Below are 288,358 nucleotides of genomic sequence, written 5' to 3'. Positions count from 1 at the left end.
CGTTCACAATAATCTGTCTCATGCCCTCAAAGTATCCCGTAAGCAGTTTTAGAGGTATGCATGCAGTAAATCGACTGTACTCTGCAACTGTTCTATCCTCTGAATCTTCTATGAACCATCCCGCATTTTCTAAACTATGCAAATCTGCGGGTGATGCCGAGACATATGTTTTAAGGGTTGATGTTATGCCGACATTGTGTGTACGATCGATCTCAGACCCATTGAGTTCATGGCGTATCTCTTGGAACAGGAATGCTAAAGTGTTACGTGTAAGCTTGGATCCCACTGTATCACTGCCGTCGGTTTTCTTGAATGAACCCTCTAGATATATGAAACTCTTGCATCGAAGCGTGAGTGCGTCTTGGTGCTGGGTGACTATCCTAATTTCATCACTTGTTAAATGTGGTTGAAGTCTAAGGTTTATGAGAGAAGTATTCCTATCGTACAATTCTCTCATCATACTCGACCGGACTGGTTATATAGAGTGAGGACGTCATTGCGCGGTTTCAAGCCAACTGATTTAAGAAACTCTTCGTTCGCATGTGTTATCACTTTGCTGTTTGGTAGCGAAGTGACATGCTGTGGATTGGGTGCACTTGTTTTATACTGTACGCCCATCCTGCCTTAGATGTAATCGTACAATGATTTCCTCACCACGAAAGTCAACAAGTTGGTTATTCTGGTCCACAATACCAGCTACAAATAGTCCAATGTCTGAGCAGTCACTGGAAAGTAAATTGCATTGGCAGGGGTCTCAACAATCTTATACCCCGTTGCAACTAAGGGGAAGAATCCGTAAATAGTGTGAATCAGACTATCGTTGAGATAGGAGTTCGTTGCAAATGTGCTGACGGGAAATGTCCACACTCTGATCTGACTTGTAAAATTTACTTGGATCCTTCTTCAAAACCTGCCCTTTTATGAAACCCAGTAGGCGCCCTATTGAACCTTTCTGTTTAAAGTCAATCGTTGCATTTACAGTCCTTATTTCAGATTTAAGTGTATTGATGTTTGCACGTAGTTCAATACCTTTTCCAGACTGTTTTAAGACTTCGTTTAAATCGTCGATATCGTATGCACCCGGTTCTGTTTCCACAATATCTTTTTCACCATTAGATGCAGTTTGTTGTTAGTCTCAGTGATATTTGGGATGCTGTTGTACGTCTCCAGTCCAATCAATGCAATACTCCATTCACCAACGCTCAATCAATTGGCGGTAAGTAACTTGCATGCAATACAGATAATCGTTCTTTTAACGTCAAAGTGTACGACATTGCATCTGAACCTCAACTGATGAAGGAATGTGTAAAGCTCCTCCTTATACAGAATGCATCTTCTTCTTCTTTGTAAACGTCAAGAGAAACATGATGTATAGATGCCCCCAGAGGTATGTATTAAAGTCCTGATAGCGCCGATAATTGTAGAACACACGTCTTCTGTGAGTGAAGTATCGTTGTAATACTTCTGGTGGTTGCAGGTCACAAAATGAATCGAAATAGTAGACGGTATCTGAATTTTTCATAACATATGACACTCAGTATATGCCGGGGCCTGCAACAACATCTAAATTCACAATGCCACATTCACCAGTTTTCCACATAGTCTTCGGTAATGTATCCTGCATAAGCACACCATGGAATCTTGGAATGTTGAATTTCCTTCTAACATACTTAAGAACATCAGTATTTGTGAGTGGTCGATCTGGTAGGACTGCTAATGGGCTTTTTTTTTTATTTATGAATAGACCAAGCCCTTTCCTGTACTGTTTCAAGTATAGTCCTTTTCCGATGGCTGCGGCTTCCATCATGCGGTTATGTCTTGTTGCATCTTCTAACTGCGCTTGGGGAGTTTTGCTCGTTCTTGACTGTTCAAGAGATAGCTGCAGCACCACCAGCGAGGGAACCTACCGCCGAGAGGGCAGAGAGGGCCAGGATGAGAAATGAAAAAAAAAAAACACCATATGTCTTGGGTATTGGCAGAACTCGAAGTGCTTTAACCGATCCTCTTCTTCTTCTTCTACTTTTTTCCCGCATCTACTCGTATATGCTTCAGTGCGTTTTTAGCTGCATACATCGCTGTCAAGATACAGTTCGTCAAACAGCTCTGCTTCCCGCTCTTGTCCTTCTTCTTGTTTAGTGCACAACGTGCAGCATTCATAACTCGCTTGAAATTCATCACTCCTAAATCCAGCTTAATTTTTCCTCGCATGGTTTTATCAACTGCAAATGCTGCAATGCGTTCACCTATGCCAGTATCCTTTCTTCTCCGTATCACCTTAGCCTTATCAGCTAAAATCCTATCTGCAATGTGACGACTTGATACATCTTAATTTGCAGCGTATGCAATGTCATGTTCCATACACGCTTCGTCGAGCAGATTAACCCCCTTATCACCTCATGCCAAGCGTTTCTGAAGCTTTGCCCCAGGTCCACAGTAGTTATACCACGGGATGTGTAATTCCACTGGCAGTTTGTCTAGAATACCACCACCTCCCCTATTGCGTCTCCTAGCATGCATGTTATGCTACTGCGGTGGTTGTGAACTATGCGCCCCCATTGTATATCAGTTCGTCGGAATCAATCCAATTGTTTTGTGTAGCAGGAAAACCAAGCCATTTGACTAGTGCTTTATATCCACGACATCTTATGACTCTCTCCACGAGAAAAACATCCGGTTCTGAGCTTTTCTGCAACTCCTCGGTGTAGAAGCAGTCTGCAATTTCTTCACCTTTACTATCCTTCAATACATAAGTTCTAAGATTCGTTATTTGCACTTTTGAAACTGTAAATATCTCTGTTGACCAGTTCGGTAGGTATGATTTTTCAAATGCCGTCTTGTGTTTTGAGATTCGTACCAAATCACCTACATTAAATTTCTGTCTGCGTGGATCCAGCATTTTAATGGCATAGTACACCGTATTCATGAGTTCATTATCACGAACATCGATTGGTCTCGTTTTTATTGTGGTATGTTTGGTTCGATTATACTGAGCAATTATTTCTGGGACGATATCTGTCCATTTGTATGAGCCGCGAAGGTTAAAACGCATCCACATTCGACCTTTTATTGTTCTGTTCAGACGCTCCACGCTACTTGCCTTCAGTTGAGTGAATGTTGAGTAGTGATGTACTCCATACCACTGCATCACGGTCTTGAAATATCTATTGTAAAGCTCTCCGCCGTGATCGGTTTGGAGGTTGTCTAGGCATAGATTCGTCCCTGTCTGCACCAAATGCTCAAAAACATCCGCGACATTTCTACCCGTGTTTGTTTTAACAGGTAATGCCCAAGCAAATTTGGAGTATGTATCAATAAGCATTAAAATATATTTGAATCCATTATTCTCAAGTGAATATTCCTTCATACCTACAAGATCAGCTTGCCATAAGTCATCCAAATCTTTAATCATAACATGCCTACGAAGTTATGTTTTGCGTACTGGTTTGTGCAGTTCTCGAACTACTGTCTCCATACTTATTCGATGATACCTCTCTCTCTAAGCTCTGAGATTATTGAAACAACTTCATTCGAATGAGCTGTATTACCTGCAGCAGCTGATGCCATGAGCAGCCGTAGTCGATCTATTAGCTCGTTGGGGTCGTCATAATATACATACTGCAGAAGTCGATTGTTCACTTCTTTATGTTTAATATCAATGCCATCAACGCTGCTGCTGCTGTTGTTGTTGTTGCCGTTTTCGCCTTCAAGTATTGGTTTTCTAATGGTTTTGTATATCTTGTTGCTCAGGCTTTTCACGATCTTATGTACATCAGAAATGTGCAGTATTTCACGGTACGTTTCCCTATCAGTAACTGAATAATTTATAGATTTTTTAGTAGGTCTTAGGAAAATAAGATTCATTAAGCCAGGTGTTCTCTCAAGCCGCGTATCACCAGTCCGTACTGTGTCATCATTTACAGTTGTAGGATGCGTACCCAACATGTACGGTCTTCCTTTTCTAACGCCGAATGTTCTATCTATCTGACCAGGGGCGTGACGGATAATGATTTCGTCAATGGCAACTCCATCGTTATCCCGTTTCTACTGAGAGCTGTCGGAGAGATTCAGTAACCGGCTTAAAGATCTCTCTTAGTGTTTGCTGTCGATCCATATGCCCTAACCTCAGCAACCGTAATTTCTCACGAACTGCTTTCTACACTTGAATCGCTTTCTGCTTCGTTGACATCTCGGTGTATATTAATCAGACATCTCCGCAGCGTTAGGCTTTATATATCCGCTCATCGTCTTCCTCTTACTATGTACCTGCTCCCCCTTCTCAACAACAAGGAACTCTGCATCTGTTTTCCCCTCAATAGCCTCGAACTTTTCAGTTAAGTTGGCTATTTTCTTACCGACTTCATTAACTAACCCATTTAACGCATTCACCATTCTCAGAAAAGTCTGGTAATACGTCTCTAGTTCCCTGCGCATACCTCCAACTTTATGCACAATAGCCTGAATTTCCGCATCCATGTACAGGCGAATGTTCTGTCTGTGTACACCCATTCTCTCGCGTTTGAGACCAAGACATACGCCGGAATTTGTCCGTGGTGCAGCGTATACTGATGTACTAACCTCTCTTACCGTGCTATACATGCAAAAACTCTTGAAAGTTTCGCCTGTTCCTACCATCGCTCAGTTTTCTTATTTTGTCAGTAAGCAGAAACCCATACTGTGAATGATTCCAGCAATCAGCACATAGCTTTACAAAATCTTCGAACGGCATGTCGGTTCCAACATGTGCCTGATAAATGTGTTTTAAATTCAGATTGTCTTGTTTGAAGGCTATAATGAGGTTTGCATTATCCCTGACCAACTGTTTCGGGATTCTGCAATATGTTTGGCTTAGATAAAATACATCACCACCCATTTGACGACCGAAACAGAAATATTTTCGAATTTGGTCTTGGTTTTCCACAGCAACATAGTCAAATATGAAGACAGTGTTTGGCTTTGCTTTTTCAGGTGGTGGGATATTACTGCTTTCATTGAATGTCGTGTATGTAACACCATCTACACCGTGTAATATCCCCTGCAATAGCTGATACTTGGGTTGAAACACTGTTTTTGAGAATACACAAACATGCTCAAATCGGACTCCATCTACATGTGTTACCAGCGTCATGAGGACATTAGTCTTCCCACAATTGCATGGACCTACAATAATTGATTGTATATTATCAGGAAGGAGAATTCCGTTCTTCTTCCTCTTCTTCTTCTTCAGGTCTTCTTTTGCATCTTCACAGGACCAATCACCGACATCATGTGATGAGGATGTTTCACCCACCCAGCCATGATACTAACTACGCCACGTATTGACAAGTAGTTGACATATACAGAAAGATACACTAGAAGGGAAAGTAATAGTATGTGTAGCCAATATAGCTCCATCACTTAACCGACTGAGCTGCATTGGCTACACAGAGAAAATAGATGTATATATATATTTTACCCATGAAGAGTAAGTTGATCATTCATTATGTCAATAACTGATATAGCATTGAAAAAAAATTAATAATTCTGATACTTTGACTATAATGAGAGATGTATGAAATAAAACACAAGCACAGTTTGACATTATATATACATACATTATTTATTTATTTAAATATCATACATAGGGTGTAGTATTTCAGGGATATCATTACTCTCTTTATGTATCTTCTTCTTCGCACCTGCACAGTATTTCCCAAACAAAGCTTTCTGACATGCAATTAATTCGGCGTGCATCTCACTCAGCCAGTGGATGCCTCACAGTACTCATGTTTTTACAATGAAATGAACACCCTTAGCTGCTTGCAGGCGTTGACATACGTCAACGGGGACATATGGGATTGGAGCCAGATCATTCGGTTGATATATAAACGGGTGAAGGTTTTAGAGCTCGAACAGCTATCCAATACCTGTTCTATTGAATGCAATATGAAGCATATTACCGTACTTGCGACGGTGATCCGCGTAGTTTCTAATTTTAATATATTCCGTTTCCATGTGTAACTGAAACTCGCTGTAATCTTCGCCCGTCAGCCGATTGAAGACATGACTTGTATATTGGCCCAACAGCCACATGACGGCATTATTTTTAGTTGGCGGAAAATATTTGACGTCTGGTCTGTGCAGTAATTTCGTGTCAATGTTATTTTCAGAAGTCCTAGTTATAAGGGCGACTTTTTGACGAACCCATTGCCAATTGCGCATGCGGTGACTGCAAGTATATCTGTGGGGAACAGTATCCACTTGGTGACAATCTGGACAATGGGCTGTGTCGCTTAGCCCAATCGCATGCAGGCGCTCATTTGTGCTGATAATGTTGTTAACCGCTTTGTACCATGTCGACCTGACCAGGGACGGAAGTACACTGCTGCTGATGTTCGCCCACAGGACATCCCAATTGACTCCAGTGTGCTTTTGCTCGATTTTGTTCTTGCCCTCATATTGTTTCCTGTGCTCCAGAATGTCCTTGGCAGTTAAGGGTCGATGTTGGAGAAGGACCTCGCTCAAGTAGCTCTTTTCCAGATAATATGTGCGGATGTGGGAGAGCTGGTAGTCGATCGTCTGCACGTTGATCGGCGGTTCTACGCTTTTCGGCGCGACTGCCTCAAACAACTTTGCCGTAAGGGTGTCAGAGTAGTTTTGGATTAAGGATGTCATCCGTTTAATATACAAAGCCATTGCTTTGGCGTTCAGATCGGTCAGACCCATACCGCCATGCAGAGGGTCGAGGGTCACAGTCTTCACGTCAACTCGAAATATTTCCCCTCGCCACAGAAAATTGGTCAACTTGCTCATTATCTGTTTGGCTATGACAGTGGGGATTGGAAAGACCTGTGCCACATAATATGCTCGCGACAGGATACATGTATTTATAAATTTAACCCTCTGAATTTGGCCCATACTGCGATAAACGTTATCTATTAAAGCACCCTTGACTTTGAACAAGACATCCCGCCAATTTGCCGTTATCATCCTTTGTGGAGGGACCGTCAGTATCGTCCCAAGAGATTTGTGTTCCGTAACATGGGTAGCCCATTCTAGGCCGACATCGTCAAGTCCCCTTATACGTAGAAATTTGCTTTTAGTTTCATTCATTTTTGCGCCAGAAGCGGAACAATAGCTTCTGAGGTCTGCCTCCAGTTGAATCACATCATCCCTGTTCCTCACGACGATGCCGACATCATCAGCATATGCCCCAACTGCAGTTTTCTTCCCGGCGATCGTTATGCCCGTCATGTGCTTTTGTACTAGCCGCAGCAATGGTTCTAGGGAGATGACAAAGAGCAACATGGAAAGGGGGCTTCCTTGGGGGACACCCCTTGCGATGGTAATTGGTCTTGTGAGCTGGCAGTTGACGGAGATCGTGGCGACCAGACCAGTGATCATATTGCGCACGACAGCGATGGAGTCATGCCCGAAGCCCATCCTCCGCATCGTTTCGAAGAGGTATTTATGGCTGACACTATCAAATGCTTTATAAAAGTCGACAAAAAGGAGGCCGCAATTAATGGTGCTGGCAGACGACAGAGCGACGATATCTCTATATTGTGCTATAGTCTGAAATATTGATCGCCTATAAGCACAAGTTTGCTGTTGCCCAATTATGTTTGTGGTCAACGGCCTCATTCGATTGTTTAAAGCTCTCGCAATAATCTTATAATCTGAATTAAGAAGAGAAATCGGCCGGAAGTTGTTAATCTTTTTACATCCCTTATTTTTAGGAATCAACACGATTTTACATTCTTTAAGTTCTGATGGTACAAACTTTCCCCGCAGTACGTCGTTAACGGCTTGTGTCAACTTATCACCTATGATACTCCAATATCGTTGACAGAATTCGACCGGAAGGCCATCAGGGCCCGGCGATTTACTTTTAGGGGAGCAGCGAATTATTTCAAGGACTTCATCTGGACTAAGAGCCGAAAATAAGCCGGCGTTGTCGTCGGCCGTAATTGTGGAGGTTGTAAACGCAAATAACTCATCCAAATCGTCCTCTTGCGTTGCTTCTGCCTCATACAGGGCACTGTAATATCTGTGGATTTCTCTGATTATCTCGTTTTGCACAGTGAGGACAGTACCGTTTTCTAATCTAAGTTCGTCCATGAATATCCGTCGTCGGTTCTTGCGATGTTTAATCAGATGATATAACGCAGCCGTTTCGTCCTCGCTAACAGATCTGGCTTTTGACTTAAGTTTAAGACCCTCCAGTTGTTTTCTCTTTAAGCTTAATAATGTCGCTTTAATTTTCTTGATGTCGGACAAGCGCCTGTCTGAGCCATCAGCCTGATCATACAAATCCCTTAAGACCATGTAGTAAAATTCCATTGTACGGTGAACTGCCCGAGATCTCTCTATACTATAAGATATAATTACTTTTCGTAATTTGGGCTTCGCCTTGCGGGTCCACCACTCCAAAACACTCGGAAAGTTGTGTACAGAGCGCAAGCAAAATTCCCAAGCTGTCTTTAATTCGACCTCGAGCTCGTCGTCTGTTAAGAGACCGACATTCATGCTCCACTGATTCCTAAACCAGTGAGTTGGTTGCCGGTCTAAGTTTATACAGGCACTCACACTACAGTGATCAGAGAAGCTGACTGGAGTGATTTCCACTTGTAGCAAATTCCTCACTATGTGACTTGACATATAGATTCTATCAATCCTGCTACTGGAATTATGTGAAATGTGCGTGTATTTCACAAGCGTGGGATACTTAACTTCCCATGCGTCCCTCAGTTTCATTTGGGAGACAAGAAAGTTTAATTCAGGGGAATAATTAAAATTGGGGGATTGATCTTTATGGTGCAATACACAATTAAAATCGCCTGCAATGATCAAGTTTGGAGAGTCTCTCCGCAGTAAGTAAATGATATCCTCCTTAAAAAACTTCGATCTGTCAGCGCGCCGTGCACTTCCAGATGGTGCATACAGATTGATTACACTGACGCCCATGATATTCACACCTATGCCCCGTCCAGAGTCTAACTTTTCGACATCGGTTAGAGGTATTCCTTCCCTGACTAAAATCGCTGTGCCAGCACTGAATTCGGGAGCGAAATTGATTATTGCAACATAGCCGGGAATGTTAATTTGCCGTGTAGCAACCTCTTGTAAAAGGGCAATATCTGTACCAGAGTCAAACAAAAATTCTTTTAATAAAGCAAATTTTAACTCTGACGTAATCCTATTGATATTAAGGGAGGTGATAGTATAGGCCTGTAGCATATAGGTAATGAGATGTAAAAGTATAACAAAACGATTGCATCGAGCTCAAGAGTGCCGGCTGCAGAATTAAAAAAGGTATAATGTGAGCAGCCATAAGAGGATTATTGGATCAGGAAGCGAAATAAAAACCATAACAAGTGATACACTACGAATCATAGGCCGGTTGTATCAAAAACGACACAGTGAATGCTGCGAACCATAACCGGATAAAAGGACAGAAAAAACACGAAGAAGCTTTGCAACCTTAGGTGACAGCATGGAACAAACCTTGTACCAACGGAATTACTACTGTGGAGGGTGGGCTTCGCCGAGTTCTTTGCTGTTGTCATCACCGGATCGTTCCCTCACAATTTCATAACTAATATTTCGGGGTACTACATCCGCTTGCGAGGAAGTGGAATTTCCCTTGTTGCGAGGAGCTGAGAGATTTGGCTGTGGATTGAGCCTTCGTCGTGGGGCGTTTTGAGGTCCCGAAGTTTTTGTGGATTCTTTGAGACGCGGTCGTGTCGTTGTCGCAGCACTGCTGCCGGCAGCTGGCAGGTTGGTAAACACTTTCACTTGTTTACTTCCGCCCGGAACTTGTTGTCGGGCGTCAGCTGTAGCGCGTTGTTGACACAACACTTCCTCACTGTGTGCGCGTTGTAGCGGCTGTTGTCCTTCGGGCGCGGCACTCAAAATAGGAGGTTCCTGTTCATGACCCGGCGTCTCAGAATTCGACATCCCCTCAAATCCATCCGCACTGGCTTCAAAATCGACCCGCATAACATCATGTGGTATTAAATCCTCCGCGATTGATGGTTTTGGTTTCCGGGCTGCAGGAGTCGTGTGAGATACTTCCTCATCTGAATGCTCATCACTACGTTCCAGCGGCCTTTTCTTTTGCTGAGATTCACTTTCAAGACAAACTGGCGCAGCAGTTTGCCGTCCTACGAGTGGTGGAAACGCATCAGCGGTTATGGGCGGGGTCTCGGAGGTAATTGCTTGGGGAACATCAACATCAGGGTGTGCAGAAGAACCAGAAGTATCTACTGCCATTACCTCGTTAAGTGTTAATCTACGCCGCGGCTGGAGATTATTTTTTAAGACAAAAACTCGGCGGGGGCAGTCCTGGCGAAGATGGCCTAGTTCATTGCAGATATGGCAGGTGGGGGCTTGTCCAGAATATATAATGTGAGCCTTATAACCATCAACCGTGATGTGAGAAGGAATGTTCATTTTTACTTCCATGTCCACAGATCTAATCCCATTGAAACATTGTAATTTGTAGCGAGACGACCACTTTTCGTTGACAATTTCTTTAACCTCACCAAACTTAGAAAGTGCATCTTTAATTTTAGCATTGTCAATCTCTATGGGCAAGTTAAGTACTCGAACTGTCTGAATCGAGGTATCGGCACGTGTTACATTAACCATACTAGTGGTGCCGTCGCTATGAACAAAAGGGACTTGTTTGCCGATTTTTTCAAGAAGTCGATCAACTGCTACTGGACTGAGAAACTTGACAAACACGCAATAACGATCAGAATCTAGCTGGGTGGTGTGCACAGAATCAGAAGTGATGCCTATTACCTCGGTTAGCCAGTCATGAATCTCGAGGGCGGTCGGTTGAACTCGGCGGGCATCCTTGTCAAAGCCAAAAACCAGGGTGCTTTTCCGGATGGTGGTAGACATGGCGCTGCGGCTGTATGGAATCCGGTCAAGCCCGAATCCCGTACAAGATCGGCAAGTTGCTGACGAAAAGGACGACCACAAAAAAAAAAAAAGTACAATGGACGTGAATCACTCGGAACACAGAAACACACAACGGCAAACAGTAAACACTGGCAACGTCACCGACGACGCGGAGCAACCAGCTAGCACGTCCGACCGCGGCGACAGCGAAAGCCGGAATAGCATCTGAGCCACCGAGGACAGAGAGGATAGCGCGACTGCAGGGATTTATCTCTGGCACGCCTCCCGCGAAACCCACATTCTCAACGTATTATCCCGCACTACATTCATTGTAATTTCATTCTAACGAGCTGCATGGTTACCGATGGTATCTGTTCTTTCGGACATGTCCGAAAGAACAGATACCATCTTAGTGTATACTCAGGTTTTTCACACGCACATTTAATCCGTTTCTCTTTCGGTTCAGCATTCATGTGCAAACAAAGGTGCTGCTTCAAATCATCAACATGTACACTATGTACATGTAGGGAGTTTACAACATCATTGTATGCAGAGTCTATGCTCGGCTGCCAACGGCTCAGTCTGTCCAATGCAAGACGTAGCGAAGTATCCAGATCGTATAACTTCATAACTGACGTTGTCACCTGATTTCACACATAGTGCACAGTCACCATACATTGTTGTAATAGAAAGTGTCACACCAGTAAGGCAAATGTCTGTGGCGGGGGGGGGGGGGGGGGTCGAGTTGGATAATACTCTGTAGTCATCTGCTCGATAGATGTAGCACTCTGCACGACATATTTCGTCCCAGTCCTGACTCGGAAATTGGCACACCCTTCGATACACTTTCAATTTCCATTCTCGCATGCAAGCACGTGACATTATGTGCTTCTATACCAACGTTTACACGTTTCGTTCCACTGGGAGTTAAATTGTATGTGGAAGTGAAAAGCATGGGTACACTCGATGCCTTCTTATCCACAGCATCTGCACTCTGTGGTTGCACTATCACAGGGGTGTTATGCTGAGATGGGTCATATGTTGGTGACCAGTACTGTCCTCCATCTTCATGTTGTTTAGGATCACTAGCAGCGTTTGATGTGTTGGGGGCAGGTTGCTTGTCCTCATCACACAAATCGATGAGTGGGACGGACAACAACAGCTCACTGTCCTGCTCCAGGAAGTGGGCTATGTGCACTACAGAATCCCACGTGGTCGCTACAGGTTCAGACATGCTGGAGGTTGTTGCTGTCGTAGGTCTGGAGGTCGCTGCAGCTCTCGACAAGATGACAGCTGAGGCTGCTACAGGTCTGGACATGGCAGAGATTGGCATGTTGGTGCTCGACCCTGCTGGCCTGGACTCATCGAGGGCTACTGCTGAACAAAGACAAGGAAGCATTACACATGGACCAATACACAGAAACAATGAATAATAATAATAATAATAATAATGCTAACCACAGAGAAAAATGTGATATGGGGTACTTATTTTTCCGTTTCCTCCTGTTCTGCTGGGCTGCGTTAGATTGCGACTGCTGTTTATGCTTCGTGGTTCCTCTTCTTCTTCTTCTTTTCCTTCTTCTGCTGCTGCTGAGTGACTGAGCAAGACTGAGGGCCCAGAGCTGCTAAGCCAGCACTACATCCCCTCCTGTGACATTACATGATACTACCATCCTGCTGGCTGAAGTCTAAAACGTGACTGGATTAAGGGCTGCTATTGGTTCCCGCCATTTTCCCCCGCCATCTTGGATTACGTTACGGAAGGGATGACAGCACCCTCTGGTGGCAGTACTGTGCACTAGGTCAGTTGGACTCCAGACCTTCTGGCGAACACACTGAATGTCTGTACTGCATCAAATTGTTCAAATAAAAACTGCATGCAAAATGAAGACTTATGTCCAGCACAGGCTCGATGAGTGGGACGGACAACAACAGCTCACTGTCCTGCTCCAGGAAGTGGGCTATGTGCACTACAGAATCCCACGTGGTCGCTACAGGTTCAGACATGCTGGAGGTTGTTGCTGTCGTAGGTCTGGAGGTCGCTGCAGCTCTCGACATGATGACAGCTGAGGCTGCTACAGGTCTGGACATGGCAGAGATTGGCATGTTGGTGCTTGACCCTGCTGGCCTGGACTCATCGAGGGCTACTGCTGAACAAAGACAAGGAAGCATTACACATGGACCAATACACAGAAACAATGAATAATAATAATAATAATAATAATGCTAACCACAGAGAAAAATGTGATATGGGGTACTTACTTTTCCGTTTCCTCCTGTTCTGCTGGGCTGCGTTAGATTGCGACTGCTGTTTATGCTTCGTGGTTCCTCTTCTTCTTCTTCTTTTCCTTCTTCTGCTGCTGCTGAGTGACTCAGCAAGACTGAGGGCCCAGAGCTGCTAAGCCAGCACTACATCCCCTCCTGTGACATTACATGATACTGCCATCCTGCTGGCTGAAGTCTAAAACGTGACTGGATTAAGGGCTGCTATTGGTTCCCGCTATTTTCCCCCGCCATCTTGGATTATGTTACGGAAGGGATGACAGCACCCTCTGGTGGCAGTACTGTGCACTAGGTCAGTTGGACTCCAGACCTTCTGGTGAACACACTGAATGTCTGTACTGCATCAAATTGTTCAAATAAAAACTGCATGCAAAATGAAGACTTATGTCCAGCACAGGCTGGGTCCTTTTCCCACCAATCCCGAGGAAGAGGTGGCACTCGGGTGACTCAGGTTAGTGGAGGTAGCGCGAGTGACCTATTTTCCTGCCATTTTCTTGGGTTATTAGAGGTGTGTTACATTGCCCTGATGGAATTTGAACTTCTGACACTTTCTGGGGAGGGGAGGGGAGGAGGGTTAGGTTAGTGGAGGTAGCACAAGTGACTCATCTTCCCACCAAAATTCAAACTTCCCGCCAAAATCCTCCATCTCGGATGACGTCATGCGCTGTTGCCAAATGTACAGGCCGTCATCTTGGATGACGTGATCGCCACCATCTTGGATACATCTGGCAACAATGGAGAGATGGTGACGCCTTCTTTGTCGCACTGCTGACGATCCTCTGCATAAATGCTCTTCTTCAGTACTGTGTCCCTCTGGCTGATTTTGACCTTCACAGAGTCGAGCACTATATAAAATGTTTCATTGCCCTGTATTAAATAATTTCGATAGTCACCTGGACAATTTTTCTGCACCTTTTTAATCAAAGAAATGTGACTGTGACGATACCTATATTCCTTACCCCAAGTACCAAGTTTTCTTACATTTATTTTCGTGTCCATGTCCGTAGCTGCAGTACCTACGGCTGAAGTTGCGATAATAATACGTGTTCGATTCGTTTTCGCACGGAACATGGTTGCAACTAACGCACTTGCTGCGCACGCACCAAGCAAGAGTTTAGAACTAACGAAACTCCACGTGGCACTCCGTAAGCCGACTTGCGCGCCAGTGAGAACTTGTCCCTAAACTCTCCACGCCTCTGAGCGCCAGGGTTTTGCGTGTGTTCAGGACCGCACACAAATGCTCCTCACTCAGTCGTGCGGTTAAAACGGTACGTGCGAGGGCCACTATTGTTGCCGCTTCCCTTGAGGCGGAAACAGAGACAAGCGCCGACAGTGACGTGTCTAACGACAACCAAGGACACGGGAATGACTCCAGGTCATCCTTTCAGACGAGTCCCGGCTCTGCAGATAGCCTCAAGTATCCATGTACGGAGACCCCGAGGAAAACAAACATTGCTACATTGTATTCATCGTCGTCATAAGAGCCCAGCAGTGGTGTGACTGTAGCGAGGCCAATGAGAAAAACAGGCCGCGTCGTATACGTCACAGCACGTGACAATGCAGGTCTTACCAATGCTAGCAGCCGTCTCCGGCGGGGAGTAACTATTTCAGACGAGTTTAGTAGTTCTTGACTGCGCGTTTAAATGAATGCAAGCTCTCGGCGGCACACGACAAAATTAAGATCTTCAGTGTGTCCCTTTTCAATTACATATTCATTTCCCGTGTGCCCTGCGCGGAGTGGAGCGTTCGCGAAGTGTGATGGCCTATGACGTCAAAAGTTCGTTGCGAGATCCGTATTTCCCGTGGGCCCCGGACGGTAGGGGGTACCATCAGGCACACAACGCAATCACCCCTGGCTGGCATACTCCGTCATTTGGACAGCAGGCATTGCATTTATGACGCGTGGGTCCTTCGAGTCCCACCAATACGAAAAAAAAGAATTTAAAAATTTTTCAAGTAATTAACCTTTATTATCACAGTAAGCAACGAATGAAAGAAGACATTGGCGAATAATAAACATTCACTTGTTTCAAGAAGGTGACTTCACTTTGAAACTCAATTTTAAAATTTTCACAAAATTAACCTTTATTGTGATTGTGAGCAATGTATAAAAGAAGAAACTGGCAAAAAGTAAACAAGTTTTTATGGAGGTGGTTTTACTTTAGAGCCGCTAGGACATACAGTTTTCAAACACCCATCATTTCATGTGACATATTTGCTAACAAATTCGCACATTTCGTAGACACAATCCCACATCTCGAAATTAAACAAAATGTAGTCCTAAATAACGAGTGAAAAGTGCCCTAAAATTTAATAAATTTTGTATAAAAACTATGTACTCTCCCATTGGTTTCATTTGGAAGCCACTCATAAGAACAGTAGTACAAACTCAAATGTGTGTTACAATAACTTCAGCTATACTTACATTCATTGTCAATGATCTCTTCAATATGGCCACTACAAAAGAAACCTCATCTTCCACAGTCACGTGGCACAGTATCCGCGCCGACTGTTGGTTTGAACACCATTAGTGACTGCTACAATGCACTATATTAGTAGAAGTACGTCAGTGTATTACTGGATGTCTCTGTCTTGCAACCGTATCAGTCTAGCGGTTCTGGCGCTGCAGTCCGGAACCGCGGGACTGCTACGGTCGCAGGTTCGAATCCTGCCTCGGGCATGGGTGTGTGTGATGTCCTTAGGTTAGTTAGGTTTAAGTAGTTCTAAGTTCTAGGGGACTTATGACCTGAGATGTTGAGTCCCATAGTGCTCAGAGCCATTTGAACCATTTGATTTGAACCGTATCAGTGGTCTCATGCCAAAGCCACAGGTACTTCAAAAGCATTAATAAAATGGTGGTGTCAGGCAGGAACCACTGATACTCAAAGGGTTAACGCTGGTGAATGTACGCTTTCTTCAAGGTTTCCGTGATGTTATCTTTCAACAAGGTAACGTAAGACAGCATTTTATCTGCGCTGTCCTGATCTACAGGGCGGTGGACAGACATATGGAAACTCCAAAAACACAACGCATTACCATGCCTAATACAGTGAACGAAGACCGTTGGCATTCAAAACAACGTTCAGTCGTCTCGGGATGGATAAATACAGGTACTGCACAGTTCTCGAGTGTGTGTATTTGTCCTTAGGATAAAAAAAAATGGCTCTGAGCACTATGGGACTCAACTGCTGTGGTCATAAGTCCCCTAGAACTTAGAACTACTTAAACCTAACTAACCTAAGGACAGCACACAACACCCAGCCATCACGAGGCAGAGAAAATCCCTGACCCCGCCGGGAATCGAACCCGGGAACCCGGCCGTGGGAAGCGAGAACGCTACCGCACGACCACGAGATGCGGGCCTTAGGATAATTTAGCGTAAGTAGTGTGTAAGCTTAGGGACTGATGACCTTAGCAGTTAAGTCCCATAAGATTTCACACACATTTGAACAATCTTATACTATTCTTGCAACAAAATAGTGGCAAGTTTAGGAAACGATGATGGATGTGGATAGTGATCACACGTTCTTCTCCCCAACGTAGACCACAAACGGTAAATGATACTGAGATCTAGTGGCTGTGTGGACCAGGGGACATTCGACAGTGCATCATCATGTTGACAGAACCAGTCACTGACGATGCTGGCTGTGTAGACAGAAGCCCTGTCGTCTTGGATCACAGATCACCATTAGCGAACAAACATTGCGCCATGGGATGGACCCGATCAGCCAAAATGGCCTCATAATCCACGGCAGTAACGCGACCTTGCAGAGAACCATAGGGCTAATGGAATATGATAAGGCTGCCTAAATCATCACCGAACCCTGCCATGTTTCACTCCTGGGCAGTCAACTCGAGCAGAAATTGGAAACAGTGGGGAACAAGACCCATCCGACTGAATGACGTTTTTTCATTGCTCCATACTCCAGGTGTTACGACGTCGGTACCACGGGCATTTGCACCACTGATGAGTGGTTTTTGAATTCAAGCTCGCCCTGCAAATCCCTGCTTGTGAAGCTCCCTTCGTGTTATTTTGGTGCTGAAAGGGCTCGCGGTTCGACATTGAGTTCAGAAGTGACTTTTGCAGCTGTCGTCCTCTTACTTTTCGTGACAATGCTCTTCAATAACCGTCCGACATGACCACTGAGCACACACTTTCGTCTAAGTCTTGATATAGCGGATGATGTTTTTCCACTTTCCCTGTATGCGATATAAATCTTCGATACTTTGCCTGTTGAAGCACCATACTCTTCGGCTACCTCGGTTACAGAAGCGTCCACGACACTAGCAGCAATAATGTTTGCCCCATTCGAATTCGCTTAGCTCCGACATAATGCAGTCACGACTACACAGAACACTGTTCTGACCATGATGACAATTGAAATTTATTGAGGACATTGCACAGGTGCCGTTCATGGTGAGATACACTGGTGTCCAAAATTAAAGCAACAAACGGCAGCTTTTTCACAAAACAGTATATACAGGTGATAATAAAGTAGAAATAATGTGAAGAATACAGAACGTAAACAATTGCAACATGCATAACGGTAGACAAAAATGTTCTTCGTTTTTTCCAACTTAACGGATTTGCACACACATTCCGACAGTTGGTTAATGTGCTCAGTACGAGGTGTGATCATCTCTGGCAGCAATACAGGCCTGACAACGACGGGGCATGCTGTGAATGATCTCATCAATCTCCTGTTGAGGCAGTAACGGCTATTCTTCCTGCAGAGCTGCTCGCAAGTCTTGGAGAATGGTTGGTGGATGCTGACGTGATGCAAGCCGTCTCCCTATGGCATCCCGGACGTGCACTATGGGATTCAAGTGGGGAGAGCGAGCAGGCCACGTCATGCGTGCAATATCTTCCGTTTCCAAGAAAACATCAACCACCCATGTTCTATGAGGCCGACCATAATCGTCCGTCAGTTGAAAGTCTGGGCCCAGTAAGGATCCTCCTCGAGATCGGTCTCTTTCCACAACGATTTGAGTAGCGAAATCGCGTTCCGTGTTCCCTACAGAAGCGAATCAGTCGACAATCACTCTCCAGTCCAAATCGAGACTTATCTGTGAATAGAACATTGGCCCACCGTTCGACCGCTGGGTAGTATTTTGACGACTCCACTCTTAAGGTTTCCTCCTGTGAAGACGCGGCAGAGGCACACATACAGCAGGTCTCCGACAGTGATGGCCACTCTGCCGAAGCCTCATATACACCGTCTGTCTCGATACAACACGTCCAGTGAATGCTGCGAGGTCAGACGCCAAATGCCGTGCAGTACTAAGGCAGTACCGTCGTGCCCTTACAGGCAAATAACGGTCCTCTTTTTCTGAGGTCAACATGGTCGGCCCTGTCCTGGTATAAACCGCCGTTACATCCGAGAAACAACAAAATGATTCACATTAATCCACCGGGCCTCAGCAGTCTGCGACTGTCCTGCTTTCATTCTCCCTATGGTACGCCACAGGCGTCTTCCCTGTGCCATGTTCATTGGCGATTTGTAAATATACATTCTTGGTGTTCACAAATTTTTAAATTCCGGTAAATATGAGAGTGTTAAATTAATATCGTCTGATGTATAACAGTTATACTTACAACATATTTATATGACTTCAGCCGATGTCAGTAGTAATAATAACAATAATAATAATAACACTAATAATAATATGCATAACTTGTCTGTTTTGTGGAAATTTGTCGTTTTGTACATAATTAAGTACAGTTTACGTCAAGAACGAAATAATGTTTAAGCTTTCAGTACTCTCCGTTTCGCGTTTTTGTGTAGTTGGGAGTTTTCGCGCTTCTTTATTTTTTCGGACAAATGTACAAGATTCCTAACACATATATAAGTTAACGAATTAACTTCCGGGCTGAAAATCAGACATTCTTATGTTGCATCCGCACAACAGCTTACGCTTACCATACACTTACTTGTTAAATGTTCGCTTGTAGTCATGCTTATTTGATTTTGTCACTTTATCAGACAGCGGATCTGGTCTGGGAGGCCCTAGTTCATCCGCGGCTAACTTTTCTCGATAATTTTCTTTTCTGTTAGCACTTAAAACAGATTCAACAGAGTTCGTGTTGACACTTCACAGGAAGGTGATTCCTGCACAGTAAAAAACCAACTCCAAACACAAAGTGCCGTTTGAGGAAATGATTAAATACAAGTAGTACTACCTATCAACAACGTCACTTGACTAGAATACAGATGAGGCGCTGAGAGCTGTTGTTGTTGTTGTGGTCCTCAGTCCTGAGACTGGTTTGATGCAGCTCTCCATGCTACTCTACCCTGTGCAAGCTTCTTCATCTCCCAGTACCTACTGCAACCTACATCCGTCTGAATCTGCTTAGTGTATTCATCTCTTGGTCTCCCCCTACGATTTTTACCCTCCACGCTGCCCTCCAATGCTAAATTTGTGATCCCTTGATGCCTCAAAACATGTCCTACCAACCGATCCCTTCTTCTAGTCAAGTTTTGCCACAAACTTCTCTTCTCCCCAATCCTATTCAATACCTCGTCATTAGTTACGTGATCTACCCACCTTATCTTCAGCATTCTTCTGTAGCACCACATTTCGAAAGCTTCTATTCTCTTCTTGTCCAAACTATTTATCGTCCACGTTTCACTTCCATACATGGCTACACTCCATACAAATACTTCCAGAAACGACTTCCTGACACTTAAATCTATACTCGATGTTAACAAATTTCTCTTCTTCAGAAACGATTTCCTTGCCACTGCCAGTCTACACTTTATATCCTCTCTACTTCGACCATCATCAGTTATTTTACTCCCTAAATAGCAAAACTCCTTTACTACTTTAAGTGTCTCATTTCCTAATCTAATCCCCTCAGCATCACCCGACTTAATTTGACTACATTCCATTATCCTCGTTTTGCTTTTGTTGATGTTCATCTTATATCCTCCCTTCAAGACACTGTCCATTCCGTTCAACTGCTCCTCCAAGTCCTTTGCTGTCTCTGACAGAATCACAATGTCATCGGCGAACCTCAAAGTTCTTACTTCTTCTCCATGAATTTTAATACCTACTCCGAATTTTTCTTTTGTTTCCTTTACTGCTTGCTCAATATACAGATTGAATAACATTGGGGACAGGCTACAACCCTGTCTCACTCCCTTCCCAACCACTGCTTCCCTTTCATGTCCCTCGACTCTTATAACTGCCATCTGGTTTCTGTACAAATTGTAAATAGCCTTTCGCTCCTTGTATTTTACCCCTGCCACCTTCAGAATTTGAAAGAGAGTATTCCAGTTAACGTTGTCAAAAGCTTTCTCTAAGTCTACAAATGCTAGAAACGTAGGTTTGCCTTTTCTTAATCTTTCTTCTAAGATAAGTCGTAAGGTTAGTATTGCCTCACATGTTCCAACATTTCTACGGAATCCAAACTGATCTTCCCCGAGGTCCGCTTCTACCAGTTTTTCCATTCGTCTGTAAAGAATTCGCGTTATTAAACTGATAGTTCGGTAATTTTCACATCTGTCAACACCTGCTTTCTTTGGGATTGGAATTATTATATTCTTCTTGAAGTCTGAGGGTATTTCGCCTGTCTCATACATCTTGCTTACCAGATGGTAGAGTTTTGTCATGACTGGCTCTCCCAAGGCCATCAGTAGTTCTAATGGAATGTTGTCTACTCCCGGGGCCTTGTTTCGACTCAGGTCTTTCAGTGCTCTGTCAAACTCTTCACGCAGTATCTTATCTCCCATTTCATCTTCATCTACATCCTCTTCCATTTCCATAATATTGTCCTCAAGTACATCGCCCTTGTATAAACCCTCTATATACTCCTTCCACCTTTCTGCCTTCCCTTCTTTGCTTAGAACTGGGTTGCCATCTGACCTCTTGATATTCATACAAGTGGTTCTCTTCTCTCCAAAGGTCTCTTTAATTTTCCTGTAGGCAGTATCTATGTTACCCCAAGTGAGACAAGCCTCTACATCTTTACATTTGTCCTCTAGCCATCCCTGCTTAGCCATTTTGCACTTCCTGTCGATCTCATTTTTGAGACGTTTGTATTCCATTTTGCCTGCTTCATTTACTGCATTTTTATATTTTCTCCTTGCATCAATTAAATTCAATATTTCTTCTGTTACCCAAGGATTTCTATTAGCCCTCGTCTTTTTACCTACTTGATCCTCTGCTGCCTTCACTACTTCATCCCTCAGAGCTACCCATTCTTCTTCTACTGTATTTCTTTCCCCCATTCCTGTCAATTGTTCCCTTATGCTCTCCCAGAAACTCTCTACAACCTCTGGTTCTTTCAGTTTATCCAGGTCCCATCTCCTTAAATTCCCACCTTTTTGCAGTTTCTTCAGTTTCAATCTGCAGTTCATAACCAATAGATTGTGGTCAGAATCCACATCTGCCCCTGGAAATATCTTACAATTTAAAACCTGGTTCCTAAATCTCTGTCTTACCATTATATAATCTATCTGATACCTTTTAGTATCTCCAGGATTCTTCCAGGTATACAACCTTCTTTTATGATTCTTGAACCAAGTGTTAGCTATGATTAGGTTATGCTCTGTGCAAAATTCTACAAGGCGGCTTCCTCTTTCATTTCTTCCCCCCAATCCATATTCACCTACTATGTTTCCTTCTCTCCCTTTTCCTACACTCGAATTCCAGTCACCCATGACTATTAAATTTTCGTCTCCCTTCACTACCTGAATAATTTCTTTTATCTCGTCATACATTTCATCAATTTCTTCATCATGTGCAGAGCTAGTTGGCATATAAACTTGTACTACTGTAGTAGGCATGGGCTTTGTGTCTATCTTGGCCATAATAATGCGTTCACTATGCTGTTTGTAGTAGCTAACCCGCACTCCTATTTTTTTATTCATTATTAAACCTACTCCTGCACTACCCCTATTTGATTTTGTATTTATAACCCTGTAATCACCTGACCAAAAGTCTTGTTCCTCCTGCCACCGAACTTCACTAATTCCCACTATATCTAACTTTAACCTATCCATTTCCCTTTTTAAATTTTCTAACCTACCTGCCCGATTAAGGGATCTGACATTCCACGCTCCGATCCGTAGAACGCCAGTTTTCTTTCTCCTGATAACGACGTCCTCTTGAATAGTCCCCGCCCGGAGATCCGAATGGGTGACTATTTTACCTCCGGAATATTTTACCCAAGAGGACGCCATCATCATTTAATCATACAGTAAAGCTGCATGTCTTCGGGAAAAATTACGGCTGTAGTTTCCCCTTGCTTTCAGCCGTTCGCAGTACCAGCACAGCAAGGCCGTTTTGGTTAATGTTACAAGGCCAGATCAGTCAATCATCCAGACTGTTGCCCCTGCAACTACTGAAAAGGCTGCTGCCCCTCTTCAGGAACCACATGTTTGTCTGGCCTCTCAACAGATACCCCTCCGTTGTGGTTGCACCTACGGTACGGCCATCTGTATCGCTGAGGCACGCAAGCCTCCCCACCAACGGCAAGGTCCATGGTTCATGGGGGAAGCGCTGAGAGCTATAAAGGCCAAAAGCACACCGTCTTCGACGCCATATTTAAGTGAATACCAGAGAAACAGTGAGACAGCTTTTCGTGAATGTTCATATATACGTACAATGTGGGCCCACAGTACAGGTAAACCTGTTCCACCATGATATCAGCAGATGTCAGAAGGATGAATAAATGCTATAGTCTCACAATCGACGATGATGTGCTTTATAGTTCTCAGCGCCTCAAATGGATTACTGTATGATAAAATCCAAAACTTGATAAAGTGTATCTCATTCAGAATCCCACAAAATAGGTTTTCGTATGAGTGTAACTATAACATATATTGGTCTCCGATCTAATTTCAAAAAATGGTTCAAATGGCTCTGAGCACTATGGGACTTAACTTCTGTGGTCATCAGTCCCCTAGAACTTAGAACTACTTAAACCAAACTAACCTAAGGACACCACACACACCCATGCCCGAGGCAGGATTCGAACCTGCGACCGCAGCGGTCGTGCGGTTCAAGACTGTAGCGCCTAGAACCGCTTGGCCACTCTGGCCGGCCTCCGATCTAATTTTGCTATACAAGGTGTCCCATTTATCTTGCTCACCCAAAATAATTTTTTTCTGGTGCATTAAATGAAAAACTGTTCCAACCAATATTTTTTATCATCATTGGGTAGTTCTTGCTGAGGGTATATGTTTTATGTATCCCCACACTTGTAGGAGATACAGGTAGAGGTTAATTTTTTTTTAATGGAACCATGTACATTTTATCCAAGTATACAATTACGCTCTCCAAGAGTTATTCAAAAATACGAGTATGTCACACTTTATCACTTTTGTCAATAAAATGTAGATGTGCAAACCATAAAGAGTACACAGGTTGTGACGAAACCGAGCTGCCCTGACTATTCACATTGCGTTCCCAGCGTAGCGCAGTAGTAGACGTGTAGGTTTTGTTTATGATTTCCGATTCACGTAAACAAAGGTACCTCCCCTCCCCTACCAATCCCACCTCGTTTGTTGTCGCTTTAGCCTACAGTACACTGAATACCAGTGTAGTCGTGCATCAGAATAACTTAGTAACTGCATATCGGTAGTACACACTGAGTACAATTTTTGTTGTATAAAGGTGTATGATCTACACACATAACGATGAGGTAGAAATCGTCTCATTTCTCGCCTACTTGAAACGGGAAGTTTAAATGCTAGACCTCGAAATCATCGTAGAACACAACACGAACAGGCGAAGCTGCCGAGGTCGCTGTGCTCACTGCATAGCAGCGAATCCTTGGCGTCTCAAAAACAAGTGAACATCGCATTCTGAAACGTTATAAATTGTGTCCTTACCATGTTCATTTACAACAAGAACTTCATGGAAATGACTTCAGCAATAGGGTTTCAATTTTGTCAGTGGGCCCAATAACAACTTCTGACTAATCCTAATTTCTTCTCAGATGTTCTGTTTACCGGCGAGGCGTCATTCTCCAACAAAGGAATTGTCGATATGAGAAATAAGTATTATTGATCTACCAACAATCCACGATTGCTCCGACAGGTAGAACATCAACGTCCGTGGAATGTTAATGTCTGGTGCAGAATTATTTGAGATACCGTTTTGGACCTTTCTTTGTGTCAACCAAAGTAGTAGACAATATTCCCGATTTTTTAAGACATGCTCTTCCTGTTCTCTCAGACGCCGAACCTCTAAATCGGAGGATGGCCATGTGGTATCAGTATGATGAATGCTCTGCACATAATGCCTTATGAGCACCAATTCTGTACCACAAATACCCTTGTAGGTGGAAAAGCTGTGGTGGCCAGATAGTTGGTTTCCATTTAAAAAATTTAACCTCTACCCCGTATCTCCGACATCTGGGGGGGGGGGGGGGAACGTAAAACGTAAACCCTCAGCAAGAACTACCCAATTACGTTAAAATCATTCGTTCAAACCATTTTTCATTTAACATATCAGAAAAAAAGTTATTTTGGGTGAGCAAGATAAAAGGGACACCCTGAATAGTGAGTGAATTGTCGTATGTGGAACACCAAAGTATCTGGGCGTGACACTCGATAGAACATTGAGCTATAAACAACACCTTGTAAACACTGCTGAAAAAGTCAGAACTAGAAACAACATTGTCCAAAAGCTTTGTGGCACTAGTTGGGGGTCCACTGCCTCCGTTCTGCGTAGCTCTGCACTAGGACTTGTCTATTCTGCAGCAGAGTACTGTTCCCCAATATGGTTAAATAGTGCTCACATCAAGAAGGTGGATGCAGTCTTGAACCAAACGATGAGGATTATCTCTGGAACGATCAGGTCAACTCCTGTCCAATGGCTGCCTGTATTGAGCCATATCCCGCCGCCACATTTGCGCAGAGAACACGCACTTGTCAGAGAGTGTCGAAAAATCCAAAATAGCCCAGATCTTCCTATCCACACCCTGAGTAATGGAATTGAGCAAAAGAGATTGAAATCCAGACACCCCCCTCTCGCAAGTGCCAAAGATCTGGTAAAGAACGCTTTTATTCTTGAGGACCGCTGGAGAGAAGAATGGGAGGAAAAGACACCGCCTCAGGTTAACACCTTATTGGGAACATCTAACAGACCTCGGGGCTTTGATTTGCCCCGCAAAATCTGGTCTACCCTTAACAGGATCAGGACGAGCCACGGCCGTTGTGCGGACTTCTTGTACAAATGGAGCATAGTGCCATCACCACAGTGCGACTGCGGCGCTGACAGGCAGACAATCCACCATATCGTGGCAGAATGCCCTCTGAGGGCCTACCCTGGGCCAACAAGGGACTTCATGGATGCGACTAACAGTGCAATCGATTATATTTCTAACCTAGATGTTTGTTTGTGATATTGTAACTGTTTTGTGTGTTATGTACTTTTAGATTTTTCATACGTGATTTGTACTTGCCATACGCTAAATAAATAAATAAATGTCGTATGTGAGGAATGTACTATCGTCTAGCGGGATTTATACCAAGCCAATAAGTCAAAAGTCTGCTGCACTGTGCTACCACCTCGTGGCACTGACATAAACTTGTAGTTGAGTACAAAGGGCTAGCAGTGCACGTCGTGAACCGTTGACGTTGTTAATCAAATCCGTATGTATTTGGCCGGTAAGGCAATTACGTCACGCCAGGCGTGCATGCGCAAAAGATCTTTAAAACCTGAACAACTGAAGGTGTGCTCGCGACCCTGATGCGAAATTTCACCGAGTCTAAAGGAGCAAGGTAGCATAACACGATGGATTTAGTGCCGTGTACAGTGCCGCCGACTTAAGGGGGGGGGGGGGGGGCAAGGTACTTAAAAGTAGGGGCCTCACCGCCCCCCCCCCCAATATTCAAACATGCATTTCTCACCGCTCTCTCCCCCTTCCTCATCCTTTTCTGGGAAATTTGTTAAAACTTGCGCATACATTTTTGCATAATAAGTGTGTAATGATTATGTAGGAAAAAAATACCGATTTTACGAGCTATTGCGTATTCCTTTCTGCAACTCCTCCAAGCTCTGCATACGACGAACTGTCGTGACAGGGTTTGTCCCCTGCATCTGTACTATTCGCACACTTTTACTGTACGGAGGTACGCGGGGAACGAAAGCTCACCATGAGCTCGCAGCGCTTTGGCCGCTAGGACGAGCTGCACTTCCTCCCATAGCAGCCTGCTGGCAGCTTGTAAAAGAAACTAATGAGCAACAGTGACACCGAATTTGATGGCGGTCGCTAGAAGGACTAGGTAACGTTAAAGACTCTTCATTCATTTTTCTAAATTCTATTGACAATCACTAGGTACAACACCACACAAATCAGCACCGGCTCCAGGGATTTTGCCGCCCCGCGCGAACATGTCAAGCGCCCCCCCCCCCCCATCCCCCTCCCCCTTTTTCGACATAGTCAACTTTTCCCACAATATATTTCATACATGACGCCTTATTTTCACATATCACACTCATTCCTCTCTTTGTTGTGAATATGTCTTTAAGATCAAAGCAGCAGTCAGTGATACGTTTACAGTGCAATATATTTTAAGCCATTTTTGTTGGAGGATACGTTTCTTTCGTAAATCGGAGCACACTGTTTCTGTACCATGGATAATTTTCAGTAAGACCCTTGATTTTATGAATAATTTGTATATATAAAGGTTCAAATGGCTCTGAGCACTATGGGACTTAACATCTGAGGTCATCAGTCCCCTAGAACTTAGAACTACTTAAACCTGAATAACCTAAGGACATCACACACATCCATGCCCGAAGCAGGATTCGAACCTGCGACCGTAACGGTCGCGCGGTTCCAGACTATAGCGCCTAGAACCGCTCAGCCACCTCGGCCGGCTTGTATTTCCAATTTATTCTCACATTCGTTCATTTACGCAAGATGGATTTGTCGCCCCCAAAAATCTGCCGCCCTGGGCGACGGCACGGTTCGCCCCTCCCCCCCCTTCCCGCCCCCACCCTACTGCCAGTACTGACAATAATCAACACTATTGTTACATGGCTACTTTTTGTTAGGCGCACAGTACTGTTACGCAGGCCGCAGCTAATGTTGGCAGCGAACGTAAATATTCCGGAGCTGGGCATCGCCAGTGGTCAGTTAGTCTTACTGTGAATCGGTTCAGTTGTTAATCTTTCGCCCCTTACTGCCCAGTTTAAAATGGACAAGTTAATAATTAGGAAGAAATGTGACAACGTGGCAAGTGTTAGCGATGGTGAAGCTAGACCCAGTGTAAGTGGTGCTGTGTGTGACAACAAAGACCCAGATAGTGACGGAACTGTGGCGGTGACAAAAAACACTGTTCCCGGGAAAAACAACGCTGTTATCAGCCCTCTTGGAAACAGCAATTTGCATGGATCGATTACAATAAGGTAAAATATGTTTTTTTTTTTTTTGCGAAATTTGCAGGCAAATGTTTGAAGAAAATCGTCGTTAGTTTTCTCACAAAATGGAAAAAACTTTCATGGAAACTGATTTTTCGAACTGGAGGAAAGGGGTAGAAAAGTTGAAAGCGCATGAAGCATCGGGCTGCCACAGAGAAGCTGTACTGAAATTCAAATCCTTAAAATCGAATATCAATGTATTTAGCCAGATTTCCAAAGAAAAACTGACACAAATGAAAGAAAACCGAGCTTGTTTACTAAAAATCATCTCTTCCCTCCGTTATTTGGCAGTGCAGGGGTTTGCAATATGTGGGCATACTGATGAAACAAATAATTTTGACAATTTATTACGCCTTCGATGTGAAGATAACCAGCTACTTTTAATATGGCTACAGCGCAAAACTTGCAAATGGACATCCCATGATGCGCAAAACGAAATTTTGGCCATTTTAAATCATACACTTATTACAACATTTTTGGAGGATATCAAGAGTGCAGAGTATTTTGCAATAATAGCAGACGAAACAACAGACATAGCCACCAAAGAGCAATATAGTATCTGTATAAGACTTGTTGATGCTTCGCTAGAGGTAGAAGAATATTTTTTAGGGCTATACTCAATACAAAGGACCGCAGTTAAGGCTCTGTTTGATATTATTATCGACATTTTAAGACGATTTGATTTGCCTACAGCTAATTGTAGGGGCCAATGCTTTGACGGTTCAGCTAACATAGCCGGATTGTATAATGGTGTCCAGGCAAAGTTTATGGAAATGGAGAAAAGAGCTATGTTTGTGCACTGCTTTGCACACTGTTTAAATCTAACACTACAAGACACTGTGAAAGCAGTTACTGAATGTCGAAATGCATTGAATGTTATGAAGAACTTAATACATTTTGTGAGAGATTCACCTAAAAGATTAGATCTTTTTGCTCACCTGAAGGCAGATGCCTCTACAAATTTGAAACCACTCTGTCCTACAAGGTGGGCTGTAAGATACTTGGCAATGTCTTCAGTTTTGTCCAGCTATACAGAACTTCAGGAATTTTTTCTAAATGTTTCAAGAAATGACAATTCAGACACTGGGGCCAAAGCAAACGGCTTTTTGATTAATATGCAGACATATGATTTCTTTTTCATGTTATCACTTTTGGTAAAACTGTTTGGTCACATTGATACCGTAAACGTAGCACTACAGAGGAAATCCCTACACTTAGAGGAGGCCAATATGATGATTTCCACTCTTGTAACTTCTATTAAATTTATGAGAAACACTTTTGTATCATTCTGGGGTGAAGTAACTTCAAAATGTCAAGATATGGATGTTGATTCCCCAAAATTCCCCCGTAGAAGAAAAGTCCCTACGAAATACGATGACTCCATCAATTCATCTGCAGAAACATTCACTGAAGTATGTGAGAAATATAGAAGATTGTACTATGAACCAATGGATACATCCATCAGATTCTTGGAACCACGGTTCAAAATTCAATCATTCATGTTTGTAAATGAAATTGAACAATTTCTTCTTGGTGGTAACAAACATTCATTCGATATTTCATATTTCTACGAATCAGATATAGACAAAGAACGCTTACTTCTCCACAGAAGCATCTTTCATGACATTATCCAAAGTAGTGAGTCTGCGAATATTAGTTCGTTGGATGACACAGTGAAATACCTAAAACAGGAAAACCACCTGTTTGACCTACTGCCTGAACTAGTGAAATTCATACGTGTAATGCTGACGATTCCGGTAACGTCCTGCACCGCTGAGCGATCGTTTTCTTGTCTGCGGAGGGTGAAAACGTATCTTCGTCCTATAATGAGGCAGGATCGTCTTAATGCCATCGCCCTTCTCAGCGCCCATAGAGATGAATCGATGAAACTCGGCCTTGATGCCATATGTGACGAGTTCATATGCAGGAATGATCTGAGGAGGAGTACATTTGCCATCAAAAATTAAGGTATGTTTCTTCAATTTTATTTATGTTTTTGTTTTGTACCACTACTGACCTATACTCCGACTGAAATGACATTGTGATTGACGTTTCAGACTCAGCGAGTCGAGGGGTAGGGGCTAGTCGCCAGCCAATCGTAGTTTGCATGATTTTCAGCTGTTTGCATTTTTCATTATCCTCACAATCTTTTTTGTTTCTTGAAAGTTGTTATGCTGTGAGGGTAATTTCCCAAGAATATGATGTCATAACTCAAAAGGGAAAGTATGCGTGCATAATACACCTCTCTCCTTCAGCACTTTTGTTCCATATAATTCTCACTGCATAGGTCATTTTAGATAGCTTAGAATTTAAGAATGTGGTGTGGGAATTCCATTTCAGATTGTCTTGTAAGTAAACAAAGCAATTTTGTTTCAGTGACACTTAATTTTTTGGCTTTCCAAAGAAATATTTGGTTTTCATGGATTTTTAATTTTGCTATGTGTGGAATTGTATAGTGGTGGTTTTTTTCTATTTTTTTATGGGTTAATCAGTAGCTTATTCGTCACAAACCACTCTGAAATCTTTTCGTTTGTGACTTCAGCATACAGCCTAAAAGACTTTCTGTTTCCACCTTCAATCAATACACTGGTGTCATCTGCAGATAGGACTGGTTTGGAGTGTCGAACATGTAGATGGAAACGCAAAGTTATCTGTCAAATGTAGTAACTAATAAAATTATTCTTGCCCCCCCCCCCAAAAAAAATGATAAATACACTCCTGGAAATTGAAATAAGAACACCGTGAATTCATTGTCCCAGGAAGGGGAAACTTTATTGACACATTCCTGGGGTCAGATACATCACATGATCACACTGACAGAACCACAGGCACATAGACACAGGCAACAGAGCATGCACAATGTCGGCTCTAGTACAGTGTATATCCACCTTTCGCAGCAATGCAGGCTGCTATTCTCCCATGGAGACGATCGTAGAGATGCTGGATGTAGTCCTGTGGAACGGCTTGCCATGCCATTTCCACCTGGCGCCTCAGTTGGACCAGCGTTCGTGCTGGACGTGCAGACCGCGTGAGACGACGCTTCATCCAGTCCCAAACATGCTCAATGGGGGACAGATCCGGAGATCTTGCTGGCCAGGATAGTTGACTTACACCTTCTAGAGCACGTTGGGTGGCACGGGATACATGCGGACGTGCATTGTCCTGTTGGAACAGCAAGTTCCCTTGCCGGTCTAGGAATGGTAGAACGATGGGTTCGATGACGGTTTGGATGTACCGTGCACTATTCAGTGTCCCCTCGACGATCACCAGTGGTGTAAGGCCAGTGTAGGAGATCGCTCCCCACACCATGATGCCGGGTGTTGGCCCTGTGTGCCTCGGTCGTATGCAGTCCTGATTGTGGCGCTCACCTGCATGGCGCCAAACACGCATACGACCATCATTGGCACCAAGACAGAAGCGACTCTCATCGCTGAAGACGACACGTCTCCATTCGTCCCTCCATTCACGCCTGTCGCGACACCACTGGAGGCGGGCTGCACGATGTTGGGGCGTGAGCGGAAGACGGCCTAACGGTGTGCGGGACCGTAGCCCAGCTTCATGGAGACGGTTGCGAATGGTCCTCGCCGATACCCCAGGAGCAACAGTGTCCCTAATTTGCTGGGAAGTGGCGGTGCGGTCCCCTACGGCACTGCGTAGGATCCTACGGTCTTGGCGTGCATCCGTGCGTCGCTGCGGTCCGGTCCCAGGTCGACGGGCACGTGCACCTTCCGCCGACCACTGGCGACAACATCGATGTACTGTGGAGACCTCACGCCCCACGTGTTGAGCAATTCGGCGGTACGTCCACCCGGCCTCCCGCATGCCCACTATACGCCCTCGCTCAAAGTCCGTCAACTGCACATACGGTTCACGTCCACGCTGTCGCGGCATGCTACCAGTGTTAAAGACTGCGCTGGAGCTCCGTATGCCACGGCAAACTGGCTGACACTGACGTCGGCGGTGCACAAATGCTGCGCAGCTAGCGCCATTCGACGGCCAACACCGCGGTTCCTGGTGTGTCCGCTGTGCCGTGCATGTGATCATTGCTTGTACAGCCCTCTCGCAGTGTCCGGAGCAAGTATGGTGGGTCTGACACACCGGTGTCAATGTGTTCTTTTTTCCATTTCCAGGAGTGTATATACATATATATATTTTCAAGTCGGCGCCTCTGGCCGTGTACTTCAGATTACTATATCTACATTACGTGAACAGCATTCAAAGAAAAATGATAAATAAATCTGCAAGGTGTCAAAAGTTACGGTGTGCACGTGCTCTTACACAGCAGCCGCCATTGGCCCATACTGCACCACCTGTGAGTGTGTACACAGCGGTTGTGGATATGGGACTACGCGGCAAACACTACCCCGGGATGTCATCGGTGGAGTGGCTGGACGTTGACCAAAATGCCATCTTCCATGCAGAACATGATCGTGCGGACATCTGTTGACAGTTTGTATGATTATATTGTGAATTAGACAGATGTGGGGGAAGTAGTGATTTGTTACTTTAATTTTGGACGCCAGTGCACAACATCGAAGCCTGCATTAACAAGCATGCATTTCTTGCGGTGTTTCCATATTTCTGTCCCACCACTGTCCTTGACATCGAAGGGGTTCAGTTGTTGCCTGTAATGTCATTTCCTCTGATGAAAAATGAAAAAAGAAAAAATAGCAACCAATACCCAAAAAATTTCCAACCAAAGTTCCATTTAACACTATTATCTGGATAATAACCATTAATTGAAACACGAGCCTTATACATAGTACCGAGTGAGGTGGCGCAGTGGTTAGCACACTGGACTCGCATTCGGGAGGACGACGGTTCAATCCCGCGTCCGGCCATCCTGATTTAGGTTTTCCGTGATTTCCCTAAATCGCTCCAGGCAAATGCCGGGATGGTTCCTCTGAAAGGGCACGGCCGACTTCCTTCCCTAATCAGATGAGACCGATGACCTCGCTGTTTGGTCTCTTCCCCCAAAACCAACCAACCTTATACATAGTAATTTATCAACTTACAAAAGAAAGATAGAATCTCAGTAAATTCAAACTCAAAATCATAGTAAATCGCAAAATCATTATAATTAAAATTAGCAGAAATTCTTTGACAATCGTGAGTAATGCCTAAGGAAAATTTGATCCATTGTCACTACGTTACGAGAGTTAGCCGAAGCTTGTCAGACTAATTTGAATACTCGTATATGTAAGCGTGGTGGTGGTGGTTAGTGTTTAACGTCCCGTCGACTGTAGGCGTGGTTAGATTGTTTTTCGAGGATTGATAATTGCGATCTACCATGACGCAGTGGAACGAAACATTGACTTCAACTACAACATCGTTTAGAACTCAGATAGAGGACTACGTTATATTAGACTGAAGTGAACTTTTTAATTAGATAACTCGAACTCAGCTCTAGTTAGGCATTGAACAGTGATAGACAATTAACGTCATTCGTAATTGCAGATTGACTCTGAAACTTGGCAATAGTTTTAAAGCAGATAATTTATAAATCCCCCCCACCCCACCACCACCACCTGGGAAAGATACTTCCTCACGGCCTTGTTAGGAAGTGATTGTAATAAAGCACCCTTTCGTGCCAATTTACGCATTTGTGATTCCAAATTACAAAATTGTTTAGAGACATAACTGTGATCTTTTGCGTGCTGCGATAATATTTAACTGAAGCGCTCGGCGCATATACAGGGTGTTACAAAAAGGTACGGCCAAACTTTCAGGAAACATTCCTCACACGCAAATAAAGAAAAGATGTTATGTGGACATGTGTCCGGAAACGCTTAATTTCCATGTTAGAGCTCATTTTAGTTTCGTCAGTAGGTACTGTACTTCCTCGACTCACCGCCAGTTGGCCCAATTGAAGGAAGGTTATGTTGACTTCGGTGCTTGTGTTGACATGCGACTCATTGCTCTAAAGTACTAGCATCAAGCACATCAGTACGTAGCATCAACAGGTTAGTGTTCATCACGAACATGGTTTTGCAGTCAGTGCAATGTTTACAAATGCGGAGTTGGCAGATGCCCATTTGATGTATGGATTAGCACGGGGCAATAGCCGTGGCGCAGTACGTTTGTATCGAGACAGATTTCCAGAACGAAGGTGTCGCGACAGGAAGACGTTCGAAGCAATTGATCGGCGTCTTAGGGAGCACGGAACATTCCAGCCTATGACTCGCGACTGGGGAAGACCTAGAACGACGAGGACACCTGCAATGGACGAGGAAATTCTTCGTGCAGTTGACGATAACCCTAATGTCAGCGTCAGAGAAGTTGCTGCTGTACAAGGTAACGTTGACCACGTCACTGTATGGAGAGTGCTACGGGAGAACCATTTGTTTCCGTACCATGTATAGCGTGTGCAGGCACTATCAGCAGCTGATTGGCCTCCACGGGTACACTTCTGCGAATGGTTCATCCAACAATGTGTCAATCCTCATTTCAGTGCAAATGTTCTCTTTACGGATGAGGCTTCATTCCAACGTGGTCAAATTGTAAATTTTCACAATCAACATGTGTGGGCTGACGAGAATCCGCACGCAGTTGTGCAATCACGTCATCAATACAGATTTTCTGTGAACGTTTGGGCAGGCATTGTTGGTAATGTCTTGATTGGGCCCCATGTTCTTCCACCTACGGTCAATGGAGCACGTTATCATGATTTCATACGGGATACTCTACCTGTGCTGCTAGAACATGTGCCTTTACAAGTACGACACAACATGTGGTTCCTGCACATTTCAGTCGAAGTGTTCGTACGCTTCTCAACAACAGATTCGGTCACCGATGGATTGGTAGAGGCGGACCAATTCCATGGCCTCCACGCTCTCCTGACCTCAACCCTCTTGACTTTCATTTATGGGGGCATTTGAAAGCTCTTGTCTACGCAACCCCGGTGCTCGTATTGTGGACGTCTGTGATACAATACGCCATTCTCCAGGGCTGCATCAGCGCATCAGGGATTCCATGCGACGGAGGGTGGATGCATGTATCCTCGCTAACGCAGGGCATTTTGAACATTTCCGGTAACAAAGTGTTTGAAGTCTCGCTGGTACGTTCTGTTGCTGTGTGTTTGCATTCCATAATTAATGTGATTCGAAGAGAAGTAATAAAATGGTCTCTAACATGGAAAGTAAGCGTTTCCGGACACATGTCCACACAACATATTTTCTTTCTTTGTGTGTGAGGAATGTTTCCTGAAAGTTTGGCCGTACCTTTTTTTGACACCCTGTATAGAAACTCTTTTACGTTAGGAAGCAATCGCAATGTTACGACTTATTAGAGATTTGGAATTACAACCAAACTACGGGGATGTTGATGTCGGTGGCACTGAATTGAATTTATAATTAACATTTTAATAGCAACTGTTAAACCATCGCCGGCCGGTTTGGCCGAACGGTTCTAGGCGCTTCAGTCTGGAACCGCGCGACCACCATGATCGCAGGTTCGAATCCTGCCTCGGGCATGGATGTGTGTGATGTCCTTAGATTACTTAGGTTTAAGTAATTCTAAGTTCTAGGGGACTGATGACCTCAGATGCTAAGTCCCATAGTACTCAGAGCCATTTGAACCATTTTTTTTTTTGTTAAACCATCTAATATAAACGAGTTAATTACGAGTAGCGTAATGTTGGTCACAATTGGTGAAGTAAATATCACGCACACGTCGAGAGTTCAGTTCAGCACTGTTTTTTGTAACGTCGTCTTTACCTAATAACAGTATCATCGCCTACCGACTATCGCTGAGTTTTGGCCAGGGTCGATCAATACTAATCTATCAACTACCAACTAGAAAAACCGGTGACGTTACATGCCCTGGCCAGCACATTAACCAGATCTCTCAATCACTGGAAATATCTCGTTAATTGGTAGCAAGAGACTGGCGCACCACAGCTTGTCAGGCACTACGATGGATGGAATGACATACCCGTATCCGTCATCAAAGCTGAGTTCGTCTCGACGTTCACGCGGGTTAGCGTCATTGTTGCTGGCATAGGTGGCAGCCCTGTGTACTAAATTTTGCACTCTGTATGTCCACAAGTCACCTTCAAATTCAATCGTATATTCTTCCTTGTATACTGTATACGCGTAATAAGAGAATTTCGTTATTTGCTACATATACTGATGCCGCAATTTTGAAGGCCAGCTGTGTATCTGAGACGAGTGCTCAAGTGAAAACGCGGAAGTAGCACGTGGCGATGTAGCCTCGTGGCCGCCAGGTTGCGAGCAATCGTTTCGACTTAGGCAAGGCCAGCAACTTGTACACTGGTCCGGCTCCACAGAGCAGCTCGGCCTGTCTCACAGGCTCGCAGGCTTAGCCAACCTGCCACAGACAGGCGATCCCTGCTTGCCCCTCGCTATGAGGCCCCAGCTCATGGGCACACCTCGATGTCCTCCCCATTCGACAGCACACGCTTGTCACCATGGACCCAGTACTTTTTCCTCTACGGCGAGTGTCCATCAGAGACAAGGGTATCGCCAAAAGTGCCGCAGGGAAGAGTGACAGGACCGCTGTTATATTCTATACACATAAACCATCTGTTGGACAGGGTGAGCGACAATTTGCTGTTGATGCTGTGCTTTACGGGAACGTGACGTTGTTTGGTGACTCTAGGAGGATATAGGATGACTTAGACAAAATTTTTAGTTGGTGTGATGAATTACAGCTAGCTCAAAATACAGAAAAATGTAAGTTAATGCAGATAAGTGGGACAAAACAAACCCGCAATGTTCGAATACAGCATGAGTAGTGTGCTCATTGACACAGTCACTTCGATTAAATATCTAGGCGCAACGATGCTAAGCGATATGAAATGGAAGCAGCATGTGAGGATTATTATAGGGAAGGCGAATGATCGACTTCTGGTCATTGGGAGAATTTGGGGGCAAGTATGGTTCATCTGTAAAGGAGTCCGATTACAGGGCGCTAGTGTGAGCTATTCTTCAGTAATGCTCGAGTGTTTGGGACCTATACCACACCATATTAAAGGGAAGCATCGAAGCAGTTCAAATTTGGGCTACTAGATTTGTTACTGGTAGGTTCGAACAATATGCAGGTGTTACGGAGATGCTTCGAGAACTTAAATGGGATTCCGTGGAAGGAACACTAATGTGAAAACTTAGAGAACTGGCATTTGAAGCTGACTGCAGTACGATTCTACTTTTGCCAACTTACATTTCGCGTAAGAACCACGAATATAGGTAAATTAGGGCTCATAGACAGTCATTTCTCCACACCTCTATTTGCGAGAGGAACAGGAAAGGAAATGACTAGTACTGGTAAAGAGTACGCTCAGCCACGCACAGTGAGCTGGCTTGTGGAGTATGTATGTAGATGTAGACTGCTCTTGAACAGGCCTAGTGCGGGAATGGTCGCTATTTGTGATGTCCACAGAGCCTTTTAATAATTGTGAACACCGACATTCTTTGCATAGCTGAGACAGCTTAACTGTTCGAATAAACTTCCTGTTTCACATTAAAAACATCGTATTTTTCCATCTTAATCGCATAGCAAAAAAAAAAAAAAAAAAGTTGTTCGCTTTCTTACACTACTGGGCATTAAAATTGCTACACCACGAAGATGACGTGCTACAGACGCCAAATTTAACCGACAGGAAGATGATGCTGTGATATGGAAATGATTAGCTTTTCAGAGCATTCACACAAGGTTTGCGCCGGTGGCGACATCTACAACTTGCTGACATGAGGAAAGTTTCCAACCGATTTCTCATACACAAACAGCAGTTGACCGGCGTTGCCTGGTGAAACGTTGTTGTGATGCCTCGTGTAAGGAGGAGAAATGCTTACCATCACGTTTCCGACTTTGATAAAGGTCGGATTGTAGCATATCGCGATTGCGGTTTATCGTATCGCGACATTGCTGCTCGCATTGGTCGAGATCCAATGACTGCTAGCAGAATATGGAATCGGTGGGTTCAGGAGTGTAATACGGAACGCCGTGCTGGTTCCCAAGGGCCTCGTATCACTCAGCCACGTCTCGATCCCTGAGTCAACAGATGGGGACGTTTGCAAGACAACAACCATCTGCACGAACAGTTCGACGACGTTTGCAGCAGCATAGACTATCAGCTCGGAGACCATGACTGCGGTTACCTTTGACGCTGCATCACAGACAAGAACGCCTGCGATGGTGTACTCAACGACGAACCTGGGTGCACGAATGGCGAAACGTCATTTTTTCGGATGAATCCAGGTTCTGTTTACAGCATCATGATGGTTACATCCGTGTTTGGCGACATCGCGGTGAACGCACATTGGAAGCGTGTATTCGTCATCGTCATACTGGCGTATCACCTGGCGTGATGGTATGGGGTGTCACTGGTTACACGTCTCGGTCACCTCTTGGTCGCATTGACGGCACAGTGGACATTACATTTCAGATTTGTTACGACCCATGGATCTACCCTTCATTCGATCCCTGTGAAACTCTACATTTCACCAGGATAATGCACGACCGCATGTTGCAAGTCCTGTACGGGCCTTTCTGGATACAGAAAATGTTCGACTGCTGCCCTGGCCAGCACATTCTCCAGATCTCTCACCAATTGAAAACGTTGGGTCAATGGTGGCTGAGCAGCTGGCTCGTCACAATACGCCAGTCACTACTCTTGATGAACTGTGGTATCGTGTTGAAGCTGCATGGGCAGCTATACCTGTACACGCCATCCAAGCTCTGTTTGACTCAATGCCTAGGCGTATCAAGGCCGTTATTACGGCCAGAGGTGGTTGTTCTGGGTACTGATTTCTCAGGCTCTGTGCACCCAAATTGAGTGAAATTGTAATCACATGTCAGTTCTAGTATAATATATTTCTCCAATGAATACCCGTTTATCATCTGCATTTCTTCTTGGTGTAGCAATTTTAACGGCCAGTAGTGTAATTGGTAAAGCATCATCAGTGGTGATTCCATACGCACTTACCATACATAACACCTTTTTTACTTTCGATTCCTATACCACCGAAAAACACTTGCTCATATGACATGTTTTGAACGTGTTTGTTACGGCTTTCATTGCTCCTCTTCACAAGTTTAAATGACGATTGATTTATCCTCTCATTGTTATCGGAAGTTTCACTCGAAAAAAGCTTGGTAACGCTTTCCTTACTTCTTTTTCATGGCTTTTAAAACCAGACTTCCCCTTTAACTGCATGTTGTTTCTATATGCACTTCACTTTAATTTCGTTAGACTTTGTTCGGCATAGGAGAAAAAGGGGAGGGGTTATTTTAACTGTATAGTGATTAAAATGTAAAGAATTATTACGTGTGCAAAATGTTCATGACATCACAACTGTTTATGCTTTATCGACGAACAACAATTATTAACCCTCCAGCAGGCGCGTCAACTTTCATGACACCACTAGTCGCGATGTATCTCGTTGATACATGCGACGATTTTTGTGGTTTTTTGTTTGTTTACAGGTTCTTTTTCTTTTGCTTTTGTTTTAAATTGCAGTTACCTTTATTGTTACAGATTTTACAAATACAGAAGTGAACATCAGGCTCATTACACTTTCAAATTAACAGAAATATTTGACATTTTGTAATGGAGAAGTACGTGAAATCCTTTTAAAAACTGATTTTATTATAGATACAAATAAATTATTGAACTAATCAAAGCATGTCTCTTTTTACTGATTGCCCTCTACAGAAAGACATTGTTCACAAATTATTTTTGTGTGTTTTTGCAAACAAAGATGTTTACCGCATTTTTCACATGTATACTTTCTCATACAAGTCTTTTTTGTCTCCCTGTAGCATGACTGGCACCATTTTCTTTCTTTGTTTTCTTATTCCAAGGATTGTTCAGCGTTTTCTTACTCTTTTCCTTTAGGTTTGTACTTTACTAGCATTGACTTTATATCATCATGTAGAGTCATAATAAGAGCTCTTCTTTTGAGATGAACTTGCAGTAGAGTCAGAGCCAAAGTTTTGAGGTACTCGCGCCGATTTGAGGATTTATTCTTGTTGCCCAAGAAAATTACTCTTGAGTTGATGCCTGTAATGTTCAACAGGTGGAAAAAAATCACCATAGGCCATGTTCTTCTTGACCTAGCTACATTGTAGGTTGCACAGAGTTTGGCAACTACATCAACTCCAGATTTGGTGTCGTTATAGTGTAGAATAATTCCTGGTTTTTTCTCTAAACCTTCCGAAACCTCACTTGACGAAACATGCATACTCGAAAGGAGGACTACAGTTTTCCCTATTTTCGGGACATACGACACAAGGGTTTCGTTCTTGCTGTAGCCAAATACGCTATCATACTGCTGTCTACTTTTTGGTGCTACGAAATTCGATGGCAGTTCCTTCTTGTTTTTTTCTAATTGTGCCTACAAACGACAGTCTCCTTTTATGCAGTTCTCTTACTAACTCCAAACTAGTGAACCAGTTATCTGCTGTAATGTTTCTACCTGTCCCATATATTGGTTCGGCAAGTATCAGAACTACTTCTTTGGCGGAGCTGTTATTCTGAAAGGGTCCTTCTGGTTGTAATCCACAATATATTTCCATGTTGTAAGTATAATAAAGCTTGGCATCACGTAGGCAGAAAATTTTGATGCCATATTTAGATGGTTTGGATGGTATGAACTGGCGAAATCCACACCGGCCTCGAAATGCTGGTAGCTGCTCATCAACTGTGACTTTCTGACCGAGGGAGAATGTGTCTTGCAGTTATTCAAACACACGGTGAACATTTCCCTCACGGCTGCTAATTTGTCTGTCTTGCGCCGTTCTTGTCTTGTGGCTCCATCGTCAAAACGAACACATCTTATTAGGAACAGGAAAATCTTTTCGGACATGGTCATTCTAAAAATATTCAGACCAAGGTCATCTGCTGTCCAGAAGTTGTGAACATTCTGTCGCCCACCACGGAACACACCAGCAAGGTAAAACAAGCCAAGAAAGGCTTTTATTTCGATTGCGTCTGTGTCCTTGCAGTCACTCTCGCGAACAAAGTTTCCTTTTAGATCAGCTATACGCCTGTTAGTGTTGACCACAATTAGATCTAGGATATCATTACTGATGAATAGGCTCCAGCAGTCCATTTCAGTTACCATTTTCTTTGCGTCTCCAGCTACTCCAGGCAGTTTGGTTAGTATATTATGAGGCCGTGTCTGTGTTGCTTTCCGAGGCACTTTCCTACATTTAGTTCCATACTTACCTAAAATAAAAATAAGTACATTACACCATTATTAGATATTGTTATTATTACATCTGAAAGCATATTTATTGTCTTTTCTACTCACCAAAATAGTAATGTTCATCAGTTTCCTGCGCTTCATTATTTTCCTCTTCATCAAATTCATGATCTGTGTCTGAGTCTACAGATCGTGTTTCGAGTATATCTTCGGTTTCTGAATCAGTTTCTGCAAGATCATCTTCATCTTCAATGGATACCTCGTCGTCGAGAAGAAGGCGATGTACTTCTTACAAATCCTTAAGATTTTCTAGATCGTATCGTTTACTCATTTTGAAAGAGAGTACACGTAGCTACAACGAAACGTTGCTTAATTTAGAAGACAACAACGCAACTGCCGATTTGCGTACGCTGCAAACAATGCAACAGCTGCAGTCATTAGCGGCGACAAAGCGTTACCCGAGTAGGCGCGCTGTATCTGAGAGATACAGGCAGTACACGTTCCCACACCTGACTCATTTATAACCTTGTCAGTATCGGGATAAGACTGAAATTTCTGTGAAACAATAAGAAAGGTATGACACGAGATGTCATGGGCCAGCAAACCGTTACCACTGTTCATTGCGGTAATATTAGAGAAAAAGTGGGTCATGTATCTCACAGATACATGCGCGACTGTCGGAGGGTTAAGTTTTCTTGTGTAGACTGGAGCATCCGCCAGGTTAGCTGCGCGCGTTAGAGCGTCGATTCCATGATTCGGGGAAGCGCGCCTGTGCTGAATAGAATCCGTCCGGGGGATTTAAGACCTGGCCAGACAGAATCCGCCCTGCCGCTGCGGCAGGGACGCCACACAGGCAACGGCCGGCCGGCCGCCGCAGCGACTGTTAACTGCGTCAGCTCTTACACTGTGGAAGGGGCCGAACCCCATTATTGAGCTTGCGTGCGTAGCGCGATTGTCTGGGAGTTAGACGATTTGGAAGCTTCACGCGGGACACGTTATCTTTGCGCGAGTTCATTTTTTAAGTGCGGAAACGAGTAGCTCGGACGAGGAAGAACTCCTCCTCGCATTAGCGATACGAAATGGCACCAAGAAGAGGAGATGTTGGGTGCACCACATTAATAGGAAGAGAGAAAGCTTAGGAGAATACCATCGTCTGTGTATTGAACTTGAGTCTGACGAAGATAGGTTCTTCAAATATTTTCGTATGTCGCGAGAATGTTTCGAGGAACTGCATCTCCTGATAAAAGGGAGCACCGAGAAGTGCACAACGAATTGGAGAAAGCCAATTGATACAAGGCAAAGACGAGCCATTTGTTTGAGGTAGGTTTACCATTTGTGCTTCATACAGAAGTCATATAAATTATTCCATTTCGGCTTTGCTGTATCATATGAAAGGTTCGGCGGAAAAAAGTGATATCTCACAATGTAGTTACGAGTGGAGTGATAAACTGATCTGCAGTGTTTACGAATACAGCAAACGATAGTTAACATCTAGTTCCGTATGTCCCACTAGACTGAACTTTCTACTAAATAGATTGTTTTGTTTCATTGTATTCATAACATTGTCACTGAATTTAAACAAACATATCTTTGGTCGTTAACTTATCTATTCGTTCTACCAGCATAATTAATTTTAACCTTTTCCAGATACTTGGCTACAGGCGACAGTCACCAGACCATAGCTTTTTCTTTTCGGTTAGGACGTTCAACAGTCTCAGAAATTGTGAAAGAAGTGTGCCAGGCAATATGGACTGTTCTACAGCCCAAGTATTTGCCTACTCCTTCAACAGAGATGTGGAAGAAATCTGAAGAAGGATTTCTAGAACTCTGGGGGTTTCCGAACTGCCTTGGAAGCACAGACGGAAAGCATATCAGGTTAAAATGCCCGAAGGATAGTGGATCCCAGTACTTCTGTTATAAACAATTCTTTTCGCTAGTTCTCCTGGCGATCGTTGACCCAGACTCCAAGTTTACAGTAGTTGACATTGGAAATTATGGGCGTTACAGTGACAACACTATTTTTGAGAATTCAGCTTTCTATCAAGAGTATATCGAGGGCAAAAGTATTCTACCTCCAAAGCCACTACCGGGTACAGACATCCCTGTTCCTCGTGTTTTCGTTGGTGATGAGGGTTTTGCACTTCAGATGTATTTGCTGAGACCATATTCAAAACCTGCAGTAATCAACAATGCAAAGAAGAAGCAATTCAATGCCTGGCTCAGCCGATCACGTCGTGCAGTGGAAAATGCCTTTGGTACGTTGGCAATGAAATAGCGCGTATTTATAAGAGCCATAGCAACCGATGTTGAAACTGCAGAACATATTGTTAAAGCGGCTTGCTGTTTACACAATTACGTTATATCAAGTAATAACAAAGAATACCTACCTTCTGAAAGTGAAGACGAGTGCAAGCCAATACGTGCTTTCGTAGATATTGGATCAACTAATCGAAGGTCACCTATTGCTGCAATTCAAGTTCGTGAACATTTTGCTGATTATTTCAACAGAAGATAAACATATTGTTGTGCGATTACTTTTGAATACTTACCAAGTGTTTCGACAAGTTTGTCAACACAACGCGTTTGTGTCAAAAGCAATGAAGTTATGATAAACTGCGAAAGGGCTAATATGTGAGAACAGAAAGACTAACAGATTCTTTAGAAAATTTCAGTGTTTTGTGTATTCCATTTGCTACAGCAATTGGTTTACAAAATATTTATATTATTTCTATACAAGTATAAATTACACAAGTACAGAACTTTTACATGTGAAAAATCTGAAGTGCCCAAAGTTGTGTGAGGGTGATCTAATCAGGATTCATGTCCTGACCTACACCGTCAGTTGATGTGCCAGTATTTGTACCACCAAATGCAGCGGATTCACGGAAATCAACGTGGGCCGAGCCTACTGAAACACTTTGAGAGACATGTGTTGGCTGTTGCTCATCTAATTCCGCGAGCTCAGCTTCCGCAAATAACTGTGCCAGTTGCACTTTAAGCTTAGCCTGTGATCTAACTGTAAGACGTTTGTATGTTTTTGCATAGCTTAAAAATAAATGATCAACTTCGTCATGCTTATCCTTATACTGATGTTTCTTTTGCAAGTAACTAATTATACACTCAACATCAGCACTTGGTCCCTGCTTTCTCATTTTTTTAGCGGTTGGCTTCTTTCGTGCTGAAGATGTTCCAAAACCTCTGTGCACTGCTCCTGAGATTCTCCTTCATACTCGTGTGTTAGCAACTCTGACTGAGGAAAAATTGTGGAGTCTGATGAGTGTTCACCTGACTGTGAGTGTCTTTCGCTGTCACTTGTGACTGCCTCTCTTGAGCAGGGAATATTTGATGTTGTTGGTCGTGCTTCCAGAGTACAGTCCATGAACCTCATGTGTTCACTCCACGGCCACGATCTGTACCGTTTCAAGCTCTGGCCAGTGGTGCCTTTTACCATCTTCTTGTGTTTGACGTAGGCATCTCTAAAGTTCCTCCACTCCGTTTTCGAGGTCTCGGCTGCAAATGAACAAATGTACCGGTAATGTATTTTTGTAGAATGTATAAAGAAAATAATGACTGTGGCAGATGTCTGATATGGAAACAATCACATTCAAAGAGATCTCTAATGTTAATATCATATGAAATTGCCTCTTATGACATGCTACTATTCACATTCAAATATGAAATTCTCTTTCCGTATCTGTTCCTCTAGTATTGAGTATTCGTCCTGTCACAGTTTTCAGTTAGTCTAGCCAGCAATTATTTTCTTTGTCATCAAAGATTTTTTTTTCACATACTTGGCAAGTTGACAAAACCAGAACGGTAGAATTTACACCTGAAGTAGAACATTCTACCATTTCATGGCAGTAAAACAAATGGGTATTAAAATATCGAAATATATAGGCATTTGTATGATCCATGTTATCTCTTAACAAGCTGAGCCTGTCATAGCCATGGAGACGCACACTGTAGTATCTCATAACGCAATTAACTGCAGAGCAAGACATGTCGCATTTTCAATAAAGGGCAGTTACGTTGTTACTACAATATCACATTTGGGTAAAAAAATTGGTTCAAATGGCTCTGAGCACTATGGAACTTAACATCTGAGGTCATCAGTCCCCTAGAACTTAGAACTACTTAAACTTTAACTAACCTAAGGACATCACACACATCCATGTCCGAGGCAGGATTCGAACCTGCGACCGTAGCGGTCGCGCGGTTCCAGACTGTAGCGCCTAGTACCGCCACATTTGGGTAACAAAATACCTATTAAGGAAAGATAATCAAGACACCTCTGCGAAGCTACAAACAATACCCTATTTCTGTGTTATTTAGTCGGTAAATTCTTAAGTGACTGTAAATGTTAAGCATACAACTACGTTTCGGATCATTGACAAAATTATGTTAAATAAATTTCTCTTAATGTCGAAAATATTACTTTGATTTGTATTATGAAAGAGTTGCGTGGAATAGCATCTTCTGTTGTTAGCGTTAAAAACAAGCATGGGAATAACACACGACCTCAAAATATATGACGTGGGGAGAGACAATGAATTTTCGTTTAAATGGAACACTATTATCATACAACAAGATCGATTTTAACAAAGGTGACGGTTCTTTTCTCTTTCCACATTCTGTGTGTAGTTTTCCATTATGATGGCATTGTTGCTTACATACTTCCAGCTCCTTTAAGTTATAATATACACTAAATAAATTCCAGTACTTAATAATATACTTTACTACATTTTTGCTAAGGCCTGGCCAGACAGAATGCGGCCTGGCCGTCCGGCCTGTGGCCTTGAACCGCAGCCGGCAGGCCGCACTGTTGAATCGCTCGTTATTGTATGGCGGCGGTCACACAGAGTGCGGCTCTGACGCACCGGCAACCGGCCTGCCGCACCGGCCGCCGCCAGGTTGTCACAGATTACAGATTCGCCGCAAGCCGGAGCGGCTGCTTGCCTTTGTTGGCGCACTATAACTGCTCTGTGGTCACACTGGAAGCAGCGGCGTGAGGCGGTTTTTGTCTTGCAGCTCGTAGTGCATGCATCATGGACACAGAAAGACTCATAGAGGATGTGAGACAATACAACTTTTTGTATGATACACGCGATCCTGATTTGGAGGTGGAATACTTTTGCCCTCGATATACTCTTGATAGAAAGCTGAATTCTCAGAAATAGCGTTGTCACTGTGACGTCCATATTTTGCAATATCAACTATTGTAAGCTCGTAGTATGGATCAACGATCGCCAGGAGAAGCAGCGAAAAGAATTGTTTGTAACAGAAGAACTGGGATCCACTATCCTTCGGGCATTTTAACCATCTTTTCCGTCTACGCTTCCAAGGCAGTTCGGAAACCCCCAAAGTTCTAGAAATCCTTCTTCAGATTTCTTCCACATCTCTGTTGTAGGAGTAGGTAAATACTTGGGCTGTAGAACAGTCCATATTGCCTGGCACACTTGTTTCACAATTTCTGAGACTGTTGAACGTCCCATCCGAAAAGAAAAAGCTATGGTCTGGTGACTGTCACCTGTAGTCAAGTACCTGGAAAAGATTAAAATAAATTATGCCGATAGAACGAATAGATAAGTTAACGACCAAAGATATGTTTGTTTAAATTCAATGACAATGTTATGAATACAATGAAACAAAACAATCTCTTTTAGTAGAAAGTTCTCTCTAGCGGGACATACGGAACTAGATGTTACTACCGTTTGCTGTTTTCGTAAACACTGCAGATAAATTTATCACACCACTCGTAACTACATTGTGGGAAAGCACTTACTTCTGCCGAACCTTTCATATGATACAGCAAAACTGAAATGGAATAATTTATATGACTTCGGGAAGCACAAAGAGGCTACAAATGGTAAAATGTACCTCAAACAAATGGCTAGTCTGTGCCTTGTATCAAATGGCTTTCTCCAGTTCGTTGTGCTACCTTTTTATCAGGCGATGCAGTTCATCGAAACATTCTCGCGACATACGAAAATATTTGAAGAACCTATCTTCAAAACTATTCAAATGGCTCTGAGCACTATGGGACTTAACATCTGAGGTCATCAGTCCCCTACAACTTAGAACTACTTAAACCTAACTAACCTAAGGACATCACACACATCCATGCACGAGGCAGGATTCGAACCTGCGACCGTAGCAGTCGCGCGGTTCCGGACTGAGCGCCTAGAACCGCGAGACCATCGCGGCCGGCGAACCTATCTTCGTCAGACTCTAGTTCAATACACAGACGATGGTATTCTCCTAAGCTTTCTGTCTTGCTATTAATATCGTGCATCCAACATCTCCTGTTCTTGGTGCCGTTTCGTATCGCTAGTGCGAGTTCTTCCTCGTCCGAGCTACTCATTTTTGCACTTAAAAAAAAATGAACTCGCACAAAGATAACGCGTCCCGCGTGAAGCTTCCAAATCGTCTAACGCCAAGACAAACGCGCTACGCATGCAGGCTTAATAATGGGGTTTGGCCCCTTCCACCCTGTAACAGCTAACGCATCAAGAGTCACTGCTGCGGCCGGCCGTTGCCTGTGTGGCGTCCCTGGCCGCTGACGCGCCCGGCCTGCCGCTGCGCCGTCCGTCGCAGCGGCAGGCTGCATTCTGTCTGGCCAGGCCTTAAGTCTTTCTGTGTCCATGATGCGTGCACTACGAGCTGCAAGACAAAAACTGCCTCATGCCGCCGCTTCCAGTCTGACAAGTGACAACAGAGCAGTTGAATGCGTCAACAGAGCAGCCGCTCCGGCTTGCGGCGAATCTGTAATCTGTGACAACCCGGCGGCGGCCGGTGCGGCAGGCCGGTTGCCGGTGCGTCAGAGCCGCACTCTGTGTGACTGCCGCCATACAACAACGAGCGATTCAACAGTGCGGCCTGCCGGCTGCGGTTCAAGGCCACAGGCCGGACGGCCAGGCCGCATTCTGTCTGGCCAGGCCTTTAAAGGCCTGGTGAGACAGAACACGGCCTGCCTGCGCCGCTCACGACACAGGTGGCAAAACGCTAGTGCCACACAGGCAAAAGCGGCTGCTGTTGTTGCGTCAGCTGTCACACGGTGGACGCAGCAGAAGCGTCGTTAGCAGCTTGCATGTGTAGCGCGCTACAACGGAGCTGCCTCCCGCAGCTGCTGCCTGCACGACGCATAACGAACATTCCAACGATGCCTCCTAGCTGTTGCGTCTCAGCACCTCATGAACGAGGGCCGGTGTGCCGGATGTGGTGTTTATGCGCTTTCCCACATCCGATTAGGTGAATACCGGGCTGGTGCCCACATTCCGCCTCAATTACCCGACACACAAACATTTCGAAAATGATCCTGCATTTTCACATGGGATAAGACTAGACATAGTTATGCGGGGGTGCACAAATTTCGTCCTGGTAAAGGGGGGGGGGAGGGGGGTAACAGAAAAAGCATCCGCCAACCTCTGCCATCAATATTGCCAAATCCAGATTAACATGCCAACCCTGTGAAGATACTGGATAAAAAAAAAGAAAAAGAAGAGTTGTGTATACAGATATTTTCTACTAGTTGCTAAAGATTGTAGCAGACTTCAACAAGAAACATAAGTGAAAATTCTACTGGGTCCGTGATGTATTGCTTCAAATGGCTCTGAGCACTATGCGACTTAACTTCTGAGGTCATCAGTCGCCTAGAACTTAGAACTAATTAAACCTAACTAACCTAAGGACATCACACACATCCATGCCCGAGGCAGGATTCAAACCTGCTACCGTAGCGGTCGCTCGGTTCGATACTGTAGCACCTAGAACCGCACGGCCACTCCGGCCGGCGATGTATTGGTGAACATGTTTAGACACAGTGATGGACCCTCGTAGCAACAGGACATCACTGCGCACTGCGATTTTTAAAAGACTGCACTGCACACAGTAGTAAAAGCTGTATGAATAAAAAAAAATTCACAATGGTTGCTGCGATGTTTGGTTTCCGTAAATTATGCTTGGCATGCACGACTAATCAGTCTTGCCCTAGTTCCTCAATGTTGAAACCAAATCGATAATTTTTTTCTAAGAATCCTGCTCTTGTAAAATCTATGGTACTCTTCCCTATCACACTTGCATATAGTGGAACGTATTTACTGTTCCTTCAGAGGAAACTCGAATGTGCTGATTAAGAGTAATGGGAGAGAAGTATGCTGTAAAGCAACGATGACAGGAAACTATGAGATATGAGCGGATAGTAACAAAAACAAAAACACGGTTTTCCAGTAGCAACTGTGGTGATTTCTCTGGGCGGATGCCCATATAGTTCCTTTGCAAGGATATGGTCCACTTCCAGCCCCATCCTTTCCCATTCCATGGTTTGATTCATCGTTAATGACTTCTCCGTCGACGGACGTTGGACCCCACTCTTCCGCCCTTCTTTCATGTAGCTGTCGCAGAGCAGTAGCTATCACGAAAACAACGCAGGCCAGATGCTTTCATTCTTCAGCTGAAAACCTTATTCTGTTAGTCAAAACCTAAACTATAGAACAATACGAACAGGAAAGATAACTGTTTATAGAGATAACTACACAGTCCAAACACGGTAATGTTACTAAAAACTATGTTCGATGTCAACGTGCGAGAACCATTCGCGGACGGCAGGCGGCAGCACTATATAGCAGTGGAGGGTATGTAAAGTTTGTAGAGGGACACAGAAAACAGTGCAAATGTGGTGCTGCAGAAACAGTGCTATTTATCTGACGATGAAGCGGGCATGGCCATTGATTTTTGGGACAGGTGGAAGCATTCCTGAAACTGTTCGCGTGCCGCCGTGGCGAAAGGATACCATGCATGGCAAAATTGCGCTATCCAAAACCACCACGGTACATAGATGATAGGGGTGAACTACGGTTGTGGAGACGTGTACTACGGGACAACAGACGCGCAACTGTTTGACTATAATTTATGCTGGTCATGCGGCACTGTGCGACATGACTAAAACTTGGGACCCCACATTTCATTGCCCCAGCCCTCTATTTTTTTTTCTTTACCTCATACAGGCGGGCTGTCAGCAGCATATGACACTGTCTTCAGCCTTAAGTGGTACAATAATATGATATATAGGTGAGACAGACAATACAAGAAAAACGGCAGGCAAAAAATGTGGATACAAAAAACAATAAACATGAAGCCGTAGACGCTGGACGAGAAAAAACACTAACACTTGTTGACACGGCGCCGGATGACTGCGACGGCACACGTGAACAGTGGAGGCGTGACAGCGAAAGAACAAGAAACACAAAACGAAGGCACACACACGAGACACTGATGGCAATGATCTCCGGCGCGCGAAAGTCCACTGAGCGTGTACGAGTCCGGGGACCTGCCAAGAAAGGAGGAGGGGGGGGGGGAGAGGGAGAGGGGAGAGCAGAGATGCCATGGGCAGGGGAGATAGGGGGAAGGGAGGAAGGGGGAGGGGAAGCCTGGGGGAAGAGGGGTGGAGGAAGGGGGATGTGGGTAAAGGAAAGAAAATGGAGGGGAGGGGAGGGAGGGTACCTAAAGGAAAGGACACAGGAAGTGGGGGGGAGGATCAAAGTTGATAGGAGGGGTAGATGGAGGGGAGGAGGACATCATCAGGGAGGGGGAGCTGGCAGAAGCCACCTTGGGAGAGGGTAAGGAGGGTGGAGAGATGGAGACCGGGTGGGACGTGGGAATACAGGCGCGGCAGCAGGCAGGGGTGGGAGAGGATGGGCGAGACAAGTGGGTGAGGAGGATCGAGTTTGTGGGAGGAGTACAGGATCCGTATCCTTTCAAGGAAAAGGAGGAGGTGGGGGAACGGAATGAGATCGTACAGGATCCGCGTGGGGGAGGGGAGACGGATTCGATAGGCGAGGCGGAGAGCATGGCGTTCAAGGATTTGAAGGGATTTATAAAAGGTAGGGGGGGGGGCGGAGATCCAGGCCGGATGGGCGTAACAAAGGATAGGGCGGATGAGGGATTTCCAGCCCTCTATCTCCGGTAGAACCTATAAGAACTACTTGCCATTCTGTGCAGATTATGCCATGATGTTAAAACTGTTTTATGATGCCGACATTTCGTCGTCCTGTATTCCGAGCCTGCTCTACAATTTTATCATCTTGCCTCTGTGTGGAAAGAATGTATAAGGGGCGACCAAAATGTTTCCGTTAGAGGGCGTTGCAGCAGCGTGTATGCAACTTGGCGCGACTCCAATGCGGGTGTATAAACACCTACAGATATGCAAGGGATTAGTACCGGATGATCAAAATGTCAGTATAAATTTGAAAACTTAATAAACCACGGAATAATGTAGATACAGAGGTAAAAATTGACACACATGCTTGGAATGACATGGGGTTTTATTAGAACAAAAAAAAAAAAACAAAGTTCACAAAATGTCCGACAGATGGCGCTGGACAGCAAAACGTCAGTGACTGCGCATGACAATCGTGTATAAAAGGAGCTGTAATGAGAGAGAGAATCAATTGCACCAGCAGTCGCAGCATGTTGACGTTACCTGAAAAGGCGCTTTTAGTGAAGCTGTATTATCAGAATGGGGAATGTGCTAGTTCAGCGTTACGATCCTATCGCCATAGGAAGTGGATTCGAACGGGTAAAGGTCCGTTGACAAATGCAACTGTGGCGAGAATGATTTCGAAGTTCGAAGCCACAGTAGACGATAGACCCCGTAATGGCCGACCGAGCACAAGGCGAAATGCTGCTGAGACAGTTCGGGAAGTAATGGAGACTGTAGCGGATTCGTCTATGCACGGGGAAATCAGCGCTCGTGCAGTCGCACGTCGCACCGGCATTCCATACACTACTGTTTGGTTGGCACTGAGGCGTACCCTCCGATGCTATCCGTACAAAATCCGTCGGCATCATGAATTGTTACCTGGCGATTTAGTGAAGCGGAGGGCATTTGAGGTGTGGGCGTTTCAAAAGATGGCGGAAGATGACGATTGGTTGAGTAACTTGTTGTGGACCGATGAAGCTCATTTCACGCTCTGAGGGTCTGTCAGCGCCCACAACAGCAGAATTTGGGCTACCGAAAATCCTAGAACTGTCGTGGAAATTCCATTGCACGACGAGAAAGTCACGGTGTGGGTTGGATTTACCACATCTACCGTTATCGGGCCTTTTTTCTTCGAAGAAATGTGTGATTCTGGTTTTGTAACTGCTACCGTGACGGGTGAGAGTTACGTCGATATGTTACAGAATCACATCATCCCCAGTCTGGCTGATAAACACCTGCTGGAACGTACGATGTTTATGCAGGATGACGCTCCACCCCATATTGCTAGACGCGTGAAAGATCTCTTGCGCGCGTCTTTTGGTGATGATTGTGTGCTCAGCCACCACTTTCGTCATGCTTGGTCTCCCAGGTCCCCAGACCTCAGTCCGTCCGATTATTGGCTTTGGGGTTACCTGAAGTCGCAAGTGTATCGTGTTCGACCGACATCTCTAGGGATGTTGAAAGACAACATATGACGGCAATGCCTCACCATAACTCCGGACATGCTTTACAGTGCTGTTCACAACATTATTCCTCGACTATAACTATTGCTGAGGAATGATGGTGGACATATTGAGCATTTCCTGTAAAGAACATCATCTTTGCTTTGTCTTACTTTGTTATGCTAATTATTGCTATTCTGATCAGATGAAGCGCCATCTGTCGGGCATTTTTTGAACTTTTGTATTTTTTGGTTCTAATAAAACCCCATGTCATTCCAAGCATGTATGTCAATTTGTACCTCTCTATCTACATTATTCCGTGATTTATTCAGTTTTCAAATTTATACTGACTTTTTGATCGCCCGGTATCTTTCCGACGTGCGAGCGGTAAATGAGGCAGCGTGAACTGCCGGGCGGGGTAGCCGCGCGGTCATAGCAGCGTTGCACAGTTCGCGCTGCTCCCCCTGTCGTAGGTTCGAGTCCTCCCTCGGGCATGGGTGTGTGTATTGTCCTTAGCGTTTTAAGTTGGATTATGTAGTGTGTAAGCCTAGGTACCGATGACCTCAGCAGCTTGGTCCCATGGGGAAAAAGGAAGACGTGAACTATGGCGACGTTGTTACCAGGACCGACATGCTGTTATTCTCTTCTTGGTTGGCGAAGGACAAACGCCGGTGTGCATCTATCAGAGAATGAAGAATGTGTATGGGGCAACATGTCTGTCGAAAACTATCGGCGTGGAATGGTGCGCCAATAGCCGGTCGCGATTCGACACAAAGTGCAGGTCGATCTGGAGGCTAGAGCATCATCCAAGAGACACTTGAGCACCCGCTCTGTATTCCTGACCTGTCCCCATGTGATTATCACGCCTTCGTTCCCTTAAAGAAAGCCTTGAAGGGTCGACGATTCGTGTCTGAAGAGGATGTGCAGTAGGCAGTTACTGATTCTTCACGCAGCAGGACACGGTATTTTACTAAACGAGTATCTTCCAACCTGGTGCGTTGGTGGGTTGATTATCTCAATGCTCGGGGCGATTTTGCCTGATTGGCTTACCGGGTCTGGTCTGTGCGGCCTTCGAACGGAAATTTTTTGATCGCCCCTTGTATAATGTACGACGCAGTTCCTTATTTATATGTGTTTAGGCTACAGAACGATTAACAGAACGGTTATTAGTGCTTTTTCTCGTTTACGGTTACCTCTCTTGCGGAAAAAAATAATTTTTTTTATATGAAACTTAACATTCCCATTCAATGGAGAAATGGGCAGTTTTTGAACTCCCACAGTTCTGCTCTGTGTAGCAAGTCATAATATTGTTGTGAATAGTTTGCTTGTTTATTTTCTATAAATTCTTTAATCTACTTCCGTATCAAAAGTAATCATGTAATGTACTATTCCAACTCTATTCTAATACGCGGAATACGATGTGTCTGGTAGCTCTGAAACACGACTGCTCAATAAGAATACACACGAAAAGACCGGCAGTCAAACGTCACTCGTGCGATTCAGTTGTTGTCAGTTGGTGACACAAGTATCGGCGACAGTATTTCGCTCACGGTTTCTTTCATCATACACAAAACTTCAGTAGGTAGTTCTCATCTCTGCGGAAATTGTCAGTCGGCGCCTTTTATTTCGTTAATTATCAGTAAGGGCACAAAACATGTAGAATATATTTTATTTTGTACTCTATTATGTCGAATCACCGCCTTGAAAACTTTTATTTACGTATCGCCTTTGTCAATACATCGGGTACCACGGTGTGCTGTTCGCAATTCAGTATGACGTAACGTATTGCCGCCAATCGAATTCGCTGTTGATCCTCAGACTTTGCCCCCTCGTACAGTCAGCTGTTTGGTAGTGCGGGAGAAGGACGCCGTGCGCCGTGTGTCTGCGTTTCAAGTGTTAGCATGAAGTGAACTTTTCCAGGGATTTAGTAATTATCTAAAAGTCCAGATGAACGTGTGTGCTCTACAGGTACATGCGAAAGACACTAAGAAAATTTAATGACGAGGAGAGTCGACGGGCACGATGTTCAGTTTGAATATGCTGTATTTAAAAGAATACCTGTACGGATTCGGCGACTATATAGGGTTTGAAAAATGGTCCGAGACTATATCAACAGTCGTACATCGGAATCTGGTTTGTACTTCATGTTCATATGTTATGCAATGTTGACGATTACTAACAAAAATGCTCACTTCACTCACATCAATTAAATGTCACTGAGTAAAGATACTGGTACAATTTAGTTGAATTGTAAGCTTCTTCATTAAAGAGGTAGTATAATGTCCTTCCTATTCGTAAATTACTTTGATGGCGTTGAAGATATATATGTGTGAAGAAGATTGTTTTCGAGATGAAATATTTGTCTATATGTAAGGGATTATGTTTTAAAACCCAGAATCATGCCATTCAGACCTAACGCCATAAAGTGTAACTGATTAATATATGCAGACCACATCTGTGAAGCACAGTTGTTGCCGAGTTTCTGATGTAAGTTTTTATCCTGTTGTGTGACACGTAAGGTGTTTTGGCAGAGGCAGCAGATACAAATAAGCAAATCAGATGTACGCTCATAAATGTGAGTGAGTGATGACAGTTTAGTACTTTTCATCCAATATCACACACAAGAGTGAACAAAGTATTGTATTATTGATTATATGTAAAGCTGAAGTGCATGTTTGCTATAATAAAACACCCGTAATTCCTTAGGACAAGAGTGTTGCCAGTAGGATAAACAAGTTATGTTTGGAGAAGTTCAAAAAACAAACAAAACCTGCAGTTATATGTCAGGACACATGGACAGAACAGAAATTGTTGGGTACCCACTTTGTGCTTGTGATATTATTTCTAAACAAATAAAATGTTAACACAAAGGTGCCCTTCGTTATGTGATTATGTGCTCGTTTTTATTTGGCTGCCAAATGACCTGTAGAAAGCAACTCTGTGAATTGCACAAGACATTCAAGCTGATTGTTTTCATTGCACTGCCAAACATCATTTGGACATTAACTCTGTGTTCTGCACAAGATACTTGAGGTGTGAACAGTGGAACTGTTTTGAAGCATAAAGAGATTCCCCTTTCTTATAATTATTCTGTTGATGTCATGTTCACTATATCAGGACGGTTTTCATCAACTTATTGGTTAAAGTATGGTACTGGACCCACCACCCTGAAATCTTGGTTGTAGTGACACACTGATGTGTACACAGCTCGAGGTCTAGTTTAGGTTGGAAGTGACAGTTTGGTTGTGAGTTGGCAAAGCCAGTGAATGTGAAAGTCAAATAAAGTTTGTGGTAACAATTTGACCAGTAATGAAGCTTAATGTTTACATATGTGATGTATTGAAAAGGGGGGGGGTCCATTATGTAAATGTATCACACGATCCCTAAAACTCTAGGCACGCAAAACAGTTGTATTTAATTACATTGCAGTTTGTCACATGTGAAATCTGGCCTGAATTTGCCACAAAACTCAAAAGCAATTCTGTTGACAGCACAACATTCTGCAAAATTTATTATGAAAACCTATTTGGAATCTGGGGAGGTGGGGGGGGGGGGGGTGGATGTATTACTGAAATTGAGCTATGCTACAGATTATAGATCAGTCTGTCACCACAGCCAACATTTTATTTATTTATTTTTGTGGGGGGGGGGGGGCTGTGGCACTATTACTGTCACCTGGAATCCTTGATGAATTGAACAAATTCTTTATTTACAAGTACCCTGCTGTTAATGGAATGTTAAACTGTGAGAAAGAAAGGCAAAAAAATATCTGTGTAACAGGAGCAGGACTATATAAACATGACATTGATAAGTTTCTATACACAGTGTGTGATTTTGAGCTGTGCACCAGAGGATACGTATGAAACTGCAGGTTTCGTAAATATATTTTGTGCAGGGGTATGTCAGGGAAATAAATGAGTTGAAGAGGACATGATATTAGGAACAGGACCTGCAAGCTCAAGCTTTCTGACAGATGTATTCCATGTATCTTATTTGTGCCCAGCTCCAGTCTGGGCAGTTTAATTGTGGAAACCTTTGCAGGGCTGAGAAAGGTCTTAGAGCTGTGCCAGTCTCCAACATTTGCAGTATGAACCTGTTATCAGAGAAAGTTGTCATCTATTACAGGAGATTTTGGTTGGAGCTCTTTAACAGAGATCGGTGACAGAATACTCCACCAAAAGGTGGTAAGGCTAAATTTTCTCTGTACCACTGCTACCGACAAGCTGCTGTTCACATGAACAAATAGCCAAGCTAGCTAAGTGATGCAAATAACACCATCATTGATTAGGGGTGAATTGGAAGATGATTGTATTGTGTGATATAATATACTAATATAATGGTGGTGTGTGGCTGTTGCAGAAGACAAACTATTGTTGTTGGGCCAATGGCAAAGTTTGTGCAGATGGTGTATGATCATGGGCTGTGTTTTGTTTTTTGATCTTTTACTGTTAGTTTTGGTCGATAACTGAATCATATTGTGAATATGTTCTCACATTTTAGACATTGGCGTGGATGCCACACAGTAGCAACAGTTTGATAGCTAACATTTTCTCTGTATGCACATGATTATGCTTCACAAAGCAGGCTCCAGTACATTATGATATCAAGAAAATAAGATGGATGTGGTGGACAAAAAGCAAAATAATTCAGATCCTTCTAAAATGGGGACAAGTACTTCTTACCAGTATAGTTAATAGGGCAGAGAAACCCCACACACTGGCCAGTATGAATTGTATTGCAACACCTGATAATAGGAGGAAACTTTGTGCCAGAATAGGACAGGAACCCAAGACTGCTGTGAACAGGCAGCTCAGTACCTACTAAGTCATGTGGGCAGATCTGCAGCTAATCTCACACCTGCAATATATCAATGATTTTCATTTTTTAGTACCATTTTGCAGTGTTGTATAAAAGATCTACAAAATTAGAAATTTTAAAAGGAAAGCAGAGGTAAATAGAACCTGTGAGCAGAGCCATGCGAGTGCATGTACAGCTCATTTAATAAAACATTGCCCACTGAAGATAAACCTTTTATCAAATTTGTTTCTAAAGTTAGCTGCTTGTTTTTACACCTTAAAAGATTTTCATTCATGTAACATGCTGTAGCACTCAAATTGAGAGCCAGCTCCAATTGAGGGATACTTATCTTTTCATTTGTAATGTTAAGAAACTTTCCTGCTGTAACACACAGTAGCAGTGAAGGATGGGATTTCGTCCGACAACAGTGGAAGTTATTTATCCATGGAGAAGTAGGAGTGTTCTTTAAGACCTATCCCAATCTTTAACAAAATATCATTCAAAGAGTAGTATTGTGTCTTTAGTCACTTCTTGTTCTAAAGTGGAGGAGGAATTGTGCCCCATTATCCTTGCAGAAAAGAACTTGGGATGGATAGTCAGCTCTACTGTGTACTGGATTCTAGAAACCAAAATCTGAAGATCCTTGTGGTATGACTTTCTGAGCCAGGTTAATTGACGCCTACCACATCACTCTGCCTTCTCACAACCAGCCCTCCACCTGTCTACCTAAACTAGACCTTACTCTGTGCTACCAATCTGTCTGTTGCCACTACTGAGATTCGGTATTCACATTCATTGGCTTCACCTACTCATGACTGAGCTGAAGCCATTCGGCCTAGCCTCAACCTAGGGCTACACTACAGAGCAGCCTGTCAGCACAAGATACATTGGTACAAAATATTATAAATGCAAAACAAATATTGTCATTATTATGTTTGCTCAGGTATGATGTGACATACCAAGTAACATTTATATCATGGGTCAAACCCAACATCCCGTTTAGTTTGCTCCAATGTTGTTGTTGTTGTTGTTGTTGTTGTGGTCTTCAGTCCTGAGACTGGTTTGATGCAGCTCTCCATGCTACTCTATCATGTGCAAGCTTCTTCATCTCCCAGTACCTACTGCAACCTACATCCTTCTGAATCTGCATAGTGTATTGATCTCTTGGTCTCCCTCTACGATTTTTACCCTCCACGCTGCCCTCCAATGCTAAATTTGTGATCCCTTGATGCCTCAAAACATGTCCTACCAACCAATCCCTTCTTCTAGTCAAGTTGTGCCACAAACTTCTCTTCTCCCCAATCCTATTCAATACCTCCTCATTAGTTACGTGATCTACCCACCTTATCTTCAGCATTCTTCTGTAGCACCACATTTCGAAAGCTTCTATTCTCTTCTTGTCCAAACTATTTATCGTCCATGTTTCACTTCCATACATGGCTACACTCCATACAAATACTTTCAGAAACGACTTCCTGACACTTAAATCTATACTCGATGTTAACAAATTTCTCTTCTTCAGAAACGATTTCCTTGCCATTGCCAGTCTACATTTTATATCCTCTCTACTTCGACCATCATCAGTTATTTTACTCCCTAAATAGCAAAACTCCTTTACTACTTTAAGTGTCTCCTTTCCTAATCTAATCCCCTCAGCATCACCCGATTTAATTTGACTACATTCCATTATCCTCGTTTTGCTTTTGTTGATGTTTATCTTATATCCTCCTTTCAAGACACTGTCCATTCCGTTCAACTGCTCTTCCAAGTCCTTTGCTGTCTCTGACAGAATCACAATGTCATCGGCGAACCTCAAAGTTCTTACTTCTTCTCCATGAATTTTAATACCTACTCCGAATTTTTCTTTTGTTTCCTTTACTGATTGCTCAATATACAGATTGAATAACATCGGGGAGAGGCTACAACCCTGTCTCACTCCTTTCCCAACCACTGCTTCCCTTTCATGCCCCTCGACTCTTATAACTGCCACCTGCTTTCTGTACAAATTGTAAATAGCCTTTCGCTCCCTGTATTTTACCCCTGCCACCTTCAGAATTCGAAAGAGAGTATTCCAGTCAACACTGTCAAAAGCTTTCTCTAAGTCTACAAATGTTAGAAACGTAGGTTTGCCTTTTCTTAATCTTTCTTCTAAGATAAGTCGTAAGGTTAGTATTGCCTCACGTGTTCCAACATTTCTACGGAATCCAAACTGATCTTCCCCGAGGTCCGCTTCTACCAGTTTTTCCATTTGTCTGTAAAGAATTCGAGTTAGTATTTTGCAGCTGTGACTTATTAAACTGATAGTTCGGTAATTTTCACATCTGTCAACACCTGCTTTCTCTGGTATTGGAATTATTATATTCTTCTTGAAGTCTGTGGGTATTTCGCCTGTCTCGTACATCTTGCTCACCAGATGGTAGAGTTTTGTCATGACTGGCTCTCCCAAGGCCATCAGTAGTTCTAATGGAATGTTGTCTACTCCCGGGGCCTTGTTTCGACTCAGGTCTTTCAGTGCTCTGTCAAACTCTTCACGCAGTATCTTATCTCCCATTTCATCTTCATCTACATCCTCTTCCATTTCCATAATATTGTCCTCAAGTACGTCGCCCTTGTATAAACCCTCTATATACTCCTTCCACCTTTCTGCCTTCCCTTCTTTGCTTAGAACTGGGTTGCCATCTGACCTCTTGATATTCATACAAGTGGTTTTCTTCTCTCCAAAGGTCTCTTTAATTTTCCTGTAGGCGGTATCTATCTTACCCCTAGTGAGACAAGCCTCTACATCCTTACATTTGTCCTCTAGCCATCCCTGCTTAGCCATTTTGCACTTTCTGTCGATCTCATTTTTGAGACGTTTGTATTCCATTTTGCCTGCTTCATTTACTGCATTTTTATATTTTCTCCTTGCATCAATTAAATTCAATAGTTCTTCTGTTACCCAAGGATTTCTATTACCCTCGTCTTTTTACCTACTTGATCCTCTGCTGCCTTCACTACTTCATCCCTCAGAGCTACCCATTCTTCTTCTACTGTATTCCCCCATTCCTGTCAATTGTTCCCTTATGCTCTCCCTGAAACTCTCTACAACCTCTGGTTCTTTCAGTTTATCCAGGTCCCATCTCCTTAAATTCCCACCTTTTTGCAGTTTCTTCAGTTTCAATCTGCAGTTCATAACCAATAGATTGTGGTCATAATCCACATCTGCCCCTGGAAATGTCTTACAATTTAAAACCTGGTTCCTAAATCTCTGTCTTACCATTATATAATCAATCTGATACCTTTTAGTACCTCCAGGGTTCTTCCAGGTATACAACTTTCTTTAATGATTCTTGAACCAAGTGTTAGCTATGATTAAGTTATGCTCTGTGCAAAATTCTACAAGGCGGCTTCCTCTTTCATTTCTTCCCCCCAATCCATATTCACCTACTATGTTTCCTTCTCTCCCTTTTCCTACTGACGAATTCCAGTCACCCATGACTATTAAATTTTCGTCTCCCTTCACTACCTGAATAATTTCTTTTATCTCGTCATACATTTCATCAATTTCTTCATCATGTGCAGAGCTAGTTGGCATATAAACTTGTAGTACTGTAGTAGGCGTGGGCTTCGTATGTATCTTGGCCACAATAATGCGTTCACTATGCTGTTTGTAGTAGCTAACCCGCACTCCTATTTTTTTATTCATTATTAAACCTACTCCTGCATTACCCCTATTTGATTTTGTATTTATAACCCTGTAATCACCTGACCAAAAGTCTTGTTCCTGCTGCCACCGAACTTCACTAATTCCCACTATATCTAACTTTAACCTATCCATTTCCCTTTTTAAATTTTCTAACCTACCTGCCCGATTAAGGGATCTGACATTCCACGCTCCGATCCGTAGAATGCCAGTTTTCTTTCTCCTGATAACGACGTCCTCTTGAGTAGTACCCGCCCGTAGATCCAAATGAGTTTGCTCCAACTGATCCACATTTGAGGCCTACTGATGACAGTGCTATTGATGAGATACACGAGTGATGTGTCATCACAGTTCAGGTGAAGACAGTCTAGTAAGAGATTATTATGGGTCATCAACAACAAAGATTACTGTACAGGAAAGCTACTGATTTCAGATATGAGCATTTTATTGGTGACAGTGATTTAACTACATTAGAAATGGTTACGGATACTGCAATGCCTGTTATGATTCAAACGTTTCTGTTTAACTCTGTCATTTGTCTTATCCTCGAAGGCTGATTTTATATTTTGATGTCACTCATTTTAAGCTTTTCTTTCCAATGTTCCATTTTTATGAATGCGGTTCAAGGGGAGGGTTTTAGAAATTGGCTTGTTTTTCTCATTATTCTTGACTTCTTAAAGTAATTCACTTATCATTAATTTTAGGGGGTTAGTTATACTGTTGTTTTGCTGTCCTAAGCTTATAACTTAGGACAGCAAGGCAATGTACTACAATAATAATTGTCACCATCTGCAGTTTCATCAAATCTGAGAAATTTCTCTTTGTGATGGTACAATCGTATCGGCCCTGGAGTGTCGGGACATTTGCTACTTTTCTGCCTTCTCAAAATTAATTAATTTTGTAGTGTGTCATTTTCTGGGCTGTGTTTTCATCTTCAAACAGTTAACTAATGTTCAGGGGACCTGTCCCAGTTCTGATGAAGATCCAGAGCTCGGTCCAGAGACGAATTCATGCTTCCACTCCAGTTCGTGTAGCCTATGTGTAATTCACGACATGGAGAACATAGGATTAGATTAGAACAGATTAGATTAGATTACCTTAGATCAGATTATGGATTGCATTGTCTTGTAGTATCTAGTGAATTGTCAGTTTATTTAGATAATTTGTTACCGCCTAGACAAGAAAATTTTCTCAGATCGTCTTATGGAATCTCTAATGCTGTTGGGTTGTGTGTTTCAGTTCATGTTCCAAGTGGTAACTGTCCTGCTCATTCTCTATGCAATTCAGATAATTCTAAACTATGTTCGAGACTGGAGCAACAAGGGTAAGTGTGTGTGTTTTATTGCAATGCATTCTTACAGTGGTTACTCTCTTTCCATTTTTGAGTTGTGGTTGTATAGTGTGTGTTAAAACCATTTCCTTTACTTCTCTTTTGAATAACAGGGTGTCATTAGAGAGAGAGTGCACAAAACCAGTTTTGGTAATATTAAATGTTTATGTACAAAAAGTTCTTCTTTGAATACTCAGATAATTATGGCACACATGCAGAATGTTTTGACAACAGAGAAACTTGTCACCCATCACACTGTTCCCCTGATGCTTGGATGCTGGCTGTTTGTGTGTGAACGTTTTGCACTGGACATATTCCTGAAAAACTAAAGAATTAAATTAACTTTCACTTTAAAGCATTGCAAATAATAGTTGTGTTTACCTAGGCCGTATTTCAAATTTTTTGAAAAGGATGATAATAGTGATGATATTTTGAGGTAATTTTACAATTACTAATGGGTATGCTAAAAACAGATTTGAGAAGAAAATGAAAATGGGGAACATAGAAATAGTCTGACTAACAAAATTGCTGATGGAAATTACTGTAGCTGTAGGCAGGAAAATTGTTTAGAAGGGAAGTAGTGAAGTAGTAGAAAAGAATTTTACAACTTAGATAACTATGCTAACATAGATTAATATTTTTAAGAATAAGAAATTAAATATTGTAGAACCCATGTTGGTACTGTCTGCCAAACTGCAGATATTTTTCTTTAACTGACAATTAATTTGTTACACCTGAAAAGAAAAAGTTTATTTGGTAAAATCGCACCTCTCTTACTGAGAGCTTTTGTTCCAGTGGGTTTGTGGTAGATGTGGTTACTCATTTTGTAGTGTATGAATTTTTTGATGTTCTTAACGTATCTGTGTTTCATCTTTCATTAGCAGATGTCCTAAACAGATTTTGTATCATGAGTTTCTCTTCAAAACGTTAATATTTTATGTTATCTCACAATTGTGCGGGTTTCATCATCACTCTGTTGTGCAGTTTATTCTAGAGGTTAGCCTAAATCCAAAGTGGTGATGCAGCAGTTAAGACAAGAGAGTCAGAATACCTTTCTGGATGTCTTGAGTTAGATTTCCATACTTTCTCTAAATGAGGAAATGTGTGTGAAATTTTATGGGACTTAACTGCTAAGGTCATCAGTCCCTAAGCTTACACACTACTTAACCTAAATTATCCTAAGGACGAACACACACACACCCATGCCCGAGGGAGGACTCGAACCTCCGCTGGGACCACCCACACAGTCCATGACTGCAGCGCCTTAGACCGCTCGGCTAATCCCGTGCGACTTTCCCTAAATGACTTATATGATTATTATGATATTTCCTTACACAGACAATTGCTGATTCATACCTGTAATGCTTTTCTAGATCAACCATTGGTGTCTAATGTCCTTGATGATTTAATTCTTAATGTTCCTTTGTTAAAACCATTTCCTTTACGTCTCTTTTGAATAACAGAGTGTCATTAGAGATAGTGCACAAAACCAGTTGGGGGAAGGAAATTGAAAGGAACTATCATGACATTTGATTTAATCAATTTAGTGAAACCATGGAACACCTAAATCTGGATGGCCCCAAATGTAATTTAATAAGGTCCTCCAAAATGGAAGTCCAGTTCTCAACCATTGCACCACCTTTCTCATTAATTCTCTTTGATGCAAACAGTATCAAATTTTTATGTGTAAACACAGTTTCACCAAACTGTCATGGTGATAAGGAAATGTTAACATCCTTTACAACATCTGGTTGAACACTATCATAACATATCCTTTTGTTGTTCAGAAAGGAATATGATGTCAATGGGGGGGGGGGGGTGATATTTACTCAACCTTTACCCTTATTTCAGTTGCATGTGGTAATCAGCTAATACTAAACAGCGAGCATCTCATAGAACTCAAATAATGATGGTTGAGAATGGGTTTCGTGAGTCTGGGTTCCCGAGTTTGTGTCTGATGAGTGTTCTTATGTTCTATTTCTTTGAAGAAAATGACTTTGTGACTCAGAATCTGATCTTTGCATGTTTTACTATTTCCTATTACTTTTTTCCCACTTATTTAATGAGCAGTTGCTTTCACTGACCTGTGTAGTTTTTCTCACTGCCACTCAGTAGTCTCCAATAACAACTCATATGCATATAAAAACAGCAGTCACAATATAATATCTGAAATCTTGTGCACTTCGTAAAAATTTTATCCAAATTCTTAAACTGCTGTAAAATTCCATTAATGGGTTCAGTATCATCATGATATCCTCTGGCAATTTCTCTTTACCTCATATTTGTTTGTGTATTTTTGTTGTTCTTACCCATAAGACATTAGGCAGATGAAATATGAGGAAGTTGTGATTATGACTCACAGAGTCATATATATTAATGTGGTTATGGAAAGACTGGTGAAATGTAAATTAAGGAAGGGGTAAAAGTAACAACTCATCATATATTTGAGATGTTCAGTAACTGATATGCACATAACATTGTCAGTCTCATTTCAGTGCCTATCAATGACTCAGCACCTCAATTATATGGTGAGTTGTTGCATTTACTATTTCCATTATTTGCAGTCACAATTTACAGTGAAGTAAGTGTAAACTGCCACAAAAATCACATCCAGATGTTAGTATTCTATAGGATGGCTGGACAAGAGAAAATATAAAAAAAATTCACTGCTGTTCATCCTGTAAACATTTGTTGTTGTAGTGTAGTTTTCTGTTTTCATTATATTTAGTTTGCAAGTTGTTATGAATTTTTGTTCTTGCATATTTCTTGATATATGTGAGCTCTTTGAGAGATACCATAACAGAATATGTGTTTTAAGAGGAAGGTACTACACAATATATTATACACACAGTCTTAAACACCGAGCGAGGTGGCGCAGTGGTTAGCACACTAGACTTGCATTTGGGAGGACGACAGTTCATTCCCGCGTCCGGCCATCCTGACTTAGGTTTTCCGTGATTTCCCTAAATTGCTCCAGGCAAATGCTGGGATGGTTCCTTCGAAAGGGCACGGTCGACTTCCTTCTCCATCCTTCCCTAATCCGATGAGACCGATGACATTGCTGTTTGGTCTCCTCCCCAAAACAACCCTGAAACTTATTTGATTTTTCAACTGTCACTTATTAAAATAACTCTTTGTTTGCAGATTTGCCAGAGGCAAGACGGTCTGGAAAGCGCTTCAGGAAAAGGGACAAGATGATGTACTACGGCAGGAAAATTATGAGAAAGGTCAGATGATTTTCCACAGAATAAATAACACTTTCCCCATGTTACTGTTTGATACTGAGCTATAAGAGCACTTTGTAAAAACTTTCAATTCATCGAGTACCTTTGCCTTTCAGCATGATTGTGAAAAACTTTATACTCAGAAGTCAGTACAGTCAGTCAGTACAGTCAGTCAGTACAGTCAGTCAGTACAGTCAGTCAGTACAGTCAGTCAGTACAGTCAGTCAGTACAGTCAGTCAGTCAGTACAGTCAGTCAGTACAGTCAGTCAGTACAGTCAGTCAGTACAGTCAGTCAGTACAGTCAGTCAGTACAGTCAGTCAGTACAGTCAGTCAGTACAGTCAGTCAGTACAGTCAGTCAGTACAGTCAGTCAGTACAGTCAGTCAGTACAGTCAGTCAGTACAGTCAGTCAGTACAGTCAGTCAGTACAGTCAGTCAGTACAGTCAGTCAGTACAGTCAGTCAGTACAGTCAGTCAGTACAGTCAGTCAGTACAGTCAGTCAGTACAGTCAGTCAGTACAGTCAGTCAGTACAGTCAGTCAGTACAGTCAGTCAGTACAGTCAGTCAGTACAGTCAGTCAGTACAGTCAGTCAGTACAGTCAGTCAGTACAGTCAGTCAGTACAGTCAGTCAGTACAGTCAGTCAGTACAGTCAGTCAGTACAGTCAGTCAGTACAGTCAGTCAGTACAGTCAGTCAGTACAGTCAGTCAGTACAGTCAGTCAGTACAGTCAGTCAGTACAGTCAGTCAGTACAGTCAGTCAGTACAGTCAGTCAGTACAGTCAGTCAGTACAGTCAGTCAGTACAGTCAGTCAGTACAGTCAGTCAGTACAGTCAGTCAGTACAGTCAGTCAGTACAGTCAGTCAGTACAGTCAGTCAGTACAGTCAGTCAGTACAGTCAGTCAGTACAGTCAGTCAGTACAGTCAGTCAGTACAGTCAGTCAGTACAGTCAGTCAGTACAGTCAGTCAGTACAGTCAGTCAGTACAGTCAGTCAGTACAGTCAGTCAGTACAGTCAGTCAGTACAGTCAGTCAGTACAGTCAGTCAGTACAGTCAGTCAGTACAGTCAGTCAGTACAGTCAGTCAGTACAGTCAGTCAGTACAGTCAGTCAGTACAGTCAGTCAGTACAGTCAGTCAGTACAGTCAGTCAGTACAGTCAGTCAGTCAGTCAGTACAGTCAGTCAGTCAGTACAGTCAGTCAGTCAGTACAGTCAGTCAGTCAGTACAGTCAGTCAGTCAGTACAGTCAGTCAGTCAGTACAGTCAGTCAGTCAGTACAGTCAGTCAGTCAGTACAGTCAGTCAGTCAGTACAGTCAGTCAGTCAGTACAGTCAGTCAGTCAGTACAGTCAGTCAGTCAGTACAGTCAGTCAGTCAGTACAGTCAGTCAGTCAGTACAGTCAGTCAGTCAGTACAGTCAGTCAGTCAGTACAGTCAGTCAGTCAGTACAGTCAGTCAGTCAGTACAGTCAGTCAGTCAGTACAGTCAGTCAGTCAGTCAGTACAGTCAGTCAGTCAGTACAGTCAGTCAGTCAGTACAGTCAGTCAGTCAGTACAGTCAGTCAGTCAGTACAGTCAGTCAGTCAGTACAGTCAGTCAGTCAGTACAGTCAGTCAGTCAGTACAGTCAGTCAGTCAGTACAGTCAGTCAGTCAGTACAGTCAGTCAGTCAGTCAGTCAGTACAGTCAGTCAGTCAGTACAGTCAGTCAGTCAGTACAGTCAGTCAGTCAGTCAGTCAGTACAGTCAGTCAGTCAGTACAGTCAGTCAGTACAGTCAGTCAGTACAGTCAGTCAGTCAGTACAGTCAGTCAGTCAGTACAGTCAGTCAGTCAGTACAGTCAGTCAGTCAGTACAGTCAGTCAGTACAGTCAGTCAGTCAGTACAGTCAGTACAGTCAGTCAGTACAGTCAGTCAGTCAGTCAGTCAGTCAGTCAGTCAGTCAGTCAGTCAGTCAGTCAGTCAGTCAGTCAGTCAGTCAGTCAGTCAGTCAGTCAGTCAGTCAGTCAGTCAGTCAGTACAGTCAGTCAGTCAGTCAGTCAGTCAGTACAGTCAGTCAGTACAGTCAGTCAGTACAGTCAGTCAGTCCAGTCAGTCAGTCCAGTCAGTCAGTCAGTCAGTCAGTACAGTCAGTCAGTACAGTCAGTCAGTACAGTCAGTCAGTACAGTCAGTCAGTACAGTCAGTCAGTACAGTCAGTCAGTCAGTACAGTCAGTCAGTCAGTACAGTCAGTCAGTCAGTACAGTCAGTCAGTCAGTACAGTCAGTCAGTCAGTACAGTCAGTCAGTACAGTCAGTCAGTCCAGTCAGTCAGTCAGTCAGTCAGTCAGTCAGTCAGTCAGTCAGTCAGTCAGTCAGTCAGTCAGTCAGTCAGTCAGTCAGTCAGTCAGTCAGTCAGTCAGTCAGTCAGTCAGTCAGTCAGTCAGTCAGTCAGTCAGTCAGTCAGTCAGTCAGTCAGTCAGTCAGTCAGTACAGTCAGTCTCTGTCCTGTGTTTTATGGGCAGTGCAGCAACCATGAACAGCTTTCTTGGCAAATTCTTAGTTAATGAATTTTTCATTGTCTTTCTCTGCTTTGTGTGCTAGGAAGTGTGCATATATTCGTTGTGTGGGGTGACCACCTTGTTGGATGCTTTTGCCATGTAGCGTTGTAGAAGGTGTATCAAAATTATGTTCATGATTTCAGAAATTTGAAATTAAATAAGAAAGTGCATTATAATAATGCCAGTATTGGTGTACAGGGAGACTCATTTTTTTTTCCTTTACAAATGTTCAATTTGTACACCACATATCACATGGCTTACATCGAACTGACAAAAACTGTCTGAATCCAATTAGCTGCAACAATTTATGACTGTTGGGTTTACACTTCCCGTGTGACAGCAGCAACTGAAAACTTTCACGAGCCACTGTGTTTGTCCATTCATTGGTAGCATATGTAGCAGGAGCAGTGAAAAAGAGATCTGGCCACAAGCAGAGTGTTTATAGCTATCAGTGCTCTTGATGTTTGTATAAATTGCATAATTTCTAGATCCAATTTTTAGTAGGTCCATTAGCTGATACTTCAGAAATGCTGTAATTGTTTAAAAACTGAGTTGCATTTGTAAGTGAAACTTTGACACTCGATGATATAGCCTAGAACTTAGTATACTACAGAAGACAGTTTGGTAGCTGTTATTGAAATGTCTGACAATGAAGAACCAGGAACACAATTTTTTCTCATCCTATATTTATGTTACGCTGAAGATGGGAGTTGATCGGGTAGCACCTGAGTATGTATTAAGGACCTTAACTATGGGGAGCAGTTCAAATGCATTTAACTCTTTAACTGCTAGTGAAATATATATCCACGCGCAGTCATCATACCTCTAGTGCTAACAATGTATATATTCGATAGGAGCTGAGTGTGCCACTAGAGCTAATGCCAAATATATGTATTTTGTGGTTTTCTTAATAAATGATAGTGACGTAATACTCTGTTGTAACTCTACAGGTAGTTTGTGGGATTACTAATTGTTCCTCCATGTGACTCACATGGCAGGAGCTGCAGTTTGTCGATCTTGTGGCCTGCTGTGTATTGTTCCATTGTATTTGAAAATGTGTGTGTGTGTTGTCTGAGGAGGAAATAGGATATATTCTCACAGAAAGTTGTAGTGAGAGTTAGTTTTGTCACTCTTTGTCTGAAACTGAGTACGCTGTGCCTCTTCATTCTTGTCCTCCGATGCCTTAGGGGCTGGAAAGCTGCTTTTCTCATTGCGTAACTTCATCTTCTAGAAGTGCTACTGACAGTGATAATAGAGATTAAGATAACGTGCCCCAGTGAAGAAAGGCAACTTTGTGGAAAAATTTCATGGTACAGAAAAGAGCTGAAACTCAGGGTTTACAATTTTGACACAGCACATTCAGATGTGACTCCTATAATTCTGGAAAACCCTTGTGCATTACAAGTTTATCAGACATCTTTGCAGAGAAATTAGTCTCAATTATTGTAGATAAGATTAACAGATCCTGCGTGGTGCAAAGTACTTCTATTTATGAGAGAAGCTGTTTGAGGGGCTGGAAAGATATGTATATAGCAGAAATGTATTGTTTCCTGGCAGTAACTCATCTCAAGTCGACAACTGAAATCTTGAAATGTTCTGGATATTGATCTAATGATCCTCTCTCATATCTCCAATTTCTGGTGAAATAATGTAACATGACAGATATGTATGGTTACACCGAATGCTGCATTTTTGCAATAACAGTGTTCACACTCAAGATTATAAGCTGTACAAAATAATATCAGAAAAAGCTCATCCATTATGGATGTTTAAGATCAGTTGTTTCTTGCCTGAGAGGGTTAGTTCAGAAGAGCACTCACTAGATTCCAGAAAGCTTGTATTGTTCAAGGAATGCTTGGCTTACAAACAGTACATTCCATCTAAAAGATGACTTTTAGTATAAAAATATTTGTTCAGTGTGAGTGTGAAATAGAATTTATGCTTGACTTTCTAGTTTTTAATGGTGCAAAGTGTGACATCGTAGTCAGTGAAGACTATTTGGGAATTACTGGCAATATTGTGACAACACTATAGGAACCTTATTTGGGGAGAGGGCACATACCATATGTGAATTGTTTTCATGAAAGAGGAACAAATGCTGTAGTTACAGTTCACATGAACATGGAAGGTGTGCTAAAATTTGAAGCCAAAATGCAAAGAGGGGAGAGAGAATTTGGGTCGACAGACACTGTGATGGCTTTGAATAAGAGAGATGATTTGTGTGTTGAAGACATGGCATACCGCTGAAATGAAATCAGCAGGGAAAGTAGACAACAAAACTAGTACTGAAAAATTTAAACCACAATGTGCATTGGATTACAGCAGTGGACAAATGCAGCATGCTACTTAGCTCAGTGGAATGAGTTCACAAAACACATAAATGGTACAAAAAACTGTTTTTTTTTCTTATTACTTAGGCATGTGTGTGTTAAAGTCCCACATTTTTTACAAGGTTTGCACTGGAAAGAATACTTCAGTTATCAAATTTCATGTCAGCCTCATTAGAGTGATTTTAGAGACATGCCATCAAGAAATGAAAATACCAGAAGATTGTTGATCAGGCAAGGAAAATAAAGTGTGGCTTTGAGAAAGACACTTTCCAAGCAACAGTGAACTGTCAGTGAAACAATGTGGACTTGTAAAGAGATTCATCATATGCAGCAAGAACAAATAATAAAAGAAACTGCGTTACTCTAAACAGTATGATGTGGGGCTGTGTGCTGTATCTTGTTTTGAAATATATCACACAAAAGCTCTTTCTGAAATGTTCCTCTTTGTAATATTATCTAGTTTTCAGAAATTCAGCAATAAAGAATATAAAGATTGCACTTTATTTTAAGAGCTCATTGGTGAGAATAAATACAATGCGCAGCATGGTAGGCACTGCCACATGGAGTGGTCCAACTGTACATGGATGTGTGCACTGTTGTGGCACACTCTGCATGAATTGGTTTTAAGTAATTCCTTGCATTTCTGACACAGACAGTGGGAACAAAATGTGGTTTTTGCACTACTGTCTGATCTGAGCTAGTGCTCTAATCCTTTATGAACTTGTTATTGGCAAAGCATTAGTGTTACTGTGTTCACTCAACTCTTTCTTTCTTGTGGACATTTTTTTTTTCTTTCTTCATGCATGCTATACAGATTCTCATTTAGTCTATGTGAATCCAGTTGCTTTTAAGAGGAGAACATGTAAAACTGATTGTGTAGATATCTTTGAGTCCCCTTTGAAATCAGTCAGGCTGTTCAAATCAAGCTGTAGCTTAAATATTTATTGATGCGATCATGTATAGTGAACAGCCAAACAGGTGAAATGTGCAGAATACTTAGCTAAACCCTTGTATCAAATTTCAGAGGTGATTTTTAGTTTCTGAAGTGCAAGTGTTGGGTACATTCTCCATTATATTGTGGCTCACCCTGAAAACTTACTGGGAAAAATGGTTATTTTTATGGGACTTACTTATTTCATTAGCGTGTTTTCATGTTTATGTAGTTATGTTACTGGAGACAGTGGAATGCAGGTTTCAGACTACAACAAAATTCTGTTATCTAAATGGTACATAGTCTTGTAGTTTGCATACTATTTATAGAAATACTTAAGGCACGGAAAATGACACTCTTTCTATAGATTACAGAACATCTTAGGACTACCAGGTTAAGGTCAAATAATTTGTTTGAGATGGGTTTGAAACAAAGGATCCCCCCCCATTGTTGCAAGATAAGAGATTACTTCTGAACTGTTCACATGTGTGAACAATAATAGTGACCTGCCGCTAGACCGATTACGTCTGTAAATCACGTACTGATCCATTACATTCTGTCTCTTGTCTTAGTTGTCACGAACTGGAATTGACAAACTTCTGCTGTCTTGTTCTTAGAGACATCATCTGTAAAATTGTTGGGTGCATGCGACTGTTCTTGTTTCTTAGCTTTGTGTGTAGTGGTCACAGCTTTCTGGTGATCAATTGGTGCACTATAATCATTCTGAGCTTCAGTTGTATGGTATGGCTTCATATGAGGAATGTAGGTGATGTGTGACATTTTTATTCATTTTTGAATGGTATGTCTCATCAACATCATAATGTAAGTGTAATTGTATAATTATACCGCTACAAAGTACAGCCCAGAACTATTTCAGTAGTTTCTCCAACAGGCTAACTATAAGGTGGGAGCTCAGATCAAAATGAGATCATGAGGCTGATAATTTATTGAAAATATGCCTCAGATTGATGACACTCCATTTGAGTTTGTTGTTTTCATAGTGAAGCTAACTTTGAGACTCCTAAGTTCATGTAATTAGTCAGTGTACATAATTGTTGTTTGCATTGCCTTCAGGATCAAATTCAATTCAATGTTTGTGCATTAAGAGTAGTACTTGTGTGGGATCTTAGTTGACATGCTTGTAGGTGAGCAACATGAACGGCAACATCATATCTCATCTACTTTAATTGGCATTTATGTGAGCATAATCGGTTGTTGTCAGAAGACCACGAATTTCAGATTGACAGGTAGTATGTGACACAAACTTGTCTGAACCATTTTTAATGACCTTGGGTAGTCAGTGTTTCAGCAAAATAATGTTCACAACAAATCTGACAGAATTTGAAGCCTACAATGTTCCTTGTGCTTCTGTTATTCTGTGTCAGGTTTAATGGACTTTACAGATTGTAGTCCACGGGTCATTTGGCAGAAATAATATGGGGTATCCTTGTGGTTGCTGAGAACTGACCCACTCCCACCCCCCTCCTCAGACACTTTCAGTAAGCTACCATGCAGCGCAGAATGCTGCCAGAGTTGTTCAGTGAAATCTCTTACAGAATATTGTAATCATCAGGATCCCTAGATGGCTAACTGTGGGTGCATTATTTAGTATTCTGTAGAACTTATGTATGCACGTGTTGAGGAATGACAGGTAGCCACTTCTTTCCCAGTGTTACTACAGTTTTCTTCTGTTTGTGAATTGAGATAAGAAAGTGATTGATAGTTGAGTGCAGTTGCACATAGGAAGGGGCAGTGTGCATGTGGTTAGTGCTAACCAGCAATGTTGCTGTGACATCATCAGCAGTGTGGTTCTGTAATTGAATACACTTAGATGCTCTCACATAATGTGTAATATTGAGTTATCTTTGTGGTATCATAATAACCTTAACACTTTCAGGAAGGCCCTCAGTGAATATTATGAGACTTGAATCTCATTGTTTGTATGTTTCAGCAAAAAGAAACTGGTTTGTACTTCCATGTTTAAGTGGCATATTTTGTGCAGAAAGCGTGCCTAAACAGATCTCAACACTTCATCTATATTCAACAAATAATGATATTAAAATAAAATTAATTGCATTAAGTATATGTTGTTCATAATAGTCCACAGAAAGCAAAAGAGAATACAAAAGTCTCAGTGATGGAAAAAGTGGGAGAAGTGTCTTCGTATAATATTACCAGAAGCATCTGTGCTCCAGAGGAGTTACTACAAAATATATCTGTTCTCCATGTTAGGAGCGACCTAAGCCTATGCTGGTAGTAGCTGTAAAATGCCTTCGGGAGTAGCAGCCTCATCGTCAAATAGCCTACATATGGAATGGTGCTCCAAAACCAGCCTCAGAAAAGATTAGGGCATATCCTGTAGGTGACATGCAATTCTTGGGGAGTTCTGAGAAGTGGGTGAGTAGTTACCAACATATTGAAAGTGGGCATCATTAATGTGAGGACCCTGACTTGGGACGGCAGAAGAGCTGATAGACTTTGTGGAGATGGAAAATGTAGAAATGTTCAGGCTTAGTGAAGTCACGTGGAAGGGTAGAGGGAGGAGGAAAATGAGGAAAGAATACACAATTTATTGGAGTGGCAGACAAGAGGTCAAAAATGGATTTTGTGTAATAGTAAAATGAACCCCAGAGGAATACATGGAAGCAGTAAACAAGTGACAGGGTGAAGAAGATTCGGCTGAGTAAAAGTAATGGAGTGAAGAACTGTATTCAAGTACACACACCACAGACAGTAAATATAGGGGAGAACATCAAGGAGTTCCTAGTGAAATTATTAATGTGAAAGTGATAGTGATGGGTAACGTAAATGCACAGATGGGAAAGGAAAGCCTAGGGAAGGAAGGGTTAATCGGTCCATACAGATATGGGAAAAAATGAGGAAGGAGAGAAATTGATTGATTTTTTGTGAAAGAAATGGGTTGATTGTGGGTAACAAATATGCTTCAGGAAGAAAAATAGCCAAAAGATAACAAGATATTGGGGGGGGGGAGGAGGAGGGGGGGGGGGCCAAAAATGGTCATTGACTACTTCCCGGTTGAAAACTAAAATTTTAGACAGCTGATGGATGGAACTGCACTACCATGAGAAGCTTTTGATGGAGACCATCAAGTAGTGGTAGCAGAGATGAAGACGAGTAAAATGGAAGGAATACAGATAGAACGGAAGAAGAAAGTAAAGCTGTGGAAACTGTAAGATAGGAAGGTACGAGAAAAGTTCAGGGAATTAATTAAGCTTAAAACCCCAGGCACTGAATGTGAAAGTGTGGAAGAGGAATAGGATAAGATAAGTTCAAAGAGACATTTTTAAGCCATGCAGAGAAAACCTGTGGCAGTATGACTGCTGGAAGGGTGAAGGATGAGGAGACACCGTGGAGGAATGAGCATATGATGGAAGCAGTAAAAGAAAGGAAGAAAGCATGGCGTGAATGGAACAGAGATAGAAAGTAACAGGAAATACCAGGAAAGTAACAAGAAGTGTAAGAAAGTGTTAGTGGGAGAAAAGAGGAAAAGCTGGAAGGAATTCACACACGAGGTGGAAAAGTATGTGACTGTGGGTAAAAGGATGCAATATGGAATTACAAGGAGTAAGGGGAAGGAAGGCATTTCACAAAGCTATTGAAAGGGGAAAATGGAGAGCTAGTAATGCAACCAAGGAAAGTAAGGAAAAGATGTGAAAACAGTGGAGGGGATTCTGGAAAGAAGATTGAGGGAAAAGTGGAAGATTAGTTAGAAGAGGAGCAGTTATGGCTTTCAACATGGTAGATCAACAGTGGATCCAACCTTTAGCATGAGAGAGTTGATGAAAAGGCATTGGGAGTATGGGAAAGAGCTGGCGATGACATTTCTTGACCTAGTGAAATCTTATGATAGTGTCCCCAGAAGAAAATATATTGGAAACATTGGAGAGAAAGGGAGTCTGAAAACAAACAACTGAAATTCTTCAAGCAGTGTATATCATAAGCTTCAGCTGTGTCCATACCCAAGTTGGAAGAACTGAAGAACAAATAGGCATCTTAAATGAAAAGATCGAGAGGAAAAGATCAAGAGATGTGGAATGAGATTGTGTATTGAGAAAAGCAAGACTGTGTGGTAACCAGAGGAGACAAAGAAGACATGGTGCAAATTAACATTAAAGGACAGAATATTGAAATTGTAGATAACTTTAAATATCTTGGCAGTGTGATAATGAAAAACTCAAGAGCAGAGGAAGGTTTTAGCAAAAAGGTAGAACAAAGCAGTGCATTTTACCAGTGTGTGAGGGGCGTAGCCTGGAGAAGGGTGGGCTGATGAAGTGTAAGGAACCATTGTACCAGGCATATGTTACACCAGTACTGACATTTGCATTAGAGAATGGGAAAATAACACAAAGAGGGAGAGTACAATCCAAGCAAGTGAACTGAAATATTTAAGAAGTATGTTAAGGAAAATTATGAGAGACAGAGTGAGAAATAAAGATGTTACAAATGAAATTGGGATAGAAAATCCGAATGAGAGAGTTGAGAATGAAAGGTTAAAATGGTGTGGACATGTAAAGAGAATGGAAGATGGTAGAATACCAAAATGAATGATGCAGCCCAGGTTTGAGGGCAAAATGGCGACCTAGAGCAAGATGGACTGACTCAGACAAGTTTAAGAAGAATGAATCTGGACTGTAACAAAATAATTATAGAAGGAGACTGGTGGAAAGACAGAGGAAAGTGGAAAGGTACCATAAATGTCTTAAACTTGGCCTTAGGCTGGATGAAGGGGAAATGATGATGATGATGATGATGATGATGATGATTAGTCCACATATAACACACTTGGGCACAAGAGTGGATATTAGTGACATATAAAACACCTGACAAGAAGAGTGGTTATTAACAACAGGATGAGAAATTTTATGGAAACACAATAGAAGCATGTCACTCAAAATATAAAAAAACACATCATGGTTGCAAACACTGAAAAACATAAGAATTTTCAGCTGTGGGTAGACTCCACTCAGTTAAGAGTCTATTCCTTCTTTGACACTGCTGTTGTCTGTGCTGTGGTCCTTGTCAGAGTAATTGTAATTTTTCTGTCTGCTAAATAAACATCTAATCTGTAAACAAATCCATTTCATCAGGAGCAGAACACTGGGTAAAAGGCAATGGTAGCTCATGCAACATAATATACTGGACTCAATCACGTCTGCCTGCCTGTTGCTACAAGTGGCTCAGCCTGCATGACATGCCACATAGGCCTCCTTTGGGGTGATGTCAACTGCAAGCTGTAGTGCCTCTGAGTTGCTGTCAGTATCGGTCATTGGCAGGGATATTAACGGAACTGCCTACAGATAATTTTATATCTTCCATTTAATTTTTCACATTCACTTCTCTTTTCCATGCTTTCCGACAATTTTTTTGTTGTCTGTGTCTGTGCAACAGTAAAGTTTTTATTATTTGTATTTGATTTGTGCCAAAATCATTCCAGTGATCTTAAATTGACAGTGGTATGATTTAAGACTGACAACCCTGTGACTTTGTACTTCTATAACTTTGTCAGTGACATACTGTGGGAACAGTGATGTGTTTTGTTTTACAACTTTGAGAATTCAACCTTCTGAATATCAACTTCGACATAGGCACTGTGTTGTATTAATGAGTCAACAAGGTTTTTTTCTTTTATCTCCCCCCCCCCCCCCCCTCACCGTTCCAAATTTGGAGCTCTGTCTTTAACAGTTGATTAGTATGGAACGTTATCCATAACAATTACTTGTTGCCTGTTTACATTTTCCGTTAGTTGTCTCTTTAAAAAATTAGAAAGAACTTATGTTTCATATCTTCATGATAATCACTTGCTTTAGTTGTCTTATAATTCAGGAAACATTTGATGCTAACTAAAGTGTTCAGTTATATGAGACAATTCTCCTTTCCTGCTTCAGCAACAGTAATTCCATACCATTCTTTCATATGTTGAGTGTTTTCTGACAGAATGACTGACATTTGTCCTTGTTTCATCAAACAATGTAATGTCTTCAAACTGTATTTTCATAACATCTAATAAAAATCAGGAGAACTGTACAAAAATTTTACTTCATTCCATATCAATTCTACATCCATTCATTTTATTATATATGAAACTGAAGTCTCTCTTTAATGTTATCTGAGAAGTTTTGCTGCCACTGAATAATCCGGCCTCATGAAGAGTAACACTGTTTTTTGTGGGTGATGTTCTTTCTATTTTGTAATACCCTCTCAAAAGATGATAGCTGCAATTTGCTGAAATGTGTCCAAGTTGAAGTTCTTTATTCATTGTTACATATTCCTCTCTCTGCCATGTTGCCATAGTTTATGTGAACCAGTTCCTTCCTATTCTGCACAGTGCAACATAGTGTTTTTCTCTTATGATAGTCACTGGTAGAGTGAAAGTGTGTTAAATGTCAAAAAAAGTAGAAAGTTCATAATCTCCAAGCACTATGATAAATAACCAAAGCCATGTCAGAGGATGTGGTTAAGTCTTTCCAGTCCAGGGTGATACTTGGTGATTAGGCAGGTGCTCCTTCATAGTTGGTTTATGGGGGTGGTCAGTGGATTGGGAGCACATATGGATTTGGCACAGGAAATCTGTTTGCAGATTATGTTTGAGAGGTAATGCCTGCAATGAAGGCCCTACTAAGACCTTCAGCATATTAGGCAGTGCATTGCTAGTTAACATGTGGTGAGACCGTATGGGCGAGACTTTTTAGTATGTGTAGGGGATGACAGACGCAGTTGATAGCTAGTGAGCTTGATTTTATTATATAGTGTGTTGGATTGATTGGGATGTGTGTGTGTGTGTGTGTGTGTGTGTGTGCGCGCGCAGGAACATGGCACACTGGGTTGAAGGGGCCAGGTGAAGTAGATGGAAAAGAAGGTGTTGACTGTTGAGGCAATGGAGGAATGAGGGTAACATTCTTTGGCCCTGTGTCCAGATTATGAAGATATCATCAGGGAGCTGAACCAGACAAGGAGTTTGACATTTTGAGTGGCTAGGAAGGTTTTATCTAGGTGGCCGATAAACAGATTAGTATAGGAGGACACGATACAAGTGCTGTTCACAGGCGTATTCTATTGTATCAGTGGCAGAGACACCTTGGAAGTAATCACATTTTGTATAGTCTCTGTTGTAACTTCTGTCAGCGTGGCCACAAAATAGCTGTCAATCCTAATGGATGTGGCCACTGTCAAATTGTGGCCAAGAGCAGAGTAGACCAGTGGCAGGAAACTGCTGAAGGCCTTATGCTAGATTTGAATGGCTGCTTCATACCCATGCCATCTGTTTCTTACCTCCCAATACCAACTGCTAGATGGACACCAGCTAGATGGAATTGCCTTGCATCACATCCTCCAATATCTTAATCCTTCCCGCTTCTATCTCCGCTACCCCAGTCCCACACCCATTTCTACCCCTATCCCCATGACCCCCACTTCACTCGTGCTGCTCTCACATCATCCATTCTGCAGTCTTCCTCATCCTCTGTTAATGTTCTTTATGTACCTATTGATAATTCAGTGCCATGCCACAAGAAACTTTACATGTTGCAGACTACAAACCTTCCATCAGAAATTAAAGCACAAGGTATAATACTGACAAAGCTTCTGGAGGTTTTTATATATTGGCCTGCACATCTATAGCTAACCAGTGCCCCTAAATGTTAATCTAAATGCAGTAGCTATACATATATTAATATTCAATAAACTAACTGATCTATATTAACCTGTACCTCCCACCAGATGAAGAGTTCTTACACCTCTATGTATCCAGTCTAATAGATCAGCTCCTCCCACCCTTCGTATCATTAGGAAAGTTCCATCTATGATCTACTGTAGGATAGCACATATAATTCATGTAGAGGCAGGCAGCATCATCAAGCAACTAATTGTGAACATGGATGCCCTTATTCAAATGGAAAACCTGCCAATGGGATGGTCATCATTACCCAATCATTCTCTCCCTCCCCAACTTTCAGTTACTGTGTGAATTGGCTAGCCTTGAGCTCTAAAATGACTTTCGGCATTGACAACAATTGCCAGAATTAAAGGTATAAAAAAGTGATATATGCTGCAGAAGAGCACGCTCTCTCATCCAACCACCTGAAACTAACCCTCTTGAGGTCTGAAAACTTGTGACTGCCATTAGAGGATCCCTTGGCCACTTCAGTGTGGCACAGGTCCATCTTTCCATGACAATCTTGATTTCGCCCAAACAGCTATGTGCAAAGGTAGGCTACATAATTAAAAATCAGTAAGAAGCAATGTTGGGAAATTATACACTTGCAGAAAGTGTGTGTGTCAACATCTCCGGCTCCCCAACCTACAGAGTGCACAATTCTGGCCACCCTGAGTAGATTGCAAAATCTTTTCTACATCTACATTTGTACTCCACAAGCCACCATATGGTTAATGGTAGAGGGTACCTTTGACCACTGCCAGTTATTTCCTTCCCTTTTCTACATGCAGATTGAGTGAGGGAATAGCGACTATCTATGCTAGTACATATGAGCCCTGATATCTCATATCTTGTCTTTGCTGTCCTTAATCAAAATTTAGAGTGGCAGCAGTAGAATTGCTCTGCAGTCAGCCTCAAACTCTGGTTCTCTGTAAAACTGAATTGGGGTTCCATCTTGACCTGGCAACTTATTTATTTTCAATTGTTTTGGTTTGCTTCTTTGTGTCATTGATGCCTATTTAATGTCCTCCATACAGGAGTCTGTGTGGCTGTGAAATGATGGTACATTTTTATGATCGTCCAGCACGAATGCTTTCTTAAATGCAAAATGTAAAACTTCATCTTTCTTTTTTGTACCTTCTGTTACGACATCAGACCAGTTGGTGAGTAGCTGAATAGAAACTGCATAGCAGTTTTACATAGGACCAGAATTTTCTCTGGTTCTCAGCAAGATGTTTTGCTAATGTGTGATAGTGGAAGTTGTTGTATGCTTTGTGCATCAGTATTTTTATAGATGCATGAATTTCTACTAAATTTTGCCTGTCCCTCATAGTTACTAACAACAGAACTCCTGTCACACGAGTTGTATGTTTCTTGTGAGAAATTGGTGTCAGCCATGAAAGCTCTAGTTCTACATCACGGAGAAGTGCTACATGAACCTGTGGGACCTACAGTTGCATACTTCACGTACCCCAGATGTGTCTACCCATTCCTCTCCTTTGTTGCGTTATGTTCCCGTGAACATACGGCAACTGTTACCTTTTTCTGCAGATCTTTTCAGGTTGGTATGGCGGAGCTTTTAGCTGTATTTTGTTAGTATGATACTGGGTAAATGAGTGTGTCATTGTAAGTGCCAGACTATTAATCCAAATATCTGGGGTTTGATCTCTAGTCAGTTCAAGGATTTTTGTCACTTACCACTTTTTTCAGCTCTGATAATGATTTATTAATTAGAAAAATGCCATGTTACGCTGTGTTTTGGAGTCCACATTAAACTATATCTCCCCCCATAATTAGCTGGGTCATTTGTTTCCAAGGTTAAAGGAAGACAACAGCATAGCACCTCCAATAGGACCGTGCCTAATAAAGTACTGTGTTGCTCTAAACAACTTTTGGGTTGTTGAAAACATGACGTTTGTACCAGATAAACATTCAGCTATCTTTCATTTAAGATACTCGTATCTGCAAATATCTTAAACAAGACAACTAAGTGAAAATTTATTCAGTAGTGATTATCACCAATATCTTCAATGCTCAAGGCTGAAACACCATGACCAATGTACTTGACCATTTGACATTAATATGAAGTGGGCATTGGGTGGCCTTTAAGGTTGGGCTTCTTGCTACAGATTTTGAAATTTTCGAGTTGTGGCTCCAGTTGACCCTCTCTGATGTGTCCACTCCCCCTCCTCCTGAACAATATCAGTCCCACCTGAATAATACCATAGATGCTCAGAGTGCTCTCATCTACTGCCTATCCTTCCAGTGCCATCAATTTAATCAGCAACCAGACCTCCATCTAAATGGGAAGCTACCAACTCCTACCTACTACACCATTATTAGAGGCTATTGAAAACTGTTTGTTCTTATTTTAAACACGTGCGTCAACTTTTTTGTGCATTACAGTTTTCCTGGAAATTAAGATTGGTTATGAAATCTTTCAACATCCTTCTATAATTCAGATTCAGAAGTGGTTAGTGAATCCTAAAGAATTTGATGGGTGATGGTGTAAAAGTCATACATAATTCCCAGATGTGTCAGTGTCAGATAACTACACAGATTTTATCAATTAGATACTTTTATTTTGAAGCATGTATCCTAGTGCTTGAAAATAATACTTATTATAAACTGGAATGGCATATTCTTCTACTGTAGCTATATGTAAATGACAAATAAAATAAACTTATTGTATATGTGTTCCAGGTGAAATCTGTAGCCTCATCACAAGATATGAAAGGCCAGAGGCGCAAAATAGCAATATCAAAATTTGCCAAGCAGATACTTCTGCAAATGAGCAAGGATTCAACACCCACACAACTTAAGGTTAGCAGTTGTGTAAGCTTACCATTAAATTTAGTCCCAGCATTGAGATGTGTCTGCAATATTTGCCTGATATATGTATTTTTCATTTTTCAAAAGGTCTTAGAACCTCCTGCTGAATATTTGGAAGAGGATGTTACAAGCAAAACAGACAAAGGTGTCCCCCCTGATGTTGTATATATGTTGCAGAGTATAAGGTGAGAATACAGTACATATTAAGACACTAAACAAGCAATCTGCATGTTTTGTATCGTTATGGAAAGAAATCATGGGAAGAAATCATAGGAAAAGTGATGATCATGCAATTAATACAGAAGAACAAGACTTAGGAAAGTGTAATTAGTGTGTTCTCATTTTTCATTGATTCATTTTGTAGCATAACATTGAGTATTAGTAGTATTGGTTTTCCATTTTTTCTTTTGCAGAGTTTTTGGACATTTTGAAAAGCCTGTGTTTTTGAAACTGTGCAGACGGACAGAGATAATTAATGTTCCTGCTGGATCCTTTCTTTTCAAGATTGGTAGGTACATAACTGGCATCTGATAACTTCACCTTCATAAATGTTGCTGAAATTAATTATATGGTGTCTTTTAATCTGTAGGGAGTTGTATACTTACATGTAGTAGTTAAGCTTCTACTTTAATTCCCTATAGTACTATCATTAGGTAAAAGAAAGGTACTCTTCTAGCCATTAAAATTGCAACACCATGGAGGCAGTTGGCAACAAACATAAAATGGGCATGAATTACACTACATACATGGATATACAAATTAGTAGAATTTCACTGCAACCATATAAATTACCTAAGAGTAATGCCATCTACAGTCTGTATGTAAGAAATAATTACTCAGCGGGTATCTCCTACATAAATCACCTTTCAGTGTTGTTTGCTTGTGAGGTGATGGTGTAGTGCAGCTTGTAAGAAGGAAAAATACCTACCAGCATGTGTGGAAATTCTACTGTAGCAGCATAGTGACCTATTGAGATTGCAGTTTATCATTCCGTGATATTTCTGCTCACTTTGGGTGGGATCCTGTGACTGTCATGCAGATGTGGAATCAACGTGTTCAGGAGGACCATACTCAATCTCACATGGGAACTCCGTATCTCTTATGACCGTACAGCCGTGTCACCTACCTTGAGTTAGGAAATGGCCTTGTTTGCAGTAAGAATGGTATCCACTTGTGCAGTGGAATAGTGTTTGGACCGTCACTGACTCTCAGCCTGGTGACCATTGTTGGGGGGGGGGGGGGGTCCTTGATGGAGCACCTGAGATATGTGCACCAAACACCACTAGTGGCACAACATTATCTTTTCGGTTAACTCCCGGTTGTGTGTGCTACACCGCAATTTCTCTCTCTCTCTCTCTCTCTCTCTCTCTCCCCCCCCCCCCCCCCCCCTCTCTCTCTCTCTCTCTCTCTCTCTCTCTCTCTCTCTCTCTCTCTCTGTCTGTGTGTGTGTGTGTGTGTGTGTGTGTGTGTGTGTGTGTGTCCTGAGAGCCTCGTACATACAAGGCTCTCAGGAGAATGAAAATTATCAGGTTGCATTCCTTATCCTCATACGGGGCAAGTACCTAACATGATGGTATGGGGTGCTATTGGATACAAATGATCACGTTCGCACAATCTGACAGTAGGTGTTACATTTCTGTTTTGACCTATGCATGAGGTCTCCTTGATGATGTCCTCCAACAAGATAATGCATGACTCAATATTGCCCTGCTGTCTTTACCTACGTCAGTTCAGTGGGTGTAAACATCTGATTATGCATTGCCGAGAGACTGACATGAACTGTGGCACAGAGCTAAAGCAGCGAGGAATGACATCTACGCTCAGTTTGACTGTAGCCAGATGGATGAGAGACATTGTTGCTGCCAGTGATGGCATTTCTGTGAACTAAATTTGCATCCTGCACCCCCATCTCACCTGCAAGTTTTATCGTGTATTCTTCCCACTGGACTGTATATACAAATTAAGCAAAATTTCATTATTTGCTGTCCTTCCTGGTGTTGAAATTTGAATGACAAGCAGTATGTTATGGTTGAGCAATGAGTACTTGACATTTACTGTATACTAACAGTTAATAGAAAATTGTATGATTTTTAACTTTACTGCTGTTTAAATGTGTGGGATTCATGTGTGGGAGGTAGTGGGAACACAGAATTAAATGGTACAAAAATGGTGTAAAAACTTAAAGATCCATTGGTTAGGAAGAACTGGAGGTGTATAATTACACACAGTGAGTTAAAACTGCATTCCAGACTGAGACATGGATGAGGATGCCCCCCACCCCCTCCTCCTCTTTCATAGGCAATGTGCTACCAATTGCGCACCCTGAGCAAACTTCATGAGCCAACTCAAATGTGCCAACTTACCTGTGGCTGTCCTCATATCCTACTAATTCCATACTGTCTCCCATATATTGGTTAACAACACTGATATACAGAAAAATAATTTCTGTGACAAGGACAAAACACATACTACTTGGAAGATAATTCTTCTCTCAGTCCAGATCTAATTTCAGAAATTCTGTATAGGCCTCAGTTTTTGTGTAATAATGGTTTTGTGCTAAGCACATGCCAGGTTATGTATTAAATGTTTCTGACAAATGACACCTAATTATAACAAGACTTCCAAATTGTAAATAGCAAGCAAATTGTCAGCATACCAAGGAATCAAATAAATGTGCAATAAGGGTAAAGAATAGCAATGAAACATACCTAAAAATATTTCCTTCCTGTTTTCTTGTGATATTCAGCCTCAGAAACATCTCTTTGTCAGGTCCAGCAATTGTAGGACAATATTTAGCCTCTTATTTGGCTTTGACAAAAATTTTCAGTGTGAGAAATGGCTGGTGTAACCATTTGGCATGGTTGTTATCAAAGACATCAAGGTTATTTCTGAAGAAATTGAAGTGATAAACAAAGAAATGTAGTTTATGTGATAGGCTACATTCCATATGGTGGTAGGATCTTGTTATTTTATGTATAATGTTACACTATTTCTTTGCCTTTTGGCTGTTGGGAAAGATCTTGCAGACACTTGTGAAAGAAGAGCCATACTTTTTTTTCAATATCAATCAACAAATCAAGATGATGTTCATCAGCAATTACTTCTCCCATTTGTGGTCCTACAAATACTCCTTTCATCTTTGCTTGATTGATCTTCGGGACCTAAGATGTTGCTTTTTGTTTGTGGCACTCGCAAAGTTTTTGACAAACGCAAGTTATTAATATGCAGAAGTGGTAGCTAGGCATGCTAGGGCTCAACAGGAGGAGTGTTTGTGACATTCTTCTGTCAAGCTGTAGTTCATCTCACCTGTACCTCATTTTTTGCCTGTCATAAATAGAGAGCAGCTGTGATTTGTGTACCTGATGAAGTACTTGAGTAACATTTTGAAGTTCTCGTATGTCTCTTTTGGGTGAAGTGAACATTCAGAATGGAAGATAATTTATTCCATTTGTGGAGAAGTACTGTGTTCAGATTAACTTTGCTACAATCTATGAACAGGCTTCACTAATTTACACTGAAATCATTGCCAAGATTCTCTGTAAATGATTCAAATACCATTACAAAAAAGTCATGACACCTTTATTCAGAAAAGACAATATTTCGGTCATGAGATACTTATTTTCCTATTGCATTAAAGAATATTCCATCTTTGAAACCAGGAAACCAAAAATGCAGGCTGTTGCTTTGTCAAATTTAAATCGTGAATGAGATCATAAGTGTGGCTAATTTATTTCATAGGTGGTTTGAAATGTAGGGTTCGCATGCATATCTCTTCCTCTGAGTTCACTGTATTTGTCATCATATGAGGTGTAGCTATAAAATAATGGCACTATTCCTGTAAAACATTATATTTCAAATACATAAATATTTAGTTATTGTCACCTTTAATATACTCCCCTCCTCTATCACTACAGCACTCGATGTGAATTTTCCTTTGATGGAAACAGTGCTGGAGGTCTTCCTCTGTGAGCTCCTTGATGACACATGTCACTTCTTTCTTTTTTCCCACTGCTTCAGCAGACTGAAAACTTGTTCCTTCTAATGCAGATTTGACCTTAGGGAATAAATAAGTCACATGGTGCTAGGTCAGGTGAATAAGGCGGATGGTCTAACACTTGGATGCTGTGTCTTGATGCAGAACCCATGACTTGTTCTTCCACAGTTTGCATAATTTTTTCTTATTTTTTCACAGACTTGAGCAGTAACTTCAAGGTAGTAATGTTGATTAATAGTTTGATCTTCCATAAACAATGTCATGATTATTGTGGGGGAGGGGGGAGGGACAGTCAAAAATTCAAGCTTTTTTTGCTCTTGGTGAAGTTGGGCACTTAGTTTCTGGATCATAATTGAAGAGCCAGGATTAGTTACATGTTATCACTCTTTTTGAGACATTAGGATCATTTTCGATGATATTCAATGTGCCAGTACAAACATTTTCACAAGTTTCGTTTTGTTTGTTTGTGAGAATTCTGAGCATCAATTTTACACACACTTCTCAAGTTGCTAACGTAAAATTTGCCTTATGCATTCTTCAGAAATTCCTCCAGTTTCAGCAATCGATCGAATACTCAACTGATGGACAGATCGAATAAGATTACCTAATTTATTTTTTACTTTTTTATCATATATATATATATATATTAAAAACAAAGATTCCATGACTTACCAAATGGGAAAGTGCTGGTAGATAGGCACAATAAAAAACACACAAACGACACACAAAATTTCAAGCTTTCCCAACCAACGGTTGCTGCGTCAGGAAAGAGGGAAGGAGAGGGAAAGATGAAAGGATGTGGGTTTTAAGGGAGATGGTAAGGAGTCATTCCAATCCCGGGAGCGGAAAGACTTACCTTAGGGTGAAAAAAGGACAGGTACGTGTGTGTGTGTGCGCGAGTGTATACACATTCCACATGGGAAAAATATATTAAAAACAAATGGATGTGTGTGTGTGTGTGTGTGTGTGTGTGTGTGTGTGTGTGTGTGTGTGTGTGTGTGTGTGTGTGTGTGTGTGTGTTACCCCTAAGGTAAGTCTTTCCGCTCCCGGGATTGGAATGACTCCTTACCCTCTCCCTTAAAACCCACATTCTTTCATCTTTCCCTCTCCTTCCCTCTTTCCTGACGAAGCAACCGTTGGTTGCGAAAGCTTGAAATTTTGTGTGTGTGTTTGTGTGTTTTTTTTATTGTGCCTATCTACCAGCGCTTTCCTGTTTGGTAAGTCATGGAATCTTTGTTTTTAATATATTTTTCCCATGTGGAATGTTTCTTTCTATTATATATATATATATATATATATATATATATATATATATATATATATATATATATATAAGGTCATCTGAGGAGTGAATAATATTCAACGTCTTCTCGGCCATCTTGGAAACACTTGAACCACTCAGAAACTGGCATGTGGTAAACAGCCTTCACCATACGCTTGTTTTAGTTTGCTCTATTATTACACTTACATTTTTCTGACAAAACAAAATGACAGCTCTTACACAAATGAATGCCACGGCCACACTGATTTGTCTACAGATGCTAGAGATGCTGCATTTGACTGAGAAGGCTTCATGCTTGACAGCTATCAGTTGTTTGTGTTTGGGCATGTGTACTTAGTCTGTCTCAACATGTCTTGTTATTTTATAGCCACACCTCATATCATCTTCACTCACTGTTACATTAGCAGATGGCACTGATACTGGCAATTATCCACTGTGAAATATCTGTTGTAGCAGTATATCATGATACTGCACAGTTTCCTTGACTTTCAGTGTGAGTTAAGGCATTTTTGTCAGACAGAAATAGGAGTCTTGTGCACCACGGTTGTTTCAGCCAAATCTTGGGTGTAGCAAAGAGTATGTGATGTGATACTTTTAATGCAGTACTTTTAATTGGGCTGTCAGGAGTGTATCACATGTCAAACAATATTTGTATGGGAGGGGCAGGGATATTTCAGTCATAGTCAACCTCACAATTAACATAGTGATCATAGCACTTCTTTACCAGGTAATTAAGCTTTTGTGATTTTGGAGTCACCTCGCCTCACATATAACAAAAAGCATTTGTACAATTCACACCTCTAAGAAAAATTTCTTCTAAATTACTTCAGAAGATGAGCCTCCATGAATGTAGAAAACAAGCAGCCACATCTAACAATTGTCTGAACCCAGTGCTGATATACAAGAAACATAACACAATGTGATTGTGTGTGTTTGAGTGTGACTCAACAGTGTTGCCAAACATCTCACTGAACGTGGATTTGTAAACTGAAGGTTATATATGCAAAGTCCTTTTACATAATTAGACTTGTTTTTCAGCAATTACATCTGCAGAATAATTAAAATCAGCCACAGTAAAAGAGACAAACTATAGAATTTTCAAGAAATTCAATAGATAGAAACCAGTATGTCACAGGAACAGTTAGCTCAATGGACAAAACCCAGTTTCAGTTTTGAACACACCATGTACAATGTAGCTGAGTGCACTATTCACATTGTTGATGAGAAGACTCCCTCTGACCAGTTGTTGTTGCTGCTGTTGTTGTTGTTGTTGTTGTTGTTGTTCTCAAGTTTTTCCATCGTTTTTAAATAATTTGTGTCAGTATTTTACAACTATGATCTAATGAGTTCTCCGCCTCTGTAGCTGAGTGGTCAGCATGGCAGAATGCCATGTGAAGAGGCCTGGGTTCAGTTCCTTGGTGTGTAAGAGATTTTTCTCCGCTCGAGGACTGGGTGTTGTGTTGTCTTCATCATCATATCGTCCTCATCAACGTGCAAGTCACTGAAGTGGTGTCAATTTGAGAAGACTTGCACCAGGCTACTGGTCTACCCAACAGGAAGCCCTAGCCACATGACATTTCATTTCATCCATTAAACTGATGGTTCGGTAATATTTACACCTGTCAGCACCTGCATTCTTTGAAGTAGGAATCATGACATTCTTTGTGAAGTGTGATGGTATTTCTCCTTGCACATACGATGGAATAGTTTCATCATGACTGGCACTCCCAAGATCTCAGTAATTCTAAGGTAATGTCGTCTGCTATAGTCAATTTGTTTTGACTTAGGTCTTTCAGAGCTGGCACAGTCTTCTTGTAGTATCGTATCTCCCATCTGATTCTTATTGATGTCTTCTCTTTCTATAGTTTTTGCACACAATTTGAATAAATACAGTGTGTTGAATAGCCAATATCAAAATATACATACCCTGCTATCGGCAAAAAACATGAGCTATGAGCTGCCAAATATAGACTATAAGTACACATAAAGACAGAGAGCCTCATGCAGAATAGCCCAAACATGGCTGAATATTGTAGATGAATGAGCAAGTGCATTCAGTAACATTTAAATTATGGAAATAAACTAAATTACACACCCATGGTACCTGAAATGCAGTAGACATGAAGGTTAATAAGTAACCCATAGCCTTTCACAATGAGCACCTCAAATGAAGACAAGCTGAATACAGATCTCTTTGGAACATTCTTCTAAACCACTCTTGAAACAGTATTCAGAAGGTGTTGGGAATGATCGTGGATGTTTGTTGGTTGAACCACATTTGAAGAAAGCAAATCAGATCAATTGTTTGAATCCAGATGGCAGAGTGTGGAAGTTCACGAAAAATTGATTGTGAAGAAAATGTATTCTTTGCCATGCTTTAACGGTGGATGGTAGGACTATTTATCTGTGATAAACCATACTGTATTTTTTGAATCGACAAAAAAAGAAAACATTCTCTGGTTGTACCAGTCCAGTACTTTTTACATGGATCAGCTGCTTGTGAAATTAGTCACTGGAACTGTCTCATTGTATAGGGCATCATCTTTATTTGTTGTCCAAGAATCAATCAAAAGAAGAATTTGATCTTTCCTATGCAAATCTGTTTCCTGTGCAACCTGTTTCAGGAGCACCTTCAAATCCCTTTTTTATGTTGGTAATTGCTAGTATATGCTTTCGTGTTGGGTAATCGAGTGTCGTGATTGCCAGAAATTTCCTACTGGGTTCCAACACAAGAACATAGAAGGGTGACATCCATCACAATAACATGTGTGAATCAAATATGAATGGGTGATTGTTGCCACTGAACTGACAGGACCGTAAACTATCTTTGCCCCCTTAGTGCAAGCATTCTATCAGTTTGTAACTATTTACTGTAACTTGAATGATATGCATTAATTATCTGCTCTTGTGTAAAATTTTACTCTCGAATAGGTCACCTTGCTTCCATAACCAACTCATCAGCTTTATTTTCTATAAAGCATCACCAACAAATCTGCTTCCAACTTCATACATGCGAGAACAATTCCCCCCTTTGAACCACTGCAGCCATGTTTTGGAAACTTTGAATGTTAAGGTGTTGTTTGGATCAGTTTGTCCTTTAAAAGACGTCTCCCAGATTTGTAGCATTTGGTCGAATATACACACATCAAAAAAACTTTTACATCACCTCGGTTCTGAGAGTTCTGGAACCTGTACAGAAAATTGGAATAGAGATCAACATAAACATCATTGACATCTTGGGTTGTCAAGTGTTCTGCCGGATATCGGCATCATGCTTGCACAATATTTCGGTAACGTAGCTTGTAACCTTCATCAGACGACACTGATATCCATCAGAACACCCGACAATCCAAGATGTCATTAGATTGCTGGGAAAGTCTGAAGAGTTTAAACATCATTTCCTCCCTTTTTATTGATCATGAAAACCACACATTGCATGTTGTACCACCATACAGTGAGACCTTCAGAGATGGTAGTCCAGATTGCTGTACACACTGGTACCTCTAATACCCAGTAGTACATTCTCTTGCATTGATGCATGCCTGTATTCGTCATGGCATACTATCCACAAGTTCATCAAGGCACTGTTGGCCCAGATTGTCCCACTCCAGAACGGCGATTCGGCGTAGATCCCTCGGAGTGATTGGTGGGTCACATTGTCCATAAACAGCCCCTTTCATTCTATTCCAAGCATGTTTGATAGGGTTCATGTCTGAAAAACATGCTGACCACTCTAGTCGAGTGATGTCATTATCCTGAAGGAAGTCATTCACAAGATGTGCATAATGGGGTCACGAATTGTCATCAATGAAGACGAATGCCTCGCCAATATGCTGCTGATATTGTTGCACTATTAGTCGGAGGACGGCATTCACGTATCGTACAGCCGTTATGGCGCCTTCCATGACTACCAGCGGTGTACGTTGGCCCCACATAACATCACCCCAAAACAGCAGGGAACCTCCACCTTGCTGCACTCTCTGGACAGTGTGTCTAAGGCATTCAGCCTGACCAGATTGCCTCCAAACATGTCTCCAATGATTGGTTGATGGCATATGCGACACTCATTGGTGAAGAGAACGTGATGCCAGCCCTGAGCGGTCAATTTGACATGTTGTTGGGCCCATCTGTACCATGCTGCTTGGTGTCATGGTTACAAATGCATGTTGGAAGTGAAGTTGCACATCATGCAGCCTATTGCGCACAGTTTGAGTCGTAACATGACATCCTGTGGCTGCATGAAATGCATTATTCAACATGGTGGTGTTGCTGTCAGGGTTCCTCCGAGCCATAATTCATAGGTAGCGGTCATCCACTGCAATAGCAGGCCTTGGGCAGCCTGAGAAAGGCAAGTCATCGACAATTCATGTCTCTCTTTATCCCCTCCATGTCCGAACAACATCGCTTTGTTTCATTCTGAGACACCTGGACACTTCTCTTGTTGAGAGCCCTTCCTGGCACAAATAACAATGCGTACGCAATTGAACTGCGGTATTAACCGTCTAGGCATGGTTGAACTACAGACAACACGAGCTGTGTACCTCTGTGCTGGTGGAATGACTGGAACTGATTGGCTGTCAGACCCCCTCCATCTAATAGGCACTGCTCATGCAAGGTTGTTTACAGCTTTGGGCGGGTTTAGTGACATCTCTGAACAGTCAAAGGAACTGTGTCTGTGGTACAATATTCACAGTCAATGTCTTATCTTCAGGAGTTCTGGGAACTGGGGTGATGCAAAACTTTTTCTGATGTGTGTATTTCCATGTTGTTCTCGGATTGCAGTCAATTGGTCAGGTACCTCATTATTTATTCTCTCTTGTAGCACTTTCATGTTTCTGTCATGTTATTTGTGTCTCTTCAAAGTCTTACAAAACTGTCTTGCTTTTTGTCTTTTTTGTGCCTTTACAGTAGTGAATTTGACTTTATGGGACATGCCTAGGGCTACTCCAGGGCGGCCCCATTGTGGAGGATCATTACATCTTCACTGCTACATCCACATTTTATAGGCATCAGCAAAGTAACCTACAGGAATTTTGTTCTATTCTTCTTTGGTGATGGATGATATGAGGAACCACTGCTGTTGTCACTGCCATGTAATGGTAGACCACTTTCTGAAGTTGGCTCATTGTCTAGCTGTATTGCTGGATCGTCCCCAAAAACCAGTCTTCATTGGTGCCTTCTTAATTTACCACAAGGGTTCTATACTCTTCAACAATGTCTTCATTAAGTAGCAGTTTTATGATCTGTTTGAATAGTATGTGAGCTGCCCTAGTTGGCCTTTCCTCTGAAATACCTAAGAAATCAGCTAAATGACCTCAGCTGGTTTCATAGTGTAACAGCCTATGCATACAACACATTGCATTACCCACTGATACATAATTAGCAGACCATTCTGCATCTACTCCTTACGTTGCACTCCCTGCTCCCCTGCCCCTCCTACCAATTCCAGTGGTCCTTAACATGTCAAATTGCACCAAATATATTTTCTTGTGTTCTGAAACATAAATCAACTGGTCTCGTTCAAAAGTCGGCAACAACTGTGGGTTAGCATGGGCTTGCCATCTCAGCTGTTTAGTATGTGTACAGGTACTTGCCTTTTCTCCAAAGATTTCTTTTAGTTTTCCTATATAATACAGCTGTCTTTCCAATAGTAATGCATTTTCTACTGCCTTGTGAAGTATAATAGAAGAATTTGGTCTTTTTCAGTTGTCGTCATGTTAATGATTGACTGCAGGGAATATTTTGCTATGGCTTGAAATGATAGGCAAGCCTTTTAGTTCTAGTGCTACTATAGCAAATTTCATTCTAATGTGGGTTATAAGGAGAGTTCACAGCATTGCTTGTCGCAGCACTGCCTTCACAAATTTTGCCTGCCAATTAACTGCATCAGTGTGGGGAATACTTTGGTGTTGTCCATTTGTTACCATACAAAAAGTCCTGAGAAGTAAGAGAGGAAACAATGCATGAGGTGTGATTGTTACTACAGTATGTGTGTGCGCGCGTGCGTGCGCGCGCGCGCGCGCACACACACACACACACACACACACACACACACACACACACACACACAAATTCCCACATTCCTTCACATTTTTTCTGTCTAACATTGTTTATAATCTGCACTTCCATTTCCTATTCTGTCCAGGAAATCCTGATGAAAATGTCTATATTGTTCAGAGTGGAAAATTAGTCGTTTTCACCCAAGAAGGTAATACACCACCAGTGGAGCTAAAGATTGTGAGGCCTGGTGAGACTGTGACATCGTTACTCAGTTTCACAGACGTTTTAACAGTAAGTGTGTATCTTATCTGGTGTATGAAATAATAATATTTAAAGTCAACACTTCATACATGTTCTGTAGATGTAGTAAATAAAATATTTATCAATATAATTAGTAGAGAAGTACACATAACCAGGAGTAACAATTTTTATATTTGTGCTGTAGAAGTTTAGAGTGTGCAATAATATTGATTTTATGTGAAAGTAGCTTGGGCCTGTTTTGTATGAACCTATTGTGGACTGGTTCTGTGTGTTCTGACAGTACTCTGTTTTGATTTCTGTGTGTGCTATAGTACTTGTCACATGCAGTGCCATAGTACCTACTTCTTATGTTCAGTTAGGAAAATCTTTTGCTTTTTCAACTGATTATGTGCTTTTGAGAATTTAATTATTATGGGACGAAAAGCCATGTAAGATGATACAGGTATATTTTTAATTAATTTTATGTACACTTGCTCTGATGACAGGCTGGTCACCGGTTGAAGTTTTTTATTATTTGGATTAATGTTCAGTAATGTAACCATTGAATTGCAGTTTTGTAAAAACTGCAGGTCATTTTCAAGTATGAAAATAGTCGCTGTCTGTTTAAAGTAAAACTGTCCTCAGTCTGAAGGCTGGTTTGAACATCCAAAGCTCTTTGGTAGTCATGGTCCTTTTGGATGTGGTATTGTAATATCACTAATCTAGTTTATGACTGATGTAGAACTCTTAATCTGTAGTTTCTTGCTGAAAACTATGCACAGTTCATAATCCTTGGCAGTGGCCACTTATATTGTAAACCATTCCATAACAAATTCAGTACTCTGATCCCTATACACATTAACCTTCCACAGACCACAGTTCGTAATAATAAATAGTTCTGAGTGAATCATAAAAACATTTAGTATATTAAGTAATAAGGATAGATACTAGAATTGGCTTTGACACACACACTTTGACACAAAATGTTAACTGGACAAATTCTGGTGGCAAACTTTGTTACTGATATGTTGAATAATAAATTGTGGATTGCAAACAAATATTTACCAGCTTGAGTAAGTAGACTAACTTAGAGATGCTGACTTACTGTCTTGTGGTAGTATGGATAGCCATGTGTAAGTATTATTAGAGAAACTAGTAATTAAATTTTACTTTTATTATTATTCTGCTTTTGCGGCCTCATTGGACCTCTTCAGTCAGTCATTTTCCTGGTCATCATCATCAGTAGATTTTCTTTCTGAACTGTCCAGCATCTTTTCATTTGTTATGATCTTTTTTGTCATTCTTCATCTGTAAATACCCTTGTTATTGTTTGTTGATTTTTGTTTAAGTCTTATTTTTATGTTTTTCAGTTTTTGAAATTTCTTGTTTTGTTTTGCAAATTGCCCTGGGTTGATTCTAGCTCTTTCGTATCATCCCTGATTTCCTTCATCCTCCCAGCTTGTTACTTCATGTTCAGAAGTTTGTGTATAATTTTTCTTGATAATCTCATTTCTGGTGTCCTTATAATGTGACCAAAAAAAGAGATCATCTTTTTTCCATACAGTATCTGTAATGGGCTAGAGTTTGTTGTACACCATTTCATTTGGCAAGTTTGTTGTACACCACTTCCTTTGGCACTATCCGCCATTGTCAATATTTTTGATTTTTTTTCTTATTTATGCTTGTTCCAGCTATTCTTCTCTCTACTTTTAGGATTCTGTCGATACTGTTTTTCTGGGTGACTGTGAAGAGTTTCACTTTCATGTGTAACTTTTGGTTGAGAAACCATGTTGTAATGTTTAAACCGTGTTAATTTCTGAGCATTTATCATTTTGTTAGTTCTTACTTGCCATGCAAGTTTCTCATCCAAGTTGCATGTTAAAATTTCTCCAGGTATTTCAATTGTTTTACTATTTTTATTTTCCTGTTATTTACTGTTATGTGGTTGATTATTACTGGATCTGCTACCATTATCTCGGTCTTTTTGAATGATATCTGGAGTCCTATTTTTTGTGCTATATTTTGTAGACTTATTTGATTTCTGGCTTCTTGAATGTTATTATCTAGTAACACTAAGTCATCTGCAAATTCCAATCAATTAAGTTTATTTGACCTTTTCTTGTTCCAGTTCTTATGTTTTTAAGATTTTTCTTGTCCCACTCCCTCAAGTACTCATGAGCAGAGTTGAGAAATAACAACAATAACCATCTTCCTATCTTAACACTGTTTTAATTGTAAATGGCTCAGATGTTTCTCCTCTGAACTTTGCTTTAGATTTGATGTTCGTTAGAGTCAAGTTTATAATTTTTATTAATTTGGTGTGGAGACTGAAATTCCTTCATATCTTCATCATACAAGTCCACAAAGGTTATGGCTTGAAGGTTTTGTCTTGTTTTTTAGTAATCCATTACCAATTTCAAAGTGATTGTCTGTTCTGGGCAGTTTTTCCAGGGTCTAAAAACATCTTGGTATTGTCTTAGTTCCAGTTCAAGTTGACCTTTACAACAATTGTATAGAATTCTTGGCGTGACTATACATGATATCCAATAGAGAAATTCCTCTATAGTTGTATGGATTTGATTTGTCTCCTTTTTGTGTAATGGATGGATTATAGCTGTAATTCAGTGTTTTGGTATTTCTTCTTTGTTCCAAATTTTCACTATGCCTTGGTGTAATGATGCCTCCTCTGGTTCTGCTGCATATTTTCAAAGTTTTGCAATGTTTCATTTTCTCCACTTCCTTTGTAGTTTCTGAGCTCTTTCAAAGCTTTGCAGACTTCATGGTTTATAGATGGGTTTATATGTTCTGATGGTGTTTCAGTAGGGGTATCTGTGTTGATTTGCAGTAGTGTTTATTTGCAGTAGTTCTGGAGGATCTTCGCAATTTAGTAACCTTTAATTGACGTTTCTTCTAAAATTTCTATATCTTTTCTACTGCCATGGGCCAGCTTATTATTTTTATCCGTTAACATTAATACTGGAGTGTCATATTTTTGTAGGTGTCTACTAAATAATTGTGGTAATCCTTGAGTTTGTTTTCTCTGTATTTGTTTCTATCATCAGAAGTATATCTTTTATATTGGCATTTAACCCTTCTTATTATTTATTGGGTTATTGTTCTCTGTTCTGTGAGTTCCAAGTGTGATTATTCTGTTTTATATCTCTAATACCTTAACCATCTGCCACTGTTTTATCACACTCACCATTCCATCATCAGTGTTTTTTCCTTGGATGTACTATGGATACCTGCTCAGCTATTTGTTTCAACTGGGAAACTATTTCCTCTAGATCATCAGTTATTTTTATATTCCTTGTTTGTTCTTCAAAGTCATTGTTACTTCTTGGTTTTCATTCTATTGAACTAAGTACTGATTTTGTATAACTTTACGCTAGATAATTAGAAAAGTGTTAGTCAGATCTACTGTTTGATTTATATGTGAAGGTTTACCAATTTTCGTGTATATTTCTCAGGTTCATAATTTCCCTAATTCGTTCAATTTCTTAATTAGTGGCATATTTGGATAACCAAATGTGCTCTCTGGTTCAGAAAATTAGGGCAATAAAAGTATAACATCAGATCTGGGAACTGAACAAAAATAGTTAAAAATGAAAGTAATTTTCTTTTTGTGAGTAAAGAGGTATTAGATCACAGCATTTTTATGATTACTTGATACTGGGAACAATTTCAATTACAGATTTCTCTTAAAGGAAGATGTTTTGTGGAAATTAACTATGCCATTTGAATTAGCACCATCCAAATAATCTAGTGAACTATGAATTTTAATAAAGTACAGACAATATATAAATTTTTGACATATTAAGTAAATGACATATTAAGTAAATGATATACATCTTCTACCAGTCTAATAATACTGAAAAAAATGGCAGATATTTTTGTATCCAACACTTGTTCTAAGACAAGTGAAACATACTGATTCAAAAGATGCAAACCATTTATCTCCATTACCCATTGTTTATTTAGATTTACTCATTCAACCAGTTTTATTTCACTAGAACAGTTATTGTTACATGGAGTATTAGTGAACATGGCCTTAGTAAAGAAAGTAGTGAGATCGAATCACATGACACATATAGTATATAGTAATATCTAGTTAAAGGTATAATACACACATAAAATTCTTACACACTGAAAATGCTTCCTTATCGAAGGTATGTTTGGTTTGAATTTCATGGCTGTAGGCTTTGGTTTGTGCTGAGCATTTGCCATGTTACACTGAAGTGTCCGGCAGTAGTCAGCCAACACTGCTGCACTCCATTAACCCTGATACCGAGATGTCCTGGTGAAAATATTCACTGTCTTTGTCACTGATTGAACCAAGATTTTTGGGGAAGAAGTCAAGATGTGAGTCGAGGAGACTTTTGAGGGACATGCTGACAACCAGCTGTTTGTACGCACCGATGCACTTCTTCACAACATTTCCATAGTCAGAAGATTTATGATTTCCAAGACAATTTGTTATAGTAAAGTAGACTCTGAGGCATGGTGGCATCCACTATTTTTCACGTACACAAATAACACCCAGAGATTGGAAGGAAAAATAAATTACAGGAAAAATCCGAGGACTGACTTGGGACTGAATTAGGACCTTTTGATTGATAACCTGCTACTTGCCCAGTTATCTACTGAACTGTTGAGCCACACACTACATGTTTATTAAACTGAGGACATCAAACATTCGTTAGCCTTTTCAGTTTTCTGTTTGTGCCTCAAATTCACATCATCTTAGAACCTTTACTATATTATTGAGAATTTATGTGTGTCTTTAAAAAATACAAATAATGCTCTTCACTATTCTAATCAAGAGTGTTTAGAGTTTGTAGGCTTCAAATTTAAATAGCTATATGTGAGACTCAAAAATTATGTTGTACTCAAACATTTTGTGGAAACATTGCTGGAAGTTAATATTGCAAAAGCAATGAATTTGCCAAAAGAACCTCCATAATTGCCCTAGAAAAAATTTCAATGATCTACCAAGTGAAAATCTATTGTTTTCTCTGTCTCTGTCTGGATCTCAGTGAAGAAGTGACCACTACTCAAGCTGGAGAGCCTGATGAGCTTAAGAGTCATTTTCTCGATATGGAGATCCTGCTGTTCAATCACATGTACAGCAATAGTAGATGTGTTGACTGTTGCCAGTGCGGTTTCCAGCCAGTTGTGGGCAACAGACAACTTCTCCATACTAGCCATAGTCCCTAACTGTATATATTGTTGAAAGAGTAAAGATCCACTTTAACTGTGTTCAGTGAGATTAAAAGTGAGCAACTACCTTGTACACTGATATTACACTAGATATAATTTTTACAGAAGAGCAACTGTTTGAAACTGAAGTGAAGAAACTTTTCCTGGTACTTCCATCTATGGTGCTTTGATACCTGCCCACGGTACAGATAACATTGCTACGGGTCTTCTGTGCAGGCTGGTCGTAGTCTGACCAGAGGTGATAGAGATGATCCTGTACCTCTGGCATTAGTGCCAAGGGTGCTTGCCTCCTCCCATATAACTACCTTTCTGCAATATTTTCTATGTAGATGTTGCAAATTTTAAAATTTGTAAATAGTTTTAATAAGAAGGAAACATTACTAAAAATATGTTACTTAAATTGACTAATTGATTAAAGACATTGCACGCAAATTGTAGCAAATAAGTTACAAATTATATAAATTTTCTAAGAAGTTGAAAATAAAGGATTATTGTTTATGGCAGTTACTGTACTTTGGTTTTAGTAGCATATATAATGAAGAACAGATTTTATTTGCTGTTCATTAGTTATTACTAATGGATAAATTTTTAATTAGAAATTAAACAAAAATGGTGAGAAAGTATACAATTCCAGGAAATGTTGTTGTTATAATTTTACTGTGCTTTTCCTTGTTTTGAACTAAGCAAACTCACTGTCATTGTAGTCAAGATTAGCATCTGTGTTATATTCTGTCAGCTGTCTGCTTTTACCTGTACGTGACCACGGGTACTTAATTTGCTGAAACTGCTTTCACTAGATCAGGGGTGGAAAAATGTTCTATTGTGAATACAACTGCCTGTGAATGCCCACACTGCTTGCCTTCAGTTCCACTATACCTGTCTGTTAACATCACTTGTTTGTTATTGACGTGTGCGTGTGGCATGATGGGCCTCTTTACTTCACGTCATTCATGTTATCAGTGTTGAAGTCACTTTGGCATTCATTGTAGGACAAAATTAGTGAGAGGAAAATGGTTGAGAAGGTGTTAAGATCCTCAAAATGAAAAACTATCCAATCCCTACGCTCCAACCCACAGTGGGAAGAAGATAACTTTTTTATTGAAACATGGATTGACCCCTAAGTGTCTGTTTTGTAATGCCATTTTATCGGCTAAATTCAAGTAGGTGTATGTTATTTCTTGAAAATGTTGTTATTATTTATAAAGCCTTATGTGGTTTTGCTTTTGATTTTACCTCTTTGTTGTAGTGTATTTACAGGAATAGAACCATGCCATCCACAATGATGGTGCATTTAGAGGGAGCCATCACATGGCTCTTAAAATAGCCAAAACAGCACTTCCCATCAGCAATGTAGAATTTTTTAAACAATGTTTTGCTACTGCCACAACAGTCTTGTGCCTAGCGGCTCTTAAGTTTTCGAAACAGTTTCTTTTTTATGGAGAACAGATTGTAGATGCATCAAAGAAATGGCAAATGACGTGTAAATGCAACTGAAAGATAATACTAAAGATTTATTTCTCTTTGTCATGGATGCTGCTCAGCTTGCTGTAGTTGTGAGAGGTGTTGGCACCGAGTTCAACTTGCTTGGGGAACTCCTCAATTTAATCCCAGTGCCAATTGCTTATGAAACATTAGTGATGCATGTGACCTCTGTTGATGGCAACAGATGGAGCACAGATCGGTCAGAACTCTGGTGTCATTGCTTTGACACAGAACAAGGTGAAAGCAGTTGCTATCCACCAGTGATACACTGCATCCTACATGGCCTTAATCTCCGGAGTGAAATTTACACCCTGCAGTGAATTGTGCACTGATTTGGAACTTCCTGGCTGATTAAAACTGTGTGCTGGACCAAAACTCGAACTCAGGACCTTTCCCTTTCGCAGGCAAGTGCTCTACCAACAGAGCTACCTGAGCACAACTTCACAACCCATTCTCACAGCTTTACTTTGTCCAGTACCTCATCTCCTATATTTTACAGATCACAGAAGCCATCCTACCAAAATTGCAGGACTAGCACTCCTGAAAGAAAGGATATTGTGGAGATACGGCTTAGCCACAACCTGGGGCATGTTTCCATAATGAAATTTTCACTCTGCAACAGAGCACACACTGATATGATAGTTCCCCACAGAATAAAACTGTGTGCCAGATCAAGAATCGAATTCAGGAACTATTTCCTGAGTTTGAGACTTCGTCTGCCATACAGCTTTCATCTGCCAGGATGATTCATCATGTTAATCCGCTTGAAAAATGTGCCAGAATAAGTGGCATCATGGTCATTGTTGCAAAGTAATTAATAAACTGAGATCATACAATTTGCAATATTGGAGTTTAAATACTTTCTGGTATTCTGGCAGAGCTGGAGTGTCATAGTAGCAATGTGCCATATATTTGTGAAGTGTACCAGTTGTCGAGGTGTTATTGTAGTTTTTTTTTTTTTTTTCCAACTTGCGTAAATACACAGCATTATTCATGAACATGAAAGTACTTCTTATAAAGGAGTTTGAATATCTCCAATGTATATTAGATCTTTTATTTCTAACTCACCTTACGAAGCACCTGAATGTCTTGAGTACAACTTCACAAGGTATGCTTAAACTAATAGCTGATGTTTTTGACACCGGCTTTGGGATCTAAAAGAAAATTGCTGTTGTGGATAAAGCAACTTAATAGGTGTTGAACAATAATAATAGTAATAGTAGTAGTAGTAGTAGTAGTAATAATAATAATAATAATAATAATAATAATAATAATAATAATAATAATAATAATTCTTTATAGAACGAGCAGAAACCAGCAAAATACACAAAGCAATCACTCATATAAATACATCGGCTACACCACTACAATTTCATAACCATCTCTACAACCCTTTAGATCACATAACATCAACAGATACGAAGAAAGTAAATTGGAAAAAGAAAACACTACATGGCAAGCACCCTTGTCATCTAACACAGCCACACACAGATCAAGACGCATCCAACACATGGCTAAGAAAAGGCAATATATACAGTGAGACAGAAGGATTCATGATTGCAATACAGGATCAAACAATAAACACCAGATATTACAGCAAGCATATTATTAAAGATCCCAATACCACAACAGATAAATGCAGACTTTGCAAACAACAAATAGAAACAGTAGATCACATCACAAGCGAATGTACAATACTAGCAAATACAGAATACCACAGAAGACATGACAATGTAGCAAAAATAATACATCAACAGCTTGCCATACAACATAAACTAATAAAACAACACGTTCCCACATACAAGTATGCACCACAAAATGTACTGGAGAATGATGAATACAAATTATACTGGAACAGAACCATTATAACAGATAAAACACCACCACCTAACAAACCTCACATCATACTCACCAATAAAAAGAAAAAATTAACACAACTAATCGAAATATCCATACCCAATACAACAAATATACAGAAGAAAACAGGAGAAAAAATTGAAAAATACATCCAACTGGCTGAGGAAGTCAAGGACATGTGGCATCAGGATAAAGTTGACATTATACCGATTATACTATCAACTACAGGAGTCATACCACACAATATCCACCAGTACATCAATGCAATACAGCTACATCCAAACTTAAATATACAACTACAGAAATCTGTAATTATTGATACTTGTTCAATTACCCGAAAGTTCTTAAATGCAATGTAACATACACCGTACAGTTAAAAGGAAGTCGCGCTTGATCAAGATCCGCATCACTTTCCATTTTTAACCAGACATAACGTCTGAGAAAGAAAAGAAACAATAATAATAATAATAATAATAATAATAATCTGGAGCAACATATGGTCAAACCCGGTACAACATAACAGGCATGCACGGTGGATACAAGCAGAAACAGACACATACAAGATGATACCACAAATGCCTGAAGTGATAATTTTGCAACATGAAGTCACCCAAGCAATTAATTCTACTCACAATTGGAAAGCCCCTGGAAATGATAAAATAGCAAATTTCTGGTTAAAGAAGTTCACCTCAGCACATTCACATCTAACTAAATTATTTAACAGTTACATTGCAGACCCATACACATTCCCCGATACACTTACACATGGAATAACTTATCTGAAACCTAAAGATCAAGCAGACACAGCGAACCCAGCTAAATATCGCCCCATAACATGCCTACCAACAATATACAAAATATTGACTTCAATCATTAAACAGAAATTAATGACACATACAACACAGAACAAAATTATAAATGAAGAACAAAAAGGCTGTTGCAAAGGAGCATGAGGATGTAAAGAGCAACTTATAATAGATGCAGAGGTGACATATCAAGCTAAAACTAAACAAAGGTCGCTACACTACGCATACATTGATTACCAAAAAGCTTTTGATAGTGTACCCCACTCATGGTTACTACAAATATTGGAAATATACAAAGTAGATCCTAAATTGATACAGTTCCTAAACATAGTAATGAAAAACTGGAAAACCACACTTAATATCCAAACAAATTCAGATAATATCACATCACAGCCAATACAGATTAAGCGTGGAATATACCAAGGAGACTCATTAAGTCCTTTCTGGTTCTGCCTTGCTCTGAACCCACTATCCAACATGCTAAATAATACAAATTATGGATACAATATTACTGGAACATACCCACACAAAATCACACATTTGCTATACATGGATGATCTAAAACTACTGGCAGCAACAAATCAACAACTCAACCAATTACTAAAGATAACTAAAGTATTCAGCAATGATATAAGTATGGCGTTTGGAACAGACAAATGTAAGAAAAATAGCATAGTCAAGGGAAAACACACTAAACAAGAAGATTATATAATGGATAACCACAGCGACTGCATAGAAGCAATGGAAAAAATGGATGCCTATAAATATCTAGGATACAGACAAAAAATAGGAATAGATAATACAAATATTAAAGAAGAACTAAAAAAAATATAGACAAAGACTAAAAAAAAAAAATACTGAAAACAGAATTGACAGCAAGAAACAAGACAAAAGCTATAAATACTTATGCTATACCAATATTGACCTACTCATTTGGAGTAGTGAAATGGAGTAACACAGACCTAGAAGCACTCAATACACTTACACGATCACAATGCCACAAATATAGAATACATCACATACATTCAGCAACAGAAAGATTCACATTAAGCAGAAAGGAAGGAGGAAGGGGATTTATCGACATAAAAAACCTACGTTATGGACAGGTAGACAATTTAAGAAAATTCTTTCTAGAACGCACAGGAACTAGCAAAATACACAAAGCAATCACTCATATAAATACATCGGCTACACCACTGCAATTTCATAACCACTTCTACAACCCTTTAGATCACATAGCATCAACAGATACGAAGAAAGTAAATTGGAAAAAGAAAACACTACATGGCAAGCACCCGTATCATCTAACACAGCCACACATCGATCAAGACGCATCCAACACATGGCTAAGAAAAGGCAATATATACAGTGAGACAGAAGGATTTATGATTGCAATACAGGATCAAACAATAAACACCAGATATTACAGCAAGCATATTATTAAAGATCCCAATACCACAACAGATAAATGCAGACTTTGCAAACAACAAATAGAAACAGTAGATCACATCACAAGCGGATGTACAATACTAGCAAATACAGAATACCCCAGAAGACATGACAATGTAGCAAAAATAATACATCAACAACTTGCCTTACAACATAAACTTATAAAACAACACGTTCCCACATACAAGTATGCACCACAAAATGTACTGGAGAATGATGAATACAAATTATACTGGAACAGAACCATTATAACAGATAAAACATCACATAACAAACCTCACATCATACTCACCAATAAAAAGAAGAAATTAACACAACTAATCGAAATATCCATACCCAATACAACAAATATACAAAAGAAAACGGGGGAAAAATTGAAAAATACATCCAACTGGCTGAGGAAGTCAAGGACATGTGGCATCAGGATAAAGTTGACATTATACCAATTATACTATCAACTACAGGAGTCATACCACACAATATCCACCAGTACATCAATGCAATACAGCTACATCCAAACTTATATATACAACTACAGAAATCTGTAATTATTGATACTTGTTCAATTACCTAAAAGTTCCTAAATGCAATATAACACATACCGTACAGTTAATAGGAAGTGACGCTTGATCAAGGTCCGCGTCATATTCCATTCTCAACCAGACTTAACGTCTGAGAAAGTAAAGAAATAATAATAATATGTTCTACCAGTCGTAAAAGACGACGAAAAGAACAAACCACTAATAGGGCTAACCCCCCTTTTAGTGTGATGAGTTGGTTCAGGACAGAACTAAAGAAGCCTCGGACAAGCACTGTCATGGTCGGGGAAGACGCTTGAACCCTATGCCCGCTCACAATGGTAACAACACTGCTAGCCAACTGGAAAATGATTTAAATCGAAATAGAGGTGTTTTGCAGGATATGCTTCCTGCAACCACCCTAGAAGGAAAACAAAGACAGAGGATGAGATGGTCAGATGCAGTTAATCGACACCTCATGTTCTGTTATTACCAAGCAACAAACCTAGGAACCAACACAACTGGATACAGATCACAAGTATACACAACATTTATTACCATATACCCAGAATTAAAATTTTTAACAGAACGACGACTAGCTGATCAGATCCGTGTAATAATAAAAAATAACAGGATACCCCAGTCAGAATTAGAAAACATCAAACAACAAGTACAACAAATACTGGAACAAAATAATGTGCAATCAGAAGAAGAAGAAAATACAGTAATGGACTCAGACATCCCAGAGCAAACAAACAAAGAACAACACACATCAATTAAACAATCAGAGGAAGACGAAATCTTAAGACAGCCACCAGAACAAGCACAAATAGAACACGAAGTGACACAGATGTTATATATAGAAGAAAAATTTCAGCTGACATATATAGAATACAAAGACACAAATACGGACATTAGACCATTCTTGCATAGACCGCCAAATAACCCACAAGTCGAAACAACAATAAAAACTATCAACACAATCATACACAACAAAATAAATGAAAACACAACTATGGAAGAGTTACAACTACTGGTTTATATAGGAGCACTCACTACACTAAATATACACACTAGGCAGAGATCAGAACCAACCAACACACAGAAGAAACCCACAAAACCAGCATGGCAACACAGGCTACAGATCAGAATAGAAAAACTGAGAAGAGACATCGGACAGCTAACACAATTTATAAGAAATTAAATATCAGACAAAAAACAAAAAAGGTTAGGTAAAATCTCACAAGAAGAAGCGATAGAGCAATTAGATGAGAAGAAGCAGAAATTACAAGCATTGGCCAAATGACTTAGAAGATACAAAAAAAGTGAAAATAGAAGGAAACAAAACCAAACATTCAACACAAACCAAAAGAAATTTTACCAGACAATAGATAACACACACATTAAAATAGACAATCCACCAAACATAACAGAAATGGAACACTTCTGGAGCAACATATGGTCAAACCTGGTACAACATAACAGGCATGCACGGTGGATACAAGCAGAAACAGACACATACAAGATGATACCACAAATGCCTGAAGTGATAATTTTGCAACATGAAGTCACCCAAGCAATTAATTCTACTCACAATTGGAAAGCCCCTGGAAAAGATAAAATAGCAAATTTCTGGCTAAAGAAGTTCACCTCAACACATTCACATCTAACTAAATTATTTAACAGTTACATTGCAGACCCATACACATTCCCTGATACACTTACACATGGAATAACTTATCTGAAACCTAAAGATCAAGCAGACACAGCAAACCCAGCTAAATATCGCCCCATAACATGCCTACCAACAATATACAAAATATTAACTTCAGTAATTACACAGAAATTAATGACACATACAACACAGAACAAAATTATAAATGAAGAACAAAAAGGCTGTTGCAAAGGAGCACGAGGATGTAAAGAGCAACTGATAATAGATGCAGAGGTGACATATCAAGCTAAAACTAAACAAAGGTCGCTGCACTATGCATACATTGATTACCAAAAAGCTTTTGATAGTGTACCCCACTCATGGTTACTACAAATATTGGAAATATACAAAGTAGATCCTAAATTGATACAGTTCCTAAACATAGTAATGAAAAATTGGAAAACCACACTTAATATCCAAACAAATTCAAATAATATCACATCACAGCCAATACAGATTAAGCGTGGAATATACCAAGGAGACTCATTCAGTCTTTCTGATTCTGCCTTGCTCTGAACCCACTATCCAACATGCTAAATAATACAATTTATGGGTACAATATTACTGGAACATACCCACACAAAATCACACATTTGCTATACATGGATGATCTAAAACTACTAGCAGCAACAAATCAACAACTCAACCAATTACTAAAGATAACTAAAGTATTCAGCAATGATATAAATATGGCTTTTGGAACAGACAAATGTAAGAAAAATAGCATAGTCAAGGGAAAACACACTAAACAAGAAGATTATATAATGGATAACCACAGCGACTGCATAGAAGCAATGGAAAAAATGGATGCCTATAAATATCTAGGATACAGACAAAAAATAGGAATAGATAATACAAATATTAAAGAAGAACTAAAAAAAAATATAGACAAAGACTAAAAAAAAAAATACTGAAAACAGAATTGACAGCAAGAAACAAGACAAAAGCTATAAATACTTATGCTATACCAATATTGACCTACTCATTTGGAGTAGTGAAATGGAGTAACACAGACCTAGAAGCACTCAATACACTTACACGATCACAATGCCACAAATATAGAATACATCACATACATTCAGCAACAGAAAGATTCACATTAAGCAGAAAGGAAGGAGGAAGGGGATTTATCGACATAAAAAACCTACGTTATGGACAGGTAGACAATTTAAGAAAATTCTTTCTAGAACGCACAGGAACTAGCAAAATACACAAAGCAATCACTCATATAAATACATCGGCTACACCACTGCAATTTCATAACCACTTCTACAACCCTTTAGATCACATAGCATCAACAGATACGAAGAAAGTAAATTGGAAAAAGAAAACACTACATGGCAAGCACCCGTATCATCTAACACAGCCACACATCGATCAAGACGCATCCAACACATGGCTAAGAAAAGGCAATATATACAGTGAGACAGAAGGATTTATGATTGCAATACAGGATCAAACAATAAACACCAGATATTACAGCAAGCATATTATTAAAGATCCCAATACCACAACAGATAAATGCAGACTTTGCAAACAACAAATAGAAACAGTAGATCACATCACAAGCGGATGTACAATACTAGCAAATACAGAATACCCCAGAAGACATGACAATGTAGCAAAAATAATACATCAACAACTTGCCTTACAACATAAACTTATAAAACAACACGTTCCCACATACAAGTATGCACCACAAAATGTACTGGAGAATGATGAATACAAATTATACTGGAACAGAACCATTATAACAGATAAAACATCACATAACAAACCTCACATCATACTCACCAATAAAAAGAAGAAATTAACACAACTAATCGAAATATCCATACTCAATACAACAAATATACAAAAGAAAACGGGGGAAAAAATTGAAAAATACATCCAACTGGCTGAGGAAGTCAAGGACATGTGGCATCAGGATAAAGTTGACATTATACCAATTATACTATCAACTACAGGAGTCATACCACACAATATCCACCAGTACATCAATGCAATACAGCTACATCCAAACTTATATATACAACTACAGAAATCTGTAATTATTGATACTTGTTCAATTACCTAAAAGTTCCTAAATACAATATAACACATACCATACAGTTAAAAGGAAGTGACGCTTGATCAAGGTCCGCGTCACTTTCCATTTTAAACCAGACTTAACGTTTGAGAAAGTAAAGAAATAATAATAATGCACTACCGACCATTAAAATTGCTACACCAAGAAGAAATGCAGACGATAAACAGGTATTCATTGGACAAATATATTATACTAGAACTGACATGTGATTATATTTTCACGCAATTCGGGTGCACAGATCCTTAGAAATCAGTACCCAGAACAACCACCTCTGGCCGTAATAACGGCCTTGATACGCCTGGGCATAGAGTCAAACAGAGCTTGGATGGCATGTACAGGTACAGCTGCCCAAGCAGCTTCAACACGATACCACAGTTCATCAAGAGTAGTGACTGGGATGTTGTGATGAGCCAGTTGCTTGGCCACCATTGACCAGACGTTTTCAATTGGTGAGAGATCTGTAGAATGTGCTGGCCAGAGCAGCAGTCAAACATTTTCTGTATCCAGAAAGGCCTGTACAGGACCTACAACATGCGGTCGTGCATTATCCTGCTGAAATGTAAGGTTTCGCAGGGATCGAATGAAGGATAGAGCCATGGGTCGTAACACATCTGAAATGTAACGTCCACTGTTCAGTGCCGTCAATGTGAACAAGAGGTGACAGTCGTGTAACCAGTGGCATCCCATGCCGGTGATACGCCAGTATGGCGATGACTAATACACGCTTCCAATGTGCATTCACCACGGTGTCGCCAAGCATGGATGCGACCATCATGATGCTGTAAACAGAACCTGGATTCATCCAAAAAAATGACATTTTGCCATTTGTGCATCCAAGTTCGTCATTGAGTACACCATCGCAGGCGCTCCTGTCTGTGATGCAGCATCAAGGGTAACTGCAGCCATGGTCTCAGAGAGGATAGTCCATGCTGCTGCAAACATCGTTGAACTGTTCGTGCAGATGGTTGTCGTCTTGCAAAGGCCATTGGGATCCAGCACGGTGTTCCGTATTACCCTACTGAACCCACCAATTCCATATTCTGCTAACAGTCCTTGGATCTTGACCAACACGAGCAGTAATGTCGTGATACAATAAATTGCAATCACGATAGGCTTCAATCCGACCTTTATCAAAGTCGAAAATGTGATGGTATGCCTTTTTCCACCTTACACGAGGCATCACAACAGTGTTTCACCAGGCAATGCCGGTCAACTGCTCTTTGTGTATGAGAAATTGATTGGAAACTTTCCTCATGTCAGCACGTTGTAGATGTAGATTTCAAACAAGGCTGGAAAGATACGGGCACACACTATAGAACATGGAACATGAACTTTGAGCTGGTCACACAGGTTAAAAATTAAAAATAAAATTTTACTCACTGATCAACACCTGAAAAAAACTTGGTTGTTTTGCAACATAATAATTGATATGCAAAACCTTATGTGATGAGATGGCACATAAAAGCCTGCGTGCTAGCTTAACTTCAGTTGCCTTCTTCACATCAGAATTGTTATAAGCTAACTATTATTACATTTTCATTTGATGGCACTTTTGTGTAACACAAGATTGGTCCTTAAGGCTACACTTCTGCAAAGACTATGCACATGTTATATTGTAGCATAAGTATTAGTTCCATTGTCATACTGTAATAATTACAACAATGCAGAGAACACTAATGTGACAAGCTCCAGCATTGGCTGCCGATTGTGTATTATCAGCAGCCTCTGACCTGTTTGTGAGCAAGAGAATGCAAACTGTGTTTGTATCGTGTCTGCATGGCAATGCAGGTGCCCACAGCCTCACTACAGTCCTCAGTCAACAGAAATTGGCAAGAATCAAACTTTTTTCAAATAGCATATCTGTTACTGCACATGCTCACTGACCTTTGAGATCATATAATAGCATAGTGAAATGAGAGCAAGAATTCTATTGTTGAACATCAGTGAGCTGTATGAACAGAGTGCACTGATGCTACATAAATCGTGTTAGTGATAGACATGTGCTTGAGAGTAGTCATTTCCTTATGATGATACTTGGACAATATGGCACTGTAGAAATGATACTGTGACAACGGTGCGCATTTAGTTCCAGGTCAAGGAAAAGGTTTATTCTTATTGGGAGATTAGATTAGATTAGTTTTACTTTCATTCCAATTGATCCGTAGTGAGGAGGTCCTCCAGTATATGGAACATGTCAGAAAAACAACAATACATGACAAATATTTACAACTAAAACAAATAAGCTAATGTACCATTCCACAGGTCCCAAGTGGAATGATCGTCATTTTTTAATGAACACTAAGTCATTTTACAAATACTAATGCACTGAATTTAAAATAAAGTTTTTTATTCATTTATAAAGTAATAAACATGTAATACAACTACTGTAATACTTATTTACAATGAACACATTACTGCACTGAAATGGTGCAGAAGTTATGTTGTACTTATATAGAAATCAGTTGGTTTTACTAAGAAATTCATCAATGGAGTAGAAGGAGTTGGCCACCAATAAATCCTTTAGGCTTCTCTTAAACTGAATTTCATAGATAGGAAGATAGGAACATGGAGGAAAAGATAATTCACTTACCTTCCCCAGTTATTTATGAAACCGTCATTCCTTCATGGGGTTTTTAGCCAGTTTTTGCCCCCTCTGTGGCTGCACCCTTGATGGGGCTGTATCTCACCACCCCCTTGTATGGTCCTGCCTCTGACCAAAAGCTACACGTTTTTGGTGGTTGAGGGCTCTAGTAAACATGCAAAACTGGAAGGAGTGGATTATGATAGTCATTCTGGAATTGTCAGACATATTGTTGTTGCACATGAAACTGTTTGTATGTGGCCCAAGGCTCTCTTTAGATGTAAATGTAAATGTCATGTGTGACACTGTTTCTTAAGATGTCATATAATGGTTTGACTGTGTAAATCAGAAAGGCTTTTCTTCTTCTTCTTCTTCTTCTTCTTCTTCTCTTTTTTTACTTTCACCCATTGGACGCATTTCCTTTGTAAGGCACACGTCTTGTGTCTTAATGTGACTGTGATGAGTGTTAGTGAAATTCAGTGTTGTGTTTGTGTTGTCGGTGACTAAAAAGAGATAAAGAGTGAAACTTAGATGTGGCACATAGGCTGATCATGTTGAATTAATATCAAGGGGACTGCTGAGATCATTGTTCCCATTCAGTGAACAAATTACCATCACTAGTCTGTTGATCGGAAACTTTACACCATTACCTTTCCCCCATTGCTAGCCACACACTGGTGGTGAAAATTTCGTGCACCATCACATCTGAACCACCTACCCCAAAGCCAAGCACAGAATTATCACAGAATATAATGGGATGGCATTCATTCCATCAAGTCTGATGCTTATTAACAATTACAGGCACAGACACTTGTGGTAAGCAGTGAGCAGTAAATGTAGTGATGCATGCCAGAGAAGCATGATCTATTATTACAGTCTGTGATATGATATGGAGAAGCAGATTGATTTAGTATACTTCAGAAATATTGAGCAAGGGTTTAGGTATTTGATTTAGTTTGCCTGTCTGTGATTGCTATATTGAATTTACTTATGCTGTACCAAAGTGATGCATAAAATTTGTACATTTGACAGCACAAAAATTGGCCACTCGTAGAATTCTAAGTCCAGCCATCTTCACGATCTGGCACCACAGTAGGATGCTGAAGTGTCTGGAGGAAGAGTTATATTCCACCTGAGCTGTTGCAATGCTTTATCAGTTTTTGGCCAAGTGGTAAATGTCACGCAAAGTTAAGAGTTTGGGTCCACACATGCCTTTATTTTTTTTTTTTTTTGTTTTTAACAAAATTATGGCTGTGTGCTAGAGGTATCAGTCTGATGGAACCCCAAAGATGGTTTGCTTCACTTTCTAACCCACCAGTAATAGCAAAACCTTCTGTGAAACAGCTCGTGGCTACGTCAAGACCAGAGTAGTTTATGCTCGAGACTTCAAGCACTCTGCAATGGCTCGCACATTGGTAAACATGGAATTGTTTCTTACTGTAGTTAGATTTTTCACACAAAATAACTTCATTACACCAAGTGAATTTTATCTCTGGATGAGTAGGTTTCTACTAGCATGTATAGGTAAACTAAGGCAAAGGCCTGTTTTAAAAAAGCAAAGTATCTGTAACATGAGCATGCTTGTATGCAAGATATTACACAATTTGGACTACGAAATGGTCTGTACTTGTGTGCTGCCTGTCTCATACCCAAGTAGTTTGAAACTGAGGCAGTTGGAGTGGACACAAAGAAATCCAGTGAATAAATTATTCAGTGCCACAATTTTATAAATAAAATTTTGTATTCTCACAAATCCAAAAGTACATTGGCAGAAGGATAAAATACATTATCAAGTGTGGAGTATGGCAAGTTATTTTGTCCTTGTACAGTGGAGTACTACGATTAGCGAGATGGCTTATAACAGAGAAGAATCCTTAAGAATTCTTTATTCATTTTTGATATGGCTGCTTGTAACTATGTCATGGAACAGATAATATGCTGGCCTCCAGCACAATTTGAACTGAGAGCCAACGCAACCTTCACTTTATAGCGTGATTCTGTTACCTCAGAGCAATCACATCTGTGGCATTTCTCTCTCCCTTACTGCTCCAGTTATGTCTAGGACAGCTAAATGTCAACTGTAAAGACAAGATTAGCTGTAATGACCTTGGACTCAAAACCATACATTGATAACCTGATGTCATACCTTAAGTGAAATTCCTCACATTATTCAATGGAAGCGAGAAGAAAATGTCAAATGAATTTTGCAACATGATTCTGAGCCATCCAGGAAGTGACTCAAAGATCACACAGATGCCAAACACATTTCACATTGTTCTCCAGTTTCAGTTATACTATCAACTGGAGAACAAATTTTCAAGCCTAAATGTTCCTTGAGCAAGCTCAGAAGTGAGTACAGCTTGCATCTCAAAGATGTGGCTGCTGATGGCCAGAATACCAAAACTACACTATGTGATCAAAAGTATCCGGACACCTGGCTGAAAATGACTTAAAAGTTCGTGGTGTTCTCCATCGGTAATGCTGGAATTCAATATGGTGTTGGCCCACCCTTAGCCTTGATGGCAGCTTCCACTCTCATAGGCATACGTTCAATCAGGTCCTGGAAGGTTTCTTGGGAATGGCAGCCTATTCTTCACAGAGTGCTGCACTGAGGAGAGGTATTGATGTCAGTTGGTGAGGCCTGGCACGGAACCGGTGTTCCAAAACGCCCCAAAGATGTTCTATAGGATTCAGGCCTGGACTCTGTGCAGGTCAGTCCATTACAGGGATGTTATTGTCGTGTAACCACTCTACCACAGGCCGTGCATTATGAACAGGTGCTTGATTGTGGTGAAAGATGCATTCGCCATCCCCGAATTGCTCTTCAACAATGGGAAGCAAGAAGGTGCTTAAAACATCAATGTAGGCCTGTGCTGTGATAGTGTGATGCAAAACAACAAGAGGTGCAAGCCCCCTCCATGAAAAACACAACCACACCGTAACACCACCATCTCAGAATTTTGCTGTTGGCACTACACACACAGGCAGATGACGTTCACTGGCCATTTGCCATACCTGCACCCTGCCATCGGATTACCACATTGTGTACTGTGATTCGTCAGTCCACACAATGTTTTTCCACTGTCCAATCATCCAATCTTTATGCTCCTTGTACCAAGTGAGGTGTCGTTTGGCATTTACTGGCATGATGTGTGGCTTACGAGCAGCCGCTCAACCATGAAATCCAAGTTTTCTCACCTCCCACCTAACTGTCATAGTACTTGCAGTTGATCCTGATGCAGTTTGAAATTCCTGTGTGGTGGTCTGGATAGATGTCTGCCTGTTACACATTACGACCCACTTCAACTGTCAGCAATCTCTGTCAGTTAACAGACGAGGTCGGCCTGTACGATTTTGTGCTGTACGTGGCCCTTCACGTTTCTACTTCACTATCACATCAGAAATGGTGGACCTAGGGAGGAGTGTGGAAATCTCGCGTACTGATGTATGACACAAGTGACACCCGATCACCTGACTACGTTCGAAGTCCGTGAGTTCTGTGGTGCACCCCATTCTGCTCTCTCATGATGTCTAATGACTACCGAGGTCGCTGATATGGAGTACCTTGCAGTAGGTGGAAGCAAAATGCACCTAATATGAAAAACGTATGTTTTGGGGGGTGTCCAGGTACTTTTGATCACATAGTGTATATTTCAAGAAGTTTTATTCCTATTTCTCTAATTAGATTTAGATACAAGTGCGCAGTTACTAATAACACTCGGAGGCACTGTCTGCATACTAAACATTAGAAATCATTAAATGTCACAATGTTTTTGTTTTTCTGTCTTAAGTTTACTGGAAACTGACAGTCATATTCACCAGATGTGATTCTCGCTTTTGGAACCTGTTCAGTGTTTACAGTATAAACATTATGGGTAGGCAACACATCCTTTAATCATTGTGAATGTAGAAAATGTTTTTCTTTAGAACAGTCATTGATACTATCTACCAAACACAAGTACACAAGTGAAAAACAACACAGCATTGGTTGCAAAATGTGAACTTCCACATAGAGACTTCATAAGTTATGAACAACATAAAGTTCGTTATCAAGAAAGTCTACTTGTCAGCCTGGAAACCATACAAAATGACCAAAAAAGCCAGCTCAGAAAAGTGTGAAGAGCATGAAACCAGCGAATGTGTGTAGTGCAATTTGCTCCCAGCTTCTGTAAACATGAAAGTAGAAGCAGTTCTGTCATCAGAATGTGGAATGAGGAACATAAAATGCTGTCCGTACTATTTTGAATACATAATTCCATAAGAAAAATTGTCATTCAGTCTATAAATACTGAAAGTATAATAAGTATCATCTACTCCTAATGATTACAGTATAACCACTGCTGATGCTTTGTCAATAAAAGTGGAAAATGCCTGTGTAGAAGAGCTTTCCAACTCACATTAAGCAAAAGACAGTGAGAATCCAAAGTAATAATTGGTTCACCAAGCTAAGTGTGGTGCTGATTTTCTATGCACTGCCTGACACTCGTGAGTTTTATTTATTTAGTCCCTGATGGCTTCATATGAATGACATCTTTAGGCTACCACAATATTCATGAAAAATTTAACGAGGTGTAGTACGGTGGCACAGTTTGACAAATGATTCTAAGATTTGCATGTACTATCCATACACTGCTGATTCATAATGCCAAACTACCACCACTATATTTTAAAATTGGTCATTGTTCACTGGATTTTATAAGGAGTAACAAAATCAAAATGAAATAGATGGAAAAAAGTAAGTAAACTGTTTATTATTTCAGAAGTAATTGCCATAATTGTTAATACATTTATGCCACTGTGAAACAAGATGGTCAAACGCCTTCATGGAAAAATGTTTGCAGTTGCCTAAGGATCCACGATTTTAGCCAGGCGTGCACCTCATCTGAAGCAATTTGAGGGTCATGAATATCTCCCTTTAGGGCACCAAATATATGTAAATTGTATGGAGACAGATGAGGGCTGTATGGAGGATGCATAAGGGCCTCCCAGCAAACTTCTGCAGCTTAGTCGAAATATCGTTGGCAGTGTGTGTGTGTGGGCATTATATACTTCAACAGAATGATGCTGTCCATCAACATTCCTGGGAGTTTGGACTTGATGGCATGCCTCAATTTTTGCAAAGTGTCTATGTACCATGGTGCGGCACTATGTTCCAGAACATCAATGAGCAGTGAGCCTTCAAAAAAAAAAGCTCGTCATGACTTTCTCAGAAAGCTCATCATGACTTTCTCAGAGTTGGCATCCACGGATTTGGATTTTTTGGTGGGGTTGATTTCATGTGCTTCTATTGTTGGCTCTGACGCTTGCTCTCTGGCTCAAAATTATGCCATGTTCCATCATCTGTGACAGTACGGGGCAGGAAACGACATTCATCTTCATGATACCATTTCAGGTGCTGCAGTGATGTTGACATTCTGTTCAGCTTCTGCTCATGTGTCATGCTGTGGGATACCTAATGCACACAGAACTTTAGATATTCTGCGGAACTGTAGATGATCTGCCATGATGGCGTGAGTGGTACCATGACTGATGCCCAATATAAGCCGAATGTTTTCCACTGTCCATTGTTCATCATTTCTGACAACATCCATTGCAGGGAATGACATGATAAACCTGTCATGGTCAACTGCTGTCTTTCAGTGGCACCCAGCCACCTCTAAACCGTTTATTCCATGCAAAAACGTGCCTGTGATGTACTGTGTTCGCCACGGACAACAGACATTTGGGCATGCATGTCACTTCCCAATACTCCTTCTGCAGTCAAAAACTGCAATACTCCTTGCTGTTCCTCTTTCTTGGCCTCCATAGTGAAGTTAGATGCAAGCATGACTCGTTGATCTTATGTCGAGCACATCTAACAGACAAATGATGCATCAGTCAATGTTCCCCCTGTCCATCCTGATTCCCAGTAGAGGACACTTCTATACACACACATACCTCCATTACCAACATCCATGCCATGCTTGTTAGACCAGTCTCATTTTCATTTGACTGCCCCTTATAGCGTATATGTGAATCAGAGTGCAGTGCCTATTAATTCAAGTAACTAGTGGGCATTATATTTCAGAACAGTGAAAGAAGAATTGCAGGGAGCTGACTGATAGTGTAACTAACTGAAACATGTAGAGTCCCTGTAGTGACTGTCATTTTAGTTGCATAGTGCACAGTATTATTTGTTATGCAATTAGCTGCAGAATTAATGTAACTACTACAACAATGAACTCTGTTCTTATATTTGTATTGTTAGCACCTCATGGATTGAGGAATATCTTCATTAAAGCAGATTATTTACATTGATGCCAGATGTAATAGACATTGTTTTAAAACTGACCTATAGATGTATTTTGCAGACAGTGGTGCATGATTTAACTGCAGTGTGAGCAACGTTTAATATGTCAAATAATGTGTAAAAATATTATTTGCAAAATGAGGTGCAAAAAGAATCATTACATGTGCATAAACGATACCAAAAGATGGGAGATAAAGTGTGAAGCAAGCTGTGTTACTAGTAGTATTTATAGTAATTAATTATTTCATGAAAAATTTCAGCTAAAATCTGAAGTATGCGTGACTAAACTACAGTATAAATACATACTGCAGGTATACAGGATAAATTTAACTTATTTTATATCAGTACACCATTGTAAAGGCACCATGGAAGTTGTATCTGCAATTTCTCAGAATTGATGCACAATGGGTGATATTACATGTCCCACATCAGAAACATAGTAAAAAGCAAAAAGCCCTACATGCTTCCATCATTTTTTTTTCCATTCATATGTGATATGTTAAACATTGCTCACATTGCAGTTAAGTCATGCACCATTGTTTGTAAAATACAGCTCTATATCAATTTCAAAACACCTCTTGTATTTGGCATCAGTGTGAATAACCTGATGTAAACTAATGAAGTTGTCAATGCATTATCCGCTAATAATACAACTTGACCTTAACAAAGCCACGAGCTCTCTTGTGGAAGGTTTTACTATTACTGGTGGGTTAGAAAGTAAAGAAAATTATCTTTGAAGTTCCAACAGCCTGATATCTGTAGCATACAGCTTAACGCACTTAAGAAAAGGAATGATTGGACTTGAACTTGCGACTTCGTGTATTCATTGCATGATTTTTACCACTGGACCACAAACAGATACAGCATTATAACAGCTCAAGCACAATACAACATTTCCTCAACACATCCTACATTGGTGCCAGATTGTACAGTTGGCCAAATTTCTTACACGTGTAATTAGTTCATTTTCATATTTATGATTGTGATGTATGGACACAGACAAATATTTAATGTCACTCCTTTTAAAGAACAGGTGGATTTTTATTTATTTATTCTGAAAAAAAAAGCATTTCTGAAAGTGTTAGTTATATTAAGAGTCAATTTGGTAAACAAAAAATGACTTAATTGATAATATAAATTATTTCCTGAGAAGAACTGACTCTACATGTATTAGAAATTTATTAGTTGGTGTACCTTAGGGATTCATTAAAAAGACTAATGTGCCTTGGGTTTATTAGTGTGAAACTACCAATCTATTCAGTGATGAACTACATAAATAAAACATTTTGTGAAATTAAAGGATACCAATTGCTTTAGTAAAAGTGCGATATGGAGGCCTTTTTTGAAGTTGTTAAATAAGATGATACTTTCCATTAAATTTGACACCTACGGAGACTGACATTTTGGAATGCATATTGCAGGGTCACACAAGCTCATACAAGACTGTATCAGCGAGAGCTGCAGAAGATTCTACAGTGCTGCGTCTTCCCATGTCGGCATTTCAAGATTTGTTTGAAGACTACCCCGACATATTTATTAGAGTGATGCAAGTTATAATGGTGCGTCTTCAGAGAGTAACATTTACTGCTCTGCACCAGTATCTGGGTCTGTCATCAGAATTGGTTAACCAGGTATGTGAGGGGAAATGGGATAGAAAACTACCAGACTTTTATTTGACAATTGACACATGAAAAGCAGCTCACATTTCAACTGTAAGAATCTGCTGTATTCTACCCAGTACTTAAGGTACTTGAGGTTTTGGTAAATGAATTTGCCGTACTAGTGAATTGAAGTAGTCTTCATTCAAACTGTTGATTCATATGTGTAAGTAAATTTTTCGGGTAAAATTTGATAATTATCACTGTGAAATAAAATTATATATTCCACAGAACCCACTGGATAGTGATATAGTATTTGCTACCTGCTGTGACAATATAAGTATATAAGGTTAGAGGAGACTAAAAAATATTGTGGTTTCTAACTGCAGTAGAGCAGTTATGGTTAAAGAGCTGTATCTTTCATTTACTGTGTTTTAATACAGTTTCTCTTAAATAAGATATGCCATGTGAACACATTAAAGTGTAATACCTATCTCTGTCAACAAAATATTTAATTATTTGAAATTTGTAACTGGGAGAAGTACGTGAAGTTACCGTAGTTTATGGTTCAGTTGCTAACAGGTATGAGTTGGTTTCTGGTCTATTCATGCAGTGTTGAGATCACAACGATTTCCAGATGGTAAGGTTCTGAATTAATTGTTAACAGGGGCAGGAAGGGAGATAGATTTTTCCTTTAGCCTGATTTCTTCAATGTGGTTTATAAGTTCAGTCTTGGTACTGGCCAAGGCCCTGTCAGTGGTAGACTTTCAGGAAAACACAGAAGTATTAATTTCATTTTATTTTCTGAAGATCTTGAGAGTTTTGATGTGAAGGGGGTAAAGGAACATCCATGTGTGTAGTTGACATTGTAATTGTAAAGATGAGTTGCAAAATGTTACTAATGTATGAAAACTGAATGGACTAGGGCACTTACAGCAATACAAGTAATTTAATTTTCCCGATTTGCACATTAGGTGAAAAACATCAAAGCTAAGAGCAGTGGTGTGTTGTTGGACATTCAGCTTAAATGCACCCTGACCTTGTACAATGGAATAGTTCTTTCATTCCTCCTCCTTCTCATCCCCTTCTGAGTGAGGTGATGGTGTTAAAGCCACTTTACACAGATCTGAGAGTGAAAGAGCTCAAATCCTGCACAGCCATCATGTTTTAGATATTCTGTGGTTTCCTTAAATCATTTCAGGCCAGTCTCATGTTTCTGCCTTCAACAAGGCTGTGCACAGCTTCCTCCCCTGTTGATGTCAGTCTGAGCTAGTGCTCCATCTTTATTGAGCTCATTCTCTTTGGGGTGTTAACCATTCTTCCTTCTTCCTTTACCAACGTTGGCTGTGCAAGTTGAAAACAGAACTTTTATCTATGATTCCATTTGTGTCCACCGTGCAGACATGGATATGTATTGCCATGTTGGCTAACGTGATGATTTTATGTTGTAGTCAATATTCTTTTCATCTGTATGGTAATGACTTCTTCATTGCATCCTTCCTGTGTCCTGCAATGATTCTGTCTGGTAAAGATCCCAGACTGATGAGCAGTATTCAAAAATCAGTTCAACGAGAGTTTGGTACCACAGAGGAGGTAGCTTACAGAACACTCATTTGACTGACATTTGAATATTGCTCATCAGTGTGGGATCTGTGCCAGACAGGTTTGAGGAAATAAAGAAGATCCAAAGAAGAGCAGCACATTTTGTTTTAAGTTCATTTAGTAAGCTGAAAGTGTCATGGAGATGCTTTTTGCATTCATGTGTGGTTTACAGTCTACATTCTGAGAACATAGCTCCTAGAAGAGTCAAGTAATATATTGCTTCTTCTTATGTATATCTCACCAAAAGACCACGATGGTTAAGTTGGAGAGATTTAGCTCACACAGTGACTTACCAACAGTGGATAATTTGCGAGTGGAATGGGAAAAGGGAGGGGGGGGGGGGGAGCATAACAGTGATACGCGAAGTACTCTCCAACATACATCATAAGGTGGCTTGTGGAGTACAGGTGTAGATGTCCAGGGTGACAATTATTGAACTATATGAAAAAAACGAAAAGTAGTTACAAACTGTGGTGTGCACACACTTATTCAACATGTTAACATCATTACAAATATTTAGATTGTCACATGTCTGATATGCCTGCCATCCTTGGTGGTGATGTGGCACAGATGGATAGCGAAATTCTGCATGATCTGCTAAAGTGTTGGAACATCAGTGCTGTTGATGATCTCCTGAATGGCTGTTCTCAGCTCAGCAATGGATTTGGGGTTATTGGTATAAACCTTGTCTTTAATATAGCCCCACAGAAAAGGAGTTGCATGTGTTCAAACCCAAACAATATGGCTGTCAATTGAGGCCAATGCAGGTGGTCCCCAAATTGCTCCTCCAGGACATCAAACACTCTCCTGCTTATAGGGGGTTGAGCTCCATCTTGCGTGAATCACATCTTGTCGAAGTCAGGGTCACTTTGGATAATGGGGATGAAATCATCTTCCAGTACCTTCATGTAGCGTTCAGTAGTCACCATACTGTCGAGGAATATCACACCGATTATTCCGTGACTGGACATTGCACATCACACAGTCGCCTGTTGAGGGTGAAGAGACTTCTTGATCATGAAATGAAGATTCTCAGTCCCCCAAATGCACCACTTTTGCTTACTAGTGACCCCATCCAAATGAAAGTGGGCTTCATCACTAAACCAAATGATACAGCACATACTAATTCCCATCATGCCCTATGGCCAACCGTGCAGTCTGAACATCCTAACACAAACTGTTCAGAAGTTATGATGATTTTAGTTCATATTGTTCAATAATTGTCACCCTATAGATGTGCATGATTACTTTTAAGTTCTTACAAAGATGTTTTATTTGTTTGCTTATTTCAGAATTCTCAGAGGAAGGAAGCCAAAACTCCACTTGCAGTAGTGAAAAAACAATGTAAGTATTACCTTCTACACGTGTACAATTTGTTCTGTAGTGTAAAAAGTCATGTAGCTAATGTTCAACAACAGTGACCTAATTTCATAATATGCTAGTGTTTCACTAAGTAAGTTTAATCCGTTAAGCAAGTTTAATCTGTGGGAAACGTTTGGACTCTAAACTGTATCAGAGTATACAGAGTTTTGCCATTGGTTTCTTAAAGCTGCTCAAAAAATATTGGAATAGTTTCTTCAACAGTACCACAACTGATTCTTCCCCATTCTTAAAAAATTAACTGTTGCTCATAAGTTAGTACGTGCTATATAACCGGAAGAAAAATATAATAACCGGTCTCCCTCCCAATCTGGTAACAGTGACAACTCGGCAAATAACAGAAGCATAGAGTTGTCTACAGGCACACAAAACAGAATGAGAACTTCACTACCCCCACCCACCCCTTACACACTTACACACTCACACACTCACACTCACACACACACACACACACACACACACACACACACACACACACACACCTGTACAGCTATGTTGTGCTGGCTGGCTGAATACACAAATGTCAGGACTGCAGTTCAACAGGTTGACTGGGGCGATGGGTTTTGCAGATGAGAAAAGGGTCCAGGAGGGTTGGGGAAGGTTTGCTAACTGCTTGAAGGGGGACAGCATGTGTTGAAGATAAGAATGCTGGGGGGGGGGGGGGAAGGCAGTAGGTGCACAGGTTAGGAATGTGCCACACAGACGCTGGAGACGGTCAGTTTGGGCAGCACATGACAATGATGGGCAGCAGATTTGGTTGAGGTGACAGAATAGAGGAAGGGGAGAAAGCCTTGGACGAGACTGGAGTTGGATGTGCTGGGTAAAGCAATCGGGCAAATCTTTCATCTGGGTTCTCCACAGGGATATGACCCGTGTGGTGAGGGGCTGGGATGGGAGTGGCATAGCAATGGACCAGGACAAGTAGGTTGGGTGTCTGACAGAGTACCAGTAGGAGGGTTGAGAAGGATTGTGGATAGCAGTCATTTCAGGACATGATAACAGATAGTGGAAGTCCTGGCAAAGCATATGATTCTGTTGCTCCAGTCTTTAATGATATTGAGTGATGGAAGACGGCCAGGGGGGGGGGGGGTGTTCCTTTGCAGGTGGTTCTTGGGGGTGCTGAGAGTATTGGGGGGAAGTGAGGGTATCACATGGAGATTTTATTTGTATACTAGATTTCGACATAGTGCCATTTTGTGAAGACCTGAGACCTTCAGCATACTGTGCAAGGGAATTCTCATCAGTGCAGATATGCTGTCCATGGATGGCCAGACTGTATGGGCGGGACATTTTGTGTGGAAAGGATGGCAGCCATCAAAAAGCAGGTACTGTTAATGGAAAGAGGACTTGATGATGTTGACAGAAGGTGGAGGCCAGTGTCCAGGAAGTTGGCATATCAGGTTGAGGGGAAAACCAAGTGAATCGGAGAGACGGTAATGAGGCTGTGGAGGAATGAGAATAGGGTGTCATGGCCCTGAGCCCAATCATGAAGATATGATCAATAAATCTGCACCAGACAATGGATTTGGAATTTTGGGAGCCTAGAGAAGTTTCTTTTGGAAGGCCAATAAACAGATTGGCATATGTGGGCACCTGTGGTAGTGCTGCAGGTTTGTTTATATATCCTCTCAAAGGAGAAGTTATAACGTGTGAGGATGTAATTAATTAAATGTACACTGAAGAGCCAAAACATTATGACCCCTGCCCACCAGGAGTTTGAATGATGCCTGGAGACGTCACGGTTACATTACACATTCAGGGAAGTATATAACTGGAGCAGATATAAGTAGGGAACCATTTCTAGTGATGATACTGCTGATAGTGTGGAAATTTAATGGCATAAACAACACTGACAGAGCAGATTGTTATAGCCCGGTGCCTGGGAATGAGTATCTCGGAAATCGTGAAGCTGGTTGGCTGTTGATGTGCTACTTTTGTGAGCATCTCTGGAGTATGGTTGAAAAATGACAAAATCACAAAGAGATGTCAAGGTGTTGGACATCCATGCCTCATCAGGGAACCTGGATGTCGGAGGCTTTTCCGCTTAATTAAACAGGATGGGTGGCAACCTGTGGCAGATATGGCAGCAGAGTACAATGTTTGTGCAGGCACTAGTATTCTGGAGCACACCATTCAGTACACCTTTCTGAACATGGCGCTCCACAGTAGGTGACCCGTACTTGTTCCCATGTAGATTCAATGACATCATTAATCATGATTGCAATGTACAAGGGAAAATCGAGATTCTGCTACTGATCAATGGAAATGGGCCACCTGGTTAGATGATTCATGTTTCTCGTTACACCATGTCAGTATTCTTTTACAGATATGCTGTCATCCAGGTGGACCGCTGTGTGAAATGTGCACCACACTATGGATGCAGGCTGCTGGGACAGTATTATGCTATGGGAGACATTTACCTAGACTTATGTGGGACCTGTGTCGGTAATAAAAGGCATCAAGACAGCTGTAGATGATGTAAATATTATTGTGGGGCACCTGAATCCCTTCATCTTGTTTTCTCCAACTACAATGGCATTATCCAGCGGGATAACCACTCGTGTCACAAGGCCAGAATTATGCTGTAGTCGATTGAGGAGTATGACAGTGAGATGACATTGATGTCTTGACCACCAAATATGCCTGACCTGAACCTGATGGAACATCTGTGGGATGCTGTCGGGCACCAGCTCCTCACCCGTAAGCCACCGGTCCATAATTTGTGACAATTGTGTGACCTGTGCATAAACATTTGATGCCACATACCTCTGGAAACCAACCATGGACCTATTGGATTCATGCCAGGCAGAATCTGTGCTGTCTTGTGTTCCGAAAGAGGACCAGCGTGGTATTAGCCAGGTGTTCATAATGTTTTGGCTCATCAGTGTATAAGGAATGAGTTGATGGGTTTGGAGTCACAAATGCATTAGGAGAGGTAACTTTCAATTGCAACAGGGCCATAGGCGTGGGGAATATTCAGGCATAAGGAGGGGATATCAACAGTGATGAGTAGGAATCCAAGTGTTAATGGGGTGGGGATGCTCAAGAACTGGTGAAGAAAGTTGCTTGTAGCTTTAATATGAAAGGCTAGGCTAAGAGCAAAAGGCTGGCAGTGCAGGTTGACAAGATCATAGATTTTCTCAGTGATAGGACATTAATCAGCTACAGTGGGGCCACTAAGATTGTTGGTTTATGCATTTTATGAAGCAAGTAGAACGTAGGTCTGCAGGAGATCAAAGGGGTGCGGAGGGGATGGATTTGAGGGAAGAATCGTGGAATTGTCCTAAATATTTGTGTAGGGTGTGGCACCCTATGTCCATATGTTTACGAGTGACCTAGAGGTAACCTTCGTAGCATCCTAAAACCCTAAACCCCTTGTATGGTTTAGGTTTATTGTGATATTCTCGTGATCTGGACCCAGGGCCAAGACACCTAATCATCATTCCTCCACAACCTCAATACTTTCGCACTAGTGAAGTTTTCATTCTTTTTGTGTGCCTGTGGACAATTTCTACTGTTCAGTGAGTTGTTACTTACTCCTAAATTATTTACATTCTGCCACAATCTTGCATACCATATTCATGCTCTGTTTGTGATTGGAATGGAACAGGACAAAACAGCAGTGGCAGTGGCATAAACAAAAATATTCTCTGTCAGCTGTTTGACAATGGTCTGTTATGAATGGATATAGAGGGCGTAAAACATCATTTGTAGCTTATTTAAGCCATTCCAATTAGGGTTTCCCAAAGTCTTACGAAGTCATTCTAGATGAATTGTGGGATGGTTCCTGCTGATAGGTCATGGCCAGCATCTTTCCCAGTCTCTGCCCCGTATTTACCTATATAAGGATTATCTAAATTTATGTATTGAGTTAGTAGTAGTATCATTCTTGTGTTGTGGTTTTTGTTTTCACTTTGAGATTTTTTTCTGTAGAACAAGTTGTATATATATGCAATTACTTGTTCTGTGATCAGATAGCATTGACATTCAGATTTAATTAAATAAAAATAAAATAGCAGAAATAAGTGTTTGTAAATTATTTGATCTGTACTTGGATGTAATGTAGAAACGGTGATGCTGATGCTTCTGTAATGATGGTATCTATTCTTGCTGTTTTATATACAGTGATGATATGTTGTTGATAGTAGTAGTAATAATAATAATAATAATAATAATAATATGAGTATTATTTTACAGCAAAAAATGTACTCCAGAAGACTTCCGATTTTGCTCAGCATGAGTTATTTTTGACTAGGAATCAGACTGATAATTTTAAGGCAGCTACAGATTCTGAGTTTCACCAATTTTCACTCAGTAATCCACAGCCAGATATGCTGGATTCAACACCATGCTTGCCAACGGTAATTTCTCATTTTATAAAATAAAATGTGTTTTAAAAGTTTCTTTTGCATGCCCTGGAATACCTCCCCAATTTTACAGTATTCTCGAAGAAATAGTGAACAAAGGTAAGATGGGGACTTGTGTGTGTGTGTGTGTGTGTGTGTGTGTGTGTGTGTGTGTGTGTGTGTGTGTGTGTGTGTGTGTGTTTGTGTGTTTGGGGGGGGGGGGGATAGGATAGATTAGATTCAGTTTTCATTCCATAGACTCAAAAATGAGATGATTCTTGTGGATAAGGACCAAGTCAAAAAAAACATTAAACATTTGAGTATAATAGTCACTACGTTGATCATTTGTCACATGAAACACTGAATAAATAAAGGAGACGATCGCTGGTAACCTCATCACATAGAATATGTGTAAACTGATGTAGGAAAGGAGAGGGCTCAGTTTTGGACGAAATTTTTTGGTCACTATGTTTCAGGAAAGAGTAAAGAAGACAGCAGAAATCAGTACACACACAACAGCATGTGCTACCTAATATTTTCCAAAATGCCACACTTGAAAACTGGATTCTTTCCAGGATTATACCTGAGGTTCTCTTGGTGATGAGGAAGGTAGGGTCAAGCGTTTCGGATGGCCCTTGGACTAGGAACCATTTGTATACCCAACAGAAGCATCGTCTTAGTGTCACTGTCCTACAGTACAGGGTCAAACTATGATTATTACACACTTCCTCCTCAGTTGGTTCTTTTTTCATTTAATTGTAGCCTATGGTGTTGGGCCTTAACAGACTTATGGAGGCACAAGTTGTTCCTGGATGGGTACTTAGAAAAAAACCCAAAAAGCGTTTTTTTACCATTTTTGTGCCAAAACTCTGCCACAGATTCCAAGACAGCTATGCCCAACAAATGGCTGAAATTTTTGTGATGTATTCGTAAGATCCTGATCTCCAATAACCTGTAAAATTTTCTTGTTATCTTTACCCATTTCCGAGATACAGAGGTTCAAAGCTACCCTATGTGTACACATAAAATACACATGTAAAACCCAGTATGAGGCAAAAACGTAGTTTGTAAGTGACATAGCATGGAGAAATATGCTATAAAATGTCTCCATTATCATCAGAAGGGTTCTTGGAATCCCATGTTTATTTATTTATTTAGTCCTTTGATCATGTGCAGTACAATATACAAGATGATATTGGACTTAAGTCATTACAGAGGACAGTTTTCAAGATTATAAAGAGTGTTTAATTCATGTTACAAGCTTCCAGAGGTATAGGGGACTTGACCTACAAAGTTTTACATAGGAATACATGTCTGGAAACATCATGCTAAAACAGGTGCCAGTGAATCTAAGTGTATGCATATACACAAACAAACTTAGAAACATTCTAGGATGATGGGGATGGATAAATGTATCAATTTGTGGTAGTGGCCCCTGCTTCGGAAACAAATGAGTCGAAAGTTACAAGCAAAAATTAATCTGATACCTCTGACAATGCAATATGTGTACCGGTACTGTTGTTCCTAAAATTTTAGGAGATACAACTTTCAGAGGTGGTAGTACAGACAAAAAAAAAAAAAAGAAAAAAAAAGAGTCAAGTAAACATGGCTCTAAAATGCAGACCTGAGGAGCTATGAGCACTTTTTCATGTTAGCTATTGTGAAACACAAAATTTTGTATATGGCTGCATGTTCAGAGACCATGAATAGTTACAATTGAAAGAAAAACAGCCCTCAGTCACTATTTTTAATGAATTAACTGGGTTTCAACACTGCTAGGAGTGTCTTCCTCAGAATTTAAATCAGAGAATGGTCTGTTTCTATAACATGGTCACAGAATTATGACTAAAAACGTATGATAGAGTATAAGTACGAAATCATCGTGAAAGAGTGGCAGTACTTATATGTCATTTATAAAATAATAAATATGCCAAAAGGGCATTAGTCACAAAGATATTTAAGATAAAGAAAACTGTGATGGCGAGCCACTAAGGGCTGCTCGTTACTTGCGTGGTTCAGGTTGCAAAACAGAGTCTTTCACACAGTGAAAGATTGTTCTTGAAGTTTTGTAATGAGGTTCTCATGAAATATAAGAAATATAAGGCATCTTTTTTAAAAGTGTCTGCCAGTTACTTGCTCTCAAAATTCCTGTTCCACTTTCTTGTTAATCGAACTAGCAAATGAGCATTTGAGCGACCCTTCTTTGTGCACACTGAGTGTCCTCCCCGTTTGTCTGACTTGATATGGCTCACAGACACATGACATTTCTTTTGTGTTTTTAATCACTCCTTAAGATGCAAATCCACACAGTCCACTCCATTGGATACTCCCAATAGGTTCTGTACCCTGTGTACATTTGCAGTCTCAAGACTGTTTAAAGACGTTAAAGTAATGGCATTAACAGCTGTCCACTGCAGTGGTTATTGTATGACATAAACGCTGTCCACAACAGGGCTAATGGATGCCATAAAAATTATGGTATCCTGTTACACTCCCTGAGACACACCAGATATTACTTCAGTGTCTGTTGATGGCTCACCATCCAAAATAACATGTTGCATTATGCTTGTCAATAGATTTTGGATTGAATCTCAAATCTGGTTAGTTTCTTTAGAAAGCATTTTGCGGTACTGATTCAAAAGCTTTTTGAAAGTCTAGAAAATTTGAATCAACCTGGTTTCCCTTCTCTGTCATGCTGGTGATATTATGTGTGAAAAGTGCAAATTTACTTAGGCAGTTTTATAAATCTACTTGCATAAATACCAGGATGGTTCCCACATTCGTAGATTCACAGTGCGCAAAACACAGAAAAATGGTGTCACATTTGACTACGTGGTTATATAGACACAGAGAGGAGTAAACGGATTCTTGCTTGGTGATCGTTGGCAGTAGCTTTGAAATGCCTTTGGGAGTGGCAACCTCAGCATAGTGATAGCTTATGTCCTGGTATGGTTGGATCTGTGTGAAATTGAAGACATACCATACCAGTCCCAAGCTGTTAATTACAGGATAAGGGCACTGGAAAGGAAGGAATATGTCTATTCACTCACAAGTTCTGTGTAGAACTAGACAGGGACTCCATCATGCTCCTTCACATTATTGAATTTAAGTAATTTAAGGAGCATTTCAACATCCATAGTACTGATTACTGTGTCACTCAACTTAGCAGTTGTATGGATGTTGAATGAATTGTGGGACATTCTGTGATTTGCCTTTGTGAAAGAATATTTGAAGTCAGAAGCATTTTAGCTTTTGTTTTGCTATCTTGTATTTGAGTTATAGTCTCATCCACAAGTATTTTGATTTTTTTGTGCTACAGATAGCCTTAACATATCACCAAAATTTCTTGGGGTTTTGAGGCAGGTTGTGTGACAGTTTTTCACTATAGTTATACTGCTGGTTATGTGCATTGCCCTTCTGTTAACGAAGTGAATTTCAGAGCTGTCTGTCTGCTGTTTTGTATGCCTGTTGCATAGTAGACACTGTTTCTTAATAAGCATTTTGATATTATCTTTATACCAAGGGGGATAACCCATGTTTTGTAAGGATTGCTTGATTTTTCATTTAAAATTGAGCTTCAAGCAGTTCCTGTACATAACCACAGTCTAAATCAAATGAACCTAACTTCCCTCAGAAATAAGATAACCTCCTCCTCCTCAGTGTGTATTACAGTTATATTGCATGAGACAATTATGTTTAAATATTCTGTATTGATTGAAGGAATTTTTTTTCAGTGTCTTCCCTGTCTCCATTCCCCCCACTCCCACTGTCCTGTACCCCATATGTTTGATAATGTTCATACGATTAGTTGCTGTAATATTTCCAGGTATTTGTATTATGTATCTGCTGTTTATTATGTATCAGTCATAAGAAGCCTTAATGTAATTAAAAAAATTACTGTACCATACTCTTTTAACACACAGTGATGATGAATTATCTGCATTTTATGCAATAGGCACCAGCTTCAAGATGTAACCTAGATACCTTAATCCAGTCAGAAAGTGCTAGTTATGATGAGGCTGCTTTAGTTGAAATTGCAACGGCAGCATTTGTGAAAGAGCTGGGTCTACAGGATTCAAGTGTTCTGTCTGATGGAAAAGTTGAAATACGTGAAGTGTCAGCAGGAACTTACCTAATGAAAGAAGAGAGCCATAAGGTAATAATGATTTTTGTTAGTTACAAATACTGCATTAATGACTATAACTTGCCATACAATCTCTCTCTCTCTCTCTCTCTCTCTCTCTCTCTCTCTCTCTCTCTCTCTCTCTCTATTTTATTTCAAATGTCACTCCCAGAAATGTCAACTTTCCTTAATGATTGTAATTGTGTATTCTTCTTGCAGAGCCTCCCATCTATTCACATTTTGTCAAATTTTCACTTGCCATCATGCTGTACATTACTTCTGAAGTGTAAAATAATCCATCCATGTAACTGTTTTGTTCTCGTCAGGATGTGGCGTTGGTGTATCTAGTCACGGGTGCCTTAGTTGTATCACAGAAGCTGACTGATGTTGATGAAGAGGTCTTGATGTTTAAAGCCCTTCCAGGAGAAATCGTAGGAGGTCTTGCTGTACTCACTGGAGAACCAAGTTTTTTCACCATTCGTGCAGAAACTGCATGTATTGTAGCACTGATGTCAAAAACAACATTTTATGAGTGAGTAATCTGTGGTTCCTGAAATGATTATTTATTCTTTGTTCAGAATAATTAAGGAGTAACTTTCCAAAATTTCACGAGTCCACAAATAAAAAAATTTACAGGACAGACCCAAAACTTGAATATAAAAGAATGGGATAAGTAGGAAAATTCTTACTCTTTATTTAAAGGCTTAGCTGCTACTCAAATTTTTAGAATCTGTACAATTATTTGCATCAGCCATAAGGATATTTCATGTTCTCAACCATATTCACATAAGAAAAATATGATAATCTGTTCTTTAACTTTTATTTTGAGCAAAAATAAATGATACAAAGAAACAAGGTGTATCCAACTTCAGTGTGAATGATACAATTAAAATTAATGAATTTGGTTTAAAGATAACATACTGTTTATATGAGAAATTTCCATTTACTCCGTGAGCACTCATTCAAAATTGTAACTAGGCAGTACATTTTAAAACATTCTTTAAAGAGTACAACCAAAAATGTAATTAAACTTATTATTTTAAGCATACCTTTTTTCAGAAAAAAAGTTTTAATTCTCTTCAAAACATTTGGTATCCAGGTTCTCTCCCAGCAATCACACTCCTTGTCCTCAACTTGCTCTTCTACATTGTTTGCCTAATCATCTATCTCAAGAAGTTGAACATAAAATTGCAGACTTTCATCTTCACTCCAGTTGTAACTATAGTGTTGTTTCAGAAGGCTTATGAAGTCCTTTTTTCAGATTTTGCAGGGTGTATCAAACTTACAACATTTGGATCAGGTTTATGATCTGTCACTACACCTCATTTTGGCAAGGTGATATAACCTTTTGATGCATCATCCAAGCCTTATGAAGTCTCTATTTGTATATAAAAAAATCTTCTTTTCCCCTTCAGTTCCTTTTTCAATATTATTCGTTTCATTTCTCTTATCACCACTGGCTTCTTCAGATAATGGAAGAGGCTCTTAAAGTTTAAAATATTCCAGTCCATTCCCAGCCTTTGAACATTCCCATTTTGTGACAAATATTTTGATATAGTTGAGAGGTTAATATTTTAGCCTGTTTCTAAGGATTCATCTCCACTGTATGAAAAAGGCGATCCTCAGGCAAGTGTGAATGACCATGCACCTGAAATACCTACCTTATTTCTTTCACCGAGTCTGAAAACTGTTTTAGACATCACTAGTAGAGAGAATGATCTACATAGGCATTAGTGTTCTGCTCCAGGCAGCCATTGGAAAATAATCTTATACTTTTAGTGTATTCATGGCATTTGTTGCTTACTTAGAGGATGGATCTATCAAGGCTGAAGGTACTTCATTTGATTCACAACCAGCCTTCTCTTCAGTCCAGCAGTAGAAACTTGGAGACTTCTTTTGGGTGTCGATAATGCAGAGAGCAAGATAGAGCATAATATGAGAGTTGCTGCACATAAAGTGCTTGGCCGATAGCACGTCTTGGTAAGGGTTGCACTTGTAGATCAAAGCAGAGAGACATTCTGTTTGGCAATTTCTGTTTCATAATTTTATAAAATTATTTTGCTCTCATTTTATGAGCAGCAAGCTCTATTTGAACTCTCAGTCTTTTGACTAAGTGCTTAGTGAGTTTCATTTTATTTTCCATTCTACAGCAATAGCTATGGACATCTACTGCCGGATCGTCAAATCCCAGGTTAAAAGGTTTAGACAAAATGCTATTGAGAACCACTCTTTTTACCTTTAAAGAGTCGGGAATGCTCTCATTGTACATAGCTAAAAGCTTTTTGACGTATAACTCTGTAGATACAGCCTTTTACTTTTGTTGCAATGACTTTCTCTAACCTTCAAATTCGAGATGAACTTAATCACATATGCCTTGGAATGTTTTGTTTTGTTCTGTAGCCCTCGCCTCCTTCCTCATGAATGGAATTATCATTAAGTATTGAGGAAGCAGTACCATTAATTATGGTTATTCCTATAGAGAATACAACTGTAAAAAGCTTGGAACACACAGAAACTTGTTAATTGTTTATTCAGATGTGGCACTTTTTAACTAGAGAATTCAGCTTTCCATCATCTTCCCTAGAGCCATTGTTTCTGGCAGGACACAGCTATAAATGAAGACAAAATCCAGTCCTGTTGCTGTTTGTTGAAGTGTCTGTAGACCTTCTTTCTATTTCTGACGAGATAGTAGACAGGAATGGTACAGCATTTGACTCTTTCCCCTTTGCATCCTCAAGACGGTTCAAACACCTGACTCCTCGTCGTGATATCAAACAGTTAATAAGTAATTGTTGGTTTTGATTCAGAAATTAATAGAGGAATACATAGCTAGTAATCATAATGAAAGCCACTGATTATAATTTTGCAGCCATTTGCAGCTGTACCTTGTTGATTCTGTCTTGAATATTAAATGCTCCAATTGCTGCATTTAAAGGCTCTATTTGGTTCTTACGACATGTTTCTGGATGCTCTATCTCATTTTCAAGTCACTTAAAAGCATCAACTGTAAAGCATCGCCACACTGTAGCACATTACTATCATTTAAACAAGAAGGTGTTGTCATTTGATAATAGTTTATATTCACTGTTTCATCATGCACAAGTACTCTTTAGCTGCAGCCAGAAGATTTCAAAAACTGGCATGTGTCTTTCTGACCACCAGAACATACATAAAATGAAAATTAGTCCTGTTTTGATGGTCAGAAAAAGACAGTCTAGTTTTTGAAACACTTGTGCACAATGGAGATTTTCTGTCTGAATGTATAATTAAATAGCAACATCTTATGGCTTAAATAATATTAATGTGCTGAAGTATGATGATGCCTTACAGCTTATGCTTGTAACTAACTTTAAAATGGGGTAAAGCATCCCAAAGCATGTCATGAGGACCAAATAAATACAGGAGCATTTAATATTCAAGAAAGAAAACCCACTGATTAGTCAAGTTCATAACAAAATTTACTTTTGTAATCACTCATCTCCCATCTGCTTCACATTTGTTTTCATTATGTCTTTCTACCGCTTCCTATATCCAGAAGAGTAGCACCTACAAGTACAATGTCTTCAGAGTCCATCATATGTCACATGAATTGCAAACACTCACAAAAACAAAGTGCTTGGCAGCAAACCTGTTGTACATGACAATGCATTGGCCACAACAATAAACAGCATACAATGGAAACATCGAGAACTTTCAGAATGTCAGATTTTATTGGACTTTCGGTACTACTTACATTAGCAGTCATGAAAAAATGGACCTATTGCTGCTCGACATATTTTGTTTTTGAACCAGAAGCCAAACTTTCCACATAATTTAAATGGTTAAAAATTGTGTTTTGAATGAAAACGACACCATAGCTTGATGCAGTCCATCTTCTAGAGTACAAATCTGATTCAGACTAATTTACAATCACAAGTGGACTTATCACATTTTGAAATGTCACTTCTCAATTAACATTTTGCAAGGAATCTATAGTCAATGTATCCATCTAGTTTTTATCGTTTAGAGAATCAGAAACTATGTAATTAGATGACAGTATCTTAATGGGTATAGACATTAGCCTTAATATTTGTGCATACAGGTTTAAAATTTGTGTAGTTCCATAGGAACAAATGACATGAAAACCTATGAAGAACAAATGTGAATTAAGAGAAAGTACTCCATGATTGTTGCATCATATGAATTTTTAATTGTAATAGTAAGCTGGAGGAGAGAAAAAAAGGGAAAGGGTATTTGATAGGAGTACACATGCAGATTCAAAACTGTACTATCTGAAGTACTATACAAAAGCAATTCCAGATTGTTCAGAAAAGAAATAAACAGCAAATATGCTTGGTGTTTCTTGTCTGCATCTATATATTAGTTAATAACAGTACATTTGCTCCGAAAGTTGATCAAACTGAGGTGTTGAGAAATGTGGTTGGTGTGGTTAATAGCATTTTTTATTAGTATTTTTTATGAGGACTACAGGTAACATCAAGTTAATTATTTATTTTTAATAATGAAAAGAGAAATGGGGAAATTTGATATCATTTTGTCATTTTACATTCAAAAAACTATAAAATCTGTGACTACAAACTTGATGTCAGTCAACTTCAGAATGGGGCATCACTAATTGAAACAGCAGCAAAATTTCATCTTAAATACTAAACATGTTATGAATAACTAGTTGTGTTTGAAAAGCATAATACGCATCACTAAAGTAAAGGTGTATTTCATGCTCAAATATTACAAAAATTAACAGAAAAAATGCCAAGGGGAATGTTTTGGTGAATACGCAATGAATATCAGGAATGTAGTATACAAAGTTTTATTACAAATAACCAGGTACACAGCAGTGACAGAACAGCAGAGTTTACACATGCTCATGAAAAGAAAACAGTGGGAGAACAGTGCCCAATAAGTCCGGTAACAAGCACAGCTTGTCATAACCAATCGTGAAACAGTCCCAGTCATCAAATAGAATTTGCACGAACACGAACAATTCAAGAGAGAGCAGGCTGCACTGCTGACATGTGGCTGTCCCCACTCAGCTAGCGATGGTGCTGGCACTAGCACCAAGCAAAATGGGCACTATTGTTTCTGTCTCTTGTCAGCACCAAATGTGAACTTTGCAGTTGTGTGGTGGCAGCATATGGAGACATGCCGCCACTTTCTTCCCATCCCTTCAGGGAGCTGACATCACAGGCATCAGTGGAAAATGGCAGGAGGCCAAACAGTTGGGACTACCACTCGGGATGAATAGGTGTGCCCGGGGAGGCTATGGGATCCGCCCAGGTGACTCCATGGCAGCTGTGTGGTGATGCTGTTTGCCTCCACCAGCTCTTATAGTCTGATAAGGTGTGGCTGTCACAAAACTGGGAAATCAGCCATCACTGGCCTGGTGGGGCATACAGCCAGAAATAGTCCAGATGATTGTGAGCCAGGTAGGTGCCGTTCACTTGGAAACCACCCCTTGGGCAGCAAAGAACAGGTGCGGCAATGCGTTGGGAGGTGCTGACATCAGGGTAGAAACCATCGAACTTCAGTGAAGGGCTCAATGTGACTGGCAACTGCATCTCGACATTGATGGCACCTGACAGGTCCTCAAGTGGAGTTGACCTTGCACCTCCCGGCCTCTGGACTGGAGCAGTGCTCGCAGGGGAACTCCCCACTTGTGTCTGTTGTGGCTGCTTTAGGTGCAGAGCAGATGCAGTAGTGTCCAGGACTGGTGGCCATGGAGGCTTTGTCCATGCAGCAGTGTGGTCCTGTAGGTGTTGAGAAACCTACAATATGGGGCTGGAGCAATTGTAGCCCACAGAAACACTAATGGGTCTGAAAAACCTATCTTGTATGCCTCCAAAACATTGACAGTCACCCAACGCAAATATTCTCATGCAGAAAGGGAGGCTTTAGTCATTGTGCACGCTATCCTGAAGTTCCATGTTTTCCTCTATAGTACCAAATTCCTTCTCATTACAGGCCACAAGCTGCCTGTGGCACTATTTGAAATCTGTTCACGACTTTCCGACAGGATTGCACAATGTCTTCAATGCTGAGCTTTGTTTTTGAGTACATGTCAGTATGAGATTTATTATAGATCCACGGCACAGCGTGCTAATGCAGACGCCTTGTTTCACCTGCCCATGGGTCCCGACCTGGTCGAGGTGATGATGTGTCTGCCAAGCACTTTTGTAATCGTATCTTAAAAGTGCACAGCACAATATACTGTGCATCCTCACTCAATAGCAGACCAAACAGTGTTGACATGAAGTGGGGAATACCATTGCAGCCACAGAAATCTTGAAACAATACCAGTGTGAACTGCGGGCCATAATTGGAGTCTACCGTCTGGGGCAAGCCTTCATACGCATACAAGTGGGTGAGAGCTGCAAAATAGCTTCTGTGGTTGTGTGGTTGTATAGCAAATGTGCAAGACATACGGGTAATTGGACAGTGTGTGGACCACCATCAATCATATAGACTGGCACAAGGCATCCGCAGAGTTATTTTGAATGCCACCCCAAGGCTTACCCGGCATGTGCTAAGGATAAAAAGTTCTTGGCAGTGTTGCCTGCTGTTTGGCACATTGTTTGCACATGTACATGATCCTCTCAGTTGCCGAATTGATCCCAGGCCATTAGACAGAACACTATATGAGGAACTTATTGTAGATCGTACCCTAATGGCCGTGGTGTAAGAGAGCAAGAATACAAGATTGGAGGATCGAAGACTGACATGTTGTCAAAGTCAGTGTTAAGAAGGAAGGTTCTGTTGACTGCCACCAGCCAATAGTGGAGGAGGAAATAGGTGCTGAACAGACCAGACTCCTTTGCAGGCAGACACTCTGGCCAGCCATGCACGCAAATTCAGCCCCTGCTGGAGCATGGGATCTTGCTTGGTGGCTGCACTATGTGATGAGCTGTCACTGGAAGTCTATTCACCATGTGTTGCAAGTACTCTTTGACCTGAAATTGGACAGCTTCTGCTTTCTTGAAGGCCAGGTTGGTGCAACAATGTGTCCTCATCAGCACGTTGTGCCGTGGATCTATAATGAATCTTACAGTGACATGCACTCGAAAACAAAGCCCAGCATTGGAGACATTGCGTGATACTATTGGGAAGTCACAAACGGGTTTCAAATAGTGCCACAGGCAGCTCATGGCCTCTGATGAAATGGAATTTGGTACAGTAGAGGAAAACATGGAGCTTCAGGATAGTGTGCACAATGGCTAAAGCCTCCATTTCTACATGAGACTATTACCCAAATTGGGAAGCATCTGTTGCCAGGACAAGCTGTTTGACCAGTGTAAAAGTACCAAGGAATGATGATGTCTTTACCAGCGACTTTAAGTGCATGAACCCAACATTGCAGTCTGCTGACCGAATGAGTGGAACACCATTTTTACTCAATTTGGTCTACAGATGAATTATACACTGTAGCGCCAAAGAAACTGGTATAGGCATGTGTATTAAAATACAGAGATACGTAAACAGGCAGAATACAGCACTGTGCTTGGCAATTCCTGTATAAGACAAGTGTCTGGCACAGTTGTTAGATTGGTTAATGCTGCTACAGTGGCAGATTATCAAGGTTTAGGTGAGTTTGAACGTGGTGTTATAGTTAGCACATGAGCGATAGGAAACAGCATCTCCGAGGTAGCGATGAAGTGGGGATTTTCTCGTATGAACGTTTCTTGAGTGGACCATGAATATCAGGAATCTGGTAAAATGTCAATTCTCTGACATCGCTACGGCTGGAAAAAGATCTTGCAAGAATGGGACCAATGATGACTGAAGAAGAGAATAGTTCAACATGAAGAATTGCAACCCTTCTGCAAATTGCTGCAGATTTCAATGCTGGGCCATCAACAAATGTCAGCATGTGAACCATTCAACTAAACAGCATTGATATGGGCTGCGAGTCGAAGGCCCACTCATGTATCCTTGATGACTGCACGACACAAAGCTTTACGCCTCACCTGGGCCTGACAAAGCTTTATGCCTCACCTGGGCCTGTCAACACTAACATTGTACCATTAATGACTGGAAACATTGCCTGGTTGGACAAGTCTCGTTTCAAATTGTATCAAGCAGATGGTCGTGTACAGGTATGGAATGAATCCATGGACCCTGCATGTCAGCAGGAGACTGTTCAAGCTGCTGGAGGCTCTCTGATGGTGTGGAGTGTGTGCAGTTGGAGTGATATGGGACCCCTGATATGTCTAGATATGACTGACAGGTGGCATGTACATAAGCATCCTGTCTGATGACCTGCATTCATTCATGTCCATTGTGCATTCCAATGGACTTGAGCAATTCCAGCAGGATAATGTGACACTCCACATGTCCAGAATTACTACAGAGTGGCTCCAGGAACACTTCCATTGGCCACCAAACTCCGCAGACATGGACATTATTGAGCATATCTGGGATGCCTTGCAATGTGCTGTTTAAAAGATATCTCCACCCCCTTGTACTCTTATGGATTTATGGACAGCCCTGCAAGATTCATGGTGTTAGTTCCCTCCAGCACTATTTCAGACATTAGTCGAGTCCGTGCCACATCGTGTTGCGGCACTTCTATGTGCTTGCAGGGGCCCTAAAGGATATTAGGCAGATGTACCAGTTTCTTTGGCTCCTCAGTGTATATGCTGTATTAGGAAGACATTTTGAATATTAATTAACTTTATCCAGAAATAATTGAGGTTCATTCAGGTTCCATAGTTTAGGTAGTTTATCAACTGACACTGCGCGGTGCTTCATAGGTTTGATACCGTTCTTCGAGAGGTGGACCAAATATTCTATTTTTGTCCAAAAAAACTTTGATTTCTGCTGGTAGCACTTAAGGCCTACCACTTTCAGTTTAGTGAACAGAATCTGAAGGTTAGTGTGATGTTCGGACCATGAGAAACCTAAAACAATAATGTCATCAGCGTAGTTTTCACAGCATGAAAGAGGCAGAATCCAGCTGAAGCTGCAGGTGTACCTCCGCCAAGTCAATTTTAGGAAAACATTCACTGCCCACCAGTTTTGTGAGTATTTCTTGAGGACAACGAATAAAGTAGCTAGCCATTAACAATTGGGCATTAATGGCAGACAAAATCTGCACAAAAATGAAGCATTCCTGTAAGGGTTTTGGATAATAATCAGAGGCATAGCCTACTGGCTGGAAGGAAGGGGTTCAGTAATACCCAGACAATGCAACCTGTCCAGTTCTTCTTTCACTGCTGATCACAGAGCAAATGGAGTAGGCTGAGCATGACAAAATTTGGGAACTGCCATTGGATTAAGGGGGGTTTTAGCGTCATAGTTTTTTGCAGAGACCAATCCCAGCCAAAACAGTGAACCAAACTTGCAGCAAAGGTCGTCTAGTGCCTGGAACGGGATGGAGTTGGAAATGTTTTGGGCAGCATCCTGAAAATCAAAAACCGTGGATGTGTCAAGACCAAAATTGTTTTTGGACAATGCACTGTCGACAGTCAAAACTATGACCACCCACATGACAGGCCGATACTCAACACTGATCTTAAACTGGTCTTAGACATGAATTGGATGGCCAGCATAACTGACCAAACAATGGTTGGTGGAGGAATTAGAAAAGCAGCCTGAGCAGTGATACATGTCAAGATTCAAGAGAGACATAAAGGGTTCAGTATAGCTTTTGTTGAATTTGCAGTGTAAAATCTTGCTGGGAACACTGAGCTCCTGGCTGAGCATCATCATAACACTACGAGTCTCTGGGGACTTCATTTATGCATTTAAGGACTGGCCATGCTGGCTGCCATGACGGCTGCCATGATGGGCAACTGCTGTACGGCCTAGTTTATGGTAAGCTGTGCACCGTATCTGCCGCTGTGGGCAGTGGCTATGGATGTGTGGTCAGAAACAGTTGGCACAAGAGGGGAAACTGCTTTGGAAAAAGCCACAGGCCGAAGATGAATGGTGCGAACGAGAAGAAAAGGGTGTCAGTGAATGGTGCCTTTGTTGTGGTATGGAATGCACCACCACTACTCTCGTGACATCCCCAAACATCTGGGTGACAGCCACGACCTCCATGACCGTGAGATCTTCTAAACGTGATGCCTCCTAATGTACCTATTCATCTGGAACAGGTACGACTATGATGTTGCGTATAGGTATTGGCATAGGAATGTTTACAGTAAGCAGCACAAGCAAATATGGAGCTTGGCCACCCGTGCCATAGGACCTGCTCTATTTTGTCACTGCTGAAAATCTGTACGGGAAGCCACAGCATTGGTTTGCTTGAGATAATAAGCCCTGGGCAACTCACACGTTTGAGAATAATGCCATTAACAGAGCAAGTTTTGTAAACAAATAAAATGTTTCATGTCCAATCCAGACAAGGAAAAGGATTTTTTGAAGTTAGGTCTATTACATGAAATGAAATGCTACAAAATGCAGCTGCAAATGCCACATATACGAGTCCCACTTTCCCTCCACCTCTTGAAACAGGAAAAGCTGGGGGCACAGGCGGGTGTGCCAAGGGTGGTTGTGGAAGGATTATGGCAATCTGTGAAACTGTAACCAATTCACAAACCAAGTCTAACTGCTGCTGCTGCTGCTGCTGCTGCTGCTCCCACTGTTTTTATTATTGTAACAACTGAACCAATGTCAAATCCATTGTGCTGGTGGGAAACACGTGAAAATGAAATGACCTCATCACCAAAAGCTGTAGTATCTGTAGTTTAGTTACAAATGACCAAGTACACAGTAAATATATGACAGTAGTGACAGAACACCACGGTTTACCCTCACTCGTGAACAAAAAGCTGTGGGAGAACTGTCTAGGCCAAGTCTGGTAATAAGGACAGTTTGTCGTAACCAGTCACAGAGCAGTCTCAATCATCAAATAGAGCCTTAATGGAGCGAAAACAGTCCAGAAGAGCTCAGTTTGTGCCGTTGATGTGCATCACCACCAACAATAGGGCAGAAGGTAACTAATCCTTGGATACATCATTATTTTAGCAAGTGAAACGACAGTGATGCAAATTTTAAGGTTTTGTGAAATATCTGACCTCCTTCCCAAATTATCAGGAGAAGTAGTTAATGTTTTGTGAGTGAGACTGAAATCTTTATAAATTGAGTGGCCATACTCAACATGAGATAGATATTATTTTAGCCTTTTCATCTTTGTTTTAATAGGTTGTAAAATGACAAGCTGTTTAACTTCTTATAGCTGGAGTTCAGTCATGTAAAATTTTTTGAAGGACGTTATGTTCACTTTTGACTGCAAAATTATTTATTTATAAAAACAGCTATAACATTTTCAGCCATCTGACCATTATCAAGTGATGAAATTGGACTTCAGCACCTGTCAAAATCCCGCCGGGAGGAGATTATTTTAACTTGGCTGCATATTGAGCACTGCATTTTTAGCCATCGTAATTTGCTCAGTGGTGGTGCCCCACACTTTGTACGCATTGCGCCCAAATTTTAACTGCCTGCCTCTTCCTGCTGGAATGCCCCCCCCCTCTCCTTTTTTTTTTTTTTTTTTTTTTTTTTTTTTTTTTTTTTTTTTTTTTTTTTTACGTTCCAACTTGGGTTTGCCATCTGATTTATCAGCTGTTTTAGCGGGCTGTCGACTGTGTTTTACTTTTTATCCACCAAAGCAATATGGCGAAGGCCATTTAATTTTTAGTTTTGGACCTCCATTTTTGTATTCCCCCCCCCCCCCCCCATGCCTTTTTTAGCTGTCTCCTATTCTGTCCATTGGGACTGACATATAGAAAAAATAACTGAAATGTATACATGTCATCATCTCATCCTATGATGGGCATTTAACATTAGTGGTGTTCTCACATTTTACATAAATCAGACCAAACTGCTCCTCATGTACACTGAATAAATGCAGATTTGTGTGGCTTTAGAAAATATTGTTCTTGTGAGACACAGCTAGCTCTTTATTCTCCCAAATAATGTGTGCTATCAATGGGGGATGTCAAATTGATTCCATAATAGACTTCCTGAAGGCTTTTGATACTGTTCCTCAGAAGTGACTTCTAATCAAATTGCATGCCTATGTAGTATCGTCTCAGTTATGTGACTGGATTTGTGATTTCATGTCAGAAAGGACACAGTTTGTAGTAATTGATGGAAAGTCATTGACTGAAACACAAGTAATATCTGGCATTACCCAAGGGAGTGTTTGTTACAGACCCTCTGCAATTCTTGATCTATGTAAATGATTTAGGAGACAATCTGAACAGCTCTCTTAGATTGTTTGCAGATGATGCTGTCAGTTACTGTCTTATAAAGTCATCAGAAGATAAGAACAAATTGCAAAATGATTTAGACAAGATATCTGTGTGGTACAAAAAGTGGCAATTAACTCTAGATAATAAAAAGTGTGAAGTCATTCACGTGAGTACTAAAAGGAAGCTACTAAATTTCGGTTACAGAATAAAACACACAAATCTAAAGGCTATAAATTCAACCAAATACTTAGGCATTACAATTACGAATGACTTACATTGGAATGATCACATATATAATGTTGTGGGGGTAATCAAACCAAAGACTGAAATTAATTGCCAGAACACTTAGAAAATGCAACAGATCTACTAAGAGACTGCTTACACCATACTTGTCCATCCTCTTCTGGGTACAGTGTGGAATCCACATCAAATACAATTGATGGAGGAAATCGAAAAAGTTCAAAGAAGTTCAGCTCTTTTTGTATTACTGCAAAATAAGGGAGAGAATGCCATGGATATGATACATGAATTTGGGTGCCAATCATTAACCCTTTAATGGATGTGCCTGTGTGTAAAGTGCACAAATCACAAATAACATAGTTTTGTATCATTACATTATTGTTTCACAATTGTGAGCCAATATCTATTCTCTCATTATTGCTTCAGCTAACACAGTAATAAATTGTGTTGTCATATGTCCAAAAATAACAGCAAGCTAGGTTAGAAAAATTTTCGAGCCATGCAAGAAAGTGACCCAGACTCCGAGCTAGCACCAAAATCACACAATGAGGCAGTTATTTATGAGATAATTTGTAATCAAGTGAGCGGTTGGCAGGGATGTGATGCAACTGCATGGTTTAATGCATCCAGTGGGTCATTACTATGGGATAACACTTGTGTGCAGCAACAGTGTGATGCAATGAAAAGTATATTTTATTATTGTTTAATTAAATAGTGATTTAGCTCAGACATTGTTAGCTCATTTTATCATTGTTTAGTTAAAATAAGATTAAACCATAATTTTGTCACATGTCTGTCTTTGTAATATAAAGACAGTTATTCTTTACATGTGTACAAAGTGTGCCATGCTCCTGCTCATGTTAATGGAGATCGGCACCCCCACTGGAGGGTTAAATCATAGGTGTTTTTCATTGCAGCAAGATCTTCTCTTAAAATTTAGCGTCACCAACTTCTCCTAAGAGTGTGAAAATATTTTGTTAGCACCCACCTACACAGGAAAAATGTTAGTCACAATAAAATAAGAGAAATTAGATTACCACGGGAAGTTTTAAGTGTTCATTTTTCGTGTACACTGGCCTGTACACTGTTAGAGAGTGGAACTGCAGAGAAATAGCTGGAAGGTGATGCAATGAACCCTCTGCCAGGCATATTAAATCCAGCATAGTCATCAAATGTGGTGTGTCCAGGAAACCTGCTTTTTCGGATTGCTAAACAACATTCAAACAAATCGTATTAATGAGTTTTATTACAGAGTGAACAAATACAATACTTAACTTTGTGTTACACAGATGTGTTGCAAGCAAAAGGCGACACGCAAAATAAGCAATGTTCTTCAGTATAACAATTCCCAAGCCCGTGTTACATAGACATGAATAGAGTAGTCGCTGCTATACAAGTGCCTAATCTTGAAGCTGCTCTTCAACTGGACCAGGACCAGTCAGGTGCACCTCTTATGTCCATTTCACATAGGAGCCGCTGCTGTCGGGTTGTCGTCCTGAAGAAGGGCCGGTCAGCGTGTAATTGGTTGATGTCTTCTCGTGGCCCTCTCTGCTCTATTATTACTGACGTGTGTGCCGGCGCTTGACTTTATGCCATAATAAGGCAGTTAATTGTGAATTGCAGAGCAATCATGTAGATGTAGTCTATGCAAGTTGTGATTTTATGTGATTTATGTTAAAGATAACAACGATAAAACTAAATACCCAATATGTGGTGGTGATATATATGATATGTATATGTTTATTGAAGTTTTAAAATATGCTGAAGCATAATTTAGCCTCCTCATAATGGCCACACAGTCAAAATTGCAACAGTGAGTTTTATAAATAAAAAATGTTAGTCAAAGGTTACCAAGACATCCTTTAAAAACCCACAAACTGTATTTACAGTTTTACATTGAGTGATAGTGTACGTGATTGTATGGACATACATAATGATGGGGTAGAGGTGATTTTAACTTAAGTTGTATTTCATATATTTAAAGTTTCATTCATTTTAATCACAATTGTCTCAGAACTTTTAAAGACAGACAAAGGAGGGGATTGAGATGTACACACATTCTTGTTTATTATTATTTGTACCATATTGCCTCCTTTTTGCTTTCAGGGTTATGTGCCATGAACCACGTGTTGTGCTCCACATTGCCCATACAGTTGTTAGGAGGTTATCACCATTTGTTCGTCAAGTAGATTTTGGTCTGGACTGGGTCTTTGTTGAAACAGGACGTGCAGTCTACAGGTTAGTAATTGAAAGTGTCGTCTTAAATCGAACAGATAGATACAAATGTGTGTTTTTTTGCTTTGTATTTATGAGAGGTGCCTATTGCAGTTATTGTCGACAAGTCTACAGGAAAGTCCCTGCCCCCCCCCCCCCCCCCCCAATATGAATGAATTAATAGAAACATTTCCCAGAAAATAAATCATTATCTTAATAAATCCTCATCCTAATGCCTGAGTGACCTGGCTTTCATTTTTAACCCTCCACAGCCTATCCTCCCTTCTCCCTGAGGAAGGAACTAATTGTTCCAAAACCCAGGATAGTTTTGTGTACTCTTATTTGTACTCATCAGTCTGCTTAAGGTAAGTAACAGCTAGCAGTTCTGTCTCATAATTTTATAAATAAAGTATGAGACTATAACAGGAGTTGATAGTTAGCCATCATCATCCATTGATCTGCATGATGATCGTATTTTGGGCTCAGCTACACCCGTTAATCTTTTGTATCCTTCAGATGTAGTTGCTGCATTCTGCTGTCTTCATTGCTGAGTCTTTCTGTGTAATCTGGTTGCTTGCCTTGAGTGCTTGTGTTAAGACTGCTGCCAGATGCCAAGGTACCAGAACAGCTGGCCTCATACTATGTCGAGTACACCTAGAGTGGTAGCTGTGACAATTCTTGTTGCTTGAGTTTTGCTACTGTTGAGTGAAACTAAATTCATTGACTGTAAAAGTTAATCAGATTATAAATTTATGACTGTGAACTTTCCAAAAAAACTCGTTACTGTAATTGCAAAACAGGGAGATGTTAAAATTACTTTTATCACAAAGAATTACGTGTTTGTCTGCACCCCAATAATTCCTCCAGGAAAAAAGGTTCGCAATCGGCAACTCTTAAGTGTCCAAACATTGTTTACATGTCATCCTTTTCACACACACACACACACACCACACACACACACACACACACACACACCTACCTTCACTTATGTCACCTTTCTTGGACAGTTCATGAGTATCTTTTTTGTGATAAGACATGAAACACAATACAATACACAATAGTAATTTGTACTATTTGCATTTGTTTCTGGTTTCTTGGCAGACATACACTCCTGGAAATGGAAAAAAGAACACATTGACACCGGTGTGTCAGACCCACCATACTTGCTCCGGACACTGCGAGAGGGCTGTACAAGCAATGATCACACGCACGGCACAGCGGACACACCAGGAACCGCGGTGTTGGCCGTCGAATGGCGCTAGCTGCGCAGCATTTGTGCACCGCCGCCGTCAGTGTCAGCCAGTTTGCTGTGGCATACGGAGCTCCATCGCAGTCTTTAACACTGGTAGCATGCCCCGACAGCGTGGACGTGAACCGTATGTGCAGCTGACGGACTTTGAGCGAGGGCGTATAGTGGGCATGCGGGAGGCCGGGTGGACGTACCGCCGAATTGCTCAACACGTGGGGCGTGAGGTCTCCACAGTACATCGATGTTGTCGCCAGTGGTCGGCGGAAGGTGCACGTGCCCGTCGACCTGGGACCGGACCGCAGCGACGCACGGATGCACGCCAAGACCGTAGGATCCTACGCAGTGCCGTAGGGGACCGCACCGCCACTTCCCAGCAAATTAGGGACACTGTTGCTCCTGGGGTATCGGCGAGAACCATTCGCAACCGTCTCCATGAAGCTGGGCTACGGTCCCGCACACCGTTAGGCCGTCTTCCGCTCACGCGCCAACATCGTGCAGCCCGCCTCCAGTGGTGTCGCGACAGGCGTGAATGGAGGGACGAATGGAGACGTGTCGTCTTCAGCGATGAGAGTCGCTTCTGTCTTGGTGCCAATGATGGTCGTATGCGTGTTTGGCGCCGTGCAGGTGAGCGCCACAATCAGGACTGCATACGACCGAGGCACACAGGGCCAACACCGGCATCATGGTGTGGGGAGCGATCTCCTACACTGGCCGTACACCACTGGTGATCGTCGAGGGGACACTGAATAGTGCACGGTACATCCAAACCGTCATCGAACCCATCGTTCTACCATTCCTAGACCGGCAAGGGAACTTGCTGTTCCAACAGGACAATGCACGTCCGCATGTATCCCGTGCCATCCAACGTGCTCTAGAAGGTGTAAGTCAACTACCCTGCCCAGCAAGATCTCCGGATCTGTCCCCCAATGAGCATGTTTGGGACTGGATGAAGCGTCGTCTCACGCGGTCTGCACATCCAGCACGAACGCTGGTCCAACTGAGGCGCCAGGTGGAAATGGCATGGCAAGCCGTGCCACAGGACTACATCCAGCATCTCTACGATCGTCTCCATGGGAGAATAGCAGCGTGCATTTCTGCGAAAGGTGGATATACACTGTACTAGTGCCGACATTGTGCATGCTCTGTTGCCTGTGTCTATGTGCCTGTGGTTCTGTCAGTGTGATCATGTGATGTATCTGACCCCAGGAATGTGTCAATAAAGTTTCCCCTTCCTGGGACAATGAATTCACGGTGTTCTTATTTCAGTTTCCAGGAGTGTATTATGACAAGCAAATTATGCAACCCCCCTGCGGGTTCGGGGGTTAGAATAGGCCCGCGGTATTCCTGCCTGTCGTAAGAGGCGACTAAAAGGAGTCTCAAACGTTTTGGCCTTATGTGATGGTCCCCTCTCGGGTTTGACCTCCATCTTTCTAAATTATTCTGAAGAGCGAGCCAGTTGGGGAAGGGCGCCTTACATGGTGCACTGTATCCGTCGTGCATTGCGACCTTTAGCTGGCTTTTTCGTCGTTGCAATGGTGTCCCGCTCGTTTTCCATCTCTTGGGTACGATTACCACGCTGCACTCTGCAGTGTTGCTTTTAACTGCGATGACGACCTTGGACTTTATTGCACCTAAGATCCAGCACGGTAGCCAGTCCGTTGTGGTGGGGCCGCCATGTACCCTGTTGGTTGTAGCCCCCTGACAACACAGGGATCGCTCTACTGATGCCTGTGCCGTTAACTCCCCACGTATACCATGGAGTAGATGCCCATCTCTCTGGGGCATCAGGACTCCCGGCAATGGCCATCCTGCCAGGTGGCCATTGCTGCGGCTGGGTGGCGCCCGTGGGGAGGGCCCTTGGTCGGAGTAGGTGGCATCAGGGCGGATGACCCGCAATGAAGCGTGGTACATCATCTCTCACTGGTGGGCCTCCACCAGCAGTCTCTAAGCAATCGAGGTCTAACCTCAACGGTAGGAAATACGAACCACGATCATTTCCCTCCCTGGCCACTCCATGGGAGGAACGTATGGCAAAAGAAGGCAGTGGAGAATATTCACCCCGGTTCCTTGTGTGTACGCGAGTTGATGGGGAATCGTTTGTCAACCAAGCCCCAGTTTTTTGTGGAGCATTTAGAGGACAAGTTCGGGGAGGTGGAGGGCTTGTCCAAGATGCGCTCTGGTTCTGTGCTCATCAAAATGGCATCCTCTGCCCAGTCCCGGATGTTGCTCAATTGTGACAAGTTGGGGGATGTTTCAGTTAGCATCACGCCGCATAAGAGTCTCAACATGGTCCAGGGTATTATATTCCACAGGGATCTTCTTCTGCAGTCCGACGATGAATTACGCGCCAACCTCGAACGACGAGGTGTTCACTTCGTCCGGTGCGTCCATCGGGGTCCGAGCGATAATCAGGTCGCCACCGGTGCCTTCATCTTGGCCTTTGAGGGTGATGTCTTACCCGAAAAGGTTAAGGTGATGGTTTACCGTTGTGATGTGAAGCCATATATCCCTCCTCTGATGCGGTGTTTTAAATGCTGGAAGTTCGGGCACATGTCTTCTCGCTGTGCTTCCAGCCTCATATGTCGCGATTGTGGTCGACCATCCCATCCTGATACTCCATGTGCCCTGCCTCTTGTCTGTGTTAACTGCAGAGAACACCATTCCCCCTGCTCGCCGGACTGTAGGATATTCCAGAAAGAAAGGAAGATAATGGAATATAAGACCCTGGACCGCCTGACCTACCCCGAGGCTAGATGGAAATACGAGCGGCTCCATCCTGTGGCAATGACGTCAACCTACGCCGCTGCTGCAACGACGGTTCTTCCATCATCACGACTCGGCTCTAAGATCGGTCAGCATCCACCAGCCCCCTTGCTTGTGGGGGGCACTTCACAACCTGTTGCTCCTGCTCCATCTACTTCAGGAGCAACACCCCCCTCCCCCCCCCACCCCAACAATCGGGGACATCAGTTCCCCCTTCCCAGCCGGAGAAGCGTAAGGCTTCTTCGGCTACTCTCGCAATGAAGGGGTCCCTTGGGGACCTCCCTTCGCAAGTTCTGACCGGCGGCACAGCAGACACCCGCAAGTATCTGAAACAACCACCGGTCGCTGGTCGTAGGGTGTCGAGGTCGTCTTCAGTCCCTGAGGCTGACCCGGTGCGGCCCTCCCAGCCAGAACAACCTAAGGCACAGCGCGCAAAGCAGACCAAGAAAAAGGCTCCCAAGCATACTGACATTGCGGTGGCACCTGTCCCACCGCAACCTTCTCACTCTGCATCTGAAGATGATGTGGAGATTCTGGCGTCCGCTGAGGACCTGGATCTCGCCAGTCCCTCGGACGCAATGGATGGCTGTTGTACAGGTGGTGACTCAGTAGCGGCAGGGGCCCAGGAGGCGTAATCTGCCTCCCCAGTCCCTTCACGCCTTTCCCATCCATGGACAGTACCATCCTCCAGTGGAACTGCAGCGGTTTCATCCACCATCTAGCTGAGCTCCGCCAACTTATCAGCCTTCACCCTTTCTTCTGCATTGCCCTTCAGGAAACTTGGTTTCCCCCAATGCGAACCCCCGCCCTCCGTAGCTATCGGGGTTATTATAAGAACCAGGGAGCTTATGAAATGGTGTCTGGTGGCGTCCTTAACTCTCTTCACAGCGAGTTTGTTCCTCTACAAACAGCTTTAGAGGCTGTCGCTGTTCGGGTGTGGACACCACAGGCTGTTACCGTCTGCAGTCTTTACCTTCCACCGGATGGTGCCGTTGCGCAGCATGTCCTGGCTGCTCTGATAGCCCTATTGCCACCACCTTTCTTGTTGCTGGGCGATTTCAATGCCCACAACCCTCTATGGGGTGGGACTTTCTCCGATGACCGCGGTCGTGCCGTGGAGCATTTGTTGGCTCAGCTCGACCTTAGCCTTTTGAACACCGGTGCTCCCACGCATTTCAGTGTGGCCCATGGCTCGTTCTCGGCCATCGATCTCTCTCTTTGCAGCCCCGGACTTGTCCCATCCCTCCACTGGAGAGTGCATCCTGACCTGTGTGGTAGTGACCATTTTCCCATCTATTTGTCACTGCCCCGGTGTCATTCTTCTGGGCACCTGCCCCGCTGGGCTCTACACAGGGCTGACTGGCCGGCTTTTACTTCCGCTGCAACCATCGAGTCTCCCCCACAGGGTGACGTTGACAAGGTGGTCCGTGTCTTAACCACGTCAATCATTTCGGCGGCCGAGGCTGCCATCCCCCGCTCTTCTGGACTCCCTCGGAGGAAGGCTCTACCCTGGTGGTCGCCGGAGATTGCTGAGGCTATTCGCGACCGTAGGCGGGCCCTCCAGCGTCATAGGCGGCACCCGTCTCTAGAGGCCCTCATCGCCTTTAAGAGGCTCCATGCCTTGGCCCGTCGTCTTATTACACGGCGTAAGCAGGAGTGCTGGAAGAGGTATGTCTCATCCTTGGGCTCCCGTGTCTCCCCCTCGCTTGTGTGGTCCCGGATCCGGCGGATTTATGGATACCAGACCCCTATGGGTGTCCCTGGGATCTCCTTGGACGGCGCTGTCTGCACGGACGCTGCCGCCATTGCTGAACACCTTGCTGCGCACTTTGCTAAGAGTTCTGCGACTGCAACTTATCCCCCCGCCTTTCACTCTCTCAAGGAGCGAGCCGAGCAGACGCCGTTATCATTCCACACGCGTCGTTCTGAAACATACAATGCTCCATTCAGCGAGAGGGAATTCCTCGCTGCCCTCGCCGATTGCCCTGATACAGCACCAGGACCAGACTGCATCCACGCACAGATGCTGAAGCATCTCTCCAGGGACTGCCAGAGACACATCTTCACCATCTTTAACCGCATTTGGAGCGAGGGCGTGTTCCCGTCGCAATGGCGAGAGGGTCTTATTGTCCCCATCTTGAAGCCCGGTGCGGACCCATTGGCGGTGGACAGCTATCGTCCCATTACCCTCACCAACATTTTGTGCAAATTGCTCGAACGTATGGTGGGGCGGCGTTTGTGTTGGGTCCTTGAGTCGCGCGGTCTCCTTGCTCCATCCCAGGGTGGCTTCCGTCGGGGCCGGTCTGCAATGGACAATTTGGTGCATCTGGAAACTGCTATCCGTACGGCCTTTGCCCGACGTCAGCATCTCGTTACTGTGTGTTTTGATCTGCGGAAGGCGTATTATGACACCACATGGAGGCATCACATCCTTGCTATGTTGCATGAGTGGGGTCTTCGTGGTCGGCTCCCGGCATTTCTTCAAACCTTTTTATTTTGCCGCTCTTTCCGGGTGCAAGTCGGTGCCGCCTCTAGTTCATCTTATACACAGGAAAATGGGGTCCTGCAGGGCTCGTTGTTGAGCGTCTCCTTATTTCTAGTGGCCATTAATGGTCTGGCTGCAGCCGTGGGGTCGTCGGTGTCTCCTTCTTTGTATGCCGACGACTTCTGCATCTCCTTTAGCTCCACAACTACAGGAGTCGCCGAACGCAGGCTGCAAGTAGCCGTTCGCAAGGCAGCGTCATGGGCTCTGACTCACGGTTTTCAGTTCTCTGCAGCCAAGACTCGAGTTATGCACTTCTGCAGGCGTCGGACGGTCCACCCTCATCCTGAACTTTACCTCGACGGCCACCTGCTTGAAGTGGTTGACACTTGCCACTTCTTAGGACTTGTGTTTGATGCCCGGCTCACATGGGTTCCTCATATTACTCAGCTGAAGCAAAAATGCTGGCGGCACCTCAACGCCCTCCGCTGCCTGAGCCACACGTCTTGGGGTGCAGATCGCTGCATGCTGTTGCAATTATACAGGGCTCTTGTGCAGTCCTGGCTTGATTATGGGAGCCTGGCCTATGGGTCTGCATCACCCTCAGTGTTGACGATGTTAGACCCCATACACCACTGTGGGGTTCGGCTTGCAACTGGCGCTTTCCGTACGAGCCCCGTGGATAGTCTACTGGTGGAGGCCGGGGTTCCCCCGCTGCGGATTCGCCGCCATCGACTGCTCGCCGACTATGCTGTCCACGTGCATTGCTCGCCGGGCCATCCCAATCTTCGCCTGCTTTTCCCTGCCATGGTCCTCCATCTGCCCGAACGGCGACCTCGGTCTGGGCTTTCCATAGCTGTCCGCGTCCAGTCCCTGCTGTCGGAACTGGGCTCATTCCCTCTTCTGCCTCCCTTCCGGGTCCGTGCACCTACGCCTCCCTGGTGTTTGCCCCAGCCGTCCGTCCGTCCGTCTGTCTGGACTTGGCACAGGGACCCAAGGACTCGGTTCCGCCTGTGGCCCTCCGTCGCAGTTTTCTTGCGCTCCTCGCCTCATTTCCGGGCTGTGAGACTGTCTACACTGATGGTTCCCTGGTTGATGGTCGCACTGCCTACGCTTTTGCTCACGCTGCCCATGTTGAACAGCGCTCCTTGCCGGCTGGCTGCAGTATGGCCATATTGCGCGCTCTTGAGCATCTGCGTTCCTGCTCAGGTACGTCCATCGTCATCTGCAGTGACTCCCTGAGCAGCCTCCAGGCCATCGACCGCTGCTATCCCTCTTCTCCTCTGGTGTCCTCTATTCGGGAGTCTGTTTCCACCATTACCCGCTCTGGTCGTTCGGTGGTCTTTGTTTGGACGCCAGGTCACGTTGGCATCCCGGGGAACGAACATGTCGACAGGCTGGCCAAAGGGGCGATCGATGCCCCAGCTTTGGAGATCGGCCTCCCAGCTCAAGATCAGCAGTTGGTGTTGCGCCGTACGGTGCTTGGAATGTGGGCTGCTGAGTGGCATGGCCTGACATCCCCGAATAAACTGCGGGCTGTTAAGGAGACGACCGATGTGTGGCGCTCCTCCCTGCGGGCTTCTCGCAGGGACTCTGTCATCCTGTGTCGGCTCCCCATCGGCCATACCTACGTGACGCACGGCCATCTTTTGCGTCAGTAGGATCCCCCCCTGTGTCGGTGTGGGTCCTGGCTGACGGTAGCCCACATTCTGTTGGAGTGTCCCCGACTGCGCACCCTCCGGCAGTCTTTTAATCTACCGGGCACTTTGCCTTTGGTTTTATGCGACGCTGCCTCCATGGCTGACAATGTTTTAAATTTTATCCGTGGTAGTCCTTTTTATGGTTCCATGTAGGGAGGTCCTGCACCTTTCCGTTTCCGTGTCTCTTTTCCTCGTGTCTCTCATATTTGGTTGCAGATTTTAGTGTGTCGTCGGCTGGTTGACTCTTTCCCTTTTTTTTTTTTTTTTTTGTTCTCGTGGTCAGTCAACCAGTTTCCGGCCATCTTCTTTTCTTCTGTTTCTTTCTGTCTGGTGTTTGTGTGTACTCTTCTTGTCTGTTGTGTTTGTTGCGGCTTTTGTGTTCTTTTAGTGCCTGGGGGGGGGGGTCTCCTCCCCCCTTTGGTTTTTACCTGCTCAGCCAATTTTTGGCTCGCCTGTTTTTGGAATGGGGGACTGATGACCTTCGCTGTTTAGTCCTCCTTAAACATCCCATTAACCAACCAAATCATGCAATTATGCATCAACACTGCTATCTTTGATTGTTTTGTTTAAAACGTGTAAAAAAGTATACCAATAAATAGTTATAGGATTCTCATCATCAGTGTGCCTTCTTCGAATTTCTTCAGTTCTGTTGAGAAGTTTCTACAAGTTCTCTTACCAGTGACAGATGAAACACCATTACTAACTTGTTTTGCCCAATTACCATCCAGTGGAGATAATGAGAAACTGAAGCACAGTGGTTCAGAAGGTGGAAGGTGAACTTCCTGTACTACTTCACAGTTCTCAGTATCGTTTCAGAAAGGTCAGCTGTTTCTTAGGACAGTTTTATAATCACGAAATTCCAGTTTCTTAAATTTTTTTTACCATCACTGATATTCCTGTAAGTGTTTTCTCTCTTAGGAATGTCTATGCTGTTCAGCTGCTGAACATGCATGCCTCTCTTATACCCTGCATCTTGATTGCCATGTAATGTATCATTTGACATAAACATGGGTCATGCACTATCCATTTTCTCCTGGAGTTTTGATGTTTTGCGCCCATTCCCACAAACAATGGTGCATATTATTTCTCTGACTGGAAAAAAAAAATCTCAGGGTGTTCCACAAGGCTCCATATTAGGCCCAGTTCTATTTCTCTTGTATGTTAATGACTTCCCATTAAATATCAGCTCACCATCAGTTCTGTTTGCAGATGATACTTCTGTGTTAGTTGAAGATCAGGATTCGGAAAAAATTCCCAAATTTGTGATCCAACACCTTCAGTACCTTAGAAACTTGGTTTCAGCTAAATGAGTTGAATCTAAACATATCTAAGACTCACATGATGCAGTTCAAAGCCAAACAGTCAAAATGTGAGCAGATTATGATTGTACACAACAACCAAGATATAGAGGAAGTTGACTCAGTCAAATTCTTAGGTTTAAATGTAGCAAAAAATTTGAACTGGCAGGCACACATTAAATACCTGGCAAACAAACTGAGCAGCTTTCTTCATTTGCAGTGCAAATATTATCAACAGCAACTGACATGGACACACAAAAAGTAGCATATACAAGCTACTTTGAATCCATTATTAGGTATGGTACTGTTTTTTGGAGTAACTCGACAAACAATGTGCGGATACTAAAAATACAGGAAAAAATCATTCGAAATATGTGCAGTGCAAATCACAAAGAAGCATGTCGACCATTATTTAGAAAACTTAAAATATTAACTCTGCCATCCTTATACATACATGAGATTATTACATTTTTGTACACCAGACGTGAATTATTTGAGGGAAACCATTTTGTCCATTCACATGATACTAGAAATTTTATGCTCCCTACTCACCACCTCAGACTGTATTCCCTTCCCAGGGACCTCAATACATGGGAATGAAATTTTGTAATAAATTAAAAAGGAAAGAAGTTGATGCAGAGAAATTTAGGTTCACTTAAAAGAAAGCTATATGAGGTACTGACACTGAAGTGTTATTACTCAGTGGATGAATTCATGCAGGACAAACTGGAAATTTGAGCTGGATACAGCGTGTTACACATTCCAAGAAATATCCTTATAATGTTGTTATTAATTGTAGTGCTATTATTTATAAATGCAAAAATCATTGAGAGAAAGCATGCCTGGGATTGACTACCAATTGTTGAAATAAAGACCTACTTCTTTTGAATGAAATGAACGTTTAAAAGATAATGATCCTTTCAACTACAATGAACTTTCATCAATAAAAATCTGTTAGTGGTGTTAACATTTACTGTGATATGCCTTATGAACTTTGTCAACACTATTCCTAATCCTGAAGAAACTTTTTATGCTAGCAGAGCTGTCACTGAAGGATTCTCAGAAAGTAGACAGTGCATCAGTAAACAATTTAGTAAAAAATCATAACGGGAAAATGTGCATATCTGGATCATTTGCTGCAAACTTTCACCGGCTGGATTTTTTTGTGATCTGTCCAAGGCATTCGATTACATAGATCATGTTACTCTCCTAGAGAAAAAGTTTAATGGAACTGCTGTTGTTACAAACAACCTATTTGAATCATACTTAATAGACAGTATGCAAAAAGTTGTGCTGAATAATTCAAACAATGTTGGAAGGAAAGTAAATTTTAGTGACTGGGGAGAAGTCACAAAGGGAGTCCCACAGTTTTCAATTTTGGGTACACTCCTATCCTTTATATATGTGAAGGATCTTCCACTTATCATTCAACGAGCAGAATAGGTACTTTTTGCAGGTGATGCTAGTGCTATGAATCCCATTAGAAAGAAAGGAAAAGAATAAATTGTTAGTGATGTTTTTCAAAACACTATTAAGTTAATTTCTGAAAATAGACTCTCCCTTCATGTGAGAGAACTCACTATATGAGTTCAACAAATAGTCATACCAAAGATTGATATAGAAAATGAACAGGATTCAGTAAATAGGGTAGAATGTTCAAAATTCTTGGGTTGACATACTGGTGAAATATTAATCTGGAAGAAACACAGTACTCAGCTGCTCAAACTATTAAGTTCAACTACTTTTGTTTTTCATATAATTGCTAGTCTTGGCCAGCCACTGTGGCTGAGCGGTTCTAGGTGTTTCAGTCCAGAACAGCCCTGCTGCTACGGTCGCAGGTTCGAACCCTGCCTCGGGCATGGATGTGTGTGATGTCCTTAGGTTAGTTAGGTTTAAGTGGTTCCAAGTGTAGGTGACTGCTGACCTCAGATGTTAAGTCCCATAGTGCTTAGAGCCATTTGAACCATTTTCGCTAGTCTTGGAACCAAACAAGTTAACCTCCTAACATATTTTCATATTTTGACTCGGTAATGTATTATGGAGTAATTTACTGGAGTAATTCATCACTCAGAAAGCATTAATCACATAAAAGTAAGCAATAAGCGTAATAAATTATGTTCATCAGCAGTTATCTTATAGATATCTATTCAAAGATTTAGGCATTTTAACTGCTATTATTATTATTATTATTGTTGTTGTTGTTGTTGTTGTTGTTGTTGGGTGTCACTAGACCCTGTTGGATCACACAAAGCTATTATGTTTCAGCCTTCAGAGTTTCCAAGCAGTTCTCATTTTTTCTCCTTGGATTCTTTTTCTTTCTTCAGTCAACTTTGTCCGTGGTCTGTTGGTGACTTTGTCTGCTAATTTTTTTTGTCTGTACGATTTTATGTTGAAAATATATGATTGATTTATATGAGCCTTCTCTAAGTCCTTTTTGGCCTGCTGAATTCAGGATGCGATTTTGACTTGTTATATCGGTCTGCCATGAAATTTGATTTTTTTTTTTTTGGGGGGGGGGGGGAGCGGGGGATTGTAGTCTGCATTTGTCTTCAATCCTTTTTTTATTTTCCGTACAAGAATTCAAGCTTGATAACTGTATTACAGTGCCAGATTTTTTAGAGTATGGCCATCATGTTTTTTTGTTGTAGGTTATGTAAGTTTTACCATAAGCTCTCCTATGTTTTTACATTTGGTTTTCTGTGCCATTTTCTCTCCCCCTGTAGGATCGAGAATTTCGTCTAATTGCTTAAAGTATGAAACACTCTTAATTTCTCCATTTTGTGATCAGCTTATGAGCAGAGTGTTTTGAGCAGATGTACTCAATTTCTTTAGAAGAATATTTGACGACCAACTCTTTCAGCATGTTCCTTGAGTTTTTATCCATTTGATTGCTGTCGTCTCAGCATCTGCTTTTGCCAGATCATCTGCAAAAGCTAAATGAGAAATCTGGATGCCATTTTAAGGTCTTCCAAGTTGTGTGGGCTTCTAGTGGTTTTGGTTTTAGTTCTTTCTCCACTCTCAGATGAATTTGTCAAAAACCAGTTTAAAGAGATAGGAGACAGACCGTTGCCCTGTTGAACACTGGTTCTGAACAGAAATAGTTCTGACACCTCACCAATGAATTTTACTTCAGAGGTGAGTTTTTGATGAGATGTAGGGTTTTTGGGTTGAATCCTTGTTCTTCAGTGGACTGGACTGGGACTGGATAGAATCACATGCCTTCTCGAAATCAACAAAGGAGCATGTGATTGGCTCTTCTTGCAGGCTTTTATTTCAATTTTTAAATTGTATATTTGCACTATACAGTTTCAACCAGTGCAGAAGCGGGCTTGGTATTCACCATTTTTGTGACTGAGTTACTAATGAAAGTCATTGCAAATAATCCATCACAGTTTGAAAAGACTAGCAATGTCCATACCTAAAACACTAGAAGAAAAACTGACCTTTATAACTCATTATCATTAAAGCTGTCAGAGACTCCCGCCAGAGGTTAAAGTCCTCCCTTGGGCGTGTGTGTGTGTGTGTGTGTGTGTGTGTGTGTGTGTGTGTGTGTGTGTGTGTGGTGTTGTTGTTGTTGTTGTTGTTGTTAGCATAAGTTAGTTTAAGTAGTGTGTAAATCTAGGGACCAATGACCTCAGCGGTTTGGTCCCTTAGGAATTCACACACATTTGAAAATTTTAACATGAGGACTATGTTCATTAATTTTAAATTTAGGCCAGTGTGCCATTTATGAACTCGTTAGTTACCAGCATGTAACATTCAACTGAAAATAATCATGTATACATATCCTGTAAACTGACTCACTCAAATGATCTAAGGAACATGTCACTAACTAATCAACTAATTAAACTGTGTAGAACAGAATAACAAAGAGAACAATATTGTAATGCCAACACTAAAAATTATCCAAATACGTAAATAGAAGTTGCAAACTGATTCCAGATCCATAGATTGACAGTTTGGATGGAAATATTCAAAAACTGATCACCACCAATAGCAGCCGAGCAGTGTGAGACGCCTCGCCACAGTTCGCGCATTTCCCCCTGTCGGAGGTTCGAGTCTTCCCTCGGACATGGGCATTTGTGTTGTCCTTTGTGTAAGTTAGTTTAAGTTAGATTAAGTAGTGTGTAAGCCTAGGGACCAATGACCTCAGCAGTTTGCTCGCATAGGAACTTACCACAAAACACCACCAATAGCAGGTTTACACAATTGCTGCACAGCTGGTCTAACTCCCAAGATGCACATATAATTTTTTAAAGTTATTGCATGATGTCGACAGCAGAGCTTATACCGTCTGTTACAGCCAGTACCAGGGGCATGCAACGAATATGTTGTTGCAGAATTCAGGGTGCCTTTCATAATACATTTGCACACTGAGCCAAGTTGTAATTGAGAAGTACGAACAGTGCAGTATGACAGCACCTAATGCATCATTCTGTGAGCCTAACAATATAGAGTCAACACACAACCTCCAAGGTCATTCACTCCATGGCATCCATCTTATGGAAAGTGCAAAGGTTAGGGGAACTGAGAATAATTGAGGCACCACAATGGGAAAATTTCCACTGACACCTCCGGGTAATGAGGGCAAATGACCGCATCGCTGGTCACAATGATGATATGTCCATCTAGAACCTCCTGACTGCACCTAGCTGCCCTACCCTCCCTCCACCTTGTCCCTGTATGCCCGCACAAGCAGCACTTCACAGTCTCCCATCCCTACTCTGCTATCCCTCCCTGTCCCTGCCTCAGCCTCCTCCTTACCCCCACCACCCGGTTGCCTGTCCCATCAAGCGCTGCTGCTCGCAGTCCGGCTTCAGCGGCCAGAGGCTGTGGTCATGTGTGTTTTAGTTGCATTTGTGTGTGTGTGTGTGTGTGTGTGTGTGTGTGTGTGTGTGTGTGTGTTTTGTCTCTTTTCAAAGATGGCATTGTTGGCCCAAAGCTCCCTTTCTGACAGTCTTTTTTGTTGTGCCTAACTGTGACTCGTCATCTCCGCTGTATGACAAATAGCAACTATCCTTTTCATAATATTGAATCAATAATGTCGATAACACAAAGAATGATGAATACTTTGGTATGGGTTTCTTGAAAGTAGTAGTCTGGTTTTGGAAGGTGGTAGATTTTTTGAGCGTTATGGAAAAATGACATGATTACTGCATACAGAATTGCAGAAGAAAAATAGTGGCGTAGGTCATCAGATACGCAAATAATGTAACTTATTTCTGTTTCAGGCAAGGTGATGAGTCAGACAGCACTTTTATTGTTCTAAGTGGTCGTCTAAGATCTGTAATCACACACAGCAATGGCAAAAAGGAGCAAGTTGGTGAATATGGCAAGGGTGACCTTATTGGGATTGTAAGTAACATAATGTTGAAAGACTGTCTATTCATATAATGTTTGTATTTTGAGAAACTTAATTAGAAAATAAAGGTTTGTATATAAATAATTTATACTATAAATCAAGATTTATGAGATTAGTGTAGCATTATTTAGTTGTACACAATAAAAAGAACATTTTATTGCTACTTAAATCTGAGTCAAATGTAGAACTAAATTAGTCTAACTCAGTGAAGCAGATGTGATTAAACACTGGAGAGGTCTTAGTTTGAATCCATATGCAGCCTTCTTTATTAAAGTTCCCGTGTGGTGTCTCTAAATCACTTCAAGTAAAAATGTCATGACTGGTTCTTTCTCTTTTAATGTACACTAGAGCTATCATTCTCTCTCAGCTGATGCTAGTATTGATGAAGTATTCTAACATATCTTAATTGAGCAATACATAAAACAAGGGAAAGGCAACCACTCACCTGTAGCGGATCAGAGTATGGCGCACAGAAACACATAATAGAAAACAGCATTTACACTAGCATTCAAGCACTAGCTCTTTTTCGAGCGAACACACACACAAACACACACACACACACACACACACACACACACACACACACACACACACACACTCTATAGACACCCAAATGCACCCTACTTTAACCATGGCAATTCTTGTGGTGGCCACAAGTGTGTGTGTTTGGGTGTCTGTGTTGTGTGAGAGAATGTGTGCTATTGCTAGAAAAAGGGCTAGTGCTCAAAAGCTAATGTGAATGTCATTTCCTATTATGTGTTTCTGCACTCCACATACTGATCTACTACAGGATATTTCGTATACAATTTTTTTATTTTGCCCTGAACACTGAAAATCAAACTGAAGTAATGTATTTATTCTCCATAGATAAATACAAGATTTACTTTGGATTGCAGACACATAGAACAGTTTGTCTCATAAGTACATAGGTAAATCATGAAAACAAATCCAATAATACATTGTTTCTTAGTTACTTATAACTAGTATGGTACAAACGTGAAGCTAAGCTATTCCTGTGGAAGGAATTCCGTGGTACTAAATGCACTTCTCAGTAAGAAATCTCCAGTATGAGGTTGTACTTTATCTTTAATGACCTCTTCATTGACAGGATGTTAAACACTAATCTTTCTTCCTCCTCCTTTTTGAACACATGTCAACACAGCTTTCTTCAGTTCATAAGTGCCTCGATTGTCTATTGCTTAACATGATCCCTATGTTGTCACCTGGAATGATGAGTACTCTGTTTATCTGCTTGTCTGTGACATTTTCCCATCTCCTATTTTGCATGTGAAGTGTGGGAATACTAATGCAAAGAACTTGTAACATAGTCCTCATTTGATAAATCTGGTGTGTTTTTGCAATGCTGTGTTCGCAAGAGTGGTGACTGTTTCACATACACCAAGTAGGGCAGTTGTTTCATGCCATTTTAGTTCTATATCATCATCAGACACAAAACATTGTATTACACCAGCTTGATGATTTTCAATTAAATCAGTTATATTTATTTTTTTATGTTGAAAATGTAATGTAATAATTACTTTGACAATAACTCCTGAAGAAATCAAACACAGCAGAATAATTTAGTGTCAGATTGTCCTGGGTGCCTTCAAAACACCTGTTGTATTGAAAGTTCCTGTGTGCCAGACCGGAACTTGAATCTGGAACCGTTGCCTTTCAGGGTCATAGCTTTACTTCTGCCAATACTTCATCACTTATCTCCTGAATTTCACAGAAGTTCTCCTGCATACCTTGTCAGTCTAGCACTCATGAAAGATATGATATTGCGGATAAAGGGCTAAGCCGTTCCCTGGGGGAATATTTCCTGAGTGAATTTTCACTCTGCTTCCTCAAACATTGAAGTTTCCAGTTAATTAAGTACATATGTTCAAGAAAAACTCCCAAAATGTGTCAGATCTAAGAATAAATACACCATTCCCAACTGCCTACTCAACATTACAGATGCTGAAACATCTTGACACTAGAATGGTGGTGTTTCTGACATTCCTAAAATGATGGCAAGGGGTCAAATCCGACTTTGCATAAAATATTTTCGTATTAACATAAACAAGCACTTCATTTTAGTAAGTGTTAATCCCTACCTTTTAGTGAAACAATAATTATATGCTAACAAGTTTCCTTAACTGTAGACTGTCACATATTCATTATTTGTAGAACCCTCTAGACGCATTTAGATGCCATCATTGCTTGCAGAGTTAGAGTATTTTACTCATTTTATTTATTTATTTATTTATTTTTGGTATTTCGTATTGTGTGACAGTGCTGAAGTACAGTGACCTACTACATATGTTTATTGGATTGGGTATTGTTATTTATGTGTGATTATACTATCTTCAACACCTGTGAAAATGTTGTTAAATTTGTTAGCTACTTCTAAGTGTTTGTTACTTTTTTATTTTCATATGATAGTATTATATTTTCACACAATGCTCTGTTTTCATCAGTTTCTTTTTTTACACACTCCACACGCTTTTCCCTTTGTTTGTTGAATTATATATGTATTTCTCATTTACATTACTTTTGCTTGCTTAATGCAAGCCATGCCTTTAGCATTCTTCTGCAACTACGTTTGTGGAAGTATAATAACCAAACAACATACAAAGATGAGATATTCCAGCTTGAAAATTCATGGAAACTGCTCATTTCACATGAGTGCTCTCAGAGGAATTATTGTTCTGATTCTTCACTGCCTGGTATCCCGACATATGCCATACACATGTTTTATCTATGACTGACACTGTTACACTGATTGACTTATCCATGAATGCGCATTTTACATGTCTTTATATCATTGTGTCAAATGGATTTAATTCAGTCATGCACTCACCTCAGTTAACAGATGAAATAATGGAAGATTAAATATTGCTGTCCCAGGTGCATGTCTGAAAGATGATAGAATAAAATAATACACAGTTTGTATGCTAAATTCTCAGGAGAATGGTACAATCAGTCGCACACCAGAAAAACCTAAGAAACTGCAGTGTGCGTGTGTTTACAGTAATGTCACCAGTGTAAGATTATCAATGAAAGTGAAGGAAGACAACCGCGCCACTGTTTTGGAAACCATTACATCTTAATGCACAATTTGCACATTATTATGTTATGAGAAGACACACTTTGCTTTACATAAAATGTATTATTTGTTTCCTATCACATTGGCTTTAATTGCTGCAGATGGAAACTTGTTCCAGCAATGGTTCATACTTTTCCCACTCAGTTTACTTTGAAGTTAATTGACTGTTAATGTATGGTTACTCCATCTATCACTACACTGACCTTCACTGTTACAGTCCTACTGTTGCATCGTCATATAGGTTCTTTGTTCTCTCCTCATTTTGTCTTTCTAATTTTAGTTCCATCCTTTTATATTTTCTTCTGCTTCATCATCTTATTTTGACCCCTTTTTTTCTTTTTTTGTGTATGTCACCTCAGTTTTGATTTTTAGCCCCTGTCATCAATACTGCTGTCCATTCATCCCTTTTTTTTGCTTTTTAATTCATCAATCTAATCTTTCATATATATATATATATATATATATATATATATATATATATATTTTTACGCGTTAATTCTCAGTTTTCCCTTACATTGTAACTGCAACGGTAATCCTTGGGAAAGTAGCTGGGTGTGAGCATCTTGCTGGCTCAGTATTTCAGTGAAAGCTCATTCCCATCCACAGGTGCTACTGAAATGTCAGTGAGGTGCCTCATGATTATATACTTCAGTATGATGTGTCTGCCTCTAGTCACCCATGTGTTCCCCAGTGTGGTCTGCTCTACTTGAATGATTTGGGAGACTTGATGTTCCATATTTAGTTAATTTCCTTGCATCGGGCTGTTCTGTACATTGTCCATAAACATGGTGACAATGGGAGTCTAGGTGATAACTTTTTGGTTTGCTCCACACCTTGTGAGGGTTCTGTATGAAGTCTGCACCATTGCGGCCATGGTGGGAGGCCATATGTTCAGATGCCAAGTATTTTTGCTTGTTCTGTCTGCAGTCTGGTCTCATTGGAAATTCTGGGAAAAGCAGGTATTAAGTTTGCAGTTCACACTTCAATGCTCTAATACTTGAGGAATTGCTGTTAAAGTAACAACACATCATATCTATGTTGCACATGGCACTGAGCCGAGCAAAGCAGTGAATTAGTGCACTGGAAGAGACACAGGACTTACATTTAGAAGCAGCTGGTTTCAAATCCCAGCCATCCAGATTTTGATTTTCCATAGTTTCGTGAAAGCATTTAAGATGAAATCTGGGATGGCTCCTTTGAAGAGCAAAAAAGGGGCCTGTGATTTCTTTCCTACCCTTGTCCAATTCAAACTAGTGTTCCATATCTAAAGACAGTGTCTACAATGTGGCATAAAACCCTAATCCTCTAACCTTTCTTGCCTCCTTGCTTCCATCACATATTAAGATTTCTGCAGTAAATATTATCTTCTCTGCAGTACTGTATATTGTAAATGGAAAATTTGTATTCTGTGTTCACTGGTAGTTGGGTAAAACTACTTGAGAGCGTTTTTTGTCACACAGTCAGATTTAGAATTAGTAGTTTTTATTAGATGTGGGAAGTATTGTGTTCAAGGAAGAGAAGAAGTAGTTCATCATTTCTGTAGCATTTTTAAAACTGCATGGTTTCTCTTGTTAGGTCCAAATGACAAGCACCTCAAATAATATAACTCTGTTTAGTTTTGGCCAATTTGGAGCCCTCAAGTTGAGAGGTGATCAGCATCATCCCCATCTTCTGCTATTGTAAGTGCTCTCGCTCTCTCTCTCTCTCTCTCTCTCTCTCTCTCTCTCTCTCTCTCTCTCTCTCTCTCTGTGTGTGTGTGTGTGTGTGTGTGTGTGTGTGTGTGTGTGTGTGTGTGTGTGGCGGGGGGGGGGGGGGGGTGTTCACGCGTGTGCTCTTGTGTGTGCCAGTGAGAAACTTTGAACATGGCAATGGAACCTTGTGCATTAGAGACCAGGATTTTGGCTCAACAGCCTGAATTATGAGGGTAGTAGAAACTTCTTTAACATGGGTGGGTGGTGGGGGCCTCAAGTTGAGCAAAGTGCGAAAGAAGGGAAATGAATGTGCATGTAAAATGCTCATTTGTTGACACCTAGCAGTTGTTATGGCTCACTCATTCATGTGGGATATCCATGACTGGAAAACTTCATCTCTAGATACTCACAGGACATAATATCAATTTATTTTTCAATTTAATACCCATGTACACTAATACACTTGCGGGCACACTCGGATAACTTCTGCAAACCATTCAAATGAAAGGTCTTCGATTTCGAGTTCAACCAAGCATTCGCAGCATCAACCATTCCATCATCATTGTCAAACTGTTGTCCTTTGAGGTCTTTTTTTTAGGTTTGGGAAAAGAAAAAAGTCTGGAAGAGCCAAATCTGGAGAATATGACAGATGACGTAACAATTCGAACCTTTAGTCATGCAGAGTTTCCGGTGTGGTGAGGGCTTTGTGTACTGGTGCTTTGTCCTGATGCAAAAGAACTCCACACACCAATTTTCCACGCCTTTTTTTCTTTATCTCTTCTCTCATATGGTTTAGAAGGGTGCAGTAGTATGATGCATTGATAGTTACGCACTTTTGCAAGTAATCCACCATAATTAGCCCTTTGCATTCCAGAAGACTGATGCCATCACCGTACTGGCTGATTTTTGCACTTGGAATTTTTTTGGGGTACGGGATGAAGAATGTTGATGTTTTGTCTCAGGATCAAAGTGGTGAAGTCACATTTTGTCCATTGTCACATATCTTGCAAGAGAGCTGCCTTCATCTGCTTCAAATTTGTGGACGATTTCTTCACAACACTGCACACGCTCCCATCTGTGATCTGCATACAAGTCTTTCGAAACCCACTGAAATGAAACTTTCCACATTCCCAAAATATCCACAACAATGTCATGAGCATCCCCATGGGAAATTAATTCCAAATGTGGTTTCAATGTGCTGCAACGCCGTTCAACGATCCTGCAAAATCATATTGTGAATTGCAGTCAGTGGCAATGGTGACAGGCCTTCTGCACCTTGCTGCATCTTCCACACTCGTTCTTCCATGTTTGAAGTTGGACACCCAGTTTTTCACTGTTGCAAAAGACGGAGCACTGTCCTTAAGTGTACTCCACATGCCCTCCGTAACTTCCTTGGTGTCATTCCCTTCAATGAAGATATTCAGTCACAGCAAAGTTCTTGATTCTCTCTGTATTCACCATTTTGCTTACACTGCGGTACACAACACACCCTAGCAGAAAAACTAATGAAGATTGCATACTGACAAAGGGTCACCATAAAAGTGGGTGGTGGTGTTTGTGCGAGACATTATGGTAACTATCTCAGGCTAGAAACTTTTCAACTGCCCCTTGTATTGATCATAAAGTACTATTAATTCCAAAGCTGCAGAGAGAACTGGAAAAATGGAAAAAAATGTAGCAAATCCAGAAAATAATGAAAAGAGTGTATGAGGAAGTTGTTAAAGCAGTTGCCCCCATACTAATATTTAACACGTAAGTACTCATATTTTGCAAAGACTTCAGATAAGTCTGCAACGATGTAGACAGAAGTGAGCTGTATATAGCAATGGAAGAGTTAGAGTTTCCTAATAAACTGATTGCCTTAGTGAAAGCTACTATGGAAAACAGCCAGAGTCAAGTTAAAAACAGAAAATACTATCAAGTTTTGTGACCATAAAAAATGGAGTAAGGCAGGGAGACATTATCCTGCCTTCTGTTTAATATAGCCATGGAAAAACAGATGCAGACATCAATACAAAGGGAACTATTCTGTGTAAATCAGTTCAGGTACTGGCATATACAGATGATACCGATACAATTACAAGCCTTGAAAGAGCTACTAGGAAGATGAACCTACAGATAAATGGAGGGAAAATTAAATATATCCCCACAGCTGTTAAAGATTATTGAAATGAGCCCCCATTCAGAGAAACTGTTTCATATAAGTTTGATGTCATGTGTAGTTTCACTTTAGTTAGTTAGTTTACCTTGGATGAGAATTACACGCTAAGAAGAATGTCAGCTCTGAAATCCGAGAATGAATATTGTCTGCCAATAAGTGCTACAGTGCCCTCAGAAAACATCTGAAACCCAACTTGCTTTCTGGAAAACTAAAGCCACTGCTATCGTATGATGCTGAAATATAAACATTAACAAAATTTGATGAAAAGCGATGGGTATATTTCAGGAAAGATCTTGAGACAGTTGTTGAGACAGTAGAATAAAATGGTATCTGGAGGAGGAGATTCAACTATGAATTATATAATCTGTATCATATCTACATCTACATGCACACTCCGCAATCCACCATACGGCGCGTGGCGGAGGGTACCTCGTACCACAACTAGCATCTTCTCTCCCTGTTCCACTCCCAAACAGACCGAGGGAAAAATGACTGCCTATATGCCTCTGTACAAGCCCTAATCTCTCTCATCTTATCTTTGTGGTCTTCCTGTGAAGTATAAGTTGGCAGCAGTAAAATTGCACTGCAGTCAGCCTCAAATGCTGGTTCTCTAAATTTCCTCAGTAGCACTTCACGAAAAGAACGCCTCCGTTCCTCTAGAGACTCCCACCCAAGTTCCTGAAGCATTTCCGTAACACTCAAGTGATGATCAAACCTACCAGTAACGAATCTAGCAGCCCGCCTCTGAATTGCTTCTATGTCCTCCCTCAATCCGACCTGATAGGGATCCCAAGCGCTCGAGCAGTACTCAAGAATAGGTCGCATTAGTGTTTTATAAGCGGTCTCCTTTACAGGTGAACTACATCTTCCCAAAATTCTACCAATGAATCGAAGACGACTATCTGCCTTCCCCACAACTGCCATTTCATGCTTGTCCTACTTCATATCGCTCTACAATGTTACGCCCAAATATTTAACTGACGTGACTGTGTAAAGTGCCACACTACTAATGGAGTATTCAAACATTACAGGATTCTTTTTCTTATTCATCTGCATTAATTTAAATTTATCTGTATTTAGAGTTAGCTGCCATTCTTTACACGAGTCACAAATCCTGTCCAAGTAATCTTGTATCCTCCTACAGTCAGTCAACGACGACACCTTCCCGTACACCACAGCATCATCAGCAAACAGCTGCACATTGCTATCCACCCTATCCAAAAGATCATTTATGTAGATAGAAAACAACAGCAGACCTACCACACTTCACTGGGGCACTCCAGATGATACCCTCACCTCCGCTGAACACTCACCATTGAGGACAACATCTGGGTTCTATTACTTAAGAAGTCTTCAAGCCACTCACATATTTTGGAATCAATCCCATATGCTTGTACCTTAGTTAGGAGCCTGCAGTGGGGCACCGAGTCAAACGCTTTCCGAAAGTCAAGGAATATGGCATCTGTCTGATACCCTTCATCCATGGTTCGCCAGATATCATGTGAAAAAAGGGCGAGTTGCGTTTTGCAGGAGCGATGCTTTCTAAAACCGTGCAGATGCATGGACAGTAACTTCTCTGTCTCAAGGAAATTCATTATATTTGAACTGAGAATATGTTTGAGAATCCTGCAACAAACCGATGTTAAGGATATTGGTCTGTAATTTTGAGGATCCGTCCTTCTACCCTTCTTATATACAGGCGTCACCTGCGCTTTTTTCCAGTCGCTCTGCACTTTACGTTGGGCAAGAGATTCGCGATAAATGCAAGCTAAGTAAGGAGCCAATGCAGTAGAGTACTCTCTGTAAAACCGAATTGGAATCCCATCAGGACCTGGCGATTTATTTATTTTCAACCCATTTAGCTGCTTCACAACCCCGGGGATGTCTGTCACTATGTCCTCCATATGGGAATCTGTACGAGACTCAAACAGCGGTATGTTTGTACGATCCTACTGCATGAAAGATTTCTCAAATGCTAAATTTAAAATTTCAGCTTTCGTTTTGCTGTCTTCCGTTGCCAGGCCAGACTGATCAGTGAGTGACTGGATGGAAGCCTTCAACCCACTTACCGATTTTACGTAAGACCAGAATTTCCTTGGGTTTTCAGCAAGATCTTATCCGTTACATTGAGACTAAAAGGCTGAAATGTGCAGGACATGTACTGAGAGCAAGCAACATAATGGTTAAGATTTCAGCACAGTGCCAGTAATGAGGAGAGTTGGTAGACCAAAGCTAAAGTGGGAGGAAGGTGTCAGAGAGAACATATGGAAAACTGGCATTCAGAACTGGAGTAGTTCAGTACTAAATAGTGAAGAATGGAATAATCTTCTAGAAAAGGCTAAGGCTCACAAAAGACTGTCATGCCGATGATGATGATGATGATGATGATGATGATGAAGACTATGACTCATATTTTACAGTACACACCATATTTACTGAAACTAGTTTCTAAAGTACCAGAAGTTTGGCCATATGAAACTAGTATGTTTGGGACAGCCAGCTTGAGAAATTTGTAGGGAAGGAGCTCATAAAACATGCATCACTGATGGTGTAAGAAGGGTAAACTGAGGTCCCAACAGTTCCTTTCAGTGATGGGAGAACGATGGATCCTGGATGATGGTGGCGGTAGTAATGCAAATGAAATTTTCTGTTACAGTGTGACTAGTAGTCACTGGGCTTATTTGGAGAGTGCAATTGCTCATTTATGAAGACATATGGCATCTCTCACATCTTCCTGAAATTGTCTTATTATATCCAATTCAAAAAATGATCTAGTGAAATGATCTATTGAGTTCAGGAACTCGTGCCATGGTATCATCTAGCTTTGTGTAAAAGTAATTTTGGGTGTGGTCAGACTTTCATTATGAATATTTCCTAAGATGTGTTTTTGGAAAAATGAAACAGAGTACTGCAAAGAGTGAAATTAAGGGTTTCTAATGAGCTGTGTCAATCCCCTTAAAGTTATTAAATAACTCACACTAATTTCGCTATTACATGCTGTTGTAACAATTTCAGTTATCAAGATTTCTTAATCAATTAGTTTTTAGGCAAAACTAAATCATAAGACTGCAAACTGTATGGTAAATAATGAGATACATAAAATACTACATAAATAAGAACTTAGCAATTTTGTGTACACATGGTTTATAGAATACTTGCATGAGTAGAATTAGCCAAAGACAAGGAAAGAAGTCACTTATCTAAAGAAGCAGAATGATAGCATCTGGAGTGATTCCACCTTGCTATGTTTCAAGTTTACACAATTGTCAGACAAAATCAGTATGCCAACACAGATTCTTATATTCGTCTCCTTTTACAAGTTTAGATTGAAGTAACAAATACTTAAAGGGCTCACCTGAGCACACAAATGAGTGAGATACATGGGTGCATGATTATAGATAAAAGTTTTGACGTCTAACTGGTTAATATATTTAGTAAAAGTTCACACACACACAAACATAGTAACATTCCTGATGATATAATAATAATAATAATAATAATAGTTATTATTATTATTATTATTATTATTATTATTATTATTATTATTATTTCTTTACTTTCTCAGACGTTAAGTCTGGTTAAGAATGGAAAGTGACGCGGACCTTGATCAAGCGTCACTTCCTATTAACTGTACGGTATGTGTTATATTGCATTTAGGAACTTTCGGGTAATTGAACATGTATCAATAATTACGGATTTCTGTAGTTGTATATATATGTTTGGATGTAGCTGTATTGCATTAATGTACTGGTGGATATTGTGTGGTGTGACTCCTGTAGTTGATAGTATAATTGGTATGATGTCAACTTTATCCTGATGCCACATGTCTTTGACTTCCTTCCTTCCTTATTATTATTATTATTATTATTATTATTATTATTATTATGTCTCTATCATAAACAGAACTATGATCAGTTCAGAGGCGATCTCTACCGTAAGTTCCCATTAAATGGTCTTTCACCCTGACTTCTAATAATCAAAGTTAATTGCGCTCCACAAAAGAGGAAAATAATCTCACCACTTGCATGCAGTTTTGTCAACATTACAGGTGGCACACAAACAGTTATTTCTGTGAAAGCTAAGTGATGGAGGATGGTGCATAGTCCTCGCGAGTTCACTTCCTATTTGTACCGAAAACATACATTTAGCAGCAGCCAGGCTGTGACGTTGTCTGAGACACAGTGTTGCCGGTGTTTGACTGATGTGGACAGAGTGAGAAGTGGTGTCTTTTTTGAGAATTCTAAATGATCCACGACAATGTACAGTCCTCGCAATTTCACTTTCTACTCTTATCAAACACGCATTTAGTAACAACCCAAGGCACCTTGTAAGCCGGTGTTTGACTGACGTGGACCATATGATAGTAGGGTGCAAAGTGTAGTGTCACTGTCTCTCAGGCTGTATTTATATATGGGCACAGCAGACAGCCAAGTGGAACATCTGCCATCATCTGCTCTAAGCCCATGTAGCAGCATCTAAATGTCCACTTCCGTGGACACACATATTTTAATAACTCCATCATGAATCAATTTACAGTCTTTGTAATCTGTATATGAGTGGGGTTTAATCATAGAAAAAGTTTCAGCTCGACTGCATTTAAAATTTTTCCGGCTAGAAATTTTAGAGTGGATCCGACAGTAGAATATTACCTCTGAACTACAACTTTAAGAGACTTTGTATTCGTTGGTATTTATATCAAAGTCTTGAAATTTGTTATAGCTCTATTATTTAATGGATGTAATCAATTACTGTAATCAGAAATTCCTATAATTAATATAAATGATGCTTAATCTATTACAAATATGGACGTTTTTGTTCCAAATTTAGTTTTTAGTCCATTGCTTGAAAACTGTTAGAGGTAGCTTAATGGGGCCACATAAGTAATGTTTTTTATATCAAACTGAAGCATCGCACTAATTTTCGTATTTCGGAGTCTAATATTTAACGCCTTCAATTTTCCTAAAAGCATTGTTTCTGTCCAAAATATTGCTCCAATCAGGCTGAGACTTATAAAAGTTGATTTTGACATATATTTGCATGTTGTTGTTGTTGTTGTTGTTGTTGTGGTCGTCGTCGTCGTCGTCGTCGTCGTCGTCGTCGTCGTCGTCGTCTTCAGTCCTGAGACTGGTTTGATGCAGCTCTCCATGCTACTCTATCCTGTGCAAGCTTCTTCATTTCACAGTACCTACTGCAACCTACATCCTTCTGAATCTGCTTAGTGTATTCATCTCTTGGTCTCCCTCTATGATTTTTACCCTCCACGCTGCCCTCCAATACTAAATTGGTGATCCCTTGATGCCTCAGAACATGTCCTACCAACCGATCCCTTCTTCTAGTCAAGTTGTGCCACAAACTTCTCTTCTCCCCAGTTCTATTCAATACCTCCTCATTAGTTATGTGATCTACCCATCTAATCTTCAGCATTCTTCTGTAGCACCACATTTCGAAAGCTTCTATTCTCTTCTTGTCCAAACTGGTTATCGTCCATGTTTCACTTCCATACATGGCTACACTCCATACAAATACTTTCAGAAACGACTTCCTGACACTTAAATCTATACTCGATGTTAACAAATTTCTCTTCTTCAGAAACGATTTCCTTGCCATTGCCAGTCTACATTTTATATCCTCAGTTATTTTGCTCCTCAAATAGCAAAACTCCTTTACTATTTTAAGCGTCTCATTTCCTAATCTAATTCCCTCAGCGTCACCCAACTTAATTTGACTACATTCCATTGTTTTGCTTTTGTTGATGTTCATCTTATATCCTCCTTTCAAGACACTATCCATTCCATTCAACTGCTCTTCCAAGTCCTTTGCTGTCTGTGACAGAATTGCAATGTCATCGGCGAACCTCAAAGTTTTTATTTCTTCTCCATGGATTTTAATACCTACTCTGAATTTTTCTTTGGTTATAAAGAGAAGTGCAAATAATGATATCACACAATACAACTATACCAAAGAAATGAGTTTACATAAATACCAAATGAAATTAACTGTACACAATTTTGAAGAACATAATTATATACCATCTAAGGTCATAATATGCATTGACAAGGATGTTGAATAATGTCCGTACAAATGTCAAGTAAAACATGTGCTGTCGTATACAAGAATTAGAGCTAACCAGTAGCTGACTACAGTTATAATGCCAAGGCACTGCTAATGGAGCCATATCATAAGCTGGTATCACTAGAGGGTAGCATTTCTGATGACATGTAAAATGGAAATGTTAAATAAAAATAATAAAAGCTCAATCAGCAGTAATGTGTATGAAGATGAATCATAAAAACCGTACAATAGTACAAGGCATTCTATTCACAATAACATCATATAGCACCACATTCAGTATGATTTGTTCATCATCTAAGTGTAGGGCACCACATCCGATACAAAGTTAATTAAAATGATTGTCTTTTTAAGAAAACATACTTAATTAAAAATTATTTCATTTTTACCAGCACAGTTGTGCAAGAAAGTCAACAGTAAAACTCAATGCAATAGTGCAGGTTTCATAAACCAAGTATACTGTTACATGTCATCTTTAAATTTGCAATATGACATAAGAAAAACAGTTTGCTAATAAAATTACATGTGCTCATTAAAAATTCCATTAGTCATATAGGTAGTTAAAAGAAAGAATAACTGGATAGGGAGTCTTACTGTTTCTTCCTAGCCACAAGTAACTTGTTGAAAAAAATCAAAGAATTATCTATGACTGCCTGAAATATGCTCATTTATTGTAAGCTCTGGATCACTCACTTATGTTTCAATTTCTTCTAAAATGCCCAGTAATATTCCTTTATTAATAAAATGCAAAATGGACATGTCATCTACAATGTTTTTAAGATGATGTTGGTTCTCCTTTAAATGTTGTAACTAACACACTTCCACTACTTGCATGTCCATGTTCTCAAAATCTAATCTGAAACCCCCATCCACTTCGCCAGACATAATATTTCTTACATGAACTGCAGAAAATCTTAGACACCTGCATTACTGTATTTATACAGTGGTAGTCATAACTTGTGTTGCAGCAATTTACCCAGTTTATTATCCATTCAAAAACCTTCTGTAATATTAGATTTGGGTAAGAAATCTGGTATCCGATCTGCCATTGACCAGTAGTATGACAACAAAATATACTTTTCAGTCTCCTCATTAACTACAACTTTCTTCTCTACTTGATGAAACTTTTTCTTCCAATCCTCCTAATTGCCAATCAGTGAAACCGTTAGTCACACTGACCTGAACAATCAAGTATGTTTTCTTCTAAGTCACATCATTACAGAAACCTAGCTTAGCTAAGCAAAATTACATTACATTAATATTGGTTCCCTACTGCATATCTAAAAATTCATCTAGTGAATAGGATAAGTTGTCATTCATAAATTCCTTTAATTTCTTTTTAAATTCTGGTTGGCAATCTGTCAGACTTCTCGTGCTATTTGGTAAATGACCAAAGACTTTTGTGGCAGCATAATGCACCCCTTTCTGTCCCAGAGTCAGATTTAACCCAGAATAGTGAAGATCATCCTTGCTTCTAGTGTTGTAGCTATGCACTTTCCTCTTATTTTTGAACTGGGATGGGTTATTAATAACGAATTTCATAAATGCATATATGTATTCTGGAGGCAATGTGAATATCCCTAATTCCTTAAATAAATATCTGCAAGATGATGATGGGCAGCTAAAAGTATTATTCTGATTACACACTTCTGTGCAATTAATACTTTTCACTTAATGATGAATTACCACAAAATATGATGCCGTATGAAAGCAGTTAATGAAAATAGACATAGTAGGCTAATTTACTGATATGTTTATCACCAAAATTTGCAATAACACCAGTAGCATAAGTAGCTGAATTCAAACATGTCAGCAGATCATCAATTTGTTTCTTGCAATTCATACTTTCATCAGTGTACACGTCCAGAAATTTTGAATATTCTGCCTTAACAACAGACTTACGTTCAAAGTCTGTATTTAGCAATGGTGTTATGCCATTTACTGAATGGAACTGCATATACTGTGTTTTCTCAAAATTTAGTGAGAGTCTATTTGCAGAGAACCACTTAATAATTTTCTGTAGGACATTATTTACAATTTCCTTGGCTAATTACTGTGTATTTGTACTGTTAATTTGAATCTTCTGTATTCTTCCAGTTAAATATGCATTAAACCATTTGTGCACTGTCCCACTCATACCACAATAATTAAGCATATATAGAAGAATTTCATGAGTCACAATCAAAAGCCTAGAGACCACAAAAAATCCCAGTGGATGGTGATCCATTATTCAGAGCATTTAATATTTGATCAGTGGAAACATATATAGCTTTTTCTTTTGAAATGACTTTCTGAAAACCAAGTTGACCTTTTTTTGGTACTTTATTTTTACAAATATGTGAAGCTACTTGTGAATACATTAGTTTTTTGAGAATTTTGGACAAAGTTGTCAGATGTGAGATTGGGCGGTAGCTGTCTGCATCAGACCTATCCCCATTTTTATGCAATGGTTTAACAAATGCATATTTCAATCTATCTAGATAAATGCCCTGTTTCAGTGAGCTCCTACATATGTGGCTGAAAATCCTGCTTACTGTTGGAAACAAGCTTTTAGTACTTTGTTGGGAATGGCATCAATTCCATGCCATCATTTACTTTTGGGTGAATTTATTATTTTCCTAATTTCAGGAGAAGAGGTGGGTTGAATTTCAGTTTTATCAAGTTGAATAAGAATTGCCTCTTCCACATACATCCTTGCATTTTCTAATAATGCACTCTTCCTGAGCCCTCATGTGCCCCATTTCCCTTTTAACAATATTCCAATTTGTTTTAATTTTATTATTAGAGGGGATAACTTCAGACATAATACATGTACTTCTGGACTTCTTAATAACCTTTTTATTCATTTTTTTTAAAATACAATGTAGCAGTTTTTATAATGTTTGACTGTTTCTGGATCATTACTCCTAGGTATAAGATACATTTTCCCTTTCTGTTTACAAGATATTTTTGTCCCTTAAGTGAGCCACGGCTTTTTAGAAGGTTTCTTACAGTTATGTTTCACTATTTTCTTGGGGAAACTGTTTCCAAATATACTTACAAAGGTACCATGAAATAGGTTAAATTTTAAATTAACAACAGGTTACCTGCACACCTCATCCCAATCTAACTGTTGCAAGCTTTCTCTAAAATTTGCAATTGTTAAGTCATTAATTAAACATTCTATTTTGGAGGACTGTTTTGCGTTACTGCATCAAGCTATGTCATATACTGTAGTAATTAGCTGTTCATCATGATCAGAAAGACCATTCTTTATAGGAAAAGTTTTTATTTCATTAAATTTATCTTGGTCTATAAAAACCTTATATGTCAGTGTGCTACTTTCCTGTACTAGGAAAAATTGAAAGAACCATTGAAGTAAAAAATTTACCCTTTTGAACCTGGCGAGTGTCATGAATCTTGCAGTATAGTCAAATTTGAAGCCATTGGCTTACAGTATATCTCAATTTTAACAGTATGACCTATTCTGGTGATTTGTAATTCAACGACATTTTCATAATATTATCGGTTAATGAAAATGACATGCAGGTAATGGCAAATATTCTTAAGTCCTCTGATAGAAATGTGAAGTTCCCTCATGAAATTGAAGTAGAGGGTTCAATTAATTTTTTGGACTTACAAATCACCAAAATAGGACATACTGTTAAAACTGAGATATATCATAAGCCAATGGCTACAAATTTGATTACATTACAGGATTCATGCCACCCACCAGCTCAAAAGCGTACATTTTTTTTTTTTTTTTGCATCAGTGTTTTATTGGATAGCCAGACTAGATTCCTGTAAAGATATGCCTGAGAAGGAAACTGACTTGATTGTTCAGGTCAGTGTGACTAACGGTTTCACTGATATGGCAATTAGGAGGATTGGAAGCAAAAATTTTCATAAAGTAGAGAAGAAAGTTGTAGTTAACAAGGAGACTGAAAAGTATATTTTGTTGTCATACTAAGGGTCCATGGCAGATCAGATACCAGATGTCTTACACAAATCTATGTTGGTTTATTAAACCTGCACAATTGCATTGAGTTTTACTGTTGACTTTCTTGCACAGAAAAGAAAAAAAGCCAATCGTTTTAATTAACTTTTCATAAGATGTGGTGGCCTATACTTAGATTATGAACAAATCGTACTGAATGTGGTGCTATATGATGTTGTTGTAAATGGAATGCCTTGTACTGTTGTACAATTCACTTTCATATGCATTAGTGCTGATTGAGCTTTTATTATTTTTATAACTTTTCCGTTTTACATGTCATCAAAATTGCTACCCTCTTCAAAATTGCTACCCTCTTGTGACACCAGCTTACGTTATCGCTCCATTAGCGGTGCCTTGACATCATAACTGTAGTCAGCTACTGGTTAGGTCTAATTCTTGTATACAACAGCACATGTTTTACTTGACATTTGTACGGATATTATTCAACATTCTTGTCAATGCATATTATGATCTTAGATGGTATATAATTATGTTCTTCAAAATTGTGTGCAGTTAATTTCATTTGATATTTATGTAAACTCATTTCTTTGGTAAAGCTGTATTGTGTGATATCATTATTTGCACTTCTCTTTATTATTTGTTACCAGGTCATCTGATGATGGGCGATGCCCGAAACGTGTCGTGAACCAATAAAGGATTCAATGCCGTCTGGACCTATATTAGTTGTGCGACTTACCATTATTTTTAAATTCACTTTCATAGTTACCAAATTCAATAAATAAGTGCTGTAATTGATGTTTGATGCATAACTGTCAATCCGTGCAAATTTTTCAAATAATAATTAGTTATGTAGGTGTTGGTAGTGAACTGCTGACAGTTATATCAGGTCATTCATTTAGTATACCAATCATGTCACACATTTTGAAATATAAGAATGTTCTGCATGAAGAGTTCTTTTTTAACAGTGTGTTACAACACTGTAATAATATCATAAATCTAAAACATTTCCAATTATGTTATTAATTTGCCAATTTACTATCCTCTTCATTAGTTGTAGACATTTTTAAAAACAGGAATGTTTCTTTCAGGTTGAGATGGTGACACATACCCCTCGAGGCACAACAGTTATGGCTGTTCGTGATTCTGAATTGGCAAAACTTCCTGAAGGACTTTTCAATGCAATTAAACTGAAGTATCCTGTTGTTGTAACAAGACTGATTCATCTGCTAGGGCACAGAATACTGGGTAAATATCTTTATACACACTTATTACTTTTCTTGATTTGTGAAGTTTACTTGCTATTGTGTACTTTTTTGCATGCTAATGTGTCCATTCATAGGCTCATCACCAAACAATAGTGTGTAATTGAATGTTTCATTTGTATGATAATTCTTAATGATGTCGGGATGAGGAATCAGTCACCTTTCTTACCTTTAGTTGCCTTTTTTAACATTGTCATCTTTTTCGACATTTTCCTTTAAAAGAAAGTAAGCTGCTTACTATTGTTTCCAAGTTGCTGTATTCATGTTCATTTATTTTACTTTTTATACTGCTCAAATGAAAGTAGTAGATAAATTCTAATGTGAGGGGCTTCTGAAGTTTGAGATTGATTGTTTCTTTTTGATTTTTTTGAGTAATTTTTTTTTTATTATTTTGTGCAGCTGTTATTAGCATCAAATATTTCTCTATTACAACTGCTTCTGATTTTGTAAACTGTCTTCTAATTTTGCTGTAGTAACAAAGCTGCTGCTGTGATACTCTGTTCAATTTCGAAAATAAACTTTTAAAATGGAGAAAATGCAAAGACAGACAGTTTGGAAAGCAAAGTATCTGCCTGGGGAAGAGCTAAGTAGCGGGTGGGGAGGGGGGGAGAGGAAATGAACTGTTTTGCAGTGTGTGTTCTTGATCTGTTAATTTTGAGACAAAAGGTTTTCAAACAGTTTTTAGCCACTCACTCTCAACAAAACATAAGTGTAACTTTCAAATTAAATGTGGCTCTCATCAGTTACATGTACGAAACTCTGATCTGAGTTTCCTGCATGTAACTGATGTGAGCCTCAAAGTTCGGCTTGTACACCAACAATAGGGATGGTAAGTACCAAGCATAGTTCCACCACCACTGAATTGATGTGGACAATGAAATAGGTGATTTTAAATTTGTCTATGGGTGCATCAAATAATATTTGTAACATTTTTAAGAAGAGGTTTCGTGGTAGTATTCCTGAACATTTTTCGCTTCCGTCTGAGAAAATAAGACACCTAATGACAAGCACTACATTTCCAGAAACATATGTTAGAAGAAACATGTTCATCTTATTACACATTGAATTTGAATGAAACTACCAGTGTTAAAGATTACATTTTTGTCTGAGAGTTAGTGTCGCATAACAATGAATCACCTAAGAACTTTCTCTATCAGCAAATAAGATAGTGAAACATTACATCAGAAGTTGTGTGAAGCACATTCTGAAGCCAACCTGTCTCTAAATAAATGCCGTATGTTGGGATCAAATGACCCTAACCTCAATAAAAAAGTGTTTAGGCTTTTAGATAGTGATATCCAGGAGACACAAGACAGACATAGAAGTTGCAACAAACATACAGTGTGTAATACCAGGGTCAAGGCTTTGGAGTGTTTAGGTGAAGGAGCATGTAAATTTCTGGTCCGTATTTGCCATTAGTTTGACGGTTAGCCTGTTTGCTGGGAAGAATTTGAAGGAATTTGTGTGTAAGTTTAATATTCTGTATCGCAAGGTTTTGAAACGTACAACCATAAGGTGGCTTACTTTAGCAACTTCACCTAACAGGTTCTGGAACGGAGGGATAGTATTTGATCTTACTTTCTTAAGCATATACCTTTAAAAAATAATTCTGCTACTGTACAGCCCAAATCTTACAATGCCATTGTAAATGCTTTTAAAAAACCTTCAATGGAAGCTGAACTTCATTTTTGTACAGGTCTATTCAGTAGGTTCACACAATGTTTTCAAATCCAAGCACCTTTGATTCACAAATTGCATACAGAAGTAGAAAACATAATTCAAACCTTTTTGGCTTGTATGTTTGTTGTGCCAGCGATCAACAACAAACTTTAGTTAGACACAAGTATGTATGTAATTAACATGGTTTGCACGCTATCACAGAATACACCATTTTTTTTCTGTTTGAATGATTTCAGAATGGGTTCTGAAACCTGAAACTGGTCATAATTTAAATAAAAAGAACTGAATTTTGCAACTTTGGCTGTCTTCTCCATGAAACTTTTTGGCTTGTGTTTTGAGGGTTTTTGCTTTGAGAAAAACTGTGAATATTTGAAGTTCCTCGCAATGAACTCTTCACATTGGATAATCTGCTTCCTCTTGTACAACAAGCTTTTAACAGGCAAGTAAGCGAAGAGCTTAGTAAACTGGAAGGGCAGGAGAATGCTCAAAAACATTACATGGAAGCCCAAGCATGTGATGGAAAAGAAGTGCTTATGAAGTATCTCACTGAAAAGTTTTAGGGTTTTAGACCTCAGGGAAAGAATAAAGAGCAGAAACTACAGTAACATGTTAAAAGTTGCAAAAATGATGCCATTTGATGTCTGACAAGATTACTTATCAGATGAATGGAAGGTTTTACAGCTGGAAAAGATGACACAGCTTTAGATAACAGGGATATTGACAATTACTGACAACCGCACACCTCAAAAAGAGTCTCACCATCCATAGAGTTAAAGTATCAAAATGTTTTAAAATTGTTAAGGCTTCTCTTACATTTAATTTTATGAAATTGGCATGACTACATGTCACATCTTGAATTCCCTTATATTACCCCATGGAAATGTGGACACAGAAGTAAGATATTCCATTTTGACACACATAGTAGGAGAAGACAAAACGACAGGGACTGATAATTTTTTATACAGTGTTTGACTGTGAGGGGTGCTTTTGAAAGTACCCCCATTTTCTTTCTTGTGCCCTTTGACTTTCAGCTCATTAGGTACAGACAGCCAGAACATGCAAATTATACTGCTTATAAGGAAGAATGTCAAAAGAAAAGAAAACATGAATTAGAAGAAAACAAAAGGAGCCACCATGGCTTGTCACTCTTTGATGTATTTTTACATTCACATCACAAATTATTTTGCAAATATGCCCATATGCTGATCATTTAAGAGTTAAGAAAGAAAGAAAAGAAAAGAAAAGAAAAGAAAAGAAAAGATTTACTGTTGTGAGTTAGTAATTCTTGCCCACCACATTTTACGCATTACAATAATAGAAATTCTTCTACGGAATATGAGGAATTGTGAAGGAGGATCTTTTTCAGTTTGTTTTCAAATTTTACTTGGCTGTCTGTCAGACATTTTATATCACAGGGAAAGTGATCAAAAATTTTGATTGCAGCATTGCACACTCCTTTTTGCGCTAAAGTCAATCTTAATGGGGCATAATGAATGTCACTTTTTTCTTCTTGTATTGTAATTATGTACACTGCAGTGGATTATTTACAGCAAACTTTGTGAGGGAATAAATATATTGTGAAGCAGTTGTCAAAATGCCTAACTCCTTAAACAACAATATTAGGAAAAGGATAGATTGTTGTTCACTGTTCAGATGACACATTGAGTTGCAGACAGGCACAACAAAAAGACAGTTACACATCCAGCTTTTGGCCAAAACCTTCTTCAGAATGTTGGTTTTATTGTTATATTGCATTTTATTCTTATTTTGCATGTGATTCCTATGCAAATATAATATCTCTAAATCACGTTTTTCTGACAATTTAAAGGTTCTTGGCAGAGACCACATGGAAGTGTACCTGTTGATAGCCGACCCTCTCATGGAAATTTTTCAACAGTTGCAATAGTTCCAATTTCTGACGATGTTCCTCTTGTGCCTTTCACATATGAACTGTACCATGCATTGCGCAGCATAGGTGAGTTTCAATGAGTGTTCTGTCTGATTGAAAACTTCTTGAATTTTCTTATAAGGTATATATGTGACACTATAGAAGTAATTTTCGTTTTTATTATACAAAAAAAGATTTTAATTTTTTATCTACCTTTGAACTTATTGTATACATGTCTGCTTATAGCAGTTGGAGGTATGTTTAAAAGGACCACTCAAATACTACAGCTGCAATTCATTGTTGTAAGAATGCATTCTGTAAATTGACTATAGGCGAGTAAAAAATAAATAGAAGGTGACCTTTTATTGGCTTTCCAATTGATAGAATTAAACCATATCATTAACTCACTGACTTTCCATTGCATGCAAGCATTTGTGGCATTGATATTAAGTGCTGACTCTAGCTACTGAAGAAGAAATGATATCATATTTAATATTGTGTTATACAGCTTCTCCATGGCTCTCTGATATAGAATTTCAGAAATTTTCTTGGGATTTTCTGCTTATTTATCTCTGGTGGTGGTGGTGGTGGTGGTGGTGGTGGTAATAGCCATGGCCATGGCCATGGTCGTTGTCATCTTCTGTCCAAAGACTGAGGTGATGCAGCTCTCTATACTAGTGTGTCCTGAGCAAGACTCATTGCTAGTCCTGCAGCCATTTGAACCTGGTTACTGTATTTAAGGCTTGTCTCCATTTACAGCCCCCCCCTCCCCTTCTCACACTCTTCCTCCCTTACGAAACTGACAATTCCTTGATGCCTCAGAATGTATCCTTTCAACTCCTCTGCATCTACATACATACTCTGCAAGCTGTCATACAGTGCATGGCGGAGGGTACCTTGTACCACTACTAGTCATTTCATTTCCAGTTCCACTCAAAAAGAGAGCAAAGCAGGAAAATGACTGTCTATTTGTGTTTGTGGTCTTCATGTGAAATGTTCATTGGTGGCAGTAGAAACATTCTTCAGTCAACTTCAAATACTGGTTCTCTAAATTTTCTCAGAAGTGTTTTGCAAAAGAATGTCACCTTCCCTCCAGGGATTCCCATTTGAGTTCACAAAGAATCTCCATAACAATCATGTATAGACTGAACTTACTGGTAACAAATCTAGCAGCCTGCGTCATCAGCAAGCAGCCGTAGACTGCTGCTCACCCTGTCCGTCAGCTCTTTTATGTATACAGAGAATAAGAGCTGTCCTATCACACATATTTGGGGCACTCTTGACAATACCCGTATCTCCGATGAACACTCATTGTCTGGGACAATGAACCATGTTCTATTACTTAAGAAATCTTCGAGCCACTCACATATCAGTGAAATTATTCTGTATGATCAGGACTATGCTCACAGAATCTGTCTATTGGCCTTCATCAATGATTCACAGGATATTGTGAGAGAAAAAAACAAGCTGAGTTTCACATGAGGAGTTCTTTCTAACTCCATGCTAATTTGTTGACACAAGCTTTCCCATCTCAAGGAAATTTATTATATTCAGCCTGAGAATATGTTCAAGAATTCTGCAGCAAACTGATGTTAAGGATATTGGTCTGTAATTTTGTGGTGGCCCCATTCTTTTACCCTTCTTATATATAGGAGTCAGTTGTGCTTTTTTTCTAGTTGCTTGGGACTTTATACTGGGTGAGACAGTCACGATAAATACAAGTTACATAAGGCCCAATGCTGTAGAAAGCTCTGTGAAACTGAATTTGAATTTGATCTGAATCTTGAGATTCATTTGTTTTCAGCTCTTTCAGTTGCTTTTCTATGCAAGGGATGCCTATTTCTCTGTCCTCCATACAGGAGTCTGTGCAATGATGAATTGGAAATATTTTGTACAATCCTCCTTTGTCAATGATTTCTTAAACAGGAAATTTAAAACATCAGCTTTCCTTTTGCTGTTCTCTGTTGCCACACCAGATTGGTCAAAGAGTAACTGGATAAAAGCCTTTGACCTGCTTAGCAATTTTATGTAGGACCAGGATTTACTAGGGTTCTCGGCAAGGTCTTTACTGAGTTAGGACTGTGATAGTTTCTGTAGGCTTCACACATTGTTCCTTTTACAGAAATACCAATTTCTACTAACATTTGCCTCTCATCATTTATGCATCCTTTTATGAAGTGATGTCTTCAGGCAGTCAAGTTATGCAGTCATTTTGTTTTTTCCCAAATTTGATTCTGTGTCTTCTCATTGGTTATTCAGTTTACCCATCTACTCTTTTGCATTCTTTTGTAGCGCCACATTCAGAAAGTGTCTATTCTCTTCTTATGTAAACTGTTTATCATCCATATTTCACTTCTGTACAAGACAAAATACCCCCAGAAAGGAGTTCCTAATGTTTACGTACATGAGGATGTGATGAAAAGTAAAAAGCTTTCTAAATAAAATAAATGGTATTAACATTCTATAGATTTATTCTTCATGTCTGCATATTTATTTCTCAATATTGTCATTCTGGTGATGAACTCATTCCTCCCAATGAGAGACCAGTTTGTTGATACCATTACTGTTCAGCGTTTGACTTTGTTGATGGAGCCACAACGTCCCCTCTGCTTGCTGCACCATTTCATCATTCTCAGAATGAAGTACTTGAATGTGTTCTTTAAGTTTTGGAAACAGATGGAAATTGGATGGGACCAAGTCGGGGCTCTATGGAGGATGATTGACGACAGTGAACCCAAGACATCGGATTGTTGCAGATGATGCAGCTCTCATGTGCAGTCTGGCATCATCATGCTGAAGGATAGGGTGCCCCATATGTGGATGAACTCTTTGAATCCAAAACTTGGCTGCAGCATTCTGTTTCTCATGCACAGACATAGTTACATTGCACATCACCACATTACAGGCTAAAATTTGGAGCCCTCTAGCAGTGACATGTAGACATGTTGAATAAAGACATAGAATGGTAATAACATTTGTTTTATTTAAAAACCTTTAAGAGTTTTCACATAAAAAAAATTCAGGAGCATTACTTTGCAGCACGCCCTCGTATATTTGGTGCTAACAAATTGTCTTTTTTCAGAAATGCTTTTCTTACTATTGCCAGTCTACATTTTATATCCTCTCAAGTTTGAGCATCATCGGTTGTTCTGTTGCCCATTTAGTGTCTCATTTCCTAATCTGATTCACTGAGCATCACCTTATTGGACAACATTCAATCACCCTTCCTAAACTTAATTTGATGCTCATCTTACAACCTGCTTTCAAGGTACTGTTCATTCTGTTCAACAGATCTTCCAAGTCCTTAGCTGTGTCTGTATTTCTGTCAGTGTCAATGACAACTCTCAATGTTTTCATTTCTCCTCTCTGACCTTTAATTCCCTTACAGAATTTTTCCTTGGTTTCCTTTATTGCTTGCTTGGAGCACAGGTTTAATAACGATGAGGCTAGGCCACTACTTTGTCTCACTCCTCTCTCAACTACTATCTCCCTTTCATGTCCTTTGACTCATACAATTTCACATCAATTTTTGTACAAATTGTAGGTAGTCTCCCGCTCTGTGTCTTTTGTCCCTGCTACATTCAGAATTTCTAAAAATGTGTTCCACTCAACGGTGTTGAAAGCTTTCTGTAAACTATATAAGCATTGCTTTCCACTTCTTTTATCTTCTAAGATAAGTCACAGGGTTAGTATTGCTTCACTTGTTCATGTACATATCCGGTACTCTGAACTGATCTGTGACGTCGCTGGTGAGTGAGTAAATATGGGGTTGAGGGGGCTCCTTCAGGTGAATGTTAGATCTCGTATTGGTGCTGTTCTAGCAGCTGCTGTAGGGAGATGGGGTTGTATTTCCAATGCCCTACACCTGAATGGGAGTGTTAAGGACAAATTAGGAAATCTATTAGCAGAAAACATAATGGGGTCCACCAGCACACAAAGGCAAATCTGTGTGGCTGTTGGGGTCAGGTGAGACACTAACTTTAACTCAAATTCAGAATTCAGACAGATAGTATTGAAGGAATGAAATTGGCAGACTCCCAGTTCATCTTACAGTAACAGAGAGAAGGTTAAAATCAACTTGCTTCAACAGAGTGTTAGGGGGATAAAAAATTAAGTAAATGCAGTGTTAATTTGTTTACAGTAACTTAGTAGTCAGAAAGGAATTGATGTGACTTTTCTATCTGAATACTAGACAATCATGGGGATAGAAAATCTGATTAAGTGGTCCTAAGTTAGCCGCATATTAACAGAGATCCAATATGGATAAAGGAGTTATCAAATTCATAAAAAATTAATATAAATATGGAAATGTAGAAACAAGTAGATTCTGTATGGATCAGGATTTAGAAACATGGGCTTGTCTGTCAGTATTAGGAAATATATTATTAGTATTACAGTACACAAGTCTCGACTGGATAATGGGGAAATTTTTTATGAAAAATTTGGATTGTTTATTGTGCTGTTTTAGTCACTTATAAATTACCCTACATGAGCTGCCCAAGATAATAGTACCCTTATTGATAATGTATTCATACATCAAACAGAAGTTGAAGAAATACATGATTGTCCAGTGGTAAATGGATTTTCAGACCACAATGCACAGTTACTCACATAACATAAGTTAGATCAATCTGTGAACAGTTCGAAAACACTCGAGACAACAGCAAGGCTGTTTAATGACAAAACTACTGAAGATTTTAAGGGAAACTTGGAAAATGTTGAGTGGGGTAATATTTACACAGAGCATAATGCTAGCTTTAAATTCAACATATTTTTTTAACAAATTGGTATCAATTTTTGAAAGTAGTTTTCCTAAAAGGTAATTAAATTTAATAATGGGAAGTCTTTAAAGAACCCTTGCATCATAACAGTTATCAGAGGCTCTTCAAAATGAATAACGCACATGTACAAAATAGCCAGAACAACTAATAATCCAAAAATACTTTCATATTATAAACAATACTGTAACACAGTAAGAAAAGTTGTAAAAAAAGTCCAGGGCACATCTTGTCAGATCAGAGAATAAAATCATATCAGTGTGGCATGTTGTTAAAGGAGAGACAGAAAAAGAAGCCATTAAAGATCTCTCTATTTCTGTTAAAACGCACGCGCACGCGCGCGCACACACACACACACACACACACACACACACACACACACACACACACACACACATTTTCTGCATTGAGATAAATTATAGTGTTATGAAACTGAGCAAAGAAGCATCAGTAGAGAAAATAGCAAATGATATTTTTGTGAAACTTATTTACTGGTTATACATTAATGATCTAGCTTTACACTTGGAAAAAAAAACATAGTTCATCCAGATTCTACTGCAAAAAATACCTGTTAGCCTTATACACCAACAAGAAATAAAAACAGGATAGAAAGTTCTAGGTTCTTAGGTGTGCATATTGATGAAACGTGAAGTAGAAAACCCTTTTAGTAAACTTGTTTTCTTTTGTCATTATTCTTATTGGATAATATTGTGGAATGACTCCCAGCTTAGTCAAAAAGTATTCATTGTACAAAAGAATGTAATTAGAATTATGTGTAGGTTTCACCCATATACATCTTGCATGCATATCTTTAAGTGGCTGGAAATACTAACCACAGCCTCACTTATGAAATTCACTTATGAAATGTGTTATTAGTAGTCTATCTGAGTTTGATAGTAAGAGATATTTACTAGAAGGAAAAAAAAAGATATCTGCATTAACCTTTAATAACTCTTAACTGTGGCACAGATTATAGTGAAATACATAGCTCTGAAACTACTTGACAGTCTACCCATGAAAATAAAATGCTTGACTGATATCAAATGTAGATCAAATTTTTTTCTTAACCATTACTTTTATGCAACAGAGGAATTATTTAATACAAATAATTAGACATTTTGCAGAAAAAACTGTAAATGGCCTCTCTCTCTCTCTCTCTCTCTCTCTCTCTCTCTCTCTCTCTCTCTCTCTCTCTCTCTCTCATTTATCATGAATATGATCTATGGAACAATTAACTAAATTTCAGTGTCAAATTCTTCTCGCACTATCGTATCTCCCAGCTCATTTTCACCTACTTACACTTCTTTTTATTTATAATATTGTCTTGAAGTTCATTTCCTTTTTAAGAGTCATTCTGTATATTCCTTCATCCCTTCAGGCATTAATTCAAGCGCTTGATATCAATTCAGCAGCTTCCTACATAACCTAAACTTTGGGATTCCTTTAGATCAGCCTGCCCTGCAACCTACATTCCAAAAATTAATATGAGCATAAAATAAATATTGGCAAGGTTCTGTTCTCTTTCTGTTTGAGCACATTTGACATCATATGCCACTTCATTATTATGTTACAGGATGAAGCAGGTGTCCACTATTGGTAGATTTAGTTAACCCTGTTCCCTTTAAAGTCTGTATTCCCTTTTATCTGCTTGATTTGCTACATTTTTTTAATTTTATTTTTTCCTTTCATCATTCAAATTTAGTATCTCACATTATACAAGGTGTTCAAAAAGTCTTTCCGCAGTGCTGTATAATTGTTAGCCGTGCATGCAATATGATTGTTCGCCTGCTTGGGTTACTTCCCTTCAAATGGACTCTCAAAACATTCCACTGTTTTGTTTATTTCAGCCAGCATCAGTAGTATTGTTGGTGTGTGTCGTTACGTGTTGACGCGAACATTTAAGTTTAGTTTCTTTGTTTGTTGGTTTAGTTTTTGTCACTGTTGAAATGCTAACCATTGAAGAACGTGTGTTTTCAGTCGAACAAGTGTTCAAAGCTGGCGGTAAATACACAGTTTCAGTTCATCAAACATTCAACTCAGTTTTCCCAGAGATAACACTCCCACATCACAATACTGTGCGAGATTTGATTAACAAATTTCAAAGTACAGCTTCAGTGACAGATGCACTGAGAAGTGGTCATCCTAGCGTTTTGTCTAAGGATAAACTACTCAATCTTTCTGATAAAATGTCTGAACTCATGGACAAGTCAGTAAGAAAACTCGCCCAGGAAATTGATGTTAGTGTTGGAACGGTCCACATAGCTGTAAGGAGAAAATTAGAACTTTTCCCATACAAAGTGACAGTCGTGCAAGAACTTAAAAAATACTGATCCTGGCAAGAGACTGCATTATTGTCAATGGTTCAAAAATTTTATTCAACAAAATGGAAGGGATATTCTTAATGAAACGTTTTTCACAGATGAGGTGTGGTTTCATTTATCCGGGTACATGAACTCGCAAAATTCTCATATGTGGAGTACTGCAAATCCATTGTGTATTCATGAGGAACCATTTCATTCTGTGAAAATAGGAGACTGGATTGTAATTTCTAGACGTCGGATTGTGGGTCCCATATTTTTCAACGAAATAATAATGCACAACGATACTGCAGTGATATTCTAGTACTGAATGGTTATTTTCAACAAGATGGTGCAACTGCACATACAGCTTGCGTTTCAATGTCACTGCTTGCTGATGTTTTTGGTGGTCACATAATTTCACAGGGACTTTGGCCTCCACGATCGCCTGATGTAACACCACCTGACTTTTTCTTCTGGGGTGCAGTGAAGGCAACTGTCTATAAAAACCATCCAAAATCCATCGATGAACTGAAAACTGAAATATACACTTTCACTGCTTCTGTTACAGAAGAAATGTTACAGCTTGTGTTTGGAAACATGATTAGACGAATTTAATTGTGTATTCAACAACAGGGGGGGGGGGGGGGGGCTTTCAATGTTTAATGTGAAGATTTGTAAGTAAAAATGAATATTCAATAAATTAATAACTTGTATTTCACTTAGTTTCATTTCGGTATATTCACTGTGGCTTACGGCATGCGCAGCTAGCAATCATACGGCACTGCGGAGAGAATTTTTGAACACCCCATAGAAGGATTTCTGCTGGATCTTGTCATTTTGTCTATTTGATTGCTGCCTTCACTATTTCATCTGTCAAAGCTACCATTCATCTTCTGTTGTATTCCATTCTCATGATTTAGTTAGATGTTGCTTGGTGCTCCCTTTTAAAGTCTCAACAATTCTTTCAATTTACCCATGTCCCATCCCTCTAAGGCAGTACCTTTCTAAAAGTTCTTTAGTTTTAATCTGCAGTTCATAACCAATAAAAAATGGTCAGTCCACATCTGCCCCAGGAAATGTTTTGCAGTTTAAAATACGATTTTGAAATTTCTGTCTTAGAACTGTGTAATCAATCCAGCTTTCTCGCACTTACAGAGTGTTTCACAATTCTTTTTAATGCAGGCTTATAGGGATTGTAGAGGGCACGTAGTGGATGAAGTTTTGCTAAGGAACCCATGTCCAGAAAAACATACCATTTTGGTGTAAAATGAGTTTGAAGATCAGATAACTTTTAAATCTCATGCTTTATGGTACATAAACAAGAGGGACAATGAGCTCTGACCCGTGTTCTCTACAGGAGCCCACAGCATGGGCAATGTTTTGAGTACTTATCGTCATGTACTCTTCTAAGTGATGAAAGCCATCTTTTTTTAAGTCGAGTGTGGAATGTCTGTGGAGCACCAGTCAGCCCTCCTAATTGTGAGTGTACCAATTCTTCACAGCTGTTGTTGTAGTCAAATGAAAATGATATGTGATGTCAAAAGCACAACGGGCTGACAACAGTGCTCTCATCTCAGTGTGTGAATTGTCAAGTGGGAGACTTGAACATGATCTACTCTTCTAACTTATTTTATATCCAAGTGATACATTTCCGGACATTAATTTCTTCTCAAAATTTTATCTACTGAGTCCATTCTTCTACATTAGAAGCCCATAATAGGAATCATGAGACATACTGTGTACAATGGTTGTTTATAATTTTTAAACCAGGTGTTTGCCAGGATTAAAAAGTACTCTATACAAATTTCTACCAAGCACATTACCCTTTCATTCCTATCTCCCAGTCAATGCTACTATTTTTCCTTCTGTTCCTTTTTGTACTGTCAAATATTAGTCCCCCAGTACAGTTAAATTTTGGTTTTTCGTAACTGTCTAAATAATTTTTGTTATCTCATGATAAATTGTTTCAATCTAATCATCATCTTTCAAACTAGTTGGGTTATAACTTGTGCTGCCATGGGGTGTGCTGGCTTCATGACTGTCTTGGCTACGGTGATGTGTTCACTAAACTGGTGATTGTAGCTTTCCCACTTTCCTATCTTCTTGTTCCTTATTAGACCTAACCATACCTCACTAATTCCCACTGTGTCTAATTTCAACCTTGGGAATGTATCTTGCCTATAGTTCTTCAGATGCTGTAAGGAAGTGCACTACTGAAACGTTTTTTGTTGCTGCCATTAATTATCCATACTACCTGCTTGACCAAGTTGCTATCTCGAAAATGCAATGTCTGTACCAGCTGGAAATCTCAAACACCAACTATGACAAAATAAATTCACGTGCTGCTTCATCCGCAGCTCGTGGTCTAGTGGCTAGTGTTGGATCACAGGGTCCTAGGTTCGATTCCCAGACAGGTTGGGGATTTTCTCTGCCCAGGAACTGGGTGCTTGTGTCATCACCACCACCACCACCACCATTTGTGACAGTGGATAGATTGGACTGTGAAAAAGAAATTGGACTGTGAAAATATTGGGACTTTGTACGAGCGCTGATGACCCCACAGTTGAGCGCCCCACAAACCTATCATCATCAACAACAACAACAACAACAACAACAACAACAACATGCTGCTTCTTTATCTTGCTTGTATTTCATCTCCATTATATACATTCCTTTTTTATTTTACTTCAGTGTATGACTTTAACACAGTTCACGGTACAGATTGGTCTTTGAAATTTGCTCTCTGTATGTCCTCTCTGGGTTTCACTTGATAAGCAATGTCATGACCATTGTCATGCCCAGTGACGTTCCATGGTCTGCAGCGAGTCTCGGAGGAGAGACAGTGTTTTCATGGAATAACTACCCTGACAAGCAGGTGTCTCCAAGAACAGGAATCCATGTGCCCATCACCCTGCATTGCAGATACACTGCATCCACTTTCATTCTCATGCATGCATAAGAAGCAGAAAATTTCCTGCACAGTATGCAGCCCAAAAACAAACACTTACTTACTAAAATAACAAGATGCTTGCTCAAGGTCACAACTGCCCTTCATCTGTTAGAGAGATAGTCTGTTTGAGAGATAGAGGGAATAACACATTACTTTCTCCAAAGTGGTAGGTTACCCCTTAACCTATTCATCTCTCATTTTAAATTCTCTAACCTACCACCTGCAACAAAGGATTCAACACTTCAGGTTGTAGAGTGCCTATTTTATTTACCTTGGTGATATTGCCTTCTTGAGTAATTCTTCCCTGGAGATTCAAATGAGGTCTTATTTTAATTTTGGAATGTTTTACCCAAGAGGGTGCTGTCATAATTAAGGTATACAGTAGAGCTACATGTCCTCAGGAAAAATAACAGCAGTAGTTTCCACTGGTTTCCAGCCATCAGTAGTGCGACAACAGAATGGCCATCTTGGGTTATGTTACAAGGCCAGATGACTCTAGACTATTGTCCCTCCAACTACTGAAAAGGCTGCTGCCCCACTCAAGGAACCACAGATAACCCTCTGTTGTGGTTGAAGCATGGAAGCCACCCCACCTTGTAATGGCTGCAGGTACACAGGAGTGGGCTCAGTTTGTTACAGTGTGCAATGTAACTCCTATTGTCCAAACTCTAACTATCCTTATCACCAGTTATCCACATCACTTTAAGGAAAAAGTAATTTGTACTGTATGGCTAAAATTGCTGGTTTTGTTCAAGAGTTATTACAGTACACTGTACATTTATTTATCCTTCTAAAATTAATCTACAGCAAATGTATTAAAAGGTAAAATCATACAGTGAACAATGAATACAGTATGCACATTGTTGTACATGCAATATGCGTAATGTTGTGTTTGTGGTGCCCTACATTCAGTGTGGCCTGCATCAATCTGTCTCATGACCATAATATGTACACTGATTTGTCACTATAGGTTCTGTCTTCTGACTCTTGTTTGTGAGTGTGTTTTAATTTACTGTGTGGCATATGTCTACTAAAAAGAAACAAATTGTCTTTTCGTTGACAGACAAAATAAAAGTCCTTGAACTATTAGACAAAGACATGAGTGGTAAGCAGTTAACCAAGAGGATCAGCATAGGAAAATCAACAATTTCAGACAAAAAAAAAAGTCCTCAGTTTTAAACTTTGTGTCTGCCCTTGAGAATGAAGATGAGAATTCATTGAGAAAAGCAAATAAAACAGCAGAAAACACAGAGCTTGAGGAGGCCGTATTCAAGTGGTTTTTGCAGCAGTGGGCGTTGGGAAACCCTCTTTCAGGGCCGACAGTTTGCAAAAAAAGCAAAACTTTTAGTAAAGAAATTGACAGTTTGTCTTCACTTAAAGCAAGCACTGGCTGGCTATGGAATTTCAGAGCAAGGCATGGTATTCATGAGTTGGATTTATGTTGTAACCCAAAAGCAGCAGAAAATGTTATTAAAAAAATTCAAAACTGAGGCAGAATCTTATGACACCGAATTTTTATACAGTGCAGATGAGACAGGTATTATTTGGAAGGCTTTGCCTGAAATAAGTTAGCTTCTAAAAGGGAAACCAGTGCTCCTGGCCATGAAGTTAGTAAAGACCATGCTGAACTGGGTTAACTCCACAGGAAACCACAAAATACCCCTTCTGTTGATCTGTTGATAAAAAAATTACAAAACCTCTGGGCTTTCAGAAATGTTGAAAAACTGCCTGTCTTTTTACAATAATTGATCAAAGGCAGATGACTACTGCTTTGTTTTGTAAATGGTATGATTCAATTGTCATACCTGAAGTAAAAAAATATGAAAAGGTCGTAGGAGAGAAGGCAGTAAGATTATGATAATACTTCTGGACAGTGATACACCTTATTTTCTTAAACTGACAGAGCACCCATGGCTAGCAGGCAGATCAATACAAGATTGTGTGAACCTCAGTACATAATTTTAAGGGTGGAGAAGGCAGTGTCTTTATCCAAGTATGAAGGCATATAAAAACTCCAGAAAGTAAAGGCAGATTCACACTGGAAATCAGTGTAATGAAATGGAAGGCAACATCACTGCCAAATACTTGTGTGTACATGCTAAACAGAAGCTCAATATGGAATCACTTTATTTAACACAGAACAAAACAGTGAAATTGAGGTTTTGAGATACACTTTGTGGTGCAAAAAGTTGGAATATAGTTTCAGAATTAAGAAACTAGTGGTGTTAAAGTTTATTAATAGCCACAGAAAAATTCATAACATATGTACTTGACAAACTATTTATTATGAAATGCTGAGAATTGAAGCAATAGGAAAATTGCTGTTCAAACACTTCAAAACATTTATTTGCTTGAGAAAATACATACATACATACATACATACATACAAAATAATAATTGGAAGGCAACAAACAGAGCCTTTTAACCTTGTTGAATGTGTATTTTTTCTTTTCAGGTACCAGTTAACATGAAGAAACACTGTATTTCTGTACTTCAGTGGAGCTGAATTTTTCACTGGCAAAAAGAGATTTTTTATGAAAATAGGTTCATCAATTTATGTCCTTGTTTATGCACAGTGTAGCTATTTTGGTCCGGGTATTGGGATACCTAAATTATTTTTCACTCTCTGATCTGTTGCCTCATTTTGTGGAGGAACAGGAAAAATATCAAAGTCCACATGGAGCCTTTACAATGTGTCACAGAAATAGAACAAACAGTAAAATAAATACTAAGAAGACACAAAACCACAAACTCCTCTGTTATAAAATAAGTGAATGTGATGAAAACAGGTTGACTTATGATTTTAGCAGACATCATCACTCTTTCCCCACCATTGTCAATGTCAAAACTTCCTTCCTGAGAAATCCTGATATTGACATCCCTTTCCATTCTGTCCTGTCCCATTCCATTCTGTTTAATACTGCCATTTTAAATTCATTTTGGAATGTTTTGACATTCTGTTCTGTCAAGTGTTTATCAACCTTAAGGCAGCAGTTACAAATTCTTACAAGGGCACACTTTTGGTATAGTGTATTTTGTATTTTTGTGTAGTTTCGAGGCTGACATCCAGATTAGCGGCAGAATGGCTTTTAAAAAGTCAACAAAAATCTCTTTAGGTGTGATGGCACCCCACTTTATCCCCACCATTGAAGTAAGTTGTCCCATCAGAGTCTGTAAAGGACATTGTAACATGGCATGTGACACTCTGTTCTAGTGGAGAAGCTCAGGCTGTGCCATTCCTATCGTTTTATAATTGCACTTCTGCAACCTTTTTATTGAATTTTTCCTTATTGAGGAAGGGAGACAGCTCTCAATTGGATTAAAATTTTTTATTTTCATTTAGGTGATCAAGTGAAAGTGTGGCATCCCCTCCCCCAGCTCTCTCCCTGAAATAGCTTTGAATATGGTTTTGGTTTGTTTGAAGTTGAATGGTTCAGCTTCCTTCAAATCAAGTGTCTGATAGGTACATTGAACATTTGTAGACAATTATGGGGTTCTTTCTTTGGTGTGTTTTGTGCATGCATTAGTGTTTCTTATTTATGCTAAAGCTATATTCATCTATATGAGGAAAATTGAAGTCTTCATGAAAGGTTTTTTTTTTTTGGGGGGGGGGGGGCAGTGGATATCATCCATAAGCACATGTGAAAACAAGCATAATAATAGTTATGACTCTTGGATTATAACGAACGGGCTGAATTTCAATTGCAATAAACTCGTTACATGCAATTTTGTCTACGACTGCATTCAATTGTCTTACGGTGGTTGTACAATCGGAGACACAGATGACATCAGATTTCTAGGACTAGCAGAAGATAGAAACTTTCATCACCCCTTGCAGAAGCTCAGTGCTAGTTTTACAGTTAGAAAATTGTCATTAATCTGCACCTTTGATACCCAGAAACTAGTTTAAATTGCATACTACCATTTCCTGCTACCATATGGGACAACTCTGTTCAGATGCAGAGAATATTATTAGCCCAAAAGCGAGCAACAGTTTTGTTAAATCAGGAAGCTCATTTCGGTTAACTTTTACTAACATTTGCGGGATTTTTACACAGACATTATAGCACATTTATTTGTTTTTGACAACATGAACTTTATTTGAAGAAGGATTAAGCTTTATGTTGCAAACAAGTCATTAACTGTTGTTCAGTAATTATGCAACAGACCACACTGTATATTTTCAGTAGGTTTCCTCAAGAGTTGCAGGCTGTTACTGACAACCCAAACTGGAGAAATTTCTCCACGTGAACTCTTTAATTGTCGCAGGAATAATTTGAGCATAATAATTTTATTATGAGAATATAATTCACAGAAATGAGTGGAACAGTATATTTGCTGTTCATATGTAAGTATTTTCTCTTCTTTATTGTGTTAAGGCATATGTGAATCACTGAAATGATTGAAAAGTGTGAAAAACTGTTCATGTAAAGGGGATTAAGGCTTATTTACCTGTATAGTCCAGTCATCCTACTTTGAATTTTTTTTTTTTTTCCAAATGAATGATAGGATGGTTCCTTGTCAATTATTAGTGTCTTGTAAAATAAAATAAAATTTATTCCTTTAAATTTATTCTTGTTTTAATTGTTGTTCTCATCCTTGAATTTTGTAATTTATTATTTTATTGTCATGAACTTTTTCTTTTAAAATGCTCTTGATATGCATTTTTCCACAACCTGACACAGAAGCCCTACTGAATGACAATAAACAAATAAAATGAGCATTACTGGTAAGAACAGCCTGTTTCATCTTAACCACAAATAAATACAAGGATACTGAAATATATGTGACCTTTTATATTTCAGGTCCTACTTTAAGACTGACATCAGATGTGATTCGGAATTCTCTGGGTCCATCCATTTTGGATCCAAAGAATGACTACAGGTTAACTTCTTGGTGTCTTCAGCAGGAAGACCAGCACAAAATTACACTTTATCAGTGTGACTTCCAGTTTACTCCATGGACTCAACGCTGTGTACGTCAGGCTGACTGCATTCTTATAGTTGGTTTGGCAGAGAAGGAGCCAACAGTGGGAAAGGTAAATATTTTTCATTGTGAAGAAGAAACACACAGTTCATAGGATCTATATTTAATGGAACAAGTAAAGGTAATAACTTACCATATACTTGAGGCACTGAGGTGTTGACAAAGCAGTAAATACTGCTAGCTTTCTGGTGCTTCTCAGTGTTGTCTCATGTGCTTGTTGAAGTTATGGGCCCTCAATTATACAATGAGATTTTACCTTTGCTTTTTCCATTATATATAGTACTCTTACAAATGTATGTTACCATATTTAACTCTTATATTTGTGTGATATATATGAGAGTGAATATTTCTTTATTTTGTCTCTGGCCTACGTTTTATATATAAACTGTTTTGTTTTGTTTATGTGTTGATGTATACTCTCATACTTTCAATTTCAGATTGAAAAAGAAATAGAACGCCTGGCAGTACGGACACAAAAGGAGCTTGTTCTGCTGCATCGTGATCGCAGTAAAAAGCCAAAAAATACAGTGGCATGGTTGAACAACAGAAACTGGGTATCGGCGCACCACCACATTCTCTGCAAAAAACGTCTCTTTACTGAAAGGACAAATGCTAGACTTGTGAGTAACAGGGTGATCTTTTTATGTATTTTGTGTCTCTGAATTCATATCCATAAAAAGCATATCCATTCACTAGGAACAAGAGCACTTTATGAATCAATTCTATGATAGAAGGTCCTGCAGATATTTATTGTCATTTCCTTCATATTGATCTTCACTTGTCAGATTTTACATAAAAATACAATATAAACGACTGCTATGAGGACATTTTTAGTGCAGCATGTTTATATTGGACTTGATGAAAATGGATGACAAAGAAATGAAGATATTTGGTACCAGCAAATGGCTCACTTGTCTAAAGTACCGAAGGCCAACAAATCGTGTCTCAGTCTGCTGGATGAATGACCTTGAAGCATAGTTTCTGTCCTTTCTTCACATGTTGGACAGTTATCCAGAAATTACATTTCATATACCTTTTTTATGAAAATACAAACATGTTACAAAATCCCTGGATGTCTATTGTTCCTTCACTTAATGCTTCATTATCTAGAATTTGCTTTTGCAAATCTGCACACTTGTTGCCATGTACAAGACTGTGTAACATATATCATCCTCTGTTATTTACAAGTTTGTATTCAGTGTCACCCATTCATATATGTTCCCAAGAGCCATCATTGTGTTGCACTGGAACATTTTCTCCACATCCATATTCCCAATAAACTGCTGGTTGTGACAGCAACCAACACAATCAGAAAAAAGTATTTGTAGTAGTCTATGATCACAATTTTTTTATTTTGCTCGTGACCTGGTTGGGAAATGGGCATGAGGACTGCTTGCCAGGGATGCTCTGAGGATGGTACTGTGTACTGAAACCAGTAGCCAGTAGGCAACATAAAAACTTGTGGCTATAGCTTAAAACATTTTTCCCCCCTCATTTTGAGTGTGTTTATCTTCTGCCGAGATTGCTCACCCAGTTAAATCCCAACCTCTAATAGTGGTGCTCGGTAAGAAAACTGGGTATCTTCAGGCAGTTGTGTTCATTGCTTTGTTATGAATTTATACAGAATATAGATTTCCAACTACCTTCTCTTTAGCCTCTCGCACTATTGTGCTATTTTTAATGCATATTACTTTAGCTATTATAATCACCAACTCAGAACTATGATGGGAGTTTCAAAAGTAAATTTCACATCGTCCCACTCTATGATCATTGCTATAAAAGTGGCGCATTGACAGAAGAGAGTACATGTTCTGGATTTCCTTCAGACACATTTCTGCTGCAGTACAGATAGCAGGAGCATTACAATGTGTGAGTGAAATGGAATGGCAGCTGGAAACCTACTCCACAGTTGAAGTATGCCAGACAGTATGATTCAAAGGGGGGAAAGTCTAAATTGCACCCGATTTATTCTGAAATTCTGGTGGTATATGGACCAAATACGATGTTGTGTCCAGCAGTAGTCAAATGGTGGAAACAATTTGACCAAGGCGTCACAACATGGATGATGCTGATCGTGAAAGAATACCATTGACATTGACTGCAGATGACAATGTTCAACCAGTTGAGGAGCTGATTCGTAGCAATTGCAGATTTTAAAACAATGAGAACATTCTAACATAGCCTCTCAGATGGTTCCATGACCAAGGAGCAGATTTCTGTAGTTGAGGAACTGAACAATTGGTAAAACTGTTCTACCACTGCTTATGGCGAGGTGGTGACTGTGTTGAAAAACAGTGTCGTGTATCTCTGACACTCTGGAGTGCAGTGCAGGATTCAATAAAAGTTACTTGGGCTGCCATAGTAATAAGTTACTTTTTGTATAGTCTCCTCATAACTGCTAGTCTTATAAATGTATTAGAACCATTAACAGTGGAACATTTTGAAGAAAATTCTTACTCATAATTTTTGCACACATCAAACTGCCAAATGGAAATTTGGACTTCGAATAGATTATGAGATAATAAAAATTATGGAGTATTGCTTAAAATTTCAATCATTTTATGTGATGTAGCAACGACCTGCTGTATTCAGTAGACAGTATTTCACCATCCATTTCACAGATAGCTCACTAGGCATCATACAATGAACTCGGAGGTTCCTGAGTTTCCTGTGATGCTCTGTCCCTGACATTTTGATTTGCCCAAATAAGGTTCTCAGGTGTTTGCTCTGTAGGGCTCTCCAGTTTCACCCGTACATTTTTTTCCAGTGACACAGCACAGTCCTCGCGAGCTCTGTGATAGTGTTGGCAGCTTAGTGGCCCTCTCTTTATATGAAGGCTGTGTGGAGTTAGACATGATGTCAGAGATGTTCAAGGTACAGCACTGTTTTGCTGGAACAATTCCTCGTGGAGAGACTTAAGAATAGTAAGAGAACTGATTGCATAGCCTCTTTGTCATAATGGCATGCTGTTAAGGTGCCTAAAATAAATATTAAGGATGATCTGATGATAACTTCATCATGTTTAGTCATTTACAGTTTATTAATGCTTTTCTGCAGTATTGTAACTTTACATATATATCTCCTTTTGTTTTATTTTTCAGGAGGAACTGTATAAAAGAGTCTTGCAGACTGTTCCAGATGCACAGTCAGACTTCTCCCGTTTGGCTCGGTGGCTTACCGGTACTTCAATAGGCCTTGTTCTGGGAGGTGGTGGTGCACGTGGAGCTGCACATGTAGGCATGGTCAAAGCAATTGAGGTATGAACAATTTCATTTCCTTTATTCTACTTAGATGTAGGTAGTTACATTGTCAGAGTACGATTTCCATTCAAATCAGGTGGAGAAAAAAAAGACTATTTCTGAGATATGACAAATTTCCATACTGTTATGTTTTGAAATTTGCATTAGCACAAAAGCTTATTCCAAACTTCCACTTTAATCTCTGACATTCTTTCCATCACTGATAAATAGCTGGAAAGCTTGCAGGAATGCAGTCAGGTATAAACATGAAAGATTACCAGCATCCACAAGTCACAAACTGCAAACAAAACTGCACAGTGTAAACCTGTGGTGGGCTGAGCTCGGAACTGCCCTTCATCGGTCCCTGCCCTCAATTCAGACAGCCTCTTGAATGACCCTTGCCCACCAAAGGTTATGAAAGAAAAGAAGAAGAAGAATAAGAAGAAGAATTGGGACAAGGATCCTCTGGTGACCCCGGAGGCACCAGATATCCACCCGCACCCTGCAACATGCAGTCAGATTCTGTGTTGATGTTTATGGATGTAGTTCCATCCCCACAGGCGACAGGCAGTGATCCTGTGGCATGATCGGAACTCCTGGCCCCTTCACATGTACCTGGCCACCAGTCGTATGATCATTCAGTGGAATTGTAATTCGTGCTACTGTCACCTGCCAGAACTATATATCTTATTTCCCCTTTTCTGGGGTTTGCATTGCTCTCCAAGAAACACACTTCACTCATGACCATTCTCCAACATTTCGTGGTTATTGTGCATTCTGTTGGAACCATGCTCGTCCCGAGAGGACATCTGGAATGGTCTCTACTTTTTTTCCATACAGGTGCTGTAACTGAATGGATTCCCCTTCCTACCTCATTGGAGTCAATAGCAGTGCAGGTGTAGATGACCTCAACGATTGCTATCCGTAATGTTTACCTACCTCCAAGCAGGCCACTTATTTACATTGAATTGAGCACATTAATCCAACAACTTTCCCCATCTTTTCTCCTCCTTGGGGACTTCAGTGTTCACCATTCCCTGTGGGGGAGTACAGCCTCATCTGGTAGGGGCCTTTTAATTGACTAGCTTCTCACAGACCATGATCTATGCCGCCTCAATGAAGGTTCTCCTACCCACTTCATTGCCAACCTGTGATTTCCTAAATCGCTTAAGACAAATGCCAGGATGGTTCCTTTAAAAGGGCATGGCCGCTTTCCTCCTCCAATCTTCTCTAAACTAAGCTTGTGCTCTGTCTATAATGATCTCATTGTTGATGGGACAATAAATGCTAATCTCCTCCTCCTCCTCCTCCTCCTCCTCCTCCTCCTCCTGACCCCCCCCCTCCCCTCCCCCGCCCCCACCCCCACCCACTCATTCCCACCCATGACACCTTTTCAGCTGTCAATATAACAGTCTCTTCCCTAATCTAGTGGCTTCACTATGTTGGTCACAACAGAATGACCTTTGTGACAGTGACCACTTTCTGGTGATCCTGTTGTTTGCTTGTCACCACCAGACATATCGACTGCCATGCTGGACACTTCACAGAGCCAACTACCCCCCTATCAGTTTGGTTTCTGGGATGGACGACACACAACTGACCATCTGCTTAGATTGGATGCAACAGTCTGACAGGCTTTTTCTAAATGCCAACACCTTGTGGTTGTTATGGTCTTCAGTCCTGAGACTGGTTTGATGCAGCGCTCCATGCTACTCTATCCTGTGCAAGGTTCTTCATCTCCCAGTACCTACTGCAGCCTACATCCTTCTGAATCTGCTTAGTGTATTCATCTCTTGGTCTCCCTCTACGATTTTTACCCTCCATGCTGCCCTCCAATACTAAATTGGTGATCCCTCGATGTCTCAGAACATGTCCTACCAACCGATCCCTTCTTCTAGTCAAGTTGTGCCACATGCTTCTCTTCTCCCCAATTCTATACAGTACCTCCTCATTAATTATGTGATCTACCCATCTAATCTTCAGCATTCTTCTGTAGCACCACATTTAGAAAGCTTCTATTCTCTTCTTGTCTAAACTATTTATCGTCCACATTTCACTTCCATACATGGCTACACTCCATACAAACACTTTCAGAAACGACTTCCTGACATTTAAATCTATACTCGATGTTAACAAATTTTTCTTCTTCAGAAACGCTTTTCTTGCCATTGCCAGTCTACATTTTATATCCTCCGTACTTCGACCATCATCAGTTATTTTACTCCCAAAATAGCAAAACTCCTTTCTTCCTTAAGTGTCTCATTTCCTAATCTAATTCCCTCAGCATCACCCGACTTAATTCGACTACATTCCATTATCCTCATTTTACTTTTGTTGATGTACATCTTATACCCTCCTTTCAAGACACTGTCCACCAAGACACCTTATCGCAGTCATTTTTGACCTGCATGAGGCATACGACACAGCTTAGCATCACTAAATTTTATTTAGCCCCCATGACTGGGGGTTTTGAGGCCCCCTATTGATTTTTATTCGTCAGTTTTTGTCTTACTGGTTGTTCTGGGCTCCTGATGGGTCCAAGAGAACGGCATCTCACAGGGCTCTATGTTGAGTGTCACACTCTTCCTCATCATGATCAATAGACTAGTGACCTCTGTTGGACTGCTGGTCACACCTGCATTGGTCACCCCTGCATTGTATCTCAACAGTTTTTGCATTTGGCTAGTAACTTTGTCATGATCGCCCTCATGATCTTTCAACATCTAATACCTCTATTTCTTCAAGAGTTCCAGGTGCTACCATTTTTACACCAATGGTTGTAAAGTGTCGATTGGATGCGTATGTTTTTACATGTCCTGCTGGTATGGAACACCATTCGCTGCTGGGAACACATAGTGTGTTTACGGCAGAGCTGACAGCCATTAGCAGAGCCCTCCATTTTATTAAATGAGCCTCCTTTGACTCAATGAGCAGTCTCCAGACTATTGACCAATGCTGTTCTTGCCATCATGTGGTCTCCACTATTCATGACCTCACTGACCTTCATCATGCTGCCTGGTCAGTCGTCTTTCTGAAATGGAGACCATTTTGCATGAGAAGCACTTACTTGCTCCTTGTTTGCTTTGCTGATCCCAGGTGTGGATTTGTGGGTGCACATAATATCTCTGCTCACTTGTAAATGAACATCTGGTGGGCTGCTTGCCCGTCTAGTAACCTGTGCACAATCAAGGACACTACGTTAGCCTAGGGCTCTTCCCACTGCTTCTCGTGGAAGAACTCCATGGTCCTGTGATGTCTCCATACCAATCATACCAGGTTATCACATATTTTTATTTTGTGTACTGAGACACGCTCGCATTGTTTTTGTGGTGCCTTACAGACAATAGCTCATTTCTTTGTGGAATGCCCCCTCCATGCTGAGTATGGACTTCTGGACATACTGCCTTTGAAATTGGCAGACGACACCCAGATGGTTTACGAGGGTCTTAGTGTTCTCCATGAAAGTTGTTTTCCCTCTCATTTAAAGGTTTTAATCTATCTCCGGAGAAGGGGCAGGGTGATGGGGAATGGGGCATCTCCTGCTGTCTGCTAGGTCTTGGGGTTCCCTGATCCTACCTCCTAGAGCCAGGCTTCTCTTTCCTGTCTCTTTTATTCTGCTTAATCACTTTTAGGTTTGGTTTGCCTCTTTTATGCCGCTTTCGGTTTTCTATTCTGCGTGTTGCACTCTGTTAAATAGTGGGCGCTCTTGACTATGATGGATCAGAGGTGTGACAGCTGCAGGTGGAACATTTCCTGTTGCATGCAGAGCCACGGGAACACCCAACTGCTGACTTCCCTATTTGCTTCATCTTTGTTTTATTATTGAAAGTGAAAAAGATGTCCATTACAGTTCTAGCCCTCTTGCTTATACTGTTATGAATCTCCTGAAAAGCTCGGAAAATGTTCTTGGTGGATATCTACACTCTTGGATCGTGAGACGTGAGACTAATGACCTTGTTGTTGGTCCCTTAAATGATTCTCATAAAGAAGTGTGTGAAGAATACAAAATAATGAAAGTTACACAATACTAAACTATAGGATGATACCAACTGAATGGCAGTCAGCTTTAATCCATCCTGTACACAAAAAAGGTGATGAAAAGACTGTCAATAGCTATAGGGGCATCTCATTTCATATAAGATTCTCTCCAAAGTGATACAGAACAGAATAGAAGGTCATCTTGACCAACTGATTGTGGAATATCAAGCTGGTTTCCGAAAGGACCGTTCTTGCGCAGAACAGATCTTTAACCTGAAGAACATCATCAGGTACCAAAAAACTGGAGGAAATAACTATGTGGTCATGTTTGTTGATTTTCAGAAGGCATATGACTCGATTGACATCAAGTTCCGACATTATAATACAGTTGTAAAATGCTTATATGCGTCCGAAACCTATCAAAGCATCCATTAAGAAGAGGTGATTGTTATTTTACAGTCATCTCATGAGGATGGATGGTGATTGACTAACAAAAAGAATATGGAGTTTCATCCAGTCTAAGAAAACGAAGGCCAAGATGGTTCGCAGAATGTGAAAAAGATCTTAGGCAGATTGGTACCTCAGAGAGAGAAATGCCTGACAGGAACAAATTTAGAAGGTTGGTGAACAGCTACCAAGATTTTAAAATGGCATCAACGTCCAAAAGACGGAGGGGACCATTATCCAAAGAGCATAAACAGGCAATTCGTGGTGGACTCAGAAGATACTGGTAGGAAGTCAAAGGTGGACAAGAACAAGACCTGGACACTAGAGTGAAGTCGGTTGCTACCACGCAGTCCATAAAGACTCAACTCGATAATAATTACGGAAAAGTGTATGAGGTCAGCCAAACTTCATCTACATCTAGATGACTACTCTGCAATTCACACTTAAGTGCCAGGCAGTGTTCTTTGAACCACCTTCAGACTATTTCTCTCTAACAGTGTGTGGGGAAAATGAACACTTAAATCTTTCTGTATGAGCTCAGATTTATCTTATTTTATTATCATGACCATTTCTCCCTGTTATGTTGGTTGATTGAAATTTCATGACAAGATCTCACCTCAATGAAAAATACCTTTTGTTTTGATGATTGCCACCTCAACTCGCTTATCATATCCATGACACTCACTCCCCTATTTCATGCTAATACAAAACAAGCTGCCCTTCTTTGGACTTCTTTAGTGTCCTTCGTCAATCCTATCCTATGGGGTTCCATACAGCACAGCACTATTCTTGTAGAGGACAGACAAGTATAATGTAGGCAGTCTCTTTAATAGATCTGTTGCATATTCTAAGTTTTCTGCCAGTAAAATGCAATCCTTGGTTTGCCTTTCCCACAACATTATTTACGTAAATGTTCCAATTTAAGTTTTCTTGATTGTAAATCCTAGATGTTTAGTTGAATTGTCAACCTTTAAATTTATGTGATTTATTGTGTAACCAAAATTTAACTGATTTCTTTTTGTACTAATGTGGATAACCTCACACTTTTCCGTACTCAGAGACAATTGCCACATTTTGCACCATAGAGATATCGTGCCTAAGTCATTTTGCAGTTGGTTTTGATATCTGATGGCATTACTAGATGGCAAATGACATTATCATCTGCAAACTTCCCAAGAGGGCTGCTCAGATTGTCTTCTCAATCATTTATATAGATTAGGAACAGCAGAGGACCTACTACACTTCCTTGAGAAATGCTAGATATCACTTACCTTTTACTCAATTTTACATTGATTACTATGTATTGTAATCTTCTGAACAGGAAATCAGTAATTCAGATGCACAACTGAAGCAATACTCCATAGGCACAGATACATGCTCAAGTTTCATTATGCACAGAACTAAACCAAGCATTACTGCACAGTTCTACAAGAGGCTCCTGAGGTTCTATGTACTTAATTTTCACTTTCACAATAACCAGTCAAGTAAATTTCATTGTTTTATAGAAGGTGCAGAAAAAAAAATTATGTTTGTTCCTTTTATATGACTTTGTAATTAGTAAGCTCCAGGATCCAATCCATATTAAGACCATTATACTTCTATCAGATTCATGCGGAGGTAAAGAATGAAAAAACATAACCATACAACGTGTTCCAGTTACGGGCCACTCGGTAAGTGTGAGCACTACTTCGGCATATATGAAAAAATTCTAAGATATATTGATTGAAAACATTTAGAATGTGTGCCAGTTTGTTAAAGTGCTTCAGAGCTCCAGAAAGAATCCAGCATTCTTTGAAGTGGTAGGAATGGACATTATTGAGGACTGCACAGTAGCAGTATCACAATCCTATGACAAGAGACCCAAAGAAAAAACACAGAGTGAAACCCAAATATACATTATGTTGTGTTACAACAGAAACTCATTTTCAGTCTCATTGCAGGAACACTCATTCCTTATCTAATAATAATAATAATAATAATAATAGAAATAAAAGGATGTACATTGCCAATGCTGAAGAAAATGAATATGTAACCATGCAAAGACTGTTGAATATAATTCGAGATAAAGTCATTCCTTATTTATTCATGTAATTGAAAAAATGCATTTATTTCACATTGTGACAGGTATTGTTACTAATATGTTTTTAAAGAAGAATGTATGTGTTCTGTTTATAGCTTTTGTTGGAATAAGATCTGGGAATGCTACTATTAACAACTGTTTAATAGTAAAATATGGAAAATTTGCGCCCCCCCCCTCCCCCCCCCTCCTGTTATACAGTGATTTGTGGAAGAGCATCTTAAGTTTGGTACTAAATTATCACTTCAGAGCAGTCAGTAAGCCTTAAATGTTACACTATCATGTCATATATTCTGACAATGTAATATTTCATTTATATTTGATTGGAATCTCTAAATCTTGATTTCAGTATGTTTCACTCAAGTTGTTGTTCCAGAGACAGCCTCCATTGTTCCCATAAGAAATTTGTGACAGGAATAATCTGTGGTCTTAGTTGTTGGCATTTGTGTTTGCTTGTCAAAGTTTATTCTCTCGTCCTTAGAATGGTGATGTCAGAGTGGGGAGGGGGCGGAGGGGTGTTGGTTTTTCCCATATAAATATCTGTGTGGCAGCCTCTGATGATTTACACTTTGGTGGGCTTTTCAAACAGTCCACACACTGGAATAACTTTATCTTTCAGTGATGGCTATATAAGTCTTATTTCTCCCTCCTTTTTCTGACTATGTGTTTTAGCTAAAGTAAGGAGTTTATTTATCTTTCATCAGTGGAATCCTGCTGTAAACTGATAAGTGGTTGTCAGGCAGGTATCTTTCTCTCTCTCTCTCTCTCTCTCTCTCTCTCTCTCTCTCTCTCTCTCTCTCTCTCTGTACATCACTACTGCTGTGTGGTGTTACCCACCATATTCACTTTCCTCTTTCCTCGCATCCCTCTCTCATCCATGTTTATTACTCCTGATCTCTTCTCATATTATGAAGCAAGGTTGCTCATTGGCTAAAACAGGTGACTCACTTTCAGGTGGACTGTGTCTCAAACCCCTGTCTGGTGATAAAGACTCAGCTTTCCTGTGATAACTTTTAATCACTTTAGTCGAATGCTAGGGTTGTTCCTTTGAAAAGGACATAGACAATTTCCTATTCCATCCTTATACAATTCTTTTTTGTACTGCTTCTTGCGACCTTTTTTTTTTATTATTATTATTATTTCCAGTCCTCTTCCTACTCTCCTGTCCCCCCCCCCCCCCAAAAAAAAAATATTTTCATCTGCTCATTTTTCCCCTCTTTGTACCATTTCTTAGGCTGTTTTCCCTGCCCCTACCTTACAGCCATATTCTCTCCCTCTCCAAACTCTGTCTCTCTCCCACTCTCTGTCTTTCTCCCCCCCCCCCCCTTCCTCTTCCATTCCACTATTGGTAAAAGTACACTGTTTCCTCTCAGCAAACAAACAAAGCAAAATGAAACTAATATGGAGACTCATCCATGTCAACAAGACAAAACCAAAAACAGTGTGTCCCCGTCCAAAACTACACTTATAGCTGTCAAAAATGAGAGATTTTCCATACGTAGCTTGTTGTAACACATCTGATAACTTGGTGTCATCAGATGCTAATGACAACTCATCAGTTACTAGTGAACTGGATGTAGATGTTTATCAGGGATCATCAAAATGTTCCTCAACTCCTGAGGTAACAATCACAGGTCACGCATCTAGATGGTAAGGAAGAACTTCACTGCTAAGATATTATGAGTTGTACAGTGGAAATTAAATGGGTTTGGCATCTACACGGAAGAACTAGATCTCCTGAGACTGGTAATACCCCTTTGTATTTGCCTACGGAGGCACGTGTCAAACCTTGGAATACCTCCCGCCAAAGATGATGACCTCACTAGTGAGACAGGTTAAGCAGGGTATTGCTGCATTCATCAGTGACTTATATCATACCTCACTAGTGGTTTCACCAGAAATTTGTGAGTGGTGGAAGGTAACAGTTCCTACAGCAAGAGAACCCAGCACTGTGTGGTACTTCTGCCATAAAAAATTCTTTATGCCAGAATTAAATTTATGTTATATCATGACAAGAGGGCCGCAACTAGTTTACCCGCTGATCTGCCATCTGTCATACTTGATAATGAGATGAACTTGGAATTTATTTTAAGGTTTTGGTGATGCCTCAACTTGTTCCTAAATTTTTAGATAGAAGATTGTAGGGCATACTCAGGGTGGCCAACTCATCAATTTTTAGGCAAGTGTGTGAGACTGAATTCTAGAGTTTTAAAGATGTCTTCCTTGCCATGAATAATGTGTTAAAAATATTGTAAATGGATTAAAAACTTTATAAAAAGTAATTATTAAAACCCATTCTTCTGTCATTGGTGTTTTAGTTTTGTGATCATGTTTTTGTCTAAAATACTACTACTATAAGCAATTCTGAGTTCCAGTGTGTGTGTGTGTGTGTGTTTTTTTTTTCTATGTAGGAAGCTGGCATTCCAATTGACATGGTTGGAGGTGTTAGCATAGGTGCCTTCATGGGTGCTCTGTGGTGCATGGAGAGGGATGTCACTACAATGACGCAGAAAGCTCGAGACTGGTCTAAGGTATGGTCATGTATTTGCTTAATTAGGAGACTGTGTTACAGACTGGAAATAGCATATGTTACACCCAAGAAAGGCAGAATTTTTACTGCCCCATCAAATATTTATAATGATGTGTCACATATACTGAATAGCTGTTCCTCCAGCTGGTTATGCAGTTTCCCATCTGTCATAAGTACAGAGGATAAACAAACTGTCATTATAATTTTATATGAAGTACAGACTAATTATGCAAAGTATGAATAATTATGCACATGCATCTGTCAAAATTTAGATAATAAATTGCTGTGAACTTCTACAAACACAATAAATGTACTTGTATCAACCTCAGCTGTCGTGTTACTCCACGCCTATTGTTTGCTGCATCACAAATGACCAATGCTGGAAAGATCATGCACAGCAGCGGTCAGTAGATCGCTTGTAATTAAGTGTATCCACAGTTGTGAATATGGATAACCATCAGCTGTAGAATGGGATGATGACAATGAAAATTTGTGCCAGACCGGGGCTCGAACCTGGATATGCTGTTTATTGTGAGTGGTCGCCACCTGGCTATCTGAGCATGACTCGTGGCCAGACCAAAACTTCCGTATGTCGTCAACCCTGTGTTCCTTCAGACATGTACGCATGTCCAAAGGAACATTGCATCATAATTCTGAGTAACACAGGCACTGCAGTATTGTATAATAATGTGTGCAGTTGTTAGGCACCTGTTACCCAGTGGGGTGACAATAGTATATATGATAGTAGTCATTTGTCTTGTTTTTCTACAGACCAGTAAAAAGTATTATCTGTAAGTGAAGGGTGCCATGTGTTAACTATCTATGAAGGGGTGACCCTAACAAAATTTTCACTGGACAATTGCAACAACAACAACAACAACAACAACAACAACAACAACAACAACTGCAGCAACAATTATGACACCAGAAATAGTTTTGACACTAGCGACAGCTACAACACCAGCAGCAGCTACTGTGCAGTCAGCAGCGACAGCACATGGAAGAGGTGACCTCACTGCGAGAGCAGTACCAGGAGCAAATATGAACATGACTGGAAGCAAAAGTGCTACCTGCAGTACAATCACAGGAGTTGCTGCAGTCACACGGCCAGGAAAGCAAGTCTCTGGGCAACCTGGAATAGCCTGCCGGCTGTCAGCGGCCAACACCATCTTGACCTGTGTCCCGAGCGTAACCCTGCTTGTACCTGCCCACAGCCACAAGTCCAAATATTCTTATCATCCTCCACCGTCCTCTGATACTAACCCAACAGCACAGGTGAACCACTTGGCACGCAAAGTACCAGCCCACTGGATGGACTGTCCACCACTGTAGTTCATACATGTTGAAATCCATTTACTCACCATTGGGATAACGCAAGACTCCACCAAATATGTATACACGGTGACTCTACTGGACAGGCACTCTTCCAGTGAGATTAGTAATGTCATTACAAACCCGTCTGCATCTGCAAAGTGAGTTACTAAAAGTCAAGCTCACTCAGTGGCTTTCCTCCTCTAATACGTAACACTTTGCTTAATTGTTGGAGAGGGATAAAATTGGTGACTGAAAGCAGTCATAGTTCTTGCGATGCCTCCACACCCCTGGCTGGACCAGAAATCCTGCGCCCACTCCTACAGTTCAGATGGATCTGTTGCCATGATGCATCGTACCCTACGCTTTGTAACACAAGAGTCAAACTCGAGCAAGCTGGCATAGACACTGGATACAATAACTGAGGCCAGCACTCAGCAGGATTTACTGCGATGTCTGGCAGGGACAGGACGGACGATATCACCTCACATCTCGACAAGTTGACAAGACGGTTTGCAGCACTTGTTGTGCATAAATTACAAAATTGCATAGCATCACATGGATGATGCAGTGTGCACTCCTCGCCCTCACCAGTCCAGAACGAGTCATTCTGGCAACAGAGCATGTAGGTGCAGATCATTGTGTTTCTGTATGGGGAACATGAACAGAGGCATCCCATGCCTGGAAGGCAAATCTGCCAGCAACACCAGCCAGGGGACCTATCACAACGTTTTGTGGTAAGAGACAGGACTACTGAGATGTGGTTTCTGGTTTGAAAAACGTCACCACCAATCCTTCGTCTAGAGTGGAAACCATTTCCACACCTGTGGATTTCACCAAGGTGGTAGCAGCACAAAGTGACGACAAGGCATTGAAGGACATGCTGAACGGCAAGACGGCCTTGCATTTGCATTGCGTGCCACTGACAGGCCCTTAGGAGCTGATATACTGTGATAAGAGTGCCTTAAAAGAAGACTTGCAGGCCTCTCCATCAGCATTGGTCTATGGTGAACTTCTACATTCACCAGGAGAGTTTTTCAAACCACATATCAGCCCCCACACTCTACTCAAAATTTCCTCATGGTACTCCAAAGACAAATGGAGCCTATGCAATTGAGTGGAATAACACTTCATAGAAAACAAGCTGATTTTGTTTTTAAAGGCCTAGAAACTATGAAACACATTTTCTTCCAACGTTGCAAACTCCTCAGATCACTTTAGTTGCCCTATCATTGTCCTTACATAGTTAAGATAAGAAACGGAAGGACACCCACTCTCCACATTAGAAAGGTAGACACATTAGTGTCTGTTGACTGGTGCAAACCAACCAATTTAAGTACAGAAGATGCCACCAAAATGCAGGCAACCACAAGACACAAAATGCCTGTGATACTACAGCTGCCAGCACCATGTCATCATCCAGAGCACTGCAGTCGGCCTGGAAATCAACCAGCCAACACTCGCTCAGGTGCAGCAGCTACCTTGCAGCATCAGCTGATCCACCAGCATCCAGCCAGAACAGAAACTCTTTATGGTTTCATTTCAATCTCCTCCTGCTCCTCACCCCCCTCCACCTGCTCCTCATCCCACCCCCTCCCCATCTCCCTCCCTCTATTCCTATTTTCATGCATTTCTATTGTTATGCAAAATAATATCTGAAAAAGATGATTTTGTTAACATGGAAGATAAATTTAAGTATTAGAAAGTCTCTTCGGAAAGTGTCTGGAGTATAGCCTTGTATGAAAGTGAATCATTTATGATAAACAGTTCAGGAAGAAGAGAAGGGATGCTTTTGAAATCTGTCACTGCAGAAGGATTATGATGATATGGGTGGATCAAACAAATAATGAAAGGGTACTGAATGTAATTGGGGAGAAAAGATTTTTGTAGCACACCTTGACTAAAGTAAGGGATTGGTTGATAGGACACAACCGGAGGCATGAAGGAATTATAATTTTGCGATGGAAAGAAGTGTAGGGTAAAAACAGTAGAGGGAAACCAAGGATTGACTACAATAAGCAGATTCAAATGGATGTAGGTTGCAGCAGTTATGCAGAGATGTAGAGGCTTTCACATGATAGGCTAGTGTGGAGAAATGAAAGGATGTGCAGACTCAGAAGACTAAGCAGGAAATTTAGGAATATATCAATAGTTAATGCAAATGCACCAACAGAGGAAAAAGAGGATATAATTAAAGAACAGTTCTACGAAGGCTTGGAAAAGTATGCCGCGCAGTACCTAAATATGACCTGATGCTAGCAATAGGAGATTTTAATGCAAAAACAGGGAGGAATGAACACCCATATGGAGTTTCTGGAAAATATTCACTACATGAAGAAAATAAGAATGGAGACTTATTATGCCAATTCGCAGCAAGGAATAATATGATTATTAAAAGTATCTGCTTTCCACACAAAAGGCTCCATCTGGGTACTGGGAAGCCAATGGAGTAGTCAATCAGTTGACCATATTTTAGTGATTGCATGCCACTCCACATCAGTTATGGATGTACGGAGCTGCAGAGGACCAAACCGTGATTCAGACCACTTTGTGATAAAATCAGTCTTGAGAGAGAAACTGTCACTAACAAATGGCAATAGAATAGGAAAGATGATGAAATGGAATACAGACAAACTGAACATCCCTGATGAAGTAAAAAAATACCAAGTAACACTAAGCAGAAATTTTAGCAATGAAGAGACTGCAGTAGGAGTAGACAAAAGGTGGAACAGGATTGAAAAAGCCATTAAGGATGCTGCAGAGGAAATAATAGGCATAAGAAGGAATAGAAGAACCCAGGAATGGTTTGATGAAGATTGCAGGTCAGAAATAGAGGAAAAGAACAGGGCAAGAACAAAAGTGTTACAGAGAGAAACCAGAAATAATGTGGAACAATATAGAGAATCGAGGAGAAGAGCTAACAGGCTGTGCAAGAGAAAGAAAAGAGAGTCGAATAAGAAGAAATTTCAAGAACTAGAAGAATTAAAGGAACAGAGTGAAATAAGAAAGTTCTATCATGCTACAGGCAAAATGCTACAGGAAAAATGATTCCAACCAAAAGCAATGGCCTGTTCCAGTAAAGATGGGAAAATGATAAGGGAGGAAGAACAGATAGTGGGAAGATGGGCACAGTATTTCAAAACTACACTAAGCACCAGCCTAGAAGATGAAGAGATAGCCACACAGGAGGAAAGAGTGGAGTTGGAAGTAGACAATGAAACCAATGAGGCAAGAAAGCCAACACTACAAGAGGTCTCCCAGGCTGTGCACAAGTCAAAAAACAATCGAGCCCCTGGGAAAGAAAGCATACTTGCTGAATTAATACAAACTAGTGGCGAGGCTGCAATAAAGGAACTGCACACATATTATCAGATATATGAGAAACAGAAACTGTGCCAGATAATTGGAAAATTGGAATAATAATCACCATTTATAGGAAAGGGGACAGAACAGCATGTGAAAACATTATAGGTATAACACTCCTAAGCACAGCTTATAAGATTTTCACAAGCATATTAAACGAAAGGATGCAGAAGTGTGCAGAAGGCATACTAGGGGAATATCAGTGTGGCTTTCGACCAGACAGAGGACAACTGATAAAATATTTGTGATAAGACAAATGATGGAAAAGTTCTGTGGATATGATACGTTGACAACATAAACCGGCAAGAACTATACAGAGTACTGAAAGAAGTTGGTATATGTGCTAAACTAATAAGACTAATCAGAATGACTGTGACAGAGACAAGAGCAAAAGTAAAGGTCCTTCGCAGGTGATAGTCTCTCCACTGTCCTATTCAATATAGCCCTGCATAGTGTAGTAAAGAAAATCAACATAAGAGTCACCATATTTATGAAAACTAGCCAGATATGTGCATACACTGATGACATTGCTATAGTAGGAAGAAAAATACCAATACACTCCTAGAAACATACCGGGCAAAGGAAACAGAAGCCTTAAAAATTGGCCTCATAGTAAATGAAAACAAAACAAAATATATGGTAATGTCACAATCTGAGGCCAGAAGAACCCCTAAAAACCTAAACATCAATGGGAAATGCTTCAAAGGAATGTCCTCTTTTAACTACTTGGGAGCCCTAATAACGAATGATAAAAGTATTGGAAAGGCTATAAGGGAAAGAATTACCTAGCAAATATGCAACTTTTCAAAAATAGCCTTGTTACAAGAAAAACAAAACTGCTAAAATATAATTCCCTAGTCCACCCAGTTATCACATATGGGTCAGAGGTATGGACGTTGACAGACCACGATAAAAATGCACTAAGAACCATTGAGGAGAAAATACTATGCAAAATCTATGGGCCAATATGGGAGGAAGAAGGCTGGAGAATATGCTCCATTGCCGAATTAAAAGAGTTAATACAAGGCAGGGACATAGTAAAATTTGTGAAATCACAGCAAATATGATGACTAGGACACTTGGAGCAAATGGCAGAGGATAGAATTCCAAAGAAAATGATGAAAGGTGTGATCCATTCAGCGAGGCGAAAAGGGAGACCTAGAAGAAGATGGATTGACGAGGTAACAATGTATAACACCAGTATGGGAGTCCAGGGGTGGAAAAGAGCAGCAAATAACTGAGAAATGTGGAGGAAGATTGTTGAAGAAGCCAAGGCTCACCAAGGGCTGTAGTGCTACTGAAGAAGAAGAAGAATATTTTTGCATGCCTGAGTACTTTTACTGTGGAGTTTATATAAAGCCCTGTTAAAAAGAAGAAAAACGAGTTGTAAAAGTTGTGAACTCCCAGAAACTGATTTAATTTTTATTCACAGACTTACGTATTGAATAATGAAGCATAAAGCAAATATTATGCACAATGATGTATTTTGGGGAGCTTTTATGATACAGTTTTCTCTTTTGTTCAATAAATTTTTGTACTTTGTATTATGCATGATGCTATTCCACACAAAAACACACACAAATTTCAAGCTTTCGCAACCCACGGTTGCTTCATCAGGAAAGAGGGAAGTAGAGCGAAAGACGAAAGGATGTGGGTTTTAAGGGAGAGGGTAAGGAGTCATTCCAATCCCGGGAGCGGAAAGACTTACCTTGGGGGGAAGAAAGGACAGGTATACGCGCGCAGGCGTGCGCACGCACGCACGCACGCACACACGCACGCACACATCCGCACATATACAAACACAAGCAGACATATGCCAACTCAGAGGATTAGGACTCAACAGCTTATTTAGCAGAAAGCATCTTGCCAAAACAATTCTAAACAAAAGCTTGAAGAAGACAGAAACAATAACAATAATTAGAATGCTCTCAAAGTTACAAGAAGGTAACTGAAGTAGATATAATAGAGGGAAACATTCCACTGCTTGTGTCTGTATATGTGCAGATGGATATATGTGTGTGTGTACGCGAGTGTATACCTGTCCCTGTTCCTTTGTAAAGGAACATTTGAAAATGGAGTTAAGCATTTCATGTTTTGTTTTGCTACCCTCAATTTTAGTTATATATATTTTGATACCTTCTTCAGTTAGCTTCCTATAACTTTGAGAGCATTCTAATTATTGTCATTGTTTGTCTTCTTGAAGCTTGTGTTTAGAATTGTTTTGGCAAGATGCTTTCTGCTAAATAAGCTGTAGAGTCCTAATCCACTGAGTTGGCATATGAGATTCTGTCTCTCTGCCAGATCACCACAGATGATTACCATAAACTGAGAAGTGTGAGGCATTCACTCATTATTTTGTTATTACATATGCAGGAATTTACTAGCACTATCAGCTTCTTGGGAACTGAATTCCTCTGACATTTCAGAGTTCAGTGCTGAAATGCCCCAATAGGCATTGGACAGACAAAACAACACCCAACTTTCTTAAGCGTAACCCACCACGGGATGGCTTTGAATTCCTGCCTCTTCTTTTTGGTACTATGTGCTTAGTGCTTATCATCTATAATCATCCAACAATTAATTTGGAAAATTACAGTTTTGTTAGTGGTCGGTGTGATACGACATCCTGTGGAACTTTACTGAATGCATTCTCTGAAAACTACCTACAACAGATAGTTAGGAAACCCAGTCATGAGGGAAATACGTAAATTGGATCTAATGCCAATGAGGATGTCCACATTGAAACTGGTATCAGTGACTGATGTGGTTGTGGCTACAATGATTACCAAAGTACAAAGGACAACCAAAACAAGCAGAAAGATATATATGTTCAGTAAACTAGATAAAAAATCAGTAATGTCATATCTCAGTGCGAAACTTGAAACTTTCAGCACAGGTCAGTAGAGGAACTCTGGCTCAAGTTTAAGAGACTAGTTAACTATGCACTGGATATATATGTACCCAGTAGAACATTTCATAATTGGAGGGAACCTCCATAGTATACAGTCACTGAAAAATTTTTTTCTAAGGAAGCAGAGGTTACTGCATAATAGGTGTAAAACAAAGTGTAGGGCTATAGGTAGAGAGATGCTGAATAAAACACATTTGGTTGTCATAGAGCAATGCATTAGACTATCAATGACTATTGTAGCAGAATATTGTCAAATGACATTTCACAAAATTCAAAGAAATTCTGGTTGTATGTAAAGGCTGTCAGTGGCATCAAAGTTAGTGTCCAGTCCCTAGCAAATGAGACAGGAACTAAAATTGAGGGTAGCAAAACAAAAGATAAAATGCTTAACTCCATTTTCAAATGTTCCTTTATAAAGGAAAACCCTGGAGAATTGCCCCAATTTAATCCTCATAACACTGAAAAGATGAATGAAATAAGTATTAGTGTCAGTGGTGTTAAGAAACAGATGAAATCGTTAAAATTGAACAAAGCTGCAGGACCCCATGGAATCACTGTCAGAGTCTATACTGAATTTGCGGCTGAGTTAGTCATTCTTCTAAATGTAATCTATTGTATATACCTCGAACAAGAAGAAATGCCCAAATCTTGGAAAAAGGCACAGTTCACACCTGTCTACAAGAAGGGTAGTAGAAGTGATCCACAAAACTACCGCCTAGTATCCTTTGCCTCGATTTGTTGTAGAATCTTAGAACATATTTTGAGCTCAAACATAATGAGGTATCTTGAACAGAATGACTCCTCAATGCCAACCAGTATGGATTTTGAAAACACTGACCATGTGAAACACAACTCACACTTTTCTCAAATGACATACTGAACGCTTTGGATCAAGGCAACTAGGTAAATGCAGTGTTTCTTGATTTCCAAAAGCATTTAACTCGGTATTGCACCTACACCTATTGTCAAAAATACAATCATATGGGGTATCAAGTGACATTTGTGACTGGATTTAGGACTTTTGGTAGGGAGGATACAGTCTGTTATCTTAGATGGAAAGTCATTGTCAGATGTAGAACTAACTTCGGATGTACCCCAGGGAAGTGTGTTGGGACCCTTGCTGTTCAAAATGGTTCAAATGGCTCTGAACACTATGGGACTTAACTGCTGTGGTCATCAGTCCCGTAGAACTTAGAACTACTTAAACCTAACTAACCTAAGGACATCACATACATCCATGCCCGAGGCAGGATTCGAACCTGCGACCGGAGCGGTCACGCGGTTCCAGACTGAAGCGCCTAGACCGCATGGCCACACCGGCCGGCTACCCTTGCTGTTCCTGTTGTGTATGAATGACCTTGCAGACAATATTAATAGTAAAATCAGGCTTTTTGCAGATGATGCAGTTGTCTATAATGAAGTACTATCTGAGAGAAGCTGCATGGATATTCAGTCAGATTTTGATAGGATTTCAATGTGTTGCAGAGATTGGCAACTTCCTCTAAATGTTCAAAAATGTACAATTTTGCACTTCACAAAATTAAAAAATGCAGTATTGTGTGTCTATAATATCAGTGAGTCACTATTGGAATTGGCTAACTCATACAAGTACCTGGGTGTAACACTTTGTAGGGGTATGAAATGGAATGATCACATAGGCTCAGTCATGGGTTAGGCAGGTGGTAGACTTCGGATTATTGGTTGAATACTGGGAAGTGCAACCAGTCTACAAAAGAGATTGCTTACAAATCACTCTTGTGACTAGTTCCAGAATATTGCTCAAGTGTGTGGGACCTATACCAGATAGGACTAACAGGGGATATTGAACATAGACAGAGAAGGGCAGCACAAATGGTCACAGGTTTGTTTAATCCATGGGAGAGTGTCACAGAGATACCGAAAGAATTGAACTGGCCGACTCTTGACGAGAGATGTAAAGTATCCTAAGAAAGTCTGAGAACATCATTTCAAGAACTGGCTTTAAATAATTACTCTAGGGATATATTACAACACCCTCCATATCACTCACATACGGTTTGTGAGGATAAGATTAGAATAATTATTGCATGCAAAGAGGTATTCAAACAATCATTCTTCCCATGCTCCATAAGTTACTGAACAGGAAGAAATACTAATAACTGGTACAATGAGAAGTAGCCTCTGCCATGCACCTCACAGTGCTTTGCAGAGCATAGATGTAGATGTCTTTCCAACACAGTGTTAAGAAATTTCCTTGGACTCTTGCACTTCATAGTGTGATTTCTATTTAGATTTTCTTATGGTTCCACAAGAACAGATTTTGCAACTTTGAATTCTGAAGCAAGCATAAGATTTTTATAAAATTTGTCTGTAAAGGAAGTGTAACTCTTTGCAGACAAATCACTAAGCAAAGTCATAACATATGTCATAGTGACATGCTTCTTACTTGCATAAGCAGTGAAATTCTCGATAAAACATACTGTATAAGTCACTTCGTTAAGGTGTACAGCTGTGTTCACTTGGTTTTTTTGGCATGTACTGCTTGATATCTGCAGGGAAAATCTAATTTACACATCTTTTAGCCTGTAACCGTGTTTTGAGGTAGTGGATATGGTGGCTGGAAATTAGCACACAGTTTCTTTTCTGCTGTGTATCATGCCCAGTTTATCCTTTTTTCATAGCAAATTGTGAGCTATATTGAAGTGTGAAATTATATGTGATGTAGTCACAGACTATGAGTTTTAGACACAAATTTCATATTGTTAGGCATTTCAGAAAGTAAATTACACATGTCATTTCATGCTAAGATCATTGTGTAACAAGAACGACACATGAGGATGTCAAATTAAAGGCCTTTCATCTGTTAACTTTCAACCTTATTTTATTGGGCAACCAGTTCAAGCATTTTACTATGCCATTTTCAGGTCCCAGAGAAGTGTTGTAGATTATTCCTACACATCGGTCAGGGGCCTGAAGGTGATGTAGTAAACTGGTTGCCCAATAAAATAAGGTTGAAAATTGATGGCTGAAAGGCATTTAATTTGACATCCTATTTGAACAGCCGAGTCCCACAACCATTGCTAAGAAGATGTACACACAGAGTGTGGCACATTGTCAGAAGGAAGTACATGTTCTTGGGTTCCTGTAGACACAATTCCACTGCTGTATGGATAACATCACAGTGTTCATGTAAAGTTGTGTGACAGCTGGAAACATACTCTAAATATTAAGTATGCAGGACAGCACAATCCATGTGGGAAAAACATCTAAATTACCGCAGATTCACCATGAAATTCTGGATATATATGGACCAAATGCAATTTCATGTCTAGCTGTTGTGAAATGATGCTAACAGTTTGACCAAGGCCACATACACAAGAGCTATGCTGATCGGGAAGTCCACATCTTGCACTGTGTGATTTCAGCAAGCTGAAAGACCACCAGGGGGAAAGAGAATTTCCAACAAAGAGGACGTCTACACAGCACTTCTTCGATGGTCTTGTGACCAAAGAGCGGCTTTCTATCATTTAGAAATTGAATGATATATAGTGTGTTCTGACCACTGTTTACAGAGACTTGATGACTATGTTGAAAAATAGTGTTGTGTCACTTTGAAGTGTAGTGCAGGATTCAATAAAAGTAACTTGGTTTGCCATAATAATGTGCAACTTACTTTCTGAAGTCTGATGGCAACAGAATTCTGTGATCAGTGTTTTAATATATGAGCTCTCACACTGATACACATTGGCCATAATTGCCAGAAACCTTTTAATTTTGGCCAGTGTAATTACTTTCTACAGTGCTAGTGTAAAGGCAGCTGAAAGGAAATTCATGTGTTGTAACTTTTTTGTATTCCTTTGGGCATACATATTCATTTTCTACTATGTGAGTTTCATTGTGGACTGTTAAGAAAAAAAGGTGGTCTGAAGTTCCACTCTTCTCATCCAGAATAATTACACTGTACTCTCTTGAGTGTTATGTAAAAGCTTTAATATGAGATATGTTGTCAGTTTTCTTCCTTTGAATGTATCTGGCAAGAAGCTGTCACCCACACCCAGAATCTACTGCATAATTTACAGAGAAATAATGCTAATGTTGGCGAATGAAATGCCTCAATGTCAATTTTTGTCTCCTGATTATACTGCATAAATACATACATGCAAATGAATTAACAGGAATCTGAATAAAACTACTGAGTATTGTGAAACATTAATTATCTTGCTTTCCAATTTGTATACTTTGGTGTAGTCCGTATCATCGCCACAATTGTTCACTGCATCATCATCTGAAAAATCTATGTCATCTTTTTGAAAGTCACCTGTTAAGCACATTTGTCATCAGTCGAACCCCACACCTTGCTCGGTTAATACAGCTGAATCTGTGTGGCAGAAACATGGCTCTGCAAATATTCACAAAAACAAAGAAATACACATGTTGTTCTACAATTTTGGCTCTGTCTAATGATCAGTTTAGAATTACAATCTCCACTGATTATCCCAGGCAAGACAGAATTATAAGAGAATGTAAAGGAATAAACAAGAACCCTAAGATGGTGCACCCATAATATTGCAGGTGTCAAACTTTCAGGCAGTGCCAACAGTCAGTATTTCTACATACATCAAAATCAAAGACCTAAGTGTATTCAGCTACCATTCATTTTGCCCTGATATGAGGAGTCATTCACACCTCTCCCAAAAATGGTATTCCATTCCCTGATCAACATATGAAATATAATGATCTGCCCATATGCCACTCCTGCTATTGACCACATGTGTCATAGGTCATATGCATACAAAAATCAAAGTGCAAGATCTGTTACATGTGCCTGTACAAAACTTACTATTGCAGTCCTATGACTTGTACACCCTGTTGTATAGGAGGCGGAGCATTCATTCCATGTTTGAAGTCTATTATAACAACTGCATGGCTTTTATTTGGCCATGACCACTAACCAGTTGACCTTTCAAATGAACGGCCACTGCCAAACTTCAACCAATGTCAGGTTTGACCACTCAGCACAAATGGTGCTCAACACAACATGGCTACTTCACAAACTGTGTGATTAGCTTGCCTGGATTGTACATCTGAGGATTTTCCCTCCAACAGCATGTCAGCAGTTCCACAGTTCCACAGTCTTTCTGGCTCTCAATCTTTGCTAGTCCCTGCCCTACAGTTACTTATGCCCCCCTCCCCATCACTCCCTCCTTGCCCCCCTCATATTGTAATTATGTTTGTAGATTTATGAAGATTCATCATTATTTCCTTTGCTCTCTTCCTCTATTCCTTCATCCTGCTTTCCATGCCCCATTTGTGTGTACCCTTATACACCTTGTGTAACTGCCCCTGTTTGCTCCTTGATGAGTGTAAGGATGCAAATTAGGCACAGCTCACCCTTTCCTTAAGAATCTGAATATAGTAGTATCCCATAAGGGATTTATTAAGGCCTTGATTAACTTGGTCTGCAGTTAGCGTGATAAACACACTGAAAATTTGCTTTTAAATTCTGATTAAAGAGATTTCAGATGTGAGAGACGGGTTTTCATCCAAACTCTCACACTAATGTTTCATAGCTTTCAGATTTAAAATTTTAGATTGGTAGCATAATCTTCTTCTTTTATACGCAATAATGTAACTGAAAACAACAATGGCACATTCTTGTTAATCTTATAAATAATATTGTCATCTGTACTTGTTTAACAGAGACTCACCCACTGGTGGAGGCAGATGTTGGATCTCACCTACCCAGTAACATCAATGTTTACTGGTCGTGAATTCAATCATACTATACGTTCTACTTTTGGAGATACTCACATTGAAGATCTCTGGGTCCCATATTTTACAGTCACAACTGATATTACGGAAAGCTGTATGAGAGTGCATACACATGGTAAGAAAATCATGTAATTCTTAAATACATTTCTACTTAGAATTTGTTTTTATGTAAAACACTACAGCTCTAAGAGTGTCTTTCCTTCCATTACTAATAATATGTTTGGTAATATTCTTCATGTATATATTTTTATGTGCATCTCATGACTTTGCAGATAATGCTTTAGTAGTATAGGCTTACTTCAAGGAGAAAAATATTGGAATTGTAGATAATATTGATATATTAATGTGATCACCTAATAGTTGAGTATCTTATGCATACATAGCTGGGGGAAAACACACATACTAATTAGAAAGACCTAGAAAATTGTGATAAAACTGTCATATTGTAGTCTCAAAGTGACAAATCGAGAACTTCAGTAATGAGGAAAACCTGTTAACTCATAGAATTAGTTATTAATGTCTTGAAAGTTGAATAATGCAACTGTTTGGAATGGTGAATGCCTACTGGGACAGTGGCATGTAACAAATTAAAATGTTGTAAGAGAGAAGAAAGAAAACACAAGGAAAGTGCTTTGTACAGTGAGAATGGGTATAAGGAAATGAGAAAGTTTTTACACTGAGACATTACATATAATGAAACATGATGAACATCGACAATGAAGTGAGTGCTACTGCCAACATCATCACTGCACTGAAAATGGTGCACCTTACTTCTATACCAGGTTGCATATCTCTACATAATTAAATATTCCTGGCTCCAGATCTCTTTATTGTAACCATGTCTTTAATGTTTGTCGATAGAATCACTACTACTAGCTTAATAATCAATCACTAGGGCAAATCTCTGCCCAAACTGCCTTGTAATCCCTAACAACAAGACCAGTTTGGAAGCACACCATTTGTGGCAACACAAGCTAAAATGATCATAGTAATAGTTCTTGCATAGCAGTAGTTTATGTGATTACCCAAAGATCCTGTACATGCTTAAGCCATTGAAACAAAATTTTCCTGTAACGGAAGATTCACTGTGTGATCAAAAATATCCAGATATTATGATGACTTGAACTCTGTTGGGGCACCTTCAATGAAGTGTCTGTCTGTTTGCAGAGGAATGGCAGCCCAAACTTCCCCAACAGCTGAAACCAGACAAGGTAGTGATTTTGGGTTTGCAGCGTAGTCGATGTTCTAACTCAGCCCAAAGGCATTCCATTGGGTTTGAACTAGGACTGGGCGAGTTAGTCTATTTTGGGAATGATATTCTCCACAAAACATTGCCTCACAGATGCTGCTTTATGATGAGGTGCATTGTCATACTGTTGCAGTCATTGACTCTGAACCGCTACTCCACTGTGCTCGTATGCAGTACACAATTCTGTAAAACGTGTTCATATCTTTCCGCATTTAGCATTTTCTTAACTGCAATAACAACACTCCATAGCATACATAACACCACCTCTTCCGTACTTCAAAGTTGGCTCCACACGTGGTGGCGGCTAACATTCTCTAGACATTGCTACTCCACCCCTCCATCAGATTGCCACAGGGTATACCATGAGTCATCACTCCAAACCACTTGTTTCCAGTCATCCACTGTCAAATGGTGGTGTTCTTTATGCCACCTCAAGCATCGCCAGCTATTGACTACAGAAATGTGTGGCTTATGAGGAGCTGTTCAACCATTGCGCCCTATTCTTTTTAATTTACTAGCTACATTTATTGTGCTAGCTGGACTGTTGGTAGCACTTTGGAACACAAGTGATTCCTCCTGCTGATTTCATGCATGTTTTTGCAACCACCTTCCACAATGTTTGATGGTCCTTGTCCATCAGTACATGAGGTCTGCTTGGTCTTGGTCAGCTGTGGTTGTCCCATGCTTTTCCACTTCACAATCACATCACCAACAGCTGACTTGGGTAGCTTTTAAAGGGTTGAACTGTCCTTGGATTTTTTTATTCAGATGATATCCAATGGACTAATCCACATCCGAAGTCACTGAGCTCACCTTATTGATCTATTCTGCTGTTACTACTTCTCTACTGACAACACAGTACTCCCACCTCTTTTTATACTGGCAAGTTCACCACTCATGACATCTAGTGAACAGTTCTGCATTACGTAGGGGTGTCTCCATACTTTTGATAAGATAGTGTACATGTACTAAACTGTGAATCAGTTAATGTACAAATAGAGTGCGCACAGAATAATGTGGCTGGTAGATGCGCAATCAGAAGGCACACATGGGGAGAGCAGTAGTGCTGGGGATTATGGCCAGGCACAGTAGGAGAAATGCTGAATGCTGGAGGGGAAGTGCCATTCTAAACTAAAGTGTACGTTCACATTTTTTGTAAATATTAAGAAGAGCCCCCCCTATGAACCATGGACCTTGCCATTCGTGGGGAGGCTTGCGTGCCTCAACGATACAGATAGCCGTACCGTAGGTGCAACCACAACGGAGGGATATCTGTTGAGAGGACAGACAAACATGTGGTTCCTGAAGAGGGGCAGCAGCCATTTCAGTAGTTGCAGGGGCAAGAGCCTGGATGATTGACTGTGATATGGCCTTGTAACACTAACCAAAACAGCCTTGCTGTGCTGGTACTGCGAATGGCTGAAAGCAAGGGTAAACTACAGCCGTAATCTTTCCCGAGGGCATGCAGCTTTACTGTATGATTAAATGATGATGGCGTCCTCTTGGGTAAAATATTCCGGAGGTAAAATAGTCCCCCATTCGGATCTCCGGGCGGGGACTACTCAAGAGGACGTCGTTATCAGGAGAAAGAAAACTGGCATTCTACGGATAGGAGCATGGAATGTCAGATCCCTTAATCGGGCAGGTAGGTTAGAAAATTTAAAAAGGGAAATGGACAGGTTAAAGTTAGATATAGTGGGAATTAGTGAAGTTCGGTGGCAGGAGGAACAAGACTTTCGGTCAGGTGAATACAGGGTTATAAATACAAAATCAAATAGGGGTAATGCAGGAGTAGGTTTAATAATTAATAAAAAAAATAGGAGTGCGGGTAAGCTACTACAAACAGCATAGTGAACGCATTATTGTGGCCAAGATAGACACGAAGCCCGCGCCTACTACAGTAGTACAAGTTTATATGCCAACTAGCTCTGCAGATGATGAAGAAATTGATGAAATGCATGAGGAGATAAAAGAAATTATTCAGGTAGTGAAGGGAGATGGAAATTTAATAGTCATGGGTGACTGGAGTTCGAGAGTAGGAAAAGGGAGAGAAGGAAACATAGTAGGTGAATATGGACTGGGGGAAAGAAATGAAAGAGGAAGCCGTCTGGTAGAATTTTGCACAGAGCATAACTTAATCAAAGCTAACACTTGGTTCAAGAATCATAAAAGAAGGTTGTATACATGGAAGAATCCTGGAGATACTAGAAGGTATCAGATAGATTATATAATGGTAAGACAGAGATTTAGGAACCATGTTTTAAATTGTAAGACATTTCCAGGGGCAGATGTGGACTCTGACCACAATCTATTTGTTATGAACTGTAGATTAAAACTGAAGAAACTGCAAAAAGGTGGGAATTTAAGGATATGGGACATGGATAAATTGAAAGAACCAGAGGTTGTAGAGAGTTTCAGGGAGAGCATAAGGGAACAATTGACAGGAATGGGGGAAAGAAATACAGTAGAAGAAGAATGGGTAGCTTTGAGAAATGAAATAGTGAAGTCAGCAGAGGATCAAGTAGGTAAAAAGACGAGCGCTAGTAGAAATCCTTGGGTAACAGAAGAGATACTGAATTTAATTGATGAAAGGAGAAAATACAAAAATGCAGTAAGTCAAGCAGATAAAAAGGAATATAAACGTCTCAAAAATGACATCGACAGGAAGTGCAAAATGGCTAAGCAGGGATGGCTAGAGGACAAATGTAAGGATGTAGAGGTTTATTTCACGAGGGGTAAGATAGATACTGCCTACAGGAAAATTAAAGAGACCTTTGGAGAAAAGAGATCACTTGCATGAATGTCAAGAGTTCAGATGGAAACCCAGTTCTAAGCAAAGAAGGGAAAGCAGAAAGGTGGAAGAAGTATATAGAGGGTCTATACAGGGGCAATGTCCTTGAGGACAACATTATGGAAATGGAAGAGGAGTTAGATGAAGATGAAATGGGAGATACGATATGCGTGAAGAGTTTGACAGAGCACTGAAAGACCTAAGTCGAAACGAGGCCCCGGGAGCAGACAACATTCCATTAGAACTACTGACAGCCTTGGGAGAGCCAGTCCTGACAAAACTCTACCATCTGGTGAGCAAGATGTATGAGACAGGCGAAATTCCCTCAGACTTCAAGAAGAATATAATAATTCCAATCCCAAAGAAAGCACTTGTTGACAGATGTGAAAATTACCGAACTATCAGTTTAATAAGTCACAGCTGCAAAATACTAACGCGAATTCTTTATAGACAAATGGAAAAACTGGTAGAAGCCGACCTCGGGGAAGATCAGTTTGGATTCCGTAGAAATGTTGGAACACGTGAGGCAATACTGACCCTACGACTTATCTTAGAAGAAAGATTAAGGAAAGGCAAACCTATGTTTCTAGCATTTGTAGACTTAGAGATAGCTTTTGACAATGTTGACTGGAATACTCTCTTTCAAATTCTGAAGGTGGCAGGGATAAAATACAGGGAGCGAAAGGCTATTTACAATTTGTACAGAAAGCAGATGGCAGTTATATGAGTCGAGGGACATGAAAGGGAAGCAGTGGTTGGGAAGGGAGTGAGACAGGGTTGTAGCCTCTCCCCGATGCTATTCAATCTGTATATTGAGCAAGCAGTAAAGGAAACAAAAGAAAAGTTTGGAGTAGGTATTAAAATCCATGGAGAAGAAATAAAAACTTTGAGGTTTGCCGATGACATTGTAATTCTGTCAGAGACAGCAAAGGACTTGGAAGAGCAGTTGAACGGAATGGACAGTGTCTTGAAAGGATGATATAAGATGAACATCAACAAAAGCAAAATGAGGATAATGGAATGTAGTCGAATTAAGTCGGGCGATGCTGAGGGAATTAGATTAGGAAATGAGACACTTAAAGTAGTAAAGGAGTTTTGCTATTTGGGGAGCAAAATAACTGATGATGGTCGAAGTAGAGAGGATATAAAATGTAGACTGGCAATGGCAAGGAAAGCGTTTCTGAAGAAGAGAGATTTGTTAACATCGAGTATAGATTTAAGTGTCAGGAAGTCATTTCTGAAAGTATTTGTATGGAGTGTAGCCATGTATGGAAGTGAAACATGGACGATAAATAGTTTAGACAAGAAGAGAATAGAAGCTTTCTAAATGTGGTGCTACAGAAGAATGCTGAAGATCAGATGGATAGATCACATAACTAATGAGGAGGTATTGAATAGAATTGGGGAGAAGAGGAGTTTGTGGCACAACTAGACTAGAAGAAGGGATCGATTGGTAGGACATGTTCTGACGCATCAAGGGTTCACCAATTTAGTATTGGAGGGCAGCGTGGAGGGTAAAAATCGTAGAGGGAGACCAAGAGATGAATACACTAAGCAGATTCAGAAGGATGTAGGCTGCAGTAGGTACTGGGAGATGAAGACGCTTGCACAGGATAGAATAGCATGGAGAGCTGCATCAAACCAGTCTCTGGACTGAAGACCACAACAACAAGAAGAGCCCCTCCACGACCACACATGCGTGGTGACCATTCAAAAAGATCATCTGCTTTGGTTAGTATCTAAAATGAATTCTGCTGAAAATGTAACAAAACCAGTGATTTGTTTTTGTCTGGCTTGTTAAGCATTTGTAACATTAACAAAACTGTAATGAATGGCAAATCTTGAGTAAAACTTACATTTCTCTGGTTGCCATGTTAAAATATGCTTCTTTTGCCAAAAGGCAGTGGAGTTTACACTGTGTCACCTCACTAACATGTTGTGCAGACTCAATTGAAAGAGAATTCTGTATCAGTGATTTATTAAGTGAGGAGCTGAGGGAAATTAAGGACAATAGCTTGGAAAAGCACATCCTGAGACAAAAATAAACATGTCTTCACTTATGTTGTTCCAAAACCTACAGCTTTTCTCATTCCACCAGCTATCAATGGCCCTTAAAAATTATGTTCTTTTGTTGAAAACTCTGTAATTGGTGGAATAACATGGTAGATAATGAATGAATTTTTACACAACAACCATATGGAGAAATGCTCTCCTCTTTGCGTGCTATCATTTGCCAAAGTATCATTCCAATATCTCAAACCATTTATGATGTATGAGGAATTTTACAGCTATTTTATTCTGGGATTATCGCTGATGCGCACGATTGTAAATGAGTACACTACATAAAATAAATTTTCTCTAGATTGGTGACAGATAGAGACTTCCACCCAAGTCTAAGGAAGAATTCAATATGTTAGCTAATGCATGAGATGCTAAATCAAAGCAACCCCTATTTTTCATTGCAAGCTTTTTTGAATTTGCCACAGTGTCTTATTTAAATGCAAATATCATAATAACTTGCCACCGTTAATGAAATGATACATCATCATGATGCTCACATATAAAGCTATAAGTAACACAAAAATGAAATTTTGTAGCCGAATAATTTTTATAAAAATTGTTCAAGATTGAAGGGCACGCGCCTGGATTCTGTCACCACCGACCAGCCAGAAAGGGGCAAACACTGTCATTCTCCCCTTCTGAATGTTTTGCCATACTCAAGATAGTCCTGCCTCTCTCTGAACCTGCACACAAAATAAATTAAGTAAAAGGTCCTAAAAGTTGTTCTCTTTTCTTCAGGACACGTATGTCAGGGACAAGGATGTAATGTTAGAATTGTACAGCATTTGAGAGTGAATGTCAGAAGCTGCACTCTAAAGCTATTTTTACACTGCCAGTGTTTAATTATTATGGTTATGGAAGCCTGTGTATGTAAAATGTGGATGAGAATTTGTTGTGGCATCAGTGGTGTTACACAAATTTTTTCTTCATAGGCTGGAACACAGTTTATGAGGAATTCCAAAAAATCTTCATGGTCCTTCCCTTCATTACTTCTCTTTCTTTCCTACCAATCAAGTAAAAACTAGAAGAGGGGTAAAAAATGTGATCCCTTCTAGCTGTGGTTTTCATTGTTCATATGATGGAAGAATATAGCATTTCTACTGCCATTAGTGTATTTGTAAAAGCATGAGTATTAACTACAATTTTTCATCGTATTACTGAGGAAGACATAATTTCTGTTGGTATTAAATAATGTAAAACTATTATAGTATCTTTGAAGTTTCTATAATATCTTGTCACACTCCTCCTCCTCCTCCTCCTCCTCCTCCTCCTCCTCCTCCTCCTCCCTTTAGTAATACTCTGTCATTCCAAAAAAAAAAAAAAAAAAAAAAAAAAAAAAAATCACATTCAACATAACCTTTTAACGGACAACCAGCTTATTAAATAACTTTATCAGACCACACAACAGTCCTTCAACCATCTCCATCCATCAATGGCAGCATAACTGCACTGTTGAGTGTCCTGTTATTCTGTTGAACTCTACAGATTTTTTTGGCTGGGGGAGGAAGAGGGGGTGGTTTGTTTAACTGATATGGAAGACCTCTTCCATATCAGTTAAACAAACCACCCCCCTCCCAAAAAAATTCTATAGAGTTCAACAGAATAGCAGTACCGTCGCCAGCACCAGTACTACTTCACCCTATCCTCTTTCCCCATCACTTCTGATGATTTCACAGTCTTCAAACACATCCTACATATGTCCCCTACCCCAGCCCCCCCTCTATCACTTTCTATCCTCTGCCCTTCCCCCTCTCCCCCTTCCCAGTTTTGTTGCACACTATCAACTTCAGTATCTAGATTGTATTGTAATAGATGTGCCTGATGGTTTCTTATGTCATTTACGGGTATGGTGATCACTACTACACCTAATTATTAGAGGTACCTTTGAAAATGACAAATGCTTTAACTATTCTTTTCAGATAACAAGTATAGGACACTTACTTTTATCAGACTTGTTGCCTTCTGTGACTATCATGATATCCAGTTTCCAGTGTGTTTTAATTTTTAATCCCAGCATATTCTCCATTTACCTGAGAGAGAGAATATTTACTATAAATATAGTCCCATGATCAAGAATTGTATGAACCAGAATGATTTTTTTTTCATAGAAAAATGTAACAATTTCATATTTAAGTTGCATAACCAATCCCAGTGAATGGATTTTTAAATAAACTGTAAATATTGAAAAATTTTTTTGTTTCATGCCGTTACTATGAACACACGTCACCAAATAGCTGCATGAATTTGATGCACAATGACATGCAAAATGTTGCTAAGCTTCATAGTACATTGTTAATGGACGATTCGTGTGTTGCATAAATATGCTTCTGCACAATTTTGGAAACTCAAATATTTAAAGATAAACCACCAATTATCATTATTGCTGTTTATTTACCCACACACACACACACACACACACACACACACACACACACTCGAAAGTATGTCTATGAAGCCTATCAAGACAGTAGTCCTTGGGTAAAAATTTTGATGATTGCCTCCATCATTGTCATCAGGGGCTAAATCTGACTGCTGTGAAACTGGCAAGGCTCCCATTTTCATGCCCAGAGGACAGTGTCTGACTGGCTGGTTATGTAACAAATAGCACATTTTTAGGTGATGCCATCTGTATCCACAGATTACATTTGTACTCCCTATCCAGTCTCTCTTGGATGGACCAGAATTCTGAACACAAGGTAGTGTTTATTTAACAGGCTTGGACACCACAGATTTTTCAAAATCCCTGTATTTAAGGTGATGTTCAACACATCGATCGGCAACAGTCCATGTAGACTGCCCCGCGTAACTGCTGTTGCAACACAGAATGGATGCTACGCTGTGTGTTGATCCTCTAGGCTTGGTTGGGTGGCATCATGTCCTAATTTCCTTGACAACGTTCTGTCGTGGACAGAATATCCACTCTTTCTAAACAGCATCATCAGGTGATTGACCTTGGAGCTGAGGTAATCCTTGTCCGAAATAGCCCTGGCTCTGTGTATTAGGGTTTTTAGCACAGCTCCCTCTGAGCTGGATGGTGGAAGCTATGCCTTTTGAGATATGGGTCTGTATGCATAGGTTTTCAATAGACAGAATGGCCAAATTGTCCATGTGCTTTTCATTCAACCAGTACAGAGGCAACTTCCCTATCTTCTCTGTCTCCATTGCAAATTTGCAAATCTTTTTTTATATATACCATTCATATGCCACTTTAAAAATGTATATTCTGCATTTCTGAAGAAGCAGGATGGATGGAGGGGGCACTGTAGAATGCTTATTCTTTGACACCCTCTGTGTAAAAATTAGGTGTGGCTGGTGACAAGTGGCAAACCCGTGTCTGTTTCATCAGTCATTTCATAATAATTTCCACTACACAAAAAATATGTGGTTATCAAGGCTTGTCAGAACAGTTTTAAAATGTTGTGAGAGAAATGAGTGGCCAATTGTTTTAATGTGTTTTCTACTGGCACTGTTGTAAAAAGGGAGACCATGCCAAGGCTTATCACGATTTCACAAAACTTACTCTCATCTGATTTATGATGATGCCAATGATGGAGGCAATCGTCAGAAGCTTGGGATTTTAACCAAATTTGATGTGGCAAGTTAACTGAGAACTTTTTATTCACACTACATGTGCATTTAGATAATTTTAAACAAATTTCTACAATCAGATATCGTTTTAATTTCCTTATAAACTGCAAGCTTGTGTTACAGTACATTCAACCAAAATTGAGTGTGTTAGTGACGTAATTTTGCATTTCCCTCTAATTAGTGAATGTGCTTTAAATCCTCATTTATATTGTGTCAGACTTCATCTCGGTATTTATGTAATGTCAGACAGTGTCTTGGTGTTTCTGTTGTGTTAGACTATATCTCAGTATTTCTATTGTGCCAGACTACATCTCAGTATTTCTATTGTGTCAAACTAAATGTAGATATTTACATTTATATAATGCATACTTCCTATCACCAACAAACCACAACACTTACCAATATTCAGCATGGTGTTCATTATCAAATTAAAAGTATAATAATGTCAACAAGTATATGCAACAACCTGATGATTGACCCCAACTAAAGGCATAGCATAATTTAAACACCTATTTAAATTTAATTGTGGCTTTTTCAAGATTACTTTCACTTTATTAATTGCTTTTGAAGTTCAGCTTTCAATGAAATTGGTGCTACGTAATTATGGTAAGTCCACTTTAATATGAGAGCAGTCTTAAACTAAGATTTATACCTTAATTTGTCTGTTGCACATGTGGAGACGATGAGAAGGGTTACAAGTGAAGTTTTCACTGCTAAACTACTGAAAGGGAGAAGGTAATGTAGATGCAGCAGACAATATGGACACATTTTATGCTGGTGTTAACACTTACATAAAAGGAGCTTCTTGGTAAGACACATTTAATAGTGGCAGCATTATTGACATAGGAGCTTGTACTATTTGAATATCAGTGTATTAGACTCATTTAATTATTACATATGTACTTGCATTACAGAGAATCACAAATACAAGAATATTTATATGGTGCAGAAATGGAGAGGAACAAGAGTGATTAAGTTATGTGAGGGTGACAGCAGCAATAGCAGCGACTACAACAGTGCATTGGTGTGGTGCTAGTAGTAATGGCAGTAGTAGTGATAGTAGTAGAGAAGGCTTACGCCAAATAGTGTGCTACCTATTAAAACCCATTATTAACAGCTTAGCAACTTCACTTTAAATTGTTACAGAAATTGGTATATCACAGAAATCAACTGAAACATACGTGTGTGTGTGTGTGTGTGTGTGTGTGTGTGTGTGTGTGTGTGTGTGTGTGTGTGCGTGTGTGCGTGTGTGCGCGCGCGTGTGTGTGTCAGGGGGGGGGGGGGGTTATATATGTATTTTTAATCTTATCATCCACAGCTGACAGTATGAAAGATAAGTCTTTCAGACAAAAGCCCTGACTTGAGTGTTTCTTGAAGCATAAGTAACGTTATATTGCATTTAGGATAAAGTAGGCAGTGGCAACTTGTTTTAAAGCTGTGGTAGTTACCCTCAGGACCAGACAGAAATATATAAACAAAATCAAATGAATATTCAGGTATTTCTAACAGTTTTGTCAAGCAGTGTAGCGTGACAGAAATTTTGCAAACAAAATTAAACATATATATGCGATGTAGTTGGGAGAAGGGGGAAGGATGGAGGACAGAATAATAAAAGTCAAATTCAAAGAAAATTTTCACAGTCTCATGTTGCACTACTGGTAAACATTAATTCTTGCCTCACATTTTTCTCTTATCTTAGTGTGGTACCATATAATTTGGATCAGTGCTTTAGTAAACATATTGATTATATGACAGCAAAGTACATGTGATACATTGACTCATGGGTGGGACTTGGTTTTCTGTATATTTTCAACATAAAACTTTGGATTGAGAACTAATTCAATTGTTGAAGGCTCATATGAACTATATTGTAAAATTCCATCTCTGCGACTAAAAGTTTGTGTGTGTGTGTGTGTGTGTAATTTTTCTCGAAATTTCATATTATGTGCACAATTGTCATTATTTGACGGGTACAGGCATATTCATTTCTGCGTGTTCTGTTTCTATAGCCACATGCTGTATTTCTTAAGCTAGTGAATATCTATTTTAACTAACTGACAGAAGGTTTGCAATATTTTATATGTTATGTCTGTAACATAGTCAATTGACCTTCCAAAGTAATTTTATGTATTTGCTATTAATGGAGCATTTATTAGTGGAACAATTACCAGGGGAATTTACTGTCTTGATTCTCTGACAGAAAAGGTAAAGAATAAAACACTGTTGTTCATGTAAGACTGAACACACAAAAAATAAATTCAGTGTTACATAATTCAGTCACAGTAACTTTTGAAAAATAGAACAAATCATTCAAAAAAAACTTTGGAACCAGTGTGCAAGTGATTCAAACATTTTACAAATCTTGAAATTTAGGATCTTTTTCTTGTGTGGCAAGAAACAGCAGAGCCATGCCTGATAATAAAGATTATATTTCCACCAATTATATTGGGTGCATTTGAGGATCTCTCATACAGTATTTTGGGTTCATTTTCCAAAGTTGAATGTGTAAGTTTCTTATTTCGTAAACAGTGAAATATATTTCAGGTTCTTTGTGGCGCTATATAAGAGCATCTATGTCCCTCTCAGGATACATGCCACCATTGTGTGATCCCTCTGATGGCCACCTTCTTCTTGATGGTGGCTATGTCAACAACTTGCCAGGTAAAGTAAAAGAACACTTTGACCATCCTCATGGTCTTTATTCCTAAGAAATTGTTTGACTAGCCACTACACAGTGCACGTATCTGCTGCCTTTTTGGTATGTAAAAAGTAAAACTGTTCTGGTCCTTAATGCTTCAGAATAATTACTTATCAACACTGTCTTTTCTGCTTGTTCCTATAAAAGTTTGGGAAGTTTTTCTTTCTTCTCATAATCTTACTGTGATGTTCTGCAGTTTATTTGGTTAGCTTTTATGTCTATTTCAATTTACCCTTTTTATTACTTTCTGTTCTTAAGACATTTTCTTGGTAGAGAAATATCAGAGTACTTATTACATTGTTACAGGAGCTTTTTATTACTGTTAGGAACACTGTTAAAAAGAAAGGGCACTTTGGTTTATCACTACAGCCGCAGTACCTAATATCACTGACTTCACGTGTCAGTGTCATGTAACTAGAATTGGTATCTACCTGATCAGTATAGAAATTGGTAGTATTTTGTAGCTTGGGTCTGGATAGAAAAAGTTTATTTTTCAGGGCAAGTATTTGATGGGTGTGTGCATACCATTAGGTGTAGAGTATACCATTAGGTGTAGACTTAACCAGAAGTGTGTAGTAAGCAAGGGAAATCATATTAAAGGTGTCATCAACAATATTTCCCATCATATACAACAGGTATGATAATTTTTTCAGATGATTACAGTTTTTTCTCTTGCATTATAATATGACCAAAAATACGTATGATATGAATCATGTTTTCATACGGCTGTTTTTAAAGTGTCTATAGCATTTTCATTTGTTATGTTTTCAGTTAGTAGAGACTGTAATGTTACAATGCTGTACATTATGCATAACTTATCACAGCTTATGTTTCTTGCATGTCACACCTGTAGCAATGTTGCTCTAAAATTTTTTGAATAACATGTTATGTTATATGGAATGGCACATGGAAGTTTGTTGTACGACACCTGTCATTTAGCTCTTAACAGTATGTTAGTAATACATAGTAATTTGTTTTTAACATAAAATGCATGAAATTGCATGTAAATCATCCTAATTTCCTGTACAGCAGCTGTGAAGTAAAGAGGTTAAATATTTCTAAGAGCTTAATGACTGTTAGAAAAGATCATTACCAATAAAAAATTTACTATGTTGGATTGTTTTCTCACAAAGGCAATTTTATTGTAGAAATAAGAATTTATGAATCAGTTCGTTATTGCCTCATTTTACACAAGTCTCTTCATGTCATCATTTGAAAAACAGATATGATTTAATAAAAGTATTGTCTGAAATAAGATATACAAAGAGATTGAGGAAAAAATTGTGTGCGTGACTCAACATATTATAAAACATACTAAAAATTACTAAAGAAGTGTCTCCATCCACATTATTAGAAGCAGAAAAGATGGAAACAGTGTTACCATATTGCAGTGCCTGTGTTTTTCCAAATTATGGTACAATGTTCCTTCGAACATGCATGCATGTCCAAAGGGATAACCACAGATGCAAGTCTGAAGGGACGTGCACTGCAGCGACTACAGCCATTATGAAACACATGAAATGTACTCACAGTTGCAAATACGGACAACCATCAGCTATATAATGGAATGACGACAACGAAAAGTGAGAAATCCAGGTTCAAGTCATGGTCCAGCACGAATTTTCATTGTCATCATCTCATTACACTCTGATGGTTGTCATATTCACGACACATTTCATGGAAACAGTATTTGTGACGACATATGGTTTCAGAGGACACAAGGAAACTTTTACTCTGCATCAGATATTGTGGGGGTGGGGGTTAGTGATATGTGGCAGTTGAAACTTTAAAGTAGTATGTGAGACATTCAGTTGATGGCTCAAACCATAGGGGGTCATCCAAGAAGGCCATCAAAGTAGTTTGTATTCCAATCTGATACTCAGTTTCAGTCTGTGAGGAAATGTAATTGTTGTACACATTCTGTAGCAAAGAGTCTTTCTGCACCATACAGTTCCTCCTGGAGATGCTAATATAACAATGTGTGTAGGAGAGCATATGTAAAGTTCAGAAAGGTACTGATAGAATTATCCTTTGAAATGGTCTATGGGATATGATTGTGGGGAGATGACTGTCACCACAGGGAAAGAATTAGATCTGAGTCTTGGTCCGTGTACAATGTTATCTTGAATCTGTGTACATCCCATTTCTCGTAATGTTGTCTTATCATTTCCCTCCTCCTTTTCTAGGATTTCACATTAGTCCTTGATTTTGTACAAATTCCTTGAGCATTAATGGACTCTTTCCTCAATTGTAATATAATATTTCAGTCTGCACATAGAATTTGATCATTAAAGCATCAAATCTTTGCAATAAATAATATGATTTCTTTTTGTTTCTGAACGTTTTCTTCATTAGAATTCCAGCAAATTGAATTACTCTTGTATAATATATCGTAATATGTTTCTCATGACTTTTGCGTACCTTAGTCTCATTTATAAACATTGAAGAGTGTGTGTGTGTGTGGGGGGGGGGGGCTGTTCATGCATGTCAGTGTGTGTGTAATATTTATGTTTTGCAAATATTATTTTGTAAATCAATAAATATTATGATGTGGAAGTGTTTGTAGAAGAGTGGCAAGTATAACTGATGATGCTCTTTTATTTTTGTTTGGTCGGGTTTGATTATACAAAAATATTGTATAGTAGAAATTGAGTCTAAAAAAGTTTATTATGAGTGGAAACTTCAGAATATAAAATACACAGAAAATATATTGTTTCTCACATCGTCTTGATTTTAGTACTGCTTCTATTTGGGCACAATACGAGAGATAACATAGATGAAAAATGTGCTGCTTTTTGAAATATAGTACTTAGAGAAATCTGTGTGCTACCCAGTAGATTTACTGGTGTTTCTAGCACAAATATTTATATAATGAGTGATTTAGAAAGGTCAATAGACTACTTCAATTATCTGTTGTTCCACAGTTTATGTTCTCATTATTGTGTATTGCTGTTCATTACTAACAAATATCTTTCTCACCTTGTCCTGTTTAATGCTTCTGTGCTTCCTTCCTGTACATACACTCTACAGAGCTGTGGTGGGTTCTTATGTATGTCAAAATTGGTTAGAAGGTGTTGCTTTAGGTCTCCTGTGGCGATATGTTCGTGCAAGTATGTCAATAGCTGGTGTCTTACCTCCAATGTGTGAAACAGATGGTCATTTACTTCTAGATGGATGTTATGTAGACAATGTCCCAGGTAAGAATTGGTAAGATTTTGTTGACAGTGCTTGTAGTAGTTAGAGTTCTCCTCAAATACTTGTGTTCAGAGGCTACATTTGTCTGTGTTTCCGTGCTTTACATTGACATACATTTCACTAACATTGATGAGGTGTTTAACAGGTTTGTTTGTTATGTGTAAGTCTCTCCATATATACAGCAAACACAGACACAAAGGAAAATTTAAATTGTTGAGATATGGAACTGCAAATAACTGGAAGCTAAAGTTTAAAGGAAATGTTTACATGCCGTTAATTTGATAGATTGGGCGTAGTAACCAAAATAAAGGTGCACAGTTCAGTTTAAAAATAAGTTTTCCAAGTAGAATTTTAATCTTGTAGACAAATACAAGGTGTTTCAAAATCTTTGCATCATATGTCTAGGGATGATAGATCACATGATGGGGAACAATTATCGTTAGAGACAAAATGTTAGCTGATGCTTCCCAACGATGGTAGGCATCTTTTATAAGTGGTTATGTCCATGAGAGGCGGCAGGGCATAGGCTCTTTGTGGGGTTTGTATGCAATTTGTGTTGCCTATAATCCAGTCATCTACTTCGTATGAAAAGGGGGAAACTGAGCTTCTAAAATATCTTTCTCTGCTTGGAAACATTCGTTCTTAAGGTTTTCTTGTTGAAAATTACTCTGTCAATTCACTGGGGTATTTAGTGTGCAGATGCGCACACCTGATGATTAGTAGACCCTTCTGTTTCAGTGAACCTTCATCGTCCCAGGGCTGGTGAATTCAATAAAGACACCTAGCATCATTGGGAAGTGTCAGCAAACATTTTCTCTCTAACAAAATTTGTTCCATAACATGATCTCTCTTCCTAAATTTTTGATGCAAAGACTTTGAAACACCCTCTCTATCAAAACAGTGTGGTCCACTCATCGCTGGCTAGGTGAAATGGGTTCTCTGCTGTTCTTAATTTATATAACTTATTCAGGAGACAATCTGAGCTGCCCTCTTAGATTGTTTTCTTACTGTCTTGTAAATTCTTCTGAAGATCAAAATGAATTACAAAATGATTTAAACAAGATATCTAAATAGTGCTAAGTGTGGTGTCCTCCACATGAGTACTAAAAAAGTTGCATTAAATTTTGTTCATGTGATAAATCTCACATACTTAATGGTTGTCAATTCACACAGTACTTACGGATTACAGTGACCACCATATAGAAAATAATGCGAGGAAAATTAACCAAAGACAGTGTTTTATTGGAAGAGCATTTAAAAGATGCAAGAAATCTACTAAAAATCTGCCTATACTTTGTTGTCCGTCCTCTTCTAGAGTGTTGCTGCACAATATGAGATCCTTACCAGACTGGATTGATGGAGGAAATCAAAAAAGTTCAGAGGAGGGTGGCACACTTTGTATTATTACAAAATATGAGAGAATGTGTCATGACTTTCATAAGTGAGTTTGGGTTGCACTCATTAGAACAAAGGCATTTTTTGCTGCATTGAAATCTTTGAATGAAAGTCCCACCTATTTGAGGAAGGATGACCATCATGATTAAGTAACAGAAATCAGAGCTTGCATGGAAAGAGTATTTTTTTTTTTTTAATCACATACTATTCGAGAATGGAACAGTAAAGAAATAGTCTGAAAGTGGCTCTAAGAGTCCTCTGCCAAAGACTTAACTGCGAACTGCAGATCAATCATGTAGACATAGATTAAAAGAAGGCCAGAGCATAGTGTCTTTAGTATGACACATGGTTAAGTGTTGTGGTGTTAATTAACTTTCAGTATGATGACTGCTTTACATTTTTCATCAAATATTGTAGTAAAGTATGGAGTAGATTTGAGAAGCTCTACATACGTCCACTCAACAGGAAGAGAAGGCGTAAAAGTAACCACTCACCATATAGTTCAGACACTGAACTCTCAGTAGACACTAAAACAAGGTTGAAATCATTCCTCAGAGCCAATAGTCTTTTATTTCTGAGGAGGGACATAGTCCAAGAGCTTAATGATGATTTCAGAGCAGTTTGTGTCTCTGTCAACAGCTCAACACCTCATCTGTATCGTAAGTGGTTACCTTTTCTCCTTCCATTATTTGTATTTTAGCTACACTTTCCAGTGTTTGTCAACAAAAAGAAAACTGTCATGTAAACTATACTTCTAACTACTGTCAAAAATTTCTTAAGCTATGATTACACATTAGACCTATATGAAATGTAAATCCACAGAAGTATCACCTCTTCAGTCAGAAATCAGTCTACTTCTAAAGGACAAATTATCCCAGATGATGTACAAACATTAAAGTTTTATATTCCAAGTACAAAAACTCACTAAATCTGACAACTAGTGTCTCCAACATCAACAAAGCCACAATAAGTCATGATTTATCAATCACAAGAATGTTGTTTTCCAGAATTAAGAAAAAATTACACTACAAATGATCTGACTTGAGACACACTGAAACATATCTACTAAGTTACCATTAGAAATAGTTTTGTGTAGTTGGGAGTAGGTCCACTTACAGTGGAGCTCAACAGTCTTGTATATTGTTATATGTTGTTTTATTCCATCAGTAGCAATGTTTTACTTATCCTCATGTATACTTTGGATGCAAAATTGGGAAAAGTGTGGTATTTAGAAAATATTTCATTTACAGGTGAATAGTGAAGTGTACTAATGTAAACAATGACATGAAGCTGTATTCCTTGTAAATAATGGTAATATATAAACTTAACATTTTGAAGAATCCAATTAAAAAAGGAAGAGAAAATTTGCAGTGGTACACATTACATTTGATTATTACTAGAACAGCACTATAAAAATCCTGGAGACACCATTTGAAATTATGTAATCTGTCATGTTTGGTTTGCCATCTGTTATATTTAGAAACTCTTGTACGGATTGTGGAGTGAGTACAAGGACACCCATGTGCCCAGTAAATGGGAACCCCACAACTCTTTAATAAGATTAAGGTGGAGGCACCTCATTGGCCAGTCAACTGACTGGATGCTGTATTCTCTCTCTCTCCCCCCCCCCTCTCCCCCTCCCTCTCTCACACACACACACACACACACACACACACAGGCGCAGGTGCGTGCACTATGCCACACTGCACTAAGATGCCATTGCAGACAAGGACACCTCTACCTTGATATTGATCCCTTTCAATGATAATGCATATATTGTCATACTTTTTTGAATCCTTCGCAGTTCATCTGGCTCAGTGCATGTTGAGAATAACTGTGCAGAGAAAACTGGATCTCATTATGTGATGAGAAGTGCGTGCTGCTGTTCATGCATACAACTTATTTGTGGCTAAGCTATAAGAATCACACTCCTCCCTGCTAGTGCTTCTGTAACCTATTCTGGTTAATAAACATCAGCTATTGACAACCCCTAATGTATGCAAATTTATCAGTCATCAGTGGCTGCTAAATGTAAAGCATATTACTCTGATTGGAACTTCTTCCACAGCCTTTCAGACTCTTTCCTTTGCATTGGACTGCATACAAGTATAATTTGTCAGACATATTCTGCCTGCCATCCAGTTTGACGTTTTTCAGTATAGAAGTGCTTTAGTAGAACTGGCCATTGACTCCAGGTGTAGATCCTTAAGGACCAATAGCCTAATATACAGTGGGGCAGCACTTGCAACTGTTTCATCACAGGCTTATCAGAATATGTTTATCATTTTATATTACAGTCAATACAAGGTTTCTTTATTTCCAGTTCTGTAAAACTTTTCCTTTCATTTCATAATTTATCGTATACAGTGTAGGTTTAACTCGCAATTTGCATAGTATCTTCCAAGTGGTCAGGAGTAAGGTTTTGGTAGAAAGTTAAGTATACATCATAAGGGCAACAGGATATATTGTGGTGTGGATACCAGCAGGTGCTCTATAAACGCATGAACAGTGTGGAAACTGGCCACAGTTACAGTGCTGTGTGCGTGTGCGTGTGTGTGTGTGTGTGTGTGTGTGTGTGTGTGTGTGTACCAAGCTACAATTTGCCCATCATGAATTGTACAAGATTTGAAGTGTTGCTTGTTGGCTTTTGTGCCAGGATCTTTGACTGACATTTGTTTAATGAATTGGTTTGATTATCCCGAGGTGAAAGCTAACAGGCAGTTTGTCAACAAGTTGTCATGAAAGCCTCAGCAATTTTGTACAAGATTTGATTTTGCCATTATGAACACTGGTAAAAGTATGTAGTTTAGAATGTATTAATAATGAAACAGTTTCATTTTGAAATGAAAGAAGACGAGAAAAGGGGAGGGGGGGGGGAGGAGAGGGAGAGAGAGGGAGAGAGAGAGAGAGAGAGAGAGATAACAACTAGTAAAGTGTGCGTACGCCTACACACACACACACACACACACACACACACACACACACACACAATGTCCTAAGAGTCTGCAGGTGCTTTTTCTAGCAGATATTTGCTATGTGTAGCTGGTGTTATCCCAGACAACACTGCTCATCACGTCTTTCATGCAATGCCAAGTCTCAATGGAAAGCTTCCATTCCAATAAAAAATGATTTGTAAAGCAGAATTTTACATATGCATTTGATAGAGCAGTCCCAGATTAGTCTAGAGTGATATTCATTTTATTGATATTTATTAACATGGAAATAGTAGAACATGAAGAATAAACAGCAGTGACAGCATCGTCCTGATCCATGCTGACTGCTGCTGCCATACAGCAGCCCTGCTCTGTTGCTGCTGGAGTACTGGTTATTCACTGCTTTTTACGTCCCTGTTAATACATAAATAAAAACAAATATTGCTCTAGACTAATTTGGCACTGCTCTATCGAGTGGACACGTAACAGTCTGCTTCAGAAATGATTTTGTTCATAATCGGAAACAAACTGATAGTTTCTGTGAAGACTGAGCCTCACATGAGACACATGATGAACTGTACTTGCTTGGGCCGACTCCAGCTATATATTGCAAACATGAAATTGTAAATATGTGCTGAAACGCCATAGAAAATGTGACTGATGACTCTTAGGTGGGACTCCCTGTACATAGTTAACTCTTTAGCTTTTAGAATTTTCTAAAATTTATTCACCTTGACACAGGAAAAGGAACGGGTACTTGCACGGGTGTTGAATGAAGAAATCTCTCTCCAAATCCTAGATCTGGAGTAACATAGTTTACAGGAAATGAACGAGATACAATAGGCCAACTGAAACACACACACACACACACACACACACACACACACACTAGAATCTAGAATTATCTGTTTAGGCTACAGATCTTGAGAAGAAGAAGAATGGGAAGGAAATAATGAGCCTAGTTTAGACAAAATTAGACAAAAAAAAAGAGAAATATTGATGAAAGTTATTGAAGTTTGCATGAAATATTGGAGATAATTACAAAGCAGAGATTGATCTGTTTTGAAAATGTATACAGAATGAGTGTGGATAGATTAACCACCCAAATAATTCTGTATTTTTAGAAAAAATCAACAACTGTTCGAATCACAGAAATCGAAAAAAGATCAAATAAGGATGTCTATTTTAAAAAATGCACAAATATGGATGTCTATTTAAAAAAAAATGGAAAACCACATAGAAGAGGAACTGATGTTAAAAGGTGATTCTCGTTGTCAAGCACAGAACTAAAAAAAAGTAGTGATGTAATAACAGGTATACAGACAGAGATGTGGGTTATGTAGAATGTCGATAGTTAAAAGGAGGATTAACCTAATGAAAATGAAGTCTGGGAGGACTGAGAGCCCACTTCATGTTTGAGAGCTAGCACCCATCTCTAAAATTTGGAAATACATGTTCAGAGGGGAAGCATTGAGATGACTTACAAGGTGAAACATATGTCAAAGTCTCTGGTATTATGTCCCACAGCACACTCAGTAGCAAGGTGTTTGGTATTGCTTGTTAAGGCAGTTTGCCTCTGCTTGTTAATTCTGACTAACAGCTTGCTACAGACAATGCCAATATAAAATGCAGACATAATACAATCAGTTGGACATATCCAGATTTCATTTAATTTTTCACTAAATTTAAAACAGATCAGGAATTCAGGAAGGCTGTGAGGGACACACGTGTATTCAGGGGATTCTTTGATGACACTGATCATTATTTAATCTGCAGTCAAATTGGGATCATGAGGCCGAAAGTGCAGGAGGTCAGGTCCATATGTAGAAGGATAAGAGTGGAGAAACTTCAGGAGAAGGAAATCAGGCACAAGTACATAACAGCGATCTCAGAAAGGTACCAGTTAGTTGAATGTAGTCAGTTACAGTCATTGGAAAAGGAATGGACAAGGTACAGGGACACAGTACTAGAAGTGGCTAAAAAATGTCTTGGAACAGTAGTGTGTAAAAGTAGGATGAAGCAAACAGCTTGGTGGAATGACACAGTCAAGGCAGCCTGTAAAAGGAAAAAGAAGGCGTATCAAAAATGGCTACATACTAGAACTCAGGTAGACAGAGAAAGTTATGTTGAAGAAAGAAACAAAGCGAAACAGCAGCATCCAAGAAGAAATCTTGGGAAGACTTTGGAAACAGGTTGGAGACTATGGGTCAAGCTGCTGGAAAACCATTCTGGAGTGTAATTAGCAGTCTTCAAAAGGGAGGTAAGAAGGAAATGGCAAGTATTTTGGACAGGTCAGGAAGACTGCTGGTGAACGCTGTGGATGCCTTGGGCAGATGGAGGGAATATTTTGAAGAGTTGCTCAATGTAGGTGAAAATACGATCAGGAATGTTTCAGATTTCGAGGTAGAATGGGATAGGAATGATGGAAATAGGATCACACTTGAGGAAGTGGAGAAAATGGTCAATAGATTGCAGTGCAATAAAGCAGCTGGGGTGGATGAAATTAAGTCAGAACTCATCAAATACAGTGGAATGTCAGGTCTTAAATGGCTACACAGGATAACTGAATTGGCCTGGGAATCGGGGCAGGTTCCATCAGACTGGACAAAAGCAATCTTTAAAAATGGAAACAGAAAAGATTGTAACAACTACAGAGGTATCTCTTTAATCAGCGTTGTGGGTAAAATCTTCTCTGTTATTGTTGAAAGGAAAGTGTGAGTATTAGTTGAGGACCAATTGGATGAAAATCAGTGTGGGTTTAGGCCTCTTAGAGGTTGTCAGGACCAGATCTTTAGCTTACGGCAAATAATGGAGAAGTGTTATGAGTGGAGCAGGGAATTGTATCTATGCTTTATAGATCTAGAAAAGGCATATGACTGGGTTCCTAGGAGGAAGTTATTGTCTGTTCCATGAGATTATGGAATAGGAGGCAAACTTTTGCAAGCAATTAAAGGTCTTTACATGGATAGTCAGGCAGCAGTTAGAGTTGACGGTAAATTGAGTTCATGGTTCAGAGTAGTTTCAGGGGTAAGACAAGGCTGCAACCTGTCCCCACTGTTGTTCATATTATTTATGGATCATATGTTGAAAACAATAGACTGGCTGGGTGAGATTAAGATATGTGAACACAAAATAAGCAGTCTTGCATATGCGGATGACTTAGTTGTGATGGCAGATTCGATTGAAAGTTTGCAAAGTAATATTTCAGAGCTATATCAGAAATGTAAGGACTATGGTATGAAGATTAGCATCTCCAAAACGAAAATAATGTCAGTGGGAAAGAAATATAAACCAGTTGAGTGCCAAATAGGAGGAACAAAGCTAGAACAGGTGGACAGTTTCAAGTGCTTAGGATGCATATTCTCACAGGATGGCAACATAGTGAACGAACTGGAAGTGAGGTGTAGCAAAGCTAATGCAGAGAGCGCTCAGCTACGATCTACTCTCTTCTGCAAGAAGGAAGTCAGTACCAAGACTAAGTTATCTGTGCACCGTTCAATCTTTTGACCAACTTTGTTGTATGGGAGTGAAAGCTGGGTGGATTCAGGTTACCTTATCAACAAGGTTGAGGTTACGGATATGAAAGTAGCTAGGAGGATTGCAGGTACTAGTAGATGGGAACAATGGCAGGAGGGTGTCCACAATGGGGAAATCAAAGAAAAACTGGGAATGATCTCTATAGATGTAGCAGTCAGGGCGAACAGGCTTAGATGGTGGGGTCATGTTACACGCATGGGAGAAGCAAGGTTACCCAAGAGACTCAGGGGTTCAGCAGTAGAGGGTAGGAGGAGTCGGGGCAGCCAAGGAGAAGGTACCTGGATTCGGTTAAGAATGATTTTGAAGTAATAGGTTTAACATCAGAAGAGGCACCAATGTTAGCACTGAATAGGGGATCATGGAGGAATTTTATAAGGGGGCTATGCTCTAGACTGAACGCTGAAAGGCATAATCAGTCTTAAATGATGATGATGATGATGATGATGATGATTAAAACACTTTTGTTTTCTGCCTACTTTCCAAGATAGCCAAACACAATGAGCCAAGACATCCCGTCATTACTGGTTTCTAGTCCTCACTGAATGTATTTCTAGTGTAGTTGGTTTACTTCCCCATCCTTCCCCCAATCTAGAGTTTGTGCACCATCTCTAGTGGCTTGTTACAAGAGGATTTCAAAACCTAATCTCCATCATGTCTGGACACCCCCCACCCCATGGGCCTCGTCACTCTTTGGTGGTTCGTGCTTGGCTACCACGGGGTCCGTCTTCACATTTATTCCCTTCTGTGCTACATGTCTATCCTCTTGCTACTCTTTTTCCTCTCATTTGGGAAACATGTCTAGGATGTTATTGGGAATGTTCTGCATTGTCTGTTACTGAGGTAAGAACAGTCTCACCTTTGTTTTTTGCTCTTTTTTCCTTTCCTTGTTTCCCTTCTCCTCTTGTTCCTCCTCTGCGGCGTTTGAGATTCCTCTTTTCTTCATCCTCCTTGTGTGCTCCTGAAGGCTGGCCCATGCATCTGACGTGTAACAGGTGATTGGGTAACGCATAATTCCCATCCCCGGGTTGACGGGTAGGGTTCCCACATACCCCCTGGTGCAGGCCAGGCCCATGGAGGGGTGATTGCCTGAGCTGCAACCTTCCCAAATTGCTGCTTGGTCCCTCTGTCAGGTGTTCGAGAGGTGTGACCTGTGGTGTGAACTATCACCTAAGGCGGGTGTGCCTCCTTGTGAAGGGGGCCCCCAGTTGGAAGGAGCACACCATCGGAGATACTGGCAATCGTGGGAGGTTTTCTCGCAATGAGTTAATCATCTTCCCAATCAATGTCTATGAAACGTAAATGTAATGAGGCTAATGATCCCAAGACCCTTCCTGCTGCACCACGGTTCCTCATGGTCACATGTACTGAAGACGCTCAGTCCTTCACCACCGTAAATCCATTTATTATTCAGAAAGGTTTTGATGCAATTGCCGGCCCTGTGAAATCGTGCTCTCATTTACAGAATGGCACTTTACCTTTGGAGATTACTTCTGATTCTCAAGCACAGCAACTGCTTACTGCCTCACTTCTCCGTTGCTACCCTGTTTTTGTCGAGGCCAGTAGAACTTTAAATTCTTCCTGTAGTGTAATTTACACCAGGCTGTTCAACAGTCTAACCGAGGCCGAAATCCAATCTTACCTCTCTGATCAGGGGGTCACTGCCGTCCATCGTGTAATGAAAAAGGTAGATTCCTCCTTAGTGCCCAGCCACACTCTTTTTCTCACCTTTGATAGAGTAGTGCTTCGTCCAAGATCAAAGCAGGCTATGAAATTATCACAGTCCAGCCGTATATTCCGAACTCAATGCGCTGCTACCAGTATCATCGTTTCAACCGAACTAGAACATCTTGTCAACACCCAGCCAAATGTGTCGCCTGTGGTAGGGATGCACACAAAGGCGATTGTCTGCATCCTTCTCCCCACTGTATCGAGTGCAATGGTGGCCATACCACCTCCTCTCAGGATTGTCCTGTGTGTCTTGATGAGCAGGCTGTCCAAGAGATCCGGGTAAAGGAAGAAGTGCCTTACCCAGTAGCTCGCAAGTTACTGACTAGTCACAAGCCCTGCATTCTCCCATCTGGCACTATAGTTCTGTTCTCGTTACCCTCGCTCCATGAAGGACATGGCCATGCAGACATGCGACCTTGAATTCAGCTCAGGTTGTGAAATCGCCCAGTGTCAAGGTAGCATCGTCATCCCCCTCGTCCAGCTGTGCAACAAGCCATCAAACTCTCACCTCAGGGGGTGAAGCCACCAGTTACACAAACGGTAGGTCGGAAAGGACAGAAGGAGTACTCCCATAAAGACTTCCTCCCTCCAGTGAAACATCATCTGAATCTTCCTCTAACTGGAAAGGCTTGAAGAAGTCCACCAAAGGCAAACGATTTTCTCTTCTTCAATGGTGTCACCACATGATGTCTTAGCCCAGCCGGCCTCCATGTCGCCGGTGCGCACCACCAACCATTTTTCAGCATTGGACTCCACAGACCAACTGCACAAGCAAATTGATGCTTCTGTGGCCCCATGGAGCAGGATCCTCCTGCTTCTGTGCTCTGTAGTAGCGACTCTTCACCGACTGTCACTTGTGATGACCAGGTGGAGTATCTCACAAACATTATCCTTATTGCTGCAGAACATTCCATTCCTCGCGCTTCCTCTTTACCACATCGTGTCCCAGTCCCTTGGTGGACTGAGGCATGCTGCGACGCAATTCGCTCACGGAGACGTGCTCTCTGCATTTTTAACCATTATCCTATAAAGGCGAACTGCATTCATTATAAACAGGTGCATGCAAAGTGTCATCATGTTCTTTGAGACAGCAAAAAAGCTACCTGGTTTCCATTCACTAGTTCTTTTAACAGTTCCACCCCTTCCTGTTGTGTGGGCCAATCTCTGATGTCTCTCTGGGACCAAGAGCCATTCCCCAATTTCCGGTTTGACAGTAGCAGACAATGTCCTCGTGGACCCTATTGCTATCTCCAACACCTTAGGCCGCCATTTTGCAGAAGTTTTGAACTCTTCCCACTGTCACCCGGCCTTCATCCATCAGAAACGTGTGGAGGAGGCTCTGGCAATACACTCTCAGTTCATCCCAATCCTCCACCCCAGGGCCAGATGCCATCTACACTCAGATGTTGCAGCACCTTTCTCTTGTGGGCAAGCAAATTCTGCTTAACACGTACAACTGCATCTGGGCAGAGGGCACATTTCCCGAACGCAGGCATGAAGCCACAGTCATATCCATACCTAAGCCTGGTAAGGACAAAAACCTTTCAAGCTGCTGCCCCATCTCTCTTAGCAGCTGCGTTTGCAGGGTGATGGAACATACGATTCTTGCCCAGCTGGTATGATGGCTCAAGTCTCGCAATTTACTGACAAATGCACAGTGTGGACTTCGTTCTGCAGTTGACCATCTCTTTACTTTGTCCACCCACATCACGAATGGTTTTCTGCGGACATCCCAGACCGTGGCCATGTTGTTTTGGTTTGGGAAGGCCTATGACACCTGAAGGAGAACTGGTATCCTCTGTACTATTTACATGTGGGGCTTGCATGGCCACCTGCCCTGTTTCCTTCAGGCATTTTTAAAAGACCAAGTTTTCAAGGTGCGTGTAGGTTCTGTCTTGTCAGACACTTTATCCAGGAAAATGGTGTGCCTCAGGGTTCCGTCCTGAGCATCGTCCTCTTTGCTATCACCATTAACCCTATAATGACCTGTCTCCCGCCGGGCATCTCCGGCTCCCTTTTTGTTGATGATTTTGCCATCTATTGCAGTTCTCCACAGACCTGACTCACTGAGTGGCGTCTTCAGTGATGTCTTGATTGTCTTTACTCCTGGATCATTGACAATGGCTTTCACTTTTCCAATGACAAAACCGTCTGTATGAATTTCTGGTGACCCAATTGATTTCTCCCACCGTCTTTACATCTTGGGCCTGTTGCCCTTCCGTTCATTGAAACTACAAAATTCCTGGGGTTCATGCTTGATAGGAAACTCTCTTGGTCCTCCCATGTGTCTTACCTGGCAGCCCACTGTACACGGTTCCTCCATGTCCAACATGTCCTCAGTGATACTTCCTGGGGTGCTGATCGAACCACCCTCCTCCGTTTGCACTGGTCCCTTGTTCGTTTGAAACTTGACTATGGGTGCTTTCAGAATGAGGTTTTCATTCTGCAGTGGAGTGTGTGCTGATATGAAACTTTCTGGCAGATTAAAACTGTGTGCCGGGCCGAGACTCAAACTCGGGACCTTTGGCTTTTGCGGGCAAGTGCTCTACCATCTGAGCTACCCAAGCACGACTCACGCCCCATCCTCACAGATTCACTTCCACCAGTATCTCATCTCCTACCTTCCAAACTTCACAGAAGCTCTCCTGCTCAGATGGTAGAGCTCTTACCCGCGAAAGGCAAAGGTCCCGAGTTCAAGTCTCGGTCTAGTTTTAATCTGCCAGGACGTTTTATGGGTGCTTTGTTTATGCATCTGCATGTCCAACCGTCTCAACACTATCCACCATCGTAGCGTCCGTTTGGCCACGGGTGCCTTTTACGTTCCTTTGATCGCCAGTATGGGGCACGTCCCTCTTGTCTGTTAACTTCTGGAGTCCGCTTTCGGCACTTGCTACAGCAGCTTAACTTCATACTAGTTCCTCCTTTCCTGGTGGGTGTGAACCCTTCACCACCTTGGCTTCGTGAAGCGGCCCATGTTAACCTTGACCTTCATTCATTTCCTAAGGGCACTATGCCAGCCTCGGTCTATCACCTTCAGTTTCACAACCTTCGGGTGGAACTTCGCAATAGTACCTTTGTATACACTGATGGTTCTCGGACTGACCATGAGGTGGGGTGTGCCTTCGTCATTGCCACCCGTGTCTTTCAATGCCGGCTTCCAGCTCACTGTTCAGTATTTACATCTGAGCTCTTCGCTGTGTATCAGGCCAGGGAGTACATCCGGTGACACAGCCTTTTCTATTGTGTCCCCAGCTCAGACTCACTCAGTGCCCTTCATAGTCTATGTGCGCTGTACAGTGCCCGTCCCTTAGTGCAGTGGGTCCAGGAAAACTGTCACTTGCTTACTCTTGGTGGAGCGATTGTGATGTTTCTGTGTGTTCATGATAATGCCAGTCTGCCAGGAAATGAGGCTGCTGACACTGCTGCTAACGCAGCAGTCCTCGTACCTCAGCCCTCGAGTTCCTATATTCCCTCCAATGATCTCTGTGATGCTGTCTGTCACGAGGTGGTGTCCCTTTGGCCTTGCCAATGGTCCTCGCTTCACGGGAATAAGCTACGGCTTATTAAGCGTCTCCCAGTGGCTTGGACGACCTCCTCTCGGCCCTCCCTCTGGGAGGACATCATTTTAAGTAGGCTGCGTATTGGACACTGCCATTTTAGCCACCGTTATTTGATAAGTGTCACTACCCCACCACTTTGTACACATTGCACCCAAGTTTTAAATGTCCGCCACTTCCTGATATACTGCCCATTTTTTAACCGTTTACTTTCCCGCTTGGGTTTGCTGTCCAAGTTATCGGCCGTTTTAGAAAATGACGCTCGAGCTGTAGACCACATTTTACTTTTTACCCGCCAAAGCAATTTGGCGAAGGCCATTTAATTTTTTGTTTTGTACCTCTGTTTCTGTATGGTGTCTGTCTTTTTTTTTCCCCTAAAGCAAAACAAAACCAAACCCATCATGTCTGGATGGCTTATTCACTACTGAACATTTAGTTTTACAGTAGCCCTCCAACTTTAAGCCAAGGGCATCACTCCTTAACTTTGGTTGACTTTGTTCTTATAAAAAAGTATTTTACTGCTGAAAGTGAAAGACAAATAAGATGTACAGCAATCAGTGCCCCCCAAATTCTCCTTATATCAGGCTTTTTGTGAATTATTGAGAACAAATCTTCATGGAGTTTCATGAATTGTAACCCCTGATCTGGGAAAGGGTCATATGTGAAACTGTTATTGGTTGAACTCAGGGAGAGCCCAAACTCCTTAATTTTCTGACACAATTCATTTCCTTCTATGGGAAATACATTAGTTCTTTTTCATATTCCATGTATTGGTGTTGATATTAATTTATTGAATGATCAGAGTCACTCTATTGAACACAATGAGCTCATGCTGCAAATCTTGTTGCATGACTGTAACTGTACCATCCTGTCCACATGAAGCACACTTTCTTTTAATGCTCTCTGCTTCTTGTGAAACTGATTTGTCCTGACATTCTGTTTTCCTCAATTAATATACCAATAATCCTATTAATTCATTTGTGCTCGAAACAAATAACAATAAATTTCCATGTAAGCAGGTGTTTTGGGGTATTGTGGCTGAGTTCAAGCAAAATAATTCATCCATGCCCCCCCCCCCCCCATTCTCCCATCTTCTCCATAATCTTGTATTACCATCCAGGACTGTAATAGCCTAAAATATTTTGTCGTTAATGCATAATTACAAACGAAAGCTATATATGATGCCATTGTGTGGCTCATTGGTTGGGTGTATAAGTGCAGACTAAAAATTCAGATGTTCAAAGTACAACATATCGTCAGTCCTAGGTTGTTTTCTGACAGCTATTGTTTCTTTCACCTCTGGCAATGATTTTTGTGTTCAAAAATGCCAAGTTACACTGTCCTTTGGACTGCACATTAAACTGTAGGCTTAGTAACTTATTTCAGGTTGGGTGAAGGCAAGTATAAGCCACTTCCAGTAGGACAATGCCTAAACAAACACATTGGTTTTCAAATTTAACTTCAGGTTGATGACACCATGACAGCTGTAATCATTGCAAATTAAATTAAATTACTCTATGGCTAACACCCATGTTAGTTGCTTAAATTGCAAGTCCTGACCTTGTGCTCTTGCACTGTATTCTGTGACCCACTGTTCGTGTAATGTATGTTATAGCCGGGCCTGATGATCTACTGGTAAAGTATATGCCTGGAAACCAAAAGGTCGTAGTATCAAATCCCAAGTGTACTACAGAATATTTCAATGTGCTGTTGACCTGTCCTTCACCTCTCAGTGATGCGAAGATTAATGAGGAACAACACATGAGTCAGATTCATGGGGGTAGGTTAGGGACAGGCAAGTCGACAAAGTGGTGTCTGATTTAAAGACTTGAAGCAGGGTGTTGAACCACAAGGAATTACTATCATCATCATCATCATCATCATCAGCGTCGCATTGTCCAGTATTTTATGTTTACGTGACAACCTGCAAGCAGTCAGTCAGAACAAATGGCCACAGACATACTGTGTACACCAGTAACATCAGTTATCCTGTTGCTGTGTGTGCTGTTGAACTTACCAGCGTGGCTTAAGTACCTGTTTTACTACACAGACCATAAGAATCCTTCCTACCAACATAAAAGCTTCTGAACTCTAAAGCTAGCAAGTGTTTCTTTGACACATACTTCACATATTTGTATCTTGTAATCCATGTAGTCCTGATTTAAAATATCATCTTAATTCTTGGAAAAAAAAGTCACTTTGCTACACTGCTTATTGTACATTTGTGAATTTCAGAGCTGTCAGTCAACTCATATGCCCACCCATATAAACACACTTTTATCCTGTTTTTATGTTTTGGTATAATGTTGTTTAGTGCAATTTTTTCTTTGCCCAGTCAGTGTTGTCTGTTGTAAATGTTGTTTGTGTGATTTCACTACTTCATAACAACTTATCTACACAGTTCAAGGTGGTCATTACCCTTCTTGTGTTCTGTAAATTTTGGAATATCTGAATTGGTTGTTACACAGAACTCTCCCATGGAAGGCGCAGAGCAAGTCCGCGAGAAATGACATCACAACTTTTTTTTGAGAGTAATTATGTGTTGACTGTCACAGATATTTACCAGAAGGATATCAGTTAATATCAAGATGTCCTGTGTCATGTTCTTGGTGTAATTGAACAAAAGAGGATAGGCATTTAGACACCGTATTGCTTGCAACTACATTATGACAGTGTCTCAAACAATTCATTGAATCTGATGTTAGACTTCCTGATGACAAAAGTTTGACTTATCTACAAGGCTCTATATTCTGTGGGTAGGTGTTCCTTCCTGCAAGATATTGTTGGTGCCTTAAAATGGAAATCCTAAAAAAAAAAAAAAATTAATAGTGCTAAACACATTGTTTGTAAATTATAGAAGAAATTATACACTTGAAAATCACCAAGAGAGACTTCAGAAATTAAATTGACTTCATATTGGTGGAACAAAGTGGGATTAAGATGATCTTCACTTTAGTGGGAGCAGATATTGATAATGCCTCAATTTATTAATGGCTGAAAATGGTTAAAAGCCATGGACTGCATAAGGAATGATTTTGAAAGTGCAAGAGAGAAAGAAATTCTATGACAAGAACAGTGAAGAAGCTTTGAGAATGTATGGGAGGATTAATAATGAATTGCAATGATAAGTTGGGCAACCAAAGATGTATCTTGAAGAAGAATTTAAGGAAATTTGTGGAACTTGAGACGAAAATAAAGTAAAGTTTGATATTCTTTACAGAAGAGTAAGATGTTAAAATTTTACTAAAGAAATTCTTAAGAAAGACAAAAGGAAAATTTACAAAACCAACAGTGAAATCAAACAAAAATGGGAAGAGTAACTGTAAGGACTGCATGATACTACACATAAACTTAGACTGCTACATCTTGAATCTTGACATTACGTGGATGATGATGATGACACAGGGCGATGAATCTGAGTACAGGAGGCACAGTGGAAAAGTGGTAGAAACAGATATAGTGCTAGTTAAATACTGATGTTCCTGAATGAAGAGTGAGATTTCTGAGACTATGCAGTAGAATACAGCTTAAGACATTGAGGACTGCCCATAATCTTTCCTGACTACACTAACAATCCCAGTACCAAAGAACAAGGAAATGTAGTGAGCATAGAACCATAAACATTTTTCTTGTGCTGCCTAGATAATGTTTAGGATCACAAACAAGAGATTGGAAAGAACAATTGGAGTAAACCTTGACTGTGTTGTAAATTGGTTTTTATAGAAAACCAGGGACAAGCAATGCTATATGACTCTTGCATTCTCGTAGAGAGATTTACTGAGAAAGCAGAGCATTTAAAACATATGATATACAGACTTTAAGAAAGATTTTAGTAATATGAACTGGAAAAAAAGTGGACTGGAAAGATGAACAGCATCTGAACCAAAACGCTTTGGTAAGGTTGAAAATAAAGAATATCAACAGGATAGACTTTGTGGAAAGTGTGAGATAAGATTATTATACTCTTCAATGTGTATTGAGAATATATTATTGAACATTTTTCATTAATGGAGAAGGGTTTAAAAATTCGGGTTTAAAAAATACGGTGTCTGAGATTCACAGACAGTATTGTTCCTGAAGCTATATATGGAAATGTTGGTAAAGAATATCAAAACTGCTTAAAAGTGTATGAGAAGAAAATAAATCCAAAGAAAATGAAAATAATGACAATAGGAACAAAGGAAATGATAAAAATAATGCTAAATGGATGCAAATGGATGCAAAATTTTAGTTATAGAGGAAGTAGACTAGAAAGAAATTAAAGATGCAGTATGTTACATCAAAAATAGCAATAGCAAAAGAAGTGCTGTCCAATAACAACTTAATTAATGATACACTTGATGAAATGTTTGTCTCAGGTGTCCTACTTTACAGTGCTGAACTTGAACCCTTTTAAGGAAAGACAAGAGGAAGCTGGAATTATTTGAAATGTGGACATGGCAGAGAATGAAAGAAAGTGAACTGGGTGTGCAAAGTGGCAACAAAGAGATGCTGAGAAGAATGAGAGAGGAATGGCAGTCAGTGGTTGCAGTTGAATGTAGGGTGAAAGAGAATTCAGATCATCTATAATGTGCTTAACAGATGTAAACATAGGAACCTGAGGAAGGAACTGATTGAGTGCAAAAAGTACACATAAAAAGGACCTGATCACAGAGCAAAGAACATTACGCTAATGATGTATACATATAATTATTTTTTCACTCATGAACTCTCTTAGTAATAATCTATTTCAAATCCTGTATAATAGAAAAATAACCCTCATATGTTTTGTGATGGGTGTACATATAATACTTTGCAGTTTTGTGTGTATTCAGTTGTTTGCTATTAATCTTCAGTGTTACAGTTTCTTTTACATGGGAAGTATGTTTCCTCTTTCTTGTGGTGTGGCTCATGTAACTGAAATTGTGTGATTGTGTTTGTAGATATCATCAGTTTAGTCCAACAGAAAAGAGGTTTTGTGTGTGTGTGTGTGTGTGTGTGTGTGTGTGTGTGTGTGTGTGTGTGTGTGTGTGACATAGAGAGAGAGAGAGAGAGAGAGAGAGAGCATAGTTGTTGGGGGGGGGGGCAGTGATATTTAATTGAGGAGCATGGGGGATCAGTGATATTTAAATGATTTAACTCTCACATACTTTTAGTCACTACATTGCCTGTAAGTCCACTTCTTACCATTTGAAATGCAGTTATACGTGCTAGACATTATATTACAATTTCCAGCTGATGTTATGAGAAATCTTGGTGCAAAGCATGTTTTGGCTGTTGATGTTGGCTCACAAGATGATATTGATCTCACTAACTATGGTGACTGCCTCTCTGGGTGGTGGTTGCTATGGAAAAGGTGGAACCCATTTGCTACACCGGTGAAAGTTCCTAATTTGCCAGATATTCAGTCAAGACTGGCATATGTTTCATGTGTGAGACAGCTAGAGGTAAGTTGAATAATTATTTTAATTTTCCATGTTTGTGTACATTACTTTTATTCAATCATTTCACTTATTGCTCAAATCAAGTTCAGCCATGTATTACTTTTCATGGAGTTGAGAGGTAGACTGCTGATACTTAAACTGGAGCCTGATACTTTCTCAGCAAACAGACATTTCTCTGACAATGCAGTTATATTCTTTCTTTACACCTTTATATTGGCATTAACTATTCTATAAAAACAATTTGAGTCATTTTGTTGTCTAAAGTTTTGCATTTTTGATGGTGTTGCGCACAACAGGTGGGCTACCTGCGTGTTATGAAATCAGATTTATTTAAGGCTGTCATTGTGTGTGTGTGTGTGTGTGTGTGTGTGTGTGTGTGAGAGAGAGAGAGAGAGAGAGAGAGAGAGAGAGAGAGAGAGTGATAAACACAACATTGAGGTTTCAGCATAACAGAATGATGACAATAGGATACCAAATCCTGTACTTTTTAAAATTAAAGAAGTTTGCTTAGTTTGTGTGGTAGAGACACTGTTAATTTATGTATCTAGAAAAAATGCAGCATAACATAATGATGACAATAGGATACCAAATCCTGTACTTTTTAAAATTAAAGAAGTTTGCTTAGTTTGTGTGGAAGAGACACTGTTAATTTATGTATCTAGAAAAAATGCATTTATATAAAAGTCATCTCTTCCAAACATTTCTGCCTCTTTCCAAATTTTCTGTCACAATCTGGTTCTTACTCATTTAGTTACTGTAAATTTGCAACTCAGTAATTATGGAAAATACTGTTGAGCCTAGTGACACACAGTTTTTTACAATTCTTTTCATATTGATATATGAGAATGTAATAACTGCTCGAGACACTTTTTAGCATCTGCACAGGTGTGACAATACCTCTACTCAACACTGTCAGTGCAGGTACTTAATGGGCTGATGGTGGCTTGATAGCAGCCATGGAACAGAATCCTATGAGAGGAAATGAATTCACTGTGTGAGTCAATCTATGGGAAGCATAGTGTCCGAATCCATGTGTAGATGTGTAGTTGTGTATGGCAATAAATTCAGCACGTGGCTGGTGCAGGCAGCTAATAACTAAGCACATGACAACAGCAGCACTGGGCACAAAGTGCAAGGCAGGTCCACAGTGGTTGAGCTCAGTGTGAGTACTGGTCCATTCCACTACCCACAAGGAAACACTTCTGTTGGCAGGTCTGCCCATACTACGTGACGCATGCACCCTCCCTTGCAGGTTTCCAAACTGCTCTACCCACACCTTCGCATCTGCCTCCACCACAATGTCCACTGTCAGGGGTATTAAATCTCTTCTCCCTGAAAAGGCTGTGTAGGGCCGAAAATGCCTTGGCTCAGACTGCGACCTCCAGTGCAGAACCGAAGAGGGTGCCAGAGAATCCAGCAGCAGACTGACCACCAAAGGATGCAATTGAAGCTGTCAGCTCTGCCAGAACAGTGGAAGGGCATGGGAGCTGTGGCAATTGCAGGTCCGCCAGTGCCACTGGGGACTAAGCTACCTCCATCAATGACCAAGGGGTGGGGGGGAGGACGACAGGTAAAAATCCATGGTCTCCACCTTCGCAGGTATCCAGAGGGTGGCAGCTGACAGGCGGGCCACTACAAGTGGTAGCCCACCCCTGGAACAATGTCAAGATCAACCCTGGAACTCAGCTGATTGGAAAATCACAGTGGTGATGGCCCAAAAGGGAGCCAAAGCAACTGATTTGCATGACAGTTCAGCATCTCCCCATCATTGTCCACCTCAAACTACTGCTGATCTTTTTGCCCACCATAACACCTGGCGACCAACCCCGCTGCCAGACAATGGAGTGGGCCCAAACAGCAGCCCCAGCTGGAAAACATGGCAGGTCACGATAGTCTGTGTCTTGTGAGTCAGGTTGCAACAAATCCAGGAGACTCCGCGGCTGGCACCCATGCGAACATTCCACTGGACTGCACCCACGTACTGGTGTCACATGGTATGTAGCAAGAAAACTTGACAATGGGTTGTGGCAGGAAGAGGCAGGCACAGACATCTTCATTTGGGTCTGAAATGTATGTACGAGATGCACCACTCCCAAGTTAGAAGGTGGGTGGAAACGTGCCATAATCACATGCTGGATACCACTGCAGATGTAGAAGTCTTCAAGCTCTTATAACACAAATTGCCTACCATTATCAGACACTAGTATCCTAGGGAATCCCTCAAAGGCAAAAAACAACCAACACTGAGTGAGTAGTGGCAGTCAACAATGTGGAGGACAGCTCGATTATGATGGGAAACAGGACAATGCATTGATCACCAACCACCACATGCTGCCCAAAAATGGACCAGTAAAACTGACATGCACCATATGCCAAGGGTGCCCCAGCACTGGCCGAGGAAAGAACTGATGCAGTGGTGCAACCTGGTTCTGTGCGCAGACCCTGCAATTCTGCACCAGATGTTTAATGTCATGATCGATCACTGACCAGTAGACGTGATGTCATGCCAATTCCTTCACACATACTGTACCCCAGTGTGACACATGCATCAGCTGGAGTATGTGAGGACACAATGCCACAATGGCAACAGCTCAATAGCATTGCTCGTCTTTGGTAAGCATGAAGACCGTCTGGACGTTGTTGAGTCAGGCACATAGGAGGAAAAATGTATGCCGTGACTGATCCACACTTGAAGAGACATGCTCTGGCCAACTCAACTGGACAGCTGGAACAATTTTCTGGAAAATCAGGTCAGAGGTCATGGCTTGGTGTGCTGTCAACAGAAAATCTGACAGGGTTTGCTGCAAAGCTCATCCATGTGAACATGAGAGTGTCCTATCAGTCGGACTATATATCAGCCCCCATTGATAGTCACGATAGTGCATCAGCATTGGCATACTGGGCAGTGGAGTGGTAATGAATATCGTATCAATCAGTGTGTGATCTTATCCAGCAGCTGAAAATGATGGCCAAAAAAGAAAACCAACAGCTTTTGGTTAGTGATGATGAGGAACATCGCCCCATACAGGAATACTTGACACTTTTTGACCCCAAAAATAATACTTAGTACATCTTTCTCCACTTGTGAATAACTATGTGGCACTTCAGTCCGGAACCACACAGCTTCTACAGTTGCAGGTTCGAATGCTGCCTCGGGCATGGATGTGTGTGATGTCTGTAGGTTAGTTAAGTTTAAGTAGTTCTAAGTATAGGGAATGATGACCTCAGATGTCAAGTCCCATAGTGCTTAGAGCCATTTAAACCATTTGAACTATGTGGCGCAGCAGAATGATCTTCAAAGTGCAAGCGATGGGCTGTTTAGTGACATCCGCATTCTGATGGGACAGGACGGCACCAATCCCTTATTCGGACGCATCACAGGCTAGGTTTAAAGGTTTACCCTGCGTAAAGTAAGCCAGACAGGCAGCCAAGCACAAATGCTGCTTGAGAGACTGAAAAACCCTTTGACAATCTGCAGACCAGACTGACTTAATGCTCTTCTGGCAAAGCCAGTTAAGAGGCTGGCAGACGTGCGCAGTCACTGAGCATAATACAAAATATTACCCAAAAAAGATTGGATTTCCTTCAGGCTTTTGGTTGCTGGTAGGTTGACGATGGCTTTGATGTGGTCATCTGTAGGGATGAGATCATCCTTACTAATAACATGACCCAAAAAAATGCACCTTTTGGGAGAAAAAAATGAACTTTTGCGGCTTACAATGAAGGCTATTCTCCACGAGGCATTGGAAAACCGACCAAATGTTTTGTTAATGCTCCTCCTGCGTAGAGCCCGTGACCCAGATTTCATCAAGGTAATGGACGAAACGGGGAATGTCCTGAATCTGTTGTTCCAAATACCATTGGTAAATTCCTGACACAGATGAAATTCCAAAAGGCAGGCGATTAAAATGGTAAAGCACAAAGGGAGTATTGAGGACCAGGAAAGTCCGAGAAATCGTGTCCAGTTGCAATTGCAGATAAGCATTGTGCAAATTGATGCACAAAAAATACTGGCCTTCTAAGAATTTCGCCAACAACTCTGCCAGCCACAGTATGGGTACGAATCAGTGACACATTGTGCGTTGACCCTCAGTTTTAAATTGCCACAAAGATGCATGGCACCATTGGGCTGCTGAATCGTCAAGAAAGGTGTGGCCCACTTACTCGACAAAATAGTAGAAATATGCCTTGAATCTGCCAATGCTGCAGCTCATCCTCTACCTGGTTGCTCAAGGTGAAGGAATGGGATGGGGGGGGGGGGGTGACAAAATTTAGGTACTGTCGATGGCTTAATAGAAGCATGTCTATCAAAATATGCTGCCCTGGCCAAAGTACTCTCAAACAGTGGGTTGTATGACCAGGTAAGAAATCCAAATTGTGAAAAGAAATGGATTGAGACACTGAACCAACACTTCATCTCTGACCTGAAAGCCAAAACTAGAAAAAGTGTCAACCACAAAGACATTTTGTGCCCACGGTGAATTGACTACTAGCAATGTAAGTTGCCATTCCACATTCTTGTTCGTGTGGAGACAGAGAATTGTCCCCACAAGGGAACACACTGTTCACTGTAAGACAACTTAATGGAGTGGCCAGTGCAACACCAGGCACCACAAAAGCTTGTTCACATCGAAGTTAATGAGGATGTCTTATGTCCTGTGTCTACTTGAAATTTGACCGATCACTCATCCATTACCAACATCAGCAAAAAATATGCCCGGGGTGACATTTACAGGGTGGTGGAGACAGCCCCAGAGTCCAGGGAAGACACCAGGGCAGCCTGCCGAATGTCTCGGGCAGTGGTCAGATGTCCTATCTGGTGTCATATCCCGCACATGGCCTCCACGTGTGGGTACTCTTGGTGAACATGCAACAAATGACAGTCAGGACAGGATGGCTGGCTTGAGAACAACACCAAAGACTTGAAAAACAGCCAGTGGATGTAAATTACAATGTTGTGAATGGCACAAACCTGGTGAGCTTGGCATGGGTGTAGAAGGGCTGCGCTGCACTGGAATCATCAATGGCAGCAACACGTGGTAACTTGACGAGAGGCAAAGCCGCTTGGAACCCTGTGGAGCACCTGCGGCTGTTTACTGTGCATGCCCAACTGAGCCACCTGGCAGTTGTCAGAAAGGAGTCACTTGCTGCCATTGTAAGCTCATATGATTCTTCAATTTCAGCAATGTCGCCTATGGAAGGGTTGGACAAGATCAGTGCCATAGTCGGAAGCTCAGTAACAGGAACTGGTTAGTTTCTAATTAGTGAGTCTGCATAGGATGTAGCACATTTGAGATACTTAAAATGACACTTGTGTAAGAGGCCATGCAAATCGGTGATCCCGGCCACATACGACAGCCCTCGGTGCTTGTGGTGTTGAGTAAACTGCAACCATGAGTTTGATGACCAAAATTTTACATAAGCAACTGACAAAGCTCATCAGAGGGGAGTTTCCTGGGCTCAGTGGAGGGCTTCAAATTTGACAACTTCGTATAAACCCACAGTGCTGGACAACAACAAACCAGCTGCATCAACTGGATTGACGATACACTTAATCTGGTAGTACAGCAAGAACTGGTACAAGTAATTCTAACATGCTCCCATAGACTCATCGAAACTAGCAGGTGGCACCAGGGACAGAGAAGAAAACTGCCTAGCAGGCACGAGGCCCTCCACCGATGAGGCAAGGGCGCGAAGCCAGTTCATATTCCTAGTTTATCAGTATCTGCATCAACTCCTGTTGTTGCTCCTTCTGTAGGTGCAACTGTTCCTGCAAGCACTGCAGAAATATCAGATCCATTGTGACCCAAAGTTAAAAATTTTGAAAGGGCCAGAAAGAGAAATACATGCATCACACTTATAAGAAAGTCCTTTCTCACCACTTTAATATCTGCACAGGTACGACAATGCCGCTACCCTTGACTGTCAGTGCAGGTACTTCAGGGGCCAATGGTCTCTTGAAAACAACCAGGCAACAGAAACTTGTAAGAGGAAACGAACTCGGAGGAACCCATGTAGAAACATGCACAGAAATAAACTCAGCACACGGGTGGCTTGTGCAGATAACGACTAAGCACATGGCAACACCACTCGACGCAAAGCACAAGTCGAGTTCCACGGTGTTTGAGGTCAGCATGAGTGCTGGTCCTTTCCACATAATATGCAGTGCATGCATTCTCCATGGCATGTTTCCAGACTACTACTCTGCTCCACCGATGCCAGCTCATCTGCCTCCGTTGCAATGTCTGCTGATGGGATACTAAACACTTCTCCATTTATTTGTTTCTGTGCTTTATTCACTCACTATCAGAAATGTAGAAATGTTTTATTAATAGCAGACGTGTTTAATTCTACTTGTTTCCAAAGATAAATGAAATTATGTATGTCATGCTACCATTTTTTGCTACAACATGCTACCAGTTTTTTTTTTGCGCACAGATTTTGCTACTTAACGCTCTACTAGTTTACAGTTTGCTATGTAGAATTCAAAAGTTGAATCTGTTGTACCAATAATGTTAAATGAGAAATAAAACAAATCTACTGGATAAAGGTTCTCTGCATTACAGAAGATGATAGAAAACCTTATATAGGATAGCTTACTGAGGACTTGCTTGAAATCAGCGGTTGTGACATGAAGTGGAAAAAGACACACACACACACACACACACACACACACACACACACACATTGTACAGCTGACTGGGTACTGCAGCTCTTGAGCTTGCACTATGTAGCCAGGGGGTGACGGGGGGGGGGGGGGGCAGGTGGCACGCGGGGTGAGGGTATGTGTGCAGGTGCGCACACGTGCGCTGTGTCTCAAAAAAAGGTCTCTTCCAAAAACTAGCAAAGTTCTCTTTCATGGTTATGTGCTGCTGGTGGCTCAATGCGTCCACTACTCCACTATTCAGTAAGCAGTTGCCTTTAGTCTTAAAGTTGTTTACATTCCACCAAGACTTTACATTACCATATCATAATATATCTAACATGCCTGTTAATAGCTTATAGAAATTCAAGTTTACATGTTGCTATGAGTCAATTAACTTCTTATCCTTTTCTTATTTTTATCAAAAACCAGGAAGTGAAGAGTAGTGACTATTGTGAATATATCAGGCCACCAATTGATAAGTACAAGACACTGCAGTTTGGCAGCTTTGATGAAATAAAGGTACGTATCAGCAGAGCCACTCAGTGATACAGTGGTGATTCATTCTTTACATAAGAATTTTACGGTTACTTTATTTTATTGATTGCTAAGAGATTTAGGAAAATCAACACAGTTTTTCCACATAGTTCCATAACTTTTAAGTCATTTTTACATGTGACTGTTAGATTTAACAATCATTCTGGTAGAAATTGTCTCTCTATGGTTATTTTTGCATTGGTGAATTAATGACTGCTAATATTTTTGAGAGTCGAAAAAGTGAACACAAACCTAGTGGGAAGATGAGGACTAGGATGATTTCCCACTACTACCAACTGCACATTTCCCATTCTTGCTTAGCTAGAAGTACTTGTATTTGTGTCTGCTTTGTCATTATGTTGTAGAATTGAAATCCAATAACTTTTAAAACATTAATTTGGTCAAAAGCTGACAACTTATTGTTGTTACATATTAACACATTAAGCACTTTTAACATATGAAAAATATCAATCATCACCTCAATAGTTGATAAACAAATTTTTGCTGGCATTGAAGCCTGCCTTAATAACACTGTCAATGGGACAATAACCCTTATCGTCCCTTGTTTTCCTTACTGAAACTTGCCATTTCCTCATCCAGTATCCCATATGGGATCCCTTTGTTGCAGGAATGCAATGATGTATATTTAAAAGCATTAAAGCTGGCCAACACAAATCAGAGCCCAAGTGTAATTCCTCAATATAACTGATGTGGGTGAAATGCATCATGTAAGTTTGCATTGGGAGCACATGGAAGAGGCAGTAATACAAGGGTCAGTCAAATGGAAATGAGCCAAATGAAAAAAACTCAAGAAAACCATTGTTTCAAAAATAATTGCGGTAACTTTCAATACATTTATCCCACTGGAAGACAAGACAGTCAGTGCCTTTACAGAAAAGAGTTTGCAGTTTCCTGTGGTGCCATGACTATACTTAGGCAAGCAGCTCTTCAACTGAAGTAAATGTGTGGGCACAAATGTCTTTCTTCAGGGCTCCAAAAATTTGGAAACTGTATGGGGAGAGACGGGACTGTATAGGGGATGTGTAAGGGCCTTTGGAGTCCTGAAGAGAGACATTTGTTGCTGTTGATTGGCTTCAGACAAAGATATGCACTCCTGGGTGCAATCATGGTCCCATAGACAACTGCAAATACATTTCCATGAAGCCATTGACTGTCTTATCTGACACAGTGGAATAAATATATCAACAGTTGTGGTATTTACTTTTGAAAGAATAAACAGCTTACTTGCTTTTCTTTCCGTCTGTCTCATTTTCATTTTACTACTTTTATATAACAGCAGCCTGCCCAATCAATAGAGAACTTTTCTTTGTACAGAATGCATAACTTATAGTTTACACGGCTTGTGCTGGGTGTCCATTGGTGACTGATTATTAATTGAAGATGAAACAAGATATCATGTGGTATAAGAACCACTTACTATGTTATGTTTAGAACCCTCACATATCTTATCTCCATTACCTGTTAATTATGTATTATAGGTGTTGGAGTGTTGCAGATGTCACAGCACTCGTGTGTGGTGTGGCATTGTTGTGCTGAAGGACAGGGTGTCCACATGTGGGTGAAATCTTTGAATCTGAAACTTGATTGCAACATGCTGTTTCTCACACACCAACATAGTTACGTTACACACTTCCATATTACTTGCCACAATGTGGAGCCGTCTATTGGCAGAGGGTTGCAGCTTCCATCAGCGAAGTGGGAAAGTCGACCACGTAAAATGTGTGACATGTAAAACCTCAACTGATATTGAGAACAGAATTAAAAAAATGGGAGGCAATACTTTTTAGCACGTACTCATATATGTAGCATGCTCGAAATACAATGAGCTCTTTTATAATGTGGTGGATAGCTCAGATTTTGGCTTCAGACTTTTTTTTGTGTTGACAAATGTACATATTGTCAGAAAACATTCCACATACTAAGCGATAGTAAAAAATAATCTCTATCAAAATCTTATTGCAGCAGTCATTTAATTAGTATTCAAAAAGTCTTGTGAGTGAGCATTCATTCATACACTTTTTCCTTCTCTAAATTTCATTTAATTTTGAAACATTATTTAAGTACTACCACAACACGTTCCAATAGCTGCACAACATGTTCCAATAGCTGTAAAACTATTGTCAACACTAATTTCTGAGTTATCACAAACAATGAAAAATCCAGAATGGAATAACAACATAAATTGATAGACTGCTACTCACCAGGAAAAGTCCGAAAGATGAATCATAAAACCACAACTCTCACACTCAGGCATTGTGGTGTACTTCAACATCAACAGCATTTAGAAGGTGGAAAATGCTAAGAAATTCTGAGCTCTGAGGGAAAGCAGTATATGTAGCAGGTAGAATACAGATTTTCACAGAAAAGTGGCATGGGGCACTTGTTGACTGCACGTAAACACAAATTGATTGTTTTAGTTTGTTTATTCTTCTTGAGCTGGTGGAACTGATAAAAACTTCAGTACAGAAAAATTAACTGAGGGTGAACAGTATTTGGAGAAAATTAATAAAGTACAACACATTTACTGTTTTTAACAAATGTATCATGAAAATGCCAAAAATGAATAATTTACAGCCAAAGAAGACACTTATTCACAGTTGTTTTTCTGCTTCTGTGATTAGTTGAGATTACTTTGGCCAATCGTATCAAGTTTTCATGTTTGCAACAATGATCATTACGCGTCAGGAATTGTCAGTCTGTTCAAAATATGCACATTCTTTTACCATCTAAACTCTATTTTTTCTACTTATTTTGCTTCATGTGTCAAACTAATTGTTGTCAAAAGTATTTGTGGATTTTGAGAACACAAAAAATCCTGTGTACATGAAAAACAAGTGAGACATACAGTGTGAGGTCATTTCTCGTTTGTGATGCTTCTCTTGGTTATGTGGTGCAAATGGCAGTTTATGCTGGAAAAGCAGCAGAGGAACAAAGTGTGGTGATATTTCTAAGGAGATGTCTGCAAAAGTACTTTCGACAACAACTTCACTGTGTATATTGATCACTATTGTAGTTCACCTGCTATTTTTGATTATCCGTAGAAGCATGAAACAAAAACGGTGAGCATGTTGAACAGAAAGGAGCTTCCAAAATATACTACTGTCGAACAGAAAATTAAAAACTGAGAAAAAGAATTCCTGCTAGAAGGATCATTCATTGTGCCATAGTGGGGAGATACAAGAGACATTTTGATGCTGTTAACATGCCCTACAGCATCTAAATCAAATGTTGTGCTATATTACATAAAGAAGAAAACAGCCAGATTACTTTTTTCATCTCTTCATTATGAGTGCCCCAAATGCTTACATTCTTCGCCAGAAAACCAAGACATATGAAAGAAAAAACTCAGATTATTGCATTTTTAGATAGAAACAGCAAAAAGCTTTGTTGGGCAAGGAGGCAAACTTAAAGAAACAAGCAGCTCCTCAGAACCTAACATACGCATTTTGCAGGCAAATTGTCACCAATGGAAAAAAGCCATATCCATCTGGGGTTTGTAAAGTCCGTGCAGACACAAGAAAGTAGGAAGCTGGCAAAGTTTCCAAAAAAAGGAAAGTTTTTGGTGCTTTCCTGATGGAAACATCTGTGCAGGCGTGATTGCTTCACGTTATACTGAAGCTAGCTTGTTGTGAGTGTAAGCATCCTCAATTAAAAAAAAGTGAAATCAAAAATTATGTATGATGCTCTATATACATGAATGCTTGTAACATTAATGATACCATGCTTTGTATAATATAATTACTAATTTTTACAACATAATTCTTTTGAAAACATGTACACTTTGTTAGGCCAGCTGACTCAAGATTACATTGGGATTGTAGTATCCAAAGTGTTAACTTTATTCTGAAAGTCACCACATGAAGTCTGAAAGATGTGTCCTTAAAGAAATGTAAATTACTAGTGCTTCTTTGTATTCAAATGGCTGAAATGTTGCCAGTTGTGAACACAGCAACACATGTAATAGAGCCACAATACAATTAAATGTCAGAATTCATAATCTGTGAAAATGATTTGCTCTGCTTCCACTTCACAGTACTTCTGCAAGTGTGTTGAGTCTGACATTTACCTATTGTGCGACCTTTCCTTCTCATTTCATATATGAGATATTAATTGCACTTTCTTAGTTTGTATTTACTCTGGTTTGTGTTATTGAACATGATGGTGGTAATGTGGTTAAGTACTGGAAGGCTATGCTAAAATTTCTGTCTGACTGTGTTCATTTTGGCTTTCTGCTATTTTCAAAATTGCTTCAACTGGGTACTGGTGTGGTCACATGGACAGTGCCTCAACCAATTCCTTCCTCAGGTTACTCTAAATGGGCTAGGGTTCCATTGCTAATGACCTCTAAATTCCAAGTTTTCTTCCTTCCTTCCTTCAGAATTACATTTATTTCCTTGACACTGTAAGAGATTGACCTCTGAACAGTTGCTGTGGTCTCTGAATATTTATTACAAAGTACTCATATAACTCTGAACATTATTATCGATCTGATACTTATAATAAGAGAGTTACAATAAAGAAACTTATATTCGATTTGGATTGCTGACAATTTATTTTGGACATTGTGCTTCCTAATAAAACTGAGGTCAAAAAAAATATATTACCAGTAAAAATCAAGCAGTGAAGGAATGAGTATTATCTCACTTTTAAACTAATTCAGTAATTGCCATGAGGAAAACTGTTCTTTTTGTGCTGCAGGATGTTGGATATCATCATGGTAGCACATATTTTGCTGGCTTAAGGAAAGCAGGCTGTTTGCCATTCCTAAAAACAGAAACAAGCAAGGAAGATTTTGTTGGAAGAAGTGAAACAAAATGTGATTTAAACCGCATATCTGGATACAGTTTCACAGATTTAGCACAGCTGGTGTGTAGAGTACCTCAGCGTAAAAGACAAGCAGGTATGATTAAAATTTCTGAAGAAAAATTTCACCCAGTTTTTTTGTAGTTTATATAAATTCCAGAAAATTTTTGTGAAATGTCATATATAGTATGTTTATGATCTTTTTAATAGCAATATGGTGTTATGGGGAAAAAAACTATTGCGTGCTGATGCATGAACGAGGCAAGGAAGTACATTTCTCTTGTATACATTATGTATTGTATTTGCACATATTAGACTGGCAATTATGCCATGTGTGAAATTATTTCATTAGTTGCTATTGCACATGATTACATTTTGTTGACATTAGGATTTAATTCCTCATACACATAATCTAATAGCCTTGAGGCCTTGACTGATTTTATTAAATAAGGTACAGGATACCAGTACAAACTTTCCATATCTCCATTTCGAATCATAATAAATGAGATGTAATTGCCCCATAATGTGTAATCAAGGGACAGCTTACTGCTGTAGACCTTCAGGAAACTTTTTAAAGTGATGGTTCCCACATAAATGTCTTCCTCTCACTTTGAAAATCACGTTCTGTAGATTTCAGTTTCAGATAAAAGTATAAAATTCTGAAGCCACCAATGTTTAGGTTCTGCTATTTTCATTTGTCATCATTTTTCAAGGAAAAGTAACCATAAGATATCACTTGAAACTACAAAAAGGGTGTGTCTATTCTGTGTTTCATTGATCCATAGAGCAGCCCTTTTCCAATTATTAGTATAGAGATCTGAACTATTAGCATTTGCTGTAAGAATTTTGTACCCTATTTTCTACAAAAGAACCTGAACTGCAGGATGCAGCTTAGTAGTTCAGTATTGCTCTCATACTGCATACTGTAATCTCTCCTGTTGTGTTTCATAACTAACAGTTAGTCATATTTGTATGTTAAAACTATAGTTTTTGCTTTTATCCCTTCTTATATCCCTTTGATAATCTGGCACTTACAGATACCTGAGTGTGCTGGATTATCAACATCCTGCTATACATACATTTCATATTATCACATTGCGTAATTTGTGAAATTGTATTGTTTAAAAAATGAAATTTTGTCTGTGGGTTTAAATGACATACTTTGTGACACTGGATATAAAAAAACAAACAGAAAATGCTGTCATGATTCTAACTAAGAAACCCAAAGTCTTTATGAAATATGTACCACTGATATATGTACAATGCACACAAGTTTCTCACTACTCACTAGTCTGTCTGGAGTGATAAGACACTTAAGCAATTTGTGTAAAGTTTGGAACTGATACATTTTAACAAAATGAATAAATTTACAAGAAATTTCATCTCAAGTAGCACGACTCTTTTGCTTCCTTGTGCATAGAAATTTAGAGTAATGCAATGTAAGGTTCCGTAAAATTAAAATTAATTTTGTTTATCTTTTTCCCCCACAAGCAATACTGAGCAACAAAATTTCTACTAAGTTATATAAATATTGTTTACTGTGCTTCAGTGGTTTGAAGTGACTTGTTTATACATGCCCAAGTGCTAAATCTTATTTCGTATTCCCTGTAATAACAGATGATGAATATATAGGAGACAAAAAAGATGCTGAAAAAGAAAACATCAAGGAAAGCTTTAAAATAGTCTCCACCCATAATACCACAGAAATGAGAGAGGCAGTGGAAGGTAGTGAAGAAATGTACCATTTGGATACAGTGGTAAGTTGTTAATTTTATCTGTTTTTGTGACTCACAAATCACGAATTCACTGTAAACAGTCATAAGATAACCATACAACTTTTAAACAATCAAATGTCCAGGGTGGAATAACAATAATATGGAAAGGATAGATCACTACTGACCATGAAGAGGAAGTGCTGAATTGCAGATAGGCACAAGGAAAAAGAATGCTAGAAATACTTCAGCTTTCAGGTAAAGTCCTTCTTCAGAAGCACAAAACTCAAAACACATTCACACAAGTTGTGCGAGTTGTTCTCGTGTGACTGTGTGTGTGTTTTCTACTTAATTCATTGTGAATAATCTCTTAAAAACTCACAACCTAGTGGCAATTGGAAGTGGCCTGAATTCAAAATAGCAAAGAAAATATGCATACTATGAACAAGGATATTAAAAAGTTATGAAAGACTGAAATAAAGTGGAAATACTCTTGACATCTCAGTGTTAATTTATGTAGGATAATTCACTAGAGAGAGGCAGAATACAATAAAGAAACAAATGAAGGATAAGGGTAAAGGAACAGGTAATTCAGCTTTATTCATAATTGAGTAAAACACATTTTTAACTTCAAAACTTTGTGGTAAGTAATGCAAAGCTCTGGAGTGATAAGACAAATAGTTTAGAGCTAATGTAAACTTGGAGGCTACAAAACATAATGGGAATCCATTTGTTCCTCTAGACTAAACGAAAGCAGAAAAACATTTCAGACTCTCACTTTCTGTTTAATAAAACCAGTCAAATTACCTAAATGCAAACAAGAACAAAGTAAGTTAACTAAGGCTGCTTTATACAAAGTGGTTAATTACTATTAAATGTTGTTAACAGGAACAGTTTACGTACATTCAACTAATCATCAGGTAGGCTGCTGTAAAGTACTGCTGCATTCAGGTCTTTGAACTTGACACTTGAAACAGTGTGAATACACAAAAGAAAACTTTTCATTAAAAATGTCATTATTTCATAAGATATTAGTATAGTTGGATCACATTCCTTAAACAGCCCAAATATTTTTGTAACATTGAAATGTTCCAGTAAGTACACTTGTCTTGTATCTTTGAACCTGTAGTGGCTGCGGTGACCTTTGAAACTTTTAATGTGGATGCATGTTAAGGGTTGAAGCTTCTTATAGAAAGACTGTTTTTGCCTCTATTACCAACTGGTGGACAGCCACTACACTGCAGGCCCTATTGTATGTAATAGCATGAATGAAGCAAAATGCTTTGATACAATCAGGTATGACTCTTTTCATTTTGGTGCTATCACCTTTTCAAACTTTGTATTTGTAACTAATATCACAGAGTTTTGCCATATCTTCATCATGTTGTGATCTGTGTTTAACAGGGAGTGATGTAATTAAGCCTGTCAAATATTGGTTTTGCTCATTGTGTGAGATCAAGAAGGTTGAAATTACAGGGTATTAAAGTCATTCTGCTTCAGTTGTCTCAACAAAACAAGCTCACTGCTTAGACTTTTACAGAGTTCTCATCTCATGCATACTTAGTTGTATTTGTCTGTTAACCATGGACATAGATCCAGTCTTGGAATTTTTCTGTGTCTGTTCATCGATCTTTGCAGCCTTGTCTGAATTTGTTGCTATCACAAAAAGCCAAATAAATAACCCTACCGTCAAAACAGCATAAAATAAGGTAGCTGTTTTGAAGAAACCTCACTGCAGCAAACAAAGACGCATCATATGCATCATTATGTTTGGGCTGCCCTATGTCACAGATTGGATGACTTTCCTGCTTCTTTCAACCTTTTGCTTGAATCTCTTGGTTTCTTCACATTACAGTAAGACTTTCATGAGGGACAGAGAGTGTTGTAGATCTACCCAGATCCAAGCCCCCCTTAACTGTTTCTTGTAAGTCATGGAAACCAGTTGGAGTTGTGTGTAAGGAAGGCTCATCTCTTGATGGTGTCCCAGATGTGCTAAATATGATTAAGGTCAGTGAAATGGGTAGGGAGAAAATAATATCCATGTCCCAAACAGTTTTGAAACAATGGCGGACTTACCTAAAGACCCTTTTCATCCCATTTGAAAAACCCGATGATGCCTACATGACTTACCTGAATGCTGCCTTGTTATGAAATGGGATGTATCGCCACATGTGGTTTTTGATGTACTTTTACCCTGCCATCAGTATTTGCCAACGTATGCCATGACTCCAAAGCCAAGGCAAGTTTTTCCATGCTTTAAGTGTCCAATGATAGTGTTTCTGTGTTCATGCTAATCTCAGCTCTGTGAATTGTGTTGAAAAGTGGTACATATTTGAGTGAGTCGCTTCTGTTTAGTAGGGCTACTCACCATTTGTTGTCCAGCATTGAACTGGTAAGAGGTTAGCTTCTTTGTGGCTTATCTTTCCACTGACACAGTCCATGATAATCGTGGTGAAACCTGTCAATAACATGGTGTTGCCCATTGAAATTGGCACTGTCAGCAGCAGTTTTCCCTGAATCAAGGGTACCGTGGTACCACCTTGACACAGTGGCACAGTGGCGCATGGAAAGACCAATGCTTGTACATCCTTGAAGTGCCTGAAGCATTGGGAATCTACAATCTGCCATTGATAAAATGTCCAGCATTGCATGTCATGCTTATTCTGCACTTGACTGTCACACCATCAGCTAGTATACGGTCTGATGACATTCTTTCCATGTGACACATTAAACTATGCAATACTCTTTAGCTATGTGTCAGTTGTTTATGATTGTAACTAAGACTACAGGAAAAGGTGAAGAATTTGTGAATAACTCAGAAAATTGTCAAGCATATAAAAGATGAAAGGAAGGCAAGATTGCAAAATTTGTGGGAAGTGTAAGAAACAAAAATTTCATTCTGTAAGAAACATAACTTGTATTTAAAAAAGAAAGAAAACATGCAAACAGATACAACAAGAGAGTGTCGGAGACAAAATTGCCAGGTTTTGAGGTAAGATGAAGTGCAGTTTCATGTGAAATTTTTGTTAGACGCAGAAGAAATGGTAGAAGATGGTAGTACTGAAATGGAAGAAATCAGCAATCTGGTAATGAACTCAGCGCTTGAGAGAGACAAAATAGTTTAGGTGCAACAAATTGAAGCAGAACTTGATGAAATACCTTCATGGTTACTGAAACTAATGACGGGTCTAAAAAACTAGAAATTTATTTGACCTGAGGTCCATAATTTATGAAATGAGAGATATACTAACAGATTAAAAATATGGAACTTACAAGAGAGTACTGGCCAGTAAATAGAAGAACTGCAGATCAGTTACTCAGACTTGTAAGTTATGGGTGAGAATATGTACAGAAAACTTAAAGAAAACATTTTTATGAAAGTTTGGTTTCAGAGGCATCTAATTGACCAAAGTATGAATTTCTGCCTGATACTGAGCAAGAAACAGAACAATAAAGAGAAAATAAGGTATCTCAACATCATTTGAGGACCTTGAAAGAGTCCATTGATAACAAGAATTCCTGAGTTTAGCAGGGCTTTTACTGCTGTGAATAACCTTTTTGGATAAGTGTATCACCTTTTTAAGTATGGTGCTATATCAGATTTCCTCTTCAGACATTGAAGGATTTCCATTTCAGTGTTTGAAGGACAGATAGAAAATCTGAGGAGAAGAATGCAAAGGTTCAGTTTAGATTCAGTAGTAGTCAGTGATGTGAAATGGAAAGGAGACAAGGATTTCTAATTAAATGAATATAGGATAATAAAAATGGTAGCAGAAAATGGTATAATAGGAGTACAAGCTGGCTGTTGTGGCTGAGCAGTTCTAGGCACTTCAGTCTGGAACCGTGCGACCACTACGGTCACAGGTTCAAATCCTGCCTTGGGCATGGATGTGTGCGATGTCCTTAGGTTAGTTAGGTTTAAGTAGTTCTAAGTTCTAGGGGACCGATGACCTCAGATTTTAAGTTCCGTAGTGCTCAGAGCCATTTGGAGTACAAATAATTCTAAGTAGAAAGGTTGGGCAAACATAAGTTCCTGTGAACAGTTGAGTAATAGGATAATTCTCATCAGAATTGACGGAGGAGGAGGAGGAGGACAGAAAAATACCAGTTAGATGACACCATGGTTAGAGCTTCCAAAATAAGATTTATATTGTAAGGTGTACACAGTAGTACATATACATTCAGATCACAATGTAGTAATGATGAAGAGTATGCTGAAGCTTAAGAGAATCATTAGGAAGACACATTGTGTAAAGAGGTGGGATAATGAAGTGTTTGAAAGCATCTGAGGCCATAGGTGCAGGATAATGAATAACCAAGCTGGCAGTTAAATTGAAGAGGAATGAACATCCCTAAAAGGGACAATCACAGAAGTGAGGACCGACTGATATAGGTACAAGGAAAATAGAGCTGTGAAGAACCTCGCATGAAAGAATAAATACTTAAGTTGATTGAAAAAGGAAGGAAATACAAAAGTGTTCAGAAAAAAAACAGGAAATTAGTAAGAAGTGCAAGGAAGCTAAAGCAATATGTGTGCATCAAAAATATGAAGAAATTGAAAAGGAAGTGGTGGTAAGGATGGACGAATTCAGCATAGATTGAACACGTGAGACCCTTGAAGCACAAGTGATGTAGCTCCACTTTTCCTCATTTTTAAAAGGGTTGGGATCTTGCTCAACAAGTGAAATTCTGTTAACAAAGCAAACCATGTAATTTGTACCTACCATACATCTAGCAGTGCAGATTTCTGATGTGAGTAGATACATCTATCTACTGATAGCTGAAGTGGTGTAGCTGGGAGTTACACCACTGTGCCAGCATTGTTTTGAGTTTTCTCAATTCACTGTGGATGTTCTATCTTTTGACTGTTCCCATGATAGGATTTTACCTGTTTAATTATTTTAATTGTGTTCAGTGTGATTCACCATGAGGTGTAGTGATAATGACAATCAGAGAAAAGATTATTTGGGATGAGAAAGAATCCAGCAATGAATAATTTCCATCACATTCAGAGCCATCTTATTGGAAAATGGGGTCTTTTTCTGCTCAAAATACATTCTTGTGCTGCCTGATAAAACGGGAAATGCCACAATGTCATCGACCAATGAATGGCAGCTAACGTATTTCATGTGACCATTGATGGAAGAAGTGAAAAATATTTCTTGGAACATGAAATCATTTCAAGAAAAATCTTGACTGGTCACAGTATTTGCTACAGTGTAATTTGCAAAAATAGCTGCAGTGTTCTCCAACCAAAATGGATAAAATAACGTAGTTATTATCCTGCCAGGTAACAAAGTACTGTGCATGACTTCGGAAAGTGCAAGCTTCAATGAATGAAAATAATACTTGCTATAGCATTTAACAAAAAATGTCTAGCTGAAAAAGTGGTTCCATAGTATATCAAAGTGAATACAACAACAGTAAAAGTGCATAACTAGCAAAGGACAGAAATGTAAAACTCTCAAGAAGTCAGCACTACCATCTGATGAAGGGCTTAGGCTCACATCTAATAATGGTGTAATAAAATGATTTCAAGAAAACTTGTGGACAGTTGCAGTATTTCCTATGATGTAATTTACCAAATTATCTGCGGTGTTCTCCAACCAAAATGGATAAAATAAAACTGAAAAATCAGTTTCTGATAGCTCGTACTACTCCTTTCCTTTGACCAAAAAGCTTATATAATTTATATCGTTACAGTTTGGGTTGCCATGAGCTGTTGTCTAAATTAGGATACATTTACTGCTGGGATGGCAACAATCGAGAAAGACAGACACTGAAAAATCATCCAGTGCCTTGGCTAAAGATGCAATGGATTTAGAATCAAAAGAGTGATCCATTCAAAATTTTTTTCAAGGAAACTCTCTCAACAGACATGGAATTTCATAAGTAGGACTTCATGCAGGGATTTGAAAAAGGATGCACCATTTTTCTAACATACCTCAAGGAAAGCTGCACACAGCACCATGGGCTATTACAAAAGAGAAGAAGAAGGCCACAGAAGAACTTTTGTGCATCATTCCACCTGTTAAGTATTGTCAGAAGAAATAAGACTCAAAGTATTGGAGATGAAGACCTTAGGTCACTGATGGAAATTACAGTACAGACAGTGAGTAACAAAGATAATGTGAAATTATGTTTACAATGGTGTTGACTGCCATGCATATTTTTAAAATATATAAAATCCTTTAAAGATTCACACAATTATAGCTTTTGGCTGAAGTTGAAACTACGCTGAGAGCTGAAACTGCAGACGTGTGTGTGTGTGTGTGTGTGTGTGTGTGTGTGTGTGTGTGTGTGTGTGTGTGTGTGTGTGTACTGCTGACAAAGGCCTTAATGGACAAAAGCTATAATTGTGTGAACCTTTTTGTTGTGCCTATCGCGACTCAGCATCTCCACTATATGGTGAGTAGCAACTTTCCTTCTCTGGTACTATTCTGATAACACCCATACATATTATGAAAATGTATGTTTCACATCTCCTCCTAAACAGTGGCATCAATTTCAATCAAACTTGATACACATATCACTTACTGTCTGGAAAGAATCACTCTGGAGATAAGAACCACCTACCTGTTAAAGGGGTGGGGGTGAAAAAGAAGTGTTGTTCATGATGCTCAAATACACAGACTTTACTCATCCAATATTCAAGAATGAGACCACTTAGTGAGTTGCAACAAACTTCACACCTAATTTCAAACATTTATGAAACTTTTTCTTGCTGATACCCCCTACAAAACGAGGAAAGGAAAAAAGTTTATCACTTATTACATTTACATTGTTCGTGCTGTAAAACTACCACATTGGTCTTGACGTTTTAACTTATTACGTCTTTACTGCTAATTCTATTCATTACACATTTTGCCGACAATTTTCACATATATCACTGAGTGTTCTCGCAAAATTATATCATTCAGAAGAATTATGACGTTTTTGAAAAAATAAACAGCTCCTCTATAAAAATCAACATGGATTCTGCAAACAGAGATCCTGCAAAACTCAGCTCGCTCTGTTCCACCATGAGATCTACAGCCCAGTGGACAACAGCGCTCAGGCTGATGCTGTGTTCCTTGACCTCAGTAAGGCATTTGACACCATCCTGCATTGCCATTAAATGAAAAAAATATATATATATATATATGAGCTTACAGAGTATCGAAGCAGACCTGCATTGGATTCAAGACTTTCTTGCAGATAGAACTCAACACATCGCTTTTAATGGAACTAAATCAACAGAGATAAAGGTGAGATAGAACCGTTGCTGTTCACAATATATATAAATGATCTAATAGAAAGCATCAGGTGCTCTTTAAGGCTATACCAAAGTAGCAATGCCAGAAGATGGTAAGAATTTGCAGAACGACCTGCAGGGAATTGATGAACGGTGCAGACTCTGGCAGTTGCCCCTGAACAGAAATAAATGTAACATATTGTGCATACATAGGAAAAGAAACCCACTACCGTCCAGCTACACTATTGATGATAGGCAGCTGGAAACATCGTCTGCCATAAAATATCTAGGCGTAATTATCCAGAGCGACCTTAAGTGGAATGACCATATAAAACAGAAATTGGGAAAAGCAAACACGAGACTCAGATTAATTGGAAGAATCTTAAGGAAATGTAACCCATCCATGAAAGAAGTGACTAATAATGTGCTTGTTCTCCCGATTGTTGAGTATTGTTCGTCTATCTGGGATCCCTATCAGGTAGGCCTGATAGAGGAGATAGAGAACATCCAATGAAGAGTGGCATGTTGCATCGCGGGTTTGTTTAGCTGGTGAGAGAGCATGATGGAGATGCTAAACAAACTCCACTGGCAAACATTACAAGAGCAACATTGTGCATCATGGAGAGATTTACTATTGAAATTTCGGGACAGCACTTTTCAGGAGAAGTCAGACGACGTATTACTTCCCCCCACACACATCTTGCGTATTGACTATGAGGAGAAAATTCGAGAAATTAGAGTCAATACAGAGGCTTACCAACAATCATTCTCCCTACGCACTATTCACGAGTGGAACAGGGTTGGAGGGATCAGATAGTGGTGGCTTGCGGAGTATGATGTAAATGTAGATAAGATGTCATAGACACTGTGATGTGTGAAAACTGCCGCATCATACGTGATTTTTTTAAATTAATTACTTCTTTACTATTAACTCTATTCTCAATATATTTTGTAGACAGTACCAATCTATGGCACTGAATGTACCTGCTAAAAGTACCTCTTTGCACTACACATTGTTCAGGAGATATTACATCATGTACACTGAGATCCATGAAAACCTGCTACATCATGCATGACATTTCAATTTGTACTTCTTTTCTACTGAATCTATTTGCAACCCATTTCACAGACAATCTCGAAATAAACCACAGAATCTGCCTGCAAAATTATACCATTATATGACACACACACACACAGTTCAGGAGATTTGATGTCAAACATTTAGCTTCGGGAACACGAAACTGCAGGGCATTATTCGCTAAAGATGCAGATGAAACAATTGTACACATGTGGGAAATATATGTGACGTATGCATAAACAGGAGAAGTCACAGATAAAACGCTCCTCCTAAACATCTGGAACGATTTCTACCAATGTTGGTACACATATTATTTACTATCCGGAAAGATATACTGTGGGGGTAAGAATAACCAACACTTTATTTGGGCAAGAATGATAAATTGGAGAGAGAAGGGGGAGGGGGAGATGGACAGGCATAGAGGGGTAAGGAAGAGATAGACACAGATAGGGGGAGGGGGAGGAGGAGGAGGAGGAGGAGGAGGAGGAGGAGGACAACAACATGAACAGAGAAAGGTGGAGGAGGAGGTGAACAAAGAGTGGAGGGTGTAGAAGGTGAACAGGATGAAGGGGGAGGAGGAGCTGGAGAGAGAAGGGGAGAAAGATGGACTGCTAAAGGAAGGCCTAGGAGATGGAGGGAGGGAGAGGGAGAGAGAGAGAGAGAGAGGGGGGGGGGGGGGGAAGGATAGAAGAGATGGACTAACATAATTTTAGAACAAATACATACCTAGGCAACGCTAGATAATCAGCTAGTATATGATAAAAAAGTAACACAGAAAGTACATTTGAGTTTTGTATAACAATCCTAGTAAACCATTCAATATTTAAAAAAAAAAAAAAAAAAACAGTGGTAATATGAAACTTGTTGGCAATTTAAAACTGTGTGCTGGACCGATAGTCAAACTCGGGATCTTTGCCTTTTCCGTGCTCTACCTACTTAACTACCCAAGCACGAATCATGGCGTGTCTTCACAGCTTTACTTCTGCCAGTACCTTGTCTCTTACCTTCCAAACTTCACGGAAGTTCTCTTGCAAGGTACTGACAGAAGTAAAGCTGTGAGGATGAGTCGTGCTTGGGTAGCTCAGTCGGTAGAGCACTTGCCCAGGGAAGGCAAAGGTCTCAAGTTCGAGTCTTGGTCTGGCACACAGTTTTAAACTGCCAAGAACCTTAATACCAGTGCACACTCTGCTGCAAAGTGCACCACTTTTGCTCTAAGGAGCTCATGTGGAAATGTAGAAATAACTTTCAGTGAAATAAAAATTAAGGGCATAAGCATTAGGAGTGAAAAAAAGAGTTCCTCTGTTACGTACAGAGGAGAGGGCAGGGAGATGGAAACAGTACATTGAGAACATCTAAAAGGAGAAGGAACTATACGCTGACATGATAGAAGGGAAAATGGGCTTTGATTTGGAAGACATAAGGATTCAGTATTAGTCAAATTTGAGAGAGTTGTGGAAGACTTGCAATAACATATGATAGATGGGATGGATAACATTCTTTTGGAATTTCCAAGATCAGTGGAGGAAAGTGGCAGTCAAACAATTATTCAAGTTAGTTTGCAAAATCTATGAGACTGGAGACATGACATTGGACTTCAGGAATCTCAAAGATATCAAAGGTAGATAAATGTGAGAACTATCGCATAACCAGCTTGACAGCTTATGTGTAAATGTTGCTAACAAGAATAATATACAAAAGAATGGAAAAGAAAATTTAGAAACTGGTAGATGACGATCAGTTTGGCTTCAGAAAAGGTAAAGGCACCAGAGAGGCAGTTTTGGCATATCGTTTGATAATAGAGGCAATACTTGAGAAAAATTAAGACACCTCCGTAGCATTTGTCAAGCTAAAAAAGATGTTCAACAACATAAAATGGTACAAAACCTTTGCAGTTCTCAGAAAATAGGTATAAGCCATAGTGAAAGACATGAAGCATACAGTATGTACACAGAACCAAGAGGGAACAATAAGAATGAAAGACCAAGAGAGAAGTGCTCTGTACATCAAAGAGACAATTTTCAAAATTAAAGAAAAAGTCAGGATTGGGTTTGAAATTCAGAGTGAGAGGATATCAGTGATATGACTCACTGATGACATTACTATTGTCAGTGAATGTGAGTAACAATTGCAGGACCTACTGAATAGAATGAGCACAGAATATGAACTGAGAGTAAAAGAAAGAAATACAAAAGTAGCAGAAATAAGATTGGCGATAAACTTATCACAATTCAGGGCCATGTTGTAGGCGAAGTGAAGAAATTCTACCACCTTGGAAGCAAAATAATGCCTGATGGGTGAAGCAAGGAAGATGGAAGAACCAGACTAGTGTAGGGAAAGAGGGTATCCCTTCCTAAAAGAATTCTACTATACTCCGATTAAAATAAGTTTATGATTGACAAATGGCAGTGGTGGGGTGCAATGTTGCAGGCATGCAGCCAGCCACATTTCACAAGGTGCTCCATGTAATCTGCAAAACCAGCAACACCGCACGTTCATGGCACTCAAGAATGGACTGCGGTTGCCTGACAGCTGGGGACTAATGACCTCTGATGTTAAGTACCATAGTGCTTAGAGCTATTTGAACCATTTGAGCTAACAGCTGGACCCTACAACGTGCCTTGCTGAAATACCAGTCACAGAGTTATTTTTAATTGGAGTATAGTATCAAACGTATGCCTTAATTTGAGGAAGATGTTTGTAATGTAAATCTGGAGCTCAGCATTATAAGGTAATGAATCCTGGGAAATGGAAAAACCAGAAAAGAAAATAATTGGATGATTTGAAATGAAACTGTAAGAAATGAGGCAGGCCTCCACAAAATATGTGGAAAACACGGACTAGGTGGAGGGCAGGATGGGGAGTCACTATTAAGACTTTGGCAAATAACTAGAGAGAGCCATAGCAGGCAAAACCTGTAGGAGAAGACAGAGATTGAAATGTAGCCAACAAATTGGGTTAAGTGCTACTCTGAGATGAAGAGACAAATATCAGCTGTATATTATTTGTTTTGTAACATTTTAAATGATAAAAGTTAGTGCTTCAAGATTTGCATATAAATTTATTGTTTGCGAACAATTTCTTTATGAGTGAAAGGGAACTTTCATGGAAGATTGTTGTCTGTTTATTTTCTTTATATGCTACTTTAAAAATGGCATGTATCTTACAACTAAGAATGAGTAGGTGAAAATCTTCTATCCTGCTTCAGTCCATAGTCTGCATTTTCTTTTTATCTTTTTTCTTGTGAGTTTTAGAGTGACTCTTCTGTCCTTTGCCATCTTTTTGTGTGTTTCCTTATTACTTGTGTAGAATGCAGTAACTTCAGTTCCATAATGATTTTATCTTCAGGATAGTAAAACTTCTACATCACAGAAACGTGCTGCTAGTTCTCTTTCACTCTCTGGTTACATAAAGGGCAGCAGTGTTGCAGAGGATAAAAACAGTATGTATGTGACACTGAGTCCTTTACTTTCTTGTGTTTTCCTTTTAATAAAATCATGTTTACCTTGAATTAACAAAGATTTGTCTCATGTTATAGGCAATATCAGGGCAGATGAAGATCAGTTAAGTAAAATTTCGACAAAGCTGTGTTCCACTGAAGAAGACACTCCAATGAAAATATAAGTGGTCTGAAGTGGTGTGAAACAGTGCTTGAATTTTATAGTGTGCTGCTATTAACACTTGACCTTTTGTGAAGAACAGTTGTTGCAGCTACATATTCACTGGAAGCTGGTAGTGAACTGTGAATTGCAGTGTCTATTTATTTATTTTTTCTATAGCTCTTCACAGTTTAGAATGTGATAACCTGCAATTTGGACAGTGACATGTAAGAATTTTGTAAATTTTTGTACAGTAACCTTTATACTTATATTTGTACTATGTTAATGATGAAACTCCTCGCAATAAATGTCTCAAGATGCTCTGGACATTGAGGTTCTGTTTTATTATATACACAGAATAGTTCAGTATTCTCAGGCAACAGAATTATTCACAGGTGGGATACAATTTATTATGTCATATCCTCTGCCACACACTTTATACTGATCTGCAGAGTATGTACTGACCAAGAACAAACTCTGCTGGCTGGGATGGGATACTCACCAAAATAATTAAAAAAGTTTACAGCATAATAGCTCATCCTCTCTCTCTCTCTCTCTCATGATAAACAAATCCTTTGAAGAAGGTTGCTTCCCTGATCTCTTTAAATATGCGGAAGTAAAACCATCGTTTGAAAAAGATTCAAAAGATTATATGGGAAATTATCACCCCATATCTATACTCCTTGTCATATCAAAAATATTTGAAAAAATGCTGCTTTACAGATACAAAGCTTCATTACACAGAATGATATAATTTCACATACCCAATTTGGCTTCCAACAAGGCAAAAACACAGTACATGCGATAAATGAGTTTATCGAAAAAATTACTTCATCACTAGATAGGAAAGCTAAGGCCACAGGAATATTCTGTGATCTTATAAAAGCATTCGACTCTGTAAACCATGCCCTGATGCTTTTCAAACTCAACAGGTATGGCATAAGGGATGTTGCTTTGATATGGTTTGAATCATATCTCTTGGAGAGGAAACAAAGGGTAGTAATCACATCAAATGGAGCAGATCACTTCTCCAAGTGGAAAACTGTGTCACAAGGTGTTCCTCAAGGCTCAATCCTTGGACCTATTTTATTGCTGTTATTTGTAAATGACTTGCCTCTCAGCCAGCCGTTATGGCCGTGCGGTTCTAGGCGCTTCATTCCAGAACCGCGCTGCTGCTACGGTCGCAGGTTCGAATCCTGCCTCGGGCATGGATGTGTGTGCTGTCCTTAGGTTAGTTAGGTTTAAGTAGTTCTAAGTCTAGGGGACTGATGACCTCAGATGTTAAGTCCCATAGTGCTCGGCCATTTGAACCATTTGACTTGCCTCTCAATATAAACACTCATTTAACTTCGTTTGCAGATGATACTTCTGCCCTAATTGAAAATGAAAATTCTGACAATATACCACAGAGTGTCATGAATGTGTTCAGTAACATGGAAACATTGTTCAGTCAAAATGGCTTAAGGCTAAACATTTCAAAAACCCACGTTATGAGTTTCAAAACCAAACATTCAAAAACTGAAGAAATCTGTGTCAATCAAAAAATGGAAGTACTTGACTCAGTCAGCTTCCTGAGAATAAACTTAGACAGAACTTTGAGTTGGAATTCTCATATAGAATATCTAGCAAATAAATTAAACAGCCTTACATTTTCAATGGAAATGGCCACCAGAAAAATAGCATATTATAGCTACTTTGAACTGGTTATTCGATATAGAATAATTTTTTGTGGAAACTCTGGAAATGTTACACGAATTTTAAAGTTGCAAAAAAGAATCATTCGCAACGTGCTCTGCACAGCTGAGGGCATCATGACAACCATTATTTAAAGACCTAAAAAATATTAACTGTCCCCTCTTTATACATTTTTGAGGTGGTTCTTTTCCTATGCCGCAGAGCTGATCTATTAGAAAAAAAAATCATTTTGAATACTCATATGACAAGACATAAAGAGAACTTTATGCTTACCTGTTGTTGTGACAGTGCCACGACATTTAAAAGTGCCGCTACGTCAGTACGCGAACACGGCGATAGAGGCGCTCCGCAGCTCGGCCGAGCACGGGAGCGCCACCTGGCTATGAACGGCGCCGGCCGCATTTCACGGCACGGCAGTCGAATGACAGATACGGAGTTAGTAGTATGTAACCTGCTGGTGTTTCTACTTGTGCATATCCACGCAAATTATTAGTGATTAAAGGTTATAACATTTTGGCGACGAGGTCAGATGTTTTTTTTCCTGCGTTGTGGACTTGGGTGTTCGTGTCGGGGCAGACATGGAACAGCTTACGCAAGTGCTCATTGAACAACAAACACAGCTGACGGCTGCTATTCAGGCGTTGTCGACGTCGCTTACTCATCGTCTGTCTTCCTCTTCTCCGCCTCCGTTCCCTCCTTACGACGAGGCCGCTGAAGACTGGGAGGATTATGAGAAACGTTTGCGGCAACACTTCTTGGCTTTCGGCGTTGTCGACGCTCCTATGTGTAAGTCGTTATTTCTATCTTGGATTTCCCCACGGATCTATCAGCTGCTATCTCAGTTAGCCCCTCTGCGGGAACCTGCCTCTCTGTCCTTCCAAGAAATGTGTGAATTATTGCCTACCTATTACCGAAAAAACACCCACGTCGTTGCCACCCGCGTGGCGTTCTACCGGTGTCGTAAACAGCCCCATCAATCTTACCGGGCTTGGGCGGCGGAATTACACGGTCTGAGTAGGAAATGTCAGTTTGTCACAGACACTCATCATGAGTCTTATGCTGATTCAATGGTTCGGGACGCTATTCTACGGCTTGCTCCTGATAAAGAAGTTCGGCAACGTGCCTTACAACTGCCAAACCCATCGTTGTCGGAAGTTCTCAGCATCGCTCAATCCTTTGAAGTGCCTCACGCTTCTGGTGTGCAAATAGACGCGTGGTGTGATGTGGGCGCTGTACCGACCGCTTTTGACGTGGACAATTTGCCTGTTTCACAGGGGAACAACAATGTGGCGGCGGTTCACTCGCGTCAACAACGTCGTGTGGGGCCCCCACGCTCGCAGCGAAAACAGCAGCCACAGAAGCAGGTTCGTTCCGCATTTCCTTCTTGTCCACGTTGTTTCGTACAGCATGACAGGGCCGCGTGTCCAAAACGTTGGGCCACGTGTAATTCCTGTAGGAAAAAAGGCCACATTGCTTCTGTGTGTCAGTCCCCTAAAGCTCCTGTCGACGAGGACGAGGCATCGGACATGGATGTTAACTGTGTGCTTTCTCAAACAAATAAGTTGTTTGTTACTGTTCGTGTTCTGGATAAAGACATTCGCATGCAAGTGGACACGGGCTCTGCAGTAACTCTCATTAATTCTCGCACGTATTTGGAGTTGGGCTCCCCTCCCTTGTCTCCCGTTACGCGAAATCTGTGAACTTATAATAAGCAGAAAATTCCTATCGTTGGCCAGTTTGATGCTTCCACTGCCTACAAGACTGTTGTTAGGCCCCTCACGTTTTATGTGGTGGATCATGCGGGATCGGAAAACCTGTTCGGTTATGATGCTTTCCAGTTGTTCGGGTTCTCCATTGATGATGATGTGCACCTCATATCTGAGGATATTCCGTATCAACAACTGGATGGATTGTGTTCTGAATTCTCGTCTGTGTTCTCTGCTGGTCTGGGTCGGGCCAAGGATTTTGAAGCCCACATTACTCTTAAACCTACAGCTCGCCCTAAGTTTTTCCGGGCACGCCCTATTCCGATGGCATTGCGTGCGCCTGTCAAGGCTGAGATCGACAGGTTAACAGCTTCAGGGATTCTCCTTCCTGTTACCTCCAGCGAATGGGCATCGCCCATCGTGGTGGTTTCTAAACCAAACGGGAGTCTGCGATTGTGCGGTGATTTTAAAGCCACTGTCAACGCTCAGAGCCTTATTGACACTTATCCTCTTCCCCATCCTGAGGAGTTATTTACCAAGCTCGCTGGGGGCCAGTTCTTTTTCAAACTTGACTTATCGGAGGCGTACCATCAGTTGCCATTGGATGCGTCTTCCAAGGAATTTCTCGTCATCAACACTCCTTGTGGGTTGTATCAGTACCAGCGGTTACCATTTGGCGTCGCTAGCGCGCCAGCCATTTTTCAGCGGTTTTTGGAACAGCTCACGGCTTCCGTTCCCGGCTGCATCAACTACCTGGATGACATTGTTGTCATGCGGGCCTCCACTGAGGAGCACCTTCACAATTTGCGTTCACTGTTTCGGGTCCTGCATTCAGTTGGGTTGAAGTGCAATCTGGACAAGTCACAGTTTTTCCAACCCTCCATTGTGTATCTTGGTTTCCACTTGTCCCGTGAGGGTATACGTCCTCTACGACAGCACGTTGCGGCCATTACCGCTCTACCCCGGCCGTCTATGGTCAAAGAACTTCAGGCGTTTCTCGGCAAGGTTGCTTATTATCACAAATTCATTCCATCCGCGGCGGCAGTGGCTCATCCTCTGCATCAGCTGTTACGCAAAAACGTTCCTTTCTGTTGGTCCGACGAGTGTGAGCAGGCTTTTGTCCGCCTGAAGGCTCAATTGCAGTCGGCGCCTTGTCTTGCCACATTCCGTGTGGGTCAGCACTTGGTTCTGGCGACTGACGCGTCACAGTATGGCCTAGGGGCTGTTCTCGCCCATCGGTATGAGGATGGGTCGGAACGACCCATCGCCTACGCTTCCAAGACCCTCAACGATGCCCAGCGGCGTTACTCTCAAATCGAAAAGGAGGCGCTCGCTATCATTTATGCTCTAAAAAAGTTCAGCGTTTTTTTGTATGGTTCTAAGTTTCACCTCATCACCGACCGCAAGCCGCTGGTCTCTCTGTTCAGCCCCTCGGCGTCGCTTCCGGATAAGGCAGCTCACCACCTGCAACGTTGGGCCTTATACTTGTCTCGTTTTCACTATGAGATTCACTATCGCCCCACGGCCCAGCACGCCAACGCTGATGTGTTGTCGCGTTTGCCGATGGGCCCCGACCCGGTTTTCGATCGAGATGAACTACTCTGTTTCCACATTGATGAGGAAGAACGTCGTGCGGTCGAGGGTTTTCCACTTACAGGTTCGCAGGTCGCGTCGGCTACTGCGCGGGACCCGGTCCTGCGTCAGGTGATCGGTTTTGTTCAACGGGGTTGGCCGGACAGGACCAAGGGCTGGGCATCGGATCCCCTTCACAACTACCATGCCTTGCGCCTTTGCCTGTTCGTGAGGGTGTTGTTGTTCTGGCCACGGATGGCGCATCTCCACGGGTCGTGGTGCCAGCCTCTCTTCGCAAAGCTGTTCTCAAACTATTGCATGAAGGCCATTGGGGGATTTCTCGGACTGAGTCCCTGGCCCGCAGGCACGTTTATTGGCCCGGTATTGATTTGGACATCGACCACATGGTCGCTGCGTGTGATCAGTGTGTTCAACAACTGGCTGCACCTCGTACTATGCCCTCTCCGTGGCCTGATCCTGCGCAGCCGTGGGAACGGGTGCACGCTGACTTTGCCGGCCCCTTCCTCGGCACTTATTGGCTACTGTCGATTGACGCCTTCTCGAAGTTTCCGTTTATCGTTTGACGTCCGTCGCCCACCACTGCGGCAACGACACTGGCTTTGTCCAAAATCTTTGCGCTAGAAGGTCTTCGATCCACGATTGTCACGGACAATGGCCCTCAGTTCTCTTCGCAGGCCTTCCGTGATTTTTGTACTGGACAAGGGATTCATCATGTTACAGCACCACCCTTCCATCCACAATCGAATGGGGAGGTCGAGCACCTTGTTCGCACTTTCAAAAGCCAAATGAAAAAATTCCTTAGTGATTTTTCCACAGATGACGCTCTGTTGCAATTTCTGAGTTCTTATCGCTTCACGCCTCTGGGTGATCGCAGCCCTGCTGAACTCTTGCATGGCCGCCAACCGTGCACTCTACTGCACCTGCTTCACCCTGTCAGGCCTTGTACTGTGTCCCCTAGTGCGGGAAAATACCCGGTGGGCGCCGACGTGTGGGCACGGGGGTATGGATCTCGCCCTAAATGGATTCCAGGGGTGGTCCAGGCTCTTCGCGGCCGCCGGCTTTGTGAAATACGTACAGACGACGGCATGGTTGTTCGCCATTACGACCAGATGCGCCCACGAGTGGTGGCCACGCCGGTGCCACCGCCCCTTCTTTCGTCTCCGCCAGCCCGAGAAGCCAGTCCTGTCGCTGCTGCCGATCTTCCGGGCGTGTTGCTGCCGCCGACGTCGCTACCGCTTCCAGGTACGCCGGAACCGGCCCCAGTCGCAACGCCGCCTTCTCCGGGACCCATCTTGCTGGAGCATACCGCCAGGTCCACGACACCTATGGATGCTGCTCCGGAGTTTTCACCCATCATCTCGTCCAGGAGGCACGTTCCACGCGCAAGCTTCCGTCCTGGACATTTTCGACCATACTCTCGTGTTTCTCCGCGGGATCTTCTCGGGGCCTCCCAAGAGGCCATGGATGTCTCCGCACTGTCCGTGTCTCCAAGGAAGTGAGTGTTTTTTTCAAGGGGGGAAAGTGTTGTGACAGTGCCACGACATTTAAAAGTGCCGCTACGTCAGTACGCGAACACGGCGATAGAGGCGCTCCGCAGCTCGGCCGAGCGCGGGAGCGCCACCTGGCTATGAACGGCGCCGGC

General features: G+C 40.3%; 1 protein-coding gene across 6 annotated transcripts; it reads left to right on the top strand.

The window, feature by feature from the left end:
- Window positions 1-53,965: 53,965 nt before the first annotated feature.
- Window positions 53,966-282,041, top strand: LOC126248562 (neuropathy target esterase sws). 6 transcript variants are annotated; one of them, XR_007545507.1, is made up of 29 exons: window positions 53,966-54,266; window positions 61,852-61,936; window positions 65,087-65,169; window positions 81,340-81,459; window positions 81,556-81,653; window positions 81,882-81,976; window positions 92,890-93,035; window positions 118,411-118,620; window positions 121,482-121,533; window positions 125,767-125,930; window positions 129,871-130,071; window positions 130,365-130,570; window positions 144,582-144,713; window positions 159,413-159,536; window positions 177,581-177,737; window positions 181,263-181,409; window positions 196,156-196,388; window positions 196,774-196,956; window positions 199,438-199,593; window positions 208,489-208,608; window positions 221,872-222,058; window positions 234,177-234,293; window positions 255,890-256,101; window positions 263,174-263,263; window positions 267,998-268,199; window positions 269,720-269,859; window positions 269,961-270,072; window positions 281,472-281,565; window positions 281,662-281,681. XR_007545507.1 is itself a non-coding variant. In XM_049949654.1 (28 exons), exons 1-28 carry the CDS (start codon window positions 54,156-54,158, stop codon window positions 281,745-281,747), a joined length of 3,948 nt encoding a protein of 1,315 aa, XP_049805611.1. In that variant the 5' UTR covers window positions 53,966-54,155; the 3' UTR covers window positions 281,748-282,041. The 6 variants fall into 6 exon arrangements, 4 of the variants coding, with proteins under 4 accessions (XP_049805611.1, XP_049805610.1, XP_049805612.1 ...); XR_007545508.1 differs by lacking the exon at window positions 281,472-281,565 and having other exon boundaries at window positions 281,662-282,041; XM_049949654.1 differs by lacking the exons at window positions 234,177-234,293; window positions 269,961-270,072 and adding an exon at window positions 237,414-237,527 and having other exon boundaries at window positions 281,662-282,041.
- Window positions 282,042-288,358: the final 6,317 nt, after the last annotated feature.

The sequence above is a fragment of the Schistocerca nitens genome, chromosome 3 (assembly GCF_023898315.1).
Source record: "Schistocerca nitens isolate TAMUIC-IGC-003100 chromosome 3, iqSchNite1.1, whole genome shotgun sequence".
Classification (NCBI taxonomy): Eukaryota; Metazoa; Arthropoda; class Insecta; order Orthoptera; family Acrididae; genus Schistocerca; species Schistocerca nitens.
Note: the sequence above shows the minus strand (reverse complement) of the source record. Positions and strands in the feature narration are given on the sequence as shown.

What these genes read in the sequence shown, in the direction of transcription:
- LOC126248562 (XM_049949653.1), top strand. Translation starts at nt 54,156, where the DNA reads ATGTTCAGTTTGAATATGCTGTATTTAAAAGAATACCTGTACGGATTC. An exon ending in CAACACCCACACAACTTAAG is followed by an intron (nt 81,460 to 81,555) that starts GTTAGCAGTTGT and finishes ATTTTTCAAAAG; the next exon opens with GTCTTAGAACCTCCTGCTGA. An exon ending in AGGGTGACCTTATTGGGATT is followed by an intron (nt 159,537 to 177,580) that starts GTAAGTAACATA and finishes TGTTTCTTTCAG; the next exon opens with GTTGAGATGGTGACACATAC.